At 39.0% G+C, this 288,358-nt stretch overlaps 2 protein-coding genes and 1 pseudogene across 3 annotated transcripts; 1 reads left to right on the top strand and 2 right to left on the bottom strand.

Moving 5' to 3' along the window:
• Window positions 1–18,226: 18,226 nt before the first annotated feature.
• LOC118003583 lies at window positions 18,227–19,094 on the bottom strand (annotated as a pseudogene).
• Window positions 19,095–53,305: 34,211 nt separating this feature from the next.
• PIK3R4 (phosphoinositide-3-kinase regulatory subunit 4) lies at window positions 53,306–139,970 on the top strand. Of its 2 annotated transcripts, XM_034994561.1 has the most exons (22): window positions 53,306–53,354; window positions 57,221–57,856; window positions 58,658–59,437; window positions 67,070–67,203; window positions 68,964–69,546; window positions 73,650–73,784; window positions 75,685–75,906; window positions 85,766–85,939; window positions 90,046–90,191; window positions 92,613–92,816; window positions 104,677–104,878; window positions 106,662–106,849; window positions 108,084–108,294; window positions 110,939–111,104; window positions 124,546–124,710; window positions 131,368–131,579; window positions 133,994–134,125; window positions 137,486–137,586; window positions 137,843–137,875; window positions 138,154–138,242; window positions 138,532–138,640; window positions 139,411–139,970. In XM_034994561.1, exons 3-22 carry the CDS (start codon window positions 58,705–58,707, stop codon window positions 139,579–139,581), a joined length of 4,110 nt encoding a protein of 1,369 aa, XP_034850452.1. In that variant the 5' UTR covers window positions 53,306–53,354; window positions 57,221–57,856; window positions 58,658–58,704; the 3' UTR covers window positions 139,582–139,970. The 2 variants fall into 2 exon arrangements, with proteins under 2 accessions (XP_034850452.1, XP_034850458.1); XM_034994567.1 differs by lacking the exon at window positions 137,843–137,875 and having other exon boundaries at window positions 53,307–53,354; window positions 58,661–59,437.
• Window positions 139,971–141,483: 1,513 nt separating this feature from the next.
• COL6A6 (collagen type VI alpha 6 chain) lies at window positions 141,484–278,500 on the bottom strand. Its single transcript, XM_034994555.1, has 37 exons — window positions 278,308–278,500; window positions 250,665–250,763; window positions 247,788–248,384; window positions 245,912–246,532; window positions 244,262–244,822; window positions 242,930–243,487; window positions 240,217–240,792; window positions 237,147–237,716; window positions 231,958–232,301; window positions 231,796–231,874; window positions 227,909–228,063; window positions 225,449–225,541; window positions 224,147–224,200; window positions 222,317–222,388; window positions 222,204–222,230; window positions 221,848–221,892; window positions 221,705–221,758; window positions 220,362–220,424; window positions 216,609–216,674; window positions 215,308–215,361; window positions 207,660–207,695; window positions 206,082–206,144; window positions 204,372–204,434; window positions 196,603–196,665; window positions 190,975–191,037; window positions 190,156–190,206; window positions 188,440–188,475; window positions 187,410–187,472; window positions 178,249–178,311; window positions 177,111–177,146; window positions 176,963–176,999; window positions 175,096–175,107; window positions 171,044–171,537; window positions 162,867–162,963; window positions 159,389–160,060; window positions 156,245–156,338; window positions 141,484–143,455 (listed from the first exon to the last, which is right to left on the bottom strand). Exons 2-37 carry the CDS (start codon window positions 250,729–250,731, stop codon window positions 143,236–143,238), a joined length of 6,819 nt encoding a protein of 2,272 aa, XP_034850446.1. The 5' UTR covers window positions 250,732–250,763; window positions 278,308–278,500; the 3' UTR covers window positions 141,484–143,235.
• Window positions 278,501–288,358: the final 9,858 nt, after the last annotated feature.

The raw sequence follows: 288,358 nt of genomic DNA, 5'->3' as shown, positions 1-288,358 counted from the left end.
TACTGGAAATATTTTAGTTACCTATGTGGCTTGCAGTATGTTTCTATATACACATTCCAAGCTTCATTGAAATCTATCAACACTACTAAAGAGTATGTAAAAACAGTTTGACTATCAATCTATTTCAAGATAGTGGACTTAAAAAATATTGTGCTAATCTTGAAGCCTTTTTTAGTAGTGTTGGAGAGCAAGAATTCCTGTTTGCTCAAAGGTCCTTCTAGCTGGACTAAGAATCAAATTGTCAGGAGACAGATTAACAGGAGAAAATGAAATTTAATAGGCTTACATATGGGGAATGCACATAGACATGGAAATCGTAAAGATAGGCAAAATGAGGTATATATGTCATTGTGAACTAGGAGAAGGTAGGGGTCTGGGGTTTCAGAGGAAAGGAATGTGGTGCTTTCCTATTGGATGGGGGCTGGTGGCCTGGGCAGTGAAAGAATTCACCCAAGGCAGAACAAAGGAGACAGAAGTTTATCGAATACACTGCAAGGGAGCAGCGAGCAGGACAGCAAAGGTGAGACCACCCACCAGGATGTGGTGGTGAGGGACTATAGGTATAGGGTGGAATGAGGTAGTATGGGAACGTAGGGAATTTTCCCTTTTTTGGTAACTGCCTGCTTGTAAGTAGCCCATTGGTTAGTGAGGGCCTATGACCTCCCTATGACCACGGTACTCACTGTGGGCCCTTTTGCCTTACACAAGTTTCCATTGCTCAGGCCTATGGCCTAAAAGTGGCCTCTACAAGGAACGCATTTCATAGGGTGATAAGAAGAGCAGATGTATGGTAATTAGATATTTGCCCTACCGTACAGATAGGTCACTCAAATAAAATTTATCTCTGCTAATAATCCTTATTCTTTTTTTTTTTTTTTAAAGATTTTATTTATTTATTCGCCACAGAGATAGACAGAAGAGCACAAGCAGAGGGAGTGGCAGAGGGAGAGGGAGAAGCAGGCTTTGCACTGAGCAGGGAACCCGATGCGGGACTCGATCCCAGGACCCTGAGATCATGACCTGAGCTGAAGGCAGACGCTTAACCATCTGAGCCACCCAGGCGCCCTAATAATCCTTATTCTGAGAAAGAGCCTCAAGAGCCTCAATTTAGATTCTTCTATGTAGTTAAGGGAGGGGCAAAAGTTTCTCTTGAGCCCACAGGGTCTCAAAATTGCCTTTGGCTCAAAATAATCCACATGCCGAAGTGACACATTCTGTGGGGATCCTGAACCTCTTCAGTAGTGACTGAATCAGGTACATTTAAAAATAATTGTAGTCAAATATTTGCCAGTTTGCCCTAAGAAAATATCAAAATACAGAGGAAGTTTTATGCAAGATGAAATTCATGGCAGTTTCATTAGTAATCAGGAAAAATTGAAAATAATTTGTATGTACAATAACAAAAAATGGTTAAGTCATAGAACATTATCTTAATATCATGAAATTTTAAAAAATATTTGTGATGCTCATAGCAACATGTAAAATGTTTATCACCCTGTATTAAATGAATAATACAGTATATAAAATTTGTATTTGTATTCAAATTAGGATAAATTTTAAATTACATATACATATGTATAAACACGAATTAAAGAGGGACAGGAAAAAAGAAAAATAATTGATTTGTTTGTTTTTTTAAAAGATTTTGTTTACTCATTTGACAGGGAGAGACTCGGCTAGAGAGGGAACATGAGCAGGGGGAGTGGGAGAGGGAGAAGCAGGCTTCCTACTGAGCAGGGAGCCCGATGTGGGGCTCGATGTGGGGCTGGATCCCAGGACCCTAGGATGACGACCTGAGCCGAAGGCAGACGCTTAACGGCTGAGCCACCCAGGTGCCCCAATAATCGATTTGTTAGGCTGGTGGAAATGTTTTTGTGTCTCCTTAACAAAGGGGGACATTTTTTTGGTATAATTATTATATGATAAACATTATAATTGTTATATTATAAACATTATAACTCACTATGTTTGTGGGCGCCTGGGTGGCTCAGTTGGTTAAGCGACTGCCTTCGGCTCAGGTCATGATCCTGGAGTCCCGGGATCGAGTCCCACATCAGGCTCCCTGCTCAGCAGGGAGTCTGCTTCTCCCTCTGACCTTCCCCCTCTCATGTGCTCTCTCTCTCTCTCTCTCATTCTCGCTCTCTCAAATAAATAAATAAAATCTTAAAAAAAACAAAACAAAACAAAAAAAACCTCACTATGTTTGTGTAATAGATATATAGTAAATCAGAAAAAAATGTTAGACTTAATAGAAACATTTAAAAATTTCTTTTAGCAATTGAAAATGTTTCCAGTAAATCACAGTATTTGGATTAAATTAATTGGGTGTTGCCATGTAATTCAGGATAAAGCTTCTTTTCCTTCTAAAAGTGTATCGAGGCCAGATGTTCTTCTCAGGGTCACATTACCCCAGCAGGCTCTTACTTACTATACATCCTGTTGGCGGTTTTAGATAAAAAGAGATCACAAAGGCCCTTGGAAATGTAATGCTTTGGTAGAAGGAAGACTGGGTGGAGACTGTCAGCAACATTTGCAAATGTGTGAAAGGCAGCATTCTGCCCAGGGAGGAGAAAGAATATCACCCAGAAGATAATTTTGTGCTAATATAGGATGACAGCACCATGAGGCTTCCCTCTCTTTTCCTAACCAGATTTTTCATTTTTCTTGTTCCAGTTCATTCTGACAATGATATGCAGCCTAATTACTTTTTTTGGCATGGCTTTAATTGAGGCCCTTTATCCCTTAAACTCAACATTACATAATTGTTTGCATTTTTTTTCTTTTTAACCCCTTCCAATGACTCCTTTAGTCAGTGATTTTCTACTGATTTTAAAAGCAAAAGGTGTTCATTTTTCTATATTTTGAAATTTAAAGTAACCTTGTCTAAAATCAGTAATCAGCAAGACTTGAAGGAGGGTTATAAAAATGTTATTAGCATATGCAAATCATTAATCATTTCTATATTATAATGCATTTGACCCACATCACTTCATAAACCTGGCTTTAGAGGAGAATTAAGTGATTTGTTGGGGGTGGGGAACACAATTTGAATACTGAAGAAGGATAGTTTGTTTTAATATATTAACCTTGGAATAATTCTCAAGTGACAGGCTTACAGGTGCTGATGTTTATTCTTTCCTTAAATTTACATAATGTGCAGGAATCATTTTTGCACACTAATTATACTTGACATTACTCAAGCTAGACTACTAGTGTTTTAGAGGCAGTTTGGCTTGATGGAAATAAAGCAGGCTTTGGAATGAGCGAATCCTGGATTTTGTTTTTGTTTTTTAAAGATTTTATTTATTTGACAGAGAGAGACACAGCGAGAGAGGGAACACAAGCAGGGGGAGTGGGAGAGGGAGAAGCAGGAAGCCCGACGTGGGGCTCAATCCGAGGACCCTGTGATCATGACCTGAGCCGAAGGCAGACACCCAATGACTGAGCCACCCAGGTGCCCCTGAATCCTGGATTTTGATACAGTCTCTGTTATGTCATGCTTGAGGGCGAATTATTTAACCTCTTGGAACTTTTACTTTCTTCATCTTTAAAATATAGGTGATATCATATATCACATGGCACTGTTGCAAACATTAAATTGGCTAAAGAATGAAAAACACATGAAGTCTACTGGTACATAATAGATTCTCAATTAATGGTAGCTATAGTGGGCCCTGGGGTCCACTAAGATTGTTACTCTACTTGAATAAGACATTCTGAAACACCGAAGAGCACCCAGAGAAGAGAAATAAAAATCCGAAAGTAGAAAAGTAGGTAATTCTCAAGCAAGTTTTAAGAAATCAAAGGATTTCAAAGTACTTGAAATGGATGGATGACAATTGCAGGCATTATCTAATAGCCCTCTTCAAATACACAAAGGCGTGTGATGAGTGTGGGTGGGGGGGGAAAGGAGTTCATGTCTTTTCAGCTCCATCCTGAATAAAAGAAAAATAAATTAGCTTAAATTGCAACAAGAATTCAGGCTCAACAAAACGACTACCATGTTAACTGTGAAATGTTAGAACCAGTTCTAAGAGAGATTTAAGAATTTCTTGGCTAGACATGGATAGTTGCCTACACAGTGTCCATCTCCCCTTCCCCTTTCTTAACAGTACCCAGATTTGGGGCACCTGGGTGGCTCAGTCAGTTAAGTGTCTGCCTTCGGCTCAGGTCATGATCCCAGGGTCCTGGGATCGAGCCCCGTGTTGGGCTCCTTGCTCAGCAGGGAGCCTGCTTCTCCCTCTGCTGCCCCCTCTGCTTATGCTCTCTCATTCTCTCTCACATAAATAAATAAAATCTTAAGAAAAAAAGAAAAAAAAGCAGTACCCAGGGTCTCCCTTGCTTATCTATTCCTCCTTCATGCAGCCCAAGAGGTGTTTTTTTTTTTTTTTCCTGAGAGAGCAGGAGCAGAGAGAGCACCAGTGGTGGGGTGAGGGGTGGGAAGATGGGAGGAGGGGCAGAGGGAGAGGGAGAGAGAATCTGAAGCAGGCTCCATGCCCAGTGCAGAGCCAGAAGTGGGGCTCAATCTCACGACCCTGAGATCATGACCTGCACCAAAGTCAAGAGTCGGACACTCAACCAACTGAGCTACCCAGGAGTCCAAGAGTTTTGAGAAGGGAAGCTCCCTCTTCCCCTAGTCCTAGTGGTGGGTTTCCAGTTGTCTTACGTTAGTGAACACATCCATTGCCCAGGTGGTCATGGGAGTTAAGATGCCCAATCAGGGTCAATTTCAGGACTCTTGCTTGAATTGCTGGGAAATAAGTTCTCTTTTTAAAGAAGGGTCATTGTGATGTTGAGGTGTGAAGCCTGAATCCGTGGCAACCATTTCAGGATTATGAGAGAAGCCAGCCCAGCGGAGAGAGAGGAGAGAGACCAGAAGAAACTAGGACTTTGATGACATTGTAGAGCTGACCAGTCAAACCGTCGTCCACCTGACCTTTGGACTGGCCAGGTGCATGAGCCCAGATCTTTTTCCATTGTTCAAGAGGTTTTCTCTTGTTGCAACAGAGGATTTCCTAAATAGACATACATCCATTCTGAAGTTTTATCTCATTTTCAAGTATGCTTATGTTTCTTCTCCCCCCAAATGGGTTACAAACATTCTTAGGAGTAGCATTCATGAGTTCTGTTTTGGGTCTCCTGCAACACCTAATATCACCTTTGTGCAATAAGCCCTCTAGAAATGTTTGTTTACTGAGGATCATGGCTGACTGGCCTGTCTTCAAATCATATTGTATCCTACAAGTCTCAGCAGGTGCACAGACTGGTTTTCAGGTTATTTTCAAACCTTTTTCTCATGCTGGGCTATCACTGCCATTATTTTTCAGACTGGGAAAATGGTTTCTCTGAATGAATTTGCTACCTTTTATTTAGCTCTCTGACACTCCAGTGTTGGCCAGAACCTAGACTGTCTGGAAAAAAAATTAAAGGTTTTAGGGGAATTCTACTAAAGCCATTGCAGCAGTTATAGCTCATTTTCAAGATGTGCTAAATATCTATAGAAATAAAACTTGCAACTCCTAGAACTCTTGGAAAATTAGTATTTCAATTCAACTTTATGCATGGCTTGCTATTGCAGTGTTACATATAATGGAAAAACTGAACCATTAACTAATTTTCCTTCAAATAGCTTGTGATGTTTGCATTTGAAACACGTCTATGGTAGGGCAAATTATGTATGGCATAAATGTGATTAGTATATTTCATCACACGCCATGGGCTTCGAAAAGCAGCATTGAGTGAATGTCAAATCCCATTCCTATGTGTGAACCTACTGTGTCCTGCTATGCCTAGATGTTTGAGCATCCCTGTCATTGTTATTTTCCTTCTAACCGGTCTTCTCATAGAACTGAAGCCATGGGAAGCCTTCCTTTTTGTCCTCTCAAATGAAAGCTCATGACCTTTAAAAGCTTTTGCAATTAGTTTATGTACATATGTAATAATAATTTAGCTAACTCTTTTCATTTCTCTGAATCTACTCTGGCATAACAAAAGCCCTCTCCATCATTTCCCACTGAAAAAGACAAACAACGGAAATCACATTTCCATTTTGTTCCCCGCCAACTATGAGGAGCATCTAATTCCGAGTAGAGGTTGTAGCACTCAGGACGGATTACAGAAAATGTCCTGGTTTGTTGGACTCATGATATTCATAGAACTGAAGTTCTTTGTTTTTGCCCAGAATAAATAAAAAGCAAGGGCTGGTAAAGTGCAGGCTTATTGCCAAGTTCCTGACCTTTTAAAGACTTGCGAGCCTGGGAATGTGTTCTCAGCCTAGTGAGAATTTAAGACCATAGGGAAAAATCAAACTATCAGGTCTGACTGACTGATTTTTCATCAGGATGTCCATAATCCCTTTCTGAAGCCTTTGGTAAGATACTATACCAATTCTGTTCTTAAACATTTTTCCTAGCTCCCCGTTTGTAATGAGCTGCCTGTTGTCCTGCCCGCATAACCCCCTCCCCACCGCCCCACCCCCGCCCACACCTGTTGCAGCCTCCATCTTAAATAACAGTTGACATTTACATAATGCTGACCATATATGAACCACTCTTCTAACCACTCTACATATATTAGCTCAGTTCTCCTAATAACCCTGTGAAGTGCATACTGCTATTAGACCCAATTCACAGATGGGGAAACTGATGCGCTAGATCACACCACTAGCAAGTGGCAGGACCAGGATTTGAACCCAGGCTGACTAGCTCTGGGAGTCTATACTTTTAATGGCTGTGCTCCATAGTCTCAGCTGACCTCAGGGTTTGGGATCGAACTGAGCAGCAAACAGGAAAAATTATAGGGCCACATCAGTAACCTGTCAGGCCTGAAGCTCAGACCTTTTTTTTTTTTTTAAGATTTTATTTATTTATTTGACAGAGAGAAAGACAGCCAGAGAGGGAACACAAGCAGGGGGAGTGGGAGAAGGAGAAGCAGGCTTCCCGCGGAGCAGGGAGCCCAATGCGGGGCTCAATCCCAGGACCCTGGGATCATGACCTGAGCTGAAGGCAGACGCATAACGACTGAGCCACCCAGGCACCCCCTGAAGCTCAGACTTGATCTGCTTTGCCTTGGACTTCAATGTCCATCACCTCTTGTTCTCCCCAAGCCATAGTCCCTGCCCAGTATGGCTAATCTTTTGGAACTAATGTGTGGGGTGGAATCCCTAAAACCTGAGGTTGGAGCTTCCCGGTACTAGCTTGCTAAGCACTCTTTGCTTCCTTCTTGGCTGGTGGACTCCGCTGCTTGCTTTTCTGCCTGTTGCCGATCACAGACCTCTCAGTGCCTGGCTTAGCCCAGTCTTGGCCCAGTACATTAGCTGTCTGCCTTTCCTAGGGCCAGCAGGACAGTTCTCCAGACCTCTTTCATGCCTGTGCTGGGGCTGTCTTGACATCTTCCTGTATTTTTTTTTTTTAAGATTTTATTTATTTATTTGACAGAGAGAGACATAGCGAGAGAGGGAACACAAGCAGGGGGAGTGGGAGAGGGAGAAGCAGGCCTCCCGCCGAGCAGGGACCCTGATGTGGGGCTCGATCCCAGGACCCTGGGATCATGACCTGAGCCGAAGGCAGACACTTAACGTCTGAGCCACCCAGGCGCCCCATCTTCCTGTATTTTTTATGGTTTGTATTGTTTATGGCCTTTGTCACCCTCAAAAGTGACCCACCAGCCTCAGTTCTGACCGTTCATCTTGCTGTTTTCCATTTCTCTGAAAGAGGGGGACTTTGTCCCCCCCCCCAGCCAATTTTGCTCTTTCTACTTTTCCACCTTTCCTGTGAACCACACCATTTTATGTCTTCTCTCCATTTTGCTTGTTTTCCCAACTCTTTATGATGTCAACTTCTTTGGTTTCTACCATAAACATCCTATTTTCTCTTTGCATATTCTCTTCTTTTTTTTTTTTTTAAAGATTTTATTTATTTATTTGAGACAGAGAGAATAAGAGAGAGAGAGCACATGAGAGGGGGTAGGGTCGGAGGCAGAAGCAGGCTCCCTGCCGAGCAGGGAGCCCGATGCGGGACTCGATCCCGGGACTCCAGGATCATGACCTGAGCCGAAGGCAGTCGCTTAACCAACTGAGCCACCCAGGCGCCCTGCATATTCTCTTCTAATTCTCTCTGTCTCAATTTTCATATGTTCTTCTACTGTCATCTGTTTTGGGATCACCAATTTTCTAAGAAAATGAGTCTTTTACCAACTCTCTATATGCTGGAGAAAACTCGTATTTTAGAATCATATTTGTCTGACTTGCAAATTTAAGAGCTTCAGTTTCCTCACCTATGAAATAAGGTAGTATTTTCCTACTACCTTACAGAGATATTGTAGGAATGGCATAGATCACAGAAAGCACTTTGAAGACTACATTACACTAAATAAATGCTGGGCTTTATTAGTACAAGGAACACCATGGAGTCTTTAAAATATGGAAAGAGTGAGCAATTTCTACTCTGCATCATAAACCAGCCCAAGAGTTAGCCACTTTGTTCCTGTTCTCTAGTCTTTATAGCAGGCATTGATATACAGAGCAGAAAGGACCAAATGCATGAGGAAACCTAAGAGCTTACAGTCGCCATAGGCATTACAGATATGGGTCTCTGGAGTCTCAACATCTTCGTCAAATTCTTCAGCACCTCATCGGGTCCCTGCTTTCTTTCTTTCTTTTTTTTTTTTTTAAAGATTTTTATTTATTTTTTGACAGAGAGAGACAGCGAGAGAGGGAACACAAGCAGGGGGAGTGGTAGAGGGAGAAGCAGGCTTCCTGACGGGCAGGGAGCCCGATGCTGGGCTCGATCCCAGGACCCTGGGATCATGACCTGAGCCGAAGGCAGACGCTAAACGGCTGATCCACCCAGGCGCCCCGAGTCCCTGCTTTCTTCACCAGAAGGAATAAAACTTCTTAGACTAAGCCAGAGATTGCAAACTGGTGGTTTACTGGCTAAATTTGGTTCTCTACTATACTTTGTTTGACAGAACAATAACCTTTCTTAAAAGTTGCCTATGAATGCATTCAGATAGTATTAGAAGGTGGGTTCTCCCAGGAGCAGTGTCTGAGCCAATGATTTGGGTGTAAGTGATTGGTTAAGAAAGTGCTTCTGACAAAAACTGGCAAAGGTCAGGAAGCAGAATATGGTAGGGGAAGAAGCCAAACAAGGATATTTCGGGTGACATCTCAGACAGACTGAGTCCACTGGGAGCACTACCGCATAATTGATACTTCCGAGTTTATCCTGCCTAGAGGTAAAGGAGGTGGGTTTTTATACCCCTACTCCATTGGCCATGGATGGCCAGGAAGAGGGCAAGCCATAACCTCTAGGCACTTTTCCTGTCTTTCTCGGGGATTAACTCTAGGGCCCAAGAACAAACCTCCAAAGGTCACAAGGGTGAAACACTAGCAGCAAAGGTTGGAGGAGCTGGGTGCTGGGCACACAGGGCTGGTAAAAGTGATCTAAGTGTTCCAGGTGGGGTACCAAAAAGGATCCATTACAAATGGGGTATGTGTTCTCAAATTTGCCAAAGCCCAGCCATTCCCAATAGTTGTCCTTGGCTAGCTGCAGCCCCAGGAGTTCTATAATTGAGGGGCTTGAGCATGGCACTGTGGTTGGAAGGGAGTGCTGGGGGCAGGACCCTGTCTTGAGTCTATAGTTATTTAGTACTTTATACAAAATGGAAAAACTTTAGTTGTCCATATCTGAGGATGGAGAACGTAATGAAATTATGGGAGTTGGTAGTAAAGTCCTCCCTTCCCAAGATCCCCACCTTGTCTTCACCACCCTATTCAGCCACTTCATTTATTTGGCCTGGCCTCCAGAGGCATTTCAGCTTGGTGATTATATAACTTGTGTGATGACAGATTAATGGGATCAGGAATGTCAGATTTGAAAAGACTTCGAGTTTTGGACACTTCCCTCAACTTTATAGATTGTGAAAGGCATTCCAAGAAGTCGTGACTCTTTTTTATTTTTTTAACATGAGATAGTCAACGCTTTACCGTAAAGTGGCCTTTATATTAGATGATTTTGTCCACCTGTAGGCTAATGTAGTGTTCTGAGCACGTTTAAGGGAGGCTAGGCTAAGCTCTCAGGCTAGGTGTATTAAATGCATTTTCAGCTTCCATTTTCAACTTTCAAGGAAGAAGTTGTGACTCTTCTATGATCACAGAGCTAGTCATGGGAGAGACTATGGCAGCACCTATGTCTCCTGTCTCCTGTGGGGTTGCTTAGTATGGAGATCAGCTTTGTCCAGCACTTCTACATATGGATTCCTAGGCTGAATCCACAGGGAGACCGAGTTGGATGAACTTACTAAGTTGTAGAGTGCCACGTAAACGTTTAAGTGTGGTTATGACCTCAAGAAATGTCTTGTCCTGCAGAAACTGGTAAGTTTTGAGGGGCAGCAGCTACAGGTTATTACACAGAAAATGGAGGGCATTAAATCTAATTCTCTCTATGATGCCTTTTCTATTATCTCCTAAATGTGTTTTATATCCTTAACGTTTGCCACAAACTCACCCGTAAAGGTCTGCTTGATTTTAGTTCACTGGAGCTGATGACTGAGGTAGCTTAGGAAATTGGCTTACGCTTCACATTAAAAAAATGTAAGTGATTCCATAATTGTAACCTTCCAAATTGTTCTAAGTATTAGTTTATTGAGGATACATCCCTAGAAACATGGAAATGCCAATTCAATAAGATAATGTCCAAACTAACATTTAGCACTGTGCTTGGCATAAAGAAAGCAGCCAACAAAGTTTTTAAGAAACAGGAAAAATTAAATAAAGGACTACAGACTTTTTGATTCAGATTGGAGTAATATCTTGAGATGCTTTTCGTTTCAATGTTTTCCAACACCTACATGGGAAGCAGGGAACTTGACCTGGCTGCTAATTGAGATAGTTCTTAAGAGGAAATCCAGGGAAGTCAGGCTGAATGGTGGACATTCTTAAAAAGTGAACCCAGGACAAAAGACTGGTGATGAATTAGAACACAAATCTGTGGATTGAAATAATGAGAGGTCAGGTTGACTGATGGGCTGAAGGTGGAGACGGGGCAAGCATCCTGGGAACCTGGGAAGTCATTGTAGAGGATCAGAGAAAAAGGCAGAGTAGAGATTGGAGGTGGAGACTCAGCCCTCTCAACTCCAGCTGTTTTGGAGCATGGTGGACCCACACTGCTCTGGAGAAAAAGCTAAAAACAACAGGCTTCTGGCCTGAAAAATTGAGGATCACACATTTTGAACACCTGGAATTCAAATGCTGCCTGCAAAACCCAAGGTTGTTCTGGACAGCTATCAATTAGTCTGGTGTGAAAAGCTCTCTCATCTCTCTGTCTTCATGACAGACATCTGATGGAGTCATTTGATTCACATCGAGCTCTTTGACAAATGATGGTGGGTATGACGTATTTGACTCTTAAACAATACAAGCGCCACCCAGACAGTCTCCCTCCCTTCTCCTTTCAGAAGGCAGTGTCCTCTCAGCTACAGGGACAAGCAGAAGCTTCCATATTCCTAGAGCTTTTCCCAGCATCTAGGTCTTTCATTCTGTTTGTTAGCTACTCTCCTCCTTATGTGTGCAGTGTTGAAATTTCTTTCTTTTCTTTTTTTTTTAAGATTTTATTTATTCATTGAGACAGAAAGGGAGGGAGAGAGAGAGAGCGATCATGAGCATGGGGGAGAGGCAGAGGGAGAGGGAGAAGCAGACTCCCCGCTGAGCCTAAGACCTGGAGATCACGACCAGAGCAGAAGGCAGACGCTTAACCATCTGAGCCACCCAGGCGCCCAGTGCTGATGTTTCTAAGGTTCAGTGCACATGATGGGCTGAGCTGCCATGAAGATGGGTGGTTAAAGCCTCCCTTTTTTGCCCCATGGATCATTCAGTTGTCCTAAGACCATCACACCAAGCCAAACAGGTCGAGTCAAATTTCATTTATGAAAGGGCTAAGCAATTTGAGCACAAGGTTTTTTGTTTTCTGTTTTTTAAAAGATTTTTATTTATTCATTTATTTGAGAGAGAGAGAGCACGCAAGCATGAGCAGGGGGGAGGGGCAGAGGGCAGGGGAGAAGCAAACTCCCCGCTGAGCAGGGAGCCCAACCCGGAACTCAATCCCAGGACCCCAGGATCATGACCTGAGCCAAAGGCAGACGCTTAACCTACTGAGCCACCCAGGCGCCCTTAGCACAAGTTTTTAAGGAAGGGAAGTAAAGAGTTAATTTCTCCTTCCCCTGAATGAGGGGAAGAAGTGGCTTCCCTTTTGCAATTTCCAGTATGAGGTGCAGACAAACCACTTCCTTTTGTTAATTATACAAAGTACAGACATACCTCCCAAACACAGACATTCTCTTTCTAGGCTGGAAAACAAAACAAAACCCATTCTGAGCAGTAAAAGATTTCTTCAATTAGCACAGAGTCTTATCCAGCCCATGGAGCCAATGGGCCCCCTTGACTGTGTGGAAGTGCATTTGATTTCTGTTCTGCTCTGCTCGTATACCTACCAGCATAATAGAGAAGCTGTATTATTGGTCTTCAATGGCTAATTTTTTTTTTTAATAACGTTAAATACTCTAGGTTAGGTTAAACCCTTTTGATTCAGCAGTAGGGAGCTATTTTAATTCTTCTTTGCATCTGCAACACCCTATATGCAAAAAATGTTCCATAAATGTGCCTTATGATGATAACAAATAAGGGAAACCGATTCAGGTCTTTTTCTATTTTCTTGCTTCTCCTTTTGCCATTGCCAGTCTCTTTCTGGAGAGAATTGCAAAATAAATCAAGATGTCCTAAGGCATCTTTGCTTTCTGTCCTTGCTGCCTCCCAGCATCACTGGCAGAGGGGTCTCCTTCCTTGGGCCCTGATGGTCCTATTCCTTTCTAGTAAAACCTCCTCTTCGTTATCTGTAATAAAATTAATGGGTGCTTAGAGACTTGCCCTTCCAAGGCCTATAGTTAGAACGGAGATTACCAACTAAAATTCCCACTGGAGCAGACAAATGACTTAAACAAGGAAAGGGTGGATAGCTCCTTCTCAGCTCCAGTCAACTGTGACAAGAAAGGGCATGCTGACCTGGTATTGCCAGTTCTTTCAATTTTTCAGGAAAAACAGGAAAGCTCAATTTTATGTGAAATCTCCAAAATTTTTAAAGGAGGCATATAGCATGATACCATTTAGGTAAATTAGACTACAAGCACACAAACCCACTCCTAGCTATCTACCTAATAAAAATGAGTGGATACGTCCATAAAGAATCAAGTTTAAGAATGTTCAAAGCAGTTTTACTCATAAAAGCCAAAAATAAGAAACAAGCCAAATGCTCCTTGTTGAATGCTGGTTCCCTAAATTATCACTAAAATCACCTATTTTTGAGACAAAACTGAGTCAAGAATGACCCTGACAAAATCTTTGTAGTATCTCATAGTGGGAAGGGCCCAGAAAGTTATTGAAATTTTGAAGTCTGCTCTAAGGTGAGTCTTTCAACATAAGGGAGGGTATCTTGGTTAAAAGTAGGTAAACGTAATGATATACTAGTTTAGGACTGATGGACACCACAAGGCAAAGGGTTTAAATCAATTAGAAGTATGAATTATTGTTTAATGAGTTTCTTTCAGGAAGTTCCTGGAATGAACAAAAAGTGGCTTACAACTTTTATCTTCTTGCACAAGAGTTTACTAAAATAACAAAATCCATGGGACGCCTGGGTGGCTCAGTCGGTTAAGCGATCGAGTCCTGGATCCTGGGATCCTGGATCCAAGCCCCACATCGGACTCCTTGCTCAGTGGAGAACCTGCTTTTCCCTCTGCCTGCAGCTCCCCCTGCCTGTGCTCTCTCTCTCTCTCTGACAAACAAATAAAATCTTTAAAAAAATAAAATAAAATAATAAAATCCTACTGTTAATGCCATTGGAATAGTAGAGTCATGCTATGTAGACAGTAAGCCGTATGAATGTAAATGGTTTGGGTTCTCACCTGCAACAAGAGAATGAATACCTTGTGGTATATTTATAAAATGAACACTACTCAGCAGTAAAAAATGAATAAGCTACTCCTACATGGATGAATTTTACAGGCATAACGGTGAATGAAAGAAGGCAGATGCAGCAGAGCCCATACGGTGCGATATGTTCAAGAACAGGTAGAACTAATCTATAGAGGTAGATTGTGAACGGTGGCACCTGTGAGGGGGAGGGGCAGGTGCTAGTTGTATCGCTTGCCAGTCCTGCCTGAGAAGGGGCCCGGGACCTTACAGCGTGTTGGAAATATTCTATGTCTGGCTGGTGATTACATGGAGATTGAGTTCTATACCTAAGATTAAAATACTGTATGGACTTCAACATATATGTCTTACCTCAATTAAAAAAAACCCAACACACGAACACATTCAAAGAAAAAGATATGTATTGTACACATGAAAACAGTTGTCCAGGGTTGGGGCAGGGAAAGACTGGGAGGTATAAGGATAAAAGGAAATTACGAAAACAAACAAAAAAGGAACCTTACAAGAATCAAAGATGACAATGCGTCATGAATAGCAATTGTGTAATGATTCACTCAACTTTCTCCTCTTGAGATCCCAAATTATGTGTATTCAAGAGATGATTTTTTAAAGAGATAAAATCAACTATAAAATGTACATGTGTCAAATATGTTGTCTAACTCATTAATGAGGGAACCAGTAAGATGTTACAACCAGTTCAAGAGACAGTTTAACGCGCAGAGACTTTCAGGGAATAAAGATTTTTGAAATGCATTTCCAAATAGAGGCAAAATAGATCTACCCACCAAGTGGATCTATTTATTCATCGATCCAACAATCAATTGCATTTCACTGGACACAATTAACTTGTATTTATCTGGCAAGAATCATTTATATTATCAGTTTTCTAAAACTAACAGAATTATAAGAAAAAAAGACTAAAGACAGTGAAAGGAAGAGTTTACTTGGGCAGGTGAGCTAGAGAGGATAACCGCCATTGAGTCTTTCATACTCTTTCTAAATACATATGTATATATACACACATACATTCCTAAAAAGTGTATATATACATATGTATATATACACACATGCACACGAATGTAACACTAGGAGGTCTGAGTAAGACCCATATACAGGTCTGTTTTAGCCCTTGAAACTTAAGTAGTCAAGTGCTGATTTAGAAGGTTAAAATGTTCAGGTCCCAAGGGACCTTAAAGTCTCCTAAATGCCTCAAGTTACAGGAATGGCACTTTCTTGCAGATTCTTGGCTACCATTCAGGGGAAGGGATACATTTTAAGAGGCAACCTCGTCTTCCAAATGTCCAGATATCATCTCCCACCTCCCAGCTGGTGTGGCTGGCCCTGATTCTAAAATCTGGTTTCATTGCGTATTTTTATTTTTATTGATTTATTGATTTATTTTTAGTAATCTCTACACCCTGCATGGGGCTTGAACCCACAACCCCAAGATCACAAGTCATGTGCTCTTCCAACTGAACCAGTCAGGTGCCCCCCATTGTGTATTTTTTAAAAAATACATTATATGAGAGGCGCTCTCATGTGGATTTTTGATAGAGTATCAAGATGTCTTTTTCATGGTCATTTGTCTTGTTAGACTTGTGTCTCAGGCAGTGGGAGAAGATGCAGCCCAGTTCTTGATCACGAGCGAGGAGGAACGGCAGGGAGCTCTCAATTTCACAAAGGGAACAAAGCTTCATTTGTAGGATGCCACTGCACATGATAGAATTTCATGAGTCAGTCGATAAGGATAATTAAACGGTGTAGGTCAAGGACTAGATACAACCCTTCAACCTCCTTAAAATCCACTAAGCAAAAGCTTGAGAAACATCATTTGAAAGAAGCAGTATTAACCATTGGTGCATTTTTAAAAGTGCCTTATTGCCGCTAAACAATGTCGAGAAAGTAATAAAAATAAGAGCCCAAATCCTCAGCAATATTACTTTACTTCGAAGTTAATTTTTTTATAAAGTAATAACCTTTTTTTCTCCCCCACTGTGTGAATTCCTTACTCTTGTGCTTTGTTCCTGTGCTTTCCTCTCCTTGGGCTGGCTTCTCTCCTCTTCAAAATCCTTCTTCCAGGGCGCCTGGGTGGCTCAGTCGGTTAAGCGACTGCCTTCGGCTCAGGTCATGATCCTGGAGTCCCGGGATCGAGTCCCGCATCGGGCTCCCTGCTCGGCGGGGAGTCTGCTTCTCCCTCGGACCCTCCCCCCTCTCATGTGCTCTCTCTCATTCTCTCTCAAATGAATAAATAAAATCTTAAAAAAAAAAAACCCAACCAAACAAACAAACAAAAAAACAAACCCTTGGGCGCCTGGGTGGCTCAGTTGGTTAAGGAACTGCCTTCGGCTCAGGTCATGATCCTGGAGTCCTGGGATCGAGTCCCACATTGGGCGCCCTGCTCGGCAGGGAGTCTGCTTCTCCCTCTGACCTTCCTCCCTCTCATGCTCTCTGTCTCTCATTCTCTCTCTCTCAAATAGATAAATAAAATCTTAAAAAAAAAAAAAAATCCTTCTTCCAGGAAACATGCCAATTTCCCCCCCAACCTTTTTAGCACCGAATCTTTTCAGCACTTTTCATACATAGTTTCTTCTAGCACTTTTTAAAATATCAGCTTTACTGAACTATAATTCACATAAAATAAAATGTACTCATATTGAACCCAAGTTTGTTGGGTTTTGACAAATGTATACACTGCTATCCCCATCACCACAATCAAGAAAGAATATTTCCCTCACCTCAAAAAGTTCTCTCATGCCCTTTGTGGTTAATTTCCCCACACCACCACCACTTTTGTCCCCAGTTACTGCTGGTCACTATAAATCAGTTTTGCCTGTTCCAAAGTTCCACCTAAATGGAATCATGCAGTTTGAACTCTTCGGTGCCTGGCTTATGGGCCTCTGCATATCGTTCTTGAGATTGATCTACGTTGTTATGTATATCCATATTTTGTTCCTTTTGATAGCTGTGTTGTATTCCACTGTACAGATAGACCCCAATTAGTTGATCCATTCACCTGCTGTTGGAAATTTGGGCTGTTTCCAATGTTTTGCTACTGTAAATAAAGCTGATATGAACATTTGTGTGCAGTTTTTGTGTGGACATGTATTTTCATTTCTCTTTGGTATATACACACACATATATACTCACATGTATATATAAATATATATATATGCACACACACATACAAATACATATGACTGTATGGTAAATGCATGTTTAACTTTGTAAGAACACTGCTATTTGTAGTGGTTCTACCATTGTGTATGCCCACTAGCGGGGTATTAGATTTTCAGTTCTTTCACATCCTCACCAACACTTGATATTGTTGGATGTAAAATTTTTTTTTTAAAGATTTTATTTATTTATTTATTTATTTATTTATCTGGGAGAGAGAGAATGAGAGAGAGAGAACACATGAGAGGGGATAGGGTCAGAGGACGAAGCAGACTCCCTGCCGAGCAGGGAGCCCGATGCGGGACTTGATCCCGGGACTCCAGGATCATGACCTGAGCCGAAGGCAGTCGCTTAACCGACTGAGCCACCCAGGCGCCCGGATGTAAAATTAAAAAAAAATTTTTATTATATAGCATTTTATTTTAAAAAAATCTTTATTTTCACATTAGAAATTCCTACAGTGGGACGCCTGGGTGGCTCAGTCGGTTAAGCAACCGCCTTCGGCTCCGGTCATGATCCCAAGGTCCTAGGATGAGTCCTGCATCGGGCTCCCTGCTCAGTGGGGAGCCTGCTTCTCCCTCTGCCTGCCTCGCCCCCTACTTGTGCTTGCTCGTTCTCTCTTTCTCTCTCTCTGACAAATAAATAAATAGAATCTTTAAAAAAAAGAAAAGAAATTCCTACAGTGGGAAAATAATTTATTACTTACAGTTTTATATTTGTGGACAGATCATTTTAGGACAAGTAAAATAAACACATTTGAGGATTAAGTTTCATTTTAGAATCTGTAATATTTGAGACATCTCTAAGGGAACCTCTTCCCTACATGGAGCTTCTCCAGGCTCTTCTTCCTGGATTTAGAAATTAGTAATGTGAAATATCAGTATTTCCCAATTTTAGTTTCCTAGGACATATAACCATCAGTAACTGGTATCAACTGAATAGAGAGAGGAGTTTTCAAAAATTAAACACTGATTTTCTGCAAAGTCTTTACTTGTGAATTAACAGTCTTGCCCTTTCTCCACCATTCTCAGGACAAAAACAGAAGTTTGATCAGGTATTGATAGTAATAAAGCTGAATTCCCTTCAAGAATTTGATAAACTAAGAGGCAAAAGCTCATGTATAGTGTTTAGTTATACTGTGAGTTCTGTGAGAAGCTGGGAGACAACCCCATAAACTCAGCAGAATAAGGAACTCAGTCTCCAAATTTCTTGGATACAATTCCTCTCGAACCTTTTCCTCAGAGACTAAATTCTAAAAAATAACCAGATCAGAAGAGGCCTGTCTTACCCGTGGGCTTATCTGTTATTTCCTCCTTATTGTGAGTTGAACGGCATGACCAAGCAGAAGCAAAGAGGTGTATAATCCATTCTCAAAAGGTTGTAAGTCAAAAGGGCAGAGCTTCCAGAGCATGGCAAGAGCTTTGCAGATGCCCGCATCATGATAGTTGAAATAACAAAGCCCAGTGAGGATGGGAGCAGAGAGTGCCAAAACGCCTGCCCCGGCAGCTTCCTGCAAAGCGTCCCCTTCAACATAGTAACCATTTGTCCAAGGTCCCAGAGCCAGGATTCAAATAAGCAGCTGGAATTAGGCCCAAGGGCAAAACACTGACCACCCTCTCACCAGTCCGGTGGAGAGAGGCAGCCTTAGAACCGGAACGGTGGTTTGGTGACAGGTCACTGTGCTGTGTTCTACACCATCCTGGGATAGGTTTGTTGTGGAGAAATGCTGAGACATGAGCAGGTCTGGCCACTGGGATTCATGGAGACAGAACTTGGTCCCCTTGTGCACCGCACAGGACACACAACCTCCAGAGACTCACCATTGATCGCTCTTCTGAAGGCTCAAGGTCACCCCCAGATTTAAAAATGTTTGTTACTCTAGTGGCTGTGTAGAGGTATCTGATTGTGGTCTTCATCTACATTTGTCTGCATGCTAACGATAGCATGTTTTCATATGCCTGTATCGTCTTTTGCAGAACTCTGGCACTGTTTGCAGTCTTTTTTTCTATTTCTTGAACACTACTAGCTTGCTCCTCCTCACCGGCATTGTTTTGCTTTGCATTTAATTTGAAATTCTTTCCCCAGATTGTCACAACTGACTCCTTCTCATCAGTGAGATCTCATCTCAAATAACACCTCCTCAGAGACACCTTCACTCTTCATTACCTTACCCTGCTTGGTTGTTTTTAGAACACTTTTAAACTATCTGCAATTATCTTATTGACATATTTGTTTACTTTCTATCATTTTTACATCTATCTCCATCAGGATGTAAACACCACAAGAATGAGTGGGTCTTTGCCTGGTTCATGGTCAACGAGGAAAATGAAACCATACAATCAAGGACTGGACACAACCATTCAGCCTCCTGACAATCCATTAGTTGAGAGCCCAGGAAGAATTATTTAAAAGCTGCAACATTAGATTGTTGGTGCATATTTAAAAGCGCTTTATTGCTGCTGCTAGAACAGTGCATGGGCCCCTGTAAGTGCCTGATAGGTACTTGCTGAACAAATTGCAGTGTAGATTTCACAAAGTGCTCTCCTAAGAGTCCCACTTCAATCATCATTTATTCAACTCACATTTGCTGAAAACTATGGAAATATGCCAACCATTATGTGGATATAAAGAAGAATAATTTTTCCTACTCCTGACTTGCTTATGATCTTTTTTAAAAAATGAATTCTTATTGCAATATTAATGTATGTTAATGATAGAAAGTTAAATAGTACAGAAGAAAAAGTCACTGTTTCTCCAAGCTCAAGACTTCTTCTCAGAGATAACCATTATTAGTAGTTTCCTTTGTATCCTTCTAGAATGTGGATAATCATACACATGTGTACCCACACATAGACATACATACACACACACACACACATACTCCAAAATGGCATCATAAGAAAACATAGGTTTTTTTTTTTTAAAGATTTTATTTATTTATTTGAGAGAGCGAATGAGAGAGAGAGAGAGAGAGCATGAGAGGGAGGAGGGTCAGAGAGAGAAGCAGGCTCCCCGCTGAGCCGGGAGCCCGATGCGGGACTCGATCCTGGGACTCCAGGATCATGACCTGAGCCAAAGGCAGTCGCCTAACCGACTGAGCCACCCAGGCGCCCAAGAAAACATAGTTTTAAGTTGCTTATGGTCTTATGGTGGAGACTAGGGTTGCCAGACTTAGCACATAAAAATATAGAGAGCCTGGTTAACTTTGAATTCCAGACAAACAACAAATAAAAATTTTTAGCATAAGTATGTCCCAAATATTGCATGGGATATACTTCTACTGAAAAATTATTTGTTGCTTAGCACCCTGACAACTCTGGGTGGATGCAGACGTTCTAAGGGATAAATTACAATATGGTGCTATATTTGTAGTAACAGAAGTCAAGACACAGGTTGAGGGACCACAGAGGAGAGATTGACTCGCTCCATCAGGCAAAAACAGGAAAAACAGACATTTGCACAGGGACCCAATATACGAATAGGAGGTTGATAGTTGGAATTAGAGGAAAATGTCAGGAAAGAGCAAATGCAAATGAAAGAGTTGTGGAGAGATTGGGCAGGTTTGGAAACTAGTATGACATTTAGTGTTAGAGAGGTTTTAGGGCCCAAGAAATTTGTGGGGATAAAATAGCTGGAATAGGAAGAAGGTAAAGGGCAGGTAGTATCAGATTATGAAAGATTCTCTATACAAGTTAAGAGAAGAGTTATTATTCTAGAGACCGGCATTTGCCAGACTCTTCTTAGCTCTGCCTTTAAAAAAAAATTTTGGAACCCTTTTATAGAAATATATAATCTTGCAAATCCTTTTTGGATTTTTAAAATCACTTTTATGCTATACTGTAATTGAGTGAACTAAAGCAAAAATATATAACTATGGTATTACAGAGTTTATTTTAAATACACTCCTTAATGTCAGTAATATATGGAGACAAATCTTACCTATTCCTCAATTAACAATGAATGCATGCTGTTTAATTTACTTTTAATTCTGTATTAAGTATGATTTTTCCTAATAAATTAGGATGTGACATATTATACACAGTGTTTGGCTTTGAGGCCAAGTATATACTAAAGTGTGAAAGTGAAATTTAATTTTGTCCTATATCATCGGAAAGAGCTCAGGTTCTTTTCATGACCTAATGTGTGGAATTCTTGCATTTTTGCAGCTTAAGATATCAACAGATTTGTGTTTATCTTTTAATGTTTTGTTTCTTAATGACAGGACAGGAGACAAGGTTTCAAACTTCTCTTGGTAAATAACACATGGCAGGTATGCACAGTATTTACATCCAGTGAATTAAATTACATTCCAGCCAAAGGGAAAATAATTGCCACTATACTCCCTCTTTTTAACAGTTTTTGTAATTACTTGATGTGCCTTCAAAGCTTTTGATAAGAATCATGCAATTTACAGATCTATTGAAGTTCTACACGAGGCAAATTAGTATTATTATAGTTTTTTCACCCCACCACCTTGTTATGTTGCAATATTTATGTTCTACAGGCTTTTTGTCTTTAACCAATGGTTCATACAGCTTAGTGAATTATAAGGCTAACATTCCCGAAATCACCATTCATATCAGAAGACAGAGACTTGCCTACACATGTTCTGTCCCAGTCTCAACTCATCCTTCCCTCAAGACTAAGCACTATCTTGACTTTATGATATTTGCTTCCTTATTTTTCCTTACAGCTTTATAGCCCAAGTGTGCTAGACTTGAAACTGAATTCTGTAGTTTTGCGTGTTTTTGTTTTAAGGCTTGATTTTTGAGTCTTAATTTACAGGTTTCCTCTTTATCTCTCTTGTTTTTCTCTTTGCTTATTTGTTCTAGAAACATGATGATCACTCCTATAGCTGCCCACAGCTCTGGATTTGCTGATGATACTCCCTTTTGAACATGTTCTTCTGCTCTCTGTTATTCCTATAAATCGGCATTTGGTTCTTGAGGCTTAGTCAGACTCAGATTTAATTGTTTTAGTAAGATCATTTCAGAGTTGGGGGTATATTCTTCATTAGGAGGCACATAATGTCCTATTGTCTCTCTTTTATGCCCTGAGCCACTATAGATGCTTAATGTTCAGATGATTTAATCTTTAGGGGTTGCAAAAAGTAATATTCCCATCCTCGCATTTCTTCTTCATTTATTTGTTGGAAATCATTTATAAAGAGAAATTTTACCTCATCTGTTATTTGATTATGTAGTATATAGTCCATATAGGAAAGGCAGGTTAAAGAATTCTTTCCTTTCACTTATTAATATTCAAAATGAATAGCATCTCCAAGGTGACCAACTAGCTGTGTGTATGTGCACGTGTGTGCATGCACACACGTATGTATGTGATAATGAACTCATGAATTTCAACATTATTGATGTGTTCAGACCTCCCATAGATATTACCCTTATTCATCCTAAAATTGTCTCATCTTTGGGACAACTCTTCAAGTTGGCTCCCAAGTCCTCAAAAGATATATTTTTGAAGTCTGCTAACAACAAGAATCTGGATGTCAGAAAAGACCACAAAGGAAATAAGAATTTTGCAACCAAAAGGATTTGGTTTGGCTTGCTTTAAGGAATTTTGTTCTGTAGTCTGTGCCTACTGTATTTCACTGGAAATTGAATTTTCTTTAATACTGTTAGTCTCATACCTGTGTGGGTGGCAAGATTTACCAAAGACAAGCACTGTTAGAACGTGAATCATAGAAACTCTACCTGACTTTAAGAGAAATAAAAGGTTGTCTGACATCCAAACTATCTTTCTTGCTGGGAAATAACCACGACTGGCCTTGAAGAGGAACCACCCTCTCCTCTAGGTGATGCATAGCTGAACTTTGGCATAATTCAGTCTCTGGAGCACTGGTGCTGTCTGGGTCCATTTATGTCCTCAAGCCTCTTTGCCCTTAATTGCAGCTTCTCTTCCTAGACTCTGTGTTTAACCCCTTTGAGACTGTTTAGTATAGGGAAATGTTTGATTTTTTCAGTGAAATATTTTAAACACACAGAAAAACAAAAAAGGGTAATGTTACAAACATCTGTCACTATCTAAAATTCACAGATTTTTATTATTTTGTCATATTTGCCTTAGGCCATTTTTAAAAGGACAATATTAAGCATATGGTCCTCTTTGTTCTCTACACTAGCCCTATTGACCTCTCTCATTCTAGAAGCAACCACTGCTCCAGTGTTGATGTATTCTCCCTGTGCATATTTTTATGCTTATGTTTTATGTGTACATATCTATGAAAAATACTTAGAATTGTTGTATGTTTTCAAAGTGTTTATAAATGTTATCATACTGTATGGCATCTCATCCACTAACTTCCTTTTCTCACTGAACATTTTGTTTTTGGAATCTGTCTATATTGATATATCAAGTTTTTTGACTTTACTGGTACATAGTAGTCCATCATTTGCATATACATGAATATATTTATGTATTCTCTTATTAATGTAAACTATGTTTCTCGTTTTTCCCTATTGCAACACAATAACATCCTCGAATATGCCTGTAGGAGAGTTTATCTCGGGATATACATAGAAGCAGAATTTCTGGGGACACAGGGTATCTTAAATCTTCAACTTCACTAGATACTGCCAAATTGCTCTCTGATGTGGTTATATATATTAATTTATATGCTCATCAGCAGGGGTTGAAAGTTCCTATTTCCCCATAGTTAGTGTTATCAGACTTAAATTTTTGTCAATCTGGGTGCCTGGGTGTCTCAGTTGTTAAGCGTCTGCCTTCAGCTCAGGTCATGATCCCAGGGTCCTGGGATCGAGCCCCGCATTGGGCTCCTGCTTGGAGGGAAGCCTGCTTCTCCCTCTCCCGCTCCCCCTGGTTGTGTTCCTGCTCTCGCTCTCTCTCTGTCAAATAAATAAAATCCTTTTTAAAAAAATTAAATTTTTGTCAATCTGATGGGTATGAAATAGAACCTCATTGATGCTTTAATTTTTATTTGCCTGATTACTAATGAAGTTGAATATCTTTTCATATATTTGTTGGCCATTCTTTTTTTCTTTTTTTTTTTCTGTGAGTTGTAGGGCAGTGCTCTTGAAAATGTCAGAGGGTGCTGACTATAATGGGGATAGTTGGGGCAGGAGGTACTACACAGTGATGGTCCTCAGTATCCTTCTCCTCAATTTATGTTTTTACCTTAAATCCATGTGCCTTCCCCTTCTCCTGTGCATTTCTTGTGTCAGATATCCAAGAGAATAATATAAGGCAGATCAACTAGACTAAAGAGGAAAAATAAGAAAACAAGCTCAAGGGGAGACATAAAAAGAAAGAGAACAGAGACACTGGAATCTGTTTGGGCTTACACATTTAGACTTTGGGCTTGCCTTCATACTCCATAACTTTGCTTTTCAGCATCTCCACTTCTCTCTTTACAGTCTTTGAAGGTATGTCTTCATTGTCTGGTGCTTTGGGTAGATGAACAGATTATTCCCAGAGGCGGACAATGTTGTGGGGAAGAGTGGGGCTCTGGAATCAGCTACTAGTTTGATTTCTGGTTCTGTCACTTAGTAGCTTTATCCACTTGAAAAAGTTTATGAACCATCCTAGATTTCCTTTCTTCAAGATAGCAACAGTACCTACTCCATAGTGTTGTAGTAATGATTTATGAAGTTAATATATGTAAGTACTAAGAACAGTGCCTGGGGCACAGTAGGTCCTGAATGTCAGTTATAATTAATCATTGCAAAAAAAACACATAAGGAAAAATATACTATATGAACTCAATGTTCTTATCTTGGGTGGAGAACTTAGAAAGTTCAAATGACATTCCTATAAGTAGATGTGATATTTTCCATGAATGATAGACATAGCAGTAACTTTAGGGTGATTTAAGTGAAAATGATTCAAGTGCTAACAGAATTTCGGCTTGGTGTTGGGGAAAAGATGACTGTATTATAAAAACTTTCATTCATTCATTCATCAAGCATTTTTTTTTAATTTTTTTAAAGATTTTATTTATTTATTTGACAGAGAGAGAGACAGCGAGAGAGGGAACACAAGCAGGGTGAGTGGGAGAGGGAGAAGCAGGCTTCCCGCCGAGCAGGGAGCCTGATGTGGGGCTCGATCCCAGGACCCTGGGACCATGACCTGAGCTGAAGGCAGTCGCTCAACCAACTGAGCCATCCAGGAGCCCCTCATCAAGCATTTATTATGACTTATGATGGACCATGAGCGAATGCCCTGTACAAGACAATGGGGAAATAAAAAAGTTAAACGATACTTAGTATCTGCCAGTAAGAAGTTGAGTAGGGGAGGGGCACCTGGGTGGCTCAGTCATTTAGGTGTCCAACTCTTGATTTCGGCTCAGGTCATGATCTCAGGGTCCTGAGACTGAGCCCTACCTCGGGCTCTGCACTGGGCTTGGAGCCTGCTTGAGATTCTCTCTCTCTCCATCTCCCTCTGCCCCTCTCTCCCCACTTGCACACACACTCTCTCTAAAAATAAAGTAAAAAGAAGAAGAAGAAGTTGTTGTTGAGTAGGGGAAATAACCACATAAGTAAATCAATTAATTAAAAAAAATTTACAAGGGTACAGTGGGAGCATAAAAGAAGGAGTTGCTAATTCTACATGAACATGTTAGGAAAGCTTCTATAGAGAAGCAAGGAAAGAAGAGGGAGACTTCCCCAGTGCCTTTCAAATTCCACAGGTAGCTGCTGTTGGGCTGAACCAGTGGGGAGCTCCGTGGTTAAAGGTGGTATTGGAAGGAGAGCCTGGGAACATAGTCAAGGTAGGAGGGTGCTTGAACCATGTAGTCTGTGGAGTCATCGCCAGGTCAGAGATGCAAGGTAGTCATTGGGAGGATCCAAAGTCATGGCCAGGATTGTGAAAGCATGGTTCAGGGCAGCAGCAAGGCCTATCTGGCAATAATCAGTGGAGTTGGGGGTACGGCCCAAAGAAACAAGAGGAGGTTTATTATCCAAGATCGGGCTGGTGATTTAGGCTCATTTAATCAACAAGCCTCTTTGGCTGTGCCAGGTGCCAGCCTTACCTCAAGGAGCCCTGCCAACTTGAACAGATGTCAGCTAATTTGCCATCTCAGAAGTCTGGTTTCCTGGTTATTTTCCCATTTTATTCTAGTTCATGTGAGTACTCTCATCCTGAGCACAATTTTTGCTAATATGTCCTAAAATTTAAAAATCTTAAGAGTCTCATTTCCATTGGGCCTTGTTTAGACATTAAAATACCTGAGTTACCTATATTATGTGAAATGGGTCCTGTGGAAATTGTGTTTAGTGGTTTTCATATAAAATTGCATCATCCTGGGGCTCCTGGGTGGCTCAGTTGGTTAAGTGTCTGTCTCCAGCTCTGGGCGTGATCCCGGGGTCCTGGGATCGAGCCCCGCATCGGGCTCCCTGCTCAGTGGGGAGTCTGCTTCTCCCTCTCCCACTCCCCTGCTTGTGTTCCCTCTCTCTCTCTCTGACAAATAAATAAAATCTAAAAAAAAAAAAATTGCATCATCCTATTCAAGGGCTTAATGAAGGATTCCAGGGGAAGGGGACCAAACTGTGATGATTCGATGTGGAGGGTGGCCCAAAAGGAGAGTTGCTTGGAGTCCCAGCCACTGGATTCATGGGCCAGCTTTAAATGCTAAAAGCATGTCCAGAACAGACATCAATCACCAAATGCATGCCTGCCGGAGCTGTGGCCGCTTGGCAAATAACCCACATTGTATGCCTCGCCTTCTTACTTGTGCTATTAATTTGTTTTCCATGGATCAATGGCTGTAAAGCGTGATGAGAATTTTGGCCAGATCAAGAATGATTTATCCATCTCTCCAGCAATGGCCTGCTCACCGGCCTTAGCCAGCAGGGCAGTAGCTCTTCTGTAACTTGGTTGAAGTTTACAACTGGCGAGAGATAATTAAAAACCCAGGCACGAAGCTCAGAAGTCTTTGAAAGCTTCTAGTAAGTTACCCTCTACTTCAGGATTTGAGGCTACATTCAAAGGTCTTCCTCTGAAAAACTAGAAACTTCCCAAACCGGCGCATTTAAAATAATACTACTAAATAAAAACCTCTAGACGGTTTTTTTTTACCATTAATTCAAAGAACACCTGTCTGTCTCCCTTTATATCTTCTTTTTTTTTAAAGATTTTATTTATTTATTTGAGAGAGAGAGAGAATGAGAGACAGAGAGCATGAGAGAGAGGAGGGTCAGAGGGAGAAGCAGACCCCCTGCCGAGCAGGGAGCCCGATGCGGGACTCGATGCGGGACTCGATCCCGGGACTCCAGGATCATGACCCGAGCTGAAGGCAGTCGCTTAACCAACTGAGCCACCCAGGCGCCCCATCCCTTTACATCTTCTTAATAAGTTACTTTTACCCCTAGACAAAGATACCCTCTGTCACTCTGCCAAGTCCTTACCTATGTGCTGGATTTACATTAACAGAAGAACACAGATGGATGTTAATTGCTGCCGTAAGAAAGCTTAGCCTTCTTGGATATGAGGGAATGAGCTTCTTTGTAGTGTAGGTCTTTCCTGGAACCCACAGTCAGGCATGGCAAAAGTTACCCTGAATCTAAGGTATTGAACTGGGCAGGAAGAATCTTGCTCACACATGAGGAATAGTTTTAAAATTCTATATTTTCAATTTTCTACTTTAGTGGAAAAGGTTAGGAGTGAAGAGAGTAGCCAGCTCAGCCTTTTTAAGTCTCTATGACCTGACAGATGAAGGAGTGTGTGTGTGTGTGTGTGTGTGTGTGTGTGTGTGTGTGGTGGGGGGACAATGGAAGGACATGGTGTGGTACTTACTGTGTTTGAATAAGAAATCCAAAGCAAAGAGGAAGATCTACCTAAATGCCATGCGCAGGCATGTGAGGGGGTATTATGGGGAAAATCTTGAGGTATGCTGTTGCCAGTTCCGTGCTTTCCTTTGTCTTCTCTACAGCAATGCACAGGAAAGTCAACACACTTAAAGGGACAGTGTGAGATGTGTTTCCATTTATTTCCTTTGTTCATTTGGCTTTCTGTGGTCTATTATCATCTGTTTCCAAGGTAAGAAGCAGAATTTCATCACTGTTCTTTCATCCACTCTCTTCCTAGTGAACCAAGCACTGGATCAAGCTTTGATGTCCTTGGAAGCCCACTACATCTTCTCCATCTTGGTTTACTGAGGCTTGGCCCTGGGGTATGAAGTGGGGGATGAGAGCTTGGTGGCCAGCACATGGTGGAGGCACATGGAAGAGGGGTGCTGGAATACAGGTGATGGGGCAGACTATTTCTGTTTTCCAGAAGTGTTCCTAGCAGAGGTCCTCTAGTCTTTAGTATGGTTATAGTCATAGTATGGCTGTAGTCATAGCTGCTACAGATGGGCTCCTAAATATTGTGGAAGGGAACATTCTGGATAGAGGTTGCTGGGAATTATATTGAACTGTTATGGTAACTGGATCTGCCTTTAACTGTTAGGAGTGCTGTCTCAGCAGCTGCACAAGTAGAGAATCTCTGAATCCAAATTTTATGCTCTATTAGATAAATGGTCTAGGAAGTCTGGGAAGGCAGATGGAATTTTTTTTTTTTGAGGTCTTTGAGTAGCATTCTACACAATAAAAATATAAAGAAGCTACTAGAGTTAGGGATTGTGTTGTTGGCTATTCTATGGAGAGACATGATTTCCTTGATGATCGAAGAGGCAGTAGCTGGTACATATGTTGGAGGAGGACAGTGGTGGAGAGGGAACATATCTTTTTTTTTTTTTTTTTTTGAGGATAGTCACAAATAGGGTAGTGTTTTTGTTTGGGAGAGGGGAGCAGTCTGAAATGAAATCCATTGCCAGAATGTCCCTATTTAGATTTAGAGTTGGGGGGGGGGGCGCCTGGGTGGCTCAGTTGATTAAACATCTGCCTTCGGCTCAGGTCATGATCCCAGGGTCCTGGGATCAAGTCTACATTGGGCTCCCTACCCGGCAGGGCATTTGCTTCTCCCTCTCCCTCTGCTGCTCCCCCTGCTTGTGCTCTCTCTCTCTCTCCCTCTCTGTCAAATAAATAAAATCTTAAAAAAAAGATTTAGAGTTGGAAAACGATTATTAGATCTTCACATCACCTTGGCCTATTCCTAACTCTTAAAGTCTCTGATGATTATGGTCAGGTTTTTTTTTTATAATTTTATTTTATTTTATTTTTTAAAAATAATATCTACACCCAACATGGGGCTCAAACCTATGACCTGGAGATAAAACTTGCACATTCCCCCAGCGAGCCAGTCAGGTGCTCCAATGGTTACAGGTTTAAATGGAGTCATCTAAGATGGTTTGTGGATGAGAGTCTTTCAGGCTATGAGCAGATCATCCTAGAGATCTTTTGAAGCCTTGACCCTTGGGCCTCCTTAGCAGAGCTCAGGAGCTCTAATAAGACCTTTAGCACCAGGCGCCTGGGTGGCTCAGTCGTTAAGCATCTGCCTTCGGCTCAGGTCACGATCCCAGGGTCCTGGGATCGAGTCCAGCATCAGGCTCCTTGCTCGGTGGGAAGCCTGCTTCTCCCTCTCCCACTCCCCCTGCTTGTGTACCTGTTCTCACTATCTCTCTTTTCTCTCTTTCTGTCAAATAAATAAATAAAATCTTAAAAAAAAAAAAAAGACCTATAGCATCTTCTTGGTCAGCTGAAAATTGTGGCTGGATGACTAAAGAGTTCTCATGCCAACAATATCCCAGGGCCTGATGGGCTCACAGTATCATCTATCTTATTTATTATCTATTTATATTTATTTATTTATTTATTTATTTATTTTTTAGTAATCTCTACACCCAGCGTGGGGCTAAAACTCACAACCCCAAGATCAAGAGTCCCATGCTTTTCCGACTGAGCCAGCCAGGTTCCCCATCATCTAGTTTAGATTGAGTTTTCTGCCTGGTGGGGCCATAGTGGAGTTGGGAGAAGCCAAGGATTCAACCTCAGGCTCTCAAGAACTTATTTCCTGGTCTGGCTCCACAGTGGACCTATTGTCATCAGCCAAAGTATACTTAGATCAGGGAGTTTCGTTGTGCCAGGATTGGTGAAGAGATAAGATTATCATCTCTGTCCTGTGGTTCTCAAGCCTAGAGAATCATCAGAGTCACCGGGGAAGCTTGTAAAATGTACAGAATTTGAAGCCTCTGGAACTTGTTTTACAAAAACAAAAAACATTAACCTTTCTCATGTGGTTCTTATTATCAGCCAGGTTTAGGAACCACCGTATATAGTAACTTTCAGATCCAGAATGTTGAACAGAATCCTATAATTCAGCATATTAATGTTCTTGCAAACCAGGTCATCCAGGGGCCTGGAAGCGCAGGGATCGAAGGGTAATTAAATTGAAGCTACTGTCATATTTTATACACATTGAGTTTCACAGTCATTCTGATATTTATGGAAGCCCTTGTTTTCTGAAGTGCACACTGATGAGAACTTGCCTTGGGATCCATCAGAGCACCCTTGTGATGGGCAGGTGGGTGGGAGGGCAGTCGCTGAGCTTCCTGGTCTGAAGATATTTCCCAGTAGTCATCATGACCTGATGTTCCAAGAATCTTCCCGGGTTTAGATATGGTGGGATGTACCTGCCACCTTTAATTTCGTAAGAATGTATTCTCATTTATGCCTGGGGTCAGAATACAATAAGGTACAGGAAATCCTCAAGCAATTTCCTTCCCCTCTATTAACAGGCCAGGTAGGATCAAATAGGTAGGGAAATGAAAAAAGTGTACAGTGATCAAGGCAGAGGAAGCAATGACAATGGTGGAGTCAGTGGTCATCTTGGTGACTTTGGTGGTGGTCATGGTGTAGGATTGCTGGTTATAATTCAGGTAAATGCCTGAGATAGCGGCTATTGCCCAGGGCTGGCTTTTTTGATCTTTTCACATGATGAGTGGTGAGTCAGCTACTTCTAAAAGGCTAAGAACAGAGTGAACAATATAAATCAAAGTTTTATAAATTAAATATTTCCAGTTTGACTCGCACTATCATTTCAGTGGCATTAAATCTTTTTTCTGAATGACCTTTCATTGTCAGTGATGGAAGATTTTAGCCTTAAGTCACTCTGCCCTGTTTGCCTCTGTAACACACAGTTACTTTGCAAAGGAACTCCTAAATGAATACTGGAACTCATATTTAAAGAATCATTTTGTAATGAAAAATTGGCATATGTAACAATTTATTAAATATCTCTATTTTTTATCAGATAAAACTTTTTTATACTGAGAGTTCTAAGAGAAATATACTGTATAATGCATGCCCGAGGCTACATAGCTCACGAGGAATAAATTTAAATTTAAAACATTTTAATTTAATATTTTAAAATGTTAAAAGAGACATTATATATTCCATTTTTTCTTGGGTTGTTGACAGATTAGTTAGTTAGGAAATGAAAATAAACAGCAAAAATGTGATAATGACATTCTAGATATTAAAATGACAAAAATAACATTTTGTAGCAACATGAAAATTTTTCTCTCTGAAGTAAAAGTGCTGAAGACAGGGTACTAGAAAAAAACAGAATGCTTATGAAAGAGAATAATTTCATTAAAAACCAATTAAAAATACATTCTCCCACAAACTCTCCAATGCAAATTTCAATAAGAAAATGATTTAATAAACCTATAAACGAATAGTCCAATAATTTAAATTATTCTAACTTTCCTATGCTCCCTTTTAGGTTTTTTTGTTTTGTTTTGCTTTGTTTGTCATTATCACCATCATCCTGCTATTTTTTTTTTTTAATTTTATTTTTTTTGAGAGAGAGAGAGAGAGTGAAAGAGAGAGCACAAGGGGGGATAGGGTCAGAGGGAGAGGCAGACTCCCCACCGAGCAGGGAGCCTGATGCGGGACTCGATCCCGAAACTCCGGGATCATGACCCAAGCCGAAGGCAGCCGCCCAACGAACTGAGCCACCCAGGCGCCCCTACCTGGGTGGCTCAGTGGGCTAAGCAACCGACTCTTTTTTTTTTTTTTTTTTTTTTTTTTTTTTTTGAGCATCCTGCTATTTTTTGTTGAGCAATACTATATGCTTGGCAGTACATTGGACATTTTACATATGGGATTCCTTTTAATGCTCACAACAGTCTATGTGATGTCTGTAATTTTCTCCATTTTGTAGACAAAGAAACTGAGGCTCAAAGGTTTTTAAGCAACTGATTCAAGGACACACAGGCAGTGAGTGGTGGAGATAGGAGTGAATCCAAGATCTAAGAACGTCTAAGACCAAGATTAAATTCTTAGCTACTATGAGATTATTGTCCACAAACATACATATTTTTTACGAGTATCTGGGTTCTAATTTTTTTTTCACTTAACATTGTATCACAAACATTTTTCATGTTTGCTACACAATCTTCATCAACCCAATGTTCTGTGAACATTGGCCATGATCCTCCACTGGGATGCACTGCCCTCTAGTGGAATTCTGTTCATAAAGATCTTTTCACCCTTTCCCCAGTCCCCAGGGTGAAAAAGGGTTTTCTTGCATAAATCTCTATAGTTACTATTTTAATTAGGATAAAATATTAAAAGATATTTTTTCTATCTTCTTTAATATGATTATTTCCAATGGGCGGGGGTGGGAAGATAAAGTGAGCCCCAGAGAAGTTCAGAAATGCATTCTAAGGAATGAGATAAAAATTCATTGTTCTTGGCATTGAAATCAACATGGCTGCTCTGTTCCCTGAAGTAATAGGATATTTCAAACATCCTCCTTCAAATTACATTAAAGGCTTGAGGAGATGTCAAATTGTGTTAGGACAAACACTGAAAGACAAAGTGACTCTCCTGGGATCCATAAAGAACTTGAAAATACATTTAAAACATAGGAAATTAAAACAAATCAGAATTTGTTATCCCCTGAGCTCATATTAAATTTTCACTTTTATTTTTCTAATGAGTATCTTTCACTTTGATATCGTTAAAAATCATCATAGTATTAAAATGCATAATTGGGTGGCTTTGGTTTAATTAGGAAGGCCTTGGGTTAATATTGTATCGTTTGGGAGAAAGCAACAGGGATAGTTTTTTTATTTATTTATTTTTTTTTTTTTTTAAGTGAATTAGGCCATTATTTCTGCTATTGCTGATCAAAAAAGAAGCCCTGAGCAAAATTGCTGATGCTATCGCCTGGAAAATGGCTGACTGGTGAGTTGTAATTGCTTTGTGTGCAGCCAGCAGGGCATACTGTGGCGAGGAGAGGGAAACCTGCCAGTTTTATCTTTATTAGAGAGCTGGCTCTTTAAAATTAGATGTCCTTTTATGCTTAGTGAATGACCAATAGGAAAAAGGATGAGCAGCAAAGTCAGGCTTATGTAGGATGCATGATTCTTAATAAAAGACAAGAGGTGTCCAAGGGTTCTTAAGGAAATTACATCTCTTCATGCCCAACATTAAAATTGTTGATTTCCTTGGAGTTTAGATTTAAAGAGGAGGGAGAGGATGGTCAAAACCTAACAAAAACATTTTTTTAAGACAAATAGTCTAAAAAGTAGTACGCAAATAAAGTACTTGTACAAAGGGTAATAAGTCCATGACAAAAATGCCCTTTAAGTGTAGAGGTATAAGATAGGTAAAATCATGGAATATTCATTTAATACACTTATTCACTGAGTTTTTTCTTTATGTCCAGCTTTATTGAGGTATATTTGACATACAACATTGTGTAAGTTTAAGGTGTTGATTTGATACATATCCTTTTTTTAAAGATTTATTTCTTTATTTTAGAGAAAAAAGAGCATGTGGGCATGCGCACACATATGGGCATGCTCAGGCACGTGGGCATGCTCACACATGTGCGGAGGGGAAGGGGCAGAGGGAGAGAAGCAGATTCCCTGCCGAGCGTGGAGCCTGACACAGGGCTGGATCTCAGGACCCTGAGATCATGACCTGAGCTGAAATCAAGAGTTGGATGGGTAACCCACTGAGCTACCCAGGTGCCCCAGTTTTATACATATTCTAAATGAATAGCTCCATAATGTTAGCTAACACCTCCATTGCCTTATGTAAATACCATTTCTTTTTGTGGTGAAAACATTTAATATCTACTCTCTTAACAACTTTCTAGCGCATAATACAGTATTGAATTACCTTATTGTACATTAGCTTCCCAAAACTTATTCATCTTATAACCAGAGTGTGTACCCTTTGACCAACACTTGCCTACTTCCCCTATCACCCTACCCCTGGTGACCACCACTCTACTCTTTTTTTTTTTTTTTAGGAGTTCAGCTTCGTTAAACCCCACAAATAAGTGATATCATATAGTACTAGTCTTTCTCTGACTTACTTCATTTAGCCTAATGCCTTCAAGGTCTATCGATGTTGTCACAAATGGCAGGATTTCCTTTTTCTATATCTATTATATATAATATAATATTATATATTATACCACATTTCTTTATCCATTCATTTGTTAATGGATATTTATGTTGTTTCCATATCTTGTCTATTGTGAATAATACTTCAGTGAATGAGAGTGCAGATATCTCTTTGAGATCCTGATTTCATTTCCATTGGATATATACCCAGAAGTGGGATTGTTGGATCACGTGGTAGTTCCTTTTTTTTTTTTGTGGAACCTCCACACTGTTTTCCACAGTGGCTTTACCATGACCAAGTTACATTCCCACCAACAGTGACAAGAGTTTCCTTTCCTACACATCCTCACCAACACTTTTCATCTCTTGTCTTTTTTTTATGAAACAAGGGTTTCCTTTCCTACACATCCTCACCAACACTTTTCATCTCTTGTCTTTTTTTATGATAGCCATTTTAATAGGTATGATGTGATAACTCATTGTGGTTTTGATTTGCATTTCCCTGATGATTGGTGATGTTGAGTACCTTTTCATGTATCTGTTGGTCATCTGTATGTTTTGGAAAAATGTCCATTCAGTTCCTCTGGCCATTTTATAATTGGATTGTTTGTTTTTGCTATTGAAATGTATGAGTTCTTTATATATTTTGATATTTTTAAATATTTACCCCTTATCAGACACACGATTTGTAAATGTTTTCTCCAGTTCTTTAGGTTACTTTTTCATTTTGTTGATTTTTCTTTTGCCATGCAGTAACTTTTTAGTTTGATGTAGTCCTACTTGCTCATTTTGCTTTTGTTGCTTGTACTTTTGTCATATTAAAAAAAAACCATTGCAAAGATCAATGCCTTCTATGTCTTCTTCTGTGAGTTTTCTGGTTTCAGGTCTATGTTGACATTTTAATCCATTTCAAGTTAATTTTTGTGAGTAGTGTAAGATAGGTGTCCAATTTCATTCTGCGTGTGCTTATCCTGTTTTTCCATTATTATTTATTGACAAAACAATCCTTTCCCTATTGAGTCTTCTTGGCTCCTTTGTCAAATATTAGTTAACCATATAGATATGGGTTAATTTCTGGGTTCTCTATTCTGTTCCATTGGTATGCATCTATTTTATGCCAGTACCATGCTGTTTTTATTACTATAGCTTTACAGTATAGTTTGAAATCAGGAAGTTTATGCCTTCAGCTTTGTTCTTCTTTCTCAGAATTGCTTTGGCTATCTGGAATCTTTTGTGGTTCCATACAAATTTTAGAACTGTTTTTTCTATTTCTGTGACAAATGTCACTGGAATTTTGATAGGGATTTCATTGAATCTATAGATGGCTTTGTGTAGTATAGATATTTTAACAATATTAATTCTTCTGATCCACAAACAGGGGGTCCTTCCATTTATTCATGTTCACTGAGAGTTGATATTCAATGTATCATATTTGGAATCAAGATTTGCCTAAGTAATGACCTTTGCTATTTGTAGACCATAAATAGTACATAATATCAAATAGCAAAGTAAATGTTTCATTTGGAAGACTTCAGGATTTTGGTGTCTTCTATAGGTCCCTCTACCTTCTATCTAATTATTCTAAATACTTGTAGAATGTTAATACTCTAAGTCAGGATTTCTCAACCTGTGTTGAGGCTAATTCTCTCTGTATGTGTACATTGTAGGATGCTTAGCAGCATCCCTGGCCTCTAACCACTAGATGCCAGTAGCAACCCCTGCCCCCACCACCTCATTAGGACAATAAAAAATATCTCTGGACATTGTCAGTATCATCAAAACACTTGTGGCATGGCTCTTTATTAATGAGGTGGGATAATAGTATAATATGGCAGATCGTGTTTTCCAAAGATCCTTACCCCAATGTAGTATATATACTCCACCCCACTTGGTCTTGTAATATGACCTTGATATGCCTCCATTGAGAGGTGTATGGGTAGGAGATGGGGTCTGTTATATTTTCCCCTGAACCTGGGTGGAACTTTGTAACTGCCTCACCCAGTATAAGGTGGCGGATGTGACATTGTGTCACTGAGGCTAGATTATAAAGGGCAACACAACTTCCCCTTGGCTCTCTCTCTGGAGGCCTGACCTTGGGAACTATCTACTATGTTGTGAGGAAGCCCAGGTCACATGGAGAGGCTATGAGTGGGTATTACAGCTGACAACTCCAGCTAGGCCTCCATTACAGCGAGCACCCATCTCCAGACTCATGTGAGTTAAAGAACCTTCAGATGATTTCAACCCACAGCCTTCAAGTCTTTGGCTGAGACCCCAGACTCTGTAGAGACGCGCTCTCCCTGTTTGAATTCCAGATCCACAGAAACCTTAGGAGATAGCAAATTCTTCTTATTTTAAACCACTATGTTTTGTGATAATTTCTTATACAGCCATAGATAATTAAAACATGTAGGTTAACAGATTCTTAACTATAGAGAACAAACTGATGGTTATCAAAGGGGAGGTGGTTGGGGGGATGGGTAAAATAGGTGATGGGGATTAAGAATACACTTACCATGATGAGCACTGAGTAATGTATAGAATTGTTGAATCACTGTATTGCACACCTGAAACTAATATAACACTATATGTTAACTATAATGGAATTAAAATAAAAAACTTAAAACATGTAAGTTAAATCAGATCCCTCCCAAATACATGTATATACACACACACACACACACTATATTATATATATATACTATATTATATAATCAGATCCCTCCCAAATATATATATACACTATATTATATATACTATATGATAATATATATATACACACTATATATAAATAAATGATAAAGAAAGTCTAATATTACCTTATTAGGATTAGAATTTACCTATAATACTGTTGTTACACCATCCATCCCCACAACACGGAGGCATTCCAAAAAGAAAGAATTCTCAGTCTTCCCAAGTTCCATTAAAAACAAAGCAAAACATTCAAAACAACCATATCTATACTGCAACTACCAAATTCTTCCCTGTACCACCATCTTTATCACTAATTCACAGAGACATCATGATACTGACTTATAATATGGCAAGTACTGTCAAACTGAATCAATTAACATTTAGGGGAATTTTCATTCCTACAGGCAAACCACACTCAGCTGCTAGAAACACATGAACTAAAGGCCATGAGTTTAGTTTTATTTTTTAAGCCACATGGGCATACCCACCTGCTACAAACAAGAGACCTATAAAAGTCAGACTGTAATATAAAAGTCATCTTCAGCATAATTGCAAACTCTGAATGGTGATGTCCCCTGGAATTAAGTGGCTTTGAAATTCTAGAGCAAGATAAATTACTTAGCTTTTTATCAGATTTTATCAGTTAAAGAAGACCTTTCATGATAAGTAACAGAAAATCCAACCAACAACCAGTTAACCAAATGTTTATTTTTCCCATGTAATAAGAAATTTGGAGATTGGGGCCCTTGACATTGGTTCAGAGGCTTGACCATTATCAGGGCCAGCATTACTGTGATTCTCTTTGCCTTTCCCTTGTGCCTCTTGGATCATGGTCATATTATAAATACTGTAGCTCTGGAGATCCCATCTGTGAGCAAGGCTGGAAGGTCAAAGAGGACAAGGTAGTGCCAGCAGATTTATCCCTACATCTCTTTGGGCAAAAAAATCCCATGGCCACTCCTAGTGCAAAGGAGACTGGGAAAACAAATACTTAGCTTTCACAGCCTCTGTGCAAGAGGTAGGCAAGGGAGGAGTTTGTTGGGTGAGCCTGCAGTGTCTGAAATTACTTCAGAAATGACAAGTTATTCTGGTCAAATATTAATAAAAACATTGACTAATAGAATGTATATACATATATAAACTCATCCATCTGGTTATAACTTATATACATATACATCTCAGGTTTCAAAACTGGGTGGATTTTTCATTGGTCAATCAATGTGTACAGCATGATCCCATTTTTGTGAAAAATAAATACGAACAAATAGGCATTAAAAACAATGTGGAAGAATAGATACATACTAAAGTATTGGCAGAATTGTGCATCTATACCTTTTTATAATTTCTCACATTTCTACAATAAAACACATTAACTGTAAGAAAAAAGAGTGATACATATAAAAAATTAGCATTTAAAATTTTCACTTTAAAAAATAAACACCAATGAGAGAGACTCTCTGTTAACATTAGTATATAGTCTTTCAAATGATATACACACACATTTGAATATTTAATATGTGTAAAAATCCTAATATATGTTGATATTATCTCATTTAATCCAAACGGGCATGTTATAAAGTTACCACAGAGAATCTTCATTTCTCCTGTATTTATTATCTAATTCCCAAAGTTACAGTGTTGAACACAAAAGCAACAATTATATTAAAAAAAAAATCACTGATGAACAGATTACTGATAAAATTGCTGCCTGGTCAAATATTGCTGCGCACTCAAAAACTGGCACATATGTGGGGCGCTGGGGTGGCTCAGTCGGTTAAGCATCTGCCTTCAACACAGGTCATGGTCCTGGAGTCCTGGGATCAAGCCCCGGGTCAGGCATCGGGCTCCCTGCTCAGCGGGGAGCCTGCTTCTCCCTCTCCCTCTCCCTCTGCTCCTCCCTCCTGCTCACGTTCTCTCTCTCTCTCTTGAATAAATAAATAAAATTAAAAAAAAAAAACTAGCACATATGCTTATTTAACACATCAGTTATCTTTATGTTTCTCATTTACTACTTTTGACTTATTGAGAATGTGATCTTAGGTAAGTTATTTACCTCTCTGTGCCTCCATTTCATCATCTGAAAAATGGGGATGTAAAGGTATCTACTCTGTGGATTTCATGGGCAGTTTAAATGAATTAATATCTGGTACATTTTAAGCCCTATGCAAGTGGTAGGGCTTTTTTAGTTTTATTTTTTATTCTTTTTATTTTTTTTCTTTTTCAAGTTTTTATTTAAATTCCAGTTAGTTAACATACAGTGTAATATTAGTTTCAGGTGTAGAATTTAGTGATTCATCACTTACATACAACACCCAGTGCTCATCACAAGTGCCCTCCTAATACCCATCCCCGATTAAACCCAGCGCCCCCCTCCCCCACCTCCAGTAACCCTCAGTTTGTTCTCTATAATTAAGAGTCTTGTTTCCTGGTTTGCCTCTCTTTCCCCCCTCCATGTTCATTTGTTTTGTTTCTTAAATTACACATATGACTGAAATCATGTGGTATTTGTCTTTCTCTGACTGACTTATTTCGCTTAACATTACGCTCTCTAGCTCCATCCACGTTATTGCAAATGGAAAGATTTCATTCTTTTTCGTGGCTGAGTAATATTCCATTGTGTGTGTGTCTCATTGCTTTTATTTTTTTTAAGATTTTATTAATTTGTTTGAGAGAGAGAGAGAGAGCACGAGTGGGGAGAAGGGCAGAGGGAGAGGGAGAGAATCTCAAGCAGACTCCACGCTAAGCACAGAGGCCCATGCGGGGCTTGATCTCATGACTCCAAGATCATGACCTGAGTGGAATCCAAGAGTTCAATGCTTAACTGACTGAGCCTCCCAGGCACCCCTATACCACTTCTTTATCCATTCATCAGTTGATGGACATTTGGGTTCTTTCCATAACTGGCTATCATTGATAATGCTGCTATAAACATTGGAGTGCATGTATCCCTTCAAATCAGTATTTTTTTTTTTTTTTTTTGACAGAGAGAGACACAGCGAGAGAGGGAACACAAGCAGGGGGAGTGGGAGAGGGAGAAGCAGGCTTCCCGCCAAGGAGGGAGCTCGATGCAGGGCTCGATCCCATCAGACCTGAGCCGAAGGCAGACGCCTAACGACTGAGCCACCCAGGCGCCCCCAAATCAATATTTTTGTATCCTTTGGACAAATACTTAGTAGTGCAATTGCTGGATTGTAGGGTAGTTCTATTTTTAACTTTTTTTTTAGGTTTTATTTATTTCTTTGACAGAGAGAGAGTTAATGAGAGCAAAAACACAAGAAGGGGGAGTGGGAGAGGGAGAAGCAGGCTTCCTGCCAAACAGGGAGCCTGATGCGGGGCTCGATCCCAGGGTCCTGGGATCATGACCTGAGCCGAAGGCAGACCCTTAACGACTGAGCCACCCAGGCGCCCCTATTTTTAACTTTTTAAGGAAACTCCATACTGTTTTCCAGAGTGGCTGCACCACTTTGCATTCCCCACCAACAGTGTAACTGGGTTCTGCTTTCTCCATATCCTCGCCAACACCTGTTGTTTCCTGTGTTGTTAATTTTAGCCATTCTGACAGGTATGAGGTGGTGTCTCATCATGGTTTTGATTTGTATTTCCCTGATGATGAGTGATGTTGAGCATCTTTTAGCCATTTGGATGTCTTCTTTGGAAAAATGTTCATGTCTCCTGCCCATTTCTTAACTGGATTATTTGTTTTTTTGGGTGTTCAGTTTTATAAGTTCTTTATAGATTTTGGATAATAACCCTTTATCAGATATGTTATTTGCAAATATCTTCTCCCATTCTGTAGGTTGCCTTTTAGTTTTGATGATTGTTTCCTTTACTGTGCAGAATATTTTTATCTTGATGAAGTCCCAATAGTTTAAATTTTTTTGTTTCCCTTGCCTTAGGAGACATATCTAGTAAGAAGTTGCTACCAAAGTGGTTACTGCCTTTGTTCTCCTCTAAGATTTTGATGGTTTCCTGTCTCACATTTAGGTCTCTTATCCATTTTGAGTTTATTTTTGTGTATGGTGTAAGAAAGTGGTCCAGTTTCATTCTTCTGCATGTTTCTGTACAGTTTTCCCAATGCCATTTGTTGAAGAGAATTTTTTTCATTGGATATTCTTTCCTCCTTTGTCAAAGATTAGCTGACCATATAGTTGTGGGTCCATTTCTGGGCTTTCTATTTTGTTCCACTGATCTGTGTGTCTCTTTTTGTGCCAATACCATACTAATGACTACAGCTTGGTAGTATAGCTTGAAGTCTGGAACTGTGATGCTTCCAGCTTTTCTTTTCTTTTTCAAGATTGCTTTGGCTATTCAGGGTCTTCTGTGGTTCCACAAAAATTTTAGGATTATTTGTTCTAGTTTTATGAAAAATGCTGGTGGTATTTTGATAGGGATTGCATTAAATATATAGATTGCTTTGGGAAGTACAAACATTTTAACAATATTTGTTCTTCCAGTCCATGAGTATGGAATATTTTTCCATTTGTTTGTGTCATCTTCAATTTCTTTCATCAGTGTTTTAAAGTTTTTAGAATACAGATCTTTTACCTCTTTGGTTAGGTTTATTCCTAGATATATTATTGTTTTGGTACAATTGTTAATGGGATTGATTCTTTGATTTCTCTTTTTGCTGCTTCATTATTGGAGTATAGAAATGCAATAGATTTTTGTATGTTGATTTTGTATGCTGCAACTTTCCTGAATTTCTGTATCAGTTCTAGCAATTTTTTTTTTAAGATTTTATTTATTTATTTGACAGAGAGAGAGAACAAGTAGGCAGAGAGGCAGGCAGAGGGAGAGGGAGAAGCAGGCCCCCCCGCCGAGCAGGGAGCCTGACGCGGGGCTCAATCCCGGGACCCTGGGATCACGACTCGAGCCGAAGGCAGCCATTTAACTGACTGAGCCGCTTAACCGACTGAGCCCCAATTCTAGCAATTTTTTGATGGAGTCTTTTGGGTTTTCTATATTGTGTATCATGTCATCCACAAAATAGTGAAAGTTTGACTTCTTCTTTGCTGATATGGATGCATTTTATTTCTTTTTGTTGTCTGATTGCTGAGGCTAGGACTTCCAGTACTATGTTAAATAACAGTGGTGAGGGGTGCCTGGGTGGCTCAGTTGGTTAAGCATCTGCCTTCAGCATGGGTCATGATCCCAGGGTCCTGGGATCGAGACCCATGTCGGGCTCCCTGTTCAGCAAGGAGTCTGCTTCTCCCTCTCTCTCTGCCCTTCCCGCCTGCTTGTGCTCTCTCTCTCTCAAATAAATAAATGAAATCTTAAAAAAACAAAACAAAACAAAAAACAGTGGTGAGAGTGGACATCCATGTCTTTTTCCTGATCATAGAGTAAAAGCTCTCAGGTTTTCCCCATTGAGGATGCTATTAGCTATAGGTTTCTTATCTATGGCCTTTATGATGTTGAGGTATATTTCCTCTATCCCTACTTTATTGAGGGTTTTTATCATAAATGGATGTTGTACTTTGTCAAATGCTTCTTCTGCATCTATTGAGAGGATCATATGGTTCCAGCTTTTCTTTTGTTAATGTGATGTATCATCTGGATTGATTTGTGAATATTGAACCACCCTTGAAGCCCAGGAATAAATCCCACTTGATAGTGGTGAATGATTCTTTTAACAAACTGTTGGATATGATGTGTTAGTTTTTTGTTGAGAATTTTTGCATTTATGTTCAACAGGGATATTGGCCTGTAGTTTTCTTTTTTAGTGGAGTCTGTCTGGTTTTGGCATAAGGATAATGCTGGCCTCATAGAATGAGTTTGGAAGTTTTCCTTCCATTTCTATTTTTTGGAACAGTTTGAGAAGAATAGGCATTAACTCTTCTTTAAATGTCTGGTAGAATTCCCCTGTGAAGACTTTTGGCCCTGGACTTTGGCTTGTTGGGAGATTTTTGATTACTGATTTAGTTTCTTTGCTGGTTATTGGTCTATTCAAGTTTTCTATTTCTTCCTTTTTCAGTTTCGGTAGTTTATATGTTTCTAGGAATTTATCCATTTCTTCCAGATTGTCTGATTTGTTGGCACATAATTTTTCGTAATATTCTCTTTTAACTGTTTGTATTTCTGTGGTGTTGGTTATTATTTCTCCTCTCTCATTTGTGATTTTATTTATTTGGGTCCTTTCTCTTTTCTTTTTGGTTAAGTCTGGCTAGGGGTTTATCAGTTTTATTAATTTTTTCAAAGAATGAACTCCTGGTTTCATTGATCTATTCTACTGTTTTCTTAGTTTCTGTATTATTTATTTTTGCTCTAGTCTTTATTATTTCCCTTCTTCTCCTGGCTTTAGGCTTCATTTGTTGTTCTTTTTTTAGCTCCTTTAGGTCTAAGTTTAGATTGTTCATTTGATATTTTTCTTGCTTTGTGAGGTAGGCCTGTATTGCAATATACTTCCCTCTTATTACCCCTTTTGCTGCATCCCAAAGGTTTTGGACTGTCATGTTTTCATTTTCATTTGTTTCCAAGTATTTTTAAAATTCTTCTTTATTTTCCTGGTTGACCCATTCATTTTTTAGCAGCGTGTTGTTTAGCTTCCACGTATTTGTGTTCTTTCCAAATTTTTTCTTGTGGTTGACTTCAAGTTTCATAGCATTGTGGTCAGAAAATATGCATGGTATGATCTCAATCCTCTTGTACTTGTTGAGGCCTGATTTGTGACCTAGTATGTGATCTGTTCTGGAGAATGTGCCATGTGCACTCGAAAAGAATGTATATTCTGCTGCTTTGGGAGGAAATGTTCTGACTATATCTGTTAAGTCCATCTGGTCCAGTGTGTCATTCAAATCCATTGTTTTCTTATTGATTTTATGCTTAGATGATCTGTCCATTGCTGTAGGTGGAGTATGAAAATCCCCTACTATTATTGTATTATTATCAAAGAGTTCCTTTATGTTTGCTATTGTTTTATATATTTGGGTGCTTCCAAGTTGGGGCATAAATATTTACAGTTGTTAGATCTTCTTGTTGGATAGTCCCCTTTATTATGATTTAGTGCCCTTCTTCATCTCTTGTCACAGTCTTTGGTTTCAAATCTAGTTTGTCTTTCTTTTGATGTCCATTTGCATGATGGATGTTTCTCCATCCCCTCACTTTCAATCTGCAGGTGTCTTTAGGGTTAACCTGAGTCTCTTGTAGGCAGCATATAGATGGATCTTGTTTTTTTTTTTATCCTTTCTGACACCCTATGTCTTTTGATTGGAGTGTTTAGACCATTTACATTCAGAGTAATTATTGACAGATATGTATTTAGTGCCATTTTATTACTTATTTTGTTATTGTTTCTGGAGATTTTCTCCAGTCCTTTCTGGTCTTTGTCACTTTTGCTCTTTCCTTCCCACTCAAAGGGTCCCCTTTAATATTTCTTTTTTTTTTCTCTTCTCTCTTTAATATTTCGTATAGGGCTCACAAACTCCTTTAGTTTTTGGTTGTCTAGGAAACTCTTTATCTCTCCTTTTATTCTGAATGACAGCCTCGCTGGATAGAATATTCTTGGCTGCAGATTTTTCCACTCAGCCTGTTGAATATATCATGCCACTCTCTTCTGGCTTGTCACGTTTCTGTGGAGAGATCTGTAGCTAGCCTTATGGGTCTTCCCTTGTAAGTTAGGGACACGTTTTGTCTCTCTGCTTTTAGGATTTGTTCTTTATCACTATATTTTGCAAATTTAACTACAATATATCTTAGTGTTGGCCTGCTTTTGTTGATTTTGATGGGAGTTCCCTGTGCCTCCTGGACATAAATGTCTGTTTCTTTCCCCAGATTAGGGAAGTTTTCAGCTATTATTTCCTCAAATAAACCTTACCTTCTCTTCCAGTCAAACCTATAGACCCCTAAAACTCCAGTCTTTGAGCCCCACTGGGTGCAAAAACTCATGAAAATCAGCCCCTCTCGTTTTCCCAGCCAATGGCTTTGGGGAGGTGTTCTCCTTGTGCATGTCCCTGTGCACTCTACTCTCTCTTGCCTCTCACCGTGACCAGGGCTTCCTCCCCACTGTAGCACCCATGATCCGTTTCTCCCCCAAACCATGTCTCTGTACTTCCTGCCTTCCTTGATGTGGCGTCTTTTCTCCCTCTAGTTGTGCAGTTTGTTCTGTCAGTCCTTAGGTCGATTTCTTGGGTATTCAGAATGATTTGATTTTATCTAGCTGTGTTTAAGAGATGAGGCAAGCCTAGGGTCCTCCTACTATGCCACCATCTTAGCTCCCTCCAGTGGTAGCTTTTTAAATTATTATTATATGCTCAAGTATAAAAGTCAAATGGATTTTGGATATATGAGCTCAGGGGCTGAGTAAGGGTTTGAGAGAAAAAAGATTAGCATTATCAGCACACTGATATTTAAAGCCGCAGAACTGGAAAAAGTCACCTAAAGAGGGAAGTTAGTTGGAGATCAAGTAGCTAGAAAAACAGAGGATGCTCTAAGCATACTATTGAATCAATCCCAACTAGTAGGCACCATATTTACTGAATCATTTACTTAACTCTACAGAAAAACTCTGCTCATGATGCCTATTTAACATGATAATCAATGTATTTTCTACAAAGATTCAAAGGAAAAAATCCCACCTTGAAGTTGGTCTAGGGAAAATGTCCTGTCCCCCCCCATATTAATTAGTCTATTTTTCTTTACCAGACAATGGGAACTATGTAAATGACAAATTTACTTTTGGGAATTAGTTGCTGTAATTTCAAAGCTAAATTGAAATTTTATTTGAAGTTCAATTCACTAATTCCAAGTACTATTTCTTTGCTCCTTTTAATAACTATTGACGGAGTGCCTGGGTGGCTCAGTTGGTTAAGTGTCTGCCTTCAGCTCAGGTCATGATCTCAGGGTCCTTGGATGGAGCCCCACACCAGGCTCTCTGATCGGCAGGGATCCTGCTTCTCCCTCTCCCTCTGCTGCTCCACCTGCTTGTGCTCTCTCTCTCTGTCAAATAAATAAATGAAATCTTTTTAACAAATAACTTTTTATTGTTTCCATTTTCATCATCTGATTAATTTTGTAAAGTCAGTTCAAATCCTTTGTCAGAGAGAATTGGTGGAGGAGTGGAAGTGGAGAAAAAGTGGCAGAGGAATGGCACTGCTAGATGGATTTTGTTTGCCCTCATCCCCCATCACTCCCCATCCTTCTCAGTCCTCCAAATGGCTTTCTCTTTGTTCCTAATCTGTCCAACTTCTCTCCACCAGAAGGCCTTCACATTTACTCTCTCCTCTGCTTAGAAGACTCTTTCCCCTACTCTTTTTGTAGCCAAAACCTGCTCATCTCTCAAGTGCCAGATTAAGTGCCAATAGTTCAGGAAGTTCTTCCCTGAATGCACCCTCTCCCCCATTATATAGTCTCACATACCTTGTACTTTTTCTTCATAGCACTAATTATCTTTACAATTATTTGATTTTTTGGACAACTATCATCTTCTTTTTTTTTTTTTTTAAAGATTTTATTTATTTGACAGAGAGACACAGCTAGAGAGGCAAGACAAGCAGGGGGAGTGGGGAGAGGGAGAAGCAGGCTCCCTGCCCCGCAGGGAGCCCGATGCGATGCGGGGCTTGATCCCAGGATGCTGGGATCATGACCTGAGCGGAAGGCAGATGCTTAATGACTGAGCCACCCAGGAGCCCCTATCATCTTCTTTTAAAAACTTTCTTTAGCCTTTGCATTCCCATTTATTCAAGAACAAAGTTTCACCTAAGGTTACACATTTGAAGGTAACTGGAGGCTAGCTCTCTCTAGTCTGTCTACCAATCCTTTATATAGACATGAAATAGCTATAGGTCAGGCCATTTAGGTGCTTTTAAATAAGATACAGAGAAGCAATAGCAGAATGAAATTATTAGCAATTTTAACAACACTTTCTGCCATGTCTTTCACTCTGAAATACTCATTCCAGATTTAAATTTCCACAAATATGCACATAATACCTTTATAGCTTTTTCTAATCCTGGATTAGATTGAGGTTTGTGCATTGCATTTGAATTTTATGTCTCTTTAGAGTCTTTTACTCAAGAAAAGTCTCTCCATTTTTTTCAGAGTATTGACTTTTTGAAGAATCCAGGCTAATGTTCCATTATCTGGGTTTGTCAGATTGTTTCCTGTTGGTGTTGCTTAAATTATTCCTCTATCTCTTTTATTTTTTATAAGCTAGAAGTTAGGTCCAGAGAAGGGCTATTGAATAAAAATGTAGCATGAACCACTTACATAATTTAAAATTATCTGGTAGCCACATTTTAAAAAAGTAAAAAAAAAAAAAAAGTTTAACTTTAATATTTATTTAACACAACATATCTAAAATATTATTTTAACATATGGTCAATATTAAAAAGATATCAATGAGACTTTCTTCAACTTTTTTTTTTTTAAAGATTTTATTTATTTATTTGACAGAGAGAGACACAGCGAGAGAGGGAACACAAGCAGGGGGAGTGGAGAGGGAGAAGCAGGCTCCCTGTGGAGCAGGGAGTCCGATGCAGGTCTTGATCCTAGGACCCTGAGATCATGACCTGAACCGAAGGCAGACGCCTAATGACTGAGCCACCCAGGGTCCCTCTTCAACTTTTTTTGTGCTAAGTTCTTTAAATCCTGGGTTTTTTTGTTTGTTTTTTTGTGAGTAAAGCAATAGAAGCTTATTAAGTGAAGATACAGAAAAAGCTCTCAAGAGTGGGAGGGTTCCCGACAAGGTTGCCAATGAGGGCCTTTAGGGTTGAACTTTTATAGAAAGCTAACCAGGGAACTTAAATCCTTTTAACATTTCTACTGATATCGCCACTGAGCAGGGACTAGTGATAACACCTTCAATGGCTTACTTCCTTTTTAGGGTCTAGTTATTCTTTGTTGGTTACAGGTGATTATCATAAAAAAAAAAGACACCCACCCCACCCGCCTAGTACTGGGTGGTCTGGTTTGTTCCCTTATCTCTGGTTTCTCCACACCTTCACATTTTTGGGATTTCTGTGAGCCTGATCAAATAGCCCCCTCTCCCTACCTAGCCCCGCCTGTCCCTTACTCATTCCTCCCCCTGGAATAGTAACCCTAACTACCCTTAGGGAATGGGACAATGACCACTCTGGCTGCTTCCTGCTGAAATGGGGGGGCGGGCTGTGTGGCAGTTAGAATCTATCCAGGGTCAATCCTAGGGGCTTGTGGTATGGCTCCAGGGGGTCATGATGGGCAGCAAACGGTACATGCATCAGCACATGCAAAAGGATGAACATAAAACAAAGTATTAGGCCCCAAATTATGATCACATCCCTTAGATAAGATCCCCAATTACCAATTTTGTCAAATGGATCAGTGGATATCTTGATCTTATTTAATTGATCACAAATGTCCCCTTTTAATTGGGACACCTTGTAGGAGTTAACTGTCATGTTAAAACAACACATATGAGGAAATTTTTCACACCCCAAAGGGTGTAGCAATAATAGTCTTGAGAAATCCTTCTCTGACTTCATTTAAATTCTTGGCTGAGTGCATCCAGTGCCTGGGAAGTATCAGTTAGAGTCCTGCTGAGCAAGTATACTGTTTTGCTTATTTTATATTGCAGTTCTAATGTAAGATTTGGAGTCCCATAGGGAGCTTTGAGGCTCTTTCTACCAGGAGGGCTGTTGTATGCTTGGTTAAAGCCTTTGTTTGCAATTGTATGTCAGTAGAGGTAGCTTCTAGGATAAATGACTATCAGGGATGAAATCATCAAGAAGCCCTTTTTGTTTGAGGTCCAGCCTTAACACTATCCTAATTACAAAGAATCACTGGCAAATGGGAGAAGACTTATCTCAGGAGATAAGGGCATCCCCAAGTGTATCATCCAATCTAATCATAAAGAAAGTGAGGCCATCCATGATCTCCATGGGTACGCTCTGGCTTTTAAAGAGCGATTTTGTCTTCCCAGCCACATAGAATTGGTAAAGGTGATAGCTGAGTTATACAATTGTTGGGGAATCTATCCCATTTCCCAGTTGTTCAAGTGATCATATGCCCATGGGGTCCTGTTATCCCCACAGAATAACAAGCAAGGAGATTGTCTATACATGAGCTGTTGTGGCAGTTTCTCTGAAGTTTACCTCAAGTTGTCTAGCTTACACAAACAACATTCAAAGACAATGAGAACCAAAATTTAGCATCCAGGGGTGCCTGGGTGGCTCAATTGTTAAACGTCTGCCTTCGGCTCAGGTCATGATCTTAGGGTCCTAGGATCGAGCCCCGCATCGGGCTCCCTGCTCGGCCAGGAGCCTGCTTCTCCCTCTCCCACTCCCCCTGCTTATGTTCCCTCTTTCGCTGTCTCTCTCTTTGTCAAATAAATAAATAAAATCTTAAAATAAATAAAATAAAATAAAATTTAGCATTCACAAAGGTGTATTATTGAAACATAATTTTTCTCTATAATAACTCTATTTCCGGAGATAGCCAAATAAGACTAATTTGTTTGAAAAACAAGTCCAGTTTTAACGGCATAATTATTTACATAAGCTCAGCAAGAATGATTGATCATATAGATCTTTTAGAATCTGCTTTGCTGAAACTTTTGTAAGGAATCTCTAGGTTTGGGTTTTTTTTTTTAAGATTTTATTTATTTATTTGACAGACAGAGAGAGAGCGAAAGAGGGAACACAAGCAGAGGGAGTGGGAGAGGGAGAAGCAGGCTTCCTGCCGAACAGGGAGCCCGATGCGGGAATCGATCCCAGGAGCTGGGATCATGACCCGAGCCGAAGGCAGATGCTTAACGACTGAGCCACCCAGGTACCCCAAGGAATCTCTAGGTTGAACTTCTAGTAGCCTCTCCAGGCCAGAAGCCAAGCCAAGTACTTGCCATCAGACATGCTTGCAATATCTGTAGATGTGGGTGGATTCCTCTCCACGAGGTCCCCAAAGTATCAGGAGGTTCCTGCACCTGAGAGGAAGTGACATTCTTTACTCACCTGGTGAGGCTGCTGGGAACCCTGTAAGCAAGGTACAGGCCAACAGTTCCAAAGGGTTTAATGGCTCCATGTTTCATAAAGTCAACCTTAGGTCCTTAAAGCTGTTGGTCATATCTGAGTCTATGCATGTCTCTCTCAAACATGACATTCCAGTCAAAGCCTTGGGAAAATAACCAATGTTTTCAATGGTGTCCTGTTACAAGGAGAACAGATTCTTACTGAATTTATGCAAATGACTATGATTGCCCCATGGAAGAAAGAATACTCACTGAGACCTTTTTGAATTTCAGAGGGTTCAGGCAGAGAGAAAAGTTAAATGCTTTCATTTGTTCACACATGAAAACTTTAATCACATTTTTTGTAAGTAATAGATAAGATATCTAGCAGGGGGAGTGGGAGAGGGAGAAGCAGGCTTCCCGCCGAGCAGAGAGCCCGATGTGGGGCTCCATCCAAGGACCCTGGGACCATGACCTGAGACGAAGGCAGATGCTTAACAACTGAGCCACCCAGGCGCCCTACACCAAAACTTTTTTAGATAGCAAATTTGTGAATCAGTTAAGCACAAAGCATGTTTACCAACAGACTCAAATATTCTTTGTTTTTTGCCATAAGAACTCAAAAGCCTATGTCCAGCAATCAATGCTTTAGCACTTTTCCCATTTGGAAAAGACCTAGATGCCCAATGAATCTAATCCCAAAGTTTTTGAAAGCTATTTTAACAATTTCACATGAAAACTTTGATGAGACAGACAGTCATCATTTTAGTCATCTTTTTGCTAACAAATTGCAACAGAGATAACACGAGCTTATTTGACCTTCAGCAAACCTCGGCAGAATAAAAGTTTCACATTTGATGCTGATAACTTTAAAGACATGTCTGTCTTAATTAAACCAATAACCTTAGGGTGCCTGGGTGGCTCAGTTGGTTAAGCATCTGCCTTCGGCTCAGGTCATGATCCCGGGGTCCTGGGATTGAGCCCTGCATTGGGCTCTCTGCTCAGCAGAGAGTCTGCTCCTCCCTCTCCCTCTGCTGTTTCCCCTGTTTGCGCTCACTCTCTCTCTCGGTCGAATAACTAAATCTAAATAAATAAATAAGCCAATAAACTTAACTTAGTTTAAAATACCAAGTTATGTTCCACCTGGGTCCACTTTTAAAAAGTCAATCAGTTTGTTCCCCATTGTCAGTTTTTACCTTAGACACTGGTGGGGAAATCTGAAGTGAGAGTGTATGCAGGCAGTACCCAAAGCACAGAAACAGGAGGCGTGGGGCAGACAGAAGAGGCAAAGTGCACCAGAAGACAGAGAAAAAGGGTTCCCAGGGCTAAAGCTCATCCACTTGGACAGATGAGTAAATACCATATTTTTCCACCAACAACTGTGATTAGGCAGTCCATGTCAGGCTGGAGAAGACAGGGAATTTCCCTGAAACAAGGGGAATTTCAGCAGCTGCTTGGGAGTATTCCTTAAAGTCCCTTCCTGAGGTAGACTAACAACAGTTAGCTCTACCCAAGGAGGGAATTACATTCCCCCATCCAATTCTTCTAACATCTTGGGTTGAGGAGGGATCAGGCCAGTGGGAGTAGCCACTCTTACCCCTCTGTCACCTGATCCTCCTTTTCTCCTCTGGATTCCACCCCCCCCCCCCCCCCGCCCCACCACACACACACACAATCTGGCTCAATCATAAAGGCTTAGTGAGGTTAACAGTTTAAACTTTGATTCAGTTATGTTCCCTCACCTTACCCCTGGGCGCTTTTTCTGTCCGTATACCTGAGGTCCCATTTGCAAGCATGGCCCTGTTGAGGGGTGCAGACCCCGAGACTTAGCATCATCATAATTTCATATTTCTGTTGTTGGAACAAGAAAGCCTCAACTATAAACATTAAAGTCCCAGCTGCTAATGCAATCAATCAAGGAATTGGCTGGGGATCTGTAATTACCTCTTAATGCCCAAAGAATTCCAGTAAATGCCCAGGAAACATTGGGCTCCCTCTAACTTATATGCAGAGATAGCTCTAATCCTGCTTGCCAATAACTTGGTTATTGATCCTTGGCTGTGATTAAACCTAAACTGTACCTAACAGAAAAACATATGTCTTAGCAGGCAGCAAAAGTGAGGAAAAGATTCTCCTCCTAAACTGAGTTCTCACGAAAGACATCTTTAAATGAAAAAACCTTGTATCTACATAGGCAACACTCTTCCTGAAATGAATCCCTAATTAAAAGGGCATAGTGATCCCCGGAGATTGAAAGGGCCCTACGATAGGCAAAGTCCCTGAGGTGGGAGAAAGCCATTTAAGAAAAGCCAATGAACAGAAAGCAGAACTGGATAGGGTTAGGCCCACATATCCTTCTTTTGAGGAAGGGGGATTGATCAAACCTTTGTCCAGAAGCCTGTCACCTGAGACTTTAAGACCCGTGGCCACGCTATTCACCTTTAGCTGGCTGACGGGTGCCCGGTTTTGTCGTTTGTGAAAAGACGTCACCTAAGGGAGAGACATCTCCCAGGAAAGAAAAGAAGAGTCCGCTTTTACTCACCCTTCGGTGGAAGTGATCCCGGGTTTCGGCACCAAAATGAAGCGGGAGAGCTAGGTTCTTGTCTCAGGAAGTTGAAGAATGAATCTTGAGGACAATAGAAGTTTATTAAGTGACAATACAGAAAAAGCTCTCAAGAGGGGGGGTCCTGACAGGGCTGCCCTAAATCCTGTGTTTTTTATACACGTCTCCATTTTGAGTAGCTGCATTTCAAGTGCTCAATATTCAAATATGGCCAGTGGCTATCATATTGGACAGTGAGGTCTAGAGGCTTGATTGGATTCAGGTTAAACATCCTTGGTAAGAATGCTTCGTGGATGATACTGTGTACTATCCATTGCATTATATCAGGAGCCTCATAGTACCTCTGTCCTACTATTAGTGATATTAAGTTTTATCAGTTAGGTAAAGGGTTTGCTGCCAGAATTTTCCACCATAAAAGATTCATTTTCCTCCCTTCCAAATGTAGAAAGTAATCTGTACCTATTCCTTGGGCACCATGAGTCTATCCACACCCTTTGCCCAATGATTATAGAATCCATTGACAGTCCTTGTAGGAACCAATTATTATACTGCAATTACAAAATGGTAATTTCTTATAATTCCCTTTGCATCTGTTAGCTGGCCATCTTCTACAAAAAAAGAAAATGTTTACTATTCACTGAAAGGTGTTGTTTACATTAGGAATTTTCCTTTACTCCTTTTCCTTAGGATGCAAGGATTGCAGAGAGTCCACACGGACACCTTATAGGACTGGAAGTGCACTGGTGAGGTGAGTAGCCAGGAGAGGTAAGGAAGTTTAGAGATCTGGAAGATGAATGGATTGGTTAAGCTAAGACTACTGTGGCAGGTAGATATCAACATTTCACTGGCTTAACACATAGGAGTCTACTTTTGCTTATGTAAAAGTCCTGTGTGGGTGTTCCTACTTAACAGGTGGTCTTTCTCTAGGCTGTCATTCAGGGACACATGCTCCTATCATCTGGTGGCTCTGGCATTACCTAAGGCCTTGAAGTCCCTGCATCTAGGCTGAAGGAAAAGAGAGAACAGAGAAGGTCATTCACCTCTTAACTGCCTTGACCTGGAAGTGAAATACATAATTTCCACTTATACTTGCTAGAGAGAGCTAGTCAATTAGCCCCTCTTATATGCAAGGGGTGGGGTATTCCTCTAGTACAGCTACTTTCCTGAAACATCTATTTTCTGTAGAAGGGACATTTAGTCATCTCTGCCACAATGTAGCTGAGAGGCCGTTGACTAGAGGATAGAAGTGTGTTTCCTGGCTCTTTCTCCTTTTTACTCCACCAGTGGCAAGTAAATTTTATTTTTTTATTTACTCTCAAAAGGACTAGGTGAGATTCCTTTAAAAAAGCCTCCTGGGCAGCCATGATTCCTATTTAAAAACAGGAAAAAAAAAAAAAAAAAGAAAGAAAGAATGGGAAAGAAAACCATAGAAGTGAGTATAGAAGGCACTGAAAAATATTTCATGAATTACTTTACAAAATGTACTGGTGGGGAAAAATAGATGTGGGGAAAATGCAAGAGTGATCTAAACTGAGAGAGATTTATCCCATTTCTACACCATAAGCTCTCTATTGAAGAGATGTTTAAGCACTTACATACATGATATCTAGTATCTGAGATACGGATATAATCCTAAAATATTATCTCTAAATAACTGTGTATGTAGCAATTCTTTTTTTAAAAGATTTTATTTATTTATTTATTTGAGAGAGATAGAGAGAGAGCACAGGTGTGCAGGGGGAGGGGTAGAGGGAGAGGGAGAGAGAGAATCTCAAGCAGACTCCCCACTGAGCACAGAGCCTGATGCAGGGCCAGATCTCATGACCCTGAGATCATGACCTGAGCCGAAATCAAGAGTCAGATGCTCAACTGACTGAGCCACCCAGGCACCCCATGTGTGTAGCAATTCTTACAAATATTTTAGACATTCCTAGTCCTAGAACTCATGATCTTGGCCCTAGTGGTCACAAACCTTATAAGGCCACATCTATTGATTCAAATATCTATTGAATATCTACTGTGTGTCAGATACTATTTTAGTTGCTGAAGATACCTTGGTATAAGAATTACACAATCACTGACCTCATGGAGTTGATGGTCAGGTGGGAAAGCAGACCTTAAACAAATAGTTAGCCGTCCATCCCCAAATGAAATGATTTCAGTGATAATAAGTGCTATGAAGAAAAAGTTTGGTGTCCATGAGATTATAAAATGGTGGTGGTGGTGGTGGAGAATTTCAGGAAAGACCTTCCAGGAGTACTGGCACTTAATTTGGGACTTGAAAGAAGAGCAAGTTTTGCTACATAGAGTGGGGGAAAGGGTGTTCTAAGTGGAGAAAAGAGTAAATTTGAAGGCCGAGTGGTAGAGAGAAGTTTGACAAGTTAGGAGCAAAGAGAGGCTATTGTGTGGGACTGAGAGGGACAATGAGTAATGCCAGTTATGGTGGGGTGTAGGGGTAGGAGTCAGATCATGCGGGGTTTTGTAGGCCAAGCTAAGGATTTTTAAGTTTAGCCTAACAACAAGGGAGGAGAATCTGGAAGTATGGAAGCATCCTTATGATTACACGATTATAATCTTTATGATTATAGTTATAATTAAAAAAGATTACTCTAGCAGTAGCTATGTTAGACATGAAAACATTTTACAATAATTAAAACAGTACTGGCAGGTGAATTAAATGGCAACTCAATGTACAGAAGAGAAAGTTCAGCAAAAGACCCACCCAAATATATATAGGAAATTTGTATGTGGTAAACATGACATTTTAAAATAAGTGGGGAGAAAATGGATTACTTATTAACATTTTGGGATACCTGAGTATCCTTCTTGAGAAAGAATAAAGTTGGACCTATACTTCAGAAATTTAAGGACACAAAATGAAGTCATAAAAAACCCAGAAGAAATCATGGGAAAAGTACAAAAAATAATATTGTGGGTGGGGAATGCCTTTTCTGAGTAGGTTTCAAAATCTAGGTATCACAATAATGGTGGCTTGTCCTAGGCCCTGGAGAGATGGCAGTAGATAGCTTCATGGCATATTTTAGAGGTGGAATCATCAGGAGGATGATATTGAATGGGGGTGGATGAAAGAGGGAGAGCGTAGAAAGATGTCTAGGATGACTTAATGACTTCTAAATTTGTAGTTTGAGGCATCCAGTGAGTGGTAATATTGCCTCCTGAGATGGGGAATAAGGGAGGAGGGATTGTTGCAAGGATGATTAAAAAAAAATTCAGCTTTGTGTTAAAATATTTCGTGCTCCAAAGGACACAGCCAAGAAAGTGAAAAGACAACACAGAGAAAAACTATTTGCAAACCTGATAAGGGAGTTATATCCAGAATATATAAAGAACTCTTAAAACTCAATAATGAAAAGACAAATAACCCATGAAAAAATGGGCAAAAGATTTGAAAGACATTTCTTTAAAGAAGATACATGAATGGGCAATAGGCACACAAAAAGATGATTAATAATATCATTAGTCATTAGGAAAATGCAGATAAAAACCACAATGAGATATTTCACACCCACTAGGATTGCTATAATCAAAAAGATAGAAACTAACAACAGTAAATGACCATATGGAGAAAATGGAACCCTCCTACATTGCTGGTAGGAATGTAAAATGGTGCAGTAACTTTAAAAAAAGTTTGGCAGCTTATCAATCTGTTAAACATAGAGCTACCATATGATTCCATAATTTCATTCCTATATGCTTACCCTAGAGAAATAACACATGGCCACACGAAGCCTTCTACAGGAATGTTCATACAGCATTATTCATAATAACCAAAAAGTAGACACAACGCACCAAATGTCCACCAACTAATGAATGGTTAAACAAAATGTGGAATCTTTATACAATAGAATATTTGGCAATAAAAAGAAACTTAAGTATTGATACAAGTTACAGCAGAGATAATCCTCAAAAACATGTGAGGTGAAAACAGTCAATCAAAAAACTACATATTATATACCATGTATATGAAATATCCAGGATAGGCAAGTCTATAGAAACAGAATATGGATTAGTAATTACCTAGGGCTGGGACGGGGAGGAGAAAGGGAGAGAATAGGAGTGACTGCTTATGATTACAAAATTTTGGGGGGGGGTAATGAAAATGTTCCAAAATTAAATTATAGAGATGATTGAACCACTCTGTAAATATATAAAAAGCCATTGGTTTGTATGTTTTATTTTATTTTTTAAAGATTTTTTATTATTCATTTGAGACACAGAGTGAGAGAGAGAGCATGAGCAGGGAGGGGGAGAGGCAGAGGGAGAAGCAGGCTTCCCGCTGAGCAGGGAGCCCGACGGGGGGCTCGATCCCGGGACCCCGGATCATGACCTGGGCGGAGGCAGACGCCCAACCATCTGAACCACCCAGGCGCCCGAGTTGTATGTTTTAAACAGGTGCACTTTATAGTATGTAAATTCTATCTCTAATAAAGCTCTTAAAAAAATTCAACTTGTGATATATTAACTTTCCTAAATAAACCTGTGAATTCTCTTAAAGAACTCTGTTCTGGGGATGTCAGAAGCCGCAGAGTTTAGGGAACGAAAAAGACCAGGATGGGAAATAAATTGACAGAACATTTTATTTTCCTCCTCCAGGTGCTTCGAATGAGGCCACGCCCTTTCTTCGTTCCCTAGCAACCGACTCCCTAGCCACTAGCTCTCTTTCTCGAGCCTTACTCTGTCGTCACTTCCGCTCTGCGACAGGAAGCGAGGTCAGAGCCGGCAGCTTTCCCGGGAGTTTGGCGTTTACTGGTCTGCTTCCGCTGAAGAAGTGGTTCTTTCCCTGCAACGTCCCGCTCTATGCCAAGTCCCACCTGCCCGCCTGCTGGTGAGGCTCTGGAGGAGTCTAGAGGGCTTCGAGGGTCCAGAGATCCGCGCGAGAGGGAGGTGAGGCCCGGGAACGCATGGCTCCCAGGGCAGAGTAGGGGACTGGCGGGGGCAACTCTTGGGGTATATGTGGCATCCCTTCAGCTTGGCTTCGTTTATCTACTGCGGCACCGAGAGCTTTTCACTTCTCGCCTGCGGACCACCTTGGTTTCTGGAAATTGGGACTTTTCGGCCTCCCTCCCCCAACGTCCCACCTCCTGCCTTTGAAAGAAGACCCCTCATACGGAAGGCTCGCCCAGGGCTCGCCTGGCTGCTGACTCCCAATCCGGCGCAGACCCTGAAGTGATCCGTCATGACCTCAGTGTGAGCTAGTGACCAACTTGGGACACTTTCCGGAGTCCTAGGGTAAATGTTTATCCGTGCGCATGGTCGTGTGTGTATGAGTGTCCTTTATTTCCTGCAGATTATGAGCTAGGAGAATCCTGGGCTGTGTTTGGCCAGTGTGTGTTTTGGCTTTTCTTTAACTTCTCTGCCAGTGTTTTTTCCTTGTTCTTGCACATCAAACAACTTCATGCCGCCTGTTAGGTGGTAGGAATTAGCACACTGGAATTCCAGCACACTGGAATTAGGCTGGAAGCGCCCAGGAGTTACTGATTTTTTTTTTTTTTTGGATCTTAGCTTGATCTTTGAGGAGTTCAGTGACCTGTTTGATTTAGGGCGATTTTTAGTCAGTTTTAAGTGTTTATGTTTAATTATTATCACTTTTTATTTTTAAGTTTTTAATGTGTTTGTGTCTTACATCCAAGACCACAGGTTCTTCTTGGACAGAGACTGTCATATAGTACTGTTGTGACCCTCATAGCCCCAAGCACAATGCTGAACACATATAAAGGCTCATTAATTTTTAAATTTAAATGGCAGAAAATACACATTCTAACATTTTCAACTTAATATTGAAGGGGTCTATTTAAAGATAGTTCAGCTCCTGGAAAGGAAAACATAAAACAAGGTCTTTTTAGATAAATGTGTTTAAAATTTAGAGGCTGCCTAGAAGACTAGATACAGTGGTTTCAGTAGAAGAGAAATATGGTGCATCTGTCTTTTAGGAAGAGAACACAAATAATGGTGTTTCATTGCTTGTATCTTTTCTTCTCCTCCTCCTCCTCCTCCTTCTTTTTATTTTATTTTGTCTTTTTTTTTTTAAAGTAGGTGTTGTATCCTGACTTACAGACCCAGAGGTGCTTGCTGCCATTATGGGAAATCAGCTTGCTGGCATTGCTCCTTCCCAGATCCTTTCTGTGGAGAGTTATTTCTCAGACATCCATGACTTTGAATATGATAAGAGCCTGGGAAGTACTCGGTTTTTTAAAGTTGCTCGAGCGAAGCACCGAGAAGGCCTGGTGGTTGTGAAGGTCTTTGCAATTCAGGATCCCACATTGCCTTTAACCAGCTATAAACAAGAGCTGGAGGAACTGAAAATCAGGCTTCATTCTGCACAGAACTGTCTACCTTTTCAGAAAGCAGTAGAAAAAGCATCTGAGAAAGCAGCCATGCTCTTTAGGCAGTATGTGCGAGACAACCTCTATGATCGCATCAGTACCCGTCCATTCTTAAATAACATTGAGAAGCGTTGGATTGCTTTCCAGATCCTAACAGCGGTGGACCAAGCACACAAATCTGGAGTCCGTCATGGGGACATCAAGACTGAGAATGTAATGGTCACCAGTTGGAATTGGGTCCTTCTAACTGATTTCGCCAGTTTTAAGCCCACTTATCTTCCAGAGGACAACCCAGCGGATTTCAACTATTTCTTTGACACTTCTAGGAGGAGAACTTGCTATATTGCTCCTGAACGTTTTGTCGATGGTGGATTGTTTGCTACTGAGTTAGAATATATGAGAGATCCTTCAACTCCACTTGTAGACTTACACAGTAATCAGAGAACAAGAGGAGAGTTGAAGAGGGCAATGGATATCTTTTCAGCAGGTATTCGAATTGGTCAAATTTGCCAAGGGGGGATGTGCATATATTTTAACTCTGGAACATTGAAATGTAGCTTTTAGAAAATCCCGTATGTTGAGAAATTATTTTCTTGGTATCTCATACGCTATTCAGATAGATACAGCAGTTTTTCTTTGGACATGTTTAATTGCCTAGGAAATACAGAGTGGTTCATTTATTCAAATATTTAAAAAATATTTGAATTCTTCTGTATGTATCAGGCATGTCTTTTTTTTTTTTTTTAAAGTAAACTCTACCCCCAATGTGGTGCTCAAACTCATGACTCATGATCAAGAGTCACATGCTCTACCCATTGAGCCAGCCAGGTACCCCAAGGCACTGTCTTAAGTGCTGGAGGTGGATGGACAGTTATGTCCCTCTTTTCTTTTTCTTTTTTTTGTAATGTCCCTCTTTTCAAGGTGTTTACATTTAATGGGGAGATAGATATGATATTGAAAGAGGACATTTCAACGCAGAGTGATTTGCTGTGGGGGTGATAAGCACAGGGTGCTGTTATAGGAGTATAGAAATATTTAAATTAATCTTAATGGTACGGGTAGAGAGGCAGTATCAGGAAAGGCCTCTTTATTGGAAAGATCATACAAGTTTTTTAAAGATTTATTTATTTTAGAGAGAGTGCTCGCTTGTGTGTGCACGAGTTGGGGGAGGGGCAGAGGGAGAGAATCTTCAAGCCAGCTCTCCCGCTGGGCAGGGAGCTTGACGCTGGGCTTGATCTCAAGACCCAAGAGATCATGACTTGAACTGAAACCAAGAGTCAGACGCTTAACTGACTGAGCCCCTGGAAGGATGATTTTTTTTTTTTTTTTTTAAAGATTTTAATTATTTGAGAGAGAGCACAAGAAGGGGTAGGGTCAGAGGAAGAAGCAGACTCCCCGCTGAGCAGGGAGCCTGATGCGGGACTCGATCCCAGGACTCTGGGATCATGACCTGGGCCGAAGGCAGTCGCTTGACCAGCTGAGCCACCCAGGCACCCTGGAAGGATGATTTTTAAACGGAACTAAAAGATGATTGGGAGCTAGCTATGGCAAGGATAGCTTGTTTCAGGCAGAGTGTTGCTTATACAAAGACTTGAACACCAGAGCATGAGGCACTGATTTATTAGGACACTTAAAGTAGTTTACTATATCTGGAACATAAGAGTGTAGAGTGTGAGGTAAGCAAGCCCCAGATCAGAAAGGGTCTGGCGTGCCCGTGCTATTCTACGGGGGCATTATCAGGTAAGTATTTTAGATAAACCCTGTAGCATGGAGAGTAGATTGCAGGAGAACTACCTTGGAGAGGGGAAAACTAGCTAGAAGTAAACTGCCGTAGTCCAGATAAGACGTGACCCTGACAAGCTTAAAGTTGTGATAGAATTGGAGAGGGAGTGGAAAAAAGAATACTTCAGAGATAGGTAGAATTGTTAGGACTTGGTGATTGATTGGTAGGTGAAGTCAAGAGCACTCCTTTCACCCCGGGTTGGGAAATTGGGTGGATTGGCAATGATGGTCACTGACATAGGAGAAATAGGAGGATGAACAGGTAAGGGGGATGGGAAGATGATGAAGTCTCATTAGATATGTTGAGTTGAAGGTGTCTGGGGGATATCCAGGAGAAGAAGTACAATAGGCAGGGGCGCCTGGGTGGCTCAGTCGTCAAGCGTCTGCCTTCGGCTCAGGTCATGATCCCAGGGTCCTGGGATCGAGCCCCGCATCGGGCTCCGTGGTCTGCAGGAAGCCTGCTTCTCCCTCTCTCACTCCCCCGCTTGTGTTCCTGCTCTCGCTAACTCTCTCTTGTGTCAAATAAATAAATAAAATCTTTAAAAAAAAAAAAAAAAGTACAATAGGCAGTTGCTTATAAAGGTTTGGTGCATAGAGATTTGGGATGGAGGTGGAGATTTGGTAGTTACCAGGAAATAGGTAGTAATTGTAGCCAGTGAGGGTTTGTAGAAAAGTGATTCTTAAGCTTTTTTGGGATCCCCTTAAAGATTTTGTTGAAATCAAGGGCCTCCTTCTCTAGAAGAAAGTACCATGCATTAATATACATTATTTCACATACACACACCACTTGAAGCCAGGCCATGGATTCTAGATTCTTTATGAACTTTTGGGAAGAGAAATGGGCTGAAAATGGTATCCTGAGGAATACCATGTGAACTCTGTATGTATCAGTGCCATTTTTCATGAATTTTGCAAAGGTTGGGTTTAATCTGTCCACTGCAAAGAAAACGTAAATTGAACGGTATTTTAGATTACTTAGGAAAAGTAACGTAATTAATGAAGAAGTGTATTTCATTGAGGGTAATGAACAAGAATTGTTACACAGGTTTGTAACCTCTTTTGGTCCATTCAGCTTACTAATCTGTGTCCTGAGATAATACTGAAGGGTGTTTTTTGATAAGCTTAAGAATTAGCTTCCAGGCTGTGAATATAACAAGATTAGAAATGTAATTCATCAGAGTCCCAACTTTATTGATCAGTGAATTTATCAAAATTTTTGGCAAACCATTTTTACTTTTAAAATTCCTTTAGCTTAGAAATGTGATCACTTTAATCTTGGGACCATTTATAGGCTTTTTTTTTTTTTTTTTAACTGAGGTATAATTGACATATAACATTACATCCTTGTGACTTATTTTATAACTGGAAGTTTGTTAGAGTTTTAAAATTTCAAGGGTCAATGAAAAGTTTATATTTATCCTTTCTGTGTGCATTATAGTTCCGTAAACTTACTCAGCATTTGTTTTTCTAGACTAAGAGTCCTATACTCTATTGGCTGAAGATAGGCCCTTTAAATTTTTTGAAAGAGGTGGGTGGGATATGTCCACTTTGTACTGCTCCTAAGATTTGATGTAGGCTCTTTGGGTTTTGAATGTTACTTTTCTCCATCTTGATGCACATCCATGGTTCGTGGCTGCTAGTTTTGGGGAGGGGTATATATTCTCTGTCCCTGGTCATATAAGTGGGCAGAACCCTTTTCCTGGAGATCTTTCATTCATTTGCTTGACAAATATTTGAGTATTATCTGTCTACTATATATGAGACACTGTGTTGTGTACATGTTGGGAGTACAGCTCTGAACAAGACTGACAAAGTTTTTGCCCTTAAGGAGCTTATGTTCTAGTGAAGTAGAAAGAGAATAAAAAAGTAAACAAGTTAATTTTCGTTAAGTGATAAGTGCTGTGACGGAGTTATGACTTTTAAGTGTTATGACAGAGGTTGGTAGGAGACGACTTTAGATAGAATGGTCAGAGAAGACCTCCTGTATGAGAAGGTAACATTTGAGCTGATATCTGAATGATAAGGACTTAGTGTTGATGAAGACACCTTGAACAATTTGTTCCATAGGGAAATACTGCCTAATAACGCCTTTTCCAGAACAACATTCTAAAAGTTGCCAGAAAAAAGGCCTATATTCACCTCTGTATTAGTTTGCTAGGCTGCCATGACAAAATATCTCAGACTTGGTAGCTTAAACAAAAATTTATTTTCCCTCCGTTCTAGAGGCTGGAAGTCCAAGATCAAGGTGCCAGCAGGAGTGATTTCTCCTGAAGCCACTCTCTTTGGGTTGCAGATGGCCACCTTCTCATGGTGTACTCATAAGGCCTCTTCCTTGGTGCCCCTTCTTACAAGGACACCAGTCATAATGGACTTAGGACCTTATTTAACTTCAGTTACCTTTTTAAAGACCCTGTCACCTGTATTTAGTCAGGTTAAAGGTACTGGGTGTTAGGGCTTAAATATATGAATTTTGGGGAGGTGGGGAGACACAACTCAGTCCATAACAATCCCCATTTTGTTGTAAAGAGTCAAATGTAGCTATGTTTCTTTCTGACTTTTTACTTGGAAATTATTTCAAACTTAGAATACTTTAAAAACTTGCAGAAGAGAATCCCCAGATTCACTTGGTTAACATTTTGCTCCACTTGCTTTATCACCTGTACATTTTTTTTGCGCCCCGCCCCACCCCCCATGATTGCCCCCTGATTAAGTTTCATACATCATGGCTCTTTACTTCTAAATACTTCAGTATATATCCTAAGATCCTATTCTCTTACATAACACTTACATAATTGTATGTTGCAGTTATCAACTGCAGCAAATTTAACATTGATAAAATAATTTACAATTTTAATTCTAATTTTGTTTTTGACCCAATAATGTCCCTTACAGCATTTGAACTGCTCCAGGATGGGACCCAGTCTGGGGTTTGGTATTGCATTTAGTTGTCATGTCTCTTTAGCTTCCTTTTCATTCTTAGCTTCATAGCCATTTTTTGTCATCATGACATTGACATTTTTTGAATACTACCTCTCTCCTTAAATTTTTAAAAATTATTTTTATACTTTTTATTTTAAATGATAGATGTTGCAAAAATAGTGAAGAGTGCTTCTCCCAGCTTCCCCACTAGTGATATCTTATATGACCAGTACCACCTCAAAGTCTGGAATTGACATTGGAGCATTACTGTTAACTAGGTATAGACCTTATTCAGTTTTCACTGGCTTTTACCTGCATTGTGTGTTTGTGTGTGCTCATGCATGTGCTCATGCACCTCACTCCACCCCTTTGTTTTTTCATAGGATGTACCTCATTTAGGGTTTGATTTTTCCTTTTGATTAGATTCAGATTATTCATTCTCAGTATACTGTATATGTGATGATGCATCTTCACAGTATCACATCTAGAGACAAATGATGTTTGTTGGTGATGTTAATTTTGATCACCTGGTCAAGGTCTTGCCTGATTCTCCCCTCTCTAGTTACCTTTTGTTTTTTTAATCCCTTGCAACTAATAAGCAGCCTGTGGGAAGAAACTTAAAGACCATGCAAATACAAAAATATGCAAATAGAGGCCAGTCATCACAACTTCCTTCTTGATTTGGCATCCATTGCTGATTCTTGCCTGACCCAGTCTTTGATTGTAAATGATGATTTTCCAACTCTAGTACTTCCGCCACATTCACCAGTGGGCCCTCGGCATTCTGGCATACTCAAGTGTCCTCTCTTTCCCCTCGTTTTTTTTTTTAAATTATTGGTATGGACTTACTAATTCCTGCACCCAGTTTGCCGGTATTTTTTGGAGGGTTTTTGTGTCTATATTCATCAGGAATATTGGTCTGTAGTTTTCTTTTCTTGTAATGTCTTCGTTTGGTTTGGTACCAGGGTAATTTTGAATGAGTTGGAAAGTGTTACCTTTTCCCCTGTTTCTTTGGGACAATTTGTGAAGGATGGTTAAGTATTTTAACATTTGATAGACTGTGAAGCCTCTGTTAAGGCATCTTGTCTTAGGCTTTTCTTTTGTGGAATGTCTATTATTAATCCAATTTCTTTACTTATAAGGTCTATTGAGATTTTGTTTCTTTTTAAATTAGCTTTGGTAATCTGTATCTTTACAGGAATCTGTCCATTTTATTTAGGTTATCTAATTTGTTGGCATACAATTGTTCAAAATATAGTTCTTTTTCATTTCTGCAAGGTTGGTAGTGTGTCTCCTTTTTCATACCTTATTTTAGTAGTTTGAGACATCTATCTTTTTAGTAGGAGTCTGTCAGTTTTGTTGAGCTTTTCAAAGCACTAACCTTAGATTTTGTTGATGCTCTCTATTGTGTTCTATTCTGTTTCACAAATTTCCATACCAGTCTTTATTATTCCTTTCCTTCTGTTTGCTTTGGTTTTTGTTTACTTTTCTTGTTTCTTAAGGTTATGGTTAGGTTATTGTCCTGCACTCTTTTAAAATATAGGTGTTTATAGTTAACACATTTCCTCTAAACACTGTCCTAGTTGCATCCCATATGTTTTGTATGTTGTGTTTTCATTTTCATTCATCGCAAAGTATTTTTCTCATTTCCCTTTGATACATTGATTATTTAGGAATGTGTTGTTTAATTTCTACACATTTGTGAATTTTTCAGGCTTTCTTCTGTTATTGATCTCTTACTCCATTGTGGTTTGAAGGACATGATTTGTATAATTTCAGTCCTTTTAAACTTACTGAGGCTTGTTTTATGGCCTAGCATATGGTCTAACCTGGAGAGTGTTCCATGTGTACCTGCGAAGAATTTGTATTCCTCTATTGTTGGGTGGAGTGTTCTTTTGATGTCTGTGTTAGATCCAGTTGGTTTGTAGTGTTGGTCCGGTCTTCTATTTTCCTTCTTGCTTATGGTATTTTTAATAGCTATTTTAAGTCTTTTATTCTAAAACTTGACACAAATAGGTAGAGATTAATTTAAGAACTTTATTGAGTGTTTATTATGTGTCAGGAACTGTTTAGTTCCTGGAAATTTTTTAGTGAGCAAAATAGGTGAAAATCCCTTCCTGAAAATCCCTTATAGAGTGTAAAGTGGAGTTTACACTCTAGTGGGTATACAAGATGGTAAAGAAAATAAATCTGTAATATATTTAATTTGGCAGTTGGTGCTGTGGGGAAAAACAGCAGGGAAAGGGAAAAGGGAACATGCCAGGCAAGAAGTATGGGGTAGTTGTGGTAGTGGGGCTTGCAATTTTAAACTGGTTAGTTTACTTACTGCTAATATTCTAAATGACATTTGATGAAGGACCTGAAGGAGGTGGAGGTATAAGTCAGGGGGACATTTTGGGGAGTGCCATTCTAGGTAGAGAGACCAGCAGATGCAGATGCTGTGAACTAAGGTTATTTAAGGATCTTTTTAAGACTTGTGAAATATAGGAGTGCCTGGGTGGCTCAGTTGGTTGAGTGTTTGACTCTTGATTTCAGCTCACGTCATGATCTCAGAGTCATGAGATCGAGCCCCACATGGGGTTCCACATTGAGTCTGGAGCCTGCTTAAGATTCTTTCCCTCTGCCACTGCCCCCCCCCCCCCCGCCCAATCCCACATGCACCTACACTCTTTCTCTTTCTGTCTTAGAAAAAAAAAGACTTGTGAAATGCAGGTCATATACTGATTCAGTGAAACTGGTTTGTCCTTTTTGGAATGTGGATAGATTTTTTTTATTCCTTGTTTGAAGATTATGTAAGTGCATAATGATTGGGTTATCTTTCCTTCCCTTTCTAGTCTTATACCTGTACTTTGTAACACTCCTCACGTTTGTTCACTGGTTTATTTTATCTGTCTTCCTAGAATGAAAGCTTCATGAGGGCAAGGATTTTATCTATTATATGCACTGCTAGTGTCTAGTGTCTAGTAGACACCTAATAACTTTTTGTTTGATGGTGAATAAATGAGTTGTCAGATATGAATTCTCAGTTCCTTATGAACTTAATGTCTAGAATAAGTCCATATTTAAAAAAAATCATTATTTCTTGTGACTTGTAATCTGTCTGTAAATATATGTATGTATATATTATATACAAACATTCATTTTAAATTTGAGAACTAGGAAGTAATTTCATTTGATTTTTCTTTTTTAGGATGGAGAAATATTCACTGGGCTTCTTTTGACTTTACACTGAAACTGATGATAAGGCAATAGACATTTTCCTGTCTTGCTTGATCGTAGTTGTATGTTGTGTTAAAATTTTTAATTCAGTTTACTTAGGGATTTTCATTTTGAGTTTTGCAAATTCTCTGAATTCTTGATCTGTATTAAAGATACCTTGTATTGCATTTTTAATGGATTTATATTTGTTATTTTCCAGGTTGTGTTATAGCTGAGCTTTTTACAGAAGGTGTACCACTGTTTGATCTCTCTCAACTTCTGGCTTATAGAAATGGACAGTTTTTCCCGGAACAAGTGCTAAATAAAATTGAAGATCGCAGTATCAGAGAATTGGTAACTATGCTACAAGTATTCTCCACTAGGTTTTAATAGAATTGTGTTCTCACTTTTGCATTAGACAGCTCTCTGGAATTTTATGAATTTGGAACAAAGCAATAAAGCCCCATAGACAATTACGAACAGCCTATTTTTATTTACTTTGTTAGGGAGAAGTGTATAATACTTTACCTCTTTTCAGGCACAGAGCTCATTTGACTAAATTTTTATGTATATAAACCATGCATAATGTTACACACACACACACACACGCACGTCTTCAGCTCTGCTTTGGATAGATTTGGGAGGAAGTAAAGAGGTGCCTGAGGGTTAGAGATGTTGTCCAGGATAGAGCTTGCTAGTAAGAAATGAAGACATATATCTAAAACGAAAGAGACAGGAAATATTAACTTGAATATAATACAGTAGTATAGGGCCATTTCATATAGAAACACCTAGCTTGGTATGTCTCTCTTGAGGCTGTTCTGGAAAGGAAGGCTATAGAATCACTAATTAGTATAGCAGAACAGATATAAAGAATTCTGTGGGAGGTCACATAAGCCATACCTTACTGTTTGAGGGGATCTTTATTAAGTCCATCAATACAGTAACTGATGGCTTATAATGATGATGACTCTCAGTCATAGAAAGTTATAGTATATTAAAATATTCTGTTTTAATTTCTCTTACAAATGGCAAGTATTAAAAAATAAGATGTTTTAGAGGAAGCCAGTTTAGCTCATGTTCAGTGAACCGTGCACTGGATTAGGAGTTGGTATACTTGGCTGTTCTGTCTTTGGGTATGGCACTCATCTGTCATGTTACATTGGCTAAGTGACTTCATGAGTTTGGGCCTGCATTTTCTTAACTATGAAAAGAGTGAATCTGATGAATCTTTAAGGCTTAATCTGAATGTAAAAGGAATTCTATTTAAGTCACTTTTCCTGATATTTATAGTTCATTTGATTCCTTGCAAGTTCAATGCTAGGTGCCTATTTAGAATATACACAGAAAGCTCTAACTAGATATATTTTTATGATATTTTAAGTACTTAAATAATGACTGATTCACTGAAGATCTAGGAAAAATTAAGCTGTGCTCTGTATATTGAAAGAAAATTATTTCCCTAAGATGTCAGAAAAGATGATAAATTCAAATTAGGTATATCATTTCTAGGGTTTGTAGGAGTTAATATCTCTTATACACTTGAGAAGTTTAAACCACTGATTCCCTTTTTGACTAGATCCTAGAACTACACTTAAACCATGTAGTCCCTTGGACTTGGGGTATTAAGACTCTAAATCATAACTGAGATATGTAAATAAATTATAGTGGTTCTGATTCTTTTCAGAATCGTGTGTAATTTTATATGTAAAAATGTGTATACAGTTTTGTTCTGGAGAAAATCCCATTGTTTTCCTCAAATCTCAGTGGTATTACCCCACTCAAAAATGTTTAAGAATCCTTGAGTTGTGGGCAGCAATGTATTACTCCCCTGTCTTAATAAATGGGAATGCTGAACAGGGTATATCTCCCTTTGTGTCTGGGCCATCTGTAATACATTACTATATAATTCCTTGTTGCTCTGTAGGATAGTAGTAGAGTCACATATTACTTGTAGTCCGGTTCTGAAAGTCGTTTGAAAGGCAAAGATTGAGAAGAGTCAGAGTTACCTCAGAAATTCTTTATGTCATGTTTAAGTTGCCCTTGTAGCTTTCATCTGATTTAATCTGCTGTTCTCAAATCTATTTTTTACTCCTTTTCTCCCCTTGGTGTAGGTAACTCAGATGATTCATCGTGAGCCAGATAAACGTTTAGGGGCAGAAGATTACCTAAAGCAGCAGCGTGGCAATGCTTTTCCTGAAATATTTTACACATTCCTTCAGCCCTACATGGCCCAGTTTGCCAAGGAAACATTTCTTTCTGCAGATGAGCGCATTCTGGTTATACGGAAGGATTTGGCCAACATAATTCACAATCTTTGTGGACATGATCTGCCAGAAAAAGCAGAAGGAGAGCCTAAGGAAAATGGGCTGGTTATCTTGGTGTCTGTTATAACGTCCTGTCTGCAGACCCTTAAATACTGTGATTCCAAACTTGCTGCTTTGGAACTTATTTTGCATTTGGCCCCAAGATTAAGTGTAGAAATTCTTTTGGATCGTATTACTCCATATCTTTTGCATTTCAGCAATGACTCTGTTCCTAGAGTGAGGGCTGAGGCCTTGAGGACGTTGACCAAAGTTCTTGCTCTTGTCAAAGAGGTTCCTCGCAATGATGTCAATATCTATCCGGAATATATTCTGCCAGGCATAGCCCATTTAGCCCAAGATGATGCTACTATTGTTAGACTAGCCTATGCTGGTAAGAGTTTATTGTCCAAGTAATAGCTGCTCATATTTTTTTTTTTTAAAGATTTTATTTAATTGACAGAGAGAGACAGCGTGAGAGGGAACACAAGCAGGGGGAGTGGGAGAGGCAGAAGCAGGCTTCCGGCCAAGCAGGGAGCCTGATGTGGGGCTCGATCCCAGGACCCTGGGATCATGACCTGAGCCGAAGGCAGTCACTTAACCAACTTAGCCACCCAGGTGCCCCTAGCTGCTCATATTTTTGAAGTTAGTGACTATAATACCTCTTGTTTCTCTTATTTGGGAATTCCAAGAGTGAATTATAGTCCTTGAACTATTTGTGTACATTTTAATAATTTTTGTAGTTAATCTGTTCCTGGGACTCAACTTTTGATTGTACTCATTTTTGAAGTGATCAGAATTATAAAGTGAAAAATACGTAATATAGAATTCTATGATTTTACTTGGTATACTACATTTAATTTGGAATGAGACTAATGTTTACAAGTATGTTCTGACTTAGTGTCTTTAGGCCTTTATGAAGTTTCTCTGAACAGATATGCTAGTTTGAATATCACCTGTAGGATACAAGTCTATTGCCATTCAAAAAGATGAATTTTGCTGGATAATTTGGTGTTGAAAGGTTAGCCTATTACCAGATTTTAAGGTCCTTTTAGTTACTATAGTGCTTAAGGTGTGTGGCTTCTTTGTGATGAGGTTATAACACATCCACCTGTTTTATTTGTAATTCTTACTCATAAAATTCATGTTCTTAGCTCCCCAAATTAATTCTGCATACTAATTTTTGCATGAAAGATGTCACTGAAACATTAACACAATTCATAATTTATTTTTAATATAATCTGGAAATCACAGATTCTGTTTTGGTCTTTCTAAATAGTACATAAAGTGTGGTGATGATATTGTCACTTTTTTGAAAGGTACTTGCTAGGTTTATTAAATTTACTATTTGCCTGTCATTTTAATGGAACATATGAAAAATGGTTTTTGGACTCTGGCCTTATCTCTAGGTACACCCACAAAGTGGTGGTTGTTGGGATTTTTATTTTCCCTTATACGTATATTTTTATTTATATTTATCCATTGCCTATTATTTATGGTTTCTGGTTTCCGTAACTGTATAGGTATACATGTCAGGCCTAGAAAATTCAGGATTTCTTTAAGAAAGGTACATTTGAGTTTATAATTTGTAGCATAGCATATTTATAATTCACTTGGCAAACATAATTAAACCAGAAAAATCAATAAAAGTTTATAGGTTTTAAAAACAAGCTGTATCTTTCTTTAGAGTTTTATTACCTACTGTTGGTCTTAGTTTGTTCTCAGTTGTGTTAAATGGGTAAGGTTCTGATGTGTAGGTGCTATATTAACATTGTGACAGTCAATTACTAATAGGGATAGCAGAAAAATAATAACTACTATTTATTGAAAAACCTGTGTCAGAGCATCTGCTGCTCAAGGTTGCAAGGGTTTGTTGCAAGAGATATATAAATTTTAAGATAGATTTCAGATTCTAAGATATATGGATTCTAAGATCTGTATATCTTTTGCAACCAGTCCTTGCAACAACCTTGAGCAATAGATGTTATATTACGTTCATTTTACAAGTGAGGAAATTGGGAATGGGAGAGGCTAAACAATATGACCTAAATGTATCTGGTCTCACTCTTTCTCAGTTCTCAGAGCTGCTGTCTATACCTTGACTCTGAAGCAACTCTTCTTTTCTTTGGTCTTCTGGGTCTTTATGGTGAGAGTCTATGGTAACCCAGGGTCAGTGCTGGTACCTTGCAGTGTCCCTTCATCGTGGCTTAGTGCATGATAAAGCTGTCTTTTTTTCAGTAGAGCCAGAAGTCTATTTGAACTTTTATGGTTAAGTATAATTAAACCACACACGTCAGTAATCCTAAAAGTTTAAAATCAATTTTTAAATGTCTTTTACAGTATTCTTTTTAGACTCAGAGGTGGTATAGATTTGTATCTTGTGTAAACTTTCAAGTGTGTTGTGGTGTATGAACTTAAATGGGGAAAGAGGCATAGATCTACTCAGATTTTAGAAGTACCCAGGAAAGTAAGAGACTTTTCCTAATAAAGATACATCCATTAAAGTGGGGACATTCATCTAGAATTTGACTTATTATCAGAGGATGGCCCAAACTCTCCCATCTTTAGGGTGAGCTTGCATTACAGGTATTCACGTACAGTACGCACTACAGTAACTAAAAGGACCTTAAAATCTGGTAATAGGCTAACCTTTCAACACCAAATTATCCAGCAAAATTCATCTTTTTGAATGGCAATAGACTTGTATCCTACAGTTGATATTCAAACTAGCATATCTGTTCAGAGAAACTTCATAAAGACCTAAAGACACTAAGTCAGAACATACTTGTAAACATTAGTCTCACTCCAAATTAAATGTAGTGATCCTTTGGGTACTTAGAGGTAAATTTTTGTTCTTCAGAACAATGTTGAACCTGTTGGGGGTTTGGAGGGGGTGGGACTCCAAGATAAAAGTAATCACTACATTTGATAGTCTCAGCAATCTCAACTCTTGTGAGATGCACCTCAATTGTAGTCGTGTTAAAAATTAAGGAAAAAGTGAGTCTGAGAATTGATTAAGGTAGTTAATTAAGCTCTATGTTCAGTGCTGTTTATTGCTAAGGAAAAGAGTGCAGTCTTCTCCTGGTACAGTCATATGTTAAGACGCACAGAAGTGGGAGGGAAAGAAGGATAGAGATACAGGCATAAATAAAAAATGGAAGGGAGAAGAAAGTGTAAGCAGATCTGATAGCAAATGTGACAGCAGAAATTAGATATTTTCACAGTGGTAAGGAATATCAGACAGTCTTAGGAGATTATAGAGAAAGGAGAAAATACAACTGCAGAAACATGGCAATACTTTGGTTCATTAAGAAATTCAGAGTATCACAAGGAAAGCAATCTAATAATGGTTGATTCAGTTTAGTAATAGCTCTTTGAGGTAGATGTGACTTATGTATGTGTGAAACATACTCATATGTTAAGCAGCCACCTAGTAAGTGTCAGGGGCTGAGATTTGAGACGGGTCTGTGATTCTGAAGCCCAGCTTAGCCTGTTATTTTATTTATTTATTTTTTTAAAGATTTTATTTATTTGTCAGAGAGAGAGTGAGAGAGAGAGGCGGGCAGAGGGAGATGCAGGCTCCCTGCTGAGCAAGGAGCCTGATGCGGGACTTGATCCCAGGACCCTGGGATCATGACCTGAGCCGAAGGCAGACACCCTACTGACAGAGCCACCCAGGCATCTCAGCCTGTTATTTTAATGTGAATGTTTCTCTGTTAGTCTAATGTATATCTCTCACCTGTTAAGATACTGTTTGTAGGTCTCTGTAGAAGGATTAAGCTTTTCCCTCAGTAGATTTGAATGCTATATTTTGGGATATTTTGTATTTTTTTCCCAGTCTTATTGAGATATAATTGACCTATATTACTGTATAAGTTTAAGGTGTAAAGTATAATGGTTTGACTTACATATATTCTAAAATGATTACCACAAGTTTAGTTGGCTTCCATCCTCTCATATAGGTACAATGAAAAGAAGCAAAAACAGAAAAAAGTTTTTTTCTTTGTGATGAGAACTCTTAGAATTTGCTCTCTTAACTTTCATATATGTCATTATAGCAGAGTTAACTGTAGTGTTTATGCTCTACATTTTTGTATTTTTAACAAGTTTATGTTTCATTATTAAAACTGTTAGTTGTAGGGGCGTTTGGGTGGCTCAGTTGGTTAAGTGTCTGCCTTTGGCTCAGGTCATGATCCCAGAGTCCTGGGATCGAACCCCACATCCTGCTTCATGCTCAGTGGGGAGTCAGCTTCTCCCTCCGCTCATCACCCACTTGTGCTCTCTCTCTCATAAATAGATAAAATATTTAAAAAACTGTTAGTTGTAGATTATGAGATTAGTTACCAAAAATCTGATTAGGTTAAATGCTAAATCGAGAAGTCCTACTTTTCCTCCTTAGTTTTAAGATTATTATTTATATGTATAAAGACAGGAGGGGAAAGTTATAAACATTACAAGGATTTAAGATTATAATAATAAATTTTCCCTTTTTTGTAGAAAACATAGCTCTGCTGGCTGAAACAGCTTTGAGATTCCTGGAATTAGTACAGTTAAAAAATCTCAATATGGAAAATGACCCAAATAGTGAAGAAATAGATGAAGTTACGCATCCCAATGGCAATTACGACACAGGTAATATGATTTTCTCTTCCAGATTTCTTATTATTTGGAATGAATTACTAATGTGGACTTGAAGGAAACTATCATTATAATTTTCATGTAAGATGAAAGAATACCATATATATATATATGGTGTGTGTTTCCTATATATGTATATATATGTGTATATATATATATGTATATATATAGGAAAGGTACCTGGTGTTTCATTGTTCTCTCTACTCTGTATACACTGTATACCAGATACACTGTTACCTAACCAGAAAATGATTAGCTTGTTGCCACAGATTCTAAGTTCAGTTGTTTTTCAGCCACAATTGATTTGTGTCAATAGTAAAGCTAGCTGAATTGTATAATTCTTACAAGATGAAAGAAAAAAACATTGACAACGTCATAGCTAAAGCATCTAAGCCTTTTCTCCTTATGTGAGTGTACTTTGAGTATCCTCAATCATAAACTGTGTTTATGTTGTACTATCTGTGATTATGGATCAAACCCCACACCTTTTGCTTTAAATGAACAGATGTGATGGTAAACTCTTTGAGGTCAAAGTTTCTGTCTTAAGTTTCTTTACATACAAACAACTCTTAGCAGGCTTTTAATTAATGTTTATTGAGTTAAAGATTTAGAAGTAAAAATAATACACTTAGATCTGTTCTAGGATATTTCTAGTTCAGGAAAACTAGAGAAATCTAGTTTTAGATTTTTATGCTATACACAACAGTAATGGCTTTATTACTTATTAGAAGGGCATCATATTTAGCATATATTCTCTGCAGTTGAAGACAGTGGAATAATTTTGAACTTATAGAAGAATGTATCAGAAGGGAAATCCTCGCTTTTTTCATGGAATTACTTAGAAAATGATACTGTCCTACATTCTATAACCATGTAATTGGATGTTTATAGATAATGAAGTTAGGTGTTAAACCTTTTTTGGAGTTGATCTAAAGTTTGTCTTAATGCGAAGATAGTATTTTGCATATCAGATCACCTTTTCTCTTGAAAGTGGCTGCACCAGGAGTGGCCTCTGCCCTCATTCATTAAGCCAACAGATAATTGTTAAACATAAGCTCCGCATTAAGCAATTATGTGCCTGCTCTAAGCACTAGAAATATAGTGGTGAATAAGACCGAAAAGATCCTCCTGTTGAGCTTACATTTTAGAAGGGAAAGGAAAAAAGGAGGGCGTGTAGGAGATAAAGTCAGAGAAGAAGGTGGTGGCCTTATCATGTAAAGCCTTGACAGGATTTGCAGTATATTTTCTGCTTTCTAAAAATTTAATAAACTGACCTTAAAAATGCTTTCTAAAAGTATTAAATTGTACCATCAGTTTATATCCTTAACAAGTCTAGTATTTTAAGTCCTTGATCAAGTTGATTTTATTGGTGGCAGTATGATCTTTTTGGTATTATCCCATAGTTTTTCTCCTTGAGCCTCAAAAACAGATCTGTTTAATTAATGAGTTGGTAACCATGCTTGTGGCATATGCTTATCAGGGTGTTGTTCTTCAGTTTTTTTTAAGATTTTATTTATTTACTTGATGGAGAGAGACACCGCGAGAGAGGGAACACAAGCAGGGGGAGTGGGAGAGGGAGAAGCAGGCCTCCCGCAGAGCAGGGAACCCGATGTGGGGCTCGATCCCAGAACCCTGGGATCATGACCTGAGCCGAAGGCAGATGCTTAACGACTGAGCCACCCAGGCGCCCCTGTTCTTCAGTTAATATTTTGGTTTCTCATCTATCCTTCAGAGCTTTGAACAGTGGAAAAATTTAGTGGTTATAGACTTTTTATAGTGGCTTCTCTAATTGTTCTTTTTCCTCCAAGGAGTAAGAAAGAAGCCTATGTCTATATCTTGGGGGAAAAAACTGATCCTATCTTTATTTTATTTTATTTTATTTTATTTTTTTTAGAGCTGCAAGCCTTACATGAAATGGTCCAACAGAAAGTTGTCACTTTGCTAAGTGACCCTGAAAATATTGTGAAACAAACCTTGATGGAAAATGGAATAACACGGCTGTGCGTATTCTTTGGACGTCAGAAAGCCAATGATGTTTTATTGTCCCACATGATTACTTTCCTAAATGATAAGAATGATTGGCATCTTCGTGGAGCTTTTTTTGATAGTATAGTTGGTATGTTTTACCATTTGTTTTAAAATATATCTTTAAGATTTTGAATTGTTCTCTCAAATAGTACTTCTGTGAGGTCTGAAAGATAGGTGACAAGACTACCAATTTCATTAATAATGAAATGAGCTCCTAGTGTTTCTGTCTTTATGCTGCTTTTGGATGATAACAATATCTTAGCTAATCAAGGGATTGGTTAATTAAATTGTGATTCATTCATATGAAGGAATATCATGTGGTTATTAAAAACAATGTTTTAAAAGAATATTTAATGACCTGGGAAAGTACCATGAAATACTCTTAAAGTGACCAAAGTATTGGTTCTATAAGGTAATATATGTTTATAAAGAAGTCTGGAATATACTAAGATTTATATAGTGATTATCTCTGGGGCTGGGATTGTAGGTGATTATTTATGTTTTTGATATTTGTCAAATTTTTTATAGTGAACATGCATCAGAAAGTAACTTACAATCAGAAAATAACAGTTAAGCTACAAGTGTGAATGAAAATCAATTTAATTAGGCAGAAAATTACAGCTTGCAGGCTATGCTTTGTGTAAACGGAAAATGTGAAAAATTAGTTTTTTTCTACTTTTTTCAAAGTGTTAATTTTTTATTTTGTTCATTTGTTTTTCAGATTCCACATAAAAGTGTAATCATATGGTATTTGTCTTTCTCTGATTTTTTTTCACTTAGCATAATACCCTCTAGATCCATCCATGTTGTTGCAAATGGCAAGATCTCATTCTTTTTTTGTGGCTAAGTAATACTCCATTGTATAGATATACCACATCTTCTTTACCATTCATCTATTGACGGATACTTGGTTTGTTTCCATGTCTTGGTTATTGTAAATAATGCTGCAATAAACATAGGGGTACATATATTTTTTCAAATTAGAGTTTTTATTTTCTTTTAGGTAAATACCCAGTCGTGGAATTACTGGATCATATAGTATTTCTCTTAATTTTTTAAGGAACCTCTATACCATTCTCTGCGGTGGCTACACCAATTTACATTTCCACCAACAGGGTACAAGGATTCCTTTTTCTTTACATCCTCACCAACACTTGATGTTTCTTGTGTTTTTGATTCTAGCCATTTTGACAGGTATAAGGTGATGTATCATTGTGGTTTTGATTTCCATTTTCCTGATGATTAGTGATGTTGAACATCTTTTCATGTATCTGTTGGCCATCTGCATGTTGTCTTTGGTAAAATGTCTGTTTAGGTCCTCTGCCCAGTTTTTTAATCAGATTATTTATTTATTTATTTATTTATTTATTTTTTTGCTCTTTAAAGATTTTATTTATTTATTTGAGAGAGAGAATGAGAGACAGAGAGCACGAGAGGGAAGAGGGTCAGAGGGAGAAGCAGACCCCCCGCCGAGCAGGGAGCCCGATGCGGGACTCGATCCTGGGACTCCAGGATCATGACCTGAGCCGAAGGCAGTCGCTTAACCAACTGAGCCACCCAGGCGCCCTAATCAGATTATTTATTTGGGTGTTGAGTTGTAGAAGTTCTTTATACATGGTGGATATTAACTCCTTGTAAGATACATCATTTGCAAATACTTTCTACCATTCAGTAAATTACCTTTTAGTTTTGTTGATGGTTTCCTTCACTGCAGAAGCTTTTGATTTTGGTGTAGTCCCAATTGTTTATTTTTGCTTTTGTTTCTTTTGCTTGAGGTGACCTATCTAGAACATGTTTCTATGGCCTGCATCTAAGAAATTACTGCCCATGTTTTCTTCTTGGAATTTTATGGTTTCATGTTTTACATTTAGGTCTTTAATCCATTTTGAGTTTATTTTGGTGTATGGTTTAAGAAAGTGGTTCAGTTTCATTCTTTGCATGTAGCTGTCCAGGTTTCCCAGCACCGTTTATTGAAGACACTGACTTTTCCCATTGTATATGCTTGCCTCCTTTGTCATAGGTTAATTGACCACATAGGTGTGGATTTTTTTTCTGGGCCCTTTATCCTGTTTCATTGATTTGTGTGTCTGTTTTTGTGCCAGTACCATACTGTTTTGATTACTACAAGTTTGCAGTATATCTTGAAATCTGGGATTGTGATAGCTCCAGCTTTGTTCTTCTTTCTCAAGATTGCTTTGGCTATTTGGGGTCTTTTGTGATTCTATACAAATTTTAATATTATTCTGGTTTTGTGTAAAATGTTGGCATTTTGATAGGGATTGCATTGAATTTGTAGATTGCTTTGGGTGGTATGGACATTTTAACAATATTTTTCCAACCCATGAGCGTACAGTATCTTTCCATTTGTATCATCTTCCAGTTTCTTTCATCAATGTTTTATGGTTTCCAAAATCCAGTTTTTCACCTCCATGGTTAAATTTATTCCTACACATTTTATTCTTTTCAGTGCAATTGCAGATAGAACTGTTTTCTTACTTTCTCTTTCTGCTGCTTTGTTACTAGTGTGTAGAATGGCAAGATTTCTGTGTATTTTGTATCCTGCAACTTTACTGAATTTATTTATTTTAATAGTGTTCTGGTGAAGTCTTTAGAGCTTACTGTATATAGAATCATGTTATCTGCAAATAGTGACAGTTTTACTTATTCCTTACCAATTTGGATACCTTTTATTTCTTTTCATGTCCAATTGCTGCAGCTTAGACTTCCATTACTATGTTGAATAAAAGTGGTGAGAGTGGACATCCTTGTCTTCTTCCTGTTCTTAGAGGAAAAGCTCTTAGTTTTTCACCATTGAGTATGATGTTAGCTATGGGTTTTTTATATATGGCCTCTAGTATGTTGAGGTTTGTTTCCTCTAAACCTACTGTGTTGAGAGTTTTTGTCATGAACAGATGTTAAATTTTGTCAGAGGCTTTTTCTGCATCTATTGAGGTGACCATATAATTTTATCCTTTGGTTTATTAATGTGATGTATTGATTTGCAAATACTGAACCATCCTTGCATCCCTGGAATAAATCCCACTTGATCATGTGTGGTGAATGATTTTTTTTAATGTATTGTTAAATGCTCATTGAATGGGTTGCTCATATTTTGTTGACGATTTTTGTGTGTATGTTTATCATAGATATTGGCCCACAGTTTTCTTTTTTCTTTTTTCTTTTTTCTTGTGGTGTCTTTGGTTTTGGTGTCAGGGTAGTGCTGGCTTTCCTTCCTCTTCTTTTTTTTGGAATAATTTGAGGAGAATAGGTATTAATTCTTTGAATGGTTGGTAAAATTTACTTGTGAATCCATCTGGTTCTGGACTTTGTTCTTTTGGTGGTGTTTATTTTTTTTTTTAAGATTTTATTGATTTATTTTAGAAAGAGAGCATGAACGGGGGGAGGGGCGGGGGGGAGGGAGAGGGATAAGCAGACTCCATGCTGAGCATGGAGCCCAACCTGGGGCTCAATCCCAGGACTCTGAGACACAGTCTGAGCCAAAACCAAGAGTCAGCTACTTAACAGACTGAGCCACCTCTCAGTGCCCCTCTTTGGGAGTTTTTTGATTACTCATTCAGTTTCATTACTAGTAATTGGTCTGTTCAGATTTTCTATTTTTTCTTTTTTTTTTTTTTTTTTTTTAAAGATTTTATTTATTTATTTGACAAAGAGAGACACAGTGAGAGAGGGAACACAAGCAGGGGGAGTGGGAGAGGGAGAAGCAGGCTCTCCGCCGAGCAGGGAGCCCGATGCGGGGCCCGATCCCAGGACCCCGGGATCATGACCTGAGCCGAAGGCAGACGCTTAACGACTGAGCCACCCAGGCGCCCTTCTATTTTTTCTTGATTACTTTTAGAAGTGTATGTTTCTAGGAATTTATCCATTTCTTCTAGTTTGTCCAATTTGTTGGCATATAATTATTTATAGTTTTATCATCCTTTGGATTTCTGTGGTGTCAGTTATTACTTCTCTTTTGTTTCTAATTAGTTATGAAATAGTATATGCCAAAGCCATGTTATTATGGTTACCAATTAACCTTTTTTTGTATCATTTTGCACGTGATTGTAACAGCTTCTCTGTTAGCTTAAAAGATTGAAAAACTATTCTACATATTGGAAAGCTTCACTGGTATCTGAACTTTCTCATGTATTTGCAGAAAGCTGTAGGGTATAGATTTTGGTTCCCAAGAATCTAGGAAAGAAAGTAACTGCTAAAAGGTTTGCCTTTGGTTTTTTCCCAAAAAATAAAAAAAGAGAAGAAACTCATATAGCAACAGTATTGATATTTCTGTAAATGCTGCCATATAATGTTTTGGAGAAAAGGATCCTTTTCTCCGTTTCAAAATTGAATGCTGTTCTTGCTTTGTTACTATTGGAGATTATTGATCTGTTTTCAGACATCTTCATAGTTAAAAAATTAAAAATTTTTTGATGTATAATTGATATATAATATATTAGTTTCAGGTGTACAACAGTGATTCAACATTTACATATATTATAAATGCTCACCACGGTGAGTGTACTTACTGTCACCAAAGTTATTGCAATATTATTGTTTATATTCTATGTTGTATTTTACATTCCATGACTTACTTATTTTATAGTGAATTTGTCCCTCTTAATCCCCTTCACCTATTTCACCCGTCTCCTCACCCCTCTTCCGTCTGGCAACCACCAGTTTGTTCTCTGTATTTATGAATCTGTTTCTGTTTTGTTTGATTTTTCATTTTGTTTTTTAGATACCATATATAAGTGAAGTTGTATGTTATTTGTCTTTGCCTGACTTGTTTAACTTAGCATAATACCCTCTAGGTCCATCCATGTTGTTACAAATGGCAAGATTTCACTCTTTTGTGACTGAGTAATACTCCATTGTATATATGTACCACATCTTCTTCATCCTTTCATCTGTTTTGTTTTTTTTTTTTTAAGATTTTATTTATTTATTTGACAGAGTCAAAGCGAGAGAGGGAACACAAGCAGGGGGAGTGGAGAGGGAGAATCAGGCTTCCTGTTGAGCAGAGAGCCCAATGTGGGGCTCGATCCCAGGACCCTGGGATCATGACCTGAGCCAAAGGCAGATGCTTTTAATGACTGAGCCACCCAGGTGCCCCCATCCTTTCATCTATTGATGGACACATAGGTCCCTTCCATATCTTGCCTATTGTAAATAATGCTGTAATGAAAATGGGAGTACAGATGTCTCTTTGAGAGCCTGAATTCATTTATTTGGATATATACCCAGAAGTAGAATGGCTGGGTAATATGGTATTCCTATTTTTAAATTTCTGAGGAACTTCATGCTGTTTTCCATAGTGGCTGTATCAATTTACATGCCCACCAGTAGTACACAAGGATGCTCTTTTCTCCACATTCAGGTCCTTTGCCCATTTTGTAATTGGATTGTCTGTCTTTCTGGTGTTGAGTTGTAGAAGTTCTTTATATATTTTGGATATTAACCCCTTATTGGATATATCATTTGCAAATATTTTTTCCCATTCAGAAAGTTGCCTTTTTGTTTTGTTGATGGTTTTTTCCACTGTTTGTATTAGTTTATTGATTCATCTCAGACTCCTCTAACTCTATTCTTATACTTTGCTTCTCACATCTTTGTCTTTCTTGCTTTCTTCTTTCAAATCTTATTTTTATTTCTTTTTTGTGGAAAAGGTGGTGCTTAGAACTTCCATCTGTTGATCAATTCATGTGTATTTTGAATCATGCCTTAATGTTTTTAATTCTAAAATAACTTTCATTGTTTGTATTTTGTTTATAAAAGTAATATATGTTTGCTGTAGAAAATTTTTTTTTTTAAAGATTTTATTTATTTATTTGACAGAGAGAGCGAGAGAAGAACACAGGCAGGGGGAGTGGGAGAGGGAGAATCAGGCTTCCTGTGGAGCAGGGAGCCCGATGTGGGGCTCGATCCCAATCATGACCTGAGCCTAAGGCAGATGCTTAACGACTGAGCCACCCAGGCGCCCCTGCTGTAGAAAAATTGGAAAATAAAGAAACCAAGAAGAAAATAAATCACCTCTAATCTTACAGTCCTTTATGACGTCTGTTAATGTTTTGGTGTTTTAATTCTATAGGTCACTCTCTCTTCTTTCCATTCCATTTTTGCCATCTTGTCATATATGTCATGAGGCACTATTGTGTACCTGGTAAGAGTAGGTATTCTATTCTGGAGCCATACTGTTGGATTCATGTTCTGGCTTTGTCATTTACTAGTTGTGGTTGATGGGGAAATCATTTAATGTCTTTTTCCCTTAGTTTCTGTATTTGTAAAATGGGAATAACACTAGTACCTATCTGGGGACTCCTGGTTGGCTTAGTTGGTTAAGCGTCTGCCTTTGGCTTGGGTCATGATCCCCAGTCCTGGGATCAAGCCCCACTTCGCTCCCTGCTCAGCGGGGAACCCCCCCACCCCCCCGCTTATGCGTGCACGCGTGCGTGTGCTCTCTCTCTCAAATAAAATCTTGAGAAAAATAATAGTACCTATCTGTTGTGTTGTGAAGATAAAATGAACTAACATATGTAGTAGTGCTGGGCACAGAAGTATTATGTATGTATTATATTACTTCTTAATCTTATTACTTTTTAATTCTTTTTCTGATGACCTATTCTAAGCATTTTCTCATGTCATTAAAATTTTTTTGAAACCAGCGTGCCTGGGTGGCTCAGTTGGTTAAGGATCTGCCTTTGGCTCAGGTCGAGCCCCACGTCAGGCTCCCTGCTCAGCGGGGAGCCTGCTTCTCCCTCTGCCTCTGCCTGCTGCTCCCCCTGCTTGTGCTTTCTCTGTCAGATAAAATAAATGAAATCTTAAAAAAAATTTATTTGAAACCATAATTTAATAGATGAAGATAGTCCATTATATGGTTTTACCCAAATTTATCACTTTTGGATATTTAAATTATTTTCATTTTTCCTTTCATATAGAGATAATATTTTACATAAATATTTGCTTCTGATTATTTTCTCAGGATAGAAGTCTGAAATTTTAATTATTGGGTTAAAGAATATGAATATATTTTTAAAACTCCTGATGCATTTTATAAGCATTTCAAAAAACATTGTATCATTTTCCATTCTGATCAGCATCGTTTGACCCTACTGCATACCCTTCAGCATGGAATAGGCTTCACATAATCTTTGCCTGTTGGTATGGTAAAATGATAACTTGTTTTGATGTATATTTCTGTGTTTATTTGTGGAGGTGAAAAATTTCTCATGTTGATTACTCATTCGTACTTCTGTGAATTTTTTATTTATTATTTTGGCCCCTTTTTTTTTTCTTAAAGATTTTATTTATTTATTTGACAGAGAGATAGAGAGAAAGCAGAAGTAGGCAGAGAGGCAGGCAGAGGGAGAGGGAGAAGCAGGCTCCCCGCTGAGCAGGGAGCCCGATGTGGGGCTTTATCCCAGGACCCTGGGATCACGACCTGAGCTGAAGGCAGACGCCTAACCACTGAGCCACCCAGGCGCCCCTGTTTTGAGCCTTTTATAAATGTACATTAAAATTTTTAATCATTGGCAAATACTTTTCTCAAGTAACTTGTTAGGTTAATAATCTGTTGGGTGCACATCTTTTTTTTATAATGCTTTATTTTTCACACTTAACTGTTTAATTGATTGTTATTTTGGTCTGCGGTGTAAAGTGAAATCTGATTTTCCTCAGAAAAATAATCAGTTTTCCTGACACTATTTAAACATTTCATTTCTTTCCCATTGATTGATGAAGCTTATGTTATTATGTGTTGCGTGCTTGTGTCTTTCAGTTTTAGTTTTCTTGGTATCTCTTCTATTCCCTTGATTTCTCATTTCTGTACTCAATTTTATATTCTCTTATTATAGTTATATTTATTATATCATAATTATTCTAGATTTATAAGCAACTTTAGTATCTGGTAGGTTAAGCTCCCCAGATGTCAATCTTATTTTCCAAAGGATTTTGAGCTATTTTGGCTCATTATACATTTCTAACTTTGTAAAATTCCTAAATATAATCCGCTGAGATTTTAGGTAGTATTTTTCCTTTTATTAAAGAAAAAATTTCTGTAATTACTTATCAATTATAGGAGAAATATGCTTTTGTAAATTATTCAAAGTCTGCAATGTATTAAAAGCAATAGTTGCATTTTCCAGAAGCAACTACTCTGGATTTTGTTTTTAGTTTGATATCTTCAGGTGTTTATTGCCATATCTCTAATATTTTTCTACTACTTTCAAGAATTATTGACTTTAGACTTTAATCTCTTGACTTTTTTTCTATGCCACATGAAGGTTTTTTTTTTTTTTTTTAAGATTTTATTTATTTGTTTGACAGAGACAGGAGAGAAGGAACACAAGCAGGGGGAGTGGGAGAGGGAGAAGCAGGCTCCCCGCCGAGCAGGGAGCCTGATGCGGGGTTTGATCCCAGGACCCTGGGACCACAACCTGAGCTGAAGACAGACACTTAATGACTGAGCCACCGAGGCTCCCCTATGCCACATGAAGTTTTAACTCATACCATTTCCTGATCCCTCTTCCCCTCTGTTTTTGAGATGTAGATCACTATTTTCAGTGCTTTAGTTTTTGTGTGTTGTTTTTATAACTTTGAATAATTAAACCTACTTCTTGTTGATCTACTTCTGGACTACAAGGAGATGAGTGCCCCTTTCTCTTTCTCCTTTTCCTTGTTGGTAGGTTCTTTCTGCCAATTATTGATTGACAGTTCAACTAACAAATGCATTGCATAGTTGATAATATTTATATTTTGTTCTGTAGTCATAATAAAGTCTTGTGCTTGTATAGACTGATTCTGAAATTTCAAAGCAAAATTTACATGATTATGTGTAAATTTTATTGACTTTAGAACCAAGTAGTGTACTATATTTGCTTCCCCACAGTTCTTTTTTTTTTTTTTTTAAAGATTTTATTTATTTATTTGAGACAGAGAGAATGAGAGACAGAGAGCATGAGAGGGAAGGAGGGTCAGAGGGAGAAGCAGACTCCCTGCCGAGCAGGGAGCCCGATGCGGGACTCGATCCCGGAACTCCAGGATCATGACCCGAGCCGAAGGCAGTCGCCCAACCAACTGAGCCACCCAGGCGCCCCTAGGATGTCATCAGTGGATTCTTTCTGTCTTCTGCAGATTATTAAGGACATTGCACATTTTAATTTACTTTTTATTTATACCACTATTTTCTTGAACAATTTTTGTTTGTTTTGGGCTTTCAGATTCCTTTGTTTTCCTTTCGAAAGAAAGTAATACATCTTCTTTACCTTCTCTGTAATATCAAGCTTCTTTCTTACCAGTTTTACCTATTGCTTGTAATCTATTCCATTTTTCTTTTTGATAACATTTTTGAAATTTATTGGCTTTTTGTTCTAATTTGACTGATTGATTTCTGAATCTTTGCTAGCTATTATCAGTTTATCCCCTTGAATTCCTGGGTTGTATCTGTCATTTTTGTATATTGTGCATTTTTTTTTTTTATTTTGCTGAAGAACATCCTCAAGAAACTTTCTTAGGTAGGGTTGCATGGGAAGTTAACCTGGATAGTCTTTGTATGTTTTAAAATGACTTTTTTTGTTCTCTTATTTTATTGGCATTTAAATGTAAAATTTATTTCACAACTTTGGAGGTCTTGCTCTGTTGTGTTCTAGCCTCCGTTGTTGCTAAAGATTATTTTGTGAAGATCATTTTTATTGTTCCTCTTTCCTTTTTAGGGGACATATTTTTCTTTCTCTAAGTTCGTAAGATCTTTTTTTTTCCCTTGGTGTTCCAGAATTTCTTGGTGATTTGCTTTGGTATGGATCTTTTTCATATATTGTGCTGAGTAGGAAGTGCGATGGCCTATCCTGGATTGTTGCTCAATATATTTGGGTTTTGATTAATTTTATTGTTTAACTTAATGGCATTTGTACTTTCAGGTATAGAATAATCATGTGATGTTGCTTCTCTTTCAGGTGTTGCTGCGTATGTTGGTTGGCAGAGCTCCTCAATTCTCAAACCCCTGCTGCAGCAAGGTCTTAGTGATGCTGAGGAATTTGTTATTGTTAAAGCTCTTAATGCCCTTACCTGTATGTGCCAGTTAGGGCTGCTGCAAAAACCCCACGTCTACGAATTTGCCAGTGATATTGGTAAGTTTCTGTTTCTTAAAATTAGAAATAGGAAATTAAGGGTGTCTTAAGGGAAATAACAAATGAGAGAGCGTTGTAAAAGTTCTAGGCAATATAGAGTCAGATTTTCAACTTTATTGTCCCGTGTGTGTGTGTATGTGCATACTTACGTGCATGTTCACGTATGCTTGCATGTATACAAGAGACAGGCAGGCAAACAAACAAGGTCATTTGGTCCACTAGCCCAGCTTGGGAAATAGCTCTTTGTTTTTATCTGTAGATAAGTCTTTAACTTGAAAAATAGATCGTTTTGTTTTGTTTCATTTTTAACATGATGTAGATAAAGTCTTCAACTGCTTTGGAGAGTCAACCTATTTTTTGAACAATTGACCACTAGTCAGGAAGTTGAAATTGAATGTACAGGATTGTCTATGACATCTGCCATTGCACTGATTGCCACCTAAGAATTCATAGTGTTGAAGTTACTACTGTTAACAATTTTATTAACCAATGAAAAGAATTAATGTTTAACCTTTATAGTACTTAGCCTATTTCCCTCAATTTAAAATTCAGAATAAGGGCAAACAAGTAAATATGACACTTTCTAAAATTAAGAATATCTGGAACTTTTAGTCTTCTTATCACTTCATTTTAAGATAGTAAGCAATATAAGATACTAAGTTGGCTCTGTCTTGAGAGGACATGAAATCTTAGAAAATTGCCTTTTTTGGATAAAATGCTTAATTGCTGCTAAATGCTTTGCCAAGGAAAATTAATAGAAAGCCAAAATTGGTTGGATTTGGTTATAGGTTATTCTTGAGGCAGTCCTCAGAGAAAAAAGACAAAGGAGTTATGATTTATTTTGATTGTTGAGAAAGTAGGTAGTAGCTTGTATAGATGTATCAAATTTCTGGAAAACAAATTTTTTTTTAAACATTCTTTTTTTTAAGGTTTTATTTATTTGTCAGAGAGAGAGAGAGAGCACAAGCAGGGGGAGTGGCAGACAGAGGGAGAGGGAGAAGCAGGCTCCCCGTGGAGCAGGGAGCCCAATGTGGGGCTCGATTCCAGGACCCTGGGATCATGACCTGAGCCGAAGGCAGACGCTTAACCAACTGAGCCACCCAGGCGTCCAAAATTTCTGGAAATTTTTAAGGCATGAATGTAGCTTTTTAAAAAATATTTGTGGAAAATTTATATGGAGGTTTCTTATTTTACATTCTAATATCTATAGTTGTTCTTTTAGTTTATAATCTTAATTTGGTTTGAATTTTTTATGAATATGTTCAAAATAATTACAAATTTTAGAAATTGTTGAGTATTGGTACCACAATCATGATGAGAATCTCGATTACACTGAATTGTTTTTGGTTTTTCATATAAGCTATGGAGTGCTGTGTAGTGTAAGGGCAGATATAGAAAGCAGTGTTTTCCATAATAATATTAAGGAGAAAATGTATTGTCTTAACATGCATATCATGCTATATGGAATGTTTTCCTGCTCGTTTTCATTTTCTGAATTCTCACATAGTGCTTTCTTTTTTCTCCTATGAAAGTGGCATTACCTTTATGGGTCAAGTTTTTTTTGCCTTTGATTTTGATCCTCCTTATTTTAATGAATATTCTCTGTATATAAATATTTACGTGTATGTTCTAATTTCATATAATTTCTCTTTTTTTTGTAAAGACTTTATTTACTTAGAGAGAGAGGCATGAGTTGGTGGGGAGGGGTATAGCGAGAGCAGGGAGCTGAGCAGGGAGCCCGATGTGGGGCTCCATCCCAGGACCCTGGGATCATGACCTGAGTGGAAGGCAGACACTTAACCGACTGAGCCACCCAGGCACCCCTCATATAATACATTTTTTTTGTTGCCTAATTACTTGGAAACTTTTTTTGAGACTTCATGTAGCTTATAATTAGCATTTGATTTATCTGAAAAATGGATGTCTATCAATTTTTAAGCAAAAATCATCATAAATATAGTTTTTATCCCTCTTCTCAAATTTTACAGAGATTTTTCTGTGTTCTGCTGTTTCTTGTCATTGATCATAGGACAAACATATGGGACACTCTGTATCTTTAGTTTAGCATCAAAATAAATGTATCTTTATATTTAGGTATAGAATAAACTCAATATGGTACAACTTCTTGGATAGGGAACTCCCTTAGAACTGGAACTGAATTTGGGTACTATCTGTAGGGGGACAAAGCTTTGCTGAAAAAAATCAACTAAATCATCCGTTGGCATTTTGAACTATTTCAAAGAACAAACAATTTTTAGTAATTTAGAAACACCTTTAAAACATAAACTGCATACATCTCTCTGTTGTTCTGTTTTTATGTGTAGTCTATTATAGTTATTACTAAAGGGAATGGTGGTGGTGATAATGGCATCATGATTTCTTTGACAGTTTTGAAAAAAAATTACACTCTTCCCACTTAGGTATTATGCATACTCCCCTTCCCTCATGCTTGTTCCCATATAATTGGAATGTATTGGATAGAGAAAAGATCAAGTACACTGTTTTATAGGAAATCCTCTTGAGTGTTTGAGGTTCTTTGTATCAGCTACTTACTGATACAATGATGCTGTACGATAGTCAACCATAAAATCTCAGTGAATGCTTTAGTAAAGTTCTCATCATGAATGTGTGGGCTGTATGGGTGGCTCTGCTTTAGGCTTTGTATCTCCAGATTGTAGTGAGAGTGACCCATCTGTCTCATTCTGGGTCCCATGTTAGATGGGCAGCAGTTTCTTGGGTTATGTTCTAGGTGATGGCAGAAGCATGAGACAGCAAGCCTAGCTATGTAGCACATTTCAGGCCTCTGTTAGTGTTATATCTGCTAATATCCCACTGGCCAGAGCAGGTTGATATGACTGAGCTAAAAGCAAGAGGCAGAAAAGTACCCTTTGTATACCATGAGCACAAGGCAAAGAGTGTGGTTGTGTAACAGATAATGTAAAGAATTGGGACCAGTAGTTCAGGCTCATACAGTGCCTAACTTCTGCCACGTCATTTTGGGTTTAGCTACTTTCTGGAGGTTCTTCGGTATTTTTCCAGTCCTCATTTTGCCTGTTGTCAAAGGGAAACTACCAGCCCTCCTTTGTTGTTGTATCAGAGGCTGCATGGTGCTTATGAAATAATTAAAACCTTCTTCATGTGTAATTAAAAGAATTGGAAATGGGAGAACTTCGGAGACGGATATTTTGAACAAATTTTTTCTCCTTCTCTCTTTTATCTAGGTAATATTGGCATATGACAGTGTTCTTATTTCTCTATTACCCTACATTTCTTGTAAAATTAATATCCTCTAAATGCTGATGTTTTAGCATACTTAGAACAATTATATGTATATGTACATATTTTTTCTTTTAGAAGTTTTATTCTAAATCGGGTTTAAAAGTTTTAATTTTATTCTAAATCTTAGTTTGATTAGTTGAAGTCATTGATTTTTAAGTGTAATATACAAGATAGTTAAAAGGGGTGAAAAGACATTCATTTACTTTTCTGGTTTAATATTATATATATATATTTAAATTTTTATTATTTTTTAAAGATTTATTTGAGAGAGGGAGAGCAGAGCGAGAGAGAGAGAGAGAGAGAGAGAAAGAGCACAAGCTGGGTTGAGGGGCAGAAGGAGAGGGACAAGCAGACTCCCCGCTGAGCAGGGAGCCCAATGCTGGGCTCCATCCCAGGACCCTAAGATCATGACTTGAGCTAAAGGCAGATGCTTAAACGACTGAGCCACCCAGGCGTCCCTAATCTTATATTTTAAACTCTTTAAGAATGGGCATCATATTTTCTGCCTTTAGTTCTATTCATAATGCCTTGTGAATGAATTTATGAATGTTGTACTAGATTTTATCAAACCTTTTCATTTAAAAGAATGTCAGATAAATAGCTCTAAAAATTCTTTTATGGTATTATTGCTGCTGTGTATGATAGAGAATATTATAATATTAGTATGTTGAGTTGAGTTTATGCCATAGGATAATTGAGTATGTGAAGACAGCTGATAGTAACATTGGGGTATAATCCCTTTATCAGTTGTGTTATAAAGTGAAAATTTGTTTATCCCAATTGGATAAACATGGTTTAAATCCATACCTTTTTCTTTTCCTGTTTAGCCCCATTTCTGTGTCATCCCAATCTATGGATACGCTATGGTGCTGTAGGATTTATCACAGTGGTAGCTCATCAAATAAGTACAGCTGATGTATACTGCAAACTGATGCCTTACCTAGACCCATATATTACTCAACCAATAATACAGGTATGCTTGTTCCAACTTGGCCTCAGTCCTCTCCAAATTGTGCCCGTTAAAAAAAAAGGTTTAGAAAGTCCTATTTTTATTTAAATTTTTAAAGATTGAATTGGGCTACAGTATTTTCACATTCCTTTAAGCTAGTTAATGTTAATGGAACAAACAGTATTGAAGGTGAGAAAAGTTCAAGAGACTGTTGTGTTATACATCATTTTATGCATAATGTAGCACTCAATAGTTTATGCTTTATTATGTGCAGTGTTGTAAAACGTGTGCTGTTAAAGTGAAATACAGTGGAAATATTGACGGGCCTCTACTTTTATTGTAAAAAGTATTAACTGATTTTTAGCCGAAGTCAGCATTTATAATAAATTGGAAAAAGCCTTTTACAGATGTTCGTTTTCTTTGGACCAGTAACTGGTTCTGGTTTTTTTTTTCTGTTCTTTTTCATTATCTTAATCTAATCTTTTAAAATCTGATTTAATCTTTTTTTTTTTTTTTTTAAATCTAATGACTTGTGCCCCCCTCCTCTCTTCCCATAGCATAAATTTCAGGTTTTTGGTTTGTATAAAGCAGTTATTTACCCAACTTGTCAGCACTTACATGTTTTAGCTTCCTAGAAAGCTGACTATCAAAAAATAATCTAAATTGAGTGAACTGTTGAGAGATGATTCTGGCTATTAAAATATTCTGAAATTTTTTTTTTTTACTAAAACTCTATTTCCCTTTTGCAAATTCACATGCTTCTAGCTTCTGCTACTTTTATATTCCAATGCACCTTTCCCTTGGTTGGAGAAAATGATCGTGGATATATTCTGGAAATGAGGAGGCTTTGGCTGTGCCTTCCATCCTTTTCCCCAGAGATTCATCCATTTTTGGGGATCATCATTCTTTGTTTCATAGTTTGTAGAATTTTTAATTTTTATCTTAGCAATTTCTATATACACATATATATGAAAGATGGATAATATTACTAGAAAATATGTCTTTTTAATTAATTAATTTTTTTAAAAAGCTTATTTATTTTAGTAGTATCTCAGTACCCAACACGGGGCTCAAACTCACAACCCCGAGATCAAGAGTTGCATGTTCTTCCAACTGAGCCAGCCAGGCAATGCCCCAGCCTTTTCTATTTCTTTTATTTAAAATTTTTTTTTATATTTTTATTTTTCTTAAAGATTTTATTTATTGATTTGACAGAGAGAGGGAGAGACAGCACACAAGGAGGGGGAGCGGCAGGCGGAGGGAGAAGCAGGCTCCTCACTGAGCAGGGAGCCCGATGCGGGACTCGATCCCAGGACCCTGGGATCATGACCTGAACCGAAGGCAGATGCTTAACTGACTGAGCCACCCAGGCACCCCAATTTCTTTTAAAGTTTAATAAATTTTCTTGGAAATCTGGTCTAGGGATTCTCACTACTTTTGGCTACTTATTCCATTTAGAAGTTTGTTTATGAAACTCTTTTATAACACAATGTGGAGAAAGTATCCCTGGGAATTAAAAATTGCATTCATTTGTAGTAACTTAGTGGTAGTTTACTGTAATAAATCTAACATTAAAAAAAAATCTGACATTAGGTGGTTTTTTAGAAATCTACACCACTCTTTGTTTTCTCAGGAATATATATGTATTTCTCAGGAGATATATATATTTTAGTAGTATCTCAGTACCCAGTATGAGGCTCATATTTTTTTTCTTTTTTCATTGCTTTATTTTTTGAAAGGCTAGGATTGGGAGTTGAGAGCCTAATTATCCATATGCTTCATAAATCTGCCTTTCTACAGTTTGAATTAGACAAAAGATACCCTTTTATGCTGGTTTGCACTGGCCAGCTTATCAGGTAGTTAAATATGTCTAAAGAAAATGCTCTTCGTTGTGGTTAGTATGCTCATCCTTTTTATTATATATCCATTGACAAGGAGGGTGTTTTGGGGATAAAAAAAGGAAGGATTTCATGAACTCTGTGGAGATAGTGATGTTTTTTAAGAAGGGGTTGAATCTACTGGGAAACGTGATGATTGCTGGGCAGCCCTGTGACTGTTGAGCATCTTTTCTCAGTCAGTACCTGCTGGCTGTTAGACCTGTGAGCCCCAGGTACTTTTGATCTAGGAGATCATCTGACATTTTGGCATCCAGAAAAAGTCTCTGTCATTTTCTAAATTTTTCTAGCCTGGGTATATACTATTATTCTTCCAGTATGGAATACACATATGTGTACTCACATGCTAACTATGTAAAGAAAAACCTTAGCTCTTAAAGGTCACTAGTATTCTTTTTTCTTCTAAGCAAAAATTGCAGATGTTGATTTCGCCTGTTTTTTAGAAAATAAATACCTATACTAACTTTGCACAGGTTGTATTTACTGAATATGAAAATAACTGTACTATATGTTGTATCTTTGGCTAATTCTTTTTATTTTCCTAATATAGATTGAAAGGAAACTTGTCCTACTCAGTGTTTTAAAAGAGCCAGTAAGTCGTTCTATATTTGATTATGCTTTGAGGTCTAAAGATATTACTAGCTTGTTCAGACATCTTCACATGCGCCAGAAGAAACGAAATGGTTCTCTTCCTGACTGCCCTCCACCGGAGGATCCTGCCATAGCACAACTTCTGAAGAAATTGCTCTCACAGGTTGTATCACCTTTCTGAAATCTTCCATTTAAACAAAAATTGCATAAAAACATTCAAGCATCCATTTAGTTATTAAAAATATTTTTGGTTGATTAGGTTGCATCACAACAAATGAGTAAATAAACCTGGCAAATATCATATACATTTACCTTGGAATCTAGGAGATGCTAGGATGATGATAAGGCATTGGTTTGAGCTAAATAAGGAATGATGGTAGACCTATTAAGTTTGTTTTGTGATTATTGCCTATATAAATAAGGGAGAGAGTAGATATAACCTTAGATTTGAGTAATACTCTTGATTCAGTTCCATAATTCACCAAAAAAAAAAAAAAAAAAAACCCAAGAAGAAGAAAAAAAATTCAATTAGAAGAAACATTGCAAAGCATAGATGCAGGACAGAAAGATCCTGGTTTATTTCAGTCCAAATTTAGAGAGTTCTCACTATATGCAAACAGCTGATATAACTGGGATTTATAATGCATCTTAGATTAAATAAACCAGGTACTACTGTATATTAAAAGCCTATGAATTTGGATCAATTAACAAATCTTGTTAGAACTAGGAAGTAGTCTTTTTATTATACTTGGAATTAGTAAGGCCTCTTTAGAAATAGTAAGTCTAGATTCAGTGTCCTGTTTTAAGGAGGGATATATGGAACTTAAAGAAGTCAAGATAGAAATGAAAATGGTTAGAAATAAAGAATACGATTTCTGAATAAATGCTCCATGAGCCAGAAAGCAAATGAGAGATAACTTTAATGATGGTCTTTAAGTCTGTAGGACATTTTGATGAAGAGAATACTTGTCAGTCATGTCTTATCTAAGAAGAAGATGAGAAAAGGCTTCAATTGGCAGAGAGAATTTGTTAAGTTTGAAGATATAAATCCTTTCTTGTATTGTACATGCTCCTGTGTTGGTTTGGGTGATTGAATATCCCATAGGAGCCTGGTCAATAACCATTTTGGTTCTTCTGGGTCTCAATTTGCCTGGAGGCTGGAGCTGCCTCTGAAAGTCCCTTCCAGGCCAGTGGTTCTGTTTCCTGTATTTTAGAAGACTTAATTTGATGTGACTTGAATTACCAAAGAGCTTTTTCTTTGGGTTTTCTTTTAACCTTGGCTCGTACATTACATGTATTTTATATTTTAGAAAGCAATTTATGGAAAATTGGATATTGAATCACATTTTCTTATTGTTTCTCTTAAGTAATCCTTATCAAAAAGATTTCAGCATGCAATAAAAACCACCCCAAGTTAGATGTTTCTTTGGGCTTAGATGGTGTGATTCTTTGTATTTCTCTCTCCTGCAAATTCTGTATATTAAATTAAAAGCTTCTATACTATGTAAAATTTCATTGTAAGTCATTAGTTACTTAGGGCCACTCTAGCCCCCAGTTCTGGCTTTTCACCTTGCTGTGCATATAGGTTTTGCCATTGCCATGGGTAAAAAGAGGGAGGGGGAAGGAGCCGTTGCCATAGCCTTTTTGCTTTCTGCTTCCTACTGTTCTCCCGAACCCTTCTACCATCACTGCTTCTACAGCCACCCTCATTATTGGGTACCATGATGAAATCAGTAAAACGCACTGACTTGTATTCCTCTGACATGTTAGTACTTGATGTATTCATTTGTCTGTCATTTGCACCCTCATTCGTATGAGTGGGGAAGAGGACCATGTTTTCCCTGGTTTTATGTTGTTTCTGTTAACAACAGTTTTTGGAGACTCCCTAGTCTGTCTCAAGGGAAAGGCGCTACTAGTAGGAGGGAGAGCAGGCCAGAATCTCTGAGGTCCTCAGAAGAAGTAACAGCAGATTACCAGCTTCCATTTTTTGAGGACCTACAATGAGACTACTAGTGCAGTTGGTACTTTCCATATTTTGTGACTGTCCTTATATAACAAGCTTGAACAACAATGGGGGTGTCATCCCCATTTTATAGTTAAGGAAACTGTAACTCAGTGAGGGTAGTTAAGTTGCCTATGCTCACACAGTTCAGTAAGCTTCAAAGCTGACATTGGAACCTAAACCCATCTAACTCCTTTACCATGCCATCTTCCCCCCACGAAAGATTTATTTATTTATTTATTTGTCAGAGAGAGAGAGAGAGAGAGAGAGAGCATGCACAAGCAGGGGGAGTGGCAGGCAGAGGGAGAAGCAGGCTCCCCACTGAGCAGGAAGCCCGATGCGGGACTTGATCCCAGGACCCCGGGATCATGACCTGAGCTGAAGACAGACACTTAACTGACTGAGCCACCCAGGTATCCCGTTCACCATGCCATCTTGCCTCAAAATAAAGGACAGGAAACTAAGGCTGAGAGGCTTGCCTAAGTTTTTTATGGACTTAGGAGGAGTCCATGTGCAGTTAATCTCCTCCAGCCCCTTGCATGCTTTTTGTCTGCCTTCACTTCATTTTGGTCCCTGCACTAACCTGAGTTTCTTGGGATTACTGAGAGAGGCTTGGAGTCAGGGGAGACTTTGGAGGTAGGCATTGAATCCCTGTTCCTAATGTCAGGAATATAGAGGGAAGGATGCTTTTAGCCTCTGCAAAGGGGAATTCTGAATACTCCTACAAAATATTTTTTAATTGGGGTTTTACAGTGCTCTTTTGTATAGGACTGCACTTGAGATACATCATGGGTGAAATAGGCTTTTCTAGACCAGCCTAGCATTGTCTCTATGGGAAAATATGTTCAGGGTTCTGGTTAATAGATTTTTAAAGTACACTTTTGGAACTTATGGAAGTTAGAATCTGCTTGAACTCCAGATTTTCAATAGAATTTACCATCTGGAGGTGATACATGGCGGGGCTATTTTAGAATCACATCTACAAGAGCTCTCTGTTTTGTTTGTATCCATTTGATCATGTGCTAATACAGAATAAGAATATTCTGATTTCACTCCTTTAAAAAATGACAAATACTTCAAATTTTTAATTTTTTAATGATTTTTATTTGATTGGTAGTATACACAAGGTATAAAATTGAAAAGATGTTGGAAGATCTATAATAAAATAGAAGTTTTTCTACAATCCCTGATCCCCAGCCACCCAGTTTCTTTCTCTGTTGATTGTGAATTTTACGTTATTAGAGTGCTGAATTCCTTTATATAGTGTCAGATTGTTGTGTTGTACAGTTAAGTTACTTGGAATCACTTTGATCCTTTTAAGCCTTGCTTTTTTTTTTCTTTTTTTAAATTTTTAAATCCAGTATAGTTAACATACAGTGTTATCTTAGTTACAGGTGTACAATATAGTGATTCAGCAATTCTGTACATTATCCATTGCTCATCCAGATAAGTGTACTCTTAATTTCCTTCACCTATTTCACCCATCCCCCCACCCCCACGTCCCCTCTAGTAACCATCAGTTCTCTGTAGTTAAGAGTCTGGTTTTTTTTGTCTCCCTTTTTTCCTATGTTCATTTGTTTTGTTTCTTAAATTCTACATATGAGTGAAGGCATATGGGATTTGTCTTTCTCTGACTGGCTTTTTTCGCTTAGCATTACATTCTTTAGATCTATCCATGTTGTTGCAAATGACAAGATTTCATTCTTTTTAATGGCTGAGTAATATTCCATTGTGTATATATAGCACATCTTCTTTATCCATTCATCTATCAGTGGACACTTGGGCTGCTTCTAAATTTTGGCTATTGTAAATAATGCTGCAGTAAACATAGGGGTGCATATATCTTTTCGAATTTGTGTTTTTATATTCTTTGGGTAAATACACAGTAGTGGAATTACTGGATCATATGGGTAGTTCTAGTTTTAATTTTTTGAGGAACCTCCATACTGTTTTTCACAGTGGCTATGCCAGTTTGCATTCCTATCAACAGTGCATGAGGGTTCCCTTTTTTCCACATCCTTGTCAATACTTATTATTTCTTGTCTTTTTTATTTTAGCCATTCCGACTGGTGTGAGGTGATATCTTAGTGGTTTTGATTTGCATTTCCCTGATGATGAGTGATGTTGAGCATCTTTTCATGTATTTATTGGCTATGTGTATGTCTTCTTTAAAAAAATGTTTATTCATGTACTCTGCCTATTTTTTAATTGGATTATTTTTTTCTTGTGTTGAATTGTGCAAGTTCTTTATATATTTTAGATACTAACCCCTTACTGGATTTATCATTTGAAAATATTTTCTCCCATTCATTAGGTTTTTTTTTTATTGATGGTTTTTTTGATGTTTCCTTTGCTATGCAAAAGCTTTTTATTTTGCTGTAGTCCCCGTAGTTTATATTTGCTTTTTTTCCCTTTCTTGAGAAGACATACCTGGAAAAATGTTTCTATGGCCCACGCCAAAGAAATTACTGCCTATCTTCTCTAGGAGTTTTGTTGTTCCAGGTCTCACAATTAGGTCTTTAATTTATTTTGAGTTTATTTTTGTGCATGGTTATGAGGTTATAAGGAAGTGGTCTGGTTTATTCTTTTGCATGTAGTTGTCCAGTTTTCCCAGCACCATTTATTGAAGAGACTGTCTTTTCCCATTGTACATTCTTGCCTCCTTGTCGAAGATTAATTGACCATATGAGTAGGGGTTTATTTCTGGGTTCTCTATTTTGTTTCATTAATCTATGTGTCTTTGTGCCAGTATCATACTGTTTCGATTACTGCAGCTTCGTAGTATCTCTTAAATTCTGGGATTGTGATACTTGCAGCTTTGTTCTTCTTTCTCAAGATTGCTTTGGCTATTTAAAGTCTTTTGGGATTCCATACAAATTTTAATATTATTTGTTCTACTTCTGTGAAAAATGTTGGTATTAGGGATTGCATTGAATACAGATTGCTGTAGATTGCTTTGGGTAGTATGGACATTTTAACAATATTAATTCTTCCAATTCATGAGCATAGAATATCTTCTCATTTGTGTTGTCTTCTTCAATTTCTTTCATTGATGTTGTATAGTTTTCAGAGTATAGGTTGTTCACCTCCTTGGTTAAGTTTATACCTAGGCATTTTATTCCTTTTTACTTATTTATTTATTTATTTATTTTTATTCTTTTTTTTTTAATGTATTACTTGTTTCAGGGATACAGGTTCGTGATTCATCAGTCTTACACAATACACAGTCCTCACCACAACACATACCCTTCCCAGTGTGCATCACCCAGCCACCCCATCCCTCCCACCCCCTTCACTCCAGCAACCCTCAGTTTGTTTCCTGAGATTAAGAGTCTCTTATGGTTTGTCTCCCTCTCTGGTTTCATCTTGTTTCATTTTTTTCCTCTCTTCCCCTATGATCCTCTGCCTTGTTTCTCAAATTCCAGATATCAGTGAGATCATATGATAATTGTTTTTCTTTGATTGACTTATTTCGCTTAGCATAATACCCTCTGGTTCCATCCACATCATTGAAAATGACAAGATTTCTTTTTTTTTTTTTTTTAAGATTTCATTTTTTTTGATTGCTGCATTATATATATATATATACACCACATCTTCTTTATCCACTCATCTGTCGATGGACATCTAGCCTCTTTCCATAGTTTGGCTGTTGTGGACATTGCTGCTATAAACATTGGGGTGCAGGTGCCCCTTCAGATCACTGCATTTGTATCTTTGGGGTAAATACCCAGTGCAATTGCTGGGTATTAGGGTAACTCTATTTTCAACTTTTTTTTGAGGAACCTCCATACTGTTTTCCGGAGTGGCTGCACCAGCTTGCATTCCCACCAACAGTGTAGGAGGGGTCCCCTTTCTTTGCATCCTCACCAACATCTGTCATTTCCTGACTTGTTAATTTTAGCCATTCTGACTGGTGTGAGGTCGTATCTCATTGTGGTTTTGATTTGTATTTCCCCGATGCCGAAAAAGTTGACCACTTTTTCATGTGTCTCTTGGCTATTTGGATGTCTTCTTTGTAGAAATGTCTGTTCATGTCTTCTACCCATTTCTTGACTGGATTATTTGTTCCTTGGGTGTTGAGTTGGGTAAGTTCTTTGTAGATTTTGGATACTAGCCTTTAATCTGATAGGTCATTTGCAAATATCTTCTCCCATTCTGTCAGTTTTGTTGACTGTTTCCTTTGCTGTGAAAAAGCTTTTTATCTTGATGAAGTCCCAGTAGTTCTTTTTTGCCCTAGCTTCCCTTGCCTTTGGTGATGTGTCTAGGAAGAAGTTGCTGCAGATGAGGTCGAAGAGGTTGCTGCCTGTGTTCTCCTCAAGGATTCTGATGGATTCCTGTCTCACATTTAGGTCTTTCATCCATTTTGAGTCTATTTTTGTGTGTGGTGTAAGAAAATGGTCCAGTTTCATTCTCTGCCTGTGGCTGTCCAATTTTCCCAACACCATTTGTTGAAGAGACTGTCTTTTTCCCATTGGCCATTCTTTCCTGCCTTGTTGAAGATTAGTTGACCATAGAGATGAGGGTCCATTTCTGAGTTCTCTATTCTGTTTCATTGATCTATGTGTCTGTTTTTGTGCCAGTACCATACTGTCTTGATGATGACAGCTTTGTAATAGGGCTGGAAGTCCAGAATTGTGATGCCACCAGCTTTGCTTTTCTTTTTCAACATTTCCTCTGGCTATTCGGGGTCTTTTCTGGTTCCATACAAATTGCTGTAGGTAGCATAGACATTTTCACAATATTTGTTTTTCCAATCCATGAGCATGGAACGTTTTTCCATTTCTTTGTGTCTTCCTCAATTTCTTTCATGAGTGTTCTATAGTTTTCTGAGTACAGATTCTTTGCCTCTTTGGTTAGATTTATTCCTAGGTATCTTAATGGTTTTGGGTACAACTGTAAGTGGGATCAACTCCTTAATTTCTCTTTCCTCTGTCTTGTTGTTGTTGTATAGAAATGCAACTGATTTCTGTGCATTGATTTTATATTCTGCCACTTGACTGAATTCCTGTATGAGCTCTAGCAGTTTTGAGGTGGAGTCTTTTGGGTTTTCCACATAAAGTATCATATCATCTGCAAGGAGTGAGAGTTTGACTTCTTCTTTGCTGATTTGGATGCCTTTTGTTTCTTTTTGTTGTCTGATTGCTGAGGCTAGGACTTCTAGTACTGTGTTGAATAGCAGTGGTGATAGTGGACATCCCTGCCGTGTTCCTGACCTTAGGGAAAAAGCTCTCAGTTTTTCCCCATTGAGAATGATATTTGCTGTGGGTTTTTCATAGATGGCTTTTATGATATTGAGGTATGTACCCTCTCTCCCCACACTCTGAAGAGTTTTATTCAAGAAAGGATGCTGTGCTTTGTCAAATGTTTTTCTGCATCTATTGAGAGTACAATATGGTTCTTGTTCTTTCTTTTACTAATGTAGTGTATCACATTGATTTGTGGATTGCCGCTCAGGAATAAATCCCACTTGGTTGTGGTGAATAATCCTTTTAACGTACTATTGGATAGTATTTTGGTGAGAATTTTTGCATCCATGTTCATCAGGGATATTGGTCTGTAATTCTCCTTTTTGGTGGGGTCTTTGTCCAGTTTTGGGATCAAGGTAATGCTGGCCTCATAAAATGAGTTTGGAAGTTTTCCTTCCATTTCTATTTTTTGGAACAGTTTCAGAAGAATAGGTATTAATTCTTTAAATGTTTGGTAGAATTCCCCTGGGAAGCCATCTGGCCCTGGGCTCTTGTTTGTTGGGGAGATTTTTGATTACTGCTTCAATTTTCTTGCTGGTTATGGGTCTGTTCAGGTTTTCTATTTCTTCCTGGTTCAGTTTTGGTAGTTTATACATCTCTAGGAATACATCCATTTCTTCTGGATTGTGTGATTTGCTGACATATAGTTGCTCATAATATGTTCTTATAAATGTTTGTATTTCTTTGGTGTTGGTTGTGATCTCTCCTCTTTCATTTATGAGTTTATTTATTTGAGTCCTTTCTCTTTTCTTTTTGATAAGTCTGGCCAGGGGTTTTTCATCTTATTTATTCTTTCAAAGAACAAGCTCCTAGTTTTGTTGATTTGTTCTACTGTTCTTTTGGTTTCTGTTTCATTAATTTCTGCTCTAATCTTTATTATTTCTTTTCTCCTGCTGGATTTAGGCTTTATTTGCTGTTCTTTCTCCAGCTCCTTTAGGTGTAAGGTTAGGTTGTGTATTTGAGACCTTTCTTGTTTCTTGAGAAAAGCTTGTATTGCTATATACTTTCCTCTTAGGACCGCCTTTGCTGCATCCCAAAGATTTTGAACAGTTGTGCTTTCATTTTCATTTGTTTCCATATAATTTTTTAATTCTTTTTTAATTTCCTGGTTGACCCATTCATTCTTTAGTAGGATGCTCTTTAGCCTTCATGTATTTGAGTTCTTTCCATCTTTCCTCTTGTGATTGAGTTCTAGTTTCAAAGCATTGTGGTCTGAAAATATGCAGGGAATGATCCCAATCTTTTGGTACTGGTTGAGACCTGATTTGTGACCCAGTATGTGATCTGTTCTGGAGAATTTTCCATCTGCACTTGAGAAGAATGTGTATTTTGTTGCTTTGGGAAGGAATGTTTTGAATATATCTGTGAAGTCCATCTGTTCCAGTGTGTCATTTACAGCCCTTATTTCCTTGTTGATCTTTTGCTTAGATGATCTGTCCATTTCAGTGAGGGGGGTGTTAAAGTCCCCTACTATTATTGTGTTGCTGTTGATGTGTTTCTTTGATTTTGTTATTAATTGGCTTATATAATTGGCTGCTCCCATATTAGGGGCATAAATACTTAAAATTGTTAGATCTTCTTGTTGGATAGACCCTTTAATTATGGTATAGTGTCCTTCCTCATCTCTTATTACAGTCTTTGGTTTAAAATCTAATCTGTCTGGTATAAGGATTGCCACCCCAGCTTTCTTTTGATGTCTGTTAGCATGATAAATGGTTTTCCATCCCCTCATTTTCAATCTGGAGGTGTCTTTGGTTCTAAAATGAGTCTCTTGCAGAGAGCATATCGATGGGTCTTGCTTTTTTATCCAATCTGATACTCTTGTGTCTTCTGATTGGGACATTTAACCCCTTTACATTTCAGGCCTTTTGGTCCAATTTTAAATGGAATTGTTTTCTTAATTTTTTTTTCTGCTGCTCTGTTATTAGTGTATAGAAATGCACCTTATTTCTGTGTATTAATTTTGTATCCTGCAACTTCCTGAGTTCATTTATCAGTACTGATAGTGTTTTGGTGGAGTCTTTAGGGCTTTCTCTGTACAGTAACATGTTACCTGCAAATAGTAACAGTTTTCTTAATTCCTTACCAGTTCAGATGCCTTTTATTTCTTTTTCATGTCCAATTGCTGTAGCTCAGACCTCCATTACTGTGTTGAATAAAGGTGGTGTGAGTGGACATCCTTGTCTTTTACCTGATCTTAGCGGAAAAGCTTTCAGTTTTTCACTATTGAATGTGATGTTTAGCTCTGTGTTTTTCATATGAGGCCTTTATTATGTTGAGGTATGTTCCAGCTAAAATATTTTGTTGATAGTTTTTATCATGAGTGGATGTTGTATTTTATGAAATGCTTTTTCTGCATCTATTGAGATGATCATATAATTTTTATCCTTCATTTTCTTAATGTATTATATTGATTTGCAAATATTGAACCACCATTGCATCCTTTGGAATAAATCTCATTTGATCATGGTGAATGATTTTTTAAAAAAATGTATTGTTGAATTCAGTTTGATAATATTTTGTTGAGGATTTTTATACGTATGTTCATCAGAAATTTTGGTCTGTGGTTATCTTTTTTTGTGGTATCTTTGTCTGGTTTTGGTATCATCCCCATAGAATGAATTTGGACATTTCCCTTCCTCTTCTAGTTTTTGGAATAGTTTGAGAAGAATAGGTACTAACTCTTAATGTTTGGTAGAATTCACCTGTGAAGTCATCTGGTCCTGGGCTTTTGTTTGTTGTGAGTGTTTTGATTACTGATTCAGTTTTATTTCTAGTAGTTGGTCTGTTCCAATTTTCTATTTTTAATGTGTTAAATAGACTTTTATTATAAAAATACTTTAATAAATGTAAACATATAAGTAATGTGGAGTAATATAAATAATTCTATAAAATTTTTATATAGTCTGAATTTTGTTTGCTGATTCTGTATTTTTGCATTTAGGTTCATAAATGATTTGTTCTTCAATTTTCCTTTCTTGCAGTATCCTTTAGGTATACATACCAAATACTAAAGGAAAAATCCTGACTTAGAATCTTGTCTTGAAATTACTCCTAATTCTTAACAGTTCACCTAAATCCTTCCTGTTTAAGGATGATTGCTCCTACTAATGTCAGTTTGCAATTTCTGATTTAGGTATGTGTCATATGGGAGTCTGGAAAGTCTTAGTATGATTGTATTACTGTTAATACAGAATCCTCCCCATGGTGCACTTCTACCATTTTTTATTGAGATAATTCACATACAAAATAATTTACATTTTCATCATCTTGGAAAGAAACCCCATGCCCATTAGCAGTTATTCCCCATTTAGTGCTCCCTCCAGCCCCTGGCAATCACTAAATCTACTTTCTGTTTCTAGGAATTTACCTATTTTGGATATTTCCTATAAATGGAACTGTACAATATGTGGCATTTTTGTGTCTGGTTTCTTTCACTTAGCAAACTATTTTCAAGGTTGCTCCATGTTACGGCATATATTAATACTTCAGTCCTTTTTATGGTTCTTAGGATGACCCTCCTTGTGTGGACTAAAATAGAGACCTCTCTCTTACGAACTAGAATGTTGTGTAACAAAAAGAATAGAACTCTTACTACAGCTGTGAAATTGTCTACATTAGCAAATTTTAGGAGGATAAGTAAAAATAAATGAATTTCAGGCCAGTATTGGAAAAAATTCGTCAAGGATCTTTCTATGATTATTGTACTTTAATACAATTTTATTTTTTCCTAGCTTTCTAACTCTCTGGGGTTTGTGTCCTATTGTGACTGTGGGTTGTGAATATTATTTTAAACTCCAGTAGAATCTGGATTAAGGCCTTGGGAATTGCTATTTTATTTATTTTCTTTCCATTGGCATAATAAAATCATTCTAGAGAATTCTGTGGATGGTTTGAAAGTTAAGGAAAAAAATGCAGAACTATTCCTTTTACCAGAATATTTGTTTCACATGGGATTATTTTAATTATTTAGTATTTATTGGCTGTCAGTTTCAAGTGTTCTAAGTGTCTTAGGTAGAAAAATTTACTAAAATTTCAAAATAGCCAAAAGAATAAAATAAAATTTCAAAATAGCCTTATAGGACTGGTGCTAATAATTATCCTCATTTTCTAGATAAATCAGTAGAGATTTAGGGAAATTGGGTAACTTGTCCAAGGTTACACATACAGTAATAGAGTTTGACTGTACTTAGGCAGTCTGACCTTAATTATACTGTTATTGTAGTGTGTGTTCCTTGCATTTGCAGTTTAGCCAGCATGTATCAATTTCTGAAGTGTGTAGAATGTTTTATGTATCATAGAGTGCCTTCACAGTGTCTCATTTAATATTCTCAACACATCTAGGAGCAAGGTTGAAGTAGGTATACTTTCTTTTACTTAATACTGTATTTCCAGAATTTTTGTTTAGATAGTAAATGTTTGTTTATTCAGAGTTACATATTAAAAATATACTAGATAACAGGCACTGTATTAAGTTCTAGATTTCAAAGATGAATTATACTGAATGCTCCCATTTAGAAAGAAAGTTAAGATATAAATTATGATACAAAATAGAAAATGCCACAATAACAGGGTGTTCTGGGAGATCAGAATAGTGAGAAGTTGTTCTGTATTGATACTTTCTTTTTCTCTTGTCTTATTGCTTGTTTTATTTTAGCATTCTAACTCTTAAGATTTCACAGTAATGGCTTGACCATTCAGTTGTTAGTCATTCCAAGGCCTATTATTGCTTTTGAAAATAACCTAGAACGTATGGTTTTATTTGGTTTTAGGGAATGACAGAGGAAGAGGAAGACAAACTCTTGGCACTGAAAGACTTCATGATGAAATCTAACAAAGCAAAGGCCAATATAGTAGACCAGAGCCATCTCCATGATAGTAGTCAGAAAGGTGTAATTGACTTAGCAGCATTAGGCATAACTGGGAGACAAGTTGATCTTGTTAAAACCAAACAGGAACCTGATGATAAGCGAGGTTAGTATATTTACTGTGTGTTGTGTGTGTGTTTGTGTTTAGCTTGTTATTATTTACTTCATAAGGCTAGTTATAGCTAATTAGTAGTAAAATAAAATCACATTTCCCAAATATAGAACATTCAAGTACTGTGGGTGGCTCCATTATGTAGCAGGAAAATTTGCGGGGGGGGGGGGGAAGTGGAGAATTGAATTAACAGTTAAATGGTTGTATAACCTGTCAAAATCATGGCTCTGTGTGCCTAATTCTGGATTCAAACCAAAGCTTGACTCCAAAGCTCTGCTCTTATAATGAAATCATGTTGCCTTTATGGAGATGTATATTGAAGATGAAATCCTATTTTTTAATCCTTTAAACACCAACCCAGGGTCAATAGTATATGTTAAAATGAGATAGTTATCTAGTTTGTTTTAGTAGGTAATGCCCAGTGAATTGAAAAGAACAGTCTTATTATTAACAATGAAATACAAGAGAGTAGACACCAGAGAAGACTTAATTATTTGAAATCTCAAGATTTAGAACTGTCAGCTATTGTGACAAGGATGTTGATTGACATTGACTGTATGAAGTTTTTAAGATCTTGTGTGTTCTTCCTTTAATCCTTTCTGAGATGTACTTACTTCCAAGTACATGCCTTTAAAAACCATTCTATTCTAGTATCAGATTTTAAGGGCAGCTGAATTATATTTAAAATAAACCTCTAACTGCCAAACTTGGGATAAAGTATTTGGAACTTAATTATCTGTGGTTTACATCGATAATAAGTAAAACACTGATACAGATTATAAGAAAAACAGAAGCACCCCAAAAGAAAAATATTGAAGGATTTGAACTTACAAGTGATAGAATAGAAATGTATGTTTGAAAAGGTAAGTAAATGCAAAACGATAAGATGCCCTTTTCTGCCGTGTGATTAGCAAAGGCTGATTGATAATACCTATTGTTAGTAAGGATATAGGGAAATAGGCATTTTCATACACTGTTGATAGATTATAAATTGAACATAACTCTTTTTAGAAAGCAGTGTCCTTACTCTTTGAGTCACCATTTTCAATTCTGGAAATTTCTCCCAAGAAATACTGACAGGCATGTGAAGAAATATGTATAAAGAATAAAGGAGAAATAATTGAAGTGTTCATTAATAGGGGGATAGTTAAACATTCATTGTATTTAGTTAAGAGAAAAACAGGTTGTGAAACACTTTGTACTATTTTATTTTTGCAAAATGATATGGTGTATCATTAAACTATGTAGCCTATGAGGTTTACAAAGATATGGGGGCAATTCATATTATATTTTGGTAATGCTAGAATTTTGTGTTATTTAATATACTTTTTGTAATTGGAGAAAGATTTTTTAAAAAGGGTTTCTCTTTACAGTCAAGAAGTAAGTGTATAGCAGTTGAGTTTTACATTTTGTTTGTTTCCTAAATAACTGATACTAGAAATAGGTCATATTTAGCAGTGTGGCCAGTGACATTTGAAAAAGTTGTTTTTATTGTTGGTTCTTGAGATAAAGTGGTTATTTGAAATTGAGCTAGCCTTGGGAAACTATGAAGCAATTAGGCCTAATTATTAATACCATTGAAAGTGCATCTGTTCCATCTGTCCCAGAGATAAAGTGAGAGTTAATGAGTTGATGTGTAAATATAAATAATAGACCATAAAGAACAAATAGGATGTGAAGTCCATTGCTGTCCTTCCCCCACCAAAAAAATAAATAAAAGCGTGTATTGGTTTTAGAGGTTTTGTTTAGACTGACTCTTCTGAATCTGTTTTCATAGCTAGAAAACACGTAAAACAAGACTCAAATGTAAATGAAGAATGGAAAAGCATGTTTGGGTCACTGGAACCACCGAACATCCCACAGGCCCTACCTAAAGGGAGTGACCAGGAGGTGATTCAGACCGGGAAACCACCTCGTTCTGAGTCCTCTGCTGGCATTTCTGTCCCTTTGTCAACTTCTCCACAGGTACTATCACCTTGGCAATAATCCTCCTTTTGTCTTTTCAATTCCATTCTACTGTTTTGGGTTGTTTAAAGGCTGTGTACTATACCGGAAAAATCAATATAGTGAGTTGTCCTTTTGGGAGGATATGTTTCTTTTTTTCCTTCAAATTTTTATTTAAATTCTACTTAGTTAGCATATAGTGTAATTTTGTTTTCAGGACTAGAATTTAGTGATTCATCCCTTACATATAACCCCCAGTGCTCTACACAAGTGCCCTTCTTAATGCTCATCACCCATTTAGCCCATCCCCTGTCCACCTCCCCTCCAGTAACCCTCAGTTTGTTCTCTATTGTTAAGGACATGTTTCTTTCTAAAAACAGGTTTATCTTTAATTTTATAGCCAAGGGGAAGTCTGATTATTGAAAGCATCAAAAAAGGTCTTGTGTTAGAGTACTCACCAATAAAGTGATCTAAAATTGTGGGTTGAAGACCTCATTATGAACTGTGATTATAATTAGGGTAGAGTGAACCTTTTAAATCTGCTTTTATTCTTCCTCTAATATGATATACCTGTAAAATAGCAAAAATACTCCTGGAGGAAAAGTCTGTAGTTTGCCATGTGTGAGAAATGTAATGATGATTTTTATACATTTGAAATAAATTTGTAATTTAAGGTAACTCTTCCCTAAGCCAATCATATTTTAAATGAAAAATATTAACTGAACCAACTGATAGAATTCTATTTCTTTTCACTTAAATTAATGAGGATTTTTGTTTAATGTTATTACTGTACTGATAGTTGTTTTTTTTTTTTTAAATAATGTAGAGGCTTGGAAATGTAATTTTTGTGGTTAGTCTTTTTTTTTTTTTTTTAAGATTTTATTTATTTATTTATTTGAGAGAGAGAGAGAGAGAGAGTGGGAACAAGCAGGAGGAACGGCAGAGGGAGAGGGAGAAGCAGACTCCCTGCTGATCAGGGAGCCCAATGTGGGATTCGATCCCAGGACCCTGGGATCATGACCTGAGCCGAAGGCAGACGCTTAACTGACTGAGCCACCCAGGCGTCCCTGTGGTTAGTCTTTATTTTAGTGAGGTTTTCACTGAAAAAATGTCATTGTATTTAAATGGATTTAAAAATTGGTACATTAATAAGGAAAAAAGCGGATATAATGAATAGACAGAAAGGACATGGGTACAGTTTTATCATTGAGTATACTTTGCTTATGACATAAATAGTTATAATTCTGTTTTCCAGCTTCCAGAAGTGACAAATGTCCAAAATAGAAAACCAACAATACAGGTTTTAAGTAGTACAATTTTACCGTCTACCTACCAGATTCGGATCACAACTTGTAAAACGGAACTTCAGCAGCTCATCCAGCAGAAGCGGGAGCAGTGTAATGCTGAGAGGATAGCTAAGCAGATGATGGAAAATGCGGAATGGGAGAGTAAACCACCACCACCTGGTAAAATCCCACTGCTAGGTAGTTGTATTCTAGCCTCGGTGCTGAAGCCTACAATCTAATGCAGGATAATTAAGGAAGTAAGAACAAAACTGTCACTTGGAAGCCCAGAGGAAGAAGCATTAAGTGAGAAATTTTAAGTCATTGTTTGTGGAGTTTGGATCTTCTTGGCTGTGGGGGCAACTTGCAGGTCTTGTTTAGGCTGCTTAGTGTTTCAGCCTGTCTGTGGTCCATTTTCTCCATTTATAGTGCTAAGTTTTACCTGCCTGTTTAGTGTCATGCCACTTTTTCATAGAATGTCAGTCTTCTTGGAATAAGCTCCAGCTTTTAATTCGAAGGGTTTAATATCTATTTATTTTCTTTAAAAAACGGTAAAGCATTTGTAAAGTAATGGGTACTTTTTAAATTTTTTTTTATTTTTTAAAGATTTTATTTATTTATTTGAGAAAGAGAACGAGCAGGGAGAAGGACAGAGGGAGAGGGAGAAGCAGGCTCCCTGCTGAGCGGGAAGCCTGATGTGGGGCTCTATTCCCAGGACCCTGGAATCATGACCTGAGCCGAAGGCAGACGCTTACCTGACTGAGCCACCCAGGCACCCCAGTAATGGGTACTTTTAAAAAGAAAAAAATCATCTATAATTCCACCATTCAGTGATTATCAACATTAACATTTTGTGGAAACACTGCTATATTTTGAGAAGATTTAAAAGAAACTTAAGATATTTCAGGTGAAAATGTGGCTCAGCTATGTTAACAGACTTGCCCAGTGTAAATGTGGTGGAGCTAGTTTTTGATATTAGATTTGTGGATTTTAAAAACATTTTTAATGAGTTTCTGTATATAGATTTTAATAATAAAAATTTAACTTAAACTCTGAGAAGAAATGCATAGCATGCTTATGTGTAAAGATTTAAAAACACATGAATTCCTATGTGCTTCCATTGTGTACTCCAGGGGAAAAAGCTGGTAGAGACAAATGATTTAAAGATTTAAAAAGTACTATTAAGTAGTAAGTGGCATCTCAGGTCAAATAATATCCTGGAATAGAATCTATCTTTATAAGTAGCATTTTATACTTAAGTGGAGCTATATACTCTTTATTCAGTAATCACAAAAAAGGTATCAAGTTTTGAGGTTCAAGAAATATGCAATGACTGTTGGATGTTTGATGTTTTTTTTTTCACACTTGAATGATTGTGTGAAATTGATTTTCTCTAGAGGGAAATATTCAGTCTAGCCTGGTAGATTATCTAGACTTCATGGCAAAGTGTTTTTGATCACCTTCAAATCTAGTATATCCTCCTTAAAAATCACATTCAGCTGTTCTTCCCACACATGTGAGCTAGAAATCCAAGAGGAAACTTTTTTTTTTTTTATCTTAGAGTTTGCCAGGTTTGGCAATAGTCTCGGTTTCATTTTTGTTTTCTTGTAAAAAGAAATAATTTTTTCCTAAAATGACATTGTTATCACTTAATTAGACACTCTTACGAATCCCAATACAGGACCATCTTTAGCATAGCTTTTTGTATTTTATTTTAAAATTGATTAATATTAAATGTTTCATTTAATATAAAAGTTGACTCATCAAACATTGAGGACAGTTATGTGTAAGACCTATACTAGGTACTGTGAATGAATCAGAATGGATAAGACATGGTCTCTGGCCTCAGCAAATCTATAATTTATTAGAGGAAATTACTCATACACAAAAAGAATATACATAATAAAACAAGTGTATAGATGTCATAAAGTACTAGAAAATCCATGGGCATTCTGAGGCTATAATTCATAATACTATTTAATCAACATGTTGATACCATACAATAAATGATTGCAGGTCGAGAGGAAATCAACATTTGGGTGTTTACTGTGGACCTGGGACAATGTTAGACACTTTATACGTCTCATTTATCCATATCCACCCTTTGGGTTAAGTAATATTTCCCTCATTTTACATTTGAGGAAATCAAAGCTCAGATAGTTTAAATAAGTACCCTAAGGTCACACATTGTATTATGGTGGATCTGGGATTTTGAGACTTTGAGAACCAGGTTGCCTCCCTAGCACCCAATTTCTAGGTTTAGGATAGCCATTATCTCTGGCTGTTGAGCAAGTAGGTCAGGGTTTTTCTAGGTGGTAAGTGACTATTGTGCACTAGACACTAGAGGAGGGCCCCAGCGCAGTCCTTCTAAGGCTCTTTGGTCAACACTTAATTGCTATCTTGGATGTCTTAATAAATAATAGTAACTGTCATGGTCTAATAGACCACGCTGTGGTTTTTTTTTTTTTTTTTTTAAGATTTTATTTATTTATTTAATTGACAGAGAAAGAGAGAGAGAGAGATAGCATGAGAGGGAACACAAGCAGGGGGAGTGGGAGAGGGAGAAGCAGGCTTCTAGCTGAGCAGGGAGCCCAATGCGGGGCTTGATCCCAGGACCCTGGGATCATGACCTGAGCTGAAGGCAGATGCTTAACCAACTGAGCCACCCAGGCGCCCCTAGACCACTCTGTATTGTCTAGCTATTGGTACTCTTTGTTTAGTTCTTATGATTGTTCTCATGCTCGTTGTTGGTGACTATAGCTGGAGGTGAGAGGATTATTGTATTTGTAAACTATAGTTTAAGACCTACTCCTTTGCTTTTCCTTAGGGTGGCGTCCCAAAGGGCTACTAGTTGCACATCTTCATGAACACAAATCTGCTGTGAATCGAATTAGAGTCTCTGATGAACATTCACTTTTTGCAACATGTTCAAATGATGGCACAGTGAAAATCTGGAACAGTCAAAAGATGGAAGGGAAGACCACCACTACCAGGTAATAATGCTTGGGAGCAGAATCCATTTAGTCAATCAACAAATGTTTATTGAGTGCTCACTCTGACAGGTGCTATTTTAGGAACCAGGGATATAGCAATGATAAATGGACAAAAATACCTGTTCTGTGGAGCTTTCCTTCTTGTGAGAGGTGACAAACAATAAACAGTATAAATAAGTAAAACATATAGTATGTTAAATGGTAAAAAATGTTATGGAGAAAAATATAGCAGGAAAGAGGGATACGGAATAGAGTAGGGGTTGCGGTAGATAGAATGTTAAATAAATTGAACTAGAGACTGCCTCACAGAAAAGATCATTTGAGGAAAGACCTGAAACAGGTGAAGGAAAGAGTCATATGTATATCTTGGGGGGAAGAGCATTCTAGGCAGAGGAAAGAGGGATTTCAAAGGCCCTGAGGTAGAAATATGTTTGGCATCTCTTGAAGAACAGCAGAAACGTCTGTGTGGAGCAGAGTGAGCAAGAGGGAGGAGTAAGAGGAGCCAGATTACATAGGGCCTTGTAGGCTACTGTAAAGGACTTTGATTTTTATTCTGAGTGAGATGGGAGCCTTTGGAGGGTTCCAAGCAGAGGAGACATGATCTAAGTTAAATTTTAATAGAATTACTGTGGTTCTAATGTATTGAGGATACTGAAGCTGTCAGAGGCTCTTAGGGTAATTCAAGCAGACGTGGAGGTAGTGGGAAATGGTCAGACTCTGGATATATTTTGATGGTAGAGCCAACAAGATTTGCTAAATGGGTTAGATGGAGCATGAGCAAGATAAAAGTAACAAATGATGGAATGACTAGCTATGTAAGGAAAACACTTACTGTACCATTGCCCCACTGTTATGGTCAAGATGGAGACTAGTTATGACTTGAAATCTCTAAGACTCTTTGTGCATGATGTGATTTTGGTGAGTGTGGTTTAGATTTGTACACTTTTATAGTTATGTCCCTTCTTGATATGCAGTCTTTCTGTCTGCCAGTTCCCCATTCCCCCATCCTCATTAGTCCTACCATATTCGTATTTGTTCTGTGCCTAAGTTTGGTCTGGGTCTGAATAGAAAGCTACTCGAAATCAAAATTGAATTTCATGTGTAAAAAAGATGTGGATAATCTCTGGTGCTTTTCTTGTTATCAGTTCAGTGACTACAGCTAACCATAAAATCATCAAACAAAATATCTTTGATAACTAAAATAAGTTGAAAGTTTACTCTTAACAATGTGGTAGTTTTGTGCTGTTCATTTTTTAAAAGAGCTCTATATTTTTACTCTATGCTTAATTATTTTCATGTTATTCTTTCTTGGCTTGCATTGGTCGGAACATAAATCAAAACCAGTAACAGAATCCTGGCTCCATTTAGTAATTTTTTGTCAACACTTTATCATGAAATTCCAAACCTATAAGACTTTCACAGTGAACATTCATATACTTGCCACACAGATTCTGTAATTTTACTGTATTTGCTGTGTCATGTAATTATCCATCCTCCTATCAGTTCATCTTCTTAAAATATATTGCACAATAAGTTGCAGACATTAGTACACTTCCCCTAAACACTTCAGCTTATTTATCATTAACTAGAGATCAGTACGTGTTTATAATTTTGTTTGGCATGAAATTCATATGCTATGAAATACACAGATTTTAAGTGAACCATTCTGTACGTAACATAAACTTGGCAACTTAAACCACTCTCAAGATACAGAATGTAGCCATCACACCAGAAGAATGTCCCCTAATATCCCTTCACAGAAAACCCTGCCTTCTCCCTGCCTACAACCATTCTTTTGATTTTTTTCCCCACCACTGTTAGCATTTTCATTAGTATTTTAAACACTTCTTGTAATTATTTTTCAAATGGCTCTTTGTTACTATCATCATCAGTTGAATTCATTGTCCCTTTTATTAGGAGGGGAAGTTCAGTTGACATGTGTAAACCTCTCAAGAAACAACTGGAATCATTGATTAACTTTAAAAAGTCTCATTTGTTAATTCCCAAATGATTTTTATTACTGAGCCATGCCTTCTGTATTCCATTGTCATATTTCAGAGAATGGTATCCCAGTGTCACATTTCAGACAGTGGTATCCCAGAAAATGTGGCAGTTTAGCTGACTGTATAGTCTTTGGGAAGTTTGTATGATAATTAGAAGATTGGATTTCCTGCGGATGCAGCTGCTCTCTCGCTTTTCTGAAACCCCTGCTGTCTTGTTTGTGGAGTGCTGTAGGCCTTGGCTTGGGGGTGCTTCATTCCACAGTGGGGAAGAGGGGAAGAGAACAGAATGTGTTACCCTCATCATATGCCTTCATGAACTGGATTAGGAGAGAAGCAGGTCATTATTATCGCCAGATCCAAGTGGGGAACAGCTGGTGGCTGGGAAAGAGCAACAAAACTTAGAAAAAGTATTTTCTTAGGAAATGTTACTAGTATATTCTGACTACTGAGGTTTTTCCTCTATGCGTTACGTTGGCTGACCACCCAGTTCCCAGTCCTGACTTTCTCATTGAATATGATTGTGATTTAGGCCATCCAGCTCTTGGCCCTGCCATTTTCTTCTTTCTTGAGTTAAACTTTTGGTTTGTCCCTTGGGGACTAATCTGTGAAAAATTGCTATTTTTCTAAACTTTTACATAAAGTTTTTAAAAACATAATCCTTTATAGTATTGTAAATTATATTTTCCATATATGCTTCTTGTGTTACCCTATTTTTGGCTCATTTAACTTCTCAGTTTTAGAGGAGGTTGATGAATTTGGTACTTCTTGAATGTGATGATAAAACATCTCAGTGGAGTTTTGTCTCAATGAAGAGTTGACACAATATGAGAGGTGTGCAAGAAAGTTACAGTGTTACATATTTTAGAGTTGCTGATAGTGTTGGAGGTTGAAGTTTTTGAGTGGTGTGGCTACTCTGAAGAAAAGGGAGCATAAAGGCCTATAAAAGGCCTGAGGATGCCTGAGGCCTTAATCTTTACCAGTTGAATTTTGGGGACGGGAAGATCGTGGTCAGGAAAGGAGAAAGAAGAAGCCATTTGAGTTACATTAAACTGCAATAGAAGAAAGAGTTTTAAGAAGGGAACTTAGAGGCAGCTCTCAAATGCAATAAAAAAGCCAACTAGCATGAAAACCTAGTAAGGCCATTGGGCATTCTCACACAGGGCCCTTTGGTGGAATGCAATTGATACATCCATCATCCTTGGAGGGCTTTTTGACAATACATATTACAAGCATTTAGGATGTCCATATCCTAAGGAAATGACTAAGAATGAACTCAGAGATTTAGTTTTTAAGGGCTGTTCAGATTGGCTTCCTTTATAATAGTAAAAAATTAGAAACAAACCAGAGGTTCAGCAGTAGAGGTAAAATTGGATAATAAGTCCTGGTGCAAATACAAAATTGATGTTGTGGGAATAAGTTTTTTGATATAGAATATATTGATACATTGTGTGAGAAATTAGGTTTAAGAGGGAGGTTTAAGAACTCATATAGGGTTTCTATTTTTGGAATGACTAAGGATTTCTAAAAATCTCCTCTTTAATAATATTAGAACACTGGTAGGTACTGTTAAAATCAACTTTTTCAGGGGTGCCTGGGTGGCTCAGAGGGTTAAGCGTCTGCCTTCAGCTCAGGTCATGATCCCAGGGTCCTGGGATCGAGCCCCGCATCAGGCTCCCTGCTCGGCGGGGAGCCTGCTTCTCCCCCTCCCTCTGCCTCTCCCCCTGCTCATGCTCTCTCTTTCTCTGTCTGTATCTCTGTGTCTCGAATGAATAAATAAAAAAATCTTAAAAAAAAATCATTTTTTTCAGAACTCTAGAAATTAACTAAGTCCTGCATTAGTCTGAAGAGTGTTATTCAAGAAAATCAACTGACTCTTAGAACAGTCAGCCATGTGTCTCTAATTTTATCCCCTTTTACCAAGCAGTGCAGTAGCTTTAAAAACTGATAGTCCCCCAAACTTTTATCACGCTGTGCAGTAACTTTGAAAATCAGTCCCACAACTGTGGTAACCATGAAAACCAGCAGCTTAGTAGTGAGTGGAGGGGTCATAATGGCTAAAAGCCCCATTTCTAGAGAATTGTCACTATTTGACCTTTCTGCCAGTTTGCTGAAAGCTCCCTCCTCCTCGGGGTCTATCTTTATTTGATCTGATTCATCCTGTTCTTTGAGAAAAACTCTGGCCACAGGGCATTTGTTGAAATTATCAATGTTGTTTGTTTAACATTGCAGCAGCCTAAGGGTGGCATTACCAGTTGTAGCTAAAGAAGGCTAACAAAAAACTTACAAGGAAGAACTAGGGAATGATATGTCTTGTAGGGGCCTTTGGAAAGTTCAGACATATTCATGGATATCTATAAGGCCACATGCATGTATAGGGTTGTGTGCATGCCCAAGAAAGAACTGAGAAGACCCTGAGTTCTTGCCTCTGGCTGACCTTGAGACTCTGTGCAAGCAGGAAATGAAAGATAAGGCAGAATTGTAAACTGCTTTGTTGAAGGTATGCCACAAACACAGAGAACCTCAACAAAGGCTAGAACACTTATCATTTCAAGGCATGTGTAAGGAAATGTCTGTCTAGTCATTAGCCAACCACTAAGTTAATTGAACAAAGACTTTAGTGGCTATGCATGAGAAAGACTATGGACTTTAGAGAATTAATCCAGGGAGAGTCACTAAATAAACAGCAACAACCTTGGAATATTATTTCCAAAACTGACATAGAATATCTAGTTTTAAACAAACAAACTGCAGGTCAGGAAAAGAAACGTGACAGTATGGTCTATATACAGGAAAAAAAGCAGTCAATGAGTGGAAACTGTTCCTCAGTAATCCCAGATATTGGACTTACTAGACAAAGACTTTAAATTAGCTATTAAAAATACTTTCAAAGAATTAAACCATGTCTAAAGAATTTAAAGTAAATTAAGAAAATGTCTCACCCAATATACATATCAATAAGGAGATAGAAGTGATCAATAGAAATTCTGAAGTTGAAAAATAAAATAACTGAAATAATGAAATAAGTGAAATAAATGAAAAATTCACAAGAGAGGCTGAACAGATGTCAGCTGGCAAGAGAAAAAAATGAGCTGAGGATAGATCTGTTGACATCCAACCAGAGGTACAAAAACTAAAAAAGAATAAAGAAAAATGGACAGAGCTCCATAGGCCTGTAGAACACCATTAAATGTGCCAACTACACAAAGTAGGAGTCCCGGAAGGTGAGGAGAGAGAGAAAAAGGAGGAGAAAGAATATTTCAAGAAACAGTGGCTAAGAACTCCCCAGATTTGGTGGAAAACATTAATCTGCACATTTAAGAAACTCAGTGAACTCCAAGTAGGATGAAAATCAAAGAGAGCCATACTAGACACAAGATAAGCAAACTGTTGAAAGACAGAATCTTGAAAGCAGTGAGAGAAAAGGGACTTACCTCATACAAGGATCCTCAATAAGATTCACAGCTGACATTTCATCAGAAATGATGGAGACTGGAAGTCAGTGAGATGACATATTCAAAATGTTGAAAGAAAAAGACGGTCAACTGATAATGCTATATCCAGCAAAATTGTCCTTCAAAAACAAAGGAGAAATTAAGACATTCCAAGGTCATTAAAAAACATGGAATTTATTGCTAGGAGATTTTCCCTAAATGAAATACTTAAAGGTGTTTTTTGTGCTAAAAGAAGAGGACGTATAACAGTAACTTGAATCCACATGAAGAAATAAAGAACATTGATAAGGTAAATATATAAGTAAATATAGAAGACAGTAAAAGTTATTTTTATAACTCTTTTTACCCGTTGTCTTATTTAAAAGATGACCACATAAAGAAATAATTATAAAACTGTGTTTATGGGCTTGTAGTATATAAATATAGAATTTGTGTGACAATAATAGTACAGAAGAGGGAGGGAAGGAACAGAGAGATTGGAGAAAGTTTTTGTGTATTAATGAAATTCGTATTAATTTGATCATCTTTAGATATCAAATGTATTTCCCAGGGAACCACTGGAAAAAACCTTTCAAAAACATGTAGTATAAGAAACAACAAGGGAATTAAAATGGTATACTAGAAAATACATTTTTAACATAAAGAAGGCAGTAATGGAGGAATACAACAACGATAACAACAAGACCTGTGCAAGGCAGAGAAAACAAATAGCAAAATGTCAAACATAAGTCCTACCTTATTGGTAATCATATAAATGTAATCAAAAGGCAGAGTTGGCAGAAAGTATGAAAAAACATGATATGACTATGTGCTGTCTATAAGAGACACACTTTATTTTTATTTATTCAGTTAAAAAATTTTTAATTCCAGTAAACATACAGTGTTATCTTAGTTTCAGGTGTACAATACAGTGATTCAATAATTCTGTACATTACTCAGTGCTCATCGTGACAAATGTACTTTTAATCCCCTTCACCTATTTCATCCATCACCCCCACCTACCTCCCTCTGGTAACCATCAGTTCTCTGTAGTTAAGAGTCTGTTTTTTGGTTTGTCTCCTTTTTTTCTTTGTTCATTTCTTTTGTTTCTTTAAATTACACATATGAATGAAATCATAAGGGATTTATCTTTCTCTGACTGGCTTATTTCACTTAGCATTGTACTCTTTAGATCCATCTATATTGTTGCAAATGGCAAGATTTCATTCTTTGAAATGAGTAATAGTCCATTGTGTATATATATACCACATCTTTATCCATTCATCTGTCAGTGGACACTTGGGCTACTTCTATATTTTGGCTATTGTAAATAATGCTGCAATAAACATAGGGGTGTATATATCTTTTTGAATTAGTGTTTTCATATTCTTTGGGTAAATACCCAGTAGTGCAATTTCTGGAGCATAGGGTTTTAGTTTTTTTGAGGAACTTCCATACTGGTTTTCACAGTGGCTGCACCAGTTTGTATTCCCACCAACAGTGTATGAGGGTTCCTTTTTCTCCACTTCTTCACCAACACTTGTTTCTTGTGTTTTTGATTTTAGGCATTCTGACAGGTATGAGGTGGTATCTCATAGTGGTTTTGATTTGCATTTCCCTGATGATGAGTTATGTTGAACATCTTTTCATGTGTTTGTTGGCCATCTGTATGTCTTCTGCCCATTTTTTAACTGGATTATTTGTGTTTTTGGTGTTGTATAAGTTCTTTATATATTCTGGATACTAACCTTTTATCAGATATGTCATTTACAAGTATCTTCTTTTTTTAAATTTTTTTTTTTTTTAAAGATTTTATTTATTTATTTATTTGAGAGAGAGAGCAAGCACAAGAGGAGGGAGCGGGAGAGGGAGAAGCAGACTCCCCGCCGAGCAGGGAGCCTGATGTGGGACTTGATCCCGGGACTCCAGGATCATGACCCGAGCCGAAGGCAGCCGCCCAACCAACCGAGCCACCCAGGCGCCCTTAAATTTTTTTTAAAGATTTTATTTATTTATTTGACAGAAACAGCGAGAGAGGGAACACAAGCAGGGGCAGAGGGAGAGGGAGAAGCAGGCCTCCCACGGAGCAGGGAGCCCGATGTGGGGCATGATTCCAGGACCCTGAGATCATGACCTGAGCTGAAAGCAGACGCTTAACGACTGAGCCACCCAGGCGCCCCGCAAATGTCTTCTCCCATTCAGTAGATTGTCTTTTAGTTTTGTTGATTGTTTCCTTTGCTATGCAGATTCTTTTTATTTGAAGTACTCCCCGTAGTTTATTTTTGCTTTTGTGTCCCTTGCCTCAGGAGACATAGCTAGAAAAATGTTGCTATGTCCCATGTCCAAGAGATGCACTTTAGATTCAAAGACACAAATTGGTTGAAAGTAAAAGGATACACCATGTAAACAGTACCTAAAAGAGAGCTGGAGCAGTTATATTAATAATGGACAAAATAAACTTTAAGACAAAAATTGCTACTACAGATAAATAAGGACATTTTATAATGATAGAAGAGTCAGTGCATCAGGAAAACATAACAATTGCAAACACGTGCACCTGATAACACATCCCCCAAATGAAGCAAAAACTGACAGAATTGAAGGCAGAAGTAAGATAATTCAACAGTAGCTGAGACTTTAATACTCTGCTTTCAGTATGGATAGAACAAGTAGGCATAAGGTCAACAAAGGAAGTAGAAGATTTGATCAATACTACAAACTAACCAGATCTAAAGATTTTAATAGAACACCCCACCCAACAGTAGTAGCAGAATACAAATTCTTTTCAAGTGAACATGGAACACTTTCCAGATTAAACCATATATGAGGCCATAGAGCAAGCCCCAGTAAATTTAAAAGCTTGAAACATCAACATGTATGTTCTCTAACCACAGTGGAATGAAACTAGATATCAATAACAGAAAGGTTTGAGAAATGGACAAATACGTGGAGATTAAACACCACATGGCTAAATAACCAGTGGTTCATGAAAATGAAAACACAACATGCCAAAACTTATGGAATGCAGCTAAAGGAGTGTTTAGAGAGTAATTTATAGCTGTAAACATCTATATTTAAAAAGAAAGATCTTAAATCAATTAACTTAGCCTTCACCTTAGGAAACTAAGTAAAAGAAGAGCAAAGTAAACCCAAAGCAAGTAGAAGGAAGGACATAATAAAGACTAAAGGGGAAATAAAGAAAAATCAACAAAAGCAAAAGTTTATTCTTTGGAAAGATCAAAATTGTCAAACTTTTTCTTCAGTAACCAATATAAAAAAGAGAGGACTAAAATTACTAAAATTAGGAATGAGAGAGGAGTATTACTACTGACATGACAAGTAATAAAAGGAATTATGACAAAAATACTATGAACAATTGTATGTCAACAAATAACCTAGATGAAATGGACAAATTCCAAGGAGACGTAAGCTGTCAAAAAATGACTCAAGAAGAGGGGCACCTGGGTGGCTCAGTTGGTTAAGCATCTGCCGTCGGCTCAGGTCATGATCCCAGGGTCCTGGGATCGAGCCCCGCATGGGTCTCCCTGCTCAGCGGGGAGCCTGCTTCTCCTTCTCCCTCTGCCCCTCCCCCCTGCTTGTTCTCTCTCTCTCTCTCTCTCTCTCTGCTCTCTCTCAAACAAGTAAAAATCTTTAAAAAAGTGACTCAGGAAGAAATAGAAAATCTGAATAGACCTGTAACAAAAAGATTTAATTAGTTATTAAAAAAAAAAAATTCCCACAAAGAAAAGCCCAGGCCTCATGGTGAATTCTACCAAACAGTTAATGAAATAACACCCATCTTTCAAAAACTCTTCCCAAAAAACAGATGAGGGAACATTTCCTAACTCATTCTATAAGGCCAATGCCTTATACGGCTAATGCCGTAACCAGACAGATACGTTACAAGAAAACAATAGACCAATACCCATAATTAATATAAGCATAAAAATCCTAAACTACATATTAGTAAACTGAATCCAGCATATTAAAATGATTACATGCCATGACCAAGTTCAGTTTATGCCAAGACTGCAAACCTTGTTCAGCATATGAAAATCAATCAAGGAATATATCCTATTAATAGAACAAAAGCTAAAGACCAAGTGATCATCTCAACAGAAAGCATTTGCAAAATCTCACACCCTTTTATGATTAAAAACAATTCAACAAACTAGTAATAGAACTGATAAAGGACATCTACAAAAAAAACCCATAGCTGACATATTGAAAGAATGAAAGCTTTCCTCCTAAGATGAGGAACCAGTTAAGGATGTCCAGTTTTGTCACTTCCTAGAGGTTTTAGGGCAGTTAGATAAGGAAAAGAAATAAAAGGCCTACAGATTAGAAGGGAAGAAGTAAAACTAAATTAGCAGACAACATAATTTTGTTTATAGAGTATCTTAAGCAATGAAAAGAAAGACCTTTTAAAACTAACAAATGAGTTCAGCAAAGTTGCAGAATACAAGATGATGCTGTATTTGTATATACAATAAAACCGATTGCATTTCTGTGCTAACAATGAATGATCTAAAAGTGAAGTTAAGAAAACAATTCTATTTACAATAGCATCAAAAAGAATAAAATACTTAGGAATAAATTTATCAAAAAAGTACTGAAAACTATAGTATATTAAAGACCACAAAACATCATTGAAAAAAATTATAGAAGATCTAAATAAATGGAAAGACATCCTATGTTCATCCTGTGTTCATTTAATGGAATACTTAACATTGTTAAGACAGCAGCCCTCCCCAAATTGATGTACACATTCAATGCAATCCCTGTGAAATAATCAGCATTTCTGCAGAAATTGACATCCTGATTCTAAAATTCATAAAGAAATGCGAATGACTTAAATAGCCAAAATACTCTTGAAAGAACCAAGATGGAGAACTCACACTTCCAGATTTGCTTTTTGGCAAGAGTTTCTAAAACATAATCTCAAGAGCATATGTGACAAAAGAAAAAATAGACAAGTGAGACTTCATCAAAATTACAAACATTTGTGCTTCAAAGGACATTGTCAAAAAAAGGACAACCCCCAGAACCAGAGAAATACTTATAAATATAATACACACACACACACACACACATACTTTTTCAATTCAAGAATAAAAGGACAATTAAAAAATAGACAGTGGATTCAAATAGATGTTCCTCCAAATAGGACCAATAAATATACAGAAAGCTGCTCCACATGATTAGTCACAAGGGAAATGCAAATTAAAACCATAGTGAAATACTATTTCACACCCACTAGAATGGCTGTAATCAAAAAGACAGTAACAAGTGCTGGAGAGGATGTGGAGAAAATGGTACCTTTATATGTTGCTGATAGGAATGTAAAATGGTGCAGTAACTGTGGAAAAGTTTGGCAGTTTCTCAAATGCTAAACACAAGAGTTACCTAATAATGACCCCTCAATTCCACTCGTAGGTATAAACCGAAGACAGTTGAAAACATTTGTTCACACAAAAATCTATACACACGTGTTCACAGCAGCATTATTCATAATAGCCCTAAAGTGGAAGCCACAATGTCTGTAAGCTGTTGAATGGAGAAACAAAATGTGTATTCTGTATACAATGGAATATTTAGCCACAAAAAAGAATGAAATGCACATGCTACAACATGGATAAACCTTGAAAACATGCTAAGTGAAAGAAGCCTGATTCAAAGGCCAGCTGGCATACAGATCTTCCTTGATTTATGATGGGGTTATGTTGTGATAAAACCATCATATGTTGAAAATACCGTAAGTCAAAAGTGCATTCAATACACCCAACCTACCAAACATCATAGCTTAGCCTAGCACACCTTCAGTGTGCTTAGCCTACATTAGCCTACAGTTGGGCAAAATCATTTAACACAAGGCCTATTTTATAATAAAGCATTGAATATCTTATGTAATTTGTTGAATACTGAAAGAAAAACAGAATGGTTCATAATGGTTGTACATATGTTGGTTTTTTACCCTTGTGATCACATGGCTGCCTGGGAGTTGTGGCTCACTGCCGCTGGTGAGCATTATGAGTAGATTGTATGGCGTGTCCTAGCAAGGAGAAGATCAAATTCAAAGTTTGAAGTACGTTTCAACTGAATGCCTGTTGCTTTCATACCATCATAAAGTTGAAAAATGTAAGTCAAGGACCATCTATAGTTGTCAGGAGCTGGGGGGAACAGAGGATTGGGGAGTGACTGCTGATGTATATGGGGTTTCTTTTTGAGGTGATGTAAAGGTTCTTGAATTACATAAAGGTAATGGTTACAAAACTTAGTGACTACACTGTCTCTTTAAAAGAGTGAATTTCATGATAGGTAAATTATATCTCAGTATTAAAAGAGAGGGAGAGAGAGCGAGCGAACAAATGCAAGAGACCCTGCAATACTGGTATTCCTTTCTCTCCCAGTGCCTTGTGCCTGGTTCTCTTTACTCATCTGCCATACTGGTTGGGTCCCTGTAGGCACTATGTTTGAGAAGTGTGTCCAAAGACTTATACACAAATATTTACAGCAGCATTATTCATAATAGCTAAAAGGCAGAAGCAAATGTTCATCAGCTGATGAATGGATAAAGAAAATGTGGTATTTCCTCGAATGGAATAATACTTGGCTATAAAAAGGAATGGATGAACCTTGAAAACACTATGTTAGGTGAAAGAAGCCAGATACAAAAGGCAACATATATGACTGCGTTCATATGAAATCTCCAGAATAGGCAAATTCATAGAAAACTTAAGAAAATTTGTTTCCAGGGGCTGTCAGGAGAGGAAAATGAGGAGTGAATGTTAATGGATGTGAGGTAGGTTTCTTTTTTGGGTTTCTTAGGAATGATGAAAATGTAGAATTAGATACCGGTGATCTATGCAGAATTCTGTTAACATACTAAAAATCATGGAATTATACACTTTAAAATATTATACGTTATGGTATTGTGTCCCAACAAAGCTGTGATTAAGAAAAAGTGAACTAGAGAGTAATGATTAATAAAAAGAAAATACAACATATCATTCCATATTTATTTAAAAAGCAAATATGAATATATTATAATATGCTAGAAAACCCTTTGTTCTATAACAATGTAAATAGTGTTTCTGGGTAATAGAATTATAAATGTTTTTACTTTTCCATATTCTTTTCTATAGTTTTAATAATATTCTGTAGTATGTATTAGCCTGTATAATAAAATGAAACAAACAGAAAAGATGGAGATGAATAAGTTTGGTGATTAGGGGCTTGTGATCTTTCAGAAGTATGGCCCCGTAGAATGATGAATATGCACCTTATGAAGGAGGTACTGAAGGTATTGAAAGAGGGAATTGGTGATCATAGGAGGCACCATGTGTAATTCATGTATTCAAGAAGTTTGGCAGTGAATTTGAGAAAGGGAAGTAGACAGCTTGAGAGGTCAGCATGTGTGTGGGAGAGACTGAATATTATAATAAATATTTTGCATTTATGAGTATTTTATTATTTACATATTATTTGAGCTTCACTGTGTTCCAAGTAGAGAAGTTAGGGCAGTCCTGTTTTGTAGACGAGTAAACTGATACACAGCAGGGTAAGTGGCTTGACCAAGGTCATATGGGTGGTCAGTACTGGAACTCGGGTCTTTCACTCCAAAGCCAGTGCTTTTCCTGCTGTGGTCAGGCTGCATCCTAGGAATTACAGAATTACTGAAGGGTGCAAGAATAGGGCTTAAGGTATTGCAAGAGTGGAAGGAGAACTGGATGAGGGGAACAGAATGGGGAGCTCCAGTTGGAAAGGAGGATGGACAGTCTTTCTGTGATAGAAGTGTGTGGGGATGGCCATTTGAAAATATAAGAAAAGTTGATTTTGTGCCAGTGCTTTTGAGCAGGATTCTAAGGTTTGTTAGAACAAGGAGGTGAAACAGACCTCAGAGTAGTAATTTTGTTGGTTAATAGCCATGTGGATATTTATTTAATGATAACAATAGTAATGCTTTTGTAGTCATTGCAGAAATGCATTCTGTTTTCTTTCGTGCAGATCTACTCTTACATACAGCCGAATTGGAGGACGTGTCAAGACACTTACATTCTGCCAGGGGTCCCACTACTTAGCCATTGCGTCTGATAACGGTGCCATCCAGCTTCTTGCGATTGAAGCTTCTAAGCTGCCCAAGTCTCCTAAGATTCAGCCTCTGCAAAGCAGGTATCTATCTTTTGTTGTTTTTTAAACTGCATTTAGCACACTAGGGTAATTTAATCCTACCTTGCCAGTGTAGTTTGGATCAACTGAGGGCCTATTAGATTGTACTTCTTTTTTTAGCACATAAAATAAATAAAACTGTGTTTTCAGCTCAAATTTGTCACATGCAGTTAGTTTCAGAAAGCTATGTCTGCGTATCTTTCCTCCAAAAGGCCAGAAGGGCGACTTTGAACTTGCGGCTCATCCCAGTCTGGAATCTGTTTGAATAACCTAATTATCAGTTGCATCTTCTGTCTCAGCTGTGAAAAGCACAACTCTGGCTTGCTGATTTTGAGAATGTGAATGTTCTTCATTAAAGAAAACTCAAAATGTCAGCATTTTGTCACTTGGCATTGAAACGTCTGAAGTTGATGGGAACATGGAGTGCTGCTTTTAGTCAAATGATTTGCTTATCATTGTAAAACAAAATACTGGCTGGTTTTATTTAAGAATTTCCTTCACTTCTTACAAATTGTGGTTACCCACAGATTTTAAACACAGGGTAAGACATATAAAGATAAAGCAGAACAAGTTTTCAATTGACCAGTATGTGCTACACACCGAGGATTCCAAATACAAATAAGATATGTTAAGCTCTCTAAGACACTACAGTCTAAGGGATGAAGCAGACCAGTTAACAGATGATTTCAGTTGCAGTGTGATAATGTGCCCATGTTACAAGGACAGGGGGAGCCAGCTTGCAGGGGATAGGGAAGAAGGCCTGGAGGAGGGGAGACCAGATGTGAGTTAGCTAGCCAAAGCAGGGTGGTCGAGAAGGGCATGGCAGGCAGAGGGGGTAGATCCCACAGGAGGAAAGCTGAATGAGTGGATTTGTATACTTTCGTGGATTATAGGACACGGCGGTTGGGGTAGCTAAGGAAGGAAAGGATGTTGTATGTTGGATCATCTAGGATTATATTGTTTATATTATTTAATTGCTTGTTTGTAATTTTGTTTTGCCTTTACAATTAAAAATATGCGTTATGTTTAACACATTCACTGAACAGATTTGGGCGGCTTTTGTTTAGGACATATTATATATTGTTTTTAACTAAAGAATACCTGCTGGTTTTCTTTACAATTGTTTCAGCAGAGGATGACTGTAGAGCAGTATAACTGTTGAGTTCTGTGGAACTTAACCAACAGCTGTTGGCAGATTGGACACACACATAGATGTGCACATTCCTCCCATGGGTACCTCATAGCTGATAGCACTTTGTACTGTGAATGTTACTGTCTTTACCCTAAGCAAACATGACTTTGTAGATTGCGAGATTGTGCCAGCACAGTTTTTCACTCTAGATTTCACTCTGTCTGATAGCAGTTGCTCCAAAGAAACCTTGCCTGAGTCTTTTTTAAGTTCGCTTCATTCGGTCGGATCAACTGTTGTCATGCCTCTTTTTTTTTTCCTTGTTTTTTCTTTTTTTTTTTAAATTTTATTATGTTATGTTAGTCACCATACAATACATCATTGGTTTTTGATGTGGTGATCCACGATCCATTGTTTTCGTATAACACCCAGTGCTCCATGCAGTACGTGCCCTCTTTAATACCCATCACCGGGCTAACCAATCCCCCCTCCCCCCTCCCCTCTAAAACCCTGTTTGTTTCTCAGGTCCATAGTCTCTCATGGTTCATCTCTCCCTCCAATTCCCCCCCCACATTTTTCCCTTCCTTCTCTTAATGTCCTCCATGTTATTCCTTATGTTCCGCAAATAAGTGAAACTGTTTGATAATTGACTTTCTCTGCTTGACTTATTTCGTTTAGCATAATCTCCTCCAGTCCCATCCATGTTGATGTAAAAGTTGGGTATTCATCTTTTCTGATGGCCGAGTAATATTCCATTGTATATATGGACCACATCTTCTTTATCCATTCATCTGTTGAAGGGCATCTCGCCTCTTTCACAGTTTGGCTATTGTGGACATTGCTGCTATGAACATTGGGGTGCATATGGCCCTTTTTTTCACTACATCTGTGTCTTTGGGGTAAATACCCAGGAGTGTAATTCCTGGGTCATAGGGTAGCTCTATTTTTAAATTTTTGAGGAACCTCCACACTGTTTTCCAAAGTGGCTGTACCAGCTTGCATTCCCACCAACAGTGTAAGAGGGTCCCCTTTCTCCACAACCTCTCCAACATTTGTTGTTTCTTTCCCTGTCCATTTTTGCCATTCTAACTGGTATAAGGTGGTATCTCAATGTGGTTTTGATTTGAATTTCCCTGATGGCTAATGATGATGAACATTTTTTCATGTGTCTGTTAGCCATTTGTGTCTTCTTCAGAGAAGTGTCTTTTCATATCTTCTGCCCACTTTTTGACTTGATTATTTGTTTTTTGGGTGTTGAGTTTGAGAAGTTCTTTATAGATCTTGGATACCAGCCATTTATCTGTAGTGTCATTTGCAAATATCTTCTCCCATTCTGTGGGTTGCCTCTTTGTTTTGTTGACTGTTTCCTTTGCTGTGCAGAAGCTTTTTATCTTGATGAAGTCCCAAAAGTTCATTTTTGCTTTTGTTTCACTAGCTTTTGGAGATGTATCTTGAAAGAAGTTGCTGTGGGCGATGTCAAAGAGGTTACTGCCTATGTTCTCCTCTAGGATTTGGATGGAGTCCTGTCTCACATTGAGGTCTTTCATCCACTTTATCTTTGTGAATGGTGTTAGAGAATGGTCGAGTTTCATTCTTTTGCATGTGGCTGTCCAATTTTCCCAGCACCATTTATTGAAGAGACTGTCTTTTTTTCCATTGCATGTTTTTTCCTGCTTTGTCAAAGATTATTTGACCATAGAGTGGAGGGTCCATACCTGGGTTCTCTCTTCTGTTCCATTGGTCTATCTGTCTGTTTTTGTGCCAGTACCATGCTGTCTTGGTGATCACTGCTTTGTAATATAGCTTGAAATAGGGCAACGTGATGCTCCCAGCTTTGTTTTCCTTTTTCAACATTTCCTTGGTGATTCGGGGTCTTTTCTGATTCCATACAAATTTTAGGATTGTTTGTTCCAGCACTTTGAAAAATGTCATTGGAATTTTGATCGGGATGACATTGAAGGTATAGATTGCTCTGGGTAGCATAGACATTTTAACAATGTTTATTCTTCCGATCCATGAGCATGGAATATTTTTCCATCTTTTTGTATCTTCTTCAATTTCTTTCATGAGTGTTTTGTAGTTGCTAGAGTAGAGATCCTTTACCTCTTTGGTTAGGTTTATTCCGAGGTATCATATGTTTTTTGGTGCTATTGTAAATGGAATCATTTCTCTAATTTCTCTTTCTACAGTTGCATTGTTAGTGTATAAGAAAGCAACTGATTTCTGTGCATTGATTTTGTATCCTGCCACATTACTGAATTGCTGTATGAGTTCTAGTAATTTGTCATGCCTCTTAATAATTAGAATTTATAGCACCTTTTCACATTTTATTTGGCATTTGGACTTTTCATCGTCCCTCTAGGGGAAATACAGTCACTATTAGAATACTTGTAAATATAGTTGTTTATCTAAGACACAGAGGCCAGCAAACTATAGCCTGCAGTGTGGCCCATAAGCTAAGAATGATTTTTGCATTTTTAAAAGATTGTAAAAAAATGAATATGCAATAGAGATATGTGACTTGCAAAGCCTAAAATATTTACTCTCTGGCTTGTTACAGAAAATGTTTGCTGACTCTTGATCCAAGAGCTAAAACTAAAATAATGTGTGCTGCAAAAGCATGATATATACTGATCAGGGAGGCTGGCCAATATGTTTATGAATTCTTTTTAGTTTAAAAATGCCTCAGCTTGAAAAAAAATAGGCATACCCATATAATGGAATAGTACATAAAAAGGAATCAGTGTTATTTTATTACTTTTATTGTCAGTAATGAAAGGAATAAACTTGATTAACGCAACAACCAATGAATCCTAAATCCTTTTTGCTAACAAAAGAAGTCAGACCTAAAAGGCGATTTATTGTATGTTTTCAACTGTGTGACATTCTGGAAAACATAAAATTGTAGGGAGGAATTGAGATCAGTGGTAGTCACAGGTTGGGGATGGAGTAGGAGTTGACTACAAAGGGCTGCACAAGATAATTTTTGGGGTGTGGACTTGTTCTGTGTGGTTCTGTGGTAGAAGATCCATGGTTGTGCATCTGTCATAACGCACAGAACTATACCACAAAGAGTGACTTTTACTCTAAGTTAAGAAAAAAAATCAACCCAGATACAGGATGAAAGGTAGAATGCAGTCTAAAATCAGTCTACTTATTATAGTATATATATATATAATATATAATAATATATATATACTATATTATTATAGATGAAGCATATAGTCACATTGAAGAGTGTGGACAATAAAGGAGCCAACCTAATACCTTTGGAACACAGTGGTTTAGTTGGACACTGCAAGGCGAATGACAGAAGGAACTGAACTCAAACACTGTGTTCTAGTTGGTGGTTTTTCACAGGAATATGGTTTATCAGTTCCAAAACCACTTTAATTGTATACTAAGGTTGAACAATAGGTAAATATGTAGGTAATGAGAGCCAGGTTTCTCACTGCTGAAGAAAGAAGAAATTCATATTACAAATATGAAAAGGGAGGGGCGCCTGGGTGGCTCAGTTGTTAAGTGTCTGCCTTTGACTCAGGTCATGATCCCAGGGTCCTGGGATCGAGCCCCGCGTCGGGCTCCCTGCTTGGCAGGAAGCCTGCTTCTCCCTCTCCCACTCCCCCTGCTTGTGTTCCCTCTCTCGCTGTGTCTCTCTCTGTCAAATAAATAAATAAAATCTTTAAAAAAATATATATATGAAAAGGGGATGGCTAGAATGAACCCTGGTGCTGGATAGATATCAGTATGGACTCAGTATCAATATGGACTCATGATACATGTATATGCATATGTATATATGTGTATGTTTGTATACATATGCACACATACACATAAAAAGATACTGAAGTACAGATAATATGTGCAGGCATCAGGTGTCGTATCTATATTTTCTTTTTTTTTTTTTTTTTAAGATTTTATTTATTTATTTGACAGAGAGAGAGAGATAGCAAGAGCAGGAACACAAGCAGGGGGAGTGGGAGAGGGGAAGCAGGCTTCCTGCCGAGCAGGGAGCCCGACGTTGGACTCAATCCCAGGACCCTGGGATCATGACCTGAGCCGAAGGCAGACGCTTAACGACTGAGCCACCCAGGCACCCACTGTATCTATATTTTCTAGCTCTGGCCATTGAGAGGGACTGGAGCAGGGACAGCCCCCCCATAGCAATGAACACTTAGCACACACAGACTTTGGTTTTTAAACACCATTCTCCCAGGCACCTGGGTGGCTTAGTCGGTTGAGCATCTGACTCTTGATTTCGGCTCAGGTAATGATTCTCAGGGTCATGGGATTGAGCCCTGTGTCAGGCTCTGCGCTCAGCAGGATGCTCGATATTCTATTCTCTCTCTATCTAATAAATAAATAAATCTTTAAATACCATTCTCCCATAAAAGGAACTGGGGCTCCTTGGAGAACTGGTCGATTCCAGGGCTGGGCAGTGAAAATACAAGATGAGTCTTGAGTATATTGTGATGCCAGAAAGTTAGGAAGTGGTTCAAAAAAGCATACTGAAAGGGCATTGGAGCCAACCTGAGAGAGCTTTCTGTGGCCAAAGTTGGAACAACTTGAGCAACAAAACAATAATAATACTATTACAACTCAGAGAATAAAATAAATATCCATGAGTCCATACTGATATAAATAAGTAAATGAATAAGTAAAATTAATGGGGGATGAAGTGACAATTCTTCTTTATAGAAAAATTCTGATCACTAAGTATAGAAGGAATGAGGGCAATAGTGACCATTAGAACACCACACCTATGATCTATCAAAGGATCCTAAAATATGTTGACAAAACTTTAAGCAGAAACGGGATTTTATATGGTCTCAAAAGTATTTGCCCTAAAGATTGAGTAGTTATAAATGGAAAAATAATTTTATAGTGGAAAATCTTGGTAGACACCACCTTAGCCAGATGATTAAGGTTAACATCACCACTAATATGTTCTAATTAATATCAGGTACCTCCTCATAAATGCACGGAGAAGGATTTTATTTCGTGGTCTTCCAATAAGGCATAAACTGATTGAGAACACATGGGCAAACCCAAATGGAGGGACATTCTATAAAATAACCAGTAGTCTTGAAAAATGTCACAATCATGAAAGACAATCAAAGGCTAGGGTCAGATAGAAAGAGACGTGACAACTAAATGCTATATGGTATCTTGTTTTGGATCCTGGAACAGTAAAAGGACATGAGTGGAAAGCTAATAAAAATTCGTGTTCTATATTTTACTAGTACTGTACCAAGGTTAATTTCTTAGTTTTGATAAATTTTTTATGGTTATGTAGGGTATTAACATGAGGGGAGCTACGTGAAGGATATACAAGAATTCTCTGTACTATTTTTGCAACTCTTCTGTAAGTCAAGTTATTTTAAAAAATGCCTCAGGTATCATTGGCTTGATGGGTTAGAGTTGTTATTTCTTGCCTATGGTTAGAATATAAATTCATCTTAAATAGAGGCTGGTGCTATGTTTTCAGTGACCAGAAAAATCTTTACCTTTTGCTTTGCGTATTTCTTTAGAATTCTAGACCAGAAGGACGATGGCTGTGTCGTGGATATGCATCACTTCAACTCCGGGGCACAGTCCGTTCTGGCCTATGCCACTGTGAATGGCTCTCTAGTTGGTTGGGACCTCAGGTCTTCAAGCAATGCATGGACATTAAAGCATGATCTGAAGTCAGGCCTCATCACTTCCTTTGCTGTGGACATCCACCAGTGCTGGCTCTGCATTGGTGAGCTGACTTCAAAGTCATTGACTGGGTTGCGAATGCCACTAATGTCTGGAATTGCCTTCTTGTGGAATTTTTTTCCTTTTTCTTCATTGATAATTTTCTCTCTCTCTCTCTCTTTTTTCTTTTTGGAGAGGAAGAGCACGGGGGTGGAGATGGGGGAAAGGAGAGAGAGAGGGAGAATCTCAGCCAGGCTCCACGTTCAGCTCAGAGCCCGACACAGGGCTCAGACTGACAACCCTGAGATCATGACCTGAGCCAAAACCAAGGCACCTTCCCCATCTCCTTTTTTTTTTTTTTTTTTTTAAGTGATTATTATGTTACAACCACTTGCAATTTAATTTTTTTCATTTAAAAGAAAAAAAAAGATTTGAAAGATATCACTATCCCAATGCATAAAAGTTTCCTTTTTCTCTTTGTTCTTAAATGAGCCTCTTTATAATCATTATAGTGATCAGATTTGGTGGCATTCTGTTATCCTGCCAGGGAAGCAGCAGGCTTGATTTATGGATGAGAGCATTTGAGTTTGGGCAGAGTTGGTTTCAAATTCCAGTAACCCCAGGCAAGCTGCGCAACTCCTGAGTGTTAGGATCCTCATCTTCAAATGGGGCTAATCCTTTCAAGGGCTGCTTTGAGGATTTAATGAGGTAAAAGCATCCATCACAGGGGCCTGGTACTGGAGAAGAGCTAAACATCGGTTTATTGCCCTATTCCTTCTTGCCTCCATTTCTTAAAGGCTGAAGGTGTATCATGTAATCTTGCTGGCTACTTTTCTGTTTTAGTTTCACATTTTACCCTCGTAAGGCTTTGAACCTGCCCCTTGAGAATGTATCACATCTCACTTTTTCCCATTTGGCATACTTTCTGAAGAATTATAATCTGTTGTGTTTGAATTTTGGTTTCTAGATTCCCTAACTTACATTTATGATATTAAGTATCTGCCCTTTTATTTCTTTTTATATAGTTTATATGGAATACATTGTGTTTGCCTTTTGTGTGAATAAACTGCACGGGTACAGGAAGATGTGATGCCAGGCCTATGAGTAGGTAGAAACTCTGTGAGCAACTTAGTAAATGGCAGTGATAGCTCTCAGGTACCCTGATCAGTTTTGAGGGTGCTAAACTACCTACGGCTGTTTGAGCCATTGTCCTGCAGTGGGGCAGGGTGATGGAGGGACCCTGTTGCCCTTTTGCCTTTTCACACTCCCAGTATCTCTATTAAATTGGAGACCATTTGCAACGACGTGGATGGAACTGGAGGGTGTTAGGCTGAGTGAAATAAGTCAATCAGAGAAAGACATGTATCGTATGATCTCACTGACCTGAGGAATTCTTAATCTCAGGAAACAGACGGAGGGTTGCTGGAGTGGTGGGGGTGGGAGGGATGGGGTGGCTGGGTGATAGACATTGGGGAGGGTATGTGCTATGGTGAGCGTTGTGAATTGTGCAAGACTGTTGAATCACAGACCTGTATCTCTGAAACAAATAATGCAATATATATTAAGGAAAAAAAAAAAAAAGCAGGAGGGGAAGGGGGGGATCGGAGGGGGAGACGAACCATGAGAGACGATGGACTCTGAAAAACAAACTGAGGGTTCTAGGGGGGAGGGGGGGTGGGAGGATGGGTTAGCCTGGTGATGGGTATTAAAGAGGGCACGCTCTGCATGGAGCACTGGGTGTTATACACAAACAATGAATCATGGAACACTACATCAAAAACTAATGATGTGATGTATGGTGATTAACATAACATAATAAAACAAAATAAAATAAAAAATAAATTGGAGACCAGTCCCAAGAATACGCTCTGTGACTCTGTCAGGACCAGCTGTTCAGTGTCAGGGTTGGCGTTATTCTTTGGGGATGGGAGGCTTCTCTGTGGGGTTTGTCATGGGCAGATGTTCAGGTACTCACTGCAGTTTCTGCTGTGATTGGCTACCCATACCTGTTTCCAGAATCTTTTGGAGAAAAGGGCACATAGAAATGATTGATGGCTGATGATAGGTACAAAGCTGCTGCCACTGTGGGGTTGGTAAAGTGGTCACTAAATGCCAGTAACACATCTGTGGTGATTTAAGGCATTCTGAACATTTTGACCTATCAAATGCAGTTTATATCTTCTCTAGACCTTTTGTTTTTTGTGTCTGCCTTTGGCAGTTAATACCGGTGTAATTAATGAATTTTTCACTTTCAATTTACATTTATTAGACAGTTATGTAGTAGCATTGTGATGAGCACTTTATATCTTTATTTAATAACTAGAAGTGCTGTGTGACACCAGGAGGCAGCTTCATGAGAACAAAGAGTAACATACATTGCACAAAGCTAATGCTATTTATTATTTGTATAAATGCAGCTTGATGTACTTTAATCATTATATGGTAATCTTTTTGACTTTTTTTTTTTTTTCCTTTAAGGTACAAGCAGTGGTACTATGGCTTGTTGGGACATGAGGTTCCAGTTGCCAATTTCCAGTCACTGTCATCCTTCCAGGGCTCGAATCAGACGCCTTTCAATGCACCCTCTGTATCAGTCTTGGGTGATTGCAGGTAAAATGGAGGGCTGGCTTTCAGGTGTTGGGGATTTTTTTTTTTGAAAGTGCATAATATCCTGCTGCCAAGACTCATATTCTTAGAGTTTTTATTTTACATGCGAACCAAATGTTTGATTTTGTTTTGTTCTGATGATGGAAGTTCCTACCACTGCTATCTCACTGTCATTTCAAATTTATTATCTTTAAAAATGATCTTATTAATTGCTACCATTACCTTCCATTTGTTTTCTTTCTTCAATATTTTTGTTAAAGCTGCCACCATCTTCTTAGAAATCTAAGTTAGAAATCTTGACTCATCCTTGTCAGTTGCCATTTCTTGTTGATGTGTTTCTGTTGCGTTTTTTGCAAGCTTTCCTTCCGATCCCTCCCCTCATTGGACATCTGTATTTTCTTGTTGGCAGGTTTTTGAAACTTACTTAATCCTTATCTGTAAAATGTGGTTAAGGGGCGCCTGGGTGGCTCAGTGGTTAAGCGTCTGCCTTCGGCTCGGGTCATGATCCCAGGGTCCTGGGACAAGCCCCGCATCGGGCTCCCAGCTCAGCGGGAAGCCTGCTTCTCCCTCTCCCACTTCCCCTGCTTGTGTTCCCTCTCTCGCTGTCTCTGTCTCTGTCAAATAAATAAATAAAATCTTTAAAAAAAAAAAAACAAAACTTTCCTAGCGGAGTTGTAAGAATTTGAGAGAAAACATTGTGAAGCACACAGTCTGGCATACATGTAGTGCTTGATAAATAGTAGCTCTTGTTATTCTTACGTCTTTTCATTGGTCGTCTTGCATGTAGACTCTTTGGTCCCTTCTCATACACATAGACCAGCTCGTACGCTGCTGCTGTCAAAGTCTCCGTGTTGCCAAATTTGATGGCCATTACTCTGCTCGCCTCTCATTGGTCAGTTGATAGTTTCCTCTTTCTGAACTACTTTCCTTACTTGACTTCGAGGACATCACTTTCTTGCTTCTCCTATTCATTGATTTGCTGCTGATTTCCCAATTTTCTTTTAAATTGTGGCCTGCTCAACTGCCTCAGGGCTCAGTCTTTGGTCCTAAACCCTTCTCCTCCTACACTGGCTTTGCTCTATGATCTTGTCTAGTCCCATGCTTTAAATACCACATTTATTCAGTTTTATAGCTACTTAAAATCTCCCCTAAGATGTCTAATAGGCACCTTAAATTTGACATGTCCAAACCGAATACTTGGTTTCCTTACCCCGAGACAAAACCATTCTTCCCACAGTATTGTCCCAGTAAATGACAGCTCTTTTATGCACAGTGCTCAGGAAGAAGCCTGGTGGTGTCCTTGATTCTTCTCTCTCATCTTCCTTCTAGTCTATCAGTCAGTCCTGTATGGTCCTAAAATATATTCAGAATCTGACCACTTTTTACTATTTCCATCACTGTCTCCCTTATCCAAACCACCATAATCTCTTGTCCCTATTAATACAATATGCTTTAACTCCCTGCTTTAATCCTTACTTCTTAAGACTGTTGCTCAGTACCTTCCCATTCCAAGTTACAGCCAAACTCCTTACTAATGGCCCAGAGGCTTAATGGGGATCTGCCCCTGCTACCTCTCTGACCTTTTTTTATTGGTCAGGGTTCCAACAGGAAACCGATGGCATACTCAAGGTAGGATAATTTGAGGATTTATTTTCAAAGGAACTATTGGTGGAAGTATGGGTATAGAGGTATCATAAAAGCACAATGAAATAGGGCTGGTATTAGAAGACAGGAGGGGAGGGAATGGTGGTCACTGGAGTTTGCAGAGAAGGTGAGTAGAGAGGGCCACCTTGAGAGAAGAGGTGATTTTGACATGAGGGACACAGCCAATCTGAGATGAGACATTCATCTCTCCCTTTGGCCTCCTACTGTGGTTTCCATAGGCCTGTATTAGTTTCCTATGACCATTTTATTCTTAGGTGTAATAAATAACCACAAAGTTGGTAGCTTAAAATAACACACATTTATACTCTAACGGTTCTGGAGGCCAGAAGTTTGAAATGAGTTTTGCTGAGCCAAATTCAAGGTGGGAGCAGGACCACATTACCCCTGCAGGGTCTAGGGGAGAATCCATTCCCTTGCCTTTTCCTGCTTCTGCAGCTGCTTGCCTTGGCTTGTGGCCCCTTCTTCCATCTTCAGAGCCACCACCATAGCATCTTGCTCCATTGTCCTTTTGTCTTCTGCTGTCAAGTCTGCCTCCCCCTTCTAAGGACACTGTGATTGCATTTAGGGCTCACCTGAACAACCCAGGAAAATCCCATCTCGAGGCCCTTAATCATATCTGCAAAGTCACTATACGATATAAGGTGACATTTATAGTCTCCGGAGATTAGGGCCTACTTATTTGGGGGGCTTTTCGTTTACCACAGGCCAAACCCATGTAGAAGCCAGAGGGCACAGCAGCCTGTTGATGTGGCCCCCATGGATCAGCCTTGGAATGGCGAGTGGAATGTGGCCAGCCCTCCTGTGCCTTTTCCTGCCCCTCCCCCATGCTCAGGCTGCCCAGCTACAGGGGCTTTCTGGCTTTCTCCTTGAACTAAGCACATTCCTGATTCAGGGCCTTTGCATTTTTTTGGTTTATTGTCCCCACTAGAATGTAAGTTCCATGAAACGGAATTTTTTGCATTTTTTGCCTCATCTTCCTCAGCATCTAGGACAGGGATGAGCTCATAATAAACATTGTTGATTCAGTAAATGTTAATGAAGGAATGAAGTATTGTCAGTCCTCCTGCTCAAAAATAACTAAGGGATAATGTCTTTCTCGGGCCCACAGTTTCCTTTTTCCGTAATCTTCCCCTGCCTTCATCTCCCACCCTTCCTCCCTATCACAGATGTGCTTCAGTCACACCGATTACTCATTTTCCCAAAGACCACAAAACATTCTTTCTGCCTGAAATGATTTACTTGTATGCCACCTGTATCTGCCCAGCTCTACTTGTTCTTTCAATCCCGGTGAGAACGTCTCCATGAGGTGACCTCGATTCTTGCCAACCGAGGGGATCTTTTCCTTGAGTTCAGGTGGAACTCTGCAGTTCTTTTTGCTCTCATTGTCTTATCCTTTATATATATTTTTTCTCTACTTCTAGACTGTAGGTTTCTTGAGAGTAGAATCTGTTTAGGATTCACCTTTCTACCCCACAGTTCTCTTCACTGTGTTGTACAACAGTAAATATTTACTGGAAAATACCTTTTGCCCTCAGCCTGGTGACAGGGTCACGATGTTATTTAAAAGTAGAGTGAGCGTTTTTTGCAGGATCGGAAAAATGGAAAGCGGTACAGGCTGACTTGGATTATCTACCAAGATGTGGAAGCTCTGAGAGTAGTGCTCCGGTCTGAGTAATGGTTCTGGCCTGTTTCCCTTAGCTGTGCAGGGCAACAATGAAGTATCCATGTGGGACATGGAGACTGGCGACAGAAGATTCACTCTCTGGGCTAGCAGTGCACCGCCACTCTCTGAGTTACAGGTTTGCCTCCAGTTTTTACTCTAAAGGCAGTTGAATTTCCCACATCCCAAGCACTTTCAGGCACTTTACCAAACCTTGTATCTGTTAGGCTTTTGGGTTGTGTTTTAAATTAGTATTAGGTGGCTTTCCTGTTCCTCAGGCTTACTAATGTCTGGGGGGTTTGGTTGCTAGCTCCGTAAGGTTTGTGAGGTCTGTGGAGCCCCAGTAAAAATCTGGGATAATTGGAACGTGACCCTCTTACCTACACTTTTTTCAGGTTGCCACCCCGGGTGCTTCATTGGGGCAAAAGGTAGGAAAGAGGTTTTTTCTCCTTTAGTTGGAGTCCTCCCGAATAGAAAATGTTAAGAGGCTGAAGAGGTTTTGCCTCTTTATTCAGAATGATACAAAGTAAATGCATTTTAAGGTCCCAAAGAAAGTCGTCTAGAAGATATACATAAATGGTCTCTCATTTCTTCAGTTAATCAGGTGCCTGGAAAGCTGCTGCCAGTTGACTTGTTTCTAGAAATGGCACCACTTAGGGAATACACTGGTATCTTTAATTTGATTCCTATTTCTTTCTTTTTAAAGCCCTCTCCTCACAGTGTCCATGGTATCTACTGTAGTCCAGCGGATGGAAATCCCATCCTGCTAACAGCTGGCTCAGACATGAAAATAAGGTATAATATCTGATAACGGATACTTAACTGTGTAACACTTAAAAGGAGAAAGATAATATGGGGATACTCTGGTTAATACCACGGTATTATAAATGTAATGTTTAAAATCCTCCACATCTTGCAGGAATAGCTGTTAATACTTCATGTGTCCCTAATTTTATGCTATTCTACGAAAAATCTCTTTTCCTAATGCAAAAGAAAATAAGTTATGTATTGGTGAATGTAAGTTAATGATCATTAGTTCCTCCCCTTCTCCAGAGATGATCAGTATTCGTTTCATCTTCCCTAGGTTTTGGGACCTGGCTTACCCAGAGAGGTCCTATGTTGTTGCAGGAAGTACTAGTTCTTCATCTGTGTCCTACTATAGGAAAATAATTGAAGGCACTGAAGTTGTCCAGGTACAAGCAGTCTTGTTTTCTTTCAACTTCTGTAGGCGCAAAAATGACTGGTAGTATTTAAGGAACATGTTTATTTTCTCTTGGCTTTTCTGTACTTTTTGAAATTCACTTTTATTAAGGTATAATAAACATATTGAAGGCACACACATAAGTACATAGTTTGAAGTAAGCACTTAATATACTTGCTCAGTCCTCACAACAATTAATAAGTACCTTTATTACTTTCCTTCTACAAATAAGAAAGTTAAGCACCATGAAGTAACTTATCTAAGATCATCCAGGTATTAGGCAGCAGAGCTGGGATTCAGTCCTGGTTGTTGGAACTCCAAAGCTTGTGTTCTTGAGTTGGGCAAAAACTTCAAGTGAGATAATGAATCTGAAAGTGCCTGGGTCTAGAAGGTGCTCAGTAAATGAATGAAAGCTTCCTTTATGATAGATTAATATTTACATCAATATTCTGGTCATTTACACCCCTTTATTATAGGCTTTCCCTTTTTCCTTTTGATAGGGACAAAAGGTAATACAGAAAATTTATAAACAAGCCAAGATCTGTACATATTTATAAGTGGCTACTCGTGGAAAACACTATCATTTTGGACTCTTTACTCAGTTTGTGAAAGGTTGACTACTTCACAGGAAGTTTTAGCTTTAACGACAACAACCTGTCCCAGAAGCAACAATATTGAGAAGAGGTACAATGTGGTACAGGCTTTTAACCTCTGGCTTTCTCCCTTTTTTTTTTTCCTCCCTGACTTTTAACCATGAAACAGGAGATCCAGAATAAGCAGAAGGTAGGACCGAGTGATGACACCCCTCGGAGGGGCCCAGAATCTCTGCCTGTGGGACATCACGACATCATCACAGATGTGGCCACCTTCCAGACAACACAGGGCTTCATTGTAACTGCATCTAGAGATGGGATTGTTAAGGTGTGGAAATGAAAACCTAGTGGTTTGTATAATATGTAATAAAGTTATATGTATACTGTAACTTGAGAGCAAAGGTATTTTTAGAGGACAGAAGTGAAATTCATTTCCTTTTCAAAATTATGTCTGTGTATTACCGTTTCATGATTAAACAGATCCCCTCCAGGGTGGTTAAGGAAGTTGCACTCAACTAATATACTCATGCATATCTCTGCAGGAATCGGCCAGACAACAGTATCTGGGACTTTTTATTGTATAGGTCAAAGAGGTGAGGAATTTAAATTGCTAAGACATATTTTACTTTGTATTGAAAAAGATGGTTGTAAGTTATGACAATGTAAACACATTTTTGCTATTAAAAGTGCTATTCAAACCAGCCAATAAACTGTATTCAGGCATCTTAAGGGTTTTTTGTTTTTGTTTTTGTTGGTGTCTTAAACAGTAAACTTGAGCAGAAGAATAAACTCCTCGGCAGTATTTGTTCTGAAGAAATGGACTCAGTGTCACAAAGAATCCGTGACAGAAGTAGGCCTTAGGCCCACATTTCTGGACTCTCAGTATTTTGTTCTTTCTGCTTTATCGTGTCTTTCTTCCTGTTTTATAGTCGTCTGCCTTATTATTTAACACTAGAACTGATCTGTGTATCAGCCCTCGAAAAATGTCTCTCCTTGGTCATCATTTTTTATAGGCTGTACTATAAATTCTGAAACTTACTTAGCCCATCAGCTTGCTTTTATCCAGTGTCAGTTATTTATTAAATGCATGAAAAACAAAGGACTAAGCTGTTAAAAACATGCCAAACATTACACTTTTGAAGACCAAAATTGGCCTTTCCCACAAAATAAACCCCTCAAGCTTATCAATTATTATTTGTACATGAACCTAATTGTCTCTTCACATTTGTCATCCATTTGCTAAAGGGTTTATGGTGTTTAAGATACTTCATTTTTAAATTAGTTACATGAGTCTGTAAACCAAAAAGTTAAGTAGATAATCTGCCTCTGGGGGAAAATAGTACTTAAATATGCAAATTTAATTTTCTGTAATTATATGATTCAGTTATGGTACATGACAGTTTGCAGTACATAGGTCTGACTTCACGATTCAGTGCACTTAGTTTTGTGTTTACCTGTCTAAACTCATCAGAAAACCCTGTCATTCACAGAGGCCTGAGTTAGAGGAGTCTGGACCTTGACAAGGCTAGATAGCTGGTGGAACAGTAGGATTTGCAAATTTGACATTGTCCTGTTACATTGCATCTGCTTCCCTTCGTGTCTGTTAAGACCATATATCCAGAGTTTCTAGCTACGAAGTCAGATTTTGTTCTGCAGAGGTTGGAGGTCACTTGTTTGAGACAAACCTTTGGACTGAGAAGGGCTTCAAGCCTGGAAGCTTAGCAAAGCCATATAACTGACAAAACATGCTGAGGGGAAAATGGAGTGGGCCGGTGGAGATGTAATCCCTTTCTCCCCTTATCTTCCTGCCATCCATTCCTCTTCCCACTTAAACTCCCCTTTTAGAAAAGGGGGTCATTTGGTTGAATTGTTACTGAGTATTGCAATCTAAGGCCATGTTGAGTTGCATCTTTTTTTGACTTTTTTTTTTTTAAACATGTTTGACTCATAGCTTAGTGCAGAGATAACAGGAGGCATGTCCTTTATAGTTAATTAATTTACATGTTTAAACCAGGAAGCACTACTGCTTATTTGTGTGATTCTCGGTTTAAATAGGGGTTTATTTAATTTACATTCAAATTTTTACGGCTTTTCCCTTCTAGAGAAAGAGGTAAACCATGGGAAATGCTAAAATTAGGGATTTTAAAAAAGGAACTTAACATTTACAGTATGTTTCAGACCCTTAATCTATTAAGGATTAAAAAGACCCAAAATGCTAAAATAATCTCAATTACCAAGGGCAAAAATTTTTGGTGTATTTTACTTATCAATGCATAAAAAATAGACAAATACATTCTTAAAGTATTTCTAGCAGTAAACAGGAAGAGTTTTTGCTTAATCCAAAGTTTACCAGAAAAATCCCTTTTATTAAAATACCTCTTAAATATTGCTCAATTTCATTCACTTGAAACATAAATTTTTCCTGAACCCCTAAGAACCGCTTAGGATATGAAGAAACCTGATGTGCTGTCTTCTCCTCTGTTTCCTGAGTATGAATATGACATTTTAACTCCTTGCCCCTCTGAAGACATTGGGAGCTAACTCTATGAAGTTGCCTGAGTAAGGATGGCAGAAGTGGTTTTAAAACACAGTGGAGATGGCCTTTCTTTCCTAGCTTTTATAAAGAGAGATATAGAAAAGAAAACCACCTACTGGTCTAAGGTGCCAGTAGCCATCTGCCCCATGCATCCAAGCAGGGTCTCCCTCGCTGAAGAGAGTGATGTTCTGCCAAGGAAGGCCATTGCTACCAACTCTGGAGCCAGCTCTGGGAATTTGAGGTAAGGTCCAAACATTGTGTCTAAATTAAATAATGCTAATTTGGTCTTTAGTTGTTGAAAATATTAGCCCATCGTAAGATTAAGAATTAGTTTTGTGATCTGGAGGTAGGAGGGAGCAAGCTGTCAGAATGCTCTTGGAGGCTAGGCATTTGGAATGCCTAGCTTTCCTGCTTTAACTTACTCTCATCTCTGTACAGCTCTGCAACCCCAAATGGATTTGTGGATTAAAACATTAACAACTTTATCTTTTCCAAACTCAATATGCATTTAAGACTCCATTTAGATCTTGGTCAGTCCTGTTTGATACTGTTCACTATTGACTAAATAGCTACCTGATGGGTAAAAGTTAACTCAGCTTTACCCATGACCAGTTGTCTTTACTCTCCTTGTCTAAAGAATATATGGATTAGTGAAAAATGATATATATATAACAATAATGGTAAAGAATAAAAGTCCATCAAAAGAGCCAGGCAGGAGGCTGTATAAAATGAGGGAAGTTCTAGCTCAAAAGCAATTATTTATGTTTTGGGGGAATTAACAAGTTTCTCAGTGAATTAAGGAGGAATTGGAGCAGAGAAAATTACTCTCTACTTCTTACCTGTCCAAGCAAACAACTGCAGAAAGTGGGAGGAGACCTTCCAGCATAAGCCTATCAGAAAGCTGGACACTCCACACACAGACAGTGATATGTTTAAATGGTATCAGGGAAAGCCAAATTATCAAAATTATGACATACAAGCATCAATTTGTAAATGTAAATTTTGGGGTTTTTCAAAACATTAACCTTTGGTTAAACAGATGAGCATTAAACAGTACTAGAGAATGAAACCTTGGTTCGCAGAAAGTGGACTGGACAGAGACCTGCAATCAAAAGAATTAGCATTGGCTCATGTATATACTATTTAAAATTTACCTTCAGATTATATCTCCATTGGACTTCTCAGAACACTTCTTTCATTCTTCCATCTTTTAATGATAACAGTTCTTGAATGTATCAGAGTGCTGGAATTATGAGAAGTGCTCAAAGAAATGGACAAGATCGATCTTAATGCCAATGAGTGCAAGGGATCAAATTGCCTGATAATCTACAACCTGTGTTTTGTCCAGCCCTCCAGAGTGGACGTCTGGATATGGGTGGATATCCAAATAAAAGTTGCCCATAGTTATGGCAGTGAATTGAGTTACTTAAGTCCAGAGTCTTACCATGCTTCCTAAGGCTAAATTCTTAAAGCACTTCCTTTATCATGTTGTTTTGGAGCAGGTTTTATCACCTTTTTTCCATTTTTAAAGGTATGGAATGAGTTTCTGGTAAGATTTTGAATAGTATCATCTCTGCTGTCTCTTGCTACTCTTGAAAGGTACTTTTTATCTTGAAAGAACTTTGCCTTCTGTAATGCATCTTCTTTGAAGGTAGTTTTATATGGTCCAGGAACAAAACTGTACAAGAGAAGAGAAACATCACAGAAGATAAATACCATTTAAACTTTAATAGACTATATTAATTCTGTCTTCCTAAATGTTGTCCCCATTCCTTGTTGCATCCTTCCTTCAGGGTAATTTTATTAAGACTATAAAATGAGATTTACACTGGCAGATACATCAGAAGTTGAGACTGAGACATAAGATATTTTGTCAAAATATGCAAAATCATTTCAACAACAAAGTTCCTTCTTCATAGAACATGTTCCACCCAGAACTTCATATAGTTGGCTTCTTCTGATTATTCAGGTCAGAGGTCAAATAGTACACCTCATTAGAGACTGCTACATCTATAGTTTTCCCAGTCTACATACAGTCTCCTGGTTGCTCAGCACAATATGCTCATTTTTCTCATAACATATCACTGTCTGAATTTTTATTTACTTATCAACTTTCTTTAAGATCTGTTCTCTGTTCTACCCTCCCAGACAGAAACCCAGACAGAAAATTTCACAAGACCATGTCTGGTAATCATAGCAATCCCAGGAATCTTAGAAGAGCATATGGTAGATACTCAATAAACATTTATGAATTGTTGAACACTACATCAAAAACTAATATGTTGGCTAACTGAACATAAAAAAAAAACCAAACACAATTATCTAATGAAAACATGAGTGAATGCCACTCCCTTCTTCCCTCTCTCCCTCTCACCCATCCATTCTTCCTTTCTTCTGTCTGTCCATCTATCCATCCATCCTAATGTTGACTCACTATGGAAGGCACTATGTTATGTATAGTGGGGGACACAGAAATAACGCCCAGTCTGGCAGGCACATAGTTTGTCAACAGTAAAGGACAGCTGGGGACAGACTCTGGAAGGCCAGAATGCCAGATTGATAGGTCAAGGAATCATAGAAGCCAAGTGCTGACTGAAAGTCCTAACCTAGCCAATAAAACTGTGCTGGTGGAAATGTCCTATAATCTTCATGGACCAGTAGGGCAGCCACTAGCTACATCTACCTATTGAGCACTTGAAATATGGTTAGTGTGACTGAGGAACAATTTATAATGTCATTTAATTGAAAGCTAATGGTTACTGTATTAGCGCAGGAAGGGAGCCATTTCAGACAACCTTATTTTACAGGGAGGTGGTAGAAAGAGCTTTAAGTCCATAAGCATTCTTCTATTCAAGCTGCTCTACTTACTGGCTGAGCAGCTCCGAGCAAATCACTTAACTAGAGTGATCCTTGCATCTTCAGGTTTTAAATGGGAAGAAATACCACCCATGTTGTGAGCAACATTCAAAATCCCCTAGACTAATTACCGTGGTGCTCTTGCTTACAGATGAGGAAACAGACTGCATGTAGAGGTGAATATCAGGGACAGAACTGAGACTATAACCCAACCCTCTTAAGAGCTTGGTGTTACTTCCATTGAACTTGTTTTTTATTTGGGACACCATGGAAAACTATCAAGATAATTATTTTTTAAAAGATTTTATTTATTTGAGAGCGCGCGCATGAGAGAGCACAAGCAGGGGTGGGGGAAGGGCAGGGGGAGAGGGAGAAGCAGACTCCCTGCTGAGCTGGCCGAAGGCAACCGCTTAACTGACTGAGCCACCCAGGTGCCCCAACTATCAAGATATTTAGAATAGGAAAGTGAAATGAAAAAGGTCATGCTATCAGGAACACCTGGATATGGGTGCAGAACCACAGGAAAGCAGATGGCCTGGGGCAGGTTGGACAGTTAAGAAGGTATGAGGAGCTTGGCACATAAGCTCTTTGTAAATATTTTTAGAATGAATGTGTGAGAGCCTAGTGGCATAAGAAGAGTAGGTTTATCAATACTGATAAATCTCAAACGTTTGCTGAATTGTGGTCAAGGGAAGAGTTGAGAGAACTCCAACACATTGACATCAGAAAAACAGTGCCAGTATTCACTACAATCCATTTCTTCATATTTGGATTTTTCTGCTTTTACCAGCTTTAAATCTGATCTCTCACGAAAACAAAAATATTTAGAAAATAAGTGAAAGATAAATTAAAATTAGTTCACTTCTTTCTCTCACACATGACATACATGCATATTTGTGCACATACACACACTCCACATATTCCTTTTGCCTCTATAATGAGACCTAGAAGCAAAGGAGACATCAAATCAACAAAGAACCATGCCATTATATACTATATGTCTGGGCTTCTGAAACTCATATCCCAAAGTATGTCTCCATTCACTTCCATCAGTGCTATCTGGAATATAGCAAGTTGATCAACAAACTTCTCCCAGTTATCAAGAAAGCTAAATTTCAGTGCAAATACAATTTCTCACACCTCCCATTTTTGCTCTATTTTTTTATTTCTAGAACTAAATATTAGGAGCTCAAATTCTCCAAAGTCATAATTGTTTATACACATAGAACATGGCTCCACCAATCATGGAGAATGTATTTTTTTTAAATTTATTTATTTGAGAGAGAGAGAGAGTGAGAAAGAGAGCACAAGAGGGGGTAGGGTCAGAGGGAGAAGCAGACTCCCTGCCAAGCAGGGAGCCCGATGTGGAACTCGATCCCAGGACTCCAGGATCATGACCTGAGCCGAAGGCAGTCGCTTAACCAACTGAGCCACCCAGGTGCCCTGAGAATGTATTCTTTTGAGTCTGGATCACACCATTTTCATGTCTTGGGTTCCCCTTCCCCAACTTCCCCCTTTCCATTGGATCCTTTTTATGATAAGTTATCTTTGTTATCTTCCTCCCTCTCTCTGTTAAGAAAAAGCTGCTAAACTGATAAGTATGACATTGCTATCTTTTCTCCCCCTCAGATACTTTTATTCTCAAAAGGTTGGAACATGATAAATATCATATCTCTGAACTTTTTTTTCACTGTTGTACACAGGAGCTTGTATTTGATAAGCATTTGGTAAGAATCATTTGATTACCCTGTTTGGGAACCATATAGAATTTCTGTTTTTCCTTTTATTCCATATTGCTAAGCTACTTCTTTACTGATTGGTAACTCCAACAATAGGTAGTCAAGATAAAGAAACAGGAATGAAATATAGCCGATCATTTTGCATCCTGTGCCCAACTCCAGGAAAGCTTGTGGAAAGATATGGCGGCTAGACAAAATGAGGTGGGTAGGACTCTGTAGATTTCAGTTCTCAGTGATCACAGATTCCTCCATCTATGCAGATAATCAGGAGTCAACTATGCTGCATTAACTAGTTGACTAGATGCACTGGAGTAGAAAATGCAGACAAGATTGCCTCTATTTTGAGAATCCTTTTTAATAGGCATTTTGTGTGTCTAAAAAACATACTTTGGAAGGTAGAATTACAACAGATGTATTATTCATATGGCATTGGTGACTGTGCCCATTTTTTACAATTTGATTGTTCTGGCTCTGGTCTATCCGCGCTTGAAGTCTGGCACAAGAGCTTCCCTGCCTGGATGAAGCAATAAGCAGGTGGCTTTCTGTCTTTTATTGTCTCTGAGCGGAACTAAGCGCTTACAAAGAGGCTGCCCTACAATCTCACCCTTACTGGCCATCTGTCTCCTTGGTTGCTCATGTTCAATTCCTTTCTTTTCTTTCTGATAAGAACCAGCTTCTACCTGTATTTCTCAAAATCTCACAGGGGAATGATCTAATTCTTATGCAAGTCATTCTGAGGCTTGGCAAGTCATCTTTATGGCCAGGCATCCTGCCTAGCAGGCATTCTCAGCTCCCTCAATTATGTGCTCAATTCTGCCTCACTTCTCTTGAAAGGCTCAGGCAGGGAGTTTCAGAAGCAGCTGTGTGGCTTGTTACCTTTTATTATGGTCTTCGGTCACTTAGAGAAGGCCTGGGGTGTCCTAGGCTAAGGAACCATCAGGGAGCCCACTAACAGTGGTATGGATTTCATGTCTCAATTCCTGATGTCCCAGCCATTTCCTGTCATTTCCCTGTTTCGGATACATAGGAGAAGCTGAGCCTCCAGGATAGCTGGGCAATGTGAAGAAGGGGAAGAAACATCCTGTCAAAGAGTACTGTGAATCCCCTCCACTCATATTGATCTTTAGACAAAATGTATGGTAGGAATAGTTTCCAGAAATGTCTTTTAATTTGTATAGGCTGGCTTCAGTATCTGCCTTTGGTAGTTATGGCCAGCTCCATAATATGTGGCGCCCAGTGCAAATGCAAATGGGAAGCTCCTTTCCATGCTGCCAGACACCTGCAGCAGGGGGAGCCCTGCTCTTTGAGGACCGACTGCACGGGCCTGGTATAGGCCTGAGTTCAGGAAGCATTTGCTGCTGGACAGTTCCCTGCTTCCCAGCAAGGTAAGGAGATTTGAGGCAGAGGCTTCTCAGTTTCTGGAGCTGGGGCATCTGGATTGAGAGTGCCTCTCTGGCCCTGATCACCACACAGAAATGAGGACACTGCACACTAAAAGTAGGCACACACTATCCAAGGCATTTGCCTAAGTGTGATTCCCATGGGCTGGTACACATTTGATTTTACTCAGATGTGGGGTGCACATGCGTGTGTGATAGTACAGCATGATTTTCCACTGAAACACTCTCCTAACTACAATTCTAATTAAAAAAAAAAAAGAGGTAAGTAATGTTCATACATGCCAAAAATAGATATGTATATGATTAAGTTTTAAAAGAACTTTTGCCAGATTGGGATCATTCCCTGTATATTTTCAGACTACAATGCTTTGAAACTAGAACTCAATCACAAGAGGAAAGTCAGAAAGAACTCAAATACATGGAGGCTAAAGAGCATCCTACTAAAGAATGAATGGGTCAACCAGGAAATTAAAGAAGAATTAGAAAAATTCATGGAAACAAATGAAAATGAAAACACAACTATTCAAAAACTTTGGGATGCAGCAAAGGTGGTCCTAAGAGGAAAGTATATAGCAATACAAGCCTTTCTAAAGAAATAAGAAAGGTCTCAAATACACAACCCTACACCTAAAGGAGCTGGAGAAAGAACAGCAAATAAAGCCTAAACCCAGCAGGTGAAGAGAAATAATAAAGATCAGAGCAGAAATCAATGAAATAGAAACCAAAAGAGCAGTAGAACAGATCAATGAAACTAGGAGCTGGTTCTTGAAAGAATTAATGAGATTGATAAACCTCTGGCCAGACTTATCAAAAAGAAAAGAGAAATGACCCAAATAAATAAAATCATGAATGAAAGAGGAGAGATCACAACCAACACCAAAGAAATACAAACATTTATAAGAACATATTATGAGCAACTATATGTCAGCAAATTAGATAATCTGGAAGAAATGGATGCATTCCAAGAAATGTATAAACTACCAAAACTGAACCAGGAAGAAATAGAAAACCTGAACAGACCCATAACCAGCAAGAAAATTGAAGCAGTAATCAAAAATCTCCCCAAGAGCCCAGGGCCAGATGGCTTCCCAGGGGAATTCTACCAAACATTTAAAGAATTAATACCTATTCTTCTGAAACTGTTCCAAAAAATAGAAATGGAAGGAAAACTCCCAAACTCATTTTATGAGGCCAGCATTACCTTGATCCCAAAACTGGACAAAGACCCCACCAAAAAGGAGAATTACAGACCAATATCCCTGATGAACATGGATGCAAAAATTCTCACCAAAATACTATCCAATAGTACATTAAAAGGATTATTCACCACGACCAAGTGGGATTTATTCCTGGGCTGCAAGTTTGGTTCAACATCCGCAAATTAATCAATGTGATACACTACATTAATAAAAGAAAGAATAAGAACCACATTGTACTCACAATAGATGCAGAAAAAGCATTTGACAAAGCACAGCATCCTTTCTTGATTAAAACTCTTCAGAGTGTAGGGATAGAGGGTACATACCTCAATATCATAAAAGCCATATATGAAAAACCCACAGCAAATATCATTCTCAATGGGGAAAAACTGAGAGCTTTTTCCCTAAGGTCAGGAACACGGCAGGGATGTCCACTATCACCACTGCTATTCAACACAGTACTAGAAGTCCTAGCCTCAGCAATCAGACAACAAAAAGAAATAAAAGGCATCCAAATTAGCAAAGAAGAAGTCAAACTCTCACTCCTTGCAGATGATATGATACTTTATGTGGAAAACCCAAAAGACTCCACCCCAAAGCTGCTAGAACTCATACAAGAATTCAGCAAAGTGGCAGGATATAAAATCAATGCACAGAAATCAGTTGCATTTCTATACACCAACAACAAAACAGAAGAAAGAGAAATTAAGGAGTCGATCCCATTTATAATTGCACCCCAAACCATAAGATACCTAGGAATAAATCTAACTAAAGAGGCAAAAATCTGTACTCAGAAAACTGTAGAATACTCATGAAAGAAATTGAGGAAGACACAAAGAAATGGAAAAACATTCCATGCTCATGGATTGGAAGAACAAAGATTGTGAAAATGTCAATGCTACCTAGAGCAATCTACACATTTAATGCAATACCTATCAAAATACCATCCACTTTTTTTCCAAGAAATGGAACAAATAATCCTAAAATTTGTATGGAACCAGAAAAGACCCCGAAAAGCCAGAGGAATGTTGAACAAGAAAAGCAAAGCCGGTGGCATCACAATTCCAGACTTCAAGCTCTATTACAAAGCTGTCTTCATCAAGACAGTATGGTACTGGCACAGAAACAGACACATAGATCAATGGAACAGAACAGAGGCCCCAGAAATGGACCCTCAACTCTATGGTCAACTAATCTTTGACAAAGCAGGAAAGAATGGCCAATGGAAAAAAGACAGTCTCTTCAACAAATGGTGTTGGGAAAATTGGACAGCCACATGCAGAAGAATGAAGCTGGACCATTTCCTTACACCACACACAAAAATAGACTCAAAATGGATGAAAGACCTAAATGTGAGACAGGAGTCCATCAAAATCCTAGAGGAGAACACAGGCAGCAACCTCTTTGACCTCAGCCACAGCAACTTCTTCCTGGAAACATCACCAAAGGCAAGGGAAGCAAGGGCAAAAATGAGCTATTGGGACTTCATCAAGATAAAAAGCTTTTGCACAGCAAAAGAAACCGTCAACAAAACCAAAGGACAACCGACAGAATGGGAGAAGATATTTGCAAATGACATATCAGATAAAGGGCTAGTATCCACAATCTATAAAGAACTTATCAAACTCAATACCCAAGGAACAAATAATCCAATCAAGAAATGGGCAGAAGACATGAACAGATACTTCTGCAAAGAAGACATCCAAATGGTCAACAGACACATGAAAAAGTGCTCAACATCACTCGGCATCAGGGAAATCCAAATCAAAACATCAATGAGATATGACCTCACACCAGTAAGAATGGCTAAAATTAACAAGTCAAAGAAGAAGAAGGTAGTGGGAGGGGAAGAATGAAGCGGGGGAGGGCGCCTGGGTGGCTCAGTTGGTTAAGCGACTGCCTTTGGCTCAGGTCATGATCCTGGAGTCCCGGGATCGAGTCCCGCATCGGGCTCCCTGCTCGGCAGGGAGTCTGCTTCTCCCTCTGACCCTCCTCCCTCTCATGCTCTCTGTCTCTCATTCTCTCTCTCTCAAATAAATAAATAAAATCTAAAAAAAAAAAAAAAAAAAAATGAAGCGGGGGAAATCGGACGGGTAGACGAACCATGAGAGATGATGGACTCTGAAAAACTGAGGGTTCTAGAAGGCGGGGGGGGGAGGATGGGTTAGCCTGGTGGTGGGCATTGAGGAGGGCACATTCTGCATGGAGCACTGGCTGTTATGCACAAACAATGAATCATGGAACACTTCATCTAAAACTGATGATGTAATGTATGGGGATTAACATAAGAATAAAAAAAAATAAAAAAAGTCAGGAAATGACAGATGTTGGCAAGGATGCAGAGAAAGGGGAACCCTCCTATACTGTTGGTGGGAGTGCAAGCTGGTGCAGCCACTCTGGAAAACAGTACGGAGGTTCCTCAAAAAGTTGAAAATAGAGCTGCCCTATGACCCAGGAATTGCACTACTGGGTATTTACCCCAAAGATACAAATGTAGTGATCTTAAGGGGTACATGCACCCCAACGTTTATAGCAGCAATGTCCACAATAGCTAAACTATGGAAAGAGCCAAGATGTCCATCAACAGATGAATGGATAAAGAAGATGTGGTATATATATATATATAGTGGAATATTATGCAGCCATCAAAACCCCCCGAAATCTTGCCATTTGCAACAACGTGGATGGAACTAGAGGGTATTATGCTAAGCGAAATAAGTCAGTCAGAGAAAGACAAGTATCATATGATCTCACTGATATGGGGAATTCTTAATCTCAGGAAACAAACAGGGTTGCTGGAGTGGTGGGAGGTGGGAGGGATGGGGTGGCTGGATGATGGACATTGGGGAGGGTATGTGTTATGGTGAGTGTTGTGAATTGTGTATGACTGATGAATCACAGACCTGTACCTCTGAAATAATACATTATATGTTAAAAAAAAAAAAGTAGGAAGGGGGTGGAAATCAGAGGGGGAGACGAACCATGAGAGACTATGGACTCTGAGAAACAAACTGAGGGTTTTAGAGGGCAGAGGGGTGAGGGGATAGGTTAGCCTGGTAATGGGTATTAAGGAGGGCACATAATTGGATGGAGCACTGGGTGTTATATGCAAACAATGAATCATGGAACACTACATCAAAAACTAATGAGGTAATGAATGGTGACTAACATAACAAAATAAAATTAAAAAAAATAAAAACTTTGCCTTTATTGATACTCTTAAAAATATCGTAATTAAAAAATATTAAGTTCTACTTTGATTCCTTTCTTTGGGTATATATTTTTTTTTTCTTCTTCTATAATATCTCAAGAGTGATATTTAGCTTTTAGAGTTACTAAATTTTCCCTAACACAAGAATTAAGACTATAAACTTTCCTAAATTATGACTTCTGACATATCCCATAAATTTTGACATATAACATCTTGATTATTATACAATTCTAAGTATTTTAAAGTTTTCATTATAATTTTTTACCTTATTTAGGAATGTGATTTTAATTTAAAAATGTATGGATTTTTTAAATGTTATTAATTTCTAACTTAATTGAATTCCGATCAGTTTGGATTGTATGACACTAGTTCTTAGAGCTTTGGTGACACCTGCTTGATAAGTTAAAAACTGCTCAATGAACACCTGGTTAAGTCTCCACCTTGATTCAACTAGTTGTTAATGTTACATGTGCTCTTCAGAAGAATATCTCATTTTTCTACGCAGGGTTCTAAATGAACCTATTAAATCAAGTTTGTTATTTATGATGAAATCTTTAATATCTTTACTCATTTTTGTCTGCCTGACTGATTATTCAAACTGGTGTACCGAAATCTCCAACTCTAATAATAGTTCGACGGCAATTTCTCCTTGTGGTTTTTCAATTTCTACTTTGTATATTTTAAGATTATTTTATTACCCTCTTAGAAATTTAGAATTGTTATATCTTCTTCATGAATTGAACACTTTGTCATCATGTAGTGGCTTTTTATCCCCATAATACTGTTTTGTTAAAGAGAATATGTTACCTGATATTAATGTTATATTCTAGCTTTATTGTTCTGGTTACTGGTAGGTTTGTATATATCACCTTCTGCATATAGCAGTATATATTATGTTTCCAGATTTTTTTTTTAATTTGCCTGGTATATTTTTTCATAATTTTACTTCCAACTTTTCCATGTCCTTATTTTGCGGTTGTGTCTCTATAATTGAAAGCAAGTTATAGCTGGATTTTATTTTGTTTCTTAAGTCCATCTATCTCTATAACTGGCATGTTTAGTCGATATTTATTATGACTCCTGATATATTTAAATGGAATTGATTCTGCTGTTTTACTTTGTGCCTTCTACTTGTCCTCCCCCTGTTGCCTTTTTATTTAAAAAAATATTTATGTTCTTGTTTTTATTGCATTTTCCTGCACTACAGTTTTGGTAGTTAGCTACATTCCATTTTTTTTTCCACAGGTACCATCACAATTTCTAATACATTTTTAAGGAAGTCTAAAGTTTTTCAGTAGCCAGCCCAAACAATTCAAATTCCTAGAGCCCTTAACTCCATTTACCTCCCCATGACATGTATTATTATTATTGTCCCATTTTTCAGTACTACCTTTTTTACCCTTCAGGCTCAACTTCATTTTTTTAAATAAAAGATTATTTTATTGTCCAATATATTTTCTCAAGTTTAAATAATATTAATATGTATAGTCTTAGTACAATAGTTTTTTTTCTGTTCAACCACCAGGTGCCTACAAATATCTTATTTTCATACCTTTGTTAACAAGTATGGCTTTTTTGTAACCCTACAAATTAGATATTACTATTGCTTAGAAATCTAACATTTAGGTCTTCCTAAATATTGTCAAGTTTTGATCATTTATTAGTGTTGCATCTCAGCCCTTCCTTCCATAGTCATTTTTATGTTTCTTGAAGTACATACTTTAGAAGTTCCTTTAGCAAAGGTCTTTGTGGTGAACTGTTTTTTGTTTATCCTAATTATCTTTGTTATACCATTATTTTTTAAAGTTGGTTTAAGTTGATAAAAATGTTCTTCCATTACTTTAAAAGTTCTTAACAGTTTTGTGGCTTCCACTATTGCTACTAATAATCCAGCTGCCAACCTAATTGTAGTTTCTTTGTAGATAATCTTCTCTTTCTTTCAGTCTGCCTTTTTATTTGGCTTGATGTCTGCATTCCCCTACGCCACGTCTAATGGCTCTTTTTATTTATCCTCCCTATTGTACCTTGTCTTTTCTTCATCTTTTAATTCATATCTTTGATAAGTTCTTGAAAATGACCATCTCTTGATGTACTTGAACATTATCTCATTTATTATTTCTATTTTATCTGATTTCAAGAACTCCAATTTGATATAGATCTTTCCATTCTGTTCTGTCTCTAAACTTCTTACATTTATCTTCTCTGCATTCTGAGTGATTTCTTCAGCTTTATTCTCCAGTTCACTGTGTTTCTCTTTAGATGTGTCTATTATTCTGTTTAATTCATCCATTGAGTTTTATTTTTTAATTCACAGAATCTTGTTAAGAACAAAACCATGAATAAATAAATACCTTTATACTTTTCACCTATTTGGTTCTCCAAATGTTACCATCTTGTTACTCTGTGTGTATACACACACACACACACATATGCATACACACATCCATATATGCATATACACTCATATATGTGCATACACACACACATAAAACCCCATCCTATTTCCTTTTAGGGAAACCATCTGAAAATAGATTGCAGATATTATACATGTTACTTTTAAATACTTTCAATATACCTATCTCAAGAACAAAAACATTCTCTCATATGAACATGATAGTATTACTACACATAAGGAAATTCACATGAATCAATAATATCTCCTGACATATTGTTCATACTCAAATTTCCCCAGTTGTCCACCAAAAGTCATTTATATGAGCTTTTTTTCTGACCTGGGATCCGGTCAAGTTTCACACCATTACATTTGATGGTTATGTCTCCTTAGTCTCTCCCATTTTAGAATAGTACCCCACAACCCCTTTGCTGCTAATGATGTTGAAACCTCTGACTAGGTCAGCTGTTCTGAAGAAAACCCCATATTCTGGAATTGTCTAATGGTTTCCTCATTATGAGACTTGGGTCAAACATTCCCTGCAAGAATCTTACATTCAAGGTGATGTATCTCCCCCTGCATCACCTCAGGAAGCACATAATGTCAAATCTTGGCCACAGTGGGAACTGCCAGATCTTACCATGTACATGCATATTTCCTTTCTTTGTAATTAATAAGTTAGTAATATGTGAATGGTCTGGGAGACTGTAAAATAGCCTGTTCCCAAACAACCTGTCACCCAGTGGTTTTAGCATTCTTTGATTCTCATCTGACTCCATTATTACACTGGAGATTACAAATTGGTGATTTTTAAAAAAAGATTTATTTATTCACAAGAGAGAGGACATGCATGAGCAGGAGGGACAGAGGAAGAGGGAGAGAGATTTCCGAGTAGACTGTGCGCTGAGCACAGAACCCAACACAGGACTCAATCTCATGACTCTGAGATCACAACCTGAGCCAAAATCAAGAGTTGGACACTTAACCAACTGCCCCACCCAGGTGCCTCACAAATTGGTGATTTTTTAAGTCTACCATTTTCTTCTATATTTATTAGCTCCATACTTCTATAAAAAAGAACTTTTACTACCCTCCTCCCTTTTCGGATCTCTATATAGACTTGTGGACTTTAAAAATTCATTCTGTTATAATCCATTACCATTATTCTTTCTGATGTTAAACTGTCCAAAATCAGGCCAGTAGGAATCTTTTCACTCCTTTGTCCTTTTGACATGACACTGCTAGTTTTTTACTACTTCCTTGCTTTCCGGCATAATAAATCTTTGAGAGTCATATTGTACTTTCCCTGCTACAGTCTAGAATTAGCTTTTCTCTCTCCAAGAAACCCTGGTTCCTTTGGGGAATGATATTTAGAAACCACTATCTGGTCATTAATTATGCTCATTGCCACTCAAGTGTCCCATTGGTTGTTTTAGTTCCACATTTAGATTTTCCACTTTTAAAAAGTCTCTGGTTGTTTTTCACACCAACCTGGTCATTTTTTATTATCTCTTATTCCCCCAAATTATATTTTAATATTATGTACCTGTAGATTTTGTCCAAATAGGATGGAGGAGGAAGAGGGAGAAAAGGAGGAGGAAGAAATTATAGAGAATGAGGAGAAGAAAGGGGGGCACATTATTTATCAAGTTCTCTCAAGCTGAAAATACCTTCGCCACTGCCGTGGGGGCTGCTTCAGATCTGTAGAGCTCAGTCTATTGCACTTCATTTTGAAGTTTATGGGTGGATATTTGTTGATTGCACCTAGGAAGAGAAAAGTCTGTGATGAGTCTCTTATTCATAACTATTAACATTACAGCAATCTGCTCTGTATGCAAAGTATCACTTCACTGCTTTCGATATTCATCAAAGGAAGATACCAACTAAGGTGGCCTACTGAGATGAGAGCAGGTTTCTCAGGGGAGTCTCTAAAACTGGGTTTGGAAAATACATCTCGGCCGCCTGGGTGGCTCAGTCGGTTAAGCGACTGCCTTCGGCTCAGGTCATGATCCTGGAGTCCCGGGATCGAGTCCTGCATTGGGCTCCCTGCTCAGCGGGGAGTCTTCTTCTCCCTCTGACCCTCCTCCCTCTCGTGTTCTCTCTCATTCTCTCTCGCAAATAAATAAATAAAATCTTTAAAAATATATATATATCTCTGCTGAATTTATAGGCAGAGCATTCAACTTATTTTTCAATAAGATGCCTTTAGCTGCTAAAGTTGGTCAACGTTAGAGGAGATGTTAGGAGCTAGTCCTAAAGTCTGGTCTCTAATTGACATGAACTATTCAGAATAGTTATTTTTTATTTGCTCCTTTGCAATATCAAAATGCAAAGGGAAAGGGATATTCCCTTTGTGGTTTCTGTGTCATTAACAACAGTAAAAATAGTGCCATCTTGGGTTTAATTCATTAGTGGCTCACTTCATTTGGAAGGATATTGATTTTTTTATAATAACAAAGCATGCCCCTTCCCACAAAATTTAAACATTTAAAAGCCATTTTTGATGGGAAACTTCAAAAAATGTACCATTTATTTCTTTGAAGCATTAAATTGAACAGACTTGGTAAACACAATTAAATCTCTTCCTTAGTGATCAGGGTCATTAAATAGCAAGTTCGTCCTGGGTTGTGATATAGCACCGTCTCTAAAGCTGCTGTTGCAGAATGGACTGTGTGATTCTAGACTGAATGGCCCTAGACCGTGATGTTGTGCATTTTATTTCTTATCTGTCCTAGTTCTAAGCATCAGGTTGTCAGTTTTGTTTCTCTTAGAAAATGTGTTATTTCGGATGTGGACTGTGCTTGATGGCCACCTCGATCACAGCATGGTGTTAAATAAGAATCAGAGAGGGAGCTGTACTAGAATCCCCAGGAGGGCAGGGATGGTGTCTGTTTGGTCACTCCTTGGTACCCCCACAACCTGGGGTGCCTGGGTGGCTCTGTTGGTTAAGTATCTGACTTAGTTTTGGCTCAGGTCATGATCTCAGGGTCCTGAGACTGTGCCCTGTGTTGGACCCTGGGCTCAGCGCAGGGTTTGCTTGAGATTCTTCCCCCCCCCCCCCGGCTCCTCCCCCATAGCTTGTGCTAAAATAAATAAATGTTTTTTTAAAAAAGATAGCCCCACACCCACACTGTGAGTGGTTCACAGTAGGTACCTGATACATATGCGTTGATGTTGAATGAGCATGAGTCTGTGGGCTTGCTATACGATTATGTTAAAGCCTTTTTCAACTTCTACTTTTACAATTGTATTTCAAAGATGGGAGATTTCTAGATCCTTAAGTTCTAGAAAAGTAGTGTATAATTGTGTCACAGTTACAGTTTTCTGAAAGCACTTTATATCTCTCTCACCTACACCAAGTAATTCTTAAAACATCTCTTTTCCTTTCCTTGGGTGGTAATGGGGTGTCATTTTTATCATATTCATACGATTTGACTAATTACCATGAAACACCACGAAGAATTTTGGGGGACTGAGGAAGGAAATTTCATCTTAAATGTTCTTTCAATTTTTTTTTGCCTCACAAGCAGTGTTTCTTTACAAGTTTCTCAGTCTTTCAAAGTGTTCTTTTGTTTTACCCTTACAAATGCCTTGTAATTACTTCTTTTCGGAATGATTCTTGGCCCCCTTTTTTTGCCCTTTTTTTTTCTAGCTCCTCTTTCTGATTTCCTATTCCAAAACACATCCACATAAATTTCATTCTAGGAGCTTGTTGCTCCAGTGTTTCTCAAACCATAACGTGCATGTGAATCACCTGGCAATTTGACAAAAATGCAGTTTCTGGTTCAGAATGTCTGGAGTAGGGCATGAAATTCTGCAATTTTCACGAGCTTCCAGGTAATGCTGATGATGTAGGTCCTAGACTCACATTTGGAGAAGCACAGGACTAGGGGACATGACATCAGTACCATCAACAATTTCCCAAGGCTCCTTAGACCTCACCTATAGGGATTAGTCCATCTTTGCAACCTTAACTGGTCTCACTGTGTAATGTCAGTGACAAGTTTGACACTCTATCAGAATCTCCTGTAAGCTACACTGGGTGTCCTTCAGCCTGTGTATTCACTTTTCTTTATCTGGACTCTAAGGGCTCATTCACCATGAGAATGTTCAGAAATCTGACGATTTTTCAACCTCCAGAGTCATAGTAGGACATGGCTTCTTTTTACCCATTCCATTGCATACAAAATGAATTGCCTACTTTCAAGGCAAAATTACTCCAAGAAATACAGTCCATGTTTCTTTTTTATGAGTACCAGTTACACTAATTGCTGGCATCATAAAAAGTCATCAACAAGGCTGAGAAAGTTTTGCAAGGATGTATCTTTCATTCTTACAGGTAAAATGATATCCCCTAATACCTCAAACTCTGCCTTTGGAACTTGTAAAAAAAGCAAAGCTGAGAATTGTTGAATTTTTCTTTGGCTCTCTCTTTTGGTGTGTTAACTGATGAAGCTTTCCATTGGAGGGCAGTGTGTTAATGTTACATGGCAAGGATTTCTACTTTATAGCTAAGATCCAGGTGGTGACTTTACACCCCCAGACTATATTGCTCTATGCAGACAGATGTGTGAGCAGCTGCTTGTTATGATTGCTTCTCCATAGGAACCAGAGGCATAAAAAATTTGAGCCAGAAAATTAAATGCTAGGAATCAGAGGTTTCCTCTCTCCACCATTACAAATTTTCCTTTCTGACCCTGCAGTGCCCTTGAAGACAGACATTTCCAAGAATCCATGTCAGTTCATCAACCCTTCTTTTGGGAATACCAAATAATACTCTTAATGTGTAAGAAAGAACAGATTTTATGACTTACGCCTGATTGAGTTTACAAAGGATTTCACAAACTTCACACTGTATCTGTGGTCAGGTTTATGAATTCGGCCAAGCTGGACCAAGTGGTGATCCAAAGGGTAGCTGGCTAGATCTTCTAGTTCCTTGTCATTCCAAGCAGGGCCAAGGGAAAACACAAATAGGGTATAACCTTGACATTTGGCTCTCAAGGATTCTTTCTTTAAGGTTTCCCTGTCCAAGTGACTGGTTTCCCCAGTGGATATTACAAATATGACTTTGTTTCTTCTCATATTGGGTGTATTTAAAAAGATATTGTCCAGGGTCCACTGTAAGGCATGACCAATGAAAGTGTCTCCATTTAGTTGTTGAACTGATTCTTCCAGGTGCCTCTTCATGAGGCGTTTACTATTGTAGGTGGTAAGGTTGAACTCAGTTCTAACAGGACTCTTCTGAGTGTTGGGTAGGAAGTTGGGGGGAGCATGGCTTAATAGGGCCACCCGGTCTCCAGTGACAGAGGTCTCAGGCTCTGGGCTGATCTCAAAGTGATCTAACAGTGCTCCCAAAAAGTGTCTTATGTCTTCAAATTCAGCACTTCCCACATGCCGGGAGCTGTCCAGAAGGAAAGCAGCATCCATGTAAGACTGTGCAGGGGGTGGTTTGGCTTGATCGCAAAAAGCGTCTGGCTTGCATACATCTGCAGACCAAAAGTCACATAGGGCTACTAAAACAGACTGGACAGAAAAGATAGCATCTCAAATATTCTAACATTTGGAAACTGCATAATCTTTGATATTAAAATAATTACTAAATGACTTTGATATCAACAACAAAAGATTTCCTAGTCCATAGTTTGCATCTATATTTAAAACGTACAGATTTTACACCCAGTTGGTGTCTTGAATTCCGTTCACTAAGGCATTTGACTTTTAAAAATTAGGCTGCTTTCAACAGAAGCTTAATCTTCGCTGTATTTTAAGTTTATAAAGATTGAAGTAGACAGTTTATCTCGTATAAGAGTATACCTTATCATGACATAAAAGCTAATGATCTCTCTAGATAGACAAGATACAGGTTAAACCAATTGTCCTTATCATTATGCTCACACTATTCTACTATGAAATGTAGTATGCTTAAAAAGAGTGGGGAAAAAAAGCAATGAATTCTTTTACTTCAATTTAAATAAAGGTTTGTAACTCAATGTCCATCTGGGTGTGGACACTAAGGACAAAGCTATAGCTCATGTTTGTCTCTCCAGTGTGCTCATTAGTTGAAAGCTCAATATGTGTTTGTTAAATACATGAATATAAATATTGCATATTAGTAAGCTTTCATAAAATATGGGGTCATTTTAATAAATATGCATATCTCATTTATCAAAAGAATATGTAGTAATAAAACAGGAGTGAATTCCACAGAATCTGACCACAATGAATATTCAGAGGAATAAAAAAATTTGGAACTGGAAGGATCTTAGAGGTCACCTAATCTAATTTAACAGAAGAAACTGATGATAAGAGGGTAAAATCATTCTGCCAAACAATACGCAAGTGTTTCTAGAAGTTTCTACATATGAAGTCAGGGTTTATTGTGAGAGACAAGGCCATGCGGTGTGGCAGTGGGGAGGCCCCTTGGCCTAAGAGCCAGGATGCCTGGGCTCTGGTCTTACCTAAGTCACCACCGGGCCTCAATTCTGCACAGTTAGGTGGGTGGGTCAGATTCACCCAGAAAACCCTTCCTGGGCAAACCTCTGCAATCTTGACATTTTCAGTAATAGTTGCTGGTTAAGGCTGAGAACGCCTCTTTAAAAACTAAAGAGAAGAGAAATGGAATGACGAGCGTGTGGACAGCTGGTACTTAGATGTGTGCCTGGGGCAGGAATAAAAGCAGTCAGATGAAAGGTTGAAAACCAGAATGCAGATCTTTGGGGATGTAGCAAATTCACTTCAATCTTGCTCATGGACTCCATAAAGATGTGGCTTTGCACAAGCTATATTTCCCTTACAGAAATTCAGTACAATTTATAACCACGTTTAATGGTCGAATGACAGAACAGTCACCTGTGTGCTAGGCAGTTCCTAAAATCAGAGACAGCAGGCTGCCCATTTGCTCAATTTTGTGGTGTTTTTTAATTGCAGGAAACGACAGCCAAAATATCTTCCCTTATATGCCCCAGAGACAAAACAAGGATTTAAGCCAAGAAATGGGGCCAAAATCTCTCCCCAGTCACACATGTACAACTTCTGACTGTAACATAAGTAACTGATGTGTCTGCAAGCCGTGCTGAGGCTGGGGTGGGAAGCCTCCCTCACAGCACAGTCAGCCACTGCCTTGAGTAGGAGGACCAGGGCCTAACCAACCCTGTGCTACTGAGGGGGACAGAAGGAGGGAGGGAGGCAGAGAAGGAAGGGAGAAGGTGGGGGGGGGAAGGGAGGAGAGAGTCTAATGAGTAGAGGGAAGCAGAGGGGGAGACAGAAAGAATAGAGGGGTGTCTGAAGCAATCCCACTTCTCAGAGTTACCACCTCCCTATGAGGTCACTTACATGGCAAGCATTAGCATCTCATTAATACACATGGAGAAGGAAAGGAATCAGTCATTTTCAAGACCAAATACCAAGTCCCAGGGAGAATAATGGGATCTTGGTTACTCATAAATGGCTGCGTTGTGAGGCCAGCCTTCTTGGGTCTCCTCTGGCTGTGCCGTCTGGGCAAATTATCTCATCTCTCTAAGCCCCATTTTTGTCATCTGTCAAGTGGAGCTAGTAATAGTTCAAATGTCTCAAGGTGATTGTAAGGGTGGGATGAGACAATGAGAAGAATGCTTGGAACAGAATACGCACAATAGCTTCAACATTAACTATCACCAGCACCACCACCAATGTTACCTAAAGCAATTAGAACAGTGCATGGTTCATAAGAAATGCCTGGCAACTGTTAGAAATCACACCCGCTGATGACTGCAGTGGCTTCCACTGTCTTCATAATTATTGGAACACTCAAATTACCAGCATACTCACCCACAGCTGCCTCTCTAGCTAGGCCTATAGATGGTGTATAAAACACGGCAATGGACAAACCAGCATGGTCAGTCTTTCTGATGCCTTTTTGCAATAGAAAATGCATGGATTTCCACTAATTCCCACTTGTACTATAAAGCATTTCTTGGGGGGTTGTGAACATTTGAGATTTAGAAGACACATAAATATACTTTATAGCAGGAAAACCTTGGCAATGAGTTTTTCTAATAATCGTTATTGTTTCCTGGAAGCTGCAGAAGCTTGGAGGGCCTGGAATGCAATCTCCTGCTTGGATGCCTGGGAGGAGCCCTGCTGGCTGGGGCTCCATCTGTGGACCATGCAGAATGAGGAAGTGAGGCCAGAGCCCCAGGGAAATCTTCCCAAGGCCACTAGTACCCCTGTTGCCAAGGTCCAGCCATTCCTGCCAACAGTGACTCAGTGTGTTTAACAGGCCTCATCAAATTATATTCTCTCCATGGATCTTACCATAGCAGAAAGTACACCGCTGGAGTCTCTCTAATGCTGGCGTGTAGTCGGTCCCGGATGGAACCATTATGAGTTGGAATGTGCCAGTGTCATCAATCTGTAAGAAGCAGAAGCAAGAAAAAGAACAGCTTAGTGGGTGGGGCTGCAGGAATCCCCCAGGATTGTTCAGAGCACTGAGATCTTTTGAGTACAACACTGCTCCTTCCAAAGAAGGTCATAGGGAAGCCTAGCGCGTGTCAGGGTGGCTAGGAGCCCTGTTTGGGTTTAAGCCCTGGTGTTCCCTTTAGCTGTAGGTCAGGTTTTTTTGTCTCTGTTTCCTCATCTACAAAATGGGATAATCACACTACAACCTAACAGGAATAGAGTGGGCATTAAATGGGTTAATAATTGAAATGCACGTACTGGCACAGGGTGGGTGCTGTGTGGGTCATTAGAGACCACAAAGCACTTTCCTATTCATTATCTCAACAACCCAGTGAGTTTGTTCTTATGTGCATCATGCCCATTTTACAGATGAGGAAGCTGAAGCTCAAAGGAAGGTGAGAGGACTGATCAAAAGACAGTGGACATGGAAGCCATTGAAGGAAGAGGGTCAGAGGACACCCCCCCCCCCACACACACCCCAAGTCCCAGGGAACCAAGTGAAATCACAGAATGTACTTTACAACTGTCTCTGAGTTCCCATTATGAACCAGGCATGGAAGCTAGCTTTGCAGACCCAGATCCACATCCAGGGGCTCTCCTCTGAACAACTCCCAACACCTTCCAGCTCAGTCCCATTGTTAATAACCTCTCTGGGGAGTTTGAGGCTGGAGAGCAGGGATAAAATAGGGAGGCTTAAATAATGAAGAATAGTTAGCTTGTCAGTTAACAGATTCACAGATCTCTTGATGGCTGAGGGGAAGTTATAGGTACGGTCTTATCTAATGCCTAAGAGATGGGACAGACAACATTTCCCTACTCTTTCTCAGGAAAGTGTCCTTTGCATACTTTATCCATGAAGATAGGACTTGGGCAGCCGTGTTAAACTGTGTGTTTGGGCGGGGGGGACTCCATCCCTCTGCAGAGGAGATTGCACCAGGAATGGGAATCTGAGCCAATTGGATCCATTCTCTCAGGAATTTGGAACTGGGGTCCTGAGGGCAGTGAGTCCCTCTATGTTAGTGGTAAGCACTAATGAAGCTGTAGGCTGGCCATGTTCTAACTGAGGAGCAATGGGAAGGAAATGAGGGAAATGGGAAGGAGGAAAGGTGGTGGGGGCTTTCGCTAAGGCTTGTCTTTGTTTCTGCCCATCTTTTCTTCTGTGTTTGCCTTCATGAGCTGGATGGGTTAGAGGGGGAGACTCAGAGGAAATATGTGGTAACTGAAGCTTTTGGCATGATTTCTAGGCAAAACATATAGAAAAAAGAATGGTTAGTGTCTGGGAAAGGCTGAGAAGAAAGAAAAAGAAAGGAGGGAAGGTGAGCATTGTTGTGGTATGAGAGAAAAAAAAAATGCTGTGATGATAGGGCAGTGGAGCTGGGACCGGGGTGGTGGTGACAAATAGGGACATTCCGCAGTGGAATACCAAGGTTTTCCAAGGTGGAATGCTAAGGTTTCCCATTAAACCCCCTTCCCATTTCAGCTGTCTCCAATCACAAGAATAATCTGTAATGTCAATATTATCCTTAATGTTTCTCTCATTTGCAATGTTAAACAGCAGAGTAAAAAGGAAAAAAAGGCTAGCTGAAAAAGAGATATCTCTTATAAGTCTATTAGAAATAGGGAGACCCAGTCTAAATTAGAATTCTTTATGGGAAGCAAGTAAAATTTCACCAGAAGTAAGAGGTAGTTGCCAAACACACTTAAAGGGGAAAACCTGGTGGCAAAACAAAGCTGAGATTGAGGTTTTTCCAGTCAAAAATGGCCTTCTGTTTCCGAAGGGATGAATAGCTCATCACTCAGTTGATACCATCATGAGAAATTCCCAAGAGGGAGGTCACAGTCCATGTGCTAAGGGAAATCAGTGCCAGTTGTCAGAACATCTGTTTCCAAATGCTGCTGCATGTGCCTGCATGGGGCCTGAATTTCACACTGGACTGCTGAACTCTCAGACGAATCAAGATTTAGAAACGCCATCATAATTATGAAACAAATAAGGGTTTTAAAATATGGCCTCCAAATAAAAATTCATTGTCACTAGATTTCTGAGTTCTGTTCCTGAAATAATAAACCACAGTTCCAGTGTAGGGAAGTACAACTGAACAGAATGGATAGAAGAAAGAAAAAGAGGACAAAAGGAGAAGTAGTAACATAATTTCCCTTCTGTAATGCCAGATATCAGTGGTGGGTTCTTACCAACTTGTATACATGCCTCTATTTTGAACCTTTCTAGACAATGCTGCTTCATTGCATCCTCTAATGGCAGCTCCATGAGGGTGCATCTTTTGGTTTTCCACTTTGGTGTCTCCACAGCCTAGGATAGCTCCTGGTATACACGAGGTGCTCACTAAGCATTTGCTGGATGAACGAACCTTGGCACCAATTCTGACTTCTGTATGCCTCTCTAATTCTACTCAAGAGGTGTTTGGAGCCAGTGCTGCTCAGATTTTGGAGGGTCATTGTCAAGAATCTGAATCTTCATTGGTGCTCTTTTGAGGTAAAGTCCTTCAAGAAAGGAGCAAAGAGCTTCTAGCTGATTTGACTAGGAACTCTGAGAGACTGTTAACACCCAAGACATTTTAAAACAAACCAACAAAATATGTTTTCTCAAGTTATAGGCTATGCACACACCTTTGAGTGGGTGGTGAAACTGTGTTTACTTTAAGTTTATATCACGAGTACTATCAATTATTTGCATTAGGATATTGTCTCTTGTTTTGTGACTAAATAAAGCCAAGGGACAATGGGGCTGTCAATAAACAGAAGGATTTATGAGTCTGTGTGTAACCATATCTACTCACAGAATTTTTGAGCTGCTGTGTTTCATAGCAGCTTCATTTATTTGTACGGCATGGCCCAGCCTTTTCTAACTGATGTGCATTTCCCTTTCTGGGCCTGGTTTATCAACCTGTCCATTTGCATGTTCAATGACACTAATAGCAGCATCAGCTCCTTTACAACAACATTTTTGTTAAATAGATTTTAGTTCATCATCAAGCAGATAAATAATAGCAATAGCAATTAGAGCAAAAACTATCATTCTTGAATATTTACTATGCATTAGGCACTGAGGCATGGTGTCCCATCATTTCATCTACACAACAGCTCCGGGAAACAGGCACTGCTTTCCATACTTTATAGATTAATACTCTATTTCAATTCTGTTGTGCTTATTTGACACCTTCATAGAAAATTATGGAGGTGGAAAGGGCCTCAAAAGACACCTGCAGATTGAAAAGTGAAAGGATGGAGAAACATTTATCATGCAAATGGATGTGAAAAGAAAGCTGGGGTAACAATACTTGTATCAGACAAAATAGACTTTAAAACAAAAATGGTAACAAAAGACAAAGGACATTAACAAGCAGATATAACAATTACAAATATTTATGCATCCAACATGGGAGCACCTAAATACTTAAAGCAGTTAATAACACAAAGGAAGTAATCAATAATAATGCAGTAATAATAAGAGACTTTAACACCCCACTTACATCAATGAACAGATCATCCAAACAGAAAAATCAAGGAAATGGTGGCTTTGAATGACACATTGGACCAGATGAATTTAACAGATATATTCAGAACATTCCATCCTAAAACAGCAGAATACACATTCTTCTGAACAGATTCAGAACAGATAACATATTAGGCCACAAAACAAGTCTCAAGAAATTCAAAAAGATCGAAGTCAAACCATGCATTTTTTCCTGATCAAAATGCTATGACACTAGAAATCAGTCACAAGAAAAAAAAATCTAGAAAGAGTATAGATACACGGAGGTTAAACAACATGCTACTAAACAATGAATGGGTCAACCAAGAAATCAAAGAGGAAATGGAAAAATACATGGAGACAAATGAAAATGAAAACACAATAATCCAAATCTTTGGGATGCAGCAAAAGCAGTTCTAGGAAGGAATTTTATAGCAATACAGGCCTACCTTAAGAAGCAAGAAAAATCTCGAACAACCTAATATTACACCAAAAGGAGGTAGAAAAGGAAAAACAAAACCCAAAACCAGTAGAAGGAAGGCAATAATAAAGATTAGAGGATAAATAGATGAAATAGAAACTATAAAACACAATAGAACGGATCAATGACACCAGGACCTGGTTCTTTGAAAAAGACAACAACAACAAAAAATTGATAAGCCAGATTCATCAAAACAGAGAGGACTCAAATAAACAAAATCAGAAATGAAAGAGGAGAAATAACAACTGACAGCACAAAGAATTATAAGAGAATATTATGAAAAATTATATGGCAACAAATTGGACAGCCTAGAAGAAATGGATAAATTCATAGGAACATATAACCTCCCAAAACTGAAGCAGGAAGAAATAGAAAATTTGAACAGACCTATTACCAGTAATGAAATTAAACCAGTAATAAAAAATACTCTCAACAAACAAACTCCAGGACAGATGGCTTCACAGGTGAATTTCACCAAACATTTAAAGAGTTAATACCTATTCTTCTCAAACTATTCCAAAAAATAGAGGAAGGAAAGCTTCCAAATTCATTCTATGAGGCCAGCAATACCCTGATAACAAAACCAGATAAAGACACCACAAAAAAAAAGAGAAATACAGGCCAATATCTCCAGTGAACATAGATGCAAAAATCCTTAATAAAATATTAGCAAACTGAATCCAACAATACTTGAAAAAAACAATTCACCGTGATCAAGTGGGATTTATTCCTGGAAAGCAAGGGTGGTTCAATATTCACAAATCAATCAATGTTATACATGACATCAATAAGAAAAAGGATAAGAACCATGTGATAATTTCAATAGATGTGGAAAAAACATTTGACAAAGTACAATACCCATTCATGATAAAAACTCTCAACAAAGTAGGTTTAGAGAGAATATATCTCAACATAATATAGGTCATATATGAAAAACCCACAGCTAATATCATAATGCTGAAAAATTGAGAACTTTCCCTAAGGTTAGGAACAAGGCAAGGATGTCCACTCTTATCACTTTTATTCAACATAGTACTCGAAGTCCTAGCCACAGCAATCAGACAAGAAAAAGTTATAAAAGGCATCCATATTGGTAAGGAAGAAGTAAAGCTGTCACTATTTGCAGATGACATAATACTACATATAGAAAACCCTACAGACTCCCCCAAAAGACTACTAGAACTGATAAATTCCGTTAGTTCACAAATACAAAAGTCAATGTACAGAAATATATTGTATTTCTATACACCAATAATGAAGCAACAGAGAGAGAAATTAAGAAAGCAATCCCATTTATAACCACACCAAAAAGAATAACATACCTAGGAATAAACTTAATGTACGAGATGAAAGACCTATACTCTGAAAACCGTAAGACATTAATGAAAGAAACTGAATATGACATAAATGGAAAGATATTCTATACCCATGGATTGAAAGAACAAATATTGTTAAAATGTCAGTCCTACCCAAAGCAATCTACAGATTCAATGCAATCCCCATCAAAACATCAACAGCATTTTTCACACAACCAGAACAAATAATCTTAAAATTCGTATGGAACCACAAAAGACCCCAAATAGCCAAAACAATCTTGAAAAAGAAAAACAAAGCTGGAGGTATCACAATTCCAGATTTCAAATTATACTGAAAAGCTATGATAATCAAAACAGTATGGTACTGGCACAAAAATAGACACATAGATCAATGGAACAGGATAGAAAAGCCCAGAAACAAACCCATGATTAATGGTCAATTAATCTTTGGGAAAAAGACACTCTTCAACAAATGGTGTTGGGAAAACTGGACAGCTACAAGCAAAAGAGTGAAACTGGACCACTTTCTTACACCATACACAAAAATGAACTCAAAATGGATCAAGGACCTAAATATGAGACCTGAAACCATAAAAATCCTAGAAGAAAGCACAGGCAATAAGTTCTCTGACACTGGTGTAGCAACTTTTTTCTAGATACATCTCCTGAGGCAAGGGGAACAAAAGCAAAAACAAACTATTGGGACTACATCAAAGAAAGAAATTAATGCACAGTGAAGGAAGCAATCAACAAAACCAAAAGTCAGCTTATTGAATGGGAGAAGATATTTGCAATTGACATATCCCAAGGGCTATGTATTCAAAATATATAAAAAACTGATATAACTCAACACCCAAAAACCCAAGTAATCCAATTAAAATGGCAGAAGACATGAACAGACATCTCTCCAAAGAAAACATCCAGATAGCCAATAGACACATGAAAAGATGCTCATCATCACTCATCATCAGGGAAATGTAAATCAAAACTACAATGAGATATTACCTCACACTCATCAGAATTGCTAAAACCAAAACCTCAAGAAACAACAAGTATTAGCAAGGATGTGTAGAAAAAGGAACTCTCATGCTCTGTTGGTGGGAATGTGAACTGGGGCAGCCACTGTGGAAAACAGTATGGAGGTTCCTCAAAAGTTAAAAATAGAACTACCTTGGGGCATCTGGGTGGTTCTGTCAGTTAAACATCTGACTCTTGATCTCAGCTCAGGGTTGTGAGTTCAAGCCCCTCATTGGGCTCCATGCTGGACATGGAGCTTACTTTAAAAAAAAAAAGGAACTACTCTACAATCCAGTAATCACACTACTGGGTACTTACCCAAAGAATATGAAAACACGAATTCAAAGGGATATATGTACCCCTCTGTTTACTGCAGCATTATTATAATAGCCAAATTATGGAAGCAGGCCAAGTATCCACTGATAGATGAATGGATAAAGAAGACATGGTATTATATACAACAGAATATTATTTAGCCATAAAAAGAATGAAATCTTGCCATTTGCAACAACATGGATGGAGCTAGAGAGTATAATGCTAATTGAAGTAAGTCGGTCAGAGAAAGACAAATACCATATGATTTTACTCATATTTATAATTTAAGAAACAAAACAAACCAAAAAATAAGACTCCTAACTATAGAGAACAAACTGGTGGTTACCAGAGGGGGGGATGGTAGGGGGGTGGGTGGGAGAAATAAGTGAAGGGGAATTAAGAATACGCCAATCACAGGGTGCCTCAGTCGGCATCTGGCTCTTGGTTTCTGCTCAGGTCACAATCGCAGGGTTGGGAGATCAAGCCCCACCTCAAGCTCCATGCTCAGCATGGAGTCTGATCCAGATTCTCTCTCTCCCCCTCCTTCTGCCCCTCCCTGCACTCTAGCTCCCTCTCTCAAAATAATTTTTTTTTAAAAGAATACACCTATCATGATGATCACTGAGTAATGTACAGAATTGTTGAATCACTATCTTATACACCTGAAACTTATATAACACTGTATTTACTTTATTGGAATTAAAGTAAAAAACTTAGTAAAAAAGAAAGTTCCCCTCACAATAAAAAATTTTTATAACTGTGAACGGTGATAATGTTAATGAGGCTTGTTGTGGTGATCTTTTCACAATATTTACAAATAATGAATCATGTTGCACACCTGAAGCTAATATTATATGTCAGTTTACCTCAAAAAAGGTCCTCTTGATCCCAGGTGGTTTATTTATATAGCCTCCCAACCAAAGAAGCTATAATAACTAAGATGTCTTTTCCTTTATAAAATGTGGATAGTTATATGATTGGTGAAGTTATAAAATCAGCCAATTGGTTTTCATTGTATAGCAACTATTGCAACTGGCCACGTAAGTGACATCAGTGAATGTTTACTGGCCTTCCTGATTTAGTAGCTCTATACCCAGAGGCAACTCAGAGAGTTTCTTGGAGAAGCACTAGAATAGCAAACCTGGGTTCAAGTCCTGACATTGCCACTTTTTAGCCATGTGAACCCAGGCATACCGTTTAACCTCTCCAGGCTGTTTTCTCATTGATAAAGTGGGCGAAATAATTATACCTATCCCTTACATACTACCCGTGAGAATTAAACAGGGTAATGCATACAAAGGGTTTCGCATCTTCCTGGTACACAGAAATAGTGTAGTTCAATACTTTCTTACAGAGGCTTTGGAATATAGCCGCCCCCCCCCAAGTCATGTGAAAGGCTTAACCATCTTACCGCAAATGCACGCTTGATGGAGGGCACGTTGCTGAATGCGATCACGACCGGAATGATGTCAAGGGCACTGAATTCCATAGTTGCAGTGGTAATGGTCTGGGCATCGGCCGACTGACCGCTGCTGAAGAAGGTGGCGATTCTTCTTGCGTGAGCCCCTGGAAGCGTTCGCTTGAAGACATTTCTGGCGATAAACCTCATCACTTTGCCGATCTCCCTGCTTTCCGAGGACCTCTCGTAAGGAATAGCTTCAATCTCCCTGAGGAGCTGGTTCTTCTTGTAGGCGTCTGAGAAGCGGATGAGGTGCCGGGCGTGAGAGGTATAGGTGAGGATAGCGATGCGTGCGCCCACCGGGCAGCTGTTCTCCCGGACCCTGACGCCCCTCACCAGGGAAGACAGCAGCTCCTTCATGCGCTCAAATTCCTGCTTGGTGACATCTCGAGACTGGTCCAAGGCAAACACCAATTCGGTGGGATGCACGGGGCATTCTGGTTTTCCTAAAGGAAAACCTTATGTAGCATGCTTACTTAAAAAAAAAAATTTTTTTTTTTTAAAAGATACATAGAGGGCGCCTGGGTGGCTCAGTTGGTTAAGCGACTGCCTTCGGCTCAGGTCATGATCCTGGAGTCCCCGGATCGAGTCCCGCATCGGGCTCCCTGCTCAGCGGGGAGTCTGCTTCTCCCTCTGACCCTCCCCACTCTCATGCTATCTCATTCTCTCTCTCAAATAAATAAATCTTTAAAAAAAAATAAAAGGATAGAGGGCAAAGTAATTTTAAATGTTAAATATGCAAATATTTAAATAAGCATTAAATGCTAAAATGAGCAGTTGAAACATTAAACGTTTAAATCTTGAATGAAAATGCTATTTTAAAAATTGAATTTGCTTTTTTACATAAAGCCCAAGAGAAAGTATCATTCAATTTGAGTTTTTATGAAATTTGTAAGTTAATGACCGAATTCCTTCTAAGTAATCAAAAGCTCACGGATATGCCTTTTTACTTACAGAAATTGGGTCACTGGTATTATGTTTATTGCTGGAACTTTATACCGTTAGCTAAACTAAAACATACATGTTTTTACTTAATAAGGAAATGTAACAGGAGTTAAGGAAGGAATGGGTCCAAAAGCTCTGTTAATGACTTCAGAGACATTAAGAAGAGAATGGATGTGCAGTATATAGAACAACGCATCAGATGTGGAGAATAGGTGCTGCAGAGACGTGTTAGAGACCTGACCTGATTCTGCACTAGCCATGTGACCTTGTCCCAGCGACTTATCTTCTCTGGGCCTCATTTTGCTCATCTGTAAAATGCCAGTCCTAAGATCAGCCACTGCAAAGCCCTGTATTGAGGATTCAGTGAACCAACACAGGCAAAGCACTTAGGACAACAGGGCCTGGCACATGACAGGTGCTCAGTTAATATCAGCCATTACTATTACAATTATTATTACAGACTTCTTCATTGTGAGAACTATATCACTTAAAAGAATGAGGAAAGCTTTCAGGGATATATTTTTATTTAACAGTTAAAAAGGCAAATCTAACCAATAAATATACCTATTACATAGAGAAACTGAATTGTTAAACTTGAACGTTAAATGTTAATTTCAGATTTATTTCTGGAACCCAATTCATTCATTTTAATCCCGGTACCCTGCATTTATCACAGTTGGCACCTTATTTGTCTGATTATCTGATTAATGTTTTCCTCTCCATGAAGTGTGAAGACAGGGACTGTGTCTCTCCTGATCTGCCAGATTATTACTTCCTGCCATTTATCAGGGTTCTAGTAAATGTTGACTGAATGAAGCAGCAAACAAAGGACAGTTCTTTTGCAGCAGGTACAGGAAGAACAAAACTTTTATAATGGGGGAGATTCCTGGTATTGAAATGTAGGTTGGTAAAAGAAAATCTCAATGATGCACTTCTCTTGGAGGGGTGCCTCCTCTCATTCAGATGCCAGCAAGTCAGAATCAGAGATAATAAAAGCAGCTTGAGGCCTATCAGCTCTTTATGAGAACTCAGAAACTCAGATTTGTTGGGGCTGGCCTGGGCTGGTCAAGGAGTGAGTCCTCTGCTGTGACCAGCTGTGCTTCCGTCCCGTCTTGGTGCTAGATGATTATCTCCTTCTGGTCCTGGACTCTGTGACCCAATAGGCTAATGGACCAGTAAGAATAAACATTTAACCTCAAACCAAACTGTGCTTCTCAGTGGAGACAGGACATAAGTTATTATTAGCCTCTGAGTCTAACTTAGAAGGCTGAGCAGATGTTAAAAAAAAAATTGAGGTCATGTCAACTTTACAATAAAGGGTGGAAGTATGACTAAACATGAAAGTGGTTCTGCCAGCTTTTTGTTTGGGCTGTGATTTGCATATGGGAACAACACAACAATAATGCCGCTTCAGGTGCAATTTAGAGATAAAGGGAAAAAAGACTCACAGCACTGGCTGAACTATGAAAAAATCCATGTTTTCAGGAAAAAATACCTAAAAGGTAATTCAACTTGCAAAATACATGTTCTGAAATCCAGCAAGCTGCCAGGAAACCAGAAGATTCTGAAGAACGCTGCGCTGGCTTGTGGTGGTACGTAGGAGGCCCTCCTCAAGGCACAGATGACCACACAGAGACCTCGTATGGCTCTGTGGCCATATACCGTATGCTGATGGCTACTGCTTGGCACAGAGCAGGTGATGACAAGGACAGGGAAAGAGAAGCCACTGACATGTACCTAAGGCTCAGCAGTGGCAGCCCTCGAGGCCACCACCACATTTGTCTGGAATACCACCACACCCTCCTAACTAGTCGTCTGGCCTTTAAACTTATCCTCCCCTACAGTCTACTCTTCCATAGTAGCCCAAATAAGTGTTCAAAAATCCTTCATCAGGGGCGCCTGGGTGGCTCAGTCATTAAGCGTCTGCCTTTGGCTCAGGTCATGATCCCAGGGTCCTGGGATCGAGCCCCGCATCAGGCTCCCTGCTCGGCGGGAAGCCTGCTTCTCCCTCTCCCACTCCCCCTGCTTGTGTTGCCTCTCTCACTGTGTCTCTCTCTGTCAAATAAATAAATAAAATCTTTAAAAAAAAAAAATCCTTCATCAGCTCATGTTCTTCCTTCAATACTTTGAATAAACTCTTTAATACCCTCTCATTCCAATTTGAATACAATCCACCCTCCCTATTTGAATCTAAAAAGTTCAGCTTGACCTGGCTTCTGCTTGCTTCATTTTTTCACAAGCCAATCTCCCCTTCCCTCACTGGACTTGCAGCAGTTCCCAGGAAATGCCTACGTCTGTCTTGTATCATGGCCATTGCACTTGCTCCTCTTTCTCCTGGCTCTTGTAAAGCTGGCTTCTTTTTATTCTTCAGTCCAAACTCTAATGTCACTGCCTCAAAGAGGAGCCCTCCATCCTAAAGCAACTCTCCCCTCCCCTAACATTATTCTGTGACAGAGCATCCTATTCTTTATCTCTTTCACAGCAACTATAGGATTCTGTATTTCTTTGACGTGTTTATCATCTGGATCCTCTGCTGGAATGGAAGCTTCTGAAGACAAGAATTATGTCCATCTTATTCAGCCCTGTTCCCCAGTGCCTAGTACATAATATGCTTTCAATAAATATTTGTTGAGTGAGTGAAGATGCAACCAGAGGGCATGGATTGATGGGTTTAGACAAAAGGTATAGGGTATAAAGGTGTAAGAGGGTAACTGCTGTTACATCTAAATTCTTAACCACTAGACTACAGAGACAATAGAGAAAATGAAGGGAAGGAGACATATTATTACAAAAGACCTAATGGTAACATAAATAGTATAATGTTAGTCATTAAAATATTAATAAAAAAATCAAACTACTTGGTTGAGAAACAGCTGTGAGACTCAGCTAAAGCAGAGTGATTTATTGGAGGCAGGTCTGTGCTACCAGTATGAGGCAGCAAAGACAGCTCAGATAAAATTTATATTATTTGGCAGGCAACACATTGTTTTGACTCCTCTTTCCAGATGTAGGACATTTTGGAGCTTGATTATAACTTGCTGTAAATAAAGATTACTCACCATGTCCGCCAGCTGGGGGAGAAGAACAAAGGAGATTGGGTTATTATTTGGTAGAACAAAGTTCTGTACTGTGTAGGGAAATCATGGCAGTAGAAGCTCTGCCCTGTGTGCTTTTCGTAGATGACTCAAACATTGAGGCAACAGAAAGGGTCTGGAGAAAATGCAGACGGATCCCAGCATCTTGGCAAAAACAAGACAGGATGGGAGAAGTGGGACAATATATAGCCGTAAATCAGTAGCCTGCAGCCAACTGTCAGAGGGAAAGAACCTTTGCCTGGGAAAGAACGTTACAGTGCAGAGAGGTGCACTGAATTTGGAAAGGTTAAAAGGTTCTAACCTCTCTTTATTCTAATTTTTCTCCATGTAGAGATCTATAGATATGGATTTTATATATATGCACATATATAAGTCTGTACAGATAGGTATTTGTGTATGTGTGTAAACATTAGAGATGGGTTTACTCTGAAGCAGATGAAGCATAAATATGCTTTAGGTCTGCACTGTCCAATATGGAAGTCACTAGCCACATGTGACTATTTAAATTTTAATTAAAATTAAATGTATTAATTTCAGCTTCTCAGTAGCACTAACCACCTTTCAAGTACCCAAAGTCACAGGCTAGTGGCTAGCGGCTACCATATTGAACAGTGTGGTAGAACACCTCCATCACTGCAGAAAGTTCTATTGCTTTAGACATCTCACCTTCTCATTTGCCCAGTGCAAGACCCTGAGAAGGGACTAGCCATGTGTTCACGTGATCATGTGCTTTTACAATATGCAAAAGTTGTTGGTTGTGATTTCTTTTCTTGTTCTAAACAACACTTTCTTTTGAAATAATTTTGTACCTACTTTTGGATTTATAATTTTGTATTGAGCCTCTCAAATTATAAAAGATTGGGCCTCATCACACTTGGATCTACCTTTGAGTCATTATAGTTCACATGGCTCTAATGTTAAAAAGTGAACTGTATTAAGTCAGCCCAAAGCAACCAGCCTTCATGACTTATCATATATGTTTTGATTTTTCATCATGGGTGGTTCCATTTTGGTACAAAAAGGTAGAGTTGAGTCAACACTGCATTCAAAGCTTTAAAAAGTTTGTCTTTGAGACCAAGGCCCTCTATAGAAATGGGCTCTAAAAGACCTCAAAGGAATTTTTCATTCATGGTGTTTATTTGGGAAGTCATCACATATTTGTAAATAAACACTAAAGTCAATTCTTCCCTCATATGTGGAATTCCTTTAATGATGCTAACATATATTTTGATAGAAGACACTGCTATAGGAGTCTTAAAACAAATTCAAAAGAGCATTTGCCAAATCAAAATGCCTTTTTGCTTTAAAAATTTGGAGAAAAAACATATAAGCAAAATGAGTAATTTTATAAGCAAATCAATCATTCCAACGAAAAGTAATCAAGCATACCTTTCCAGAAAAGAATAAACAATAAACCAAAGTAAGTGCTCCCACCCATCAGGACACCTTATTATCCACAGCTAGCTTTCACACCTGGTGAATTCAATCCTGTGTTACTGTCAGGTGTTAATCATTTTTAAAAGTTCAATGTGACTCTCCATTGATTGATTTCACCATCAGAAGAGTTCTGACCTCATACCTCAATTTTCCCTAGGTTAAAAGCACTAGATATAGTATTAATTAGTGCTTGGAACAGGTTCTAATAGACATGAAGGCAGTCAGAGAAGGAGTTAATAGTCACCAATCTATGTTGACTCAAAATATATGCAGTGACATCTCTAATGTTAAGAGATTGGCTGGTAAATTGGCTCAATTCTGAGTTCAGACTTCACTGCTCTTCTTCTACGAATGCTTTGACAACTTGGGTGATCAATTTAAGCAGGATACTTACGGCTATGGTCCCGTACATACTGAATGAGCTCACACATCTGCAATTCAAAAATAAAACAAAGAATTAACCAACCGACTGCCAGGTCTTCAAGTCTAAAAATAAATATAACGGAGTACAGAGCATTCTTTTGGAGTCAGGAGATACATACAGAAAATGAAGCCAATCCTCTGGCCCCTTTCACACCCTAGGAAACAAAAGAAATGTAGTCTCATTGCTCTGCACACACTCATCAGTAGCCAGAATGTGCATTAACCTCAGAAAGTGAAGCTTTCTAAAGTTTTTATTCTTATTAAGTTAGAGGGAAAAAAGAATACATGTAGAACGATCCTCATTGCTGAATTAAGAGTAACATTCATCTAGCAAGCTTGATGAACACAAACCTCTAAAGGCCACCTTCCTCCAGCCCCATCTGTGGACAACAAGGGTCATTCAAAATCTAAGGATGGAGCTGAATACTTAACACTGGCAAGAAGAGCTTTGAAGCAGGTTTATGGCTTAGATATAGATAAGGCTGAACCATCTATTATAACTGCCCATCCTTAAGGGACAGAGTTCCTCAACCCCATACTTTGCCTTGGCCACTGAACAGCAGCTGAACTGAATCTTCCTGTTTCCATCATTGGTTGGATGACAAAGGGACCAGACTCAAACTGTATCTGGAAAGGTAATCCCAATAGTCTTCCAAAAGTGAATGAATGAATATATATATATTCATTCATATATATATATGTGTGTGTGTGTGTGTGTGTATATATATATCTGTCTGGATTGGGCATAGAAAGAACAAAGTGGAATTGGTTTTAATTTCACAGGTTCAATTCCATCTCTGGAACAGGAAGAGTCTGGCTGTTCTCAAAGAGAGACATCCAAGGAAAAATGCAGTGAAGTCCCACCCAAACTCCTGGAGAAAATAAGTTCCATGTGAATACAACTTTGATCATTTATTCCCTGTTTATTAATTTCCTCTCACTTCCCTTCATTCACTAACCACTTACTGAATATAGGAAGAGGACAAGGACTGGGCAAATAAAATTCACCAATAATTGAGAAATCACATTTTAGTCCAATACTTTTCATTTCCTCTCTCAAATTACCCTTATCTCATGAGAAATGGTGACTAATATTTAATCATTTCTCCCTCATATCTCTAAGCACATAAATGCAGAAAAACAGTGAAAATAGTTACCAAGTGCAAAGACAGAAAGCATGCACATTTGGACAATGAAGACTCCATGCACTTTTTATTTAGAAAAGGATCTGGTGTGATTTATGACTTTTCAACTTACCTTGCGTCCAGGAAGTCCTGGCTCCCCAGGGGATCCCATCTCTCCTGGAGGCCCAGTGGATATCTCAAAGCAAAATTCATTCATTTATTTATTTTTTTAAAGATTTATTTACTCATTTATTTGAGAGAGAGAGAGAGAGAGAGAAAGAGACAGCGAGAGAGAGACAGTGAGAGAGGGAACACAAGCAGGGGGAGTGGGAGAGGGAGAAGCAGGCTTCCCGCTGAGCAGGGAGCCTGGTGCGGGGCTCGATCCCAGTGGGATCATGACCTGAGCCGAAGGCAGACGCTTAAGGACTGAGCCACCCAGGCACCCCCAAGATTCATTTATTTTAAAATTATATTTATACATATATGTATGAGGTTTGTGGGTTTTATTTTTTAAAGATTATTTCTTTCACAGAGCGAGCAAGCTTGCGAGCGTGCATGCGCACAAGCGGGGAGATCAGAAGGAGAAGCAGACTCGTGCTGAGCAGGGGAGCCTGATGCGGGACTTGATCCCAGGACTCTGAGATCATGACCCAGCGGAAGGCAGACGCTTAACCAATGGAACCACTGAGGCATCCCTAATGTTTGTGAGTGTGTTTTAAATGTCAAAGGTAATGCACTTTTATTTTAGAACATTGAGAGATTTCCAAAAAGTACACAAAAGGAAAAAAATCTTTAGCAATTCTTTTGCTTCCAGATAATCCTTAACATTTGGTGTCTTCTAGTCTTTTACTTTTTTATTCTTTTGGTATTTTTATATGTTTATATCTACATATATTCTTTTAAAATATAATTTTATACTTTTCTGTTATCTTTTAAACTGAATGTATCTCTTGAATTTTCACATTATTAAGTTTTGGGGGGGCAAAATCATTTTTAATGGCTGCATAATATTCCATCACACAGATGTACCATGATTTCTTTCATCAGTCCCTTATTGTTGGCATTTAGGTTTGCTGTTGTTGTAATAAGCAACACCAAGAAAAATTATATGTGCAATTCTGATTATTTCCTTAGGGAAGATTGCTAGAACTGGAGTTGCTAGATCAAAGGAGAAATTTTTATCTAAATGAGACAGTAGATGACAACAAATAAATGAACAAAAAACCCAGAAAAACAAAAATTTAAATATAAGACCCCTGAAACAACAAGAAGAAAACACTTAAAAATTGGCTGGAGACATTTGTAGTGAAATGAGGAATAACAGCAGTAATAAAAACAATTGTTGACTACTTACTATATGCCAAGAATTCTTCCATGTGCATTTAACAATATCATTTATCATAAAGAAGACTAAAATTTAATTTAAAAATTAGGGCAATATTCCTTAGTTCATTCAAAATGCCATGGGATTTATAAACTTCACAGGAATGGAAAAATGAAGTTGTCTAAAATCAACTTAATTTGTACAAGCATTACTGTGACACAGGGAATAACTGTTGATGTCCTTTGGGTATTCGGGTATTCTACAGTGTGCTGAGCTGAGTGAAAAAAAACCTCACTGGTCATATTTTGTTTAGGAGATATAGACTAACCTCCCAGGAAAAAAAAATGGCAGACTGAACATATGCATTGACTTCTGCTCCCTCTCAATGTCATTAAAATGATAGTAAGTAGATTTTTTTAAAAGGCCAAAAAAAAAAAAAATGGGGAGCATGAGAAAGAAGACAATAGCCACAAACTTCCAGAGGCTAGAAAGCAGATGTATATTTGTTAAATGACTTAGCAGATCTGAAAAAGCTGTATCCTAAGCCAGTAGCAGGGAAAGCCAAGAATCCATTCCCAGAAAGCTCAAGAATTGGCAGGACCAGGTACCTCCAAAAGAGGAGGTGAAGGGGAGGGGCTAAATAAGGAGGACTGGTTGAAAATCATTTTAGGAATTCTCCAGTCTCCTCTCCATTCTCTGCAACTGGATGAATGAATATCCTCCTTTCCACTCCAAAACAGACAGAAGTAAAGCTGAGGGATCTGCACCAGGGAACTCCAGGCAGAGTTGAGGGCCCATGGTACCCTCCTGAAAACAGGGTGATCCAATGAAGATATGTGAAATAGACATGAGACCCCTCAGGGGGTTTCTTTTCCTTGTGGCTTCATGAAAACTATAGCCAGACCTTCATCCTCAGGCAGGAAATTGAAATAATCTTCTCAGGGGAATCTGACCAAAGAAGGAAGACCTAAAGATATGGATATCAGAGGTCTGCTAAGTAAAGAACTCAGCCAGATTACTCTTCAGTAAAACTTATAGTTGATCAGCTTTACCAATGTCTTTGGGGCTTCCAATTAGCCTTTTTGTCTTTAATTCTTAAATAGGAAGAGATAATCCATTCTCCAGACATGCTGGAAATAGAGATCAATATAGAAAAAAAACTACAGGAAAAAGACTATGTTGGACAAAGAAGATTGTAAAAATACTAATATATATCCTCAGAAAGCTAAGAGAAGATTTTTCAACCATAAAACAAGACAGGATAGTATAAAAAATATTTGGAGAATAAAAACAAGCTCTTTAAAATTAAATCATGAGAGAAGCATTGTGAAATAAAGAAATCTCCCAGAAAAACCCTCAGTTTGTTTCCCAGAGTCCATAGTCTCTCATGTTTCATCTCCCCCTCTGATTCCCCCACCTTCATTTTTCCCTTTCTTCTCCTAATGTCCTCCATGCTATTCCTTATGTTCCACAAATAAGTGAAACCATATGATAATTGACTTTCTCTGCTTGACTTATTTCACTTGGCATAATCTCCTCCAGTTCCATCCATGTTGATACACAAGTTGGGTATTCATCCTTTCTGATGGCTGAGTAATATTCCATTGCATACATGGACCACATCTTCTTTATCCACTCATCTGTTGAAGGGCATCTCAGCTCCTTCCACAATTTGGCTATTGTGGACATTGCTGCTATGAACATTGGGGGTTGCATGTGGCCCTTCTTTTCATTACATCTGTATCTTTGGGGTAAATGTCCAGTAGTGTAATTCCTAGGTCATAGGGTAGTTCTATTTTTAACTTTTTGAGGTACCTCCACACTGTTTTCCAAAGGAGCTGTATCAGCTTGCATTCCCCCCAACAGTGTAAGAGGGTTCCCCTTTCTCCACAACCTCTCCAACATTTGTTGTTTCTTGCCTTGTCAATGATGTATGTATGGTGACTAACATAATAAAAAAATTAAAAAAACAAATATTAAAAAAAAAGAAATCTCCCAGAAAAGTAGAGCAAAAAGACAACCTGAGAAATAGGAGAGAAGAAAGAGATAAGGGGCAGAGGGGATTGCCTTTTTTTTCCCCCCTCTCATATGAAAACCTTGTGAAATTATTTGACTCTTTAAATCAGTGGTTCTCAACTAGGGAGAATTTTGTGCCTCCCCACCTACCCCAAGGGGAGATCTGACAATGTCTGGAGACATTTTTGGCTGTCATAATGGGGAAGGGTGGAGAAGGGCAGTGCCACTGATGTCTAGTGGGTAGAGGCCAGGGAAGTTACTAAACATCCTGCAATGCACAGGACAGCCCCCACAACTAAGAATTATCCAGCCTAAAATGTTAATAGTGCTGAGATGAAGATATCCTGCTTTAAAGTATGTGCATGTGTAAAACTGGTAAATATATAAATACACACACACACACATATATACCACACATATACACACACACATAATAAGGTTAAAAATCATGAGAAATTAAAAAAAAATCCTTCAGTTGGGAGGAAAAAACACGGTGAAAATTTAAAAAACAAACTAAAAATGAAATCATTCCAAGAAAACTGAAGAGGCACTCAAAATTGAAGGTAAAACTTTATCAATAGAAGCTTCTACCAATAGAAACTTCAGCTCTTTCAGAAGGAAAACCTGGAAGTTTTCAGTGTCTAAATTTCAACTTCAAACTCAGAAATATTTACATAGATAGGGGAAAAGCAGCTTGGCAGGTGAAATAAGAAGTTACAAACAGTGATTAATTGTGGGGAAAAAAGAAATTCAAGTAATCAAAGGCCAAAAGAAAAAGTTCACATGCTTCCCACTGGTTGTTTTATAAAAATGATTAATGTGGCATTGGGGGACAAGAACCCAACAAACAGCTGAACTTGTTAGCATGCTTCCAATGTTCAAGAGTAAAGTACTTCGTTAACAAGCCAAGGGAAAGGATTCAGAGATATTTCAATGCAGATGACATGTGGATTAATTTGAAAGTCTTTTCCAATTACCTTTCTAATTATATCAGTCATTTTTTTGAAATCATAATGTTAAAGGACAGTCATCCAAAAACATGCATGAGGAAAAGAATTATAGCTGAGATGCAATCCTCTTAGGAGAAGCAGGATGGAGGGAAAGAGAAGTTTTTTTATTTTGTATCCCTAAAACCCAATAAATAATGACTACACAGGCAAGAGGTGTCCAAGATGGTGTCATAGTTAGACCCTGAACTCACCTCCTCCCAAGGACACACCGAATCTATAACTACCTAGAGAGCAATTCCTCCTGAAAAAGAACAGAGGGCTGACTGAACAGCTTCTGCACAACAAAGGATAAAGGGACCACAAAGAGAATGGCAGGAGAGATGGAGACACAGTAACCATGGAAACCCCACCCCTGATGCTATGAACTACAGTGCTATGAACATTCTCCAGGATAGATTACATTAGGCTACAAAACAAATATCAATAAATTTAAGAAAACTGAAATTATATCAAACATCTTTCCCACCCACAATGGGATGAAACTAGAAATCAATCACAAGAAAACTGGAAAAAAACACAAATACATGGAGGCTAAACAACATGCTATTAAACAACCAGTGGGTCAATGAAGAAATCAAAGAGGAAATCAAAAAATACCTGGAGACAAATGAAAATTGAAACACAATGGTTCAAAATCTTGGGGATGCAGTAAAAGCAGTTCTAAGGGGGAAGTTTGTAACAATACAGGCCTACCTCAATAAAAGAGAAAAATCTCAAATAAATAATCTAACTTACACCTAAAGGATCAAGGAAAAAAAAAAAAAAAACAAAGCAAGTCCAAAGTTAGAAGGAAGGAAATTATAAAGAGCAGAGCAGAAATAAATGAAATAGAGGCTAAAAAGCCTATAGGAAACATTAATGAAACTAGGAGCTGGTTCTTTTGAAGAGCTAAACAATATTGATAAACCTTAACCAGACTCATCAAGAAAAAAAGACTCAAATTAGAAATATGAGAGAAGATACAACTGACACTACAGAGTACAAAGGATCATAAGAGACTAATCTGAAAAACTATATAACAACAAACTGGACAACCTAGAAGAAATGGATAAATTCCTAGAAACATTGTTTCCAAGACTGAATCAAAAAAGAAAATCTGAACAGACCAATGACCAGTAATGAAACTGAAAAACTCCAAAAAACCCCAAATATCCAGGACCAGGTGGCTTCACAGGTGAATTCTACCAAATGTTTAAAGAAGAATTAATACTTATTCTTCTCAAACTACTCCAAAAAACAGAAGAGGAAGGAAAACTTCCAAATTCATTCTATGAGGGCAGCATTACCTTTATACCAAAACTGGAAAAAAAAAAAAAAAAACCCACTACAAACAAAGAAAATTACAGGCCAATATCCCTGATAAATATAGATGCAAAAGTTCTCAACAAAATATTAGCAAATCTAATTCAACAATACTCATCCACCACAATCAAGTGGGATTTGTTCCAGGATACAAGACTAGTTCAATACCCACAAATAAAACAACATGATACCAACACATTAACAAATGAATAAAATCATATGACAAAATTCAGCATCCATTTATGACAAAAACTCTCAACAAAATGAGTTTAGAGGGAATATACCTAACCTAATAAAAGCCACATATAAAAAATCCACAACTAACATCATACTCAATGGTAAAAAACCAAAAGCATTTCCTCTAAGATCAGGAACAATACAAGGATGTCCACTCTCACCATCTTTATTCAACATAGTCCTGGAAATCTGAGCTGCAGCAATCAGACAAGTAAAAAAAGACATCCAAATTGGTAAGGAAGAAATAAAACTGTCACTATTTGCAGATGACACGATGTTAAATATTGAAAACCCTAACAACTCCATCAGAAAACTATTAGAATAAAGGAATTCAGTAAAGTCACAGGATACAAAATATAAGAAATTTCTTGCTTTTCTATACATTAATAACAAGGTAGCAGAAAGAGAAATTAAAAAAACAATCCCACTTACAATTGCATCAAAAAGAATAAAATGCCCAGGAAGACATTTAACCAAGGAGGTGAAAGGCCTATACTATGAAAATTATAGGACATTGATGGATGAAACTGAAGATGACACAAGCAAGTAGAAAGATATCCTATGCTCATGGGTTGGAAGAATTAGAATGTTAAAATGTCCATACTACCCAAAGCAATCTACACAGTTCAATGCAATCCCTTTCAAAATACCAGTGGTATTTTTCACAGAACTAGAACAAGTAATCCAAAAATTTGTATGGAACCATAAAAGACCGTGAGTAGCCAAAGCAATTTTGAGAAAGAAAAACAAAGTTGGAGGTATCACAATGTCAGATTTCAAGATATACTACAAAGCTGTAGTAATCAAAACAATATGGTATTGGCACAAAAATAGACAAATAGCTCAATGGAACAGAATGGAAAACCCAGAAATAAACCTATGCTTATATGGGCAATTAATCTATGACCAAAGAGGCAGGTATATACAATGGGGAAAAGACAGTCTCTTCAACAAATGGTGCTGGGAAAACTGGGCAGATACATGCAAAGAATGAAACTGGACCAATGTCTTATACCATACACAAACTCAAAATGGATTAAGGACCTAAATGTAAGACTTGAAATCATAAAACTCCTAAAAGAAAACATAAGCACTAATCTTCTAGATCTGTCTGCAAGGGAAACAAAAGCAAAAATAAATAATTGGGACTATTATCAAACTAAAAAGCTTTTGTGCAATGAAGGAAACCTGCAACAAAATGAAAAGGCAACCTACTGAATGAAAGAAGATATTTGCAAATGGTATATCCCATAAGGGGTTAATATCCAAAATATATAAAGAACCCATACAACTCAACACACACACAAACATCTGATCAAAAAATGGGCAGAGGACTTGAACAGACATTTCTCTGAAGCTGTACAGATGGCCAACAGACACATGAAAAGATGCTTAACATCACTAATCATCAGGAAAATGCAAATCAAAACCACAGTGAGATATCACCTTACCAGTCAGAATAACTGGTATCAAAAAGATAAGAAATAACAAGTGTTGTCAAGGATATGGAGAAAAGGAAACCCTGGTGCACTGCTGGCAGAAATGCAAATTGTTGTGGCCAGTATGGAAAACAGTATGGAGGTTCCTCAAAAAATTAAAAATAGAAACACAATATGACTCAGTAATTCCACTTCTGGGTGTTCACCCAAAGAAAACAAAAACCAGTAATTTGAAAAGAGACCTGCACCCCTATGTTTACTGCAGTATTATTTACAATATCTAAGATATGGAAGCAATAGATGAATGGATAAAGAATGGATATACATACACACACAATATGAGATATATATCTGTATATATATATATATACATACACACATACATACATATACATGTATATACACACACACAATGGACTATCATTCAACCATAAAAAAGAATAAAATTTTGCCATTTGTGACAATATGGACGGACCTAAAAGGTATTATGCCAAGTGAAATAGGTCAGAGAAAGACAAATACCGTATGATTTCATTTATATGTGGAATCTAAAAAAACAGCACAAATGAATAAAGAAAAAACCAGAACAAAACAGAAAAACAAAATAGAAATAGACTCATAAATACAGAGGACAAACTGGTTGTTGCCAGAGGGGTGGTGGGTGGAGGAATGGGTGAAATGGGTGAAGGGGGTTAAGAGGTACAAATTTCCAGTTATAAAATAAGTCACAGAGATGAAAAGTACAGCATAGGGAATATAGTCAATATTACTATAATAACATTATATGGTGACAGATGGTGACTACACATCGTGGTGAGCATTTTGTAATCTATATAGTTATTGAATCACTATGTTGTACACCTGAAACTAATCTTGTATATCAACTATATTTCAATAAAATTTTAAAAACCCTGGAAAGAGAGTCACAGAGGTGGAAATGGTCAAGTGTAATGCAAAAGAGAATGAACACATAGGAGAGCAAAGAAGCTGCTACAGGATCCCTTAGAAGAGCGGGCAATTAAACAATGAGCTAGGAAAAACAACAATCTCTGTACATAAAGTTCTTGTTATACTTAATAAAAAACCAGATCAGAATAGAATTCAGTACAATGACAAAACTGGAAAACCACCTCAAGTATCAAGTTATATCACTTTGTTTTTCTTTTCCTGCTAATTAACATGGTGTTAAGATCAGGTTACCCAATAGAGCTGTGTTGAAGAAAAGAAACAATTTTATTGAGAGGCAATTAGTAGAAGAATGTCCCTTTCACAAAGCAGCCATGTCATTTATACACAGTGTAAATATAGAGTCAACAAATGCAAAAATCCATTCTTAACCCACTGGAACCCAAATATGCTGATGTCTATGAGCTACACTGGACACTTTTGTTCATTCTGAGTGATCCAAACCTTTAGGAAATTTCCAAGTCCTTCTATGGAATAACAAGGACATATTCAGTCATAAATGGAAATTTCTCATGAAAGTTAAGACATACTCTCTTAAGCTAAATGGGAAGAGGACCTTTTAGGGTATAACTTATTAAAAGTAGTTTAACAAAACCTTAATAGTGAAGAACAAGATGCCGGGGGGCATTAGGCTGCACTAAATCTGCCAGGGAAATGGGATTAAACTAACCATATTTTGCCAGTGCAAAACTGCTTTTGACCACAAGGATTCCTAAAACAAAATCTTATTTCCAGAGTTAAGAATGGTACATTGGCAGCCAGAACAGGTGAACTTGTTCACTAAAAGCAAACACTACTTTGCCTTCTTGCTGGCGTTGGAGGATGAGTCATATATCCATCTCCCTTCCCCAGGTTTGCCTTAAGAATATACACACACACACACACACACACATTTTGCAAGTCTTGAGGGAACAAGTGACAACTCAAATGATTGTAAAAGCATGAAAAGGACTTCCCAAAGTAGCCGAGGTGGTAAGGCATTGGAATCTAAGAAGCTTACCGTCTTGCCTCTAGCTCCCTTGGGTCCAGTTTCTCCTGGACCCCCAGGGTCCCCAATCTCACCCTAAATAAGTTCAGAAAAATACAATGGTAATTAAAATCAAAGAGCTATATCTCAATGTGTTTTTAAACTTATTCCAACATGAAGACATTTTTCATACACATTTTAATCTTCAACAGTCTTCTTTGAAGTGTCTGCCCTCTTTTCCCACCTCTCGCCTCTCCCTTCATTTTTATAGCTCTCTACACAGCACGCTGCAGCCTCACTGTTTGACTTCTGTCTCCCTCTCTCCAGCCACAACACAGCCTCCTCTGAGACATGAACACTGCCCTTTATTTTGTCCCCTGATCCTATCACAGGACCTGGCATTTACTGAACTCAGTAAATGTTTCTAGTAAAAGTGAAGGCATTAGTAGAAGGCATCATTACTAATGTATTATTGGAAGGTGACTTATAATCACACTGGAAAAACTGAGCCAGGTGAAGAATTCAGGTTTTGGTTTTCCTTACATTTTACTTTCCTTTGAGCAAAGAAGAAAATACATATGATAGAGGAGAAGGAGTCCATGTGAGAAGAAGAAAAATAAGGATGATTTCTTCCTTTACTTATGAATTTAAAAAGTAGAAATGAAATTTTTTAAAAAGCCTGCTTCTTTCTTCCCCCATTTTCCTCATAAAGGTTTCCTTTCTCTTTCTCTCTCTCTCTCTTTTTTTTAAGAGAGAGAGAGAACGTGTGCATGCAAGTGAGGAGGGGTGGGAGCAGAGGGAGAGAGAGAATCCCACACTGAGTGTGCAGCCCAATGCCGGGCTTGATCTCACAACCCCAAGATGACCTGAGCCAAGATCAAGACTTGGACGCCTAACTGATTGAGCTACCCAGGAGCCCCTGAAGCTTCTTCTTCTTCTTTTTTTTTTGCCCCTGAAGCTTCTTTTAATTCATTTATAATTATTCTTCTATTGTCCTATGATACATTTCATAGCCTCAGGAGTATTTCTGATTGATCTCTGCTTAATACGAAGTACACAGTACCTTAGGTCCACTTTCTCCAGGAAATCCTTCTTGCCCCTATAATTGACAGTATGGAAAATTAATATACGCACACATCACCAAGGTAGGTTCGTGCTGACTTTAATCTTACCTGCTGCCTTATTTGGTTTTAGTATCTCTGAATCAAGAAAGGGCCAAAACAACTGAAAACAAAACTGTACAGCACAATTTGAGAAACTAGCTCCAATTCCTAAATTAAGCTATTTATACCAAAATATCATGACAACCTAGAAAAATGGATAAATGTGCACATCTCAGGATTTATATAAATCAGCTCTCCTTCTACCGAAGGCATTTGACAGGATAGCTGGCTAGATGGCAAAGTGTTTCTGAAACAGTCTTAACACATATTTCAGTGGAGATAGGTGAGAAGCCTAGAACCTAAACTTGATCATTGGTTTTCCAGTCCTCTGTTTACCTTACTTAGTCCACGGACTATTATTGAAGACATCTGACAATCTCCCCATTTGATGAAAAAAAAGTTTATTTAAAATAAAGTTTAGTTTCTATTACAAGTAGTATCTCCTCAAACATATATAAAATACAAAAGAATAGAAAGAAGAAAAATCATCTAAAATCGCACTACCCAGAACCATTATAAATGTTTTATCATATTTTCTTTAAGCTCTTCAAAATGCATTTTTAGCACAATTGGGATAAATATTCTTGATTTTTTTTATATCCTGATTTTTTACTTGATTGTGTCACATAATTTCTTTACATGATTATAAACTCCATAAAAATTCATTTTAAAGAGTGGCTAATATTCTAGTGCTATAAGCTACTTAATATTTCCCTTTATCAGATACTGAGATTTTCAATTAATTCTCTATTCTAAAGAGAAATTTCACTGGAAATGTCTCATTCATTAGTAATTTCTTTTTTCAAAAAAAGTTTAGCTTTTTGGGGTTTGTTTATCCTTCCAGACGGCCTCTTGCAATATTCCTAGTGGGATTTCACTTGGAATTAAATCAATCCTTTATAATGTTTTAGACTTTCCAACAAGAATTTGGATGTCTTCATTTAGTAAAGTTTTATATTTCAGTCATTTTTTTGTCCTAGGTCTCAAACATTTTGCAGAAAGGATATTCTTAACTCTATTATGTTTTTTGTGGGTATTGTTATTATGGTTTCTAAGTGGTAATTGTTAGTATATAGGAATCACTGGTTTTGTAAATTTATCTACCTTACTTCCAGACACTTAAATATTCAAAATATAAAGTTATAATTCTGAAATGAAGTTAAAAGTTTTTATTTTTGAGTTATTGCTTGGCCCAATGCATTTAGAAAAACCCTGTAAAACCTCTTACTAATGGTTAAACATATTAAGAAGAGAACAAACTTTGCAATGCCTCCCTAAGTAAACCCAAGCACAGAGCTGCTAAGAATATAAATGCACTGTTCGGCCGGAACAAGTCAGGCCCTGGCTGCACATCTTTGCAAAGGAACAGAAAATTATTTTCAAGTTTCAGTTGTTGCCTGCACCTTAAGCCATCAAATTGTTTTTTCTTTTACCACATCCTCCAAGGGATATCAACAAATAAATTATCAAAATCTACCTCTAAATGTCCAAGACTGCCCCTAGTCACTGCCTATTCTCCTCTTAAATATGGCAAAAAAAAAAAAAAAAGACCAGCAAACTCAAAACAAGCAACAAAAAATAAATGGAAATGCCCAGCTTCCAGTCATGTGTCTTACCTTTGCTCCTTTACTTCCAATGCTACCATAACCTGGGTTGCCATCACCACCCTGTAAACAAAGGCATTAATTACAAATATCCCAGACTACAAATTGGAGACAGGCTTACTCACACAAGAACAAAACACCCAGTTTTTTGGCTTGATTAGGAGAAAGTAGGAAGCAGGATTCTCACTCTGGGGCTGGCCACGAACATTTGGTGATAATGGTACTAAAGGCATCTCTCAGTGACAGATATCGACCGTGCACTGTCCCTGAGGCTCACTTGTATCATCTGTAAAACGGGACTAAAAATTATCACCACTCATGGTATTATTATGAAGACGGAATGGGAAAATTTCAGGCATACAGTAATCTCAATAAAAAGAGGCAGTGGTGTTAGCTCTTCTGTTTGACGCCTGTATTTTAATACCTTAGCTCTAATCCATTTTCAGTTTTCTAGATGAGAATAAGACCTCCTAAATGCAATGGCTACTGTCGGACCCTGGCAGAAGGTCTTTGTGAGAAGTCCTGAGCCCTGGGGGAGTGTGGGCTGGGTTTCTGATGAATACGTTCTGATGGGAGGAAAGAATGGAAGAAGGGTTATGGGAATGCTAAAGACAAGTTTTGTCCAATTTATCATTTGGCTTCAAAAGCATCCCTGTCGGGATGTTTTGTACCTGGGAAATTTGGCCAAGGAACTAATCCAAGTTGAGGATAATATCCCAATTTCCAGAAGGCTATCAGGCTAGACTGGGGTGGTATCCTTAATGCACATGGGATATCTGTTGAACTAAAAGATTCCAAGGGCCAGGTCAAAAGTAGTGATCCAATACAAACCGGCAAGCCTCGAGGACCCAGGAGGCCAATAGCTCCTTTTTCTCCCAAATCTCCAGGTTCTCCCTGTCAAACAGAACAACGAAACATATCCTCATTAGTTTGTTGTTGCTTTTTTTCTTTTGTAAAGGAAACTGAAAGTGATGGTACTAAGACAACAGTTAGTTATACAACTGCATCCATGTGTATCACACAGAGTGACAATACATTTGTCGTCAGGACTGTGAGTTGTATAAGTAGTGTAAGGAATTGCTGTTGTTGGCCAGTGAGGTCTCCTCCATTGATGACTGAAGCCCCAGCAAGTCCGATGCATTGTTTTTTTGTTTTTGTTTTTGTTTTTTTTTTAAGATTTTATTTATTTATTTGACAGAGAGACACAGCGAGAGAGGGAACACAAGCAGGGGGAGTGAGAGAGGGAGAAGCAGGCTTCCTGCGGAGCAGGGAGCCCGATGCGGGGCTTGATCCCAGGACCCTGGGATCATGACCTGAGCTGAAGGCAGTCGCTTAACCAACTGAGCCACCCAGGCGCCCAAGTCTGATGCATTGTTTAGTGCAAGCTGCCATCTTGGCAGCTCAGTGCCATGAACCACACCCTTGGAAATGTCTTCACATGAGTCAAAGAGGAAGCTCTGTACTGTTTAAAAATATTAACAAAACGGTTTCCAAGATGATCCGATCAAATCATCTGGCTGCCGCAAAAACAACAGACTTACTAATCTAGTTTGAAATGCTAATCAACATAACCAAGGTAGCACGACATCCATGGCAATAGTTTCTGACTTCTGACTAATAGAACATCTACCGTGGGTTATAAATCAATCTCAGTATTATGTTGAGTCAAAGCCAGCTACCTGGGAAATTTAAAGTTAACACAGCTTTAGAGAAGAAGGTTAACTCCTTTAAAAAAAAAAAAAAACCTTAAAATTTTAGATTTTAGATTTATAGAAATTTTAAAGTAGTACAGAGAGTTCCTATACACTCAATATCTAGCTTCCCCTATTGTTAACATTGTATTAGTTACATTAGTAGGGCACATTTATCACAAGGCATACATGAATATTAATTCATTATTATTATTATTATTACTATTTTTTAAGGATTTTATTTATTTATTTGAGAGAGAGAATGAGACAGAGAGAGAGAGATCATGAGAGGGGGGAGGGTCAGAGGGAGAAGCAGACTCCCTGCTGAGCAGGGAGCCCAATGCGGGACTCCAGGATCATGACCTGAGCCGAAGGCAGTCGCTTAACCAACTGAGCCACCCAGGCGCCCTTGATTCATTATTATTAACTAAAGCTCATACTTTATTCAGATTTTTTTTTTAAGTTTTTATCTAATATCCCTTTTCTGTTCCAGGGTCCTATCCAGGATACCATATCATGCTCCTTAAGCCCTTTTAGACTGTGACACAGTTTATCAGATTTTCCTTGTTTTTGATGACCTTGACAGTTGTGAGGAGTACCGCTCAGATATTCTGTAAGATGTCCCTCGTTTGGAGTTTTTCTCATGATTAAGTTGGGTTTTATGGGTTTTGGGGGTAAAGACCACAGAGGTAAAGTGCCATTCTCAGCACATATCAAGAGAACATACTATCAACATGGCTATCATTTTTGATGTTAACCTTGACCATTTGGCTGAGGTAGTGTTGGTCAAGTTTCTCCACTGTCTAGTTATTCCCCCCCGCCCTTCCCATAATGTACTCTTTGGAAGAAGGAGTGTGGAAGTGTGTGCAGCCCATATTTAAGGAGTGGGAGTCTTAACTCATTTTTAAGGATAGAAGGCCAACCCAGTTAAGTGTGAAAAGTGCAAATGGACAAATGTCCACCAGCATTGAACTCTGAGAGTAAAATAGAATAGGGTTCCATGGACGGGAAGCAGAAGATCACCTTCCCTGGTATCTTTCTTTCAGGGAAGTGACTCTCAAAGTATGCTCTGGAGGCCACCTGCCTCATGATTACCTCAGGTCCACACGAAAACAAAATTCCTGGCCCCCACTGGTATAGAATCTGGTAATGCAGCCCAAGAATAGGCCTTCTTAAAATAAGCTTCTCAGCTGAATCTTATACACAGTGAAATTTGAGAACATCTGCTTTAAGGTAGGGAAATAAGGGAAGCCATATGGCATGTCCAGGGTCACTTTGTTATTGGTACAGCCAGGCACTGAGCTCAGGATTAATTGCTGAGTTGCTTGCCTTCCTGGGAAGTTGAGCTTATTGGAATAAGGTAGGAATAAGTGTTTGGGGGCTCATCTCAGTTAACAATGAATCTCGAGGACTCAATTTATCCTGGGACTTTCCAAAGGATTTGGGCTTGCTTTGAGGGTACTTATTTCCAAATTCTTGCCCTTTCCCCTTTAAAAGTCCCTCTTATTAATAATGATCTTTTTTTTTTTTTAAAGATTTTATTTATTTATTTGACAGAGAGAGACACAGCAAGAGAGGGAACACAAGCAGTGAGAGTAGGAGAGGGAGAAGCAGGCTTCCCGCTAAGCAGGGAGCCCGATGCAGGGTTCGATCTCAGGACCGGGAGATGACGACCTGAGCCGAAGGTAGATGCTTAACGACTGAGCCACCCAGGTGCCCTATTAATAATGATTTTTTTTTTAAGATTTTATTTATTTATTTGAGAGAGAGAGAATGAGAGACAGAGAGCACGAGAGGGAGGAGGGTCAGAGGGAGAAGCAGACTCCCTGCCGAGCAGGGAGCCCGATGCGGGACTCGATCCCGGGACTCCAGGATCATGACCTGAGCCGAAGGCAGTCGCTCAACCAACTGAGCCACCCAGGCGCCCCTTAATAATGATCTTTTTGGCACAACTACCCTGCTCCTATCTCCTTCTACACTCTCACCTATAATTGGCCCTAGGAGCCCTCCATTCCGGCCTACCTCTCTCCTGATTCCTTCTGTCACACCCTTTGGAGTGCTTTCATTTCATAAGCAAACCTTCTCTATGCATCCATGCCATCTGCACACAGACATACATCCTTCCCCACTATAAGATAAATTTGGTTCTCATCAGTGACACCACTTCTCCTGCAGCCTTCTTGAGGCCAAGAAGGCAGCAATTGCCTCTGTTCCAAACTTTCCTTTTCAGACTACTATTGCTAAAGAGCATGCTCTAGGAATCCTTTCTTGTTGGAGTTGATTATCCCTGTTTTCCATGTATCTCATTTCACCCTCCAGTCAATGGTCCTTGCAACTCAACTGCAGGCCTCCATCATTTCAGTCCTTCTTAGCAGATCTTCATTACAAAGCTAGCCCCTCTTCTCATGCCCTCATTCTCATCCTCTGTGTCAAGAAGTTTCTCCATTAATTATCTACTCTGACATCTTCAACCTTCTTCCTTCTGTTTTTGTCTTCTCTGCTCAGACACATACTATACAGTCCCTCCTATCATTGAAAACAAATACCCAGCTTCAATCTGCCTTAGACTGGTAGTTAATGTCCTCCCCAAGCCTAGCTTCTTCAAAGAGTAGTTTATAGCCCTGAATCCATTTCTTGCTCACCAACACATTATTTAGTCCTTTGTAGGCTGTCTTCCTTTCTTTCTTTCCCTCTCAAATGCTACATTTTTGAAAATATTCTTTGAAGCATCTTAGCCACCAGAGGCAATGGCTTCTTCATTCCCCCTCCCTTATCTGTTCTGCACCAGCTGATACATTTGACCTCTCATTCCTCAACTCTTCTCAGCATCCAGTATCAATTTCTTTCTTTCCCCTCTTTTCTAATAATTCACTGTCTCTTCTTACCCTTCTTATAAATAGACACCACCAAGAATTTTTTTAAAACTCCAAATTCCTCTGAAACTGCATCTCCAACCAGCCCTAAACTCTTTCCTCTATTCCCCAAAACAAGTGGTTCCCTTCATTCTTTCTCATGACTTTCCTACTTCTGGGATGGTACTATGGCGTGAGCCAAGCTACTCATGCTGTTTGACAAGGTCCAAGTATGGGGGACGATCCTGAAAACAGGAGACTCCACAGCTGGCTCCTGCTATTCTCTTTCATTTTGTTTATGGCAATCTTTATAATTGTGGGAATATTTCTGGGATTTCATGATAAAGTGACTACTCATCTTAGTTACGCCTCTCTAAGCAATCATAATGAAACTAATTCCACGAAGAATTAGTTTCTATAGAACAAAATAACAAGACAGTCACGCTCTGTCTAGCACCTTTCTCTTTGCTTACTGTTTTTTAGTTTTAGTGAAAGTCAATAAGCGGAAATCAATAAAGGTCATGTTAATCATTACAAAGGAAAAATGAAAGAAGGCTATGGCTGTAATCCAGAAAATGATCTAAGATTTGGAGAAACAAAAGTATCCTAACATATAAATAAAGTTCCTCCGAGGCTGTCAGGAGGAGATGCTTGCAGCCTGGTCCTGTGTCTGCGTCTCCTCGTTCGCCGACGCCGTCCTTTCCTACGAGAGACCCACCCCGGCTGGAGCTGGACTCCGACTGTACTACACTCATGCCAGAAGTCCACAAATCATGTAGCCCTCTTCTCTCTACCTTAGTTCCCTACTAGAAGAGTCCTCCAGAATCATCATGAGCCCCTCCTATGCTCACCCTGTTAAGTCATCCATTTGCTGCTTATCTTGGAGACTGTTAGAACATACCCACTTGTCTCCTAGCGGCCAATCCCTCAGTCTTCAAAATATCTCTACACTGAGTAGCATATTCAAAATCCTCCCAAGTCTGGCTGTGTTCAGATACTCCATTAAAAACATTGTAAACAGCACTGTACTGGGCCACTTAATAAAGCGAGTGACCACAGACATTTTTTATGTGCCTATGAGAGAGGATCATTTTTTTCCCCCCAAATACCCACACCCAGGATTTTCCAACCCTGTGCTTTCCTTCACATAATTTCTTCTCTCTGAAATCCTCCATGCCTCCTCTCTGCTTGCCAAAGTCTTTCTTATCTTCTAGGGTCTGCTGCAAGTCTGGATCCTCTATCATGTTTCTTTCCCCAGTCCAGAAATACTTCACTAATACTATATTTAAACCTCCATTCTCAGACCCATATCCTGGTCTACTTTATGTTATAGATTATTGTCTTGAAAATATTCTTAATTCTGTGGGGATTGATTCCATGTCATGTCTATTATACGATCCAGAAATTCTTTCATTAAGCAAATATTTACGAAGCAATTATGTGCCAGGAACCCTTCAAAGTACTAGGGATACATCAGTGAGCAAACAGTCAAAGATCTCTACTCTCCTGAAGCGGAGTTTTTAATCCAACAGAATACCAGTAGAGTGAATTTGTTTTAAAAGGTGTTCAGCAAAGGTTTGTATTCATGGAGGAAACAAAAAAGAAAAGAAGAGAGGAGGGGAGGGAAGAAGAGAGGGGCAAAGGAAGGCCTGCCCCAGAACAGTCTTCTTTCCCTGAGGTCCCCCTGGCTAAGATTGGGTGTAGCCCCTCATGAAATTATGCTGAGCTGGAATCCTTGACCTCATTGTGGTCCACACCCACATCCTTAGATGTTGCTGGCTCTGTAAGAATCAACCCAGGGGTAGGGGCAATAAGACGTTCTCCTTTGTGTTGAAAGGGCTCTGGCTAACACAACCAGACACACTTACTTTGAGGAGAAAACCTTAACTTTGGTGGGCATAAAGAATGTGACCTACTTTATTTCCTTGGCTTCCCAAATGGCCTGGACTCCCTGCTTCTCCTCCTGGTCCTGGAGGCCCCTGAAACAAAACAAGGATTGCAAATATAGCAGAACATAAAGCAACTTTCCCCTAAAGCCTTTGTGTCTCTTCTAAGAGGAAAATGAACCACAGATGGGAAAAGAGTTATGGCTTTATTGATTTCTGCTCTGGAAAAAAGTATCACAGCTGTCAAATAAAAACTAGTAAATGAAAGAAAATTAATAAAGTAATTCATGCCAGATGTGGCCTAAATGATCATGCTTTCTTTTGAATCTTCTTTTCCAAAGAGATTTTACATTCTCACTGTTTTGCTTTTACAGCAGATGTTGCTAAAATGTCTGTCTAATATTTAAAGAAGGCATTCCAAGTGACATTTGCCTTTAACTGTATTCTGTCTGGTTCCTTGCTTTTGTAGAAAGCATTTTTTAAGGTAAACTTATATTTATTTGCAAATAATACAATTTGTTCAATAGAAAGCTCAAGAAACATCACCAAAATAATTAGCATTAACAACAAGATATGTTCAGGTGTACCGGATAAATATTCTGAAATAGTTTTCTCTTTCCTACTGATAAGTTAGAAAAGTAAATGTACATAAATTCCCATTTACCATTAGAAGAAAAACACCTGTGAATATGTAGAATTTAATAAGAAAGATACAAGACCTATATAAAGAAAGCTTTAAGATCTTACTGAAGAATATAACAAAAGTTAAACAGAGGAATAAACATACCACACATCTATATGGAAAATCTATTTGATATATTAGAAGTCTCTTTAATGTTCTAGAAAGCATGTCTTATTGGGATAGCTTTAGAGCTGAACATTTAAAAATCCCAATTCAGAGACAGCCCAACCGCTTCCCTATGTTATCAACACTCGGGATCAGATTTTTCCTTCTGTTGCCATATCCAAACATATGCCATCCAAACATATGGCAACAGAAATCTCCTTTGGTTAAAATGTTTACATAGGTACTTGTAAATAATCCCAGCACCACTGAATTTAAATCATTTTCAGATTTTTTTTTGGCCATGATTACTGTAATTAAAAAATAAATAAATAAACCAAATCTGTGTAGTAAGCATGATACTTAGCAAATTTTATTCAGAAAAAAATTATGACATTAGCCTTTTTATCTTTAAAAAATTAAAAATGTAGTAAGTTGGACATAAAAATTTCCTAATAGGAAAGACTGTTGAACAGTATATTGGTCACTTAGGGAAGATAATAATGATCTTTCTACAACCTTCCATTTTTTTCCTCTCCCTTCTTTATCTCAAAAGAAGAATCTCAATTTCTTCACCTTCCATAGCTCTCAACCCTTTCCCTTCAAACTCTCAATTCCACCAGTGCATGGGGCTAGCTCCCATGACCTTCAAATTCAATCCAATTAGACTCTTTTCTGTTCTCACCTTATTTGAGTTTGATCATGTATTCTTTGAAACTTTTCCATTAATTTCTCTAACACCATGGACTTCCTGGTCCCTCTCTGGTCTCTTCTCCATTTGCCTCTTAAATTTCCATGTACTCTGAGGCTCCATCCTTGGACCTTATTTTTTCACTTAATTCCTTCTTCCTGAGTGACACCCCTATAGATTCACATACCACTTTACAAAATAACTCCTAAATAGATGGATCTCCTGCCCAAACCACTCAACTAAATGCCAGACTCATATATTAAAATGTCTATTGGATATCCCATAGGAACTGATTACCAAAGATAATTATATTTACTGTAAGTCATGCTTAGTTTCATATTCTCTTTATTAAGGAGTGGTGTCACCCCTTTCCTCCCTGAAACCTAAGCTGGAAACATAGGAATCATCCTATCCCCTCCCTTAGCTCATCTCTCAAAACCTATCAGTTACAAGTCCTACAGATTCTATTTCCTTTCTGTACCCATCTCTCTTCCACTATCACCTACCTTCTCTCTTCCATTCATATTGCTATCACCTACCTTCAGGCCTTCCTGCTTTCCGTCTAAATTCCTGGATTCCCTGACTGTAGCCTGGCCTCTCTCAAATCTATTATTCTCTCCTTTTCCCTTTTGATTTAAAATGTCTGGTTGATGCTGCCACTTTTTATGAAATTCTGAATTCTGAGTAGCTTTCAGAATAAAGTTGATGGTCTTTATTTATTAATATATAAAATCCCTCAAAATGTTGGTATTGCAGGTCTCCATAGTCATCTGGGACTACTTCAATCACTGTATGTTTATGCTCAAACCATCTGAAGTCACCAAACACTTCTTGTTGTCTTAGGTCTTCACACTTGTGCAAGTTCTTCCCTTAGTTGGTCCATTTTTCTGTCTGGAGGGAGATACAATCTCCCTCTTGTGAAAATCTTACTTTTAGCATCACTGTTTCAAGAATACCCGAACCCCCTGGCTCTACTGGGTCTCACAACTGTCCCACAGATTCCTCTACTCTGTATGTAATTGTTCATTTCTTTCTTTCTCTCATCTTCTAGAAACTATCCTTGAAGGAAGGGGCATGCCCAATTGGCTTCCTATCTCTGGAATTTAGTAAATATCTAGAACCCATCAATCCACCCATCCATTCATCTAGCTATCCACACACCTATCCAGGAATAGCCCCCAAGAAGGATGAAATGATGTGTTTGATTCGATTTTCCATATATTTTTTCTGTACTTCACAGAAGGATAAAGTAGAAAGATTTCAACTGTCTTGACAATAAGGGGCAAATTGGAAATCTTGCCTAGGAGCTCACTTTCTGGGCTTCCTTCAGACATAATGAACTCTGAGATGAAGGAGATTTCGGGGAGATTACCTTATGTGTAGTCACTTCAAGCACACACAACACAATGAGAGATTATCCTATTTGAAAGCCCTCCAAAATGGAAGATTTCTTGGATGGATGGATGCATACATGCAGACAGAGCATGGTCATCAGAACATCAGAAAACCTGATTCTATTTCCTGTGCAGGACCACACAAAATACCAGACTGGTGTTTGTGACTCCTTGAATGGGCCTCAAGCTTCAGTGAATTGTTACCCGTATATATTAACTACTCCAATACCGCTGGTTGTACAGGGGACCATATATTTAAAGGAAAGATGAAAAACTCCCTGCCACCCCAAGATATCAAAGAGTCAAAAAATTGCTTTGATTTGAGGGCAAGAGCATCTATGGAATATAAACAGAAGATTACGGCATTTAAAGGAAAAGGGCACCAGCTAGAGGTGAAATCTTTATTGGCTTTGTTGTAATGGCAGCCTTTTATTGAGCATTTATTTTGTGCAAAGCACTATGCTAAGAAGTATATATTGACACTATACAGACTTTCTCAATCACAATGAGATACATATTATCGACACCGTTGTTTACCAATAAAAATCAGATTGTCAAAGCATTTAACTCCAAATCACCATTAATAGGAGGGTAAGATGGGAACCAAACCTGATTCTGACTCTACACTGAACTCCTGGCCACTCTTCCTGCTGTTTTGAGGCCTGTATCTGGGACAGGATTCCCAAACTCTACTAATCATGCACCACCTGAGACTGGAGTTTTAAAAATGTGAATCTGCAAACTTGATGCAGGAGGCTGGGGCCAGATCTACCCTCCACTCTTGGGACTTGGGCTGGGGGTCTTTTGCTCATGTTTAGACTCTGCCACAGAGTCTTCTGCAATCACAACTGCTTAATACAAGTTTTAAGTGATGATAGAAAGGAGATGTTTAGAGTTTAAATGGTTTTTTTTTAATGTTTTCTATATTTTTAATTTTTTTTGAAGATTTTATTTATTTGAGAGAGAATGAGATAGAGATAGAGCATGAGAGGGGGGAGGGTCAGAGGGAGCAGCAGACTCCCTGCCGAGCAGGGAGTCCGATGCGGGACTCGATCCCGGAACTCCAGGATCATGACCTGAGCCGAAGGCAGTCGCTTAACCAACTGAGCCACCCAGGCGTCCCTAGAGTTTAAATGTTTTTAAAAACTGTCCTTAGATAGCATCTTATCAGAAAGGATCACAGTAGGAGTTTGGGATTAATGGCTGGAGCAGTGCCAAGGACACTTCGACTTTGGATGGAATATGGCTGGGGAGGTGCAAGAGGTTCAGGTTCTTCTCGTGTTTAAAAGGAATCCTGTCATTTATTTTCATGGGGGTAAAACGCTGCCTACACTGACAATCAGTAAATTGTCAGGCTGGGCTGGAGCCACCCAAGGAGATTAAACGCTCAGCATCTTTAGGAGTCAGATATGAGCTAATTCTGAGAAAATAAAAGTCAAGAGGCCAGCAAGTGGTGGGCTAATGCAAGAACAAAACCCAAGATACCTGAGATGTTGATCTTGACAGTGCTAGTCTAAGACACAGCCTCTAACCTCAACTTCTAATCCATCATGCATCCTATACCCCATCCATGTTGAACCACTTATGGTTCCCCAACTCACTTTGATATCTCTTTTTAGAATACCTGGATCCTTTTCCCAGATGCCTGCCTCTCCCTTGGTCACCTGGAAAACACCTCCTTATCCTGCAAAAGCTAAAATATTCTTCTCCTGCTCTAATGCCATCCTTGCTCCCACAACTCTACCCTGGGTGTAATTCCGTTTGGGCATTTAGTACATCACATCTCAACTATTTGTTTGCGTTGGTGTCCTTTATGAGATTGGGAGCATGTCCTTTTTTTTCTTTAAGAGCTGTTAATTTGAGAGGGAGAGAGAGAGCGAGTGTGCGTGTAAAAGCAGGGGGAGGGAGAAGCAGACTTCCCACTGTGCAGGGAGCCCAATGACGACGCCAACACTGGGGCTGGATCCCAGGATGCTGGGATTGTGACCTGAGCTGAAGGCAGAAGCTAAACAGACTGAGCCACCCAAGTGCCTCGGGAGCAGTCCTTTTATCCTACTATAGGATCCTTCTATATATCCTACTATATAGGACCTACACACAGGAAGCACTCAGCAAATATTTGAGTAAAAGGAATGGTTGGTGGATCATCCAACCTACATTAGGCAGAATGATGAAATCCAATCATTGCAGTTCAGATTACATATTGTTATATTGTTGTTATTATTATCATGGCCTTCCTTGGATTAGAGACTCTCATGCTTTGGGCATAAAATGTCCCTGCTAAATTAAGTAATACTGGTGCAATATAGTAGTAATAAACACTTACATAGTGCTTACTATACTGCAGGCACTGTTCTAAGAACCTACCTATATTAAACCATTTAATTTTCACCTGATGAGGTAGCTCCTATTATCATCCTTATTTTACAGCAGAGAAAATTGAGGCACAGAGAGGTTAAATAAATTACCCAAGGCCACACAGCTAGGAAGGTACAAACCTTGCAATCAAACCCAGGCAGCCTGGTTTTAGGCACTATGCCCTTGACCACTATATTATGCTTTGTAAAGATGACAACAGAAATTCTACTTTGCGTCCCAAATTTGCATGGAATAATTCCAACATTTCTTGATATTGCATGTGACATTAGTGATTATTTCACTAAAAACAACTAAGAATAATTCCAGCACTAACTTGAATTAGTATGTATGTCTGATTTTCCATTCCTTTTCTAGGCATGATTATATTAGTGCAGTACCCTAGGGTAAACCAAACAAGAAGGGAACAAAAGAAGGTATAAAAGAATATGCCATTCTTTTCAAAGTTATACCTTCTTTTTCACTGTGCCATGGACTATATTTCTTTCATGTCATAGCCATATACTTGGTTGGATTAGCACATTTTGATTTATGCAGAATGCCCCAACACTGCATAAATTAATAAGCCTTCAGAACACTGTCAACAGAAATCACATGCCTTTTTCTAAATGTATAGCCTAAGAAAAAATTGAAGTCTTCAATTAAAAAACACTCCTGTGAGGCGTGCCTGGTGGCTCAGTTGGTTAAGCATCTGATTCTTGATATCAGCTCAGGTCTTCATCTCAGAGTTGTGAGTTCAAGCCCCATGATGGGCTCCATGCTGGGCATGAGCTTACTTAAACAAAATGAAACAAAAACACTCCTGTTATTTCACCTAAGTGGCTGGTTCTTAAGCCTACGTCAGTAGATTTATAGAGCCAATAAAGAATGACGCTCTCTTATATATCTGATTGTGTTGGTCTCCCATGGTTTTCCTTTGGAAACAACAATTTTGAGATCCCATTCATCATGTCCTGAATATAGAAAATTCTACCTATCTTTGAACTAGCACTTCCACTGTGTTGACAAGGGTATTTCAAGAAAAGCAAGCAAAGAAAGAAAACCATGATTTCTAGCCAGATAAATAGAAGAGGGAGAGAGAAGTGGTGCCTTTTGACTAACGCTGGCAATGCCAAGAGGTTGAATGATTTATAACTATAACCAATCTTGCCAAAGCAAGATTAAAGGGGTCTCAGACAAGTACATTATAGGGCAAATGGAATAACTTATTTAGCAGCCACTTGGATACAATTTTGGATTCTAGAAGAAGGGAATTACCAAGTTCTTTGGATTTCAACCCATCTACATCTCAATATTTTATATAAACAGATGAGATAATCACCTGATATGTTTCCCTTGGCATTTGCTGGGTTTTTAATCCCAACTAGTGGTGCCAGCAAGTTTTTAATGATTCAAGGATGTGAATACAAAACCGTTACTTTTCATCAATTTAGTTCTACAATGAAATTTTTAAAGTTTTCATGCTGTTTGAAGGAGTACATTCATCAAACTGGGAACAAATATCCTCATGAGCAGTAATTAATATGCTTTAAAATACTGTATCATGAGATACAGGTTTATGCAAATAGCGTCTTAAATATTTTCACGATGAGCACATTCACTTAAGTGTTGGACCACTGCCTAATGGACACAAAGTAATGGATTCACTTTATCCCATAAGTCAAGTGCAAATCCCAATTGTGTCTCATTCATTCATTTACTAATTGATTCATTATATAAATAAATGTTGAGCTCTACTGTGTGGCAGCCCTGTTATTCTAGGCTCTGGGATATAGTATAAGCAAAACAAAGTTCTGACCCTCAGGGAGACAAAAAGCTAAACAAATATAATAGCAATTAGGCAATGGCCAGATCATGTAGGGACCTGCTACTCAAAGTGTGGTCTGGGAATGAGCAGCATCAGTACTGCCTGGAAGCTCATTGGAAGTGTAGAACCTCAGGCCCCACCCCAGACCTACTGATCGGAATCAGCACTTTAACAAGTTGTCCTGGTGATTCTCAGGGACTTTGACGTTGGAGAAGCGATGTGGGAAAGTCAGTCCCAACACTGGGTGTGTCTATTAGAATTGCCTGGGGAGAATTTAAAGTTACTGATACCCTGGCCTCACCTTCAGAGATTCTGATTTAAATGGTCTGGGGAGGATTCCAGGTGGTGGAGTGTTTTATAATCTTCCCAGGAGATTATCACGTGTAACTAGGTTGAGGAGCACTGAAGAAAGTTGTATTCTGGGTGCGATGGGAAGCCCCTGAGGAGATCAGGGGAGTGGCATGACCTGATTTCTACAGAGGAGAAATTCTTAACCTCACAGTGATGGTTGAGGTGTTGAGGCAAAGCGGACTAGAAGCTATCTTCCACCTCTGCGTCTGATAGAAAGACAGCCCACTCTGCAAGGTAGGGACCACAATGTGATGTGGCCATCACATTGAACACTGAACTCAAAACTTTGCTGGTTCACAGGCAGTAAATACTCCTTCTGCAGAAAAGAAACTGCAAGGACATCCATATTAAAGCCAGGATCAGAGCCAGATGCAGTCACTTTCTCTCATTACATACCTGAGGACCTTTACTTCCCAGACCTCCTTTCTCGCCTTTCATACCAGTCTCTCCTCTGGGACCCTACATACAGAGCACACAGAGAATTAAAGCATTATTTTCTTTCTAAAAGAGAACACTTGAATATTAACTTGAATATTAAAGATGGACATGATAAGTCAGTCACATGGATATAAACTGGAAAGAGAACTCCATTCATGCCCTTGGCTCTGTCTTGATCTGTGAGTTGCCCTTCTGTGTGTGTATATAAGGGTCCAATTTGCAATTTAGGCAGTTGGGGGCATTTATAGTCGACTGAATAAATACTGAACTGTTGAATTTTTCAGTATTGCTTTCTAATTATCTTAAGCATCTTTAGACTCCAAATGCATATATTTCTTATGTGATAAAGAAAATGATCCTTAATTACATAATCTGAAACTGAAATATTAAAATGAATTTTCTATTCAATAACCACACTGAAGACTGGTCATAAGATATAGCATGTGGTAAGATGAAATCTGGATATTTCTACTTCTAGAATATTATGTTGCCTATTAATTGTGGCCTCTGTATATTAGGCAGAGAAACCTTCATGTTGTGTTTGGTTTTTCCATCTCCTTTTAAATTATGTCATGAAGAAAGTCTGTAAAGTGGAAGAAGGGATGTTGTCGTATTATTTGTTTAGCATGAAATAAAACCAGCCAATCCATTGAAATGCTTCCCCACAACCCCAGTGGCAAATATTTCTCACTTGAAGATAAGAAAAGTGAACCTTCCCCAGCTGGCAAGTAAAACAAAAAAAAAAGCAGTCAAGCTCAAAAGAGATAGAGGTCCAAGGAGGCAGACTGTTTACTGCTCTGAAGTCTTGGTAAAAATGTGAACACAATTTCTTATCTGACATCTAAGGATATTTTGCCCAACTTCCATGCACCAAGCTGCCAATACATAATAGTTAATTTTTTCTTTAACTATGTGGATTAAAACTTTGAAAAATTATAGAAACTTTGCTTGTCCTGCATGTGCCAAACAGCAAAATTGTTTCTCAAGATTTCAAAACAAAGTTTGGAGAGAAAAAAATATGTTCTAAACTTTCTATAGTCTGACCTCCTTTCCTTCATCTTAGCATTTTCTAGGACTTCCTTTCCGTTCTCAGTATTATTCCAGGCTACATTTTGCTCTTTCTGGCACATGCTTCTTTCCCTTCATGTGATCAGTGTAAGAGCCAACCATGGCTTATTCCTTGCAAAGGAAAATGTGCTGGAGGCAGCTCTCTGGGGAAGTGAGCAAGAAGGTAGGCTGAGTGCCACACTATAGATCACCCCGCTGAAGACTTCAGCTGTATTTGGAACAATTCTTTCCTAGAGTAGAGCCAGTTTTTCTACCACACAGGCGTCCAGATATGTAACACTGAGTTCTTACTATACTACATTGACCAAAATTCATAGTTTTGAGGCTCAACATTTTCTTTGGCTTGAGGTCTCCCCTAGAATATCCTAGCTAGCTTGAACTCATTGCACGTCCCTGCATGTTCATTCCCTTTTCACCCCCTGATGAGACAAAACTTAGATAAAGGAGACCAAATTCTGGACAAGACTATGTTGCTTCCTTACTTTATTTCCTGAAAACACTTAACAAACATCTGTATTTCTGCAAAGAGGTTTGAGGGATTCCATCAAGACTCCAGATTCTTCTTTATGTTCTCAAACCCTGATTAGTTCTGATATGTACCTGAGGGCCCTTAAGTCCCCATGAGCCTTCAAGTCCATCTGGGCCTGGGATGCCTGTTTTCCCCTGTGGTGAGAGAATCAACCTGTTAGCACTGTTTCCTGAGAATTTTGTCTCCTTTATGTACAAGATTATATATTTTCAATCACAATGTCAGTGCAGGATCTTTGGCAAAAATATGAAAAATAAAGAAATAAAAATTTCTATAATCTCATCAAGCAGAGATAACCAGTTACTATGTTGGTATATTTGCTTTCAAGTCTTTATACATGTGCACACTCACACACTCTTTTTTTTTTTTTCCTGTAATGTTTGTAATATATCTGACTTGGGCATTTGGCCTGAAAAAACTAACAGTTTACTTTACGTTTTGTTCAAAAATCTCCAGACATCTTACAACATTATATTTACATTCAAATAGATTAAATATCTATGGATCAAAAGTTGAGAGTATCTTCACATTGCCTTTGAACTCTGACAGAGATAAGAAGTCCAAAGAAGAGGAAGGATTAAAAGGTGTAATTTAGTCAACTATTGGGATAGCCTAAAGTTTATGCCCCAGTTGTTACACAGATGTGATTAAATGTCCCTTGCTAATTGCCTTTTCCTAGATCTCAGAGGAATTTCTCAACACTTTCTCTCCCCAATCTTATTTCATGATGTTATTCTGGATTTGCTCTCCTTTTTGTTGAAGTCTAAACTTGAAGTGTGTGTGAGTAATGTCTGTGGATGGTAAACTCTCTTAGTCTTGGTCTGAAAATGTCTACATGTTCATCTGCAGTTTAGCTAGGTATAAAATTCTAAATTAACAGCTATTTTTCTTCTGCCTCTGCATATATCATTTTGTTTTCTGGCATGTTTTATTGCCAAATACAAGTCTGCTGCAATCTAATTTGTTATTCCTTTCAGGGGTAAAAATGCTTTTTCTCTCTGGTCATGTTTAAGATGTTTTATCTTTAGAATTCCAGAGTTTCACCATGATGTGATTGAGAGTGGATTTATTGTTTATCCTCATTGTATTTTCAACCTGAGGATGTGTTTCCTTGTTTCCTCAATTTCATAAATTCTAAGTCACAATTTCTTTTTCATAAAGATTATAGATACATGAGGCATGTATATCACCAATATGTACAAAGAAGATATGATACAATATTTGGAATAGTCAACTTTTGAATAAAACAGAAGTCCAATATGTATTAGGGTTTCACTGTACTCTCAGTTTAAAAAGGGTTTATGTAAATTGTAAGATTTCAGAGTTAATTGAACAAAAATCTACAATATCACTCAACTGAATTATTAGTTTGCACTTGAAACCCAAAGTTAAATTTAATAGTAATTGGGCCAACTAGTGTCTCTTGTCATTAATTTTTAGTCTTTGATTGGAATGCCCAAATCTTCATTTTAAGATTTGAGTTCTTGAAATTGTAGCCTAAAAGATTTCTAACATTTTATTCCACAACCAGTATCATCAAAAAGTGAAAGAACTTTAGTCTTGAAAGAGGTTTCCCAGAGCCTTTATTCTTACTCCTTGATTGGACACAGAATACTTATCATTTGGAGTTAAGAAAAAAATAATTGTACCTGTGGGCCTGTATGTCCTCTTCGGCCATGAGCTGCCTAAAATAGGAGGAAAGGTAGGTACTGTTAACTGAAAAAAATGCCTTTTATATCTAAATTAGTAATGAACACCTTAAGGCACTCACCTTTTTTTTTTTTAAGTACCCACATATTGCTTAAAACATTTAATTATCCACTGCACCATGACAGTAAGATGTTGCCAGCTCTGAATTTCTTATCCTAGGGCAATAGGTAATTAAAATCACATAGACAACTGAAATCTGTACATACTTAAGGGAACAGATTGTGGTCAATAATTTGACCTCCATTAAACTATTACTAGAGCTGATCATAAGCTCCAAAATTGGCTGATTTGAATTTAATTTCTTTGCATTTTTGCAAAGTACTATCAAGTAAGCCAAAAATCAGGAGTGGAGTGGCCAAAAGGCAGGAAGCCAGAGGAAAAATTGGGAGAACTGACTCCATCGAATTTTATTATAAATTTCAGAATCTAAATATAACCAGAATAATTTTACCCTCTTCCCCCCAAAAAGCCAAATAATAAGCTTATCTGTCAAAAATTAAAGAATCAGCCCAAGCATTTGGAAGTTCTCAATTATGTTAATGAAATATTCAATCAAAATAGCAGCACTACAGAATCAAGTGAATTTTTCCTAATACTCTCATATGTAAGGTCAGGGTCTGGGCATATTTCAGATCAACATTTTGTAGATCTGGAAATCACACAAAGACATTTTATTGTCTAACCTGGATGTCTCAGTAAAGTCATAGTAAGACTGACACCAGGATTTGCAAAAATCAGTATAATATCAGATGACATTTTCTTGATGGACATTTGAGATATTCAGATCAAAATTCTATGTGAGGCCAGTGCTGCAGACTTTAAATTCTTCTAATCATATTTTAGTTAAAATCTATTGTTATCTAAGAAACAGACTGTGTATATCTGGAGAAATGGAGACCTATCTCTTTAAAACCGTGATGAGTCTTCTTGAGATGAGAGTTTAAATCCTCTCTATCAGAGGGAGGAAGAGAAGCTCTCTCCACTCCTTTAGTACAAGGGTTTATCTGTTCTGGTTCAATTTACTACAGTTTCATTCAGAAAAATATCTACCAATAATCTATTACCCACAAAGCATATTGTATGGAAACCACGGGAGCATAAAGATTTCACACACATATACACACACACACAGTTCTTGACCTCAAGGGACCCTCATATTTTGGGTTTGGGGGGTGAAGAGATAAATATTGCAATATTTACAAGGCATAGTATGACAAATGCCATAAGAAAGGGAAGATGGAAATATGGGTTTCAAAGAAAGCAATTATATCTAGTTTGTCAAATTAGGAAAATATTCCTAGAGGAAGATTATTTTTTAAAGTTTATTTTAAGTAATCTCTACACCCAACATGAGGCTTGAACTCACAACCCTGAGATCAAGAGTCTCATGCTCTACTGACTGAACCAGCCAGATACCCTGGAAGATATTTTTGATACGTGTTTCACAGAACATGTAGAAGTTTTATAGGTAGAAGAAAATGAAAGAAGTCTTTCTAGTAAAGGGTGTAGCCTAAGTAATGAACTAGAGGCAGGAAAAAAGGAAGAGTATTTGATGGTGTGTATTTGACCATTTCTGGGTCAAAGGTGTGAGAAGAGAGGGGAGTAGTAGGGTTACTAAGCTGAAGGGTTCATATTCCCTTTAGCGGAAACCACTGAGGCCCTTAGAGCAGGAAATGTGCATGGCCAGACTTTAAGTGGATACATCTGGGTGTGGTAGGCACAACTGAACCTATATTCAGGCAAAATAAAGGGCTTCCTATAGGATATGATTTAAAGGATATGAAACAGGACCTTACATCCAAAAATCTTTCTCTGGTCCACTGTCACAGTGTTTGAAATAACATCAAGAAACATTTGGTGTCTGTGTCTTTAAGGTTTGACTTTGAAAGGCCTTGATTAAAATTAGCCATCTCAACATTGAGGTCCTGCTCCCTAGAGGCACTGGGGTGAGTGGTAATAAGTAAAAACTGATTTCTGTCCCTAGGCAGGAGTTTATAAGCCTAACAGAAGAGCTAGACTTTAATCCACCATTCATACATAATGGAAACATCTTTAGAAGTCATCACCTAGCACTTTCATTAATGGCTATGTGGGATTTAAACTTTAAATGGAAGTCATAAGTTTGAGATACCTTGGATAGGTGTGAGAGACTGAAAGAAAATAAGGAAATGGGGGAAATAATTTTACACTTTTGTTTTACATTTTTTTAAATGCTTTAGATGGGAAAGATTAAATCCCAAATATCTTCATGGTTTACCCATGGGCTTGTAGTTGTCTGGTAACTCATCCAGACAGTCTAACTTATCTGTGAAAGGAAATGTGAATGAGCTCATCAAGAAAGAAAATAACCCCAAAGGCATCCTGAGAGTAAGAAGACCCAGGAACAGGATACTCAGTCTTGTTGGTCCCTCATAGCCTGGCTTTCTGATGGTTTACCAGGACCCACTTTTCCAGATAGGTATGGACTGATTTGAGACACAATCCCCAGGGAAAAAAATAGGACATTCTTAATGGTAAAACATCACATTAATACTGAATCTTAATGGCAAACCCTCATTCACAGTGAAGACTGACTGCCTGCCTGGGGGTACTTCAAGCTGCCCCTTAAAGTAGTGCCAAGAGAGTTGAAAAGGGAAAAGCAAACTAACAGCCCTCTAGACTGAATAGGACTGAAGGCCATGTTTTAGTATGAGGCTACAGTTGCTTCTCGTGATCCATGGCACAAGAATCTGTTCTAATTCTCAGTGAAGTCTGGCTCAGAAAGAACCAATCTCCCATCCCCACCTCCTGCCCCAGTGCTGTGGCTTTCTGGTCCTGATCCTACTCCCTCCACCATCCCAATCCAACCCATTAAAGACTGCTGGTAGAGCACCAATTACAGCTTGTTATCCCTACAGTTCCATCCTCCTCTACAATAGTGGTTTCAAACTGCAAGAGGGGGATTTAGCAACCCCCCTTCTCTGGCAACATTTGGCAATGTCTGGATATGGTTTTCGTTGTCACAAGTTGGGGGTGCTGCTAGCACCTAGTGGGTAGAGGCCAGGGATAATACTAAACATCCTACAATGCACAAAACAACTTCCCCCAACAAAGAATTATCTGATCCAATGTCAATAATAGGTTGAGACACCATCCCTTGAATCTGTAATATGATTCTAGGTGCCTTGAGAGTAAGGACTAGGTCTTATTTGATTTTGTAGCTCTAGTAGTAGAGTTGCTGATACACTGTAGGTGTTCAATAAATGTTTGTCAAATGAATCAAGGTCAGATTTGGTCAACTGCTGTTATTTCCCTGCATGCCACACCCTACCAGCATCCTCCAATCACTTTTTAGTTCAGCAGAATCTTACTGCACCAAAGAGTTCTCAATACTTATTATCTATCTATATTTTAGAGTTTTTCAGTTAGTGGTATAAATTTTTCTTCCTCTGAAAGGACAATGACTTTGCTGTCATTAAAATATGATACATGCTGATTTTTAAATATTCAAATGCAGGAAAAAACAGAATAAAAATTTAAGTCATCCCCCCAAAAAATTGAAGCCATCCCAAATCCTACATAGATAAAACTATTGTTAACATTTGGTAATCATGATTCCCAACATCTTCTTATGCATGTTTATTTAGATATTAAATATCTAAATATCTTGATGTTATTTAGATAGAGTTCTAAATAATAGTACTTTTTTTTTTAAAGATTTTATTTATTTATTTGAGAGAGAGAGACAGAGAGAGCACAGGCAGGGGGAGAGGCAGAGAGAGCACAGGCAGGGGGAGAGGCAGATGCAGACTCCCAGCCGAGCTGGAAGCCCGACATGGGGCTCGATCCCAGGACCTGGAGATCATGACCCGAGCCGAAGGCAGACGCCCAACCATCTGAGCCACCCAGGCGCCCCTAAATAATAGTACTTTTGATTAAGAAAGGATGATGGTATTTATGCTATTTTAAAATTAAAATATTACATTTAATTTTACTTGAATTTAATAGAAGAACAAGATAAATGGGGGCTGTATTGCCTGAATTTTCAAAGGCTTTATCATATTAATTATTCATATGTACAAAGGACAACTCAGGTGGGTATGAAAATCTTGAACCCCTGGATTTCCTTCAGAACTCTACCTGTTCTACTGCTCTCCCTTTTGGCCCTGATTGTTGTGAAAAAGGCTGAAGACAAACTGGGTTTTCTATCTTTTCTGCTTGGAAATTCTTGGAGATCCTGCCTTTACATAATAAGTTTGGTAATTTCACTAGGATGTAGCTCAGTGTTAAAGTTTTTGTATCAATTTTTTTTCTGAGTCAGAATATGCCTTTTCTACCTGCACATTTGAGCCTTTTTATAAGAAATTCTCTTTTATTATACTTCTGAATATTTTCTACATTAGTCTGTTTAACTTAGTAATACAAATTGTACAGTTGTTGGCTCTCCATTGTCCACCTCTATCATTGCTTTTGTGGTTTCTTGATTACTATATGCCCAACTATATTTTCAGTCTTATTCTAATTTTTTTGTTGCTCTTAACCTATCTTGCATGTTCATCACCCCTAAACACTACCAGCTTGCTTTCTTCACTTTCTATCATCTTGTCAGTTCTTTAGACTCTTTTTAGAGCAATCACATTGCCTTAGTTTTTTCAAGACTTTAGAGAACTATTTGCCAGAGTCATTCGGTCTTTTCCTTGAATAATTCCTCTCCCAATAAGGGTTTATTTGCCCTTTGCTCATGTCATTTTCCTCTTCTTTCTATGCATAAGTCTTAATAATCGTTTAATAATGAAGATTAATAATATTTCTGGTTATTAATCACTTTTGAAGAGGGCCACCTATTTACTGAATAACTGTATGTGGTGTAGCTGGACCTAGGTCAGTAGCTTTGATATAGATATGTTGTCTCAAACCCTTTCTCATCATGAAGTATTTCTTTTACCTCATGCTACCTCTCCCTTCAAATTTGGGCATTTAAGAGATTTATGGAACTCACATAAAGCCCCTTAAATCATAGTTTTGCAATAGTCACTGTTTCTTTGATATTTGCAGCCTCCATGGACCAGACTGCTGGTTGTAGATATTAAAAATGAAATATTCTTTAGTTTTCCATGATTTCTGCCTCCTCAGCCATTCTGTTTCTATGGGTATATTCTCTGATCTTCTCAAAACCTGAAAGCTACTTTTAGAGAAATCTGATCCCTGCTTGAGGTCTGAGGTATAAGTATAAGCTTTCCAAAGTCTCCCTTCATTAAGATCTAGATTTTAAAAGAACTGGCCAATATTTGCCATCACATGTGGCTTGAAGTTGTGGTCATTCTTTGTTAATCTCTTTTTAATTTCTTGTGTTGTTATTGGTAAGTTGCACAAAAAGGAATAGTAAAAAAAACCACATTGACTTTGCCATCTTTAGCTGGAAGTCCCACTTTTACTCCTGAATGACACTGCTGAATCTATAACCCAAATGGGGACATATTTCTCAGGAGTTGTGCAGTTTAAATAATACATGGTGATGCTGTGTTAGCCTCTAGAGAGACTACAGCCTCTATAAAACAATAAAAGTACATCTCCCGTGCCAGGAAATCTTGGATGATATTCTTTAAGTTCAAAATATTTTCCCAGGGTATGTAAGCTGGCTACACCCTTTTAGAAAGTGAAATGAATAGCAAATGTATTGCTTTATCTTTAGGTGCATTAACACAGCAGCAGTAGTAAAGTGCTTTCCCAGGAACTAAATTCTGCACATTTTAAGTGTAACTTCTGTTTTCATTTCCATTTTCTTTGCCTAGCAAAGAAGAGTTCCAAGCTACAAAAATATCTTCTTGATGAAGTATAATAGCTGGTTCTATGAACTTCTGCTCAGAAAATACGATGCATAATAAATGTAATATATCAAACTAGTTTTTATCTGTGCTCAATAAATAGCACAAAGAATTGAGGAGGGAGGTGGAGGAAGTTGGAGAAAGTAGATAACTAAGAATGGAAAGGAAATGCTGCAAAATGAAAAAAGGTCTAATTTAGAACCTGATGCAAGCACTTAAGTGTATTTTATTAGAGTTATCTCTTTTTATTAGATAAAAATTTTCTTTTATAATTTCTGTGCTCTTCCAAGTAGTCAGGCATAGAACCTTTTTCAAAAAGTGCTTGTTGAAAAAATACGACAAAACTAAATAAGAAAGACCCCAAAAGGTTGCATAAGCAAGTGACCCAATTTCATTCTTAGTATTTCCACAGTATGGAGGTTCCTCAAAAAATTAAACATAGAGCTACCTTATGATCCAGCAATTCCACTTTTGGGTATATATATCTGAAGGAAATGCAAACACTAATAAAAAAGATATCCACACCCCTGTGTTCATTGCAGCATTACTTACACAATAGCCAAGACACGGAAGCAACCTAAGCAACCACTGATGGATGAATGGATAAGGAATATGTGATGTGAGATATATATATATATAACAAAATGTGTAATTATATGTATAAATATAACAGAATATTATTCAGACAAAAAAAGGAGATCTTGTCATTTGTGACAACATGGATGGACCCTGAAGGTATTGTACTAAGTGAAATAAGTCAGAGATAGACAAATACTATATGGTCTTGCTAATATGTAGAATCTCAAAAATACAAAAACAAAACAAAACAAAACAAAAAAATAACTCCAAAAACTTGACTCCTAGACACAGAGAACTTTTGGTAGTTGCCAGAAGTAAGGAGTTGGGGTGGGGTGGGGTGGTGGATAAAATGGGTAAAATGGGTCAAAAGGTACAAACTTCCAGTCACAAAATAAATCATGGGGATGTAATGTACAGCATGGGGACTATTGCTAATAATACTGTTTCGTATATTTGAAAGTTGCTAAGAAAGTAGATCTTAAAAGTTTTCAGTACAAGGAAAAATTTGTAACTACACGTGGTGATGAGTGTTAACTAGATTTATTGTGGTGATTATTTCACAACCACATATACAAATCATGTTATACACCTGAAACTAATGTTATACATCGACTAAATCCCAATTAGTACTATACATATATGCTTTAAAATTGAGCACAAATAGAAACCAGTTTAGTATACTGTATTTATTATGCATTGTATTGTCTGAGAAGTTCACGGAATCAGCTATTATACTCCACACAAAGAAAATGTTTTTGTGTCTTGGAACACACACCTTCTTTGCAAGGCAGAGAATATAGAAGTAAGAACAGAGGACTTATACCAGGACTGACTTTCCTAAGTAGTCATAAAATTCGCAGAGGAATGGAGTTTGGGACTTAAAATGACATCACTGGCAATGGCAGTTAGCATAGTGAGAAGGCCAAACTTTCACCACTCTTCCCCTAGTTGGCTGCTTTTTTGTTCTCTTTGCCCAGCCTTTTCTCCTGATCGGTAATTTTCCTTGCAACCAGCACCTTCCTGCCTCATCTTTTCAGGGGCTTTCCACAAGCGCTTCGCCAGCTGTGTTCTCAGAAGCTATCCCAAGTGTCCCCATGGTCTTGAGCCCCAGCAGAACCATCCCGCTCACTCCCCACAATCAGCCATTTTTATCACAATATAGTCTACCAGAGCAGTGGGTCTCCTTGTCTAGAAGGGCTCTTACTGTCTTTCTTCTGGAGCCTGGTGTTCCAGGGGGGCCTGGCCAGCCTCTTCCACCCTGTCAAGTGAACAGACAGACAGGTGACAGTAATTACACAGCACTGACATATTTCCTCTTCAACATCTGCTTGTGCTGCAGGGAGGGTGGATGGATACACACCAGCTAGGGAGTTATCCTCCCTTTGGATGTGGATTACTTCTACTGTTTATAAACCATATGTCTATGCAGGAAATGAGGGACTACAGGACAAAATGCTAATGACATGGCTTCATCTGTTCATCACCACTGTCTAACTTGTCTTTGGGCATCAGTTATAGAGTATCTGAGTCAAACTATCTCCCACTGTGTTGCTGCAGAGTGGATAAATGAAGCATGCCATGTGTCAGGTACGGCTACTACGGGTTTGGATTTCTACCTTTGGACTTCTTGTTCTGTTTGGCTAACCTGTGTAGATTCACACCTGCATGTGAATAAAATCTCACAATACTCATGCATCTTCCCAAAATAGAAAATGAAGGAAATTTATGAATCTATAATGAGACATGTGAGACTTACATTTACCACTTAGTAAAAATGGCAGGTAGCATTTACTGAAGGTTTATGATGCAGCAAGGTCAGTCACTGAATTCCCACCATAACCTTTAAAAGTAGGCTATTTATCCTATTTTGCAGATGAGAAAATTGAGATTTACAGAAAGTGGCCCAAGGCCACAGAGCTGGTAAGGCACAGAGCATGAGACAGGACCTGGGCCTGTCCCCAAAATCAAGTTCTTCCTACCACATCAGACCTCTCCCCCAGGGGAACTTCCTCATCAAGAAGATCCAGAGAAACACATTTTCCAGATTATTACACGTTTAAAAATTCTGAAAAACAAGGTAAGATGATCAAATTGTGGTTTGTGAGATTTCATGGGATTAATCCTAAGAGATTTGCCTTGAGCATGTAAGCTGTATAGATCTACCAGATCTTTTTCTTTTTATCATGTACTACAAATAATACAATGTCTTCTTAGGGTATATGACTCCTGTATCCTGGAAGGCCAACAATTTACTGGCTTGTTCCTTCCATCAGCTAGCCCTACATTTTAAGATGGGAATTAGATGTTTGCATTCATAAATGAAGACCTCAAGGGCAGGGCTTGGTGAAGCAAGTCACCCCAAATTCAGAAGAACGAGAAATGTTTTTTGAACCCTAGAGTAGCAGATAAGGAGGAGGAAAAGGTATTTTTGCTCCTAAAGATGCTTTTTCTGGAGCAAGTATGTCACATCATTACAAGTTTGCTTTCAAATGCCCACATAATTACTTGTCTTCCACGTTCTCCTTTCAAGCCCTTAGGTCCTTCGATGGTATTGTCAAATCCAGGAACTCCCTAAAAAACACAAAATAAAGAGAAAAATTTTGAATCTCTCGCCTTAAAAATGTAACTGCGTATAACACATTTACTCACTCCCCCCCTTAAAAAATTGACAAAATAGGTCCAATCCATTTAAAACCATAGATAGGTAGAAATTACAAATGGCTTATACATGATTTCTTTTCCTCCTGTGTTCTGCATTGTCAGAAGAGAGTGGGGACCTAAGGTGAGTGTTGGGGGGATGCGGGGGAGGGGAGCAAGAGCTCACCATAGAAGGCATTGCCAAGAGAAGCAAGGGTGACATGGCTTGTGTTTATGACAATTCTCATCCTGGGTCTGGAGGTACCCCTTCTTACTACTGCCATCCTTTCTCTTAATATTTGCTCTTCTTTCTTGGGGACTACACAAGTTTATACTTGAGGTTGTTAGATTTTTACTCTCCCCTACCTTTGGGAGAAGGGAGACGGTTTGTAATGGGCTCCACCACAAGAACATAAGTACACTGAGCAGCACTGAGGACTGCATCTGCCATCCATTCTCTCTTTCTCCCCTCAGATGCCTGGTAGCCTTCTAGCCCCATATGTTCACTGCTACTTTTCCAGTTTTCAGAAAATTCTGGCATCTTGAGTTTCCCCCAATATTCATACAAACATTCTAGCAGGAACTCACTGTGGGACATTATCCTTAGCAGTCCAAACAGAAAGCTTTCTATCTTGGATAGTTAGGACCACCAATAGAGCAGTATGCCCATGATGCTGGGACAATCAATTGAGCCAGTCAGTTCAGTCAATGCTCCAATAAATTGAGAGGGGACAAGAATTATCCAGTCCTGCTGAGTGCCAGCTGCTGGGCTGTTTGGCTGATAGCAGCCCAGATTACCTTCATCAATCAATAAGTAATTTGAGATCACCAACAGGGACATGTCATTGTTCCAAATACTTAGAAAGATTTTTAAACAAATAGTTTCGACACTTACAGTTTATAGGCTACCAGAGAGAAAAAGATGCTCTTAGAATTTACTTTATAACTGAGATTACCAGAATTTATGTGAAAACTTAGTTCTTTCCCCCCACATACCAAAGCCAAAGATTATTTTCTACAATTTCTGTTTTAAGTTTAAATATTTGTCTGTTAAGTTCTCCAAGCAGGGTATACCTAAATCACAATATTAGAGATTGTATTTTGGCAAAAAAAGGAAAAGGAAAATAATGTAAAGTCCAAAATCTTATTCCACTGGATGTATAAATAACTTATCGAGGTCCAACTCCAAACTATTTAATTGAAGAGATGGCATTAAAAAGTCATACGCTAGCATATTCTACAGAATAGAATATCCTAGTTGTTTGGTCAGTCTGAATATGATCTGTCCAGTCTTTCAATTTTTTTCTATGCAACTGGACAAAAGAACATCTAACACAAATTTATGATTCAACATGGGCTTCTAATGATATGTTTTAGAATCATGAACCTTACTACACTCTGTAGCTCAAATGATCTGGTTCAGTTTTCTCCCCAGTATTACATGAGATTACATGAAATTTTTAAAAATGGGAAATTCCAAATGGCCACACTAGCTGTCACATGATTGGAAGTTCTGTCTGAATAAGCACAGATTTTCAGGAATTTGTGCCATTTGTATGCATTCCTACGAATAATCTGATCATGTGTGGGTTCTATTTATTCAATCAATCTTGCTCTCCCCAATTTTTCCTGAAATAGTAACCCATAAAAACCACACGTAAAAAGACTCAGAGAATTGTCTTTGATTTGAGATGTATACTCCCAAGAGGGTGGGAAGAATCATCATGCATTAAAAAACTAAAATTAGTATCGTGACAAGCAGCACATCACAGAAGTTCTAGTGGGTTGAATTTTCAGCCATCTCAAAGTCATAGAACCTTAAAAAAAAAAAACCGTCTTACATTATTCAGATTCTTCTGGAAGTGTTAAGTAATCATACAGACAATTTGGCAGACAATTAGGGGGGATTCTGACCAAAGTACATGGCAATTTTATAGCAGTATCCCAAGGAAATTTTTGGCCTTCATATATAGATGACTGAAAGGTCTTTGAACTACTATTTATTATTTTTATTTATGGATACTTTTTTATTTCTAACTAGATACTTAGAAGTTGTTTCAAAACTCTCAGGTCATCAGACTATTATCAGAAAACATCACTTATTAAACAATGTAGTCTTCAAGAGCAAATTCCTCTGCTTTTAAAATAGTTATCTTCGATGTATACCTAACATTTATATTTCTCAATATATTGCACTAAATTCTTTCTCTGACCAATCCATTGATAACTCCTCCTCCAATATACAAAGTCCTGTGAGTTTCCCAGTTGCCCCACATCCTTATCGGCACTTGTTATTGTCAGTTGTTTTTTTTTAAATTAGCCATTCTGATGTGTGTATGCAGTACATGCTATGGTATTTTGCTGGTGGAAGTGTAAATTAGTACAGAGTTTTTTGAAAACTGGCTTAAAAGGCTTAAGCTTAATGAGACTGAACGAACTATTGTCACCGACAACTATGTGGATGAATCTCACAAGCATAAACTTGAGCAAAAGAAGCCAGAAACAGAAGAGTGTATCCTATATGATTCTACTTACTTAAAGTTCAGGGATATTGGTAAAACTAATTTATGGTTTTAGGACAGTGATTACCTTTGGGAGAGGCTGGTAGTGATTGAATTAGACATGGGGGGCAATTTCTGGGATGTCCCATTTCTTTACCTGGGTGGTGATTACACAGGCACATTTACATTCATCAAGCTGTGCATTCGTAACATGTGTACTTTTCTGATGTTACAGTTCAAAACTAAGTTCTAGAATAATGCCCAGCATAGTGATTATAGACAATACTGTATCATATGCTTCAAAGTTGCTAAGAGACTAGACCTTAAATGGTCTCATCACAAAAAAAGAAATGATAATTCTGTGACACGATACAGGAGTTAGCTAACCCTATGGTGGTAATCATATTGCAGTATATAAATGTTACCAAATCAGTAGCTTATAACAACTTAAATTTACACCATGTTCTATGTCAATTATATCTCAGTAGAAAAGTTTAATAAACAAACCTAAATCCTAATTCATTAAGATTTTGGAGACTTACTTTTGTGTGGGTGGGGTGATGGAAGTCCTATAGTACTGATGTTTCACTGGACTTGGCATATCCCCTACACTGGTGTGGGTCATGCCTATTTCGCCAGGTTATATCCAGGAGAGCAGGCACCTTTGTGTCATAGGTTTTGCCTAAAACGGTCCTAGCTGGCTTGGATTCACGAAAATTAAGTTCATATTCTTAACTGATAAAGGCTCTTGGGGAATGGAAGAAAAGAGATGGCTTTGTTTCTTCCACCCTATCCATATTTTGAGGTACTCAGAGGAAGAGAATGGAAGGGACTAGAATTCCTTCATGGCTCTGAAGCACAGTAACAATTCTGAATATGTATTCTCAAAAAACAAATGCACCAATGTCGGACAAGATCTTCTCACTGTCCATGCTCATTCCATAGATGAAGAGGGTCTAGCACAAGGGAAATGCTTTTAAAATTCCACAACAGTTGTGCTTGTGATGATCTAAACTCAGGATTTCTATTGTAGTAATGTAAAGTGGGGCTCTCTTCTTATCAGAAGCTGATGGCAACCAAGCCCTGTTTAGCTCACAGCCCACGCAGTGCCAGCACTTACAGGGTCTCCTCGCTGGCCCTTTGCACCTTGGTCACCAGAAACCCCTCGCTTTCCTGGGCTTCCCTAAAGATAATACAAATCAGAAGAAGGATAAGAAAAGAATTAATAACATTAGTAAAAACAAAGAGCTTATCTTCTCCCTCATTTGAATAATTAAAATTTTTCTACTAGAGTTACTATTTTTTTAAGATTTTATTTGAGAGAGAGAGAGAGAGAGAGAGAGAGAGAGATACCCAGAGAGAGAACACAAGCATGGGGAGTGGGAGAGGGAGAAGCAGGCTCCCTGCAGAACAGGGAGCCTGATGTGGGGCTCGATCCCAGGACCCTGGGATTATGACCTGAGCCGAAGGCAGACGCTTAACCATCTGAGCCACCCAGGTGCCCCTAGAGTTATTTTTAAGCTGGACAGATGGACAACCAAAAAATAGTTTCAGGCATCACGTAAATAATTTAAGAGTGATCTCAATTATTTACCACAGGGAGGAAGTCTGTGTTCCAGACACATTTGTTGTCTTAGTTTTTACAGCTACTTTATAAACCAGGTATTGTTTGTAGATTTCTTTTAATGAAGCAGCTGAGATTCAGAGACATTATCCATTTTCTCCAAGGTGGTTGTATCAGCTAGAAACTGGGTTTCTGACTCAGCTGTTCACACCCCAAAGACAGACAAAGTGGATGATGGAAGTATGGCTGCTGTTGGTGTCTGTTCTAAATGGGAATGAGTGGCAGATGCTTGCGGTGTGCTGCCCCACCCTACAGACCCTTGTTAACACCCTGCTGCCATTCTTAGTGTGGTAGCTGCTTTTCATTAATGGCCCTAATTCTTTACTTCTGTATCTATGCCCTTTGCCATGTGACTCTGTAATGCTTTCCAGTTGTCCCGAGTTTGGCCATGACTGAATCTGGCCGACAGAAAGAGATGGAAGTGTTGCTGTGCGAGCTCCAAGTCTAGGCCTTAAGAGACCTTGAGAGAACCTGTGTGTTTCTACTTGCTCCCTTGTGCATCTGCCATGGCCATGAAAAGGTGGCGGAAAACAAAGCCAGACAACGCTTCCTGGTCCTAGGAGGAAGATAAGAGACATGTGGAATAAGGCTGTCAGCCAACCTACAGACACCTGAGCCAAGATCAGCCATGCTTAGCCTAGACCAGGGATCTGGGCTACAAACCTCAGACACATAGGAAATAAATGTTTATTGTTGCATGCAGTTGAGGTTTTGTGATTGTCACAAAGCAATTTTGTGGTGCTCACTGACTGATACATTTAGGGTAGCTGTTTTACTCTGTTAGTCACACCTCTAATTGCCAGGACATTTTTCATGTTGTCTCTTTTTTGAATCCCTACCTGGGATCCTTCATCACCCTTTTCTCCTTTTTCTCCGGGAAGACCACTCTCACCCTAAAAAACAGAAGAATAAACTCAAATTTCCATTTTCTTGATGAGAAATAGTTCAGAAGGGCCTTTTTGGGACAAAGAGAAGGCTCTACCTGTTCTCCATTTAATCCGCCAATTCCACTTCCTCCAAGTTCTCCCTGAAAAGACAGATGTGATCAGAATAGAGTGTATTACACATTTAGGTGGAAAGAAGTCAGACCCCAAACAAAAGTCTAGTTTTGTCTTTCATATACAGCCTAGTCCTGAGTAATAACAAAGATTACCGAGTAATAGAAACTGTGAACAAATAATACACATTCCCTGCAATAAAAAACAAGAATAAGCGGCTGGTAATAAAGGAAGATCCAGAGAAACTTCATTTGTATGATCTACTGTTTAGTAGTTTCAAAAAATGAAAATATTTCTAGATAAGAGATGGGCAGATAAATGGATACCATTGGTACCATACCTCCTGTCCATTTAGTCCCCTGTTTCCCTGAAAATAGAAAGGACAGTAGTGGTTAGTGTGAGAAAGTGGAATTAATGTTGGAAAGACTGATCAATGCCTAATGCAACCCTTACCTTAGGACCTTTGGCACCATGGCATCCCTTAGTACCTTGCTCTCCCACTGGTCCATTGGTTCCTCTGTCTCCCTGAGAAAGAGAACATACCTAGATGAGCCTTTTCCATTGTACTCTGGATTCTTAGAAATTTTACAAGTTTTGTACTGGAAAAAAATGTGTAACTGCTCATGGTTTATAATCCAGAATTCATGCTTATTAAACCTGAGAATGGAAGTAAATCAGAACTACTCTGATGACAACCCTTTGCTTTGGATCCCACCTGGATACTGCCCTAGGTAGGGTGGTATCTAAATAAAACAGACATACAAACAAGTGGCAGCTAAAATTATTCTCAAAATTTCAGCAGCGATTCCAGGAATAGATAATGAAGAATTGGTGAGGCACCAGAGAAGGATGCTCTAGGTATGATCTAACTAAAATCTAAGCATGATTTCCAATCCAAAATCCATATTCCTTCTCTTTCTTTAACCAAATATCATTCCTACAATCCTTGTCTTGGTTACCCCACTAGTCTGTGTAGTCTTGTGATCTGGAAACAAAGAGATCATCCTCTGCTTCTCTCTCCCCAGGTCACAATTACTTACATTCATCCTCTTTAACATACCCCCTTATACTGCCCCCAACTAAGATTAGGACTGCTTTGTCCTACACCTACTACTGCAAGGCTTCTACCTGTAACCCCTGCCTTATTAGCATCCATACATTGCCTGAGTATGGTTTCTAAATCCATGCCCCCATTATTTTTACTCCTGTGCTTAATATCATCCAATGACTGCCCATCAACTGGAAGATACCAAATCTTCTGTAGGATATTCAAGATTCCCAGTTACTCTGGGTCTTGCTTGCCACGTAACCTCCTCACTGTGTCCTGGGTTCCAACCATGTTGGCTATGTGCCATTCTACACACACACACACATACACACACACGCACACAAATTCTCTGACTCAGTCACATACCTTTGAACACATTGTTCTCTCTCTAGTAATATGTTCTCCCCCACAAACTTTGCCTGAAGAAATATCTATTTGTGCTTCAGATGTCTGCCCAAGCATTACCCCTTGTTTGCAGCCTTCCCCTCCCAAGCCTTAACTACTACCAAGGCTGTTAGGTATTTGCTCTGCTATGCTTTGCCACAATGCACCTCATTGTAACATTGGAAGAGTCGTTGTGTTTAGCAGCTGGAAGCATGGTTGTCTCATTTGCCTTTCCACTTGTCTGAAGTTACCTGAGATAAGAATCATATTTTTTCTTTTCCTTATTTTTTATTTCTAGGGTCTAGACACTGTGCCTGAAACATGGTAGAATGCCTTAATATATATTTGTTAGATGAATACATGAGTGGAGAAGTTCACTTATTATGGTAAATGGTAAGATGCTCAATATATAATTGTTAAAGGAATGCACGGATGGAAGGAAGAAAGGAAGAAGGATGGATGGATGGATGGATGGCTGGATGAATGGATGGGTGGATGGACGTGAGAAAGAGTGGAGGTCCTTGATAAATAATGTGGGGAGTTGGTTTACCTGTGCAAAATGGATCAGGAAGGGGGAAATGGCAGTGATTTGAGTCCCCTGGTGAAAAAAATAACTTTCGCATTAAGTTCATTGTGCAGCGTTGGTGAACAGCCAAAGAGGAGACAATAGGTTAATAAACCATTATTGACCACCAGAAGCAAAGCCCAGTGAGAATTAGAAAAGACCTCAGATTTTGTACATGAATTCTTAGACTCTGACTTTTCTTGTTTCCTTCTGAATTGACACAAACGATTTCCTTTTGCAGATATGTTCTCAGGAATAAATAGAGGTGAAATAAACCTTGACTTACAGCAACACCTTCCTCTCCCAGATAGCCCTCACTGCCTTTAAAACCTGGGAATCCCTGGAAATAAGGAAACAAAGAATGCATTAGAACTCCACAGACCAAAAACCAAAGGTCATCAAGCAAAAATCTTTAACTATAGTTTTACTTTATGTAGGATTACAGGAGTTTGAAAAAAAAAATAATCCTCCCCCCACAACCTAGGCTGTATTTATACACATAAAAATAAATGTAGTTTTGAAACAAGTATCCAGATAGCTCAAGGGTGTGTGCATGTGTGGATCATAATGCTGTCCATAACCCTCTCTGGGGTTATATATAGTGCTGGAATATTTTTTCTCAGTCAAACCTTCAAGTGAACACAGCTATATTTGCCCTTGACAGACTAGAATTACCCTCTTTTCTTAAAAAAAATCTCTTTTAGGATTTATGCTACACATAGAAAAATAGACCACACACATTTCTTTTCATTCTTTCTGAGCCCGGCTTATTTATTTATTTATTTTTTAAATCTACCATTCTCCTTCCATAAAGTTGAAGCATTCAGGAAATAGTCCGAAAATTTTCTTCAGAGACACAAACATGTTGATTTGGGAGTTATGGTGCTATCTACAAATTATTCACAAATCAAACACACATGTAAACAAGCAGTATTGAAATTATTAAACACATCCATAGTATGTTTGTACATATTTTAGCACTTAGCATATTTTAGCATGCTCCCAAATCATATATTTTTTTATAAGAGTACATAATTTTTTTGGGGTTAGGAAATACATAAATCTACTTTTGGCTACTGTTTTATGATTGGCATTTTTGTGCATACATCTGTGATATTTTTGGTCTGGCTAAAGCTGACTGAAATGTTGCCACATCTTCTGTGAGGACAGGGTGAGCTGACCTAATTTGCTTGTCAGCAGACTACCCAAAACATACCCTACTTCATTTAAATGACTCTGCAGTCATTAAAAATGGGAATTGAAAGGACACTGATATTCAAGAGGTTTTCATTATTCAACACAGAGATCACCGTTGATTTCTGGGTGTCGTTGTCATCCCTGCTGGAACACTAGATAATCAAGGATCTTGGCAGTTGTCCCTCCTGACACTTGTATTGAAAGTTTTTTAGAAGACTCCAATTTAGAATGCCAAGGGAAAGCCAGGCGTATCTAGTTGTCATGGAGAGTAAGTGGTTACCTCAAAGGCTCTATCTAGAAGTTAAAATCATCCTTTATTTCCACCTAACCCTATGTCTGAAAGACATACTACATTCAAATAAGGTGAGCCATAAATCTTAACTAAAATCACCTTTTTCCCCGGTGGTCCAGGATCCCCCATTATGCCATCCCCTCCAATGCACTTGCAGAATAAACAGCAGCACGTCCTTTCAGCAACATTAACCTTGGGGAAGAGTAAGAAATACATGACATTGGGTGGCATTCCTTCCCAAATCACACATACACGCTCGATGGTGTCATTCAGACTTCTTCCACAGTTTCATTATTCCCCATTAAAGTAACCATGCTCCAGAGAGAGTGCATGAGACAGCCTTTAGCTGCTATCCTTCCTTCTGTGGTCTGCATTCTCCACCCTATGATAACTTCAAATCAACTCAAAGAGGTTTCTTTTATTTTTTAAATTTAAATCATAGGTAGTTAATATACAGTACAATATTGGCTTCTGGAGTAAAATTCAGTGATTCATCACTCACAGACAACATCCAGTGCTCATCATAACAAGTGCCCTCCTTAATCCCATCACCCATCTAGCCTATCCCCCCACCTCCTATCAACCCTCAGTCTGTTCTCTGTTAAGAGTCTGTTATGGCTTGTTTCCTCAAAGAGGTTTTTGTATCCTCAAAATGCTATTAGCTTAGCCATGGCCAGCTTAGTGCATACTAATTTATTAATGTGATCTCTTGATCCCACCCCATCCCAGCATTGACCATGGTGTTGCTGATTACCTTATATAATTCTGCCCCCAATAATTTTGTTCAATAAAATGAATGCTGTTTTCTCCTTTCCCTATTTTGTGAAATCTTTGCATGCTAAAGGATTTAGACAGTGCCCGATGTCATAGTGCTTAGAATGGAGTCCAATGGTAAACACTTCCAGAAAAGTTTTTGTGACAGGATTTCAAAAACACCAACTACATACTCAACATTTCCAAAACCCTTGCTGTAGAGGATGGGGGAATGGGGAGAAGATTCCCCTTTATACCTTGGCTGAAAAACCATATTATATATTGAAAAATATCAGTGAATTTTATCCTGACTAGGTTCATATTCCACTGCATTTCTACAATTAACCCACAAGATTTATTTTTAGGAAAATTTGCAGTAAACACCATGCTTGGCCTTGGTGGGGTAGAATCACTCTTTGTGTTGAAAAGTTTCCCATCAAAAATCTAGTGTGATGAAAAATGAAAATATTTTGTCATAATAATCATTTAGCAATTGTGCTTCTGGGTCTATTATATAATGTTCCTTTTCAGCCATTAGAAAAAAATTTTCCCCTAAAAATGTCAGAAAAACCAATAAAACTTGAAATGTGTGAAATCAAATAACAAACTGGATTCTTTGATTTTATATTAGATAATACCAATTTTCTTCAGATCACTAAAACCCTACAGCATTAGATCTTTTATTATTAATGTTAAAATTGATCTATTTCTAAAATTAAGTTTTTCTTTGATAATCTAGCATTGATGTGATATTGAAACACTGACAGGCTTGTTTTGAGGAATAACTTCCTCCCTCTATGAATTACCAATACGAATTTCAAAGACAGGGGAAAAAATAGTAGGAAAAAAAGGACCTTTTGTAAAAGAGACACAGTCTTCCCATGTAGAAAAAGCAATTCCAACAAAACTTCCATATTCTTGAAGTAATTATTTTCACGTAATTACTACACTTAACAAATGGTGTTTAAACATCTATTTATATACACATTCTACAGGTGAAAAATAGTAGGAGCTAGCGTGTTATTGGAAGGTGTCTTGATGTGATTACAGAATTCATAAATCATAAGCAAATGAGAGATCATTAGCCAGTTATTAAGGTGAAAGTGGTGCCACATAATCTGGTAACCCTTCACCACTCTAGTTTGAATCCTTGTACATTTCTGAAAGAAATAGGACTAGGCTGCACCCATGTAGACATTAGGTTCTAAAAAGAGTTCACAAGGCAAACACTGCAGTCAAGACATTGACAAAGCTTTTGATCGCACATGCAGTACAACATAGGAGGAGGTCCATCATCATGTTGCTCTGTTCTTCCTCCAATATCGGGGCAGGTTCCTCTTCCTTTGGTTGAACTCCAAGTGCAATCGGCTCTCCTTTACAAGCCATGTTGCAGGGAAAATACACATCTTAAACACGAGTATTATACTCACTGCAGTGAGCTGTGACACTTAGGATCCACAAGGGATGTGAAAACCAGCTGGCTGAGGGAGCAGTGGATTCACCCTGTCACCTCAGATTCCCTCCAGTGCTTACATTCAGTGACTGTAATTCGGGCAGGATCATAGGTGCTATAAATTTCTTCCCTTTTTTGCCAAGCATATTAATTAAACGTGCTTTGATGTCTCTCTACCATATTACATTTTTTTTTCAAAACACCTTCTTATTTAGGCTGTTTACTAATTCAGAAAAGCCTTTTTCTCACACCCAAGTGAACAAAATTAGTCCAAATTCATAAGCATAAATACTAAATCTATATACAAAACAAATAGAAAATTTAAACTCACCAGCCTTTTCTAAGTAACTTACCAGTTGCTTTGACAGTCGGCTCCCAAGGTCCCTCATTCCAATAGTGAGCTGGATCCTGTACTCAAACCCTTTCCCGAATTCAATGTAGAGAAGATCAGCCAGGTCACTTGAATCGGTGGCTCCATCCAGAGCAACAGTTATGAAGGCATTCAGGCCTATCCAACACAGTTTACAATTCTCTGGGTAAGGTGGTTTTGGCTATTTTAATCTTTTTGCATATGTATCTAAATTGTTATTCTAGGAAAACAGTTGCAAGAGGAACACTCATTTTATTGTCTACTTCCCCCAACCATGCAATGTAAAACTGACAAGTGACAAGACTATCATCAGAGAACAAAAGGAATTACATTTTTCAAAGCTAATTAAATTGGAGGCAGGGGATATTACAACAGAACTTCCAGTTCCTGGATGACTTGAAGTGAGATATAATGATTTAAAAAGGGTCCATAGAGTATACTAAGATACAGAAGAACTGATATGTCAAGAAAGCAAATGTTCCAAATTTTTGCCATTCAAAGGGGGATCCTTGGACAGCAGCACTTACATCACCTGGGAACTTCTCAGAAATACAGAATTATCTACAGAATCAGAATCTGTATTTTAATAAAATCACCACATGACTTATATGCACATTAAAGTTTGAGAAGCACAGCTATAATGACCTCTTAAGGATTTGAGAATCCAGTTGGAATTAGAGTAAGAGACTGTAAGACCATAAGAGACCTCTTGTCAGGCAGTTAGAAACAAATGACACATAATCATCCAGAGCTGTAGCTCATAAACTTTGGAATTTTATAGACCATTATAGACCAGAATATTTCAAAGAAATCTGTAAGGGACTAACAAAGGGTTTTGACTTACTTAGCAAAGTATTAATTGATACAAACATGAAATTATAAAGTACTGATTGATATAAACATGAAATGATACCAGTAATAATCCTGGCAATCCTTATGGTGGAGGTAACCGCAGCAACAACTGTGCTCTCATTTATTAATAGTTACTATGTGCCTGGAAGTCAGTTAAGTGCTTTCCATGCATTAGCTTACTTGTAAGCTACAAATCCAAATGTATGGATATGTAGAATTATAGCTGTATTTTACAGATAAGTGAACTGAGGCTTGGAAAGGTTATTTGACTGGCTTGAGTGGTATTTTTAGTTTTTCACCTCCAAAGCCTACCATCAAAAGACATTTTTATAACAAAAGTATACTAAGGACATAATCAGAGTAAACATCAGTCCTAAAATTGAATAAACTTAGCTTTATTGGCATAAGTTTCCTCATTTCATTATGGATGAGTGAAGACATCTTTAGATGGGACTTGGAAGCCAATGGACTAGAACAAGGAAATGTTCACAGACCCGAGAGTTAAGAATGTTTTCTAAGTGTATGTATGATTCTGAATGAATGATTTTGGGTGAGAGGAAGAAGAGAATGAGGAGAATAAAGTTTCAGGGACATATTGGGGAGGCTCAAGTTCTAGGAGAGGAAAACAGAGAGGTTGGCTAAAGTGGAATAAATGAAGAAACACCAAAGAATAGGGTGACCAACTTGTCCTGATTTACCAGGACTTCCCTCATTTTAGTGTTGATATCTCTGGCTTCTCTCAAATAAACAAGGTGTTAGTCACTCTTCTAGGAATGAGAATGACAAGAAGAAAAGGGACGGTGGAGTGGGCTGGGATAGACAGTGAGGAATGCTAAGCTCATCAAAAGAGTTTACTGATCAAGAGAAGGCATGCTAATAGATCTATTTATAAGGGGGGAAATCTCACATCTGATTTTTCTTGTAAGTTCCAAGAAATGTAAAAATGTAAGAGTTATGAGAACCATGGGATTGTTGATCTGCAGCAAATAATGCATATAACTATTATTTGTAACTGCTTTCCTCAGGATGGGGAACTCTGATCCTGCTCCTTTCAGACTCATCCAATAATAAGTCAAAAGATCTTAAATACAATTCCTAAAAATAAATTAAGAAAATATTTCAAAAATTGAAAGAGTGTAAGAATCACCGAGAAGACTCTAGAGCACTAGATTTAAAGAAACTAAATGAATTCAAACCCCAATCCATGTGGATTAGTTAAAAAGCCACATCCACCATTGAGTATCCTTTTCTCCAGGTCTCCTCTTGTCTCATGATGAGTGCACAGTTTATACATATAGATACCTGGCCCCAAATTAGGGAGGCTCTCCTAGGTTACTGGATCATAGGGCCAAGCATCAACTGAAATCATATATGCTTAAACATGGGAAGCCAGAGCTAGGGGTACTCCTTGTCCATATTGAGAACCATTTAACACTTTTCAAAAAACATTATGGCCATCATCCCTTCATCTCTCCCATTCAGAGATTCTGAATTTTTGAGGATATTAAAAATCTAGCTTCTGAAGTTGAAACTCATTTAATAGTTTTTCCTTGGGAGTTGGGAAAAAGAAGGTTGGTCTTAGAAATCTGGGTGTTCTGAGGGAAACTTCCTGGAGAAAACTCTTATGTTGTGTGCAGAAGATACATCTTTTTCACCACAAAAGAAAAGCTTAAATTATTTAAGAAAAAAAAAAAAAAACCAAAAAACAAAACCCTACCCACCCAAATTAAGCACTCTAGGGTCTTATTCTCAGTCTTCATTAATATCTCCACTGTAGATCATAAAAAAAACGCCAAGACTTGAAAGAGTAAAAAGAAAGCAGCTTTAGCAAATAAAGGGCAAAATAAAAAGTCTTACTTTTCAGCTGTAAATATAGCTAATTTTGCAATTTGTTTAAGATTGAGGAGACAGAACAGAACAGATCCCCCTAGCTTCTAGTAGCTAACCTGGGAGCAACCTAAGCAACTGTCTTAGGCCAGGTTCTCCAGAGGCAGAGCCTGAGAAAGGGATTTGGATGCATACAATTTATTGAGGAAGCACTCGTTGAAGAAGGGGTAAAGAAAGCAAGATAGGGCAGGGGAAGGAGCTGAGCAAGATAGTGTTTCAGCTGAAGACTAGCTTCAGCCTGATCCCATGGGGAACTCTGGAACATAATTATACCACAGAACTGGTGCCATTTTGAGGTAAGGTCCAATTCCATGTATTCTACCTGCTGCCTAGGGGTGGGGTAGGGAGTAACCTTCCAGGTGAATGGCTTCCACTGGTCGACAGCAATTCTTCAGAGAAAGGAGAACCTGTGAGTTTCTAGCAGTGAAGAGTCACAGTAGCTGGAGGATGGGGGAAACTACTCGGAAAGGGGGCACCAATAGCATCCATTTACAGGAAAGTATTTCTATTCTTAGTCAAACCAGAACATGTGGGTTCATTTTTCTTCCACTGACCCATATTTTGTAAGAACTGACAATAAGTCAGACTGGGCATTTGTTCCTAAAGCAAAAAGCCCAGTGCCAATGCTTTAAAAACTCCTAAGCACCATAGTTGGCCATCTGTGGTCTGAAGGAAGGAACTAATTAGAAAACTCCAAAATATGAGTAGACTTGTCCAACAATGCCTGAGATTCTGGAAACTTTAACAGTGTCAAAAGAAAATAATCCAATTCTTCTATTCCTTGGTCAAGGAGAAATACGCTGTTCACTTCTGCAGACCCTAAAGAAGTAGCAATATTAGATAATGTGGGCCAAGGGATACAGGAATATTCTCCAGGAAAGCTTAGGAAGAAGACATACAGTGTTAGGAGGGAAGGGGTAGGACTTAATATTCAGTGCTGTTTCACATACATAGTGTAAGAAGAAAAAAGTAGATGCCAGAATGTTCTGAGAGCTCATTTGCTCTCCCAAGTGCATATTGGTGGACAAATTCAGGGTTATTTGAGTGCTTGAAAACTTAAGAGCCAGAATTGAGTTCTGAGGTTATAAACTCAGTAAACACTCCTTTCCCACTCTTCCCCATGCTCAATACCTTCTTTTCTAAGTTCATCAGATTTTTGTTCAAGCTTTTCGATGTCATCATCCAATCCATCTGAAAATAAGAGAACCACCTAGGAAAGTATTCAAAAAGAAAATTGAGTAAAAAGGATGTCATCGCAACCATAGACCAGCAGATAAAGTAAAACCAGCTTACCTTTCCTCGAGCAGCTGATTTATTCTGAAATGCATCCCATAGAGAACTCAAAAGGTTTGCGTTGAGAAGAGATGGTCCTTTAACTGTTACATCCTTCAAGCTGTTCAGTATGTTTTCACTATAGATCTCAAACTTGGGTGAATATTTTTTCATGGCATTGGTCACTTGAAAAGCCACGCTAACTTGAGTCTCTGTGCCCACCTCACAGCTTACCCCATTGAGGGAGCTGATGGTACGTAAGAGGTCTTGAAGGTAGGTTTCTATCCAAGACTGACCTTCAAGCAAAGTCTGCCCTTTTTCATGAGTTGAGATGTCAAATCCCACCACAATGTCCACAAAACAATCTAGGGTTCAAGGGAAAAGTATATCTTATTAGATCAACAAATACCTTTATTTGTTGGCTTGTTTGCCATATCTGAATCAAGGTATTTGAAATTCTTATTTTGATTCCATTTATAAAGTTGGAAAACAAGGAAGAACATGACTGAATAAAGGAAGAAGCTTAGAATCACTCTTTTATAACTGGTAAAAGTGTAAGTATAGAATATTTTTTTAAGCTGGTATAAAATCTAGATGATTTTGTAACAAAATTCTGAAAGACTTTATTGGGGCCACTGAAAAAGCCACACAAAATCATTTAAGTATCTAAAGTTATATGTGGAAGTGTTAATAGTCTGAAAGAGGAAATTCATACCATGCTACTTACCAATTGAGGTCACTTGACAAATATTAAATTATAACTACAAGGGAAGTATAAAAATATTCAAATAGTCATTTAGAAAAAAATAAATCACAAGAGACTTGTCTAAAGGAATGACTGTGATGATTTCTCTCTCTAAAAACAATCTCTGATTCTTCTTTTCTGAGTGGATGTTAGAAGACAAAAAGAAAAAGGAAAAAAGAAAAACTACAAGAGATCCTTTGGCATCTTGCTTAGTTTATGTCAAAGATGGCATTCCCTTCAGGGCTCAGGCACTCAGGAAGCTGAAGCCATTGCCATTTGGAGATTTGGTAAATACCTAGAGAGGTTTCCCATTTAGAGTGCTTTGCTTTTATCCTTATTAGGGCCAGGGACATGTTAAGCATTGGAGAAACTAGAAGGGGCTTGATAATTTAAGCTGAGCCTCCTAAAGGGGAGATAATCAGAGGAGGATAAAATGATAGTTCATATGCACTCTTCTTTCCAGAACTTTTAGGTTGGCTAAAAACTTCAAATTTTCCAGCAAATTCAGTTGGATACAAATTCAGCAAATCCAGCAAATTTAACTAGCTTGCTTGGTTAAAAAAAAAAAAGGCAGGAGAAGGTGGGAGGAAGAATATGTATTTTTAGTTTGCTTTGTTCAGATAAGCAGTTTTTCAGATAGCTGTTGTGTGGACAAATGCCCACCTATACTGCCTCCAGACACACTGGTCAGTTGTACATTTGCAAGTCTTTGAAATCAAAATGTCACTTTCCAATTTTTTTTTTAAAGATTTTATTTATTTATCTGAGACAGAGAGAATGAGAGAGACAGAGAGCACATGAGAGGGGGGAGGGTCAGAGGGAGAAGCAGGCTCCCTGCCGAGCAGGGAGCCCGATGCGGGGCTCGATCCAGGGACTCCAGGATCATGACCTGAGCTGAAGGCAGTCGCTTAACCAACTGAGCCACCCAGGCACCCTTTCCAATTTTAAAATAAGGGCCAGTAGCTTGATTCACTTTTTTCACCACTCCCTTGTTCCCTGATTCCCATTTAATGAGAAAAGAGCTGGGTGAGGGAAAATAAATCCTTATCTGATAATCAATTTTCACCATGACATTTCAGGTAAATCAATGTTATCAAAACATCTGAAAGGTGGGTTTTCTTTAGTTTTTCTTTATTTCTTATTTTGTCATAGGAACTTTCTTAGAAAAATCTCTTCTCTGATATTTGGAAAGGGAGATGAGGAGAAAGAAACTGGTCAGAAGGAAGCATCAGAATATGTCCTTTCCAAAATTCCTCTTGAATCAATATCCTATCATTTCAATCTTGAGACTGTTGAAAAACGAACAGTGGCAGAAATGCCAAAATGTCATTGAGTGATCCTGGGAACTGTCCCCTCTAAAAATTTGGTGTTTTAACTTTTTGTCTAGATTAGCAAATAAGTTCCCTGTGTTTATTTAACTAATTCAAATTGAAAAGTTATTCCATAATAATGTGATCAAAGGAATAAATGTGAGGAACAAATCCGCAGTTGGCAGCCACATGTCTAAATACAATTAGACTAGGCCATATTAATCAAGTGGACTCTCTTGGAAGGAAGGGTCTTACCAACTCTACAGAGACATCTGCCCTCAAATCAGGAGCCCTTCAGAGCTAACAAGAGGCAAGGATGGTTTTGGAAGTGAGCTGGGGAGAAGGCTAACACTGGATTTCCAAGAGAAATAATGAAGGATTAACCTAGGATAGCAGGAGGGGGAATTGAAAAATGGCGATAAATGCAGTGCAACTTGAGAAGGGAGTCCACAGCACTGCTGTGGAGGGTGATAACAAGGAGAAGCAAAACTAGTGTTTTGAGTGTTTGACTTGTCCTCACAAACCACAGTGTGGAAGTCTGGATGGGGAGAGGTCTTTAAGTGGGAAGGCTCCATGTTTAATTTTAGTCATGGACTGGCCAAGACGCTGCTACTGCTAGGTAACTTTTGGCAAGTCTCTTAACCTTTCTGGGCATTAATTTTCCTGTTTATAAAAATGAGATTATATAGTCCAAAATAAAAAAACAACAGAACAGAGTGGATTGGACTAAGCAGGTAGTCTGACAGTTCCCTGTCAGACTTAAAGGTGGGTTTTAATTATCTGATTTACAAAGTCCATAATTAGAGTTGATGATGGGGCAGATTCTTAGAATTAAGAAATACTGTCAATCGGGCTCCCTGCTCAGCAGGAAGCCTGCCTCTCCCTCTCCCACTCCCCCTGCTTGTGTTCCTGCTCTAGCTATCTCTCTCTGTCAAATAAATAAATAAAATCTTAAAAAAAAAAAAATACTGTCAAGAAGGTAGGATATATCAGTAAGATTAGAAAAAATTTCTCAAATACTTTAAAGGGGAAAGTTGGGCTATTGGCAGTTACTGGTTGGGATAAGAGAGAAATTTGTTTGGGGCTTTTGAAAGAAGGGGTATCTTAGATGAAAAAAAGAATGATCTAGAAAATAGGTAGTGTAAGAGACCCAGTTTATGTATTTCTCAGATTTGCTACCTCCTCTCCACCCAATCCAGGACTTGGACATTTACCCATTGGATAGCCTCAGCTGCCACCATCATCTGGTCTCCCAAAAGTATGCAGGGGGTGGAAACCAGGCTTTGTCATGGCCTCCATCATCCTCAGGGCAGGAGGGCCAGGATGACTCTGGTTCCCATGTCCAACCCAATTGAATTCATGGGAATTCTGACTCCTTCTACCACTTCCAGTCACAGATATAATTCACTGTGTAATTTCCTCTAAGTCATGTAAGAGGAGGTCTAAGAGAGAACTCAGAGATGAGACAAGCCTAGAAATTCTAAAGAATGAACCACAGGATGACACACTGCTCTCTCTGCAAAGGAGAGGTGACCACATTGAGGGGCTGTAACTTCTAGTATTTACTGGGGCAACTGATACGTAATTGTTTCCCATGGAGCTGATATGCCCACATGTAAGAAGGAGCTATTGTGGACTCCTTTGATCTCCTGTCCAAGGCGGCTAACTGGAGGACCAAAGAGATGGCAGCAGAATAAAGCTGAGGGCATCACCAGATGCCCAGAGGCTGAGGAAGGCATAAGGGAACATCTGGAATTGAGACATGTTTACCTTTCTCAAAGGAACTATGGTTGAGAGATCCCCTGCCAAATGTGGAGGGCAAGAGGGAAAGTCTTTGGAAGACCCATGAATGGATCCAGATTTAGATATGGGCTATTGTCACAGAAAACCAATTCTTGCCAAGCATCATCAAGTAAGAAATTTTCTGTACTTCTTTAGCTCTTCTCCCTTCCCCAACCCATTCTGGAACCACGGCTAGCAACAAGAGGGCAGGACCTAGGAGAAGAGGGTAGAAGTGAAAGGTGGGCAACAATGGGTAAAATGCCAACCACGTGAGATCTCCTCTGTCATGGCCAGTGAGCAGACTGTGGGAGGCTGGGAAAGTGGAGTAACCTTGAATGAAGTTTTTAGTTTTAATGGTTACCTTTAGATAGACATATTAATCACCAAGAAAATGTTCACTTATTTCCTGAAAGTGACTAGGGTCAAAGGAAGAGCTGGCCCCCATGAATAAATTTAATGGATCAGTGGTAGACAAAAATGAAGTGACTTTACATTGAGTAAGCATGACACCTGGGATGTAATTATAAAGTTTAAATGCACATTTTCTCATTTAATCTTGACAATGATCTTTGAACTAGGTGCTGCTATTGCTCACATTTTATAGATGAGAAAATTAAACAGAAAAGTTAAGCAACTTGTCCAAGAAAAAAATGGCCATCGAACAAGACTTGGTAGCCAGGCTGTCTGTCTCCAGAGCTGCCTCCTAGCAACCAGATAGCTTTCCTTGTCCTGGTGAAAATCTAGAGTTTCTGTTTACCATAGATAGTTACACAGAACCACAGCCAACCCATTGGGCACATCTACAAAAATAGGAAAAAAATCATCCTTCTTTCAAGATTTTTCCTTCCATCTGTTGGAAAATGTCAAAATAGACTAACTTTTAAGAAGGTATTTACTAACTTCTACAGTAAAGTTTCATAATAAAGATCTAAATCTTCAAGGCTCTTCATCCTTTATACACCTGCCACAGCACTTGGCAGCCTGAAGGCCTTATTGCCAGGCAACCAAAACCTGTCAAATTGTTTACTTCTTTGAGACAGGGTCTCCAACCTCTGAAACCAATGAGATTGTAAACAATGGCCTTTTCCTCATGCCACAGCATTCCCATTTGCAAAGTGGGCATGGGCTCCGGAGCGGGGGTGGGAGGGGGTGGAGGATGGGGGCTGGTGTGTGAGACAAAAGGCTCTCAGATGTCCTGTTTTTCAATCCACAAGTCACAAAGAAATACTTAATGACCGTGAAAAGTTCAATCTGAAATCTAGAGGCACAAATCTAAATTCTCCTACCAGCCCCTGGGGATGTAAACAGAGATTGAGGAGAATGTCAGCAAAGACAGGGAAGGAAAAAATATGAAGGGCACATTAAATACTTACTGCTCTCACCCCCCGAGGTACAGATGTTGCGAACTATCCTTTTTTTGACCTTTGTCAGTTCATCAAAGTTATGAACCGTTAGCTTCTTATCTGCAGTCCCGGTGATCTGAATGAGCTGCTGATCATCCACGTCCCCAATGCCCACAGAGTAAATGTCAATACCTTTGTGTCTCAGGTCTTCAGCAGCCTGGGCCACCTCATCTTGGGACTGGCCATCTGTGAGGACCAGCAACACCTGCGGGGTACCTGCATTTATGCGGCTGCCCATGTCTGGCTGGAAGTAATGCCCCACGTGCCGGAGTGCAGCGCCAATGTGTGTGTATCCAAAGATCTGCTGGATGTTTCCAATCTGAAATGATATCTCCTCTTTGCCTATGAAAGTACCCAGTGGAAATTCTGGCCGATAGGTATGGCTAAACTGAGCAGCACCTATACGTACTCTGTTGACACTGACATCAAAGTCTTGAACAACAGATGCCAGGAATTCCTTCATCTTCTTGAAGTCATCTGGATGAATGCTATTTGAACCATCCATGAGGAAAACAAGATCTACTTTTTCAATTTCACAATCTACAAAGAAGAGGAAAGGGAATAACAACAACAAAAATCGGGTTATTTTTTCTTTAACTTGGCAAGTGCAGATTATGTGTTTGTAGCTATATAGAAATGATATTTCTGAAGACGGTTTCTTATCATATGCCATCCAGTGGTCACATTAATTGAGAGGAAATAAAAACAATCAGTTCATAAAGGCACAAACAGCTCACACATCCCTTTAGGTCTCTCTTGGGATTTCCATTTGGTCTTTTTTTTTTTATTTTTTAAATTTTATTTTATTATGTTAGTCACCATACACGTTCCATGATTCCTTGTTTGCATATAAGACCCAGTGCTCCATGCAGAACGTGCCCTCTTTAATACCCATCACCAGGCTAACACATCCACCCACCCCCTCCCCTCTAGAACCCTCAGTTTGTTTTTCAGAGTCCATTGTCTCTCATGGTTCATTTGGTCTTACACCATTTTCTTTTCAAAGATGCCAGAGAAATGGGGGTGGTGCCACAGAAAACTCATTCTTACCTGCAGTGTGGCCTCAACCCTTCCAGAAAGCCCAGTGATAGTGGTAGCACAGCAAGAGAAAACAAAATAGCACACATCCACTTAGAGACTCAAACAAAAAGACAGATGGTCTGTATGATTCACTTGGCCTCCCTGGCTAGTTTTGCCAAGCAATACTTTCCTGATTATTTTTTTTTTTAAAGATTTTATTTATTTATTCATGAGAGACAGAGAGAGAGAGAGAGGCAGAGGGAGAAGCAGGCTCCCAAGGAGCAGGGAGCCCGATGCGGGACTCGATCCCAGGACCCTGGGATCATGACCTGAGCTGAAGGCAGACGCTTAACCATCTGAGCCACCCAGGCGCCCTACTTTCCTGATTATTATTAGGGCGAACTGAGGTTTTAAAATCATGCCTTCCAGCCTATATCTTGTCTGTTTTCCTCTCTTTCAGCTCCCTTGCTGGTGCATATAGGCAAAAATATGTACTTGAGAAAAATATTTTTGGGCAATGCAATATAGTTTAGAGATGCTTCCTTTGTATTAATACAACAAATACAAAACAAAAAGAATAAGACCACTGCCAATGAATGAGTTATGCTTGGCACATGCTCATGTGTGTTCTGGTAAACATTACCATTTCCTTGAATTCCCCCAGAGATCTCACCATTGACTTAATTCTTGTCAGCCTAAGATTAAAGGTATCAGAGATTCCTGCAGTCAAGATAAGCAAGGAAGAGATAAAGAGAAATATGGTAAATCAGTTAACTCATTAAATTCTTGTTTCAGTTTCAAATAAGGGAAATAAAGCACTTTTTTTTTTCTAACACACCCAAGGGAGAACTTCCAATACAAAAATTCAAGGTCAACTTTTGCATTAGGCTTAAAAAGGACAGATCGAATTTTAGACACAGGCCAACAGAAGCTAAGAGCTGTCCCAGTTTTCAGTGAGACCCAAACAGATTTCATTAGTTTTATGAAAGAAAAAGGTAGGAGCTGTCTTCTAAGGAGGCAAGACATATGAAAGCCAGAAAAGTTAAATAATTTTTAAAAAGAACTATACCCAAGATGTTGGAATCCTGGATTAATAGCAATTCATCTAATAATACTTAGTTATTTTAGTAAAACACACCTAAATAAAACATACTAAGGAATTTTTTAAAAAAAGATTTACGTGACAGAGAGAGTCCGAGAGCACAGGCAGGGGGAGCGGCAGGTGAGGGAGAGGGAGAAGCAGGCTCCCTGCTGAGCAGAGAGCCAGATGCAGGGTTCCATCCCAGGACCCTGGGATCATGACCCAAGCCAAAGGCAGACACTTAACTGACTAAGCCACCCAGGCGCCCCAGGAATTTTTTTTAATAGACCATAGTGTCCCTTTAAAACAAAGGTGTAGAGTGGCAGCTGAATAAATGAATGAATGACCACATACATACATAAATGTGGCAATGTAATCTCTAGCTGCTGAACTAGAAACATGGGGCAAAGGAAGTCCACTGTGCTCTGCTCTAGAAACATCGGAGTCTGGAATAGTGTGTTTAATATCAGGCTCTGTGTTTTAAACAAGCTTCTGCTGTTAATAGGCAAAGGGACTGGGATCTTCCAGCCTGCAGGACAGAGGACTTCAGGCAATGACTGCTGGTTCTTAGGAAGAGGTGGAATTGGATTTCTTGTGTGAGAAGTGGGACAAAGAACCAGTGGATGGAAAGGATGTGTAAAACAACTTTGTGTTCTGAGAAACAAAGCCTGCTCAAAAATGGTGAATTCCCCATGATTAGAAGAGTTTAGGCAATGAGCAGGAAAGTTGTAGGAGGTATTCCTCTTTGGGGAGGAGGCCCAATGAAATGTCCTTGAGATCCTTCTAACCCTAAGATTCTATAACAATGGGAAGTTCTAGGACGATTGGTGCTCCTACTCTCCTCTCTGGAGAACTTGCTCCAAAGGGCTATTGCTTTTGGTTTCTCCCTAACTTGGACCTCTGCTGATAATCAAGAAAAATTTAACTGACAAATCTTACCTACTTTTGAAGAGTTACATACGCTGGCTGACACATCTGAAAATATTCCCTTCAGGCCTCCAAACGTCTCCACAAAGAAGTATTTGTCACTCGATCCTGCCATGGCTAGCAGCTCCACGGGATTAGCACCAGCAATCCCCACGGCCAGGACAAGAATGCCTTTGTCCCTCAAGGCCTTGGCTGTGGCATTGAGCTTATCAGCATCGTGGGATTCCCCATCGGTGATCACAATGAGGACTTGGGGGACCCCTTTGTGCAGACGGCTGCCCCCGGCTTCAGTGAACATGTGGTCTGAGAAGCCTAAGGCCTCGGCGGTGTAAGTATTGCCCCCCATGGGCTGGTCCTTCTGGAGCACCGAAATCACCTCCCATTTTGTGCCAAGGTCACCCAGATAAAACAGCACCTCTGGGTCATCAGCATACTTCAGAGCCCCAAACCGGACCTGATTCTTGCCAACATCAGCTTTTTTCACCAAGTCAACCATAAAGTCTTTCATGATACTATATTCATCATGGTCAATGCTTCCAGAGCTGTCAATTACAAACACAACATCCAAAACTTCTATCCTCTTGCATTCTAAAAGAGGAGGAAAAAGGAAAACCACATGAGATTAGCTTTAGACATCATGGGAGACTCTTCTTCCCACGCCTGTTTTTTTAATTACCAGAGTCTCGTCTGCATGGGATCAAGCTGTACATTAGAATGTCCATTCCCTGGGTAACAGACAATACACATAGTTTGTGCTGCCAGTATGTAGAAATAGTAAGGTAAGCTTTTAGGACAAGGCAGACATGAAGCCTACTGTAGGGGGTATGAGGGGGGCAATAGTCACAGGATCATAGGAATAAACACTTCAAATGCTTTGGACTAAAAAGGAAAAAATAGAATTCTGTAGAAATCTCCTGTATAAATAGTTTCTTCAACATGTGCTTTCATGTACACAAATTCTTTTTTTTTTAAGCCCAGGGAGATTTTATTCTTAAAATAAACCTTCGGGAAATGACCACATGAAAATGAATTTGGCAACACTGTATATTTTTCCCAGTTTTATGATAGCTAATTCTTCAAGGTTACATTTTCTCCCTTTTTAACTTTCCTGAACATTATCTATTTTCATTGTTGGGCCTCATCATAGAAATAAGCCCAATTCACACTTGGCCTAACTCAGTGGTCCTAGCATGACACACCTGTTAACTTTTCAAACTTTGGGTCAATGACATGGAAAAGTAAAGCAGGAAAGACCCCATTAATACTTAATCCATGTGTGTGTAACATATTCTATCTAAAGGTGCAGAGTTCCAAATTCCAACTCATTCATTCTGGAGAAGTGAAAGGTCAGTTGGTTAATGATTTAGTCCTTATGTAGCACAGTCTCTCTATAGGCCTTGGAAAGGTATGTTCCAAATATTAACTCACCAGTTCTGGAGAAATGGAATGGCAACAGAGTAGTCATCTTCCCTAGAGGCTCATCCTATTTCCTTCCTCTGCCAGCCACCTGCTTGCTATTTGGCAGGGCTGTTGAAAACTCTAGAGCCAATGTAATTACCCTACTGACTAGAGGCCACGTTGTACATAGCCATAAACCAAATTCTCAAGAAAGGCTGGTTCTAAAAAAGAAGACACTACGTCTCTCTGGCTTTTGGCTACCCTGAGGAGCCTGCCTGGATTACCCAAGGGACTGGGGCGGGAGGGGGGGAGGGGGTAGATTTCTCAGTGTTGGCACATTTCGAAGAGTTCAGATTTGTTCTGCATAGAATTATCAGGAAATACAATCCAGGTATATTTTCCACAGAGCACAGACTACCCACAATCGCCAAACCTTCCAGTGGAAATTGAACAGAACTGTTATTTGAAAAACACCGTTCCTCTCTTTCCTCAAAACTCCGTTAAGATCCATCTACTTCATAGAGATTTTTCAAAATGCCTCTGTCATCAAGCCCCATGGATCACAGTGTAAATCAGTCCCTTACATTTGCTGAACTTGTTTTGTCACTTGCATGACTGCAGTTTCATGGAAGGAGGATGGGGACTATACTATTTACTTCCTTTGAGGCATCCATGGTTCAAGTTCCCATACTATATTCTTCTTTTAAATCACAGTGTTTTTACCAACATTATCTCAGTTTATAGAAGTATTGGTTTTCAAATACTGTAAAAACAAACATCTACATTGGACGTTAGGTCAAAGGGGAGCCACCTTGCTCGGGAGGTTATGCTCTTGTACTGCTTGCCTCACATGGAGCCCAAGGACACAGGTTATAGCAGGCTGGCCCCTTGCCTCCAGGTAGACAGACTCTGTGGTATAATTCATGCTCTAGAGTTCCCCATGGGATTGGGCTGAAGCTATACTCTAGCTGAGACCACCTCCTTGCTTAGGTTCTACACGTGCCCCATCCTGCATTCCTTACTCCCCTTCTGAAAATGCCTCTTCAATAAATCACTTCCACAAGAACCCCTGACTCAGCTTCTGCTTCCAGGGAACCAGACCTAAGATATCGCCTTAGTGCTCTCTGCCTACAAATGGGAAACAATCTAGGTGGACCAAAATTGTTCTGTATTAATTCAACAGTTCTGTTGAGGAAAGGAGCATTTTTAAATATGTAGGTCAAAATCTACTAGGATGAACATTTCAATTAAGCAAAAAGTTTGCAATGTTCAAATAGTATTCTACTAAACATATGTTTGGATAATCCCACTAATGCAGGACACCTACCTTCACGGGGGCTGCATATTCCAAAAACAAGATCATCTTCAATGTGCTGCAGGATATCAAAATTCTCAACATAAAAAACCATCTCTGGCCTCCCGCTGATTTCCTCAAGCTGGGTGACATTGGAACCAAACACCCCCACAGAGTAGATAATTATGCCTTCTTGTCGAAGTGCTACTGCTGGGTCCTTGACTATGTCCTGAGCTTCACCGTCAGTGATAAGGATGAGAAACTTTCTGACATTGGGCCGGGCCCCCTTGGCAGGGCTGAAGTACTGAGACACAAAGGTCAGGGCACTACCAGTCAAGGTGGTTTCTCCAATGTGCATCATCCGGTCTATTGCATCTGAAATGTCATTTTGGGACATATATCTGTTGAGCTGAAATTCCTCCTTATTGATGTCACTGAACTGGACTACACCGATTTGTACTCGATCTGCCCCAATCTGAGATTTGCTCACCAGGTTTTTCATAAATGTTTTCATTTTGATGAAATTTTCAAGTCCTATACTGCCAGAACTGTCCACCAGAAACACGATGTCCGCTTTCATCTCTTTGCAGGCTGTATGGGAGAAGGCAAGAAGTTTATTCAAGGTGGCTTCGGGTAAAAAGATTAATGGTAAACAAGAAAATCCAAAACACAAATAATTCTATGTTGAAGTTAAGTGTGAGCTTGGTAAGGATTGTAGCAAGTAAATAAAGCACTGAGAGGCAATAAAAGTGAGACTACTCTGTTGTTATTAATATATAATTCAGGATATCTTCAGCACTATTGACAATTTGGGCTGGATACCTTTTATTGTGGAGGGCAGTCCTACAGTATCCTATAATGCATGGACATTTAGCAGTATCCCGACCCCTACCTGTTAGATGCCAGGAACATTCACTCAGTTATGACAACCAAAAATTTCTCTAGACATTGCAGGTATTCCCCAAGGGGGCCCAAATCACCCCTCGTTGAAGACTACTGATACAGTTCTAAAAGGTTTCATAAAAGTTTTATTAAAAAGCAATTTAAGTAACCTGAGGTACTCCTTCAAAATCAGAAATCATTTGCAGAGTCTAATTATAAGTCTATCCTAGCAGGGATTTGTGGGGAGAGGCTAATCAATATTTACGAGGGAGAACTCCTTCAAACATCTTTCTTATGCTTCAGATATTAATTAGAACAACACTATAACGGGCTCCTAGTTTTGCTCTGGAGAACAAACACAGCTACACAAGTCAACAAACCTTGACTTGGAAATTTATGCTGTTTCTCTAAACCTGGGATGTCATACTGCAGGGAGGTAATTTATGAGCTGAAGTCAAAAGGTAAAACCACCATGTCCCCTACCTTCTTCAGCACAGATTTCTTGAACAACTTGGTTTCTTATGTCTTTCAAAGCATCAAAGTCATGCACGTAGTATACCCTCTTCTCCTTGCCTGCAATTTCTCGCAGCTGTGTTTGGTTGGCCTCCTTGACCCCAATGGCATAAACACGAATGAGCTCTTCTCTCAGTCTGTTCGAAGGCTCCAAGATGCTATCCTTGGACATGCCATTCGTCAGGACAACAAGATGACAAGGCACTCGGTTTCCTCGCTGCTTCTTCGCTTTTTGTAAGAGCCCTAGTGTGAAATTCAGGGCTGCCCCTGTGTTTGTGTTCCCACCCATCTGCCGGATGTTCTCGATGGCCTTTCCCAAGTCGTGCTTGTTAGTGTATTTATTGATCTCAAATTCCAAGTCCCAGCTGTCAGCATACTGGACAGCCCCAACCCGCACCTTTTGGGGAGCGATGTTGAACATCCCTACCACCTCTGACAGGAAGGTCTTCATTTCGTGGAAGTCTGTGGCCTGGGTGCTTCCAGAGCCATCAATGAGCAGATAAATGTCTGCTTCTTCAGTATCCACACAACCTAAAATGGAACCAGAAAGTTGGCTGTGGCCCTGAGGCAAGTATGAAGAAGGAATGGGAAGAGATGGGAAGTAGAACAATGCAAGCGTCTTCAGACAGAAAAATGGAAAATAGCTTCTAGGCGTAAAAGATACTCTGCTAGCCTAATGTAGGGAGATCTTAGCATCACTGGGACCAAATGAATTGCTTCTGACAGTTTAAGACTATTTGGATAGTTCTTGGTCATGAATCAGAGCAAATCTGGATACAATAAAATATTAGAAAGAAAACTTGAAGATGATTTTTACAAGTTACTTTCCTCATTAGTGAATAACTGCTTGGCAAACAGGCAAGCGGTATGCTGGGGAACAGAAGGTATTTAACGGGATATTGTGGACAGAGGAGCTTTCTTTTTTGAAAACTTGAACAAACTACTCATCTACTCCTAGCCAATTCACAAACCTAGGGGTATTGTCAATGGCGTTATTTGCATAGAACAAGGACACTTTTATAGTAAACATGCTAGAAATATTTGCTGATGAATGTATACATATATATGCACACATAAATTATATAGTATGCATGCGTATATATGAAATATTTAAAATGCATCACTCTCCGTCTCTCCAAACTCACAGATAGCAGAATAGCACTTCACAACAAATCACTCGGTCCTCAAACCAAATCATTCTTCCGGTTTCTTCTTCAAGTTGGAATTTGAGGATAGTGGGAGAAAAGGAGGGAAAAAGAAAAAAAAAGAAGTAAAGGCAAGAGCAGGGGAACACGAGAGGCAAAGGAGAAAAAGGAAAAAGGAAAAGGCAGAAAAATAACAAAGGATGGTGCTCTGGGGTGTTTAGAAGTCATGAAGAATCCTGGTAAAGCTGCACAGAAGAGCAAGTAAAAGGGAAATCCCTCCTCTCCATTCCAGCACCTCAATGGCTTTCATTCTCTCCCAGTTTACACTTCCTATGAGCAAGCAAAGGTAGGGAATCAGGAACTTATTCTCCCTATCCACAGCATCCCCTGCCAACCCCTTCTCTATATAGGCTACCTGAGAGACAGGAGACAAGAAAAGGCTCTGAATCATCCTTCTCTCAGCTAAGGACTTTACCGGATTTGAGAGTTTCAGTGCGCTCTGAAAAAACAGAGACCGTGTGCGTTATCTGGTTCCGCAGCTTCTTCAGAAACGTCTGGTTGTGAGCGGCCAGGTCGGAGAAGGTTTTCAGTTTGGACACGTGCTGCTCGGAGGGGTGAGAGGCGATCTTTTCTAGCTGGCTCTCGCTGGCCCCCTCGACGCCCATGGTGAAAATGGTCACGCCCTCGCGCCGGAGGTTCACGGCTGCCTTGGTCACATTATCCTCTGAGGGTCTGTGGGTCACCAGCACGGCAATCTGGGGCACCCCCTGATTCTTCCGACTGCCATTGCGTGCACTGAACACTTCCTTCCTGATCTTTCTGATGGCAGCTCCTGTGTAAGCCTTCCCAGCCCGGGGAGAGAGGTTCTGTATATTCTGGAGAACCTCTGACTTATTTAAGCCCCTGCTGAGTGAATTTATCACCTTCGTCTCATTGCTGTAGGTCACGAGGCCAACCCTCATGCAGTTTTCCTTTATGTCAAGAGCAGATACACTCTCTTCCAGGAATTCCTTAAGATATTCAAAGTTCTCCTGGCTGCCATTGACAGACACATCCAGCAGGAACACCACATCAGCCACAGACGGGCCTTGGCAAACTGTGTGGACAAGGAATGAACAAGCACAACTTTAGCTGGAGGTTCGGCATCTCTGCTCAGCATTACAAGGCACGGAGAACAACTACCAGAACCTGGCTACACACTTAAAGAAAGAAGGCCGTGCACAAAATGATCATGAAGCTGAGACCACAAGGTCCTAGATTCAAATACTAGACCTTAGCTCAACTCCCAGCTTTAATTTCCTTATCTGTAAAAACAGTATTTATCTCATGAAATTGTTATGGGGATTACATGTGATAATGTGCTTAGCATGGGGTCCAGTACTAAAAGTCACTCAGTGAACAGCTGCTACTGTGATAATTAAAATGTCATTAAGATCAGTAGGTAGAGTCCAAATATTCTTAAGTTATGGTAATGGACTAGCAATTGCACTTTCCATTATTTTATTTGGGAAAGAGGCTTGATATTTTCCTAGAATAAACAAGAAAAGCATTCTCCATTATCAATTAGACAATTATACTGTCTCGTTCAAATGTATTTAACTGGCAATAATGTGAGTTTCCTACGTTATTTATACTTGTACAGTTTGAGCAAATTGTTTTTTACTGGCTCTCTCCCGCCCCTCACCTGAATGATGTTCATAAACACCTGGCCATTCTTATTAATACAAGAGGACAGAGCTGGACAGCAGGTTGGAGGTGGAAGAGAACCCAGGGAAGCTGAGCAGCAGAAGTGAGGCAGTATGGGGCTGTAGCTATGAGGGTCTGGGGAATCCAGGGGCCTGATCTACCCAATTTCAAATGGCAGCCTGGCCTGGGGCCAGGCCATTTCACCTCGAAGGATCCCTGCAAGCTTCTCTCTGTAGAAGCAGGGGTTTGGTCTACCTGAAGTTGTTTCTAGCCCTAACATTCCGTGATTGCATTATGTGGTTTCAGCCGGCAAGGATTTCTTTAGGAACAAATTTACGTTTTAAATGAGCCAGTAATAAAACTACGTAGTACCGAAAGCCCAGGGAGGCCTAAAGCTCTGAGATAAGCTGGGTGTTAGAGAGGTATCCCTGAATTTTAAGATGTGTTGATGACATGCAACGTGAGACACAGAAAGCCAAGACTTGTGGGTTCACTGGATTTACAATGGCCGCAATCATTGGGTCCCCTTGAACATATGAATATTTAACATCTGAAAATGCAGTTCGGCTTTTGGGGAAAGGGGTGTTCATAGTTTCAATCCTCTTCCCATACTGGTTTTTCAAAAGTATTTAATCATCATTCCTATACATGTGCCCTAAACCCACCTTCTACAAGAATATCATCGGCTGCTCCATCCCTGTACTGGGTGGCGTCCTTGATGATCTGTGTCATGTTTTGGGAAAACGCGCCAAGGTCCCTGACCGACCGGAGCTTGATATGGAACTGAGCGGTGGCCATGGCCTTCAGCTCCTCCTCAGAAGCATCCTGCAGCCCCACAGAGACGATCCTCACCCCGTCTTCCCGCAGGGCCTTGGAGGCCTCTTCCACGTCATCCTCAGACTCCGCGGAAGCCAGGACCACCAGAATCGGGGGAAACTGCTTCCTGTCCCTCCTGCTGGCCGGTGCAGAGAAGTAGGTCCCATGTGCCTCCCGGAGAGCGTTGCCGATCCTCAGGGAGCCGCCAGTGAAGCTGAAGTTCTTCTTGAGGTGGTTCAGCATGGGGTTCCTGCTCTTGAAGGTGCTCAGCTGGAACTCACTGTGGAGCTGGTCACTGTACTGGCCCAGGGCCACGCGGTACTTGTGGGCCGCTATGGGCAGACTGCTGATCATTTTGTTGATGAATGCTTTCACAAGTGGGAAGGACTTAGTTCCCAGGTGATCAGAGCTGTCCACCAGAAACACGACATCTGCATACTCAGGGCCTACAAACCCAGAAACATATAAACAAAGCAAAAATTTTAGAAATTTACTACCCCGTTGAATGCCAACCATTTGTATAAAAACTTACTTTCCTTTATTTGTATGTTTAATACCTTCCCAATGAACTGAAAATAATAGCCTGAAATTAATATTCTCTCAAGAAAAGGAAGCTCTGTTTCTTGGGCTGATTCCTTCCATACACCCTCTCATTTGAACTCATCACAAATTAAGCATTACCTTTGTATGGAATTAATTAGAAATAGATAAATTTAGAGAAGTAAAAAATCCTGGGTTTTTATATCTTTAGTGGCTGATTCACTCCCCCTTTTTTGCTTTTAGAATTTGATCTCCATTTATACCAATAAAAATTTTAATTGAATCACATTGCTTTGAATTTGTTAGAATGGAGAAATCTGAATGATACTCTTTCATTGTGATTCCTCTTTAAGCAATGCCAACAGTGATCTGATTAACTTATATACATATTAGCTTTGTATTCCCAAGTGTTAAATTGATGAAGTTTAAAAAATACCTAAAAATCACAAAAATGTGGCAAATTTAAAGTTCTTTATAATATTTTTTGATGAACCATATGAGTGAGCATTATAATTGGTCAATTTATTCTTACATAAGTAAAACTTGATAGAAACCAGAATGCCTTAAGCTAGGAAAGGGATTATAGTTTTAGTTAGTAGTAACATCATAATTTTTATATAGGAATACAATACTTTGTTGAACTTTTAAGGCTTCATTCAATGCCAGGTTCAATGCTAGGTATATAAAATGAGATTTTTATGTGATAGAGATTCACTGGATTTAAGCACAAAAATGTTGTTTATTGGTGATCTGCTGGTTTGAATTCAGAGTTCTCACCACTTTAGTAGAAGATCCATTTCCTGTCTGGGGAAGGGAGGGAAGGGTCTATCTGTCCGATGGTGCAGCTTTAAGAAAATACAGTATAATGGAACAAAGAACCGAAGTCCTGACTTTGTTATCAGCTAACTCCACCTGCTCTGTCAAACCATTCCACATACTTGGACCTCAGGTTCCTCACCTTTAAAATGAGTGGATTCAACTAGAAAATATCTACAGTTCTTCCTCAGTCAGATTCTGATGAGCTGAAGTGGTTGTGAGATAAATTCTAAAGAAATTAAAGTAACTTCAACCTCTTCCTGTCTACAATTGCTAGGAAACCAGCGTTGGCACCCTACGTGTGATTTCGTTCTCTTGATAGCAGTTTGATCAAGGCATAGAGGATAATATTCTTTCCTGTCTTCTAAAGAACCTAATTTCAACCAGTTTGAGACTCCTTTGATGACCATATAGCCAGCAGTGACTTTAGGGGAAGAAATAAGTGAGGGTGAATTAACAATGTCTTCCAAGAGAAGGCTGGAGCCCCTATGAGGACTGTCAGGGGAGCCCTGCCCAGGATGGCTTGACTTGTGGCCAAAAGTGATCTTTCTATGCATGAATAATGCCCCACTCCTCGTGTGGAGAAAGGAAATGTAGACAACTAGCACATGAGATAGAGTCATGTTCTGATATGGTCCAACATTATGTCTGAACCATGGGACAGTGGGGAAAAAGCACTGCTTCTCTTTAAAAAGCTTAATCTCAAGCCCAGTGAGATAGCAAAGGAAGATGTTTACGGAACAAAGTCTAGTTTCTCTCTTCAGAAGGTCTTGACTTGCTTCCAAGGTCAGAGTCCTTGAGAAAACTGTGAAAGCCAATATAGGTGGCCTCGGACATGAAGTGGCCAGTGTGAGAACTCACTATTTAGAGGCAGTGGCGGCAGTGAAGGGTATGTCAGTACTTGGACTTCATGTCCACGGGACAAAGACTACTGACAGACAGCTATGGAGCTTTCTCTTCAGGGCAAAAGCACTTTCTTTACAATAAGGAAACATTTTAAACTGGAGCAAAATCTGGATACTTAACTAAGACAAGGTTTTGGCACAAATGAACTAGGAAGAGACATGCCAAATTTTCTAGGCCTGAATCTAATATTAAAAGAGAGAATTTTCATACAAACTCCCAACAGACCTCAAAGGGGTTGAAATTGAGGACAAAATAACAGCTCTTATAGCTTTCTATCATAACCAAGGAATAAGGTCCAGAAACAAATGAGCTTTAAAGGAACACAGGTTGACATCAAAAAGAAATTGAGCTACATTAAAATCAAATCAAAGCAAAACTCTTAACTTTTAAGTAGGTCAAATCATATTATCTATTTTCCATAATGAAAATTAAGGAAAATAATTCTTTTTTTTTTTTTTACTTACCGGGATCTTTGTTCAGAGAGACATGGGAACAAATTATTATGAGGAACAAAATCAGCAGCATTTTCATATTATGACCTAAAATATTCTCCAACTTGAAATCTGAAAGGCAAAAATATAAACACCTAAAATTGTTGTGGATATTATTTTGGAATCAAGACACACACATAGGAGCACACAAAATTTTATAGCAAACTGGATGCAATAGAAGGCAGAATCCCTGAGTTTCTGATCTGTGAAGTACCTTAGGGAAAAAGATCCACAAGCATTTACACAATCATAAAAGTTTTTCCTGGTCTAAGACCCTGTAGAAACATGAAATTTTGGGCGCCTGGGTGGCTCAGTCGTTAAGCGTCTGCCTTTGGCTCAGGTCATGATCCTGGGGTCCTGGGATCGAGCCCCGCATCAGGCTCCCTGCTCTGCGGGAAGCCTGCTTCTCCCTCTCCCACTCCCCTTGCTTGTGTTCCCTCTCTCGCTGTGTCTCTCTCTGTCAAATAAATAAATAAAATCTTTAAAAAAAAAAACATGAAATTTTGGATTTCAATGGAGGGAGCCAGATGCATTCTAGTTCCAACAATACTTTGTGTCCCTATTAGTCATTATCCCCATATCCTAGTGTTACCTTCGGTCCCTTCACTGCTAAGACAATTCAGAGTTCATGGCTGGGACACAGTCTAAGACTTGATTTGTAATTTCTCTATCATGAACATGTACGTGTGTTTCATATTTGAGCAGTAAGTATTTTTAGATGTGGTCAAAATTCCTTGTTTTTTCCTTTTCCTACACTAACCATTTCCCTTTATCCTTAAATTTGAGAGAAGACATAAAAGTAGTGGTCTTCCATTTTCCATAATGATATCTTGCTCCTCCAAATGACTGAATTTGCACCAATTTACTTCCAACTACCTAGAACTGTGTGAGGCAAGAGTTTTCAATTCTACTTTGACCTAAAGCATTTTCGGCCACCTAGAATTATTCATTTCATAGAATAAAATAAAATAGTAAAGATATTGAAAATAAATATTTTTATGAAGCAGGTTGGGCTCATTTATTCATTCATTCATCCACTCAGTGAAAAATCAATTGCTCCATATTAATAAACTAGTATCTCTGTTCCTGCTGAATTCTTACCCAAACATGATTTTGCAATATTATATATGGCTGTCTCACTTCTTGTCAGGCAGGCTCCTAGTGCTTAGTACTTCACCCCTTCAGAAAAGGGACCTGTACCATGCAAAATTCCAACCCCATTTCCTCACCTACTCCATCATCCTTCTGACATTCCGGAATTTGGGACTCTGCCTTATTCCTTCATAAGCCTAGATGATATAAACTGTTCAGGCTGTAAGTCAATTTATCAACTTATTCCGAGGTAAACAGTGAACTGGAAAGGGCTCATAAGAGGTTGTTTTTAGTTCAACCCTTCCATTTTAGAGGCATGTTAGTCCTAACATGGATTGCCTAAATGAAAACCAATTCGTAATATCTCCAAATTTTCTACAAATGTGTATAACAACAAATTCCAACATTTGTTGAGCCTTTACTATGTGTCATACCCTGTGCTAACTGCTTTACATTTGTTCTCCTATTTGATATTGATAACAAACCTAGTAGCAGGTGATATTCTTATTTTGCAGATAAGGAAACAGATTCATAAAGGGGAAGTAAGTAACAGACTCAATCACATTGATAAAATGGGCCACAGTTGGATGTACAGCCCACAGAAGATCTGTCCTTGCAAACTGTTACCCTGCATCCCAAACTCAACATTGTGAACACGAAAAGTGTCTCCAAGTTTCTTTCTGAAAGTTAAAACCTGGATAGAAAAGTGAGGATTAGGAAAGGCCACAATAATCCCAAAGCAGCATGAAGCATCTGGAAATTTCCCCATGCAGATGATCAATACCATGATACAATAAAAGTTGAGTTGTTTGGAATAGCATCTTGCAAAATAACTTTCTTGCACCCTTTAAATGGAATCCCAAATCTGGTGTGTTATAAAGCTACACTTTGTGGAATCCACATGCAAAAGTTTCTCTTAAAGTGCATATGTGCCGTGTTTTGTGTATACAGTCAGACTAATAGTGGGCTAAGCCTCCAAGCTCATGCTTAGAAGACTGGGGATCATTTTGACCATATCAAAACATGAATGAACTGCCTATAATCTGTTTGCTGTTCTACTCCCAGACATGACCAGGATTTACATAAATTTTTAAATATCTGAATATTTAAAAACAATTAAAAAAAATACCCAAAGACATGAGTGGAGAAGGAGAGATTTACTTAAAGTAATAACATAAAATTTAAATTCACTGTACACTCCATCTTAACAATGAGATTGTTATAGAAATACTCCCGAAGGCACAGCTCTCTTTAATCTAAGTTTTGTTGTAATTCATTTATTCTGAATCAAACAAGCTGAGGCCAATCTACTTCTTCTGGAAATTGTAGGCTATAAAAAGCTTTAAAAAAATCTGGATCTCTGTAAATTTTCTGTTGAGAAGGTAGAATGTTTCTAATTTAAACCACAGCTGCAAAAGCAACACAGCCACCAAACCCTTGGCTTCAAACCCAGAATGTTTAGAACTTGTGCAACACCTCTCTTGAGGCTATTAAGAACAAGGGGTTTCAGGGAGACCTCTGCCCCACGCAAGCCAATTCATAATCTAGGACATGTCTTCAAAAAAATATTAACAGCCCAGAAGGGATACTAAAGAGACTTCAGCAAAATTAAGATAAATGCCATTTTTTCCTTTAAAATGAGCATGCAAGATACATCATTTCCAAGCATATGGGTTTTATTTTTCAGAAACAAGAATATTGTCAGCTGTTGCACTGTAAGAAACAATACTGGGTCTGTGCTGCAAAGTTCAGGATAAATTGTCATTTGCTTATTTACCGCCCCCCCCATCTCTTCCATTATTTCCCTTTCTTAAGCTGTTCTACTTCTCAGAAGTCAAAAGATAGAAAGAAAAATATCCAAAGAGAGACAACGTTCACGCTGAAATGCTACAGCACAAATCCTTGGCACACAATTGGAACAAATAAACAGTGAATCAGTGATGGTAAGCAATACAAAACACACAAGCACTCTTGGGGCAAGCAAGCTGCATAGTTTTACTAATGTCATGTTTTTCCTAATTGCAGTTTCTAGAATCACAAAGAGAGGCTGTATATAGACTGATCATATTGAACAAGGTCATTAGGACCTTGCCATTTTGTAAAATTGACACTCGTGTGGGTGGAGGAATATTTGATTCAGTGGAGAGAGCATAGGCTATAAAGTCTCATAACCTGGGTTTCACTCTGCTCCTCAGTGGTTGTGTCACTGGACGCCCCACCTCACTTCTGTGGGTTCCTAATCTGAAGCACAAGGGATTACATCCTCCAAATTCCAACTGTCATACATTACTGTTCTTTGATCTAACAAATAGTACTAGAAGAAAAAAAGTGACCAGTTAAGCCAAGAGCACAGTGAAATATCAAGCACATGTTCTGAAACAGTCTTAGGGAGGAAAGTAGTCCTTAGACAACCACCTGTGAAGGTCCTGTGTTAGAGGGACTACGACAGCAAGAGAAGGAGCAGGTCTCAGTTATTGACCCCCTCTGGGTCAGAAGCTCTGCTGGAATCCTTCCAGACCCAAGGACATCAACATAAGGGGACTAAAATTTCAATAAGGCAAACCTTATTTTATTTAATCTTGGAGTTAAATGACCCACTTAAAAATGAGGAAAATATAGAATAAATCCAAAAGAAATATAAAAATACTAAAATACTAAAAATTTGAGCAGAAATCAGCAACTAAAAAAGATAAAAGAAACTCAAGAATTGAAAACACCCACCTCACAACAGACTGATAAGAGAGAGAGAGAGAAGACACAGATAATTGTACGAATGAAAAAGGAGACATAACTCTAGATAAGGCAGAGACTTAAAAAATTGAAGCAGTAGTTAAAAATATTCACAGAAAACTCCAAGCCTACATGATTTTACTGGCAAGTTCCAAACTTTCAAGAAACATATCATTTGAATCTTCCACAAATTCTTTCAGAGACCAGAAAAGGAGGAATATTAGCTATTTCCTTTTTGGGGGGCCTATAAAATCTTGATATGTAAGTTAGACAAGGACAGTATGAGAAAGGAAAATTAAACACCCATTTTACTAATGAATATAAATACCACCTATAATATTTCCATATAATTATGGAAAGAGCCCAGATGTCCATCGATGGATGAATGGATAAAGACGTGGTATATGCACATTTGGTGCTGCCCCTCCTGCATTGCAGAGTTGTCACTGTGCCATGTCTGCAAGCTGGGGATGGCCTGTCCCAAGACCCACTTGCAAGGGCTAAATGATGGCATTCTGACCAGGAGAACATGAGCGGAAATGACGTCATCCACTTCCCAGCCTGGCTTTATACCACCCACAGGGCGCTCTCCCATCACCTTTTCCCTTCCAGTTGGCTGGAACGGAGACAATCTCAAAAAACAAATGTTGACAACGGCCTGGGGACCCCATGACTGTGTGGAAAGGGGCTGCGCCATGAATGTGTTGATATGCCTACTTCTGTTAAATCGCGGGTAACGTAAATTACTATTGTGTTTTCCAGTATAGATTATTGGGTTTATTTGCTACAGAACTAAATGTCCCTCAAGCCAAGGAAGCTCCCAACACTGGTAATGGTAGGATAGCACAAAATGGTAGGGGCAGGAAAGAATTTGTGATCAGGGCATAGGAAAATTCCCGAGGCACAAGGGGACTCACTCCAATAACGACTGTGAGGTCACACTGGAATTATTCAATGATCCAGCTGTATGCAGGCTGTGTAGCCTCGCGGTCAAACTCACAGACAGCATCTGGTATCAGACTACCTGATTAAAATCCTGCTTGGGTGGCCCACTAACTGAGTGACCAGGCAAGCAATGTAATCCCTCTGTACCTCTCTCTCATCTATATAAAGGTGTTAGTACCCACATCCACTTCAAGCGACTGCTGTGCGGGTTACACGGACTGATGATGCATGCACAGGAGTTGGTGCAGCCTCTGCCTTGCTGTAGATATTAAATTTTTATTCATTTTTATTCTTGTTATTGCCATCTTTACAATGGGATGGCTTGTGAGGAGAGCAATCTAGACAAGACCTGGCTAAGGAATACCCTGGAAAGGAACTCTATTTACTCCCTGTCCTCAAGTCCTTCCGTCACACATTTCCCAGCCATAGCATTTGTACAGACTGGGATAGGTACAACATTGTACACCTTTCTGTGCCTCTTCATGACCACTATCTCCCCAAATCCTGACAGCACACCTGTGAGGTAGGTAGGAATTTTTTTAAGATTTTATTTATTTATTTGACAGAGAGATAGCGAGAGAGGGAACACAAGCAGGGGGAGTGGGAGAAGCAGGCTTCCCGTGGAGTAGAGAGCCCCGTGTGGGGCTGGATCCCAGGACCCTGGGACTATGACTTGAGCCGAAGGCAGATGCTTAATGACTGAGCCACCCAGGGGCCCCTAGGTAGGAATTATTATTTGTATTTCACAAAAGAAACATCTGAGGCTTAGCAATGTTGAGCATTTCTCCAAGCTACACCAGTCTCGAGGCTCTGAGGCCAGGACTTTTCCCACTACATTATATTGCTTTTCTTAAGGCAAAGCCTTGCATGCTCTCCAGTTCTCTGAGGATGAAGGAATTTTATTTTATGTGTTAGAATGGATCAGATAATCTGTTTGTTTTTTTTTTTTTTTTTACTGGAAATGGTTTCTTTGAATTGTTTTCCTTCTCAAGAATATCAACTGCTGTGAATTTCTGCTCTTTACAGCAGATCCCGTTAAGTCTGAATAGAGGTTTCTCACCTCCAAGTTGCTGTTTTTCCCTGTTTGGCTGAAGCTACGAAAGGGCAGCCATACTGACACAATTCACAAAAGCCAACAATGACATCAGCTAGTCTGAGATCTGTCCAGCAATACCCAAAAGGACCAGGGAAGTAATGAAATATGTTGGGTCATTGATAAAATATTTATTTATTGCAGCCAAATCAAAAGCATACATGGCTTAGGATTGCAGGAAGTAGAAATTAGGTCTAAATGGTCCCCTTTAATATCCTGGCAGTTAAGCCCAAAGTAGATAGTTGACAAATATCTACTAATTGATGACCTCTTAAGTTTCAGGCTTAGAAAAGCACAAAGTAACTGAAGAGATTCAGACACAGAGTAGCATTCTAAACTTGGATTTCTATCGGCTTTGAAAAATATTAGAATCTTTGGAAAATGTTCTGACTTGCATTAAGCAAACAAAATAAAGAGTGACTCATAACATCCCTGGTTTGACAGACTATAACGGAGCAGGGGAGGGGGGACAGGTGAGGGTTCCCATAAAGAATAAGAAAAGCAAAAACTTACCGAGTACTTATTGTGTGTCAGGACTGTTCTAAGGGCTACACTTAATCCTCTCAACAACCCAGTGAGTATCAATAAATACTACTCATTTTATAGGTGAGATAGCTTGCCAAAAGTCATATAGCTATTAATTAATAGAAGTGGAATCAACTAATCAAATGTGAATATAGTGTCCCCAACTATTTGCATACACTGAGGGACATAGACCTAAATCTAATTGCTGAGCTGTAACAAATACACTAAATAAATAACATGCATAATTTAACAGTTAATTGTTGACTGTAACTGCCATCTCAGTAAAAAATTTGCCCAGGCTAGAAACAAAGGAGTTATTATGAATTCCTCACTTTCATACCCTTAAGCAAACACCGTTGATTTTATTTTAAGACGTAGGTCTCAAATCCAGCCATTTCTCAACACTTTGACTTCTACCTTAATCTAAGACACCATTGGCTCACCTGCATTTTACCAAAAGCTTCCTAATTAGACTTCCTGCTTCTACTCTCTCCCAACTACTGACTCTTCTAGGGTGCTGTAAGTCAAAAAAGGAGATAATATCACACATTTACTCAAAATTCCTTACCTTGTCCATCCAGGCCCTACATGCTCAGGATCCTACTAATCCACTGACCTCATCTCCTTATCTTCCCCTCCCCCACCCCACTCCAGCTTCACTCATCTGGCTCTTCCTTGAACAGGACAAGTTTGTTCTATCTCAAAGTAGAACATTAGCATTTTCTGCTTCCTTACTTAGCTTAGATGTTTATTTAAATATCAGATCCTCCTCAGACTTCTGGTTAGCAACCTATTGAAAATAATTTCCCCTTATATACCTTCCCCCATCTCCATCATAATACTGACTGTGGAAAAAATAAATTTGGGGTGTTTTAAAATAAAGTCTAACTAAAATATTTGACAACAAGATGGAAGAAGGAGGAGGATATTATTCAAGAAAAGCACAGATATTTACTAAGGTTAAACTCTGATAAAGCAAAAAACTGTCCAAAAGCAGTATGACAAAATACAAAATCATGACTCTGGAATAAATTCTTAAAGAAGATACAGTCAAGTACAGACTATAAAGGAGTGAATGTAACTACATTAAAATGTTAAATGTTTGACAAAAGGCATGATAAATAATAAGCAACTAGACCACTAAACCCAAGAGAAAAATGGACAACGGATATGAGCAGGCAGTTCACAGCAGAGGTAATCTGAATGGTCAACAAAAAATGAAAAGATCCTTAACCTTACCCGTGACAGGGAAATGCATATTGAAACAATAAGATATCATTTCCCTAGGAGACTGGCAAAAATTAAAGAGACTGACAATATTAAGGTTGATAGGATGTAGGAATATTAGAGCTTATGTACATGACTGGTGGGAATTAAATACATTCACTTTGGAGGGCAATTTAGCAATCATCTAGTAAAATTAAACATGACCTAGAAACTTCGGGGCGCCTGGGTGCCTCAGTTGGTTAAGTGACTGCCTTCGGCTCAGGTCATGATCCTGGAGTTCCAGGATCGAGTCCCGCATTGGGCTCCCTGCTCGGCAGGGAGTCTGCTTCTCCCTCTGACCCTCCGCCCTCTCATGTGCTCTCTCTCTCTCTCATTCTCTCTCTCAAATAAATAAAATCTTTTAAAAAAAAAACAAAAAACAAAACATGACCTAGAAACTTCATTTAAAGTGAATGCCCTAGGGTGCCTGGGTGGCTCAGTTGGTTAAGCATCTGCCTTTGACTCAGGTCATGATCTCAGGGTCCTGGGACTGAGCCCCTCATCAGGGTCCCTGCTCAGCGGGGAGCCTTCTTCTCCGTCTCCCTCTGCCTGCCACTCCCCTTGCTTGTGCTCCCCCACATGCTCTGTCAAATAAATAAATAAAATCTTAAAAAATAAAGTGAATGCCCTAGAGAAATTCTGGTACATGTGCACAAGAAGATTTCTATGAATGTTTGTAAAAATTTCGAATCATTCAAATGTTTGTGAAAAGGAAAATGGAGTAATTAAGCTGGGATGTACACACACATGAAGATGTGTTTCAGGTGTTAAATAATTTAGCTCTACTTGTCTTAATAGGAATAAATCTCAAAACAGAGGGAGAGCAGTAGTTGTAGGTTGGTGTGAATTACCCACAGCAGAACTCCCATTCCTGGATGAAAGGACCAGGCAAGAAGTCCCAGAAGTAGTATGGTGCCATCCATGTAAAATGATTAAAACACACCAAAATACTATTTTTTAAAAGCCTATGTATATTAAAGCAAAGGTGGGGATAACACAAAACTACTTAAGAACAATGGTTCTTGGGGTGCCTGGGTGGCTCAGTCATTAAGCGTCTGCCTTCAGCTCGGGTCATGATCTTGGGGTTCTGGGATCGAGTCCCACATCAGGCTCCCTGCTCAGTGAGAAGCCTGCTTCTCCCTCTCCCACTAGCCCTGCTCGTGTTCCCTCTCTCACTGTGTCTCTGTCAAATAAATAAAAAAATAAAATCTTCAAAAAAAAAAAAAAAAAGACAATGGTTCTTAAGACAAAATGGGAATAGGAAGACAAAATGGAAAACAGGATCTGGGAGAGGGATCAAGGGGCTTCAACCCTATGTGTAATATTTTATTTAACAAAGTCTGAAACAAACATTGGGTGACGTTAAGTGTTAAATCTGGGTAGCAGATTTATTATTATTCTTTCTAGTTGTATATTTCATGAATAAGAAGGGAAAAAAGAATGCTAAACAACATAATGCAGGAAGTAAGAAGGAACCAACCAAGGATCTTGAAAAGGGAGTTTCCATGTCTTATGAAAACCAAACTGGTAAGGAAATTAAGTATCCTAAAATAATGAACAAAAGAATTTCTATTTTCATTCCAACATATGTTCTTTAAAAAAACTCCTAAGATGTAAGGATACAAAAGGATCATTGACAGTCAAGAAACTACTTGTTAGAATATGTGGTAGGTAGCGTCTGCCTTCAGCTCAGGTCATGATCCCAGGGTCCTGGGATCGAGCCCTGCATTAGGCTCCCTGCTCGGCGGGGAGTCTGCTTCTCCCTCTCCCACTCCCCCTGCTTGTGTTCCCTCTCTAGCTCTCTCTGTCAAATAAATAAAATCTTAAAAAAAAAAAAAAAGAATATGTGGTAGACTGCTGGTGGGAACGCAAGCTGGTGCAGCCACTCTGGAAAACAGTATGGAGGTTCCTCAAAAAGTTGAAAATAGAACTACCTTATGACCCAGCAGTTGCACTACTGGTTATTTACCCCGAAGATACAAATGTAGTGATCCAAAGGGGCACGTGCACTCCAATGTTTATAGCAGCAATGTCCACAATAGCCAAACTATGGAAAGAGCCTAGATGTCCACCAACAGATGAATGGATAAAGAAGATGTGGTGTATATATACAATGGAATATTATGCAGCCATCAAAAATTGAAATCTTACCATTTGCAGTGACGTGGATGGAATTAGAGGGTATTATGCTAAGTGAAATAAACAAATCAGAGAAAGACAAGTATCACATGATCTCACTGATATGAGGAATTTGAGAAACAAGACACAGGATCATAGGGGAAGGGAGGGAAAAATGAAACAAGATGAAACCAGAGAGGAAGACAGACCGTAAGAGACTCTTAATCTCAGGAAACAAACTGAGGGTTGCTGGAGTGGAGGGCATTGGGAGGGATGGGGTGGCTAGGGTGATGGACATTGGGGAGGGTATGTGCTATGGTGAGCACTGTATATTGTGTAAGACTGATGATATAGACTGGTACCCCTGAAACAAATAATATATGTTAATTTAAAAAATTAAAAAAAAATAGAATATGTGGTAGATTAAACACAGCCATGAATTCTTTGCTACTGCTCCCACTGAAAAGGGGATCTAATTTCCCTCACTTTGAAGCTGGGTTGCCTTATGACTTACTTGATCAATAGAATGTGGCACAAGCAATGTCTTGAAACTTTTAATACTAGGTCATAAGAAGCCTTGTGGCTTCCACTCAGGCTCATGAAATTCTTGGAGCATGAGAAGCAGCAGCCAATCATCAGGTAAGAAGTTCCACAATTCTGGGACCGCCATATTATGAAGCCCAAGCTGGCCCCATGAAGGCGCTATGTGGGGAGAAAAGAGAGAGATGCTTCACCATATGATCCAGCCATCCAGTCCAGGTACCAGATAGGTGATTGAAAAGGCTTTCTGTTGACTCCAGCCCCAGCCACCACCTGACTGAGACCTTGAGCAAGAACTGTCTGGAATAGACCAGTCAACCCATACAACCATGAGACGTAAATTATTTTTAGGCCACTATATTTTGGAACGGTTTGTTTTGCAAAATTAGATAACTGCTACCAAGAGGAAGGTCCAGGCTGGTTTTTTTTTTTTTTTTTTTTGAAATGCTGAGTTTGAGATGTCCACATGTCATGTAAATGGAGACATCCTGCAGACAGATGGACACATAGTATTATGGCCCTAGTGATCATCTTCATACTCATGAGTACAGTCACATGCTTTGGCCCAACAGTACATTGGCCCTTGGGAATACAAATCCACTAAAAACACACCTGGACCTCATGAACTCAGTCTGATAGGGGAGGAAGGGAGGCAAATCTGTGCTATGCTGCTGGTGAGCAAGTCCAGAGGACTACAGGGAATCAGAAAAGAAGCATCTTGTTGCCTTGGGAGGGAAGGGGGCTTAGGGGTGCAGAGAGAATTTTTCTGGAAGAGGACTGCTTCAGCCAGTTCTGAAGGACAGGTACTTGATCTCAAGCATGAGTGCTCCCTAAGGAAATAAAGATGTTGACAACAGGGGTAGTAGAGTTATTGATGAATGCCATCATTTCCAGGAACTTGAGACCAATAATTAGGCAAATTGCATTGCCTTGGCAACTGCCCCATTAGGTAATGTCTATATTAATCTCCAAAGGACACAGGAAGGACCCTGCCTACATTACTTTAAAAGCTATCAGAAAAAGAAAATAAATTAAACAAAATGCAAAATACAGTATGCAAATTCATGTACTTGTTTGTTCATTTAACATTTTTCAAGGTCATATTTCATCCTAAACTCCCCCTGTACTGGTTATTCTCTTACAAAAAAGATATAAAAGCCATAGTTTTGCCTTTTTTAGGGGGAAGGCCTTTATTTTTATAGTTCAAAAAGTGCTTGGCCTTATAACCACTCTATGAAGTAGACCTGACTATTCCCATTTTATAGCTATTAATACTGAAACTCAGGAAGATTGAGTGACTATCTCAAGGTCACTAACTGGCAAACAGCAGGATTTGGACTCAAAATTATCCACTCCTCCTGTGAGGGTAGCCCCTTGCTTTGAGGGGGTTCAGTGTAAGTGGGCAAACATAGTACACACACGTAGAGTTGTGACAAGACCATTGAAAAACAGTATGATCAAGTGAAATGGGCACAAGGGAAAGACAGGCACAGAAGTGGGATCTGAAGGAGGGAGGACTGGGAGGGCCAGCTTTGGTGGCAGTGGGTTTTGAGCTAGATTTTGTGTCAAGTGATAAACTGCTTTTGATAGGGAAGGGGCAAACGTGTGGGCCACACAGGCAGCAGGGCAACGCTGGTTTAATGGGTGTGCACTAGAGAGAAACAGCTCCTGCATTTTCACAGTTACTTATAGCAGTGGTTCTCAATTGGAGATTTTGTCCTCACGGGACATTTGGCAATGTTTGAAAAGATTTTTTATTTTTCCTGCTGGGGGAGGGGGCAGTGCTACGGGCATCTAGCGGGTAGAGGCCAGGGATGCTGCTGAACATCCTACAACGCACAGGACAGTCCTCCACAACAAAGAATTATCTTAACCAAAATGTCAATAGCTGGAAAACTACACAGGTTGAGAAATTCTGACCTATACATCTTTACCACATTATATTAGGGCTTTCAAGAGAACTAGAACCAATAGGGTGTGTGTAATATAGAGAGAGTGTGTATGTGTGTCTTTCTGTGGAAAGAGAAGGACTTGACTCATGTGAGGTGGGGACTGGCAAAAGAAGTCTTGAGGGCGGGCTGAAAATTCTGGCAGGAGCGGATGTCACAGTTTTGAGTGGGAGGACAGTCCTCCCTGGAGACTTGTGAGCCTCAGTATTCCCTTGTAAAGTCTTCAACTGATCTGGATGAGGCCACTCAAATTATGGAGGGTAAGCTGCTTTACCCAAAGTCCGGTGATTTAGAGGTTAGTCACTTCTATACAATCTCTTTACAGTAACATCTTGGTTAGTGTTTGGCCAAATATCTGGGCACCAGAGCCTTACCAAGTTGACACATATAGTTAATCATCACACACATTTAACTTTAGAAATCCTATGAGGCAAAGATTTTATCCTTGTTTTAAAGATAAAGAAGGTACAAAAAAGAGCTACCGATGGCCAAGAGACACATGGAAAGATGCTCAACATCACTCAATAGAGATATTCAAATCAAAACCACAGTGAGGTATCACCTCACATCTGTCAAAATGGCCTGACTAAAAATGACAAGAAACACGTGTTGGTAAGGATGTGGAGGAAAAGGAACTCTCACGCACTGTTGGTGGAAATGCAAACTGCTGCAGCCACTGTGGAAGACAGTGTGGAGAGCCCTCAAAAATTAAAAATAGAAGTGCCACATGATCAGTAATTCCACTACTGGGTATTTATCCAAAGAATGCAAAAATACAAATTTGAAAAGATATATGTACCCCTATGTTTATTGCAGCATTATTTACAATACCCAAGATATGGGAGCAGCCCAAGTGTCCATCCATAGATAAATGGAATACTAGTCAGCCATAAAAAGAATGAAATTTTGCTATTTGTGACGACATGGACGGACCTAGAGGGCATTATACTAAGTGAAATAAATCAAAGACAAATATCATAGGATTTCACTTATATGTGGAATCTAAAAAAGCAAAAACAAAAAGCAGAAATAGACCCATGAATACAGAGATCAAACCAATGGTAACCAGAAGGGAGGAGGGTGGGGATGGGGAAAATGGGTGAAGGGGAGAGGGAGACACAGGCTTCCAGTTATGGAATTAATGAGTCACGGAAATAAAAGGCACAGGATAGGGAATATAGTCACTGATACTGTAATACCATTGTATGGTGACAGATGGTATTACATTTGTGGTGAGCATAGCAGAACATATAGAGTCGTGAGATCACTGTATTGTACCCCCGAAACTAATCTAACACTGTGTGTCAACTAAACTTCCATAAAAAATACATATATATGTAAAGGTAAAAAAATAAAGATGAAGGAAGTAATTTCAGAGAAGTTAATGAATGCCCACATTTGCACAGCTAATACTACTGTTAACGTATTTTGAGCACTCCCTGTGAGCAGGTGTTGTGTTAACAGCTATTGTTAATCCAATTAAGGTGGCTACTATTTTTATCACCACCATTTTATAGAGGAAAACACGGAGATACAGAAAGGCAATGTAAATTTCCCAGAGCCAAACAATTTTTAAGCAACAGAGCCAGGAGTTGAAGCCAGGCAGCCTGGCTTTAGGGCCCATACCCTCCTAACCTGTGGTCCTTACCCAGAATTGCCAGGAGGACTAATTGAAACAAATTATGGGGTCACATCCCTGAGACTGAATCAGCAAGTCTGGGATGAGCCCAAAGATTTGCATTTCTAACAATCTCCCAGGTGATGCTAATGTGACATGCCTGGAGACCTGCTTTGGGAACAATCACTCTCGAGTACTGTGCTACACTCTGCTTTAAATAAGAACAGCAGTACTGGGCCAAAGTGCATTCACTCCACAAATATTCTTGAGGCCCTGCCATAGACAAGCATAGAAGTTCTGGTCACCAATCGGGGTGTGTGTGTGTGTGTTGGAGGGTGCGTTCCACACCTCTGAACATTCACTAATACCAGCTGCGTGTCCTACAATCCAACTCAATTCTGATACTACCCACCTAGAGATCATGTCAGATCCCACAGGTTAAGGGCTCAGTCCCACAAAACTCCCCCTCACCACCCCCACTTCAGATGCCAATGGCAAGTCCAAGTTGTTAATCTGGGCTTCTGACCCGCTGGCTATAAATCAGACGTTCCCATGACCCTCTCCTTGGGATCAATTAATTTGCTAGCGTGGCCCACAGAACTCAGGGAAACATTTTACTTACTGGGTTTTCAGCTTGTTGTGAAAGGACAGAACTCAGGAAAGCCAGATGGAAGACAAGCATGGGGAAAAGGCGAACTTCAATGCCCTCCATGAGCGTGCCATTCCCCCCCCGGCATCTCCACGAATTCAGCAACCTGGAAGTTCTCCAAACCCACTCCTTTTAGGTTTTTAATGAAGGCTTTATTACATAGGCATGGTTGATTAGGTCACTGACCATCGCTGATTGGTTCAACCTCCAGTCCTCTTCCCTTCTGGAAATCAGGGGGTGGAACTAAAAGTTTCAACCCTCTCTTCCTGGTTGGTTTCCCTGGCAACCAGCCCCCTTCCTTAGGTGCTTTCAATAAGTCAACTATATTAACGTAAACCCAGTTCTGGTGGAAAGGGACTCATTATGAGTAACGAGACGCCGTTTCACCTTTACAGCTCAGGAACTGAGGACAAGAGACCAAATAGTGTAACAAAAGATGCTTCCCATTGCTCTTATTGCTCAAGAAAATCCAAGGATTTGGGGAACTGTGAGCCAGGAACTATAGATGAAGACCAAAATACATATTTATTATAAATCACAATATCGCAACAGGTAAAAGAGATAAAACGATGAGAAGCCAATCATGGTCCCTGCCGTCATGACTTCTCCCAGGCCTGGAGGATGTCTGTATAGACAGAAAGAGCCTAAGCTTTGACGGGGCACCCTACGAGGGGCAGGAAGTGCTCCCAGCAGGGGCCTCTCCCCTGATTGTGGGGTCAGTGAGGACACCCCAGAAGAAGCAGACAGCTAAACTGAGACCTGACATAGAAGCAGGAATTAGGAGATTCTAAGGGGGAAATGAAGTGTGTCCAAAGCGGTGGGGGGACTAGCATGCACCTGCAGAGGCCCAGCCGGGAAGGAAGGGCTCGCACATTGGCGGAACCAAAGGCAGTTCAGTGGTTAAAGTCACAAAATTTTGCCTACAGTGCCTTAGCACATCATCATATAATCTGTACCTCTTCTATGCTTCATTTTCCTCATCTGAATAATAGCGATGAAAATACATATTTCTTGGATTCAAAGTGCACACTGACCACCACCCCCATTTTAACATTCATGAAACCAGAATCTGTTACTATAGATTTGTACATTCCCTGCTACATTTCCCCTTCCTGGAAAGCTTTTGGGCAACTGATGGTGTCTCAGAATTAAGGAAAGGTGAGTTATTTTTTACCTTCCCTACCTCCTGGGGCTAAGAGAATACAGACTATCAAATAAGATGCAGGCCTACAGTGGCTCTCAGCCCAGGCTGCACCTTAGGATCACCTAGGCAGCTTTTCAACTTTACCCATGCCTTGGCTCCAACCCCAAGGATCCTGATTTTATTGAGCCAGAATAGGGGCCTCATGGATATTTTTTGAAACCCAGGTGATTCTAACGTACAGTCAAGGTTGAGAACTGATAGCACCTTATCCTATGGCAGGAGCCAGCAAACTACCTCCTTCAAGCCAAATCTGACTGTTTTGCTAAACACAGTTTTACTGGAACAGTCACACCCATACATTTACATGTTTTCTATGGCAGCTTTTACATCACAATGGCCCCGTGGAATAGTTGCAGCAGAGACAGTGTGACCTACAAAGTCTAAGATTTGCCTTCTCTATCTCTCTACAGAAAGAACTTTGCCAACCCTGGTCCTGTACTGTTGCTATGCAAAGTGTGGTTCGGGCTAAGCATCTTCAGCGTGGCTGGGAGCTGGTTGGAAATGCTGAATCCCAGCTTTAGTGCATTAGTCTGCAGTGGAACAAGATCCCCAGGGGGTTCATGTGCACAGCAAAGTTTGAGAAGTCCTGCCCCTGCCCATCTGACCCAGCCACTTTTTGCCCTGTACCCTTGCTCCTGTCAGTCCTCATCCTCCATGACTTTGTTGCAATACTACTTGCTCAGGGAGGTCCTCTCCTGTCATAAATTAGATCTCCTTTGCGATTTTTCTCTCATGGCATCTTTTTATTTTTCTTCCTAGCATGTCATCTCAAATCCGTGAATAAACGTTCATTTGAGTGTTTATCTCATTAATGTCTGGCCCCTCACTAGACTAGAAACCTCGGGGAGGGAGGTGTGAAGCCTGGCTCCAGGACAGGAGAAAGGGCTCTGAAAGGTACAAAGCACATTGAGTGCTGCTTCCAAGAAGGAATAATGAAAAGAGGAAAGGTAATGTTGGAAGTAGCTTGATGGGAAAGAACAGAACCGATTACCATGCAGACCAGGGAGGGTGCAACCTAGAAGGTCCTGAGTGATGAGCAGCTAGCAGATTTAATTTCCTCTTTTTGTATTCCAAGGTTAAATATTAGTATTCAAGCACACAGAAATACTCAAGTACTTTGGTAAACCTCTGTAGACCAAGGATCCAATTTTACCAGATGTTCATAAATGAAATATCCATATATATGTATCAGGAATTTAATTAGAAAGGCAGCAGTCCAAGGATGTGATCATTGCTTGAGAAAGTTACATTTCGGGCAGCTTTTCCCTTCCGAGAGTACCGAGGAAACTCTTAATTGCCTTCTATTCTTTTTTTCCCTATTAATCACAGTTGCCTCAACTGATTTTTTTTTTTTCAAAATGCCCTTGGGGAGTGAAAATTTTTGAATGGCTAACTTTTATATGGAGATTATGCACACCAGCTGCTCTCCTCTAAAGCTGTAGTGTCTTTCAAAACAGAACACAAATCAGATGGCTTAGGATGACCAACTTCAGGCCCTAGGCATAACATTCACTAATAGTGGGATAAGATCAGTGGTTTTTCTGGAGAAGTAAACAAGCTCAAAGGAGGAAAGAAGAAATGTCACAAACTCAGGTTGCCCCCAAAGAGCCTCAGAGGTGATTAGAACATTGCTGGCTACAACTGGTGGGTGTCTGCCTAAACAGACGAATTATCCATTACAGATATTTGAAGTACATTTTGGTAATCCCTCCCTCCCCAAATAAAAGAGCATGGTGTTTGGAAGGGGCTCCAGGGCAAGAGGGAAAATAGCCTGAATGAAGTGTGTGGAGACGTGGTTTCTAGTTCAAGTTGAGAAACCTTAGGCCAGTCCTTTAACTTAACCTCTCAGAGACTCATTTTGCTCATCTGTAAGATAAGGTGGTTTTAGCATACTTAACTATCCATTAATTTATTTATAGGCACTGTGTTAGGTAGCAGGTAGGCAATGAAAAGTAAAACCAGACATAGTCTTTGTTGTCATAGATCTTACAGTCCATTGAGGGACTGAGTTATTTTTGAAAGAATTATATCAAGTGTAAAATTACAACTATGTTACACACTATAAAGAAGAGATTTCTCTAAAAGACTCTGTAGCCAAACCATCAGTAAGTCTGGTCAACAGTACCTTTGAAATACATTCTAGATCTAATCACTTCTCACCACCCCCCACCATACCCATGCCTCCTTTGCTTCTTGCCCAGATTCTTATTCTAATAGACCTCCATGCTTTGACTCTTGACTTTCTTAATGTATTATTCTTCACACAGCAGTGAGAGTGATCTTTGAAGACCATACACGAGGTCAATATCTCCCTGTTCAAAATTTCCAGTGACTTTCCATCTGGCTTAGATTAAACTCCAATACCATATATGTGTGGCCCATGGGCTCGACATGATATTGGCCAATGGCCCACGATCTCCAATCTCATCCTCTTCACTGTTCTTCTTGTTCCCTCCACTCCAGCCACACCCGTCTCCTTGCTTTTCTTGAGCATGCCGAAGTTGTCTCTGCTAGGAAATATCCTTTCCTTTCCCCCCAGGCAGCCTCATTTTACTCCTGTGTTCACTCAGGTCTCTGCCCAAATGTCACATCCTTAGAGAGGCCTCCCAACCACCCCATCAAAAACAACCTTTCACTTCCTTAGAGTCAGTCACTGACCCCTTAAATAACTCTGTTTTTTATTGGCATTTAATACCACCTGGAAGTTATTTGTGGACTTCTTCATTGCTTCTATCTTCCCTGGAGGAGGGGGCTTGTCCATCTTGTTTTCCAAAACCTAAAATAAGGCTTATACATGAAAAGGTACTTAATGTATTTGTTGAAATATTATATACTGTGATGACATATAATAGGGAGAATTGATAACTCAAGCAAGGCTTCCTTGAGGGACTGCTGTTTAAGCTAGCGTCTAGAGGAAGGTGAGAATGAACCTGCCTAAGAGGGGTGTGATGTTCCAGAAGAGAGGAAAGCTCGTGTAAAGGTCCTGTAGTAGGAAGGAGAACACAGTGGTCAAGGAACCAAAGGAAGTCCAGTATGAATAGAGTGCAGAGCAAAGCATGACACTTGACGAGGCTGGAAAAGAAGTGGCCAATGCATGGCTTTGCAGGATCTATCAATGATTTCTATCTTTATCTCAAGAACAGTGAGAAATCATTAAAGGCTTTTTAATTGTGGGAAAGGGTAGGGGAGGAACCAAACAGTTTACCAAAAAAAATAGCTGAAATGATTTAAGACCCATTTTTGCCCTGAAATTCTAGGATTCTATGAAAAGTCAATAAGCAAAATGAGAATGGACTTTTGCAAATGTTAACCAAAGTCAGTTCCAGTGACAGAGATTCAAGCTACTGAGTTTTGTAGCTACTCAAACATTATCTCTTTGGGATTTTATGTTCATGCTGAATTCAGCACTGTCCCTTTCTTCCCTCCCCTAAAAAAAAAAAATAGAGTCAAAATTTCCATTTACCAATGAAAAATGACTTCTGAACTATTATTCTAATCATGCAGGGATCTAAGTTGAGCATCAGCATTGGAAGCTTCTAGGCTTTTGAAACACACATTTTTTAGCTTACCCCACCAAACAGACAGGTAGGAGTGTCAAGGCCTGGGTTACCACATCCTAAATTCAGATCCTCCACTGGTCAGCAATTGATGCACCTTGAAACCTCAGACTCTCATCTGCAGGAGGGGGATGATGATGATATTTTCCTCACTGAATTGTTGTGAGGATCAAATGTGATGATGTAGATAAGGTGCTTAATAAGTGCTGAGGTAGTTGATGTAACCCCCTTGATTGGAGTATTCAAAGATCCAGTGGGCGAAGAAACCTGTAACTAACCGTCTCCATCTACCTGGACTGGTTCTAGCCCAGCCACCTCTTGCTTACTGGCTGAAGCCAGTGACATAGCTACAGCTCCAAATGCAGGACACACGTCTCCTTTCTCAGTGGAGAGTTGGGCAGATATGCAATGTATCAAATCACAACCTCTCTTTCAGTGTCCAATGCACTACCCAACTCAATAACTTTTATAGCTGCTGACTGAGATGACAATGGAATTGCGACTTTCTCCATGAAGAAAGTGAAAGAACTGATGGGGCACTGAGACATAAATGAACAGATAAATGAAAACCTTCAAGCTTTGGGGAGAAAACAGACACCTACCTAAAGTATTTTGCATCTAGGGATACGTATTTATGGACTGATGAGGTGGGTCTCTAACAGACAACACCATCAACCATCAAATTACCTCTTCTTCTTAGTATAATGACTGTTAATTACAAAGGACTATGTGTGCCCAAATTGTTGGGATATGTAGAAACAAATGGGGTTTATAAATTGTATGTGTCAAAGAGGGACAGCTTTAAAAGTGGATTGCCATAGATTTAAGTAAGTGTGCCAAAGCAGTATTTTACCAAATGATACCTGAAAGTCTTTACATTGTAGAGATAGCTCTCTGAGGTGCTATTACTCTAATTTCCAACCCAATTGTGTATTTGACTCACTCCCCACTAATAAAATCGAAAAAGTTCTTTGCCTTAATCATCGACCAGTGCAAATCCATTAATTTTTTAGTACTTGCCTCTACCCAGTTAAATCGCTTATAAATGTGCATCAGGGTTTGTGAACATTTTCATGATGGGGCCCTGGAGGCCCAACGATTAGGTGCTTACTGTTTTTGTTTCAGGATGATGACAGTCATCATGGAAAAGGAGGGAAATCAAGGAGGAATTGCAGTTGGGAGTAGTTTTTTAAGGCAAAGTTCTTGGAAAAGCTCCTCCATTTGGAAACTGGTTTCATGGCACTAATCCAGGGAATGCAGATGTTGAAGCTCAAGGAGAAGGATTATTTGGAAGACACTAGTAAAGGAATTAGACGCCATTATATGTTATTGTATCAAGTTCATTTCCAAAAACACACTTCATGCATGGTTTGAAAGGACATCTGACAAGCAGGATTTTTTTTTTTAGCTAAATGACATTTCTTTTCTCTGGGTTCCACCCAAAGCCCTTACAGCAAAGCGCCCTTTTAGCTTATACCTCCTAGAATGTGGTCTTTACTGTCTCAAAACATCACAGGATCAAGTTCAGCATAGTACCTATCTTGCTGAATCCAAAGGAACTATTATTTACTGAGTGCCAACTATGTGTCAAGAACCCAAAATCCATAAGCTCAGCAAGTGTCCCTAGTCATCCTGTGCTTGGATAGGGTTTTTACTTTAGATGAGGAAATTAAAGTTCAGAGAATTTATGTGACTTGCCCATGGTCATGAGCTAGTAAGAAACCTAATCTCAGCTCATTTATTCATACAACAGATATAGCTACTAAGTGGCTAGCCCTGAAGATAGCCTAGTGAACACTAAAGATGAAATAATCACAGGTTAATGGAAGAGCAATACGACTGGAAGTCTAGGGTACTGTGGGGACCCAGGGTAGGGTACCTTACCTAGAACAGAAGGTCCAGTAACATTTTCTCAAGGAATGGACATATTAGCTGAGCCTTAAAGGGAGAAAAGGAGTTAGACAGCTTCAGAGTCTGGAGAACACTGTTCTAGGAATTCTAGGAATTCTAGAGGGAATTCCAAATGCAAATAGTGGGAGGTGGGAGAGAGCAAGGGTTTTTTTTTTTTTGTCTTTTGTTTTTTTTTGTTTTTTTTTGTTTTTAAACTGGAGGATTGGGAGTGGTGGCAAAGAAATAGAAAGGCATGAGGAAGGAGAGGTAGATAAAGTTGGATGGTGGGAGAATTCTCAACCACAGTAAGGAGTTTGGATTATATCCAAAGGCACTGGAAAAAGCAGAGGAAAATAAAGGTTTTTGGAAGCTCACCAAGGCTGAAATATGGAGAATGCTAGAAGAGGAACAAGACTAGAGGCAGGGAGGTGGACTAGAAGGCAGCTGTTTTTTGGGTGAAAGAAAGGATGGTGTTTGGGAACTAGGAGCACAGATATAGGGAGATTATTAGGAAATTAAATCGTTAGGACTTGGGGACTGATGAGATGGGATTGTTGATGAGGGCTGAGAGAAGGACAGGACTTCAAGACTACCACAGAGTCTTCTGGTGGGGCCATTGGGTTGTGCCATATGTAGGAAGAGGGGAAGGTGTGTGGGGAAGATAGTAAATGCCATTTGGCACTTGTTGGGTTTGTAGTGGAAGATGTTCAAGTGCCTTGTGGGCAGTGAGATATCTGGGTCTAGAGTTCTGAAGAGACGTCTGGCTTGGGGGGGATGGGTTAGGAAGTACCTGGTAAATTTGATGGGTAATTTTATGTGTCAACCTGACTGAGCTAAGGGAAGGGATGGTAGACATTATTTTTGGGTGTGCCTTTGAGTTATTTCCAGAAGAGATTAGTATTTGAATCGATAAAATGAGTAAAGAAGAGCATTTTCACCGAAGCAAGTGAGCGTCATTCAATCCACTGACGGTCTGAATAGAACAAAAAGGCAGAGGAAGGCAAATTTGCTCTTTTTGCTTGAGTTGGAACATCCATTTACTACTGCCCTCAGACGTTGGCACTCCTGGCTCTCAGGCCTTCAGAGTTGGACTGAATTACACCATCGGCATTCCTTGTTCTCTGGTTTGCAAATGGCAGATCACTGGACTTCTCAACTTCCATAATTGTGTGAGATAATTCCTATAATAAATCTCCTCTTATATATTTCTTTTTTTAAAGATTTTATTTATTTATTTGACACAGCGAGAGAGAGCACAAGCAGGGGGAGTGGCAGGCAGAAGGAGAAGCAGACTCCCTGCTGAGCAGGGAGCCTGATGTGGGACTCGATCCCAGCACCCTGGGATCAAGACCTGAGCCAAAGGCAGACGCTTAGCCAACTGAGCCACCCAGGCGCCCTCCTCTTATATATTTCTGTATATCTAACTATTGGTCCTGTTTCTCTGAAGAACTCTGACTAACATAGTAAGCAAATGGTGAACAAACCTGAGGGAGAGATTGAAACACCCAACGAAAATATAGAGAGGCCATGAATAAATAAATAAAATCTTAAAAAAAAAAAAAAAAGAAAACATGGGTGCCTGGGTGGCTCAGATGGTTGAGCGTCTGCCTTCGGCTCAGGTCATGATCTCAGGGTCCTGGGATCGAGTCCCGCATCGGGCTCCCTGCTCCTTGGGAGCCTGCTTCTCCCTCTGCCTCTCTCTCTGTCTCTAATGAATAAATAAATAAAATCTTAAAAAAAAAAAAAAAGGAAATATAGAGAGGCCAATTCCATCTTTACAGAGCATGTGTTTGAGCTGCTTCTCATAATCAGCAGAATATGCTCTTTCTCTAATGACGGGGTCACCTGAGTCCTTACTAATATCTCCCTCCATGTCCCCCCCAACATAGCCCTCAAAGGGCTGATGGGAATTCAGGACTAGGTCACGCCAGCAAACTAACTTCTCCAGACACAAGTCAAACAGCACTGTCTAGGGACAAAATTCTGTTCTTTAGTGTGAAAAGCAAGAATTTCATTCTTGATTCAATTTTTAGCTAGAGCGGAATCTACAGTATACTTATACATAAACCACTGCATTTACTGAAATAGCTCACATGCTTATGGTAGGTTGGGTTCCCCCCAAAGCTGATTCTGGACTAGAATTTGTGCAATTACTTTATTTAGGAAGTGATCTCTGGAAGCCCTTGTAGAGGAGCAGGGGAGTGAGACAGAAAAGGGAAGGAAGCCAATGTAGAATTGTTAGTGGACAGATCGGTTGCCATTTTGGGCAGCTGGAGCTCATTGCCTTGGGGGCACGTCTGGAAGAATGTATAGATCATACTTCAAGGGTTGCCTCTCCCAAGGTGTGAGAAAGCTTGGATATTCACCAACTTTCATGTGTCACTGAGTGAGGGGTTGCTCTCAGGGGTGTTAACGCGAGGCCCTTCTGGCCTACTCCACATGAGTCAGTCATGCTTCCAAGGCCAGAGAAAGCCCACAGGCCTTCACAGGTGCTTGAAGTAAGAAGCCTACAGTGTGTACCAAAACAGTGGAAGCAGAAGGAATGTGGGGAGGGCTCTGATGTCATCTGCTAGCCAGCAGAGAAAAGCCTGGACATGAGGGAAATCTGCTACAATGTGTAACATCATCTTCTTAGTATTATAGATATTACAACCATCCCAGACAAGTGTGGAAGTAAATGTGAGTAAAGAGTTAATTACACATGCTGGCTATGGTGAGGTAGGGTACCAAAAGATGGCATGTGGATCATTTGACACACTGTGGGATTATTTTCCACCAAACAGTAATAGCCAAATGTGACTATGACTTGCTCATGATGTTCAAAGTTCTATTGTATTTGGACTCATGTAATGGAGACTTCTAGTCAGAATTTCTTGCCAAACATTAATCAACTTGTTTTTAAAGAACTCAGTAAGTGATTAGCTTATGGTTTTTTAAGCCAACACAAAAGGCTTTGCCAACTAAGTCTGGCAAGATCATTCCCCTCTAAAGTCTAGGATACAGTACTTAGAGCATTACAAAAACATTTTAGAGTCAAATCGATATCCAATCCTTAATTGTAAATGGATGGAGAATGGTTAAATGTGTATTTATTATGCCTTTGTGGCTCCAGGGGAATGTTGAGGTTTCCATTCATAACACCAAGTTAGTTTGTACGCTGTATCTTTCTTCCCACCCCTCTACTGCGTGAGTATTTGGGGGAAAACTTTCTATTCATAGCAAAATTAAACCAGTAAATCTCCTTGGACTTGCTATTTGGAAACATAAAAAGTATTACTTTTTAGGTTTATCTCAGTCCATGAAGATAACTCATAAAAGTAAGATTTATAGTCCGCTGTTTTTGCTTTAGAAAACTGAAGGTCAGAAGCTGAGACACAAGCAGAGATCATACTGCCTCCTTCATCTTGCCTGAGGTTTCTCATGTTAGTGGATTTTCTAAGTGCAACTGCTCCAGATTTACATGAGAAGCATCCTTCAGCCAGACTTCTGAAATTTTAGGTCATTCACTCATCGCATAGTTATTGAGTACATACTAGTGCCAGGTACTATGGAAGCGTTAGGGATATGAGAGACACAAGAGCTCTTTTCTTCTGCACATGGTTTATGTTAGCCAAACAGTATCCATTTTTATCGATGTAATCCCTTCCAAATTCCCCTGCCAGGGCCTTGGGGTCACCCCAGGAAAAAACAAGTTTGGAAGGAGAGTGAGGAATCAAGACAGGGAGTGAGACCAAGTCTCTAACTATTCTTTCTTCCTTAAACATGTTGGCCTTCAACTAGTTGCTGTTTTGTAAATGATCCTTTATGACTTTTTAACTCTCCATTCCCTTGAGGAACTTCAGGTTGACTGAGGGTCTTTATTTTAAAATTCTGAAAATGTCATACCTTCCTGCTGAAAGCAGCAAGATGCTTTTGTTATCCCAGAATCATTATCCAAAGAAACGAAGACACTGAGTGTGCTTCTCCCAGCCTTCTACCTACAGGAACGATTCGACTGCTCTAGAAAAAGTTTCCCAAAATTGTAAAGCATAAGATATGAAGAAATACATAGTGAAGTCAGGATAGGCACACCTCCTCTAGGACAGCGTCACGCCCAAGTGATGGGTCTTTCCTTAAATGATCTCTGCAAACTGGAAGGCTTCCAGGGGAAAAGGGAGATTACGATGTTTGGTGAGTTAGGCATTTCTGTTAATCATGTGTTATACTCCATGGAAACAAGGTATTTCAGGGAGGTCAAAACATGGAATAAAATTGGGCTCAACATTAACTGAATTATTGGGAACACTTTTATTTGCTCTGAACCATAAGTGTTAACCATCACCATCACTGCCACCTCCATTTAGTGAGGACTCACGCCTGGCATTATCTAACCAGATTATCTAACTAATCTAAGGATCTTTTTTCCTTACACAAGCCTGTGAGGTAGGTAGGGATCACCACTCTGCATGACAGGTGCAAGAAGCCTCAGGGGGGTTAAATGATTGTCCCAGCTAGTCTATAACTTGAACCTAGACCTGTTTCAGAGCAAAGCTAAACCACTTCCTACTTTAAATAACAAGGACAACAACAAAAAGGTCAGCAAGGAAGGGGAAAAAAAAGATACTGGCTAACATTTGATCACCCTGGAAAAAGTCTTATATTCATCATGCTCATTAAATTGGAAGTACAGGAAATCGAATCTTCATACCTATTTCTTGGGACTGTGGAAGTGACCAATCTCTGGTCATAAAAACATCCTCATTAGTCTGGACTACTTTTATTTATTTACGGATGGTATAGGTGGCAATCACATATTTTTCAGAAATAGGGAAGATTTTTTCAGTCATGTTTAAGACTGTTTTATGAGTGGGATGATGCATACTGTGTACATATAGATGAGTAAATAACACCAACTTTTATTCACAATTCTTGTAATGTGAATTTCATTTGGTGACTTAATTAGCTGCTCTTAACACTGTCTATGTAAATAAGTAAATCTTTTCTTTATAAACATTCCAACGATTCAAACTTTTCTGCAATTCAAACTATCTGAATGGAATAGGAAAATGGAAAATTGCAAGTATATAATATTTAACAACGGTCTTTTTAAAGAATTGTTTCACAAGAAGATTTAGTAAAATCAGAAGGCTTTTTTTTAAAATTTAAAAAAAGAAAGCTGAAGATTGTTCCTCAATGGGTGTTTCACATAAAGTCTTTTATGTAAATCATAAAGTTTTATTTCACACGGCACAAGGTCTAAAATCACATGGACGTCTGAGGAACAGAAAAGCTTTCTTTTCAGATTATCCTGGGCACTTCTACTATTTTGGAATAAAATGAGGAAGGAGGAAGGAAATTTTTGACAACTTTTATCAGGAAAAAAACTCGTAAGGCCAAGTGCTTTAAAACACTTCATTTTGACTCTTCGGGATTTTTATGTAGGTGATCTCATCAATGGGGACACTAAATAGTAAGTTTACATTGTAACTTCAAAATGGCATACTTGAACATTTCCTATTAAAATACTACTCATCAAATAGATCCTTTCTTTAAAAAGAAATGTGACTGCTGATTCTGTAACTATGGAAATTCTTGACATAAGACTTCCAATATTCTTGTATCTCAAGTCTTCATGATTTCCACCAACATCTCAGATATTCCTATTCAGCATCACCACCCCTCACTCCTACCAAAACTTTTTCTCCCACTGGCAAAGATCACTTTTAAATATCTCCATAGAGTAGACCTCTGAAAAGAGAAATGAGAAGTCTTTTATCAAGAAAGAAAACAAGAGAAATCACTTTCTTGTTCCAGTGTTTTTCCCTCTTCCCTCCTGCCTCCTCCCTTCATCAAAACTATTTGCACATTTGATACTGAGCCAGGTCGCTGGGGTACCACTCTTTGCAAGATGTTACTGGACATTCATAAATGGGTGCTTTTTTTTTTTTTCCTGCGTTCTCTCCCCTCCTCAGACGATAATAAAAACCCAACCATCTTGAATAAATTTGGGTGAGGTCCAGAAGCCAAGGTACAGCCTGGGTCTGTAAAGACATAGGAGTGACTTTTCTGGCCCCTGGCTGGTTAACCTCATTCATCCTTTCCATAGTCCTAGATGCCTGCCACAGGCCAGGCCTTCCCTAGGCTCGGGGACAGTGTTGGGTGAGGCAACTTTCAGCCTTCAAGGCACATGAGTATGCAGTGGGGAAAAGAGAGCCCGGAGCAGAGAGTGACAACAGAATGTGCTGTATGTTCGCCAAGAGAGGGATGCAGAAGACTGAAAGACGGGGTGAGAAGGGCTAACCGCCCCGAGGAGGTGGAAAAAAAAAACGGAAGGAGGCGATTTTGAGTTTCTGAAATTCACTTCTTTCCTTCACCGCAGCCTTCACGCAGTGCCCCCGCCTCCATCTGGCCCGTCCCTCCCATGCAATTACTGACCACTTGCAAACGGCTTCAGGACTTACCTCGGGGAAACTTCCACGCGGCCCTCAGCCCTGCGCTTGCCAAGCCCTGCGTGGGTTTCCTCCCGGCGCGCCCTGAGCGCACCGCCGGGAGCGCCCCGCCGAGTGCCGCCGACCGCGGGGAGACGGTGGGGACCTCGGGTGGAGACCTCGGGAACCGGGGAAGGAACTGGAGGCGCCGCGGGCAGCCTCTCGCCTCCCGGTGTGCCGCAGCTCCCGCGCCCTCCTTGCAGCTATATAAACCCTTCTCCCCGCCCCGGCCCGACCCTTCCCCGCCCCGGCGGCCCCGGGCCCAGCGCACGTCTCTAGGGAGGGGGGCGGGTGACGGAAGCGAGAGTTGGGGGCTTAGGGGGCTGTAACTGCCCCACACACTTCTCCCCTGCGGGGAACCTCGACCCTCAGCTCCAAACCCTGGAAGGATACTGAGGGCGGGGAAATTGGGGCGTTCACCGTGCGCGCCTTCTCTGCACCCAGCGGACCCGCAGGGCGCGGGATCCAAGGGGCACGAAAGATGGCAGCTCTGCTCCTACTGCTGGAACTGTCGCTGGGCGACTTTGTCCCTGTCCTGGGGCCTTCTTGAAGAAAGCAGGGGCTAGCTAGCAAGGGAGTCCCAGAGTCTTTGGGTGGTGGGAATTTCCTCTTGCCACTCCAAAGAATGGAGACCAGCCACTGTGCGCCCCACGTTTGAGGTCAAGCGCCTTCGGAGGCCCCAATCAGAATTTAGGGTCTCGAGAATATCCTTGACTCTTTTCGTCTACTGACTTTTTATCGCTTGCTGTCCATTCATTTATTTATCCATTTATTCGTTCCTCAAATATTTGAGCACCTAGTTTGTGCCACTATTAGGTTTTTGGGATACAAAACCAACTCTGGTTTTTAGCTGCCCGTCTCAGTGGGGGTCAGGCGTGGCAACAGGGAATGGGGATGGGGTAAACGCTGCCATGGGAACACGCAAGAAGGGATCCTAACTCAACCTTGGAAGGCCAAAGGAAGATTCTCTGAGTGAATTAAGCCCAGACTGAAATGTAAAGAGGGAGCGAGGTATAAAAGCAGGGAAAAGAGGGTCGGACACAAATGGATCAGCAGCTGCAAAGGCTGGGAAGAGAGGGAAGCACTGCTCCTCTTCAGGGGAACCAAGAGTGTTTGTTTGTTTGTTTGTTTGTTTTTTAAATTTGCTGTTTACTGTCATCCTACGTAAAAAAAAAATTAAATTTAAAGAATGGTAATCTTAAAAAATAAAAAAATTAAAGAAAAAAGAATGCTAATCTCGTAAGTGGTAGAACTGGTACCTTGAATGCAGGCAGTCTAGCTCTGGAGTACGCTTTAATAGCATGGATTGTCAACTTGGCAAATGACAAGTTCAAAACAGAGATTGTTCCCAAGGAATGAGGATTCTCTGGAATCAGGCATAACTCAAGTCTCAGCGAGACTGTCACCAAGTGTAACTTGGCCAGGTCATTAACCTCAATTTCTTCCCCAGTGGAATAAGACTTGCTCATGTGCCTCTGGATCATGAGTGCCCTGGATCATGAGACTTCGTGTTCTGGTTCATAGACATGGCAGAGCAGCACAGGACAGGTGACTTCAAAATGGTGACTCCTCCATGGGTCCTTTGGCTTTGGTGCAAAGGAAGCTGGGAGAACATTAGACCAACAACAGAAACAGCAAAGCAAACATTGGAACATCTCAAATTATTATTGCTTTCACCTAAAATGATTAGAAGTAAGTAATTCAAGTTTTCATATTCTCATACAGTGTTATTATTTTTTATAATGCACTTCAAAACACAAGTATACTTTTCTTATCCCAGGTTATTATTGAAAGAGACAGATGTGATTTCTGATGGCAGGGTTTGTAGCCAATTGCCAGCCCACCTAAAGCTCCTTTTAAAAGTACACCACACCTACAAAAAAATACCTATTCTATTAGCCCCATAGCAAACAACAGGCTGATAGAAGGGCTTCTGGGAGTCACATGCCTGTGACCCATGGCTCAACGAGGACCAATGATCATGTCAGTTCAATGGAAAGGCTTGATAGCACTGCCTTAAGAACAAGCCAAGTACCCCTGACATCTTGTTTGAGGGATCTCAAATCATTCTATCTTGTGTTCTGGATCTTTTGATGTCCAAACTAACCTTCATGACTGGATCAAACTTTGACCAGCACTCAAAGAATTAGGCTTCCTTTCACCTAGAATCCAGCAAAAAGGCAGAAAAAGAAGAAAGGTCCTTGGATCTTATAAATGCAGGTGTTTGCCTAGAATGACCCTAGTTTTTCCCATTATGCAATCCTTGATTTCTGGAGAAATGATAAGTAGCCAATGCTCTTTGCTATATTTCTGGAGCTTTTTTATGAGCATCTGTAACTTAAGTGGAAGTGTGGGTGCTGTATGTACTTGAGTGGGTTTTTGGAGCCCATGACAACTTCATCAAAACTAGACATTAATTACATCAGAAGACAACAGCAGCCATTAACCTAAGCCATACATATGAGCTGGTTTCCCATGACAGCGTTGGGGCTTTGGGAAACTTGTCCATTCATAGTTCAGCCTTTGGGAGGAAGTTAGCTTGGGAAGATCCACGTTGACTTCTGAAATGTCTCCAGAGCTCAACCTGGCTAGATCTTCAACGTTCAGACCCTCAAGCTACTGAAGTTGCCTTCTATTTGATCTTCCAAAGTCCAATTCTCTTTCACCTAACTCCACTTCTGCCAATTCATCCTTCATTCTTTTGACAGAAGGATCTTTCCAAACCACAAATCTCATCAATCACTCCACTGACTTAATGCTATAAAGGGCTCTCCACTGCTTGCAGAGCCAAGTTCAAACTCAAGCCACTTTCTCTCTCTCCCCATTCTTCCTTCTTGCCTCATATCTCACCATCCAGCCACACTTCCACCACTAATTGTGAGCTCCACTGTCCTAGTAATGACTCACATTGATTGATCTCATGCTGCTTTCATACCTCTTGCTATTGTCAAGACTGTTTCCTCTGTATTTATTTATTCACTTATTCAGCAAAATATATAATGAATACTTACTATGGACCAAGCACTGTGAGGGATTGGATTGTTTTTATGATGATAATCTATATATTTTTTGTCATAAGTTAGAATAATATTCTTAATCCAGGGATCTTATTTGGTTTACTAGAATCTGCTTATAAAACATGTTTTAAACACCTGCTATGTGGAAGATACTGTATTAGACATCAGAATGCGATCAGCCATAGTATCTGCTCTTAGGACTTCAGAGCCTAGTGTTGGAGTTGGATAAGTCATGATTACTAATGTGATAGTGGTCTGTATGCACTGGGAACTATGGGAGAAACCCTGGAAATAAGGTGATGCTTGTGATAAACATTGGACCTGGGGCTGAGTAAGGAAGGTTGGGGGTGCAGTGGATAACGAGGTAGAGGGAGCAGCATGTATGAAAGCTTGGAAGTCAGTGTTGGCTGGACAATGAAGGGATGCACTGTGAAGTGAGATTAGAGAAGTGGGTGGGGGCAGGTGTTGGATTGAATGTGAACGAGTGAGTAGGTGAGTAGGAGGAGTCGAGAAAAACTCCCAGGCTTCTGGCTTGCCACTCTGCAGGGGTAACACCATTTACTGAAAGAGTAAACATAAGAAGAGGAGGAGGTTTGAGGAGGAAGGTGAAAGAAAATAGTTCTATTTTGACTATTTTGAGTTGGAGATGCCTGGGAGCTGTCCAAGTAGTGATGCCTAGTGGCCAGATGGATACATATAGGTCTGGGGCCTGGGACTGATGTGGATTAGGGTTCATCATAAAATTGATAGCTAAAGCCATAGACAGGTGTGAGATGGTATAGGGAGAATTCATTTATTCATCATTCACTGAGGAAATATTCATTGAGTACATACCACTTGGGAGGCACTGTCTTAGACCTTGACAAAACAAATAAGATTCCTTCTCTTCTGGTGCTTGAGGAAAGAAGACTGGGAACATCTTACTGGATGGCAGGAGAGGATTATAATTTTAATGCGGTGAGAAGGTAGCTTTGAGCAAAGTCCTGGATGAAGATGAGAAGTCAGTCCTGAGAGACAGCAGAAGCAACAGTCAATGCAAAGGCCCTGAGGCAGGGACATGGCTAGTGCATTTAAGCAGTGGGAAGAAGCCAGTGTTGCTGAAACAGGGTGAGTAAAGGGAGAAGTAAAATGACAGTAGGTGAGAGAGGTAATGGGAAGGGGTCGGTTTGTGGGGATCAATGGAGGTTTGTTTTTTTTTTAAGATTTTATGTATTTATTTGACAGATAAGAGACATAGCGAGAGAGGGGACACAAGCAGGGGGAATGGGAGAGGGAGAAGCAGCCTTCTCACAGAGCAGGGAGCCCAATGCGGTGCTCGATCCCAGGACCCTGGGACCATGACCTGAGCCGAAGACAGATGCTTAATGACTGAGCCACCCAGGCGCCCCTCAATGGAGGGTTTTGAGCAGAAGAGTGATATGATTCCCGTTTAAAAGGATAATAGACTATAAGGGACTGAAGCAGAGTCCTGGGAAATAACTGACATTGAAGGGATGGGCAGGAAAAAAAGATTGTTCAGGGCAGTGGGAATGTTGCTAAAGGGTCAGATCCAGGTGATCTTAAGGATGTTAAGAATTTAAGACTCAAGGACATGATGACAGGTTGTGCAAGAATGGCCAGTGAGGCAAGAGGGGGACCAGAGAAGAACCTTCTTTCAAAGCCAGGGGAGGGTAGCTATGTAGGAAGCGATTCGTTGTTGGTGCCAAGGGTCACAGAGAGGTCAGAAAGGAGAAGGCTTGGAGTGCATCTTTTGGATTTGGCTCTACAGAGAGTCCTGTGGCTGCTCCTGTAGCAATGAGGGGGAGGAGTTGTAGTCAGAACTTGGAGCCCATAGAGTGAATGGGAGATGAATGTGTTGCAGAAGAGTGAACTCTTCCAAGAAATATGACAGAGAAAGAAGAATTAGGGTTATAACTTCCCCAAGGACTGGTATTATTTATTTATTTATTATTTTTTAGATAATTTTTTATTTGAGAGAGAGAGAGAGAGAGTACGAGCTTGGGTGAGGACAAAAGGGAGAAGCAGACTCCCTGCTGAGCAGGGAGCCTGATGTGGGGCTCCATCCCAGCACCCTGGGATCATGACCTGAGCCAAAGGCAGATGCTTAACTGACTGAGCAAACCAGGCGCCCCCAAAGACTGGTACTGAGGGGATGCTCATGTTATTGATGATGGCATAGCTTTTCTCTCTCTCTCCTCTCTATGTAGACATAGCTTCTCTCTCTCTGTGCTCATCAGTGGGCCAGGAATAGGAAGAGGAGCATGCAGATGTCCACATTATAGGAGTTCAGAGTCTACACTTTTCAAGGGTTGCCATCTTTTTTATCTTTCAAAAGGAGATCTAAGAATAAGGATACACTTAATAGTCTTAGAGTCAACAGTCAGGAAATAGGAAGAACTCTAGGACAATCTCTAATTGTGTCCTGGGGATTTTAAAGTAGTACAGTAAAACCCTAGGTAGGGGGTAGGTGAATTTGGGTGTATCACCACTAGCTATCGGCTCCTAATCCCCAGTCAATCCTCCTCAGACTTAAGTGGCCTTGAGTTTTTATCATGGTTGGTAGAGAGAGACCAGTTAGGAAATGACTATCTTGTGGTCACTGGGGACTTTCCAGGTATATGGTGAGTCACAAACAGTATAAATTTCATTATCTTTGCTTTTTGCCCTCTGAGGCCATATAGAATGTCCAGAAACATTGGTTATCACTAAGCTGGTACTACTGCAATTGATTTTCAGATGCCACTTACCATATTGTGGGAGGTATTTAACAGTACAATTACTTACCTAATGAGTGTGTTGAACTAGTCAGAGAGAGATTTTTTTTTAAGCCCTGAGATTTTGAATCAGCTGTGAAGTCAGAGTAGAACAAGACTCCCTCCTCACCCATTCAGTCCAATAAATAATAAGAAACTGAAGGCATTGAGCCAGATATTCTCATTGTTTGATTTACTTCTCTGGTACAATTCAATGAGAGGTCAATTCACTTTTATAGTCCATTAGGGTATAATTAGAAGTCAACAGACATTTTCTAAATCTTCTTCTGAACACTAAATGGTATGTACTCCATTTTTAAAGGGACAAAAAAAAAAGTTAAACCCATAATGGAGCAAAATTTCTTTTATCTTCTGTAAGAATATCCACTAGGTCCTATAATCAAACCAAACCATAATCCTCCAAAGATGGCAAGGGAGGGGCAGCTAGACTTTGTGATTCTGGCCATGACTCCGAGATTTATCTTGTTTATGGGAGCTTTCCCTCATGGATGTTGCTACCACTGTGAAGTACCTCACCTTAACCATTTGGCCCAGCAAGAGGCTCACAAACTTTCCCTTAATTTCTGGATCACAATCAGGAAATGCTAAGACAGCCATATAGGACTGTCTAAAGACTCAGGAGAACAGCAGAGAAATAATAACAATGACAACAACAAGCAGCCAACCCCATGAGGTAAGTAGGTGTCTTTTACAGAAGAGGAAGCAGGCACAGAAAGTCAAGGAGGCCGTCCAAGCTTACTTGCTCAACTACTATCTGTTGAAGCCAAGATTGAAACCCAGGAAATGAACCAGGAAATGAAAACAGGCATAACAGACTAACAACCAAGTGACCTGCTGTACAAGGTATGGGTGGGAGATCGTGTTTCTGAAGATGGTTACAGCAATCTCTCTCGTGTTTTTGTCTCTGCAATTTGAGTAAACACCATTTCATGGTCTTTTCTATGCTAGGTATGGAGACTGTCTTAGTTTTCCCTCTCACTCCCACTCAAAAGGCAGATTCATGTACAAGTAGTTTATTTTGGAGGTGATTCTAGAAAGCACTGCTAAGGGAGTAAGACAGGAAAGGGAAGGCCGCCAATGAAGGGAGTGTTAAATAAGCAAGTAACCACTGTGGACAACTTCAGCTCAGTCCTACTGGGGAATGCTGGGAAACAGTATAGAACACACGTCAGTTTTTTTATCCACCTAATCTCTATGTGTTACTGGCTAAGAGATGCTCCCCAAAGGATTAGCTCTCTGGCACAGACAAAGCAGCATTTAGCGTATAAGATTGAGTGTGGAGGGGTGGGGAGACGCAGTGACATCTGCTGGAGAGACCTTTTGAGTCTGTGTGCTTGGGTCCCTGTGTAAGCTCCCAGCAACAGCCAAGAAAATTAAAACATAATCAAGGCTCACATTACCCAACTCAAACAGAATAAAAAATCCTCTTGCAGTGGTGTGCAGGTATGCTCCCACACTGGCCCCGGTCACTTTTCTCTCTGAGTCTTTCTGAAACGTTCTCTCACTTAGTTCCCATCTGCCCCTGCCAGTCCTTGGTACTCATGGTGGAGGACGGCAAACATCTATCTGCCCACAGGAATGTTACTTTAGAAGCATTTACATCTGGAACGTCAACATGGAAGAAGTGCCATGCATTGGTCAAGGAGGCCATGCCATGTGCTCTGTCCAACATGGGGCTTGTTGGGGTTATTAATTCTAGCTAAGTTTAATTGAAAATTATTGAAAAAGCACACATTAAAAGCTAGTTACAAATGTGATTTGCCTTTATCTAAAAGAATTTTTTGTCTTGGTTATATGTAAAATAATTCAGTGTTGCTGGAGTCCCCAACCCAGATGACCAAATCTTTCCAAATTGGAAATTACTTAAAAGCTTTGAGAAAGGTTTAAACTCATAAGCTGAGTGCCTTAATATATATGTATTTCCTTTTCACAAAGAAGTGCATTTATCTAGCACAGTGCATTTTCCAGAGTTTTTCTTTTTTTTTTTTAAAGATTTTATTTATTTATTTGAGACAGAGAGAATGAGAGAGAGAGAGAGCACATGAGAGGGGGGAGGGTCAGAGGCAGAAGCAGGCTCCCCGCCGAGCAGGGAGCCCGATGCGGGACTCGATCCCGGGACTCCAGGATCATGACCTGAGCCGAAGGCAGTCGCTTAACCAACTGAGCCACCCAGGCGCCCCAGAGTTTTTCATTTTTAAAATGAAAATGCCAAGACTTTTCTTCTATTTAAATTTTATGACAGGACTCTGAGGTCCTCAGAGTTTGTGAGGAAATCCCTTAGTAAGATACATGATACTCTTTGGAGGCAAGTTTGCTTCATTTGAGGTTCCTTATCACTTTCCAATTACTTAGGAGTTTAAGCTAAGGCAGACTGTGTTTTATACACTGACCACAAATACAGATTTTTCCCAGACTACGGTTTCAGATTATTAATAATGAGATCTCGGATTTCAGACAAATATCGAATAGCTAGTAAGTGTAATCTCTCCACGTGCCAGCATGTCTTTTAACCATTATTTAAGGACACTGAGGACAGCGGCTGTCATGTGTCATGTAGGCAGCACAGCCCGCTCTACTGGAAAGCTGTGGCCCCTGCTCTCCATTCACACGGAGCTTGGAGTTATTTCAGAGAATGTAAAGGGGCCTGTTGAATTTTGAGGGAAGCACATAGTAGGTACATAGTAAAAAGAGTTCAGGTAGGTTTTACTAAAATTTTATCTTCAGTTTCTCATGGAGGTAGGGGTGGACACCCGACTCTGGAGAAGCCCTACTCTGACCTTCGGCCCAGTCAGAAGAGATGGTGTTATTCCAACTGCCCGAACTAAGGCCCCATCTGGAGAAGCAGCCATTCGCTGTTGTAAAAAATAAGTAAGTCAGTCAGTCAGTCAGATTTTCAGCAGAGCATGATTTATCCACTTAAGAACAATGAACTATAGCATTTTGGTGTAAATTTTTAGTATGTATATATAGTAACTATGTTTTTAGTAGTTTTTAATCGTCTAATAATAGGCTGGAATATGACCAAAAAATATAAATAATTAAAAACTTCAGCAAATTTTGTTTTGGAGCAAGAGCAACTGACATTACTGCAACTGGTCATTTTTCTGTAAGGAAGATTACTGAATAAATATGTATAAACATCTCAGTTTTTAAAAATTTATTTCAGGGAAGCCCTTATAAGAAATAATTTACATTTTTCTCCAAAGTCTCACAAAACCAACCCCTTCTTGTATATTCTTCCCATTCCTAGGTCTCTCATGTTGGAGTTTGTTGTTATTAAACATTGGATATGATGTTCTTCTCCCACCCTTTTCCCCAAAAGTTCTGAGGAAGTTCAGATTTATTGTGATTAGTCACCCATCCTCTGGGATTCTGGTGCTGAATTATACATATTCACACACACGCACACATGCACATGTATACACACACTCCCTGTAGAAATTTATACATGCACTCCTCCCATTTGCAGAGGCTGTGGTTTCTGGGAACACACTCCAAATTCCTCTGTACAGTCATTGCCGGAGTGGTGGGGAAAATAGTTATGGCCACGTATGTAATAAAAATTTGCCTGGAGAAATGGAACACTCTGTAAATGCATCCAAGGGGCAAAGATTTATTTCCTATGACATAAGCTTGGGGCTTATCTGGTCAGCATTTTGCTGAGAGCAGGGCCTCAGAGCACTCTCTCTTCTTAATTAGAACACTGAGAACTTGCTTGGGTTAAGTCCCCTCCTGCACATACACTATGCCCCTCTCACCTTTGTAGCTGATCCCTTCCACTTAAAATTCGGGAGATGAGGAAGAAATGATACAGGTACATTTTCCTGCTGACATTGTGGCTCACATGAATTCTAAGCTGGGAGTAATTTTCTATTCCTGGGAAAGAATTCTAAGACATGTCTTTTTATTTATCCTTACTAAGATCCAGAGCAGTTTCTGTTGCTGTTGTTGCTAAGGGAACATTATGCAAAAGTGGAAAAATCCATGGTTTCTATTCTAGCTTTTTGAGGAGTGGGTCATTTAATAGGGGAGAATAGTAATTAGCAACCAGAAGTATACATCATGGCATTATTTCCATCTTTCCAGGAGAGCAGCTTTTTCTGTATTTGTGCTTGGCCTCACAGGTGATGAATTAAATACAACAACAACAACAACAACAACAACAAACCCACAACCAACTTCAAGATGGTCTAGTCCAAGCTCTTCCTTTCTCACCTGAAGTAATGGAGGTGC

This window comes from Mirounga leonina, unplaced genomic scaffold, assembly GCF_011800145.1.
Source record: "Mirounga leonina isolate KUSES-001 unplaced genomic scaffold, KU_Mleo_1.0 Mir_115, whole genome shotgun sequence".
Lineage (NCBI taxonomy): Eukaryota > Metazoa > Chordata > Mammalia > Carnivora > Phocidae > Mirounga > Mirounga leonina.
The sequence above is the reverse complement of the archived record's forward strand: the minus strand, read 5'-3'. Positions and strand labels throughout refer to the sequence as shown.

Coding starts and splice junctions, on each gene's coding strand:
- PIK3R4 (XM_034994561.1), top strand. CDS start 58,705: ATGGGAAATCAGCTTGCTGGCATTGCTCCTTCCCAGATCCTTTCTGTG. Junction 104,879..106,661: donor GGAACCTGATGATAAGCGAG/GTTAGTATATTT, acceptor CTGTTTTCATAG/CTAGAAAACACGTAAAACAA. Junction 134,126..137,485: donor TCAGTCTTGGGTGATTGCAG/GTAAAATGGAGG, acceptor TGTTTCCCTTAG/CTGTGCAGGGCAACAATGAA.
- COL6A6 (XM_034994555.1), bottom strand. CDS start 250,731: ATGAAAATGCTGCTGATTTTGTTCCTCATAATAATTTGTTCCCATGTC. Junction 248,385..250,664: donor CTCTCTGAACAAAGATCCCG/GTAAGTAAAAAA, acceptor CTGGGTTTGTAG/GCCCTGAGTATGCAGATGTC. Junction 221,893..222,203: donor GGGGACTAAATGGACAGGAG/GTATGGTACCAA, acceptor CTGTCTTTTCAG/GGAGAACTTGGAGGAAGTGG.